Source organism: Polistes fuscatus, unplaced genomic scaffold, assembly GCF_010416935.1.
Source record: "Polistes fuscatus isolate 324 unplaced genomic scaffold, CU_Pfus_HIC Scaffold3, whole genome shotgun sequence".
In the NCBI taxonomy this organism is placed as follows: domain Eukaryota; kingdom Metazoa; phylum Arthropoda; class Insecta; order Hymenoptera; family Vespidae; genus Polistes; species Polistes fuscatus.
Window position 1 is genome coordinate 2,556,510 of NW_025113107.1, and position 283,848 is coordinate 2,840,357.

The 283,848-nt window shown below is 30.4% G+C and overlaps 5 protein-coding genes across 10 annotated transcripts in view; 2 read left to right on the forward strand and 3 right to left on the reverse strand.

Moving 5' to 3' along the window:
• The window catches only part of LOC122520077 (calcium-binding mitochondrial carrier protein Aralar1), a 26,581-nt gene extending 1,245 nt beyond the window's left edge, over positions 1-25,336 (forward strand). For 2 of the 5 annotated variants that reach the window (XM_043640010.1, XM_043640008.1), the window contains exons 2-18: positions 11,861-11,917; positions 13,167-13,309; positions 14,247-14,362; positions 14,457-14,596; positions 14,685-14,831; positions 14,922-15,063; positions 15,174-15,267; positions 15,888-15,923; positions 16,956-17,046; positions 17,179-17,254; positions 17,936-18,054; positions 18,130-18,300; positions 18,484-18,624; positions 18,714-18,908; positions 18,985-19,087; positions 22,372-22,462; positions 23,220-25,336. In XM_043640010.1, the coding sequence (XP_043495945.1) occupies positions 11,861-11,917; positions 13,167-13,309; positions 14,247-14,362; positions 14,457-14,596; positions 14,685-14,831; positions 14,922-15,063; positions 15,174-15,267; positions 15,888-15,923; positions 16,956-17,046; positions 17,179-17,254; positions 17,936-18,054; positions 18,130-18,300; positions 18,484-18,624; positions 18,714-18,908; positions 18,985-19,087; positions 22,372-22,462; positions 23,220-23,418 (2,061 nt within the window). In that variant the 3' untranslated portion in view covers positions 23,419-25,336. Of the gene's footprint in view, positions 1-7,772; positions 7,842-8,335; positions 8,487-11,860; positions 11,918-13,166; positions 13,310-14,246; positions 14,363-14,456; positions 14,597-14,684; positions 14,832-14,921; positions 15,064-15,173; positions 15,268-15,887; positions 15,924-16,955; positions 17,047-17,178; positions 17,255-17,935; positions 18,055-18,129; positions 18,301-18,483; positions 18,625-18,713; positions 18,909-18,984; positions 19,088-22,371; positions 22,463-23,219 lie in introns of those variants that run through there. The other 3 variants (XM_043640011.1, XM_043640012.1, XM_043640009.1) reach the window with 3 other exon arrangements.
• A 4,713-nt stretch (positions 25,337-30,049) lies between these two features.
• Positions 30,050-37,566, reverse strand: LOC122520079 (venom allergen 5-like). Of its 2 annotated transcripts, XM_043640015.1 has the most exons (8): positions 37,254-37,566; positions 36,945-37,029; positions 32,886-33,007; positions 32,443-32,524; positions 31,970-32,130; positions 31,374-31,474; positions 30,911-31,005; positions 30,050-30,515 (listed from the first exon to the last, which is right to left on the reverse strand). In XM_043640015.1, exons 2-8 carry the CDS (start codon positions 36,979-36,981, stop codon positions 30,469-30,471), a joined length of 645 nt encoding a protein of 214 aa, XP_043495950.1. In that variant the 5' UTR covers positions 36,982-37,029; positions 37,254-37,566; the 3' UTR covers positions 30,050-30,468. The 2 variants fall into 2 exon arrangements, with proteins under 2 accessions (XP_043495950.1, XP_043495949.1); XM_043640014.1 differs by lacking the exon at positions 37,254-37,566 and having other exon boundaries at positions 36,945-37,123.
• Positions 37,567-67,206: 29,640 nt separating this feature from the next.
• LOC122519676 (acetylcholinesterase-like) lies at positions 67,207-241,787 on the reverse strand. Its single transcript, XM_043639297.1, has 6 exons — positions 239,552-241,787; positions 128,309-128,451; positions 101,518-101,670; positions 76,987-77,150; positions 70,922-71,079; positions 67,207-68,941 (listed from the first exon to the last, which is right to left on the reverse strand). The coding sequence occupies exons 1-6, from the start codon at positions 240,699-240,701 to the stop codon at positions 68,778-68,780; spliced, it is 1,932 nt and encodes a 643-aa protein (XP_043495232.1). The 5' UTR covers positions 240,702-241,787; the 3' UTR covers positions 67,207-68,777.
• A 13,442-nt stretch (positions 241,788-255,229) lies between these two features.
• On the forward strand, positions 255,230-275,534 carry LOC122519677 (serine/threonine-protein phosphatase 4 regulatory subunit 3-like). Its single transcript, XM_043639298.1, has 4 exons — positions 255,230-256,252; positions 259,474-261,595; positions 263,327-263,487; positions 275,377-275,534. The coding sequence occupies exons 2-4, from the start codon at positions 260,431-260,433 to the stop codon at positions 275,434-275,436; spliced, it is 1,386 nt and encodes a 461-aa protein (XP_043495233.1). The 5' UTR covers positions 255,230-256,252; positions 259,474-260,430; the 3' UTR covers positions 275,437-275,534.
• LOC122519239 (glycine-rich cell wall structural protein 2-like) lies at positions 255,935-257,026 on the reverse strand. The gene is made up of 2 exons (XM_043638583.1): positions 256,938-257,026; positions 255,935-256,151 (listed from the first exon to the last, which is right to left on the reverse strand). The coding sequence occupies exons 1-2, from the start codon at positions 257,024-257,026 to the stop codon at positions 255,935-255,937; spliced, it is 306 nt and encodes a 101-aa protein (XP_043494518.1).
• Positions 275,535-283,848: the final 8,314 nt, after the last annotated feature.

Here is a 283,848-nt window from a genome sequence, read left to right on the forward strand (position 1 = left end):
AACTATTTTATTTTATTATTCTTATTTAATTCATGTAGGTGTATTTGTTAGAAATTTTTTATTTCTTTTTACGTACGCGTGTGTATGTTTATGAGGTATGAATGCAATTTGATAATTAACGATAATTATTTTTATTTTTTCCTTATCAACATATTTTTTTATAATTTTCAGTATATTCTAATATTTATATTTATTTTCCTGATTTTATTTCTTATTTTTTATTATTCTTATATTATTTGAATTCTTTTTTTTTATTGACGTATTACATCAATACATTCTTTTCTAACTTTTTATGTTTATTTTCCTGATTGAAAATATTAGATTATGATAATGAAGACAATAATACGTTGAAATCTATTATTTCATTCGGTTTTCACCTGTTCTGAAAGATAAACAATTGTAACATCTGTTAGAGTACTAATTAACGAAGCAAATGATTAATGAATGACAGTGCCTGTAATTTCTGTCTTACATTTTGCGGAATATACGTGTGCATGTATTATATAAATACACATACATGTATTATTAGTAAGTATTTAAAACATAAATATATGTATGGTACCATATATGTGCTAGGATAAGCAGAGTCCTTGCCAATGATGAAAACGGGTTCTCGTATTTCAGAGTTATAACGCTAATGCCTCCTATTTTTGAACGCGCATTCACGGATTTATAAAAAAAAAATGCTTTTTCATAACAAGGAGAGTTGTACGTTTTCAACGAAAAATAAAACTTTATTTTCTTTCGTATTTTTATTTATTTTTTTTTTAATTTTTGCGTCATGAACTGTAAAATAAAAGGCAAAAGAAAATAATGAAAAATTTCCTTGAAATCTTGCTGACTGTCGTAGGCGTGCTCGAGTACTTAATTTTTTTTTTCTATGAGAATACAAAAACGGGAAACTTATCGTTAGTTAAATGATAAACTTTTGCCATTTTGTCTTCGATAGAAACTTATCCTTTTTTTTTTGTTATGCAGTGGATGCAGAATATTGGAAAGATGCAACCTTTTTTTTCTCTTTCTTTTTCTCTCATTTTTTTATGTAGAACGTTCTCCTTATTTTATTTAGAAATATACTGTTTGACTTCTTTTCAACCAGGAACTTATTATTTTATTATTAGATTTCTTATTCTGTGACATTACTGTATAAAGTTTTTAATAACAAATAACTACAATCAAATTTATTTCTTTTGAAAAATCGAATTTAAATTACTCTATCCGATAAGACAATGAATTTCAAAAATCATTGAGTATACGTGTAAATGATATAAATTTTAATCATAATTTTTTTAAATGTTTAAAGAATGAGTTAAATAAAAGAGAAACAAGGATAACTTTGCATCACAATAGGGAAATTAAATAAGAATTGAATAATGATGCATTATATTGTCGCATTTAGTTACGTAAGTATACGTATATTGCAAGTATACTCTGCAATAATTCTCAATAATTAGAATCGATTTTCTGAATAATCCTCTTATGCTATAAAAAAATACAAATCTTATTCTTTAATTGTTCTTTTGTCGTTTAATTCTTTTTTCTACTTTGTATTTTTCTAGAAAAATCATGTTTTAAGTAAATTACTTCAAAGTCATCGTAAAGAACACGTCCCACTTGTGAATATCAAATAATTCATAGCAAAGTGGGATCATTTATAATTTAATTACAGTTCATTTGATTCGATCACTTAATTGGCAATAGTAATCGAAAGTGCATCGTTACAGAATATGAAACAGTACGTGGTTTTCAGGAGAAATTCTATTTGATACGCGCTCGAACAGTTTAATTCAAACGTTCTGTCATTCAAAGATAGATATCAAAGGAAATTATACATTTTCCAAGTTCAACGCCCACTTTCTAACGCTTTGACCTTGTGATTCTAATGAATTTTCTACTTTCCTATATTCCGGCTATTTTATCTTGTCGACCTTTCGTTTGATAATAAAATGAATCGTCGATAACTTCCGATAGAATGATTTTCATTATTTTTATCCTTTCACATTTAATGTATTATTAATATCGTTATTGTCTGAAAGGCAATCATGTTTGAAAATAAAAAATAAAAAGTTAATTAAATCCACATAGACAAATTCTTATTATAATATATATTATTATATTTATAATGTATAAAAAAAAATATATTTAAAAAAGAAAAACAAGTATGAACTGAAAAGTAAAATTCGTATTAAAGATGTCTATAAATTATTATATAGTGATAGAAAATAAATTTAATGATTAAATTCAACCAAAGATGATAATCTGATTTTAATGATACTATGCATTAAATAAGAATAATTATCGGTACTGATATTTTTAATTAATTATAAGTGAGTAAGAGTGAGAGAAGGAGGAGGCGGAGGAGGCGGAAGAGGAAAGGAGGGGGACAAAAATGCAGAGAGACGATCGATCCAAATGATTACACGCATAGATATATGTGTGTATATAACAGTCAACCTTGGCCGTTGTCAAGTATTATATACATATTACGTATACATATGTGTGCATGTGTGTGTATATATATGTATGAATGTATATAATCGTACAAATAAGTTTTTAAATAAACCGATAGACTGGCGAGTAAAAATAAATTTTTGTTTGCGCCATTTAAATTTTTTTCTTTATATACATGTACTTATGTATAAATTGTTTTTTATTGAAAAAAATATTAACTTGTATCTTCGATATTGGATGTTACAATCGATTTAGATGAAACACCACATTCGAGCTACATATCTATCGTTTAAACAAATTGAAATCGGAAAGAAGATAAGCTGTGTTAGTATACTTATCGTAGAATTCCTAAGTTATCCTATGAACGCGTATAACATGTTCAGATTATTTACGTAAAATAATTTAATATTTTAACGGTTTTTCTATGTGTTCAATTTAATAAATAGACAGTAAAGATCATTTTTGTATTTTTTCAATTTATTTATTTTTTTTCTTCTTTTTTGTTAATGTTAAAGCCATAGAAAATAGAATTTTTCGAGGGTATTATAATTGAAATTGTGTACAACACTTTGGATGCAATTCGAAGAAGGATTATGTAACATTGCTTACAATTTGTTGCGGATTTCAATGCAATTATTATTAAACTTTGACGATATGTCTGTTTATTTCAGAAAGTGAAAAATTTTCTTTGTTCTAAAATCATATCTATTTTTAGACAATCGTTAACGTTTTGTTGCATAACAGATAATTTTAGTTTAGGAGAAAAAAATTCTTTTATTAAACAGTTAATTATTTCTTGAGGGAAAAGTTAATAAAATGAGGTTAGTTATTTGCTTTTATCTACTCAGTACTATTTGATTGTATCATCAAATTGAAATTCATTGGTAATGCGATAAAAATATTTGAATTATTTTTTCTTTTTTTTCTATTCACATTAAAATGATCGAAAGAAACATTTTTGTTATTCTAATTGTAAGAAAAAATGTTCTTTTGATATTCGACTCTGACGAGTTTCTTATCGCGTCTTCTTGATTTTGTAATAACAGTGATATCAAGTGTTATCAGTGATTGGAAGGAATAGTGAACTTTTAAGAACATAATCGTATTGTAATATTGTATATAATCGTATTAAATATTAAAAATTACGATATATATTACAATGGAAATTCTTTTTCCTTTTCTTTTTATTATCGCCTATTATTTGTCATAATAATAATAATTATTATTACATATCATGTTCTTTAAACGATACCCAACCGTTTGTAATTGAAAATGAAAAGAAAATGTGAATTTATTATTAAATTATATTTAATGGATCATATTTAATGGAGTCTCGTTATCGTAATAGTATTATTATTTTTTGTAATTTACGATGAACAAGTCACATGGAAATAATTGATATTAATACTTATTTTCGATAATATGTTTTCTCGTTATTCGTTAATATTTGAAAAATACGCATTTACTTGCATTTCTTTTATTTTCTATATTTCTTTTTATTCTATCCATGTATACGTACATAAAAAAATACTTGATCAAAAAGTAACATGGAAATGATAGAAATAATTTGAACAAACAAATATATATTACGTTACGTTTTAAATTTGACTTCCATTCTGTCACTTAATACCTCGATTTCGTTGGAATACTCATTGTCAGCATCATTTACATTACATTTCGGTATCCATGACATTCATTCTACGAAGAAAATCAAATTCGTTTGAAACGATTCGTTTTTTTTGTATTTTTCACATTTTCTAAACCAGTTTATAAAACCGAAATGCGTATCACTAAAAGAATTAATGTTAAATAAAAATTCGTAACTATTTGTTTGTGTATGCGTGTATGTGTATGTATGTGTATTTTATTTATTTCTTTTTTAAAAAGAGAGAATACTATCATGTAAAACAATCAAACATCCTGACAATAAATAAATCATAAAAATAAGTGTCGAGATTAAATCACTAACGTGCATATTTTAACGTTAGAAAAATAAACATCTAATCAAAATGTATGATTAGGTATTTACAATATCTACGAATAGTATAATATAGTGTAGTGATTGAAAAAGTAAAATTAGTTACATTATTCGAAAGTATAAATTTGATCGAGTTTGTGATGAAGTTTCGAAATTTCTATAAACAAAAATTAGAGTGAGATAGGGAAATAGAAATTATGATGAATTCTTATTCCCGTGATAAATTCGAATTAGTTTAAAGCAGGTCAGGGACCTCCTCGCCCGGTTCGTACACCCTCCTTTAAACTCGTGCTACTTATTTACCTCGACTCTCTCGTATAATTCCGGAGCCTGCACCAGTCTCGATCGCGTTCTCATCTCGAGTACAGATTTTATTAGCGATTCGTGATTGATTGTCTCAATCATTTATTCAAATTTTACTAAATTCCATTAAATGCACGAAATAACGTACAACTATTGTTAACATTGATAACAAATTTTTTTTTATTTTCTATTTTTAATTCAAATATCGTTTATTTTATTTCTCATTTTTTATTTCTTTTCTTTTTCTTTTCAATTACATGTAATTAAAAATATCGATAAGTGTTCCTATTCGTTAAATCAATAAACGTAATTGGTCCCATATGAACAGAAGAGAATGCAGAACGGTGTTGTTTCTTTCGAGGTTTGTTTCTTTTTGTAATCAATTTTTATTAAAAATATATTCAAAGAGAATGTTCGAATTTTATTACTTTTATCTTATTTTTATTAAACATCGATATTACGATATCACGTTTGAGAGATACACATTTTTTGTTATCACATTTTGTTTCGTTCAAGATAAATATGAAATTTTAATCGTTAGAATAAATTAGAAGAAGATAAGAAAAGTTTTATACGTAATAACTCTATTCCATTGAATATAAAATATTTTTAAGAGGCACCTGTTGCACTCTTTGCATCCCGTTTTTAAACATTACTTTTGAAGTAACTACTTTTATTTGCATATACATTTATCTAGTCATTTATATAGAAATACAAATCTTATTTACCTATACAAATATATAGAAAGACCGATTCACCATTCAAATAGAAATCTAATGATATAAATACAGTTTCTATTTCTGTGTTGGAGCAATCCAAAAAGTTTTACGCAATAAAAGTTCACGTTGATACTCCAGACTTGGATCCGCATTTAAATTACCATGGTATATCTAAATTAACTCAATTTAATCTTCAGATAATTATTCTCAAGAAGATGACGAAGAAAAATGAAAGTTTAATTTTAAATTAGATTATTTATATATATATTTTTTGAAATACTTATATAGAACATAATTTTATAATTTAAAAAATGGAACATTATAATTAATTCGATCGAACGATTTAATCATTTAATTAATCTAATAAAGCAATCAATTTTTGAGGGAATTTATTGATTATGCTAAATCGTTAATACTATGGAATGATATTGAAATATGGAAATATTGAATTTTGCTATGATTACTATAACATTTCAATAGAATATTTTAGATACGTTTTCAAATGTCATGTGGTTATCGCAGACGCATGCATCATATTTGATTAGAAAGTTTAATATTTTTTATATTAAAATTCCAGACGTAAAAATATATTCGAAGCAAGCAAACTGCGAAGAATCCGCGGAAAAGGTTGCTCGGAGAATATATTCGAATTTAGAATGGCTCGATTCTATTTTCGAGCTATCTTCTTACTCTCGAACTCTTCGCGAACCGAATAAATTATTAGATCTTTTTTTTTCTATCTCTCGTATGGTTTCTCTCACCGATTCAAAGAGAATTTCATTGAAGATTATACGAAATAATTGCAAAATAAGTTGCACGATGGAATCGATAATCATTTTCATGCAGCAGGACGAACTATGAATTTCAATTATTTTATTACAAAAAAAAAATAAAAATAGAAATAATTGGTAATTAATCGAAGGAAATGTATATTGTAGTCTCAAAGGATGCAATATGAGTTCGATGTACCGTCCTCTTTCAAATCTACCATTAGACTTGACTCATTGTCCTCTATGAAAGTTAGTTAAAATTTATTTTATTGATTGTTGTTTATGTGACTTTCCGAAGGCTACATACTATAACGAAAATAATACTCGCTATAAATAAAATTTATTCTTCTAAAAGTCATATAAACAAGAATCAATAAAAGAATTTTAACTGACTTTCATAGAGAACAACGAGCTAGTTTACTGTTGGATTTCGAAGGGGATTTATATTCTTTGCTTTTAAACTATAATACGATATACATTTTCTTTGATTAATTATCAATCATTTAAAATATATCAAACACTCTAATGTACTCTACTAATATTTTCGATTATTTAAACTAAAATATATTTCTTTAAACGTTCCTGGCCATTGATAACTTTGAGTTGAAAATTTTTATCTGATAAAATATCAAATCGAAATTGTTTAATATTCGAAGTTATTAATAAATATGTAGTTTTTAAACAAATATATCTACCCATAGTTTTCAAGCATTATGGTGTACGATTTTAAAGGACATTCACTGTATATAATAATAGCTTTAATCTGATAACTATGCTGATTAATGAGAAAGGAAAGTAGGCAAATATTATTCCAGTTTACTCAACAATATTTAAATAATATCTGTTTTACAAAATATTGTGATCTAATTAAAACAATAATCTAAATAGAAAATAAAAGAAATTTCACACGAATTAGCATATTTTCTTGTAGTTATTTCACAACAAAATATTGAAATATTAACAAACAATTTTAATGTAGGAAAAATAAAGTTGAAATAAAAATATAAACTTGATATTTCGAAAAGATTATCGCTTTGAAATTAATTGTAGCGCGTTCATCAATATTGTAAAAAAAACATTGCGTCCTCGTGCTCGATGATAACGCTATTGCGTATTGCTTGCTGACATATGCATGCTAGTGTATGCAAAAGAAAGAAAGAGAAAGATTAAAAACAGAATGCAAGTACCAAACATTGAGTAAACATGATATTTGGTACATGAAAATAATTAATAACGAACTAGAAAAAAGCAACGAATAAAAAATGCACAGAATAGAATATGAAAACGTGTTTACGCGTATGTGTGTGGTGTGTGTGAGTATGAGTGTGAGTGAGTGAGCAAGTGAGTGAGCGAGCGAATAAAAAAGAGAAAGAGATGGAGTTTAACGAGGAGAACGAGAAACGGAAGAAGGGATTTATGAAGTCAGAAGAAGAGAGATAGAAAATTATCTATCTTCTAACTCTCTCTCTTTCTGTTTTTATCGTCGTCGTCATCGTCATCACGAAGTTTCTCCTCCTCTCTTGAGTATCACGAGGCAAAACTCTGACACTCTCTCACATTAGTCTCGTCGTGACTACTTTGCGTGACACGTCGATTCGATCGTTTTATCATATATTCAAAGTGTGTGTGTGTGTGTGTGCGCGCGTCTCTCTCTCTCTCTCTCTTGGTTTCTCTCTCTTTTCATCGTTCCTATATACGGGGAACACGTGTTTAATGCGTGCACGTGTGTTATAAAACGTTCTTAGTTTTTATCAAATAATTTTCGTCGAGTGCTTTTGTTCGTTATATTCAATTTTATTAATTATAAATATATTTTCTTATTTAATATATATATATTAATATATTTGTTAGTCTGATTAATAAATCTTTACGATTTTTAGTGTAATTTAATTAGAAATAATTACACACACCTATTGGCTAATTTTATAGATTATTTTAATAATAATAAAATAAAATATATATTTAAATATATGAAACAATTATTAACAATTATATATTTATAATAAAATTCATTATTTGATATATTTAGAGAGAGAGAGAGAGAGAGAGAGAGAGAGAGAGAGAGAAAGAAAGAAAGAAAGAAAGAAAGAAAGCATAAACAAAATTATTTATAGAAACATATGCATGTGAAACTGTACATACTTATAGAAAAGCGTGTGTGTCTTTGATCCTTCTTTACAACTTCCGGATGTGATCGTCCTTGTTTAATTTGCATTATCGACATCCATAACAAGATACGCAGCAGTGATCTTCAGTATGCCATCCGTACGTACGTTCGTACCTTTCGACTGAAACAGAGAAAGACATTTATAATTAGACGAAAGAGTAAAAGAGATAAAAGATAGAGATACCTTCTTTCTTTTGATCTAACCTTGGCTTTTCTCCGTTCAGACATTGCTGTTCTATACTCGTTACTTGACCTTGAACCATAGTTTCTTGTTTTTCGAATCAACTATTCTAATCGCACGGCTCGTTGTTCGGATTTTTATTTTCGAGAAAATTAACCAAAATATGACGATGATGTGGTAACCGTGAATATTTTCTTTTTTATCAACTCCGAGAATCAATTATCTACCGTAGTTTTTATGTAAAGATATTAATTTTTTCTGAAAAATGATTAGGACATATTTTTTTATTCTTTTCGTTTTCAATTTTTAACTTTTTTTTTTCTCGTATTTTGTTTATTTGATGAAAAAATAAAAATAGGTCAATCGATCTTTCGTATTTATCAGGAGGGTTATCATTTTCATGAAGCAAACATAAAGTTAAGCTGGCAAAGATAATGTGTTCACTCGAGGAGAGAAAACTCGACGCTATTTTCTCTGCTAAAAATTTCTTTAAGACGACCCTGAGAATGTCAGTATCGTATAGTGAGTGACGCGTGGCACGAAACTCGTAATAATCGTCAGCATAGTCGTCCTCGTCATTGTTATCGATCTAGAAATTGATCTAAAACAAATAATTAAAAAAGAAACTCGATAACACGAAATTATTTGATTTTTTAATAACTGTATTTTATTTTTTATCATTTAATAGAAATCAGTATAATTAATATACATTTTCTTCTATTCATAGCCTTTATAACAATAATTTCAATAATTTGATCATGTTCTATGAGTTAATTATTTTATGTAGATAACTTTTAGAATTCGTATTACATTTAACTAATTTTTGTTCGTTTTGAATATTCGAAAATATCTGCACAATTTGGCTTGATTTACACGATCGCAAATATTTTATCTTTATTGCTTTTCTTTTTATATTTCGTAACGTAAATACGAGCTACTGAAATGATTTTTATTATCAACCAGATGAATTCATTACGATGACATTAATTATTTGTGTTCACAACTGTACCGAACCTTTATCACGACACATAAAAGAAAATTATTTAATACTTATGTGTCTTACCATCGATTTATTTCATTTATAATCAACGAATTAAAAGGAATGAAAATTTTAAGAATAAATCTAATCTTTTATTGTTAGATCAAATTTTTAGGCTTCAATATTTCAATTTACCGAGATTAGTTCTTTTTCTTCTTTTTTTTTTTTTTTTTTGAGAAACATTTTAAATTACAAAGGTATTGAATCTTATCGATGATACTCGAGTTTTGCGTTATTGGCCAGAAAGAGCAATTTTGAAAGCTCTTTTAAAAGTCTGACAAAATTCCATTTCTACTTCGTTGTGCTCATCATCGTCTTCACATAGATACAAACATATATACATGAGATTTTTCTATAGTATTAGTTAAAAATAAAGTGAATATTTAAATATATAGACACTTACTTTTGTACCTATTATGATCGAGACGATCGTCATCAATTTTGTCTGGTAAAACGAGTTTAGTTTGATTAGTGTACATGCTAGCTTCATCATCATCAGACTAATACACCAATTGTAAGTTTTGCAGTGGTTTTACAAGGTTGCAAACTTGTAATCATTATCAGGGCTGTATCAACCTGACGTGTTCTACTCGTATAAACAAAGTCTGCATATTCATTGAATTAGATATTCAAATTTACATTCTTATATGTTATAACGGAATAATAGTTTTTCATATAAAATTCTGTTACGCTTTGTCATTTGTTTTTTTTTTCTTTAGATCAATCTTGAATAATTTTCAAATATCAGATTTCAAGGGTGTTCAGGATATTTAAAAAAGAAAATGACACTTTATATAAACGAGATATCGGATAAAGACGATTTCCATGTCGATATTGATTTAATATTCCCGTTTAGTGAATGAATGATCTTGCATCTCGAGTTCGATTATTTTGACCTTTGATCAATCAAGGTCAATATTGTCTTGATGGTTAATTTATTATATCATTAACTTTATTGGATTAAATAATTCACTAACAATTCTATTAGTATTTCTTACAGTGTACATATTTATTTTATTTATAAAATTCAAGTATTTTTTAAAAAAATATTATTTATTTAATAAAGATAATGAATATGTTAACAAAAAGACGTTTATCATCTTTGTTTGTACTCTTTCATAGATGATTTTCTCCAAATTTTACCATTTTTAAGCGAGCACTTAACGTAATTATCGAGAAATTGAAATAAATATGGCATAAATTGCGATAATTATACTTCCGGGAAAATAGAGAATCCTGAAATAGACATATTAAATAGAATAAGCGAGGCATGAGTTCGGTATAGTAACATACGACTTACACTATCGATCATTCAAACAAATTTATTAATAATATTATTTACGAATGCCGAAGTACTATATTAAATTATTCTAGAATTAAATTATATATTTTCCATAATTTTTCATATGTCGATTGCGAGGAGATTCGTTTTTGAAAAATGTTTAAATCATATTCGCTGAATTTTATTTTTAAATTATTAACAATAAAACTCTTAAAAATTTGTAAACGTTTAGTTTGTCGAGGATTAAATAATCAACGTTATGTCAAGTTTTTAATTAGACACGTGACCTCGACTTTAAGTATTAAAAAAATAAAACATTTAAAATTGAGAACGAAATTAATAACACGTACACACATATTTACGCATATTTAATACTAATATTTTACAAATTTATAAATATTTTTCTTCTATTCTAATGTAAAATTTTATTTAAATTTGAAATTATTTATTAATTACTCTAAATAAATTTGACATAGTCAGAAGAAAGATTAAAATCTTGTCCCGTGGTAAAAAAGTAAACTTGTTAGGCCTCGATAAGGTCGCACGTAAGTAAATTGCAAAGCGTGAATGAAGTGTATACGACAATGGCATTCGTTTATAGTAAGTCAGGGTCGATTCACGTAATATCGCATAAAATAACAGTGGCGTATGACCGATATTCTTGCGATAGGTAATACATAAATAAGTGCAAATTTCTAAAAAGTGTTACTAATTGTAAGTGAAAACGGAACGAAACAAATTGTTTCGAAATTTTATTCAATTTTCGATAACGATTTTAGAAAAATATACAATATTAACCCTAAATGATTCACAACAAGATAAATATAATTATAGATTTTCGTAGAAATTTTCTATGCTCTTGGTAAACGTTCGCAAAATTTCACAATTTTTTTTTCTTTAAATTAAGAATTTGAAAAATTTACTGAACAACGTAAAAAGATTGTTTGTTAACAATTGTTATATATTTCAGGGTTCCGGATACTTAAAGCGTGCGAACAGTGATCGCCTCTATGAAATCTTTAATCAGGTAAGAACAACAAATATTCTACATAAAAGTTAAAAATGTTAAAAATGTTAAAAATAATTTTAAAAGGACAACGTATTATTTCGCGTAGAATTAAAAAGAAAAGGTGAGGTGCGTGCGCACAACTGTCATGCGCGTATCATTTTTTTGTTTTTAGTGCTTATGCTAAATGTGTCACAATCTCATGTGTTTTTTTGCATACTCATAAAAGTAACAAATAAAATCTTTGTTCGTCGAAGCTAATCGAGTGATCTTTATTTCTATAGTCAAAGCTGTTAGTAAGTCACCTTTTCTCAATAAATAAAATTATTTGTATTTAAGGTGTATTCAATTTGTTTTTTTTTATATATTTAATTGGTTGAAACACGTTTTCGAGAATCATATACATATCATGTTCTTCGTATATTGGAACTGCCAAAATGTTAAATGTTAAATGTCTCGGGTTCATGAAAGTTTTTATCTTCGGAGTGTATCGTCAAAAAGAGTTTAAAGGTTAAATTAAGATGCACTTTGCACGTATACGTGGAAGTTTTGTTCAAACGTTTGATTTATGTATTTTATTGATTTTCTTGTTGATATATGGCAACTATTAGTTAGAATTTAAAATGAATCAATTCAATCGTTTCTGTTGTATAATAATTTTTCTAAATGTTATTAATTAATCTTAATTTTAGTTAGAACTCATTAATTAATATTTATCAGGAATAATTAATTTTATTTCTGTTATTTGTTATTAATTTACAAAATATCGTTAATGAGAATGTACTTATCAAATGATTGAAAATTATTTATCTTATTTATGTTAGTATAGTGTATGATATATATTAATCAAAATTTAAAAGAAAGTATTTTTATATATAATTCATGTTATTTTACGAATGAGAATATTTGGGTGTGGCAGTTTCAGTCAAGAGAATATCTTGCATAATATCTATAAAGTCAATGTCGTGTGGTTGCAATGTTATTCTCTTGCTGAAAGAATATTACGAACCAACGTAGAACAACTGATAATACGCGTAAATCAAATATTAAAATAAATTTAGAATATTCATTTATTACAAATTCCTACAATTTTCTACAAACCAAATAATAAAATTGATTGAATCTTTTTAATATTTCACATAATCGTGCACGTTGTAAATTAATTAATCATGAACATTTTGAAAAATTATTGATATATTTTTGTTATTTGACAAATTTTGATACATTATTGCATAATTAATCATTTTATTTTTTTCTTGTTCAATGACAGTACGCCTCGCAAGAGAAGAATGGCGAAAGGTTTATGACACCATCTGATTTTGTACGTAGTTATCTTGGTCTTTACACGGATGCTGATTACAATCCTGATTCTGTTAATCTTCTTGCTGGAATTGTCGACACTAGTAAAGATGGGTAAGCCATTTAATTTTAATGATTCCTTTTTTTTTCGATGCATATGTATTTGCATAGAAAAGATATTGTTAATATTTATAAGATAACTTTTACAACAAATAATAAGACCAACTTATTCGAACACCTTATGTGTTTCCAAGACAATTATTCCGATATTTTTATGTCAATTTGTAAATATTTTTCATCTTGCATCAGATAAAATTTTATTAATTGCAATTTATATGACATTTGCTTATATTATTTTGAAATAGTAGAAATGAAAAATTTATTGTTCAAATATAGATTAGAAATTATTTATGAAGCATCCACCTGTAAATTAATGAATTAAAATTTACATGACATTTGTTTTTATTATATTATTTTCGAATAATGCACATAAAAAATGAATTACAAAATCTAATTAATTTTGATGTAAATAACAAAGCTAAAAGTTTATTTCTTAGTCAATGATTATATTAAATCTTTTGTAATTAATGTTTCAAGTTATTGGGACAAAGGTTAGGGGTCGTGATTATATCATTTGTAGGTTCAATACCTGTGGGGGTGAGCTCAGCGGATAACGAAGACTCTGATATAAAAGTCTATTTTTATCTAACTGAAGTCTTACAATATCGTCAATATCCATCTATAGTACATCAAATTTAGAACTTGGTGTTTATTTACAATACCCATATATTGAATTCTATTAATCTGTTCATTTATTCTATGGTTTATATCACTCCATCAATTTTATTAAAAAAATGGATTAAAAAGTACAATTAATTAGATTTACTTATTTAAACATATCACAGATTTTGCTTTGTTATAATTTACTATAATGATGAACAGAATAAATTAATTTATAATTTTTGCAAGTAATAGAATATGTTGAAATAATCAATTTCTATAGAAATGTGTTATCGATTACAATATTGATAATCTTATATTTATTTTTCAGACTCATATCCTTTGCCGAGTTTCAAGCATTTGAAGGTCTACTTTGCGTCCCAGATGCATTGTATAAAACAGCATTTCAATTGTTTGATACTAATGGAAATGGAATGGTTACATTTGGTAAGAATTTGCTATAAACATTCTCAACACTAATATTTATCATTATTATTAATAATAATTTATTTTATTTGATGAAAAACAATGATTAAAACAGACGAGTTCACTGAGGTGATGCGTAAAACCGTTTTACATCAAAGGATGCCATTTAACATGGATAGCAGTTTCATCAAACTTTATTTCGGAAAAGATAAGGGCAGGCTCATAAGTTACGCAGAATTCAGTCAATTCCTACACGTAAGTAATTTTACAAAAAAATATTTTTTCAAATATTTTATTTAAATAAAATGTGAAATTGAAATGAGAGTTTTAATTTTTTTTGCAGGACTTTCACGAGGAATATGCAACGGAAGCATTCAAAAAATTTGATAAAGATGGGACGGGTTTTATTTCAGCAGTAGATTTTCAAGATATCATGCTTAGTATTAAAAGTCATTTACTGACAAAGGATGTGAAAGATAACTTAATACCCGTAAGAATTCATTTACTCTACAAATGCATTTGCAAATACATTAAAAAATAGGTATTCTCAAATTAATCATATTGAAAATTATGGTTACAGGCAGTCAATACAGTACAAAGTGGACGGAAAGTAAGCTTCCCATATTTCATGGCATTCAATTCGCTTCTAAATAACATGGAACTTATAAAACGTATTTACCTGAACGCGACCAATGGGCATAGATATCAAGAAGTTACCAAAGGTAATAAAAATAAATTATCAATCTATTACTAATGAAATTTGTACAATTTATTTTCTTTCAAGGATCATCTAAATATTTGCTCTTTAAACATTTTTTCTTCCTTTTTTCAGAGGAATTTCTTCATTCAGCACAAATGATGTCTCAAATAACACCACTTGAGGTGGACATCCTTTTTCATCTATGCCATTTACTCCATCAAACCGGGTAAGTATCCTTTCTCCTTGAAAATGAAATCCCCTTCTACTATCGGATAATAAATCGTACTAAAAAGGATACGTGGAAGGAGTGTTTGAGACATCCGATAGGAAATAAATATGTGTTATGTAAAGATGTCTAAATAAAAAAAGAAAAAGAGATAGAAGAAAGGGAAAAAGAAAATGCATGCAAACAAAGAAACAAATAGAAAATATTAAGTTTACGCATAAGAAAGAAATATGTCTCATTCAGTCTATCCACATATCTGAGTAAATACTTGAATACCTTCCACGAAAACCTGATCAATATCCAATATAAAAACACGTAATGCTATCGTTGCACCAGCAAGCACTTCATCATCATCCAAATATCCAGTGTCTCGTTCTTGGCAAAGAAGATGCAGACTCTACTACACACCAACGATAATTGATAATTTTAATTACAATAATTCTAATAATCGTCTTTTTTTTTTATTTTTCTTTATACCTTATTTAAAAAAAAGCTTTATTATACAATTTTTTTTTAAAACAAAAGACACTTAGCGATCTTTAATATTGCGAGTCTAAGTCCAAGGAAACTTTGTTTATTGAAAGAAACGTTTGTTTACGTGTTTACGCTGCCCGGATCAGAACTACGGAAGATGATGAGGCAGATTCGCGTTTTGGGTGCGTCCTTTGTATTACAGAATATTTCGCGCTATCTAAGATATGTTTTTTTGTCATGTATATATATATATTTAATATATACATATATATAACCAAGTATATATAAGTATATATATAAAACGTTACTCACACACACGTATATATTTTCTTTAGCATCTACTTTTAGGATGATCTATTTATTAATACTTGCACACACCCATTAACACTAATATATATATATATGTGTATATATACAAGGTGTCTAATATTTTTCCAACTAAACGGTTTCAGCATATTCTATGTACGAAAATAAGAAAAAGATATTCTATCAACATAGCTCATGCTTTATTCACAAATTATGATTTAAATTAAAAATGTTATATTTACTATTTCGAAGCAATTTTTTGAATCCCAATCGATATAACATAAGTTCTCTTGAAATTTTCTTGCGGAATAATATTGATAAAAATACCGAAAGTATTTTCAAATAAAAAATGTACGGGAAATTCATTATGCGTATGATTTGTGTGACGAAAATACTCTGATTCCTGTAAGAAAGTATTAGTGTAGATTTTTTCTCAAAAGTGTCAAGCATCAGTCAATTTTTTCGAACATACAATTATGCGTAATAGGTTCGTTTCATCCTACAGCGGTATTGCACTTGCATTTGCATAGACGGTCAGTTCTTTAAACAATAAATTAGGTGATTTACAATTTGTGTTATAAGTATTGAATAAAGCTTAAAATGATTTATGTTTATGTATCATTTTAGTCTTTATTTTCGTACATAGAATGTTACTGTTTGAGAGGAAAAACTTGATACCTTGTACATGCATATATATTAGTGTTAGGTTGTCTCCTATCGTGCTTAAGACAAATAACGATTAAGGAACGTACTGGCAGGATATTAGTATTGCTTGAAGCAGTGCCATCGACGTCCATCTACCTTTTATAACGATTCTCTTATTTCTGTATTCTTTCTTCCCCCATGTTGTTTCGCTTGTCGCTTCAGCAACGATGTTTGTATTGAGCTCGCATTTTCTGGGATTTCAGGAAAATTGTATACAATGATCTCGTGGCTATTACTCCTGAGCAGTATTTCAAGCAAATAACAAAACGTCTTGCTGAGATTAAGGCGGTGTCGGTAAGTGTGGTGAAAAAAGAAGTATCCGCTGCCGAGCGTGCGACAATGGAACAATTTTAGCCCGAAATCTACGTGAATACGAGGCTTTTTGTGAGGTGTTACATTAAATAGCGAAGTACTATTGCTTTTCAGAGCCCGGAGGAGCGCGGAGTTATCGTTCAAATTCTTGAGAGTGGATATAGATTTGTACTTGGATCTATTGGCGGAGGTACGTTCTACCGATTGATCCGAAATTTATTTTTCTTATTTACATTATCATTATTATTATTATCATCATCATCATTATTATTATTATTATTATTATCATCGTATATCACATATATTTTGAATATTCTTCGCCTATTTACTTCGTAGGTTTTCCTTTACAGATATAATGCGAGACAAGAATCAATAGAATAATGACTGAGCTGAATAATAATATAACTACTCCCCCTTCGTCAATATCTATCTTTATATTATCATTCATCCATTTTATTTCACTATTAAGATTTAATGAGTTTGCTAATTAAAATATAATATCAGAATTTTTAATAATTAATATTACAATAGTGATTTTCGTTTTATTTAAAGGACTTATTATTTTAGATACTAAAACGCATTTTGGTATTTTATTTCTAAAATCACATTACTATTTTTTATAACAAAAATTTTAACATTACTAATTGACCGATTGAATATTATTTTTATAATCTTTTTTTCGTTCATATTACGTTTGTTTCTTTTTTCCTTTTTTTTTTAATTATATTTCAACCACAACAGACCATCAAATATATAAAACATATATGTTTATGCACAATGATACAACCATTCAGGCATGTTGTTGACGACTTTTTATTAAAAATGTTTGTTTTATAGTTCGAATTTAATCGAAGAAATTGTTTTTTTTTAGCTGTTGGTGCTACCGTGGTGTACCCAATCGACCTAGTGAAAACTCGACTACAGAATCAAAGGACAGGATCTTTCATTGGGGAACTGATGTACAGGAACAGCTTGGATTGTTTAAGAAAGGTTGGAATCGAAAAGTCTCCCCATGTAACACCGTCTACATTTTTAATCATGAAGATTGTAATTTGCGTTTGACAGGTCATGCGACACGAAGGCTTTTTTGGCCTTTATCGTGGCTTATTACCTCAATTGATGGGCGTAGCGCCGGAAAAAGCGATCAAGCTTACAGTTAATGATTTCGTAAGAGATAAATTTATGGACAAAAATGGAATTTTACCGGTTTATGGTGAAATTATATCCGGTGCTTGTGTAAGTATTTTTTTATTCCAATTGTTAAAAAAAAAGAAACAGAAGATAGAAAGAAAAAACTATTTTTGTATAAAAGCTATTTTTTTTTCTTATGATCAAATTTTCTTTTACGTATTTCTACGTTTTTTACAAGATCATTTTAAAAGAGTATATTTTTAATTATCATATTTTTGTTTTATTTAGGCTGGAGGATCTCAGGTAATTTTCACGAATCCTTTGGAAATCGTGAAAATTCGGTTGCAGGTTGCCGGAGAAATTGCAGGAGGCACGAAAGTACGAGCATGGTCTGTGGTTAAAGAATTAGGTCTATTTGGATTATACAAAGTGAGTATTAAAGTAAAAAGAAATCTTATCTGTATTTGTAAACGAATTTGTAATAAATTAAATATATTTTTTATTATAAATAATAATAGGGCGCTAAAGCATGCTTTTTAAGGGACGTACCATTTAGCGCAATTTACTTTCCAATGTATGCTCATATAAAAGCTAAACTGGCCGATGAAGGAGGATACAATACTCCATTGTCACTTTTATTTTCTGGTGCAATTGCTGGTGTACCTGCGGCAGCGCTTGTTACTCCTGCAGATGTAATCAAAACTAGATTACAGGTATTTACAAAAAAGTAAAATTAAATCAATTAAATCAATGATAATTTTTTCAAAAATCCTATTTCAATTTTTTCAGGTTGTTGCTAGAGCAGGTCAAACGACCTACACCGGTTTGCTCGATTGCGCGAGAAAAGTTTACAACGAGGAAGGTGCCAGAGCATTCTGGAAAGGAGCTTCAGGTATTTCTGATTCATATGAGATTTTATTTTATTATCATCTACTTTTTATATTTTTCTAGTCCTTTTTATTTTTTTATAAATCTCGCAAATGTGCAATATAAAATTTAATTTAAGATCCATGCACAGCATTGTTCTTTTTTTTTTTTTTTTTTTTTAATATTTTTATTTCGCTTTTTTGTATCTGCTTTAATATTATATTTATCCTCATTTTCTATAAAATATATTTTACACATTATTTATTAAAAATTAGTACATTATATATATTATAATATAATTATAGATATTATAATATTTAGTAGTTGTTATTGCAATCTATAATGCTTGATGTATCTTAATGAATATTATTGCTAGGAAAATATTAGGTGTACAAATAAGTTTCCGCCGTTTTTATTAAAAATTAAGTATTTATTCTAGAAGAATGGTAATTTAAGGTTATTTAAAATCTGTCCATCACTTGCAATGACTTTTTCCCATCTCTCAGGCAACATTCGGATCCCACGTCGGACTCCTTGTCTTTTGAGGCTATCCACGAATCAACCCAATTTTTGGTATCTTCATATGATTTGAACCGCTGCTCCGACAGAGCATGTGCCATGGACCGAAATAGGTTATAATCGGACGGTGCAATGTCTGGTGAATACGGCGGGTGCCGTGTTTTTATTAAAAATTTAAGTATTTATTCTAGAAGAATGGTAATTTTAAGGTTATTTAAAAATCTGTCCATCACTGCAATGACTTTTTCCCATCTCTCAGGCAACATTCGGATCCCACGTCGGAAGAACTCCTGTCTTTTGAGGCTATCCACGAATCAACCCCAATTTTTTTGGTATCTTCATATGATTTGAACCGCTGCTCCGACAGAGCATGTGCCATGGACCGAAATAGGTTATAATCGGACGGTGCAATGTCTGGTGAATACGGCGGGTGCGGTAACACTTCCCAATCAAGTGTTTCCAAATACTTTTTCACGGGAGCCGCTACATTGGACGAGCATTGTCATGCAGGAGAATAATTTTTTCGTGTCTAGAATAGTATTGAGGGCGTTTTTCCTTCAGAGCTCGGCTCAATCTCATTAATTGTGTTCGATAGAGGGCTCCAGTGATTGTTTCGCTCGGACTAAGCAACTCATAATACACTACACCCAGCTGATCCCACCAAATACACAGCATGAGTTTTTTTCCGTGAATATTCGGTTTTGCTGTTGATGTTGACGCATGGCTTGGTAATCCCCATGATTTTCTTCTTTTTGGATTATCATAATGTATCCATTCTCGTCACCAGTGATGATACGATGTAAAAAAACCCTTTTTTTTTTATGTCTGGCAAGCAGTATTTCACTTAAGCATAATCGGCGTTCAATATCTCTCGGCTTTAATTCGTACGGAACCCAATTTCCTTGTTCATTAATCATTCCTAATGATTTTAAACGATGTGAGACTGCTTGCTGAGTGACTTCTAATGTTACAGCAAGTTCTTTTTGTGTTTGAGATGAATCTTCCTCCAATATTTCCTCTAATTCTGCATCCGCGTAAATTTTGGCCTTCCACTGCGATCTTTGTCTTCTACGTCGAAATCACCGTTTTTAAACTTTTGAAACCACTCACGACACGTTCTCTCACTCAAAGCAGTCTCACCATATGCTTCTACGAGCAATCGATGCGCCTCAGCAGCAGATTTCTTTATATTAAAGAAGTAAACTAATATTTCCCGAAAATGACGCATATTTGGCTCAAATTTGGACATTTTCAACTAAAAAAAATTATATTTTACCAATATGAAATCAATAATATTAATAGGTTATGTTGTTCTTAAACGTCTAAATTAATTTTTAAGCAGGATATCATCTGCGAAAGTTAACGGAAACTCCGCGCCGCGCTATCTACATTAAAACGGCGGAAACTTATTTGTACACCTAATATTAAAATGTGTTATATATTAAATAGATTATTATTATTATTATTATTATTATTATTATTATTATTATTATTATTATTATTATTTTCTATAAAAAAAAAATTTGCCTAATTTATGACCGCATTAGTCTTTGAAAAATGTTTAGTTTTAGTTGCATTATATAAATTATTAGACTTTCTCTTTAGTCAATTAAAAAGACATTCTAACGGTTAGTAATATACTTTGATCTGGTCGATTGCATGCACGGGGAATTTGGCCCTGGTGCATCCTTCGACCATTCTTCCCACCCCAAAATGACCTGGCGACTTACTTCTCAGTAAGTACACTCTGCCTTTCTCTCTTTTTCTGTCTGTTTATATGGTTTTTTTTACCAATCCTTTTCTTTTTTTTCTGTTCCAATTTCACCGCTACACGATATTACTTACAATTTCTTCTATACAGCGTGAATTATGTTCAATGTACAATGTTTTTTATATGATTTGATTTTTTCCATTTTATTTTGTTGAATTTCACATCTATCATTATATACTTAATTATATGCAGGATGTCCTATAATTGATGATACAAGTAAGAAAGAAATGATTCTACATGAAAAATTAAATCGACAATGAAGAATAAAATTTGTTCATGTGAAACTTTGTTGTTTGATAAAAGTAAGTTTGAAAATGATTCAAGTATACGTGTACTTGACTGAGCTTGAAATCCTAGAAACTAAAAATCTAATTCGATAAATATAATAGTAGAACGGATACAACAGATTTTATTATACTGATGACGTTTGCAAACATATTAAGAAGCACAAAAATGCTCTCTGAAATGTCCGAAAGTAAGGTAATGAAATTCGACGAGTTAAAACTGAATCAACAGCATGCCTACTTGACAAATTTTCCAATTTATTTTTCTCAAAGATAAAGCCTTATTCTACATTCTCGATTAAGTTTTTTTTATGTAGAATCACCCTTGTTCATTGATACCATCAGTTAAACGACATCGTATATATGTATATACATATATTGTTATCATTATAATTGCAGCCACGTAAATAAGTAAAATGTCACACGTGTCACCAAACAATTAATTCGAAACGAAACAATTTTGTTAATATTTTAAACAAAAAATATTCTTATATATCATTGTCGTATAACTATCATATCATTTATCATATTTTCAATGAATTAACAAATAATGGTGACGTCTTTTGCATATTTATTGAACACCTATATATTAATAAATCTTTATCTAGACAAAGAATAATGAATACGAACAAATACTTCGGATATGCCTGCATATAGCACCTTGTAGATCGTAAATCCAATAATCCAGTAATGAATTTGATTGAAATATAATTTGTTGTATTATTTTTCTTACAGCACGAGTATTCAGATCCTCTCCGCAATTTGGTGTCACACTTTTCACGTACGAGTTGCTGCAAAGGTTATTTGTAGTTGACTTTGGAGGATCGTAAGTAATTTTATTTGGTATTCCAGAAAATTCATAAATTGTGATTCACGTTATTTATCGTTATTCGCTTACAAAAAATTTCACGTGCATGCGGTGAAAATGAAAATTAATTTATAGTACGAAGCAGCCGTGTTATTGGAGTAAGATAATATTTTTGCAAATGCAATAAATATAAATAATTAATTAATAATACCACATATAATTAATAATATAATAATACCACATTAATATAATCCCTGCTTAACATGTTTAAATAAAAATAATACATGTATTTAATATGTTACAAGAAAATGATTATTTTTTATATATCGAGGATTGGGTTATTTAAATAAATTAATTAACATGTGATATATTAAATAATATGCATGTATTCTTAGTATACCATTATGTTTAAATTATCACATGAAATATTTTGATATATACATATAAATGTATAATAAAGTTACTAATTAAGTTATTGTTGTAACTATATTAATACAGATGGAAATTCGACACTTGTGCTCACATATTTATTAATGAAATGTATTTAATCCTATATCTAACAAACTTTCAAATACTAATCTGCATGTAATTAATGCTTTAATTGTGCTGTAAATATAAATTAATGAACAGTAATATGTAAACACTTTTAACATTCGCTTTTAATATGCTTATGATAATGTATTTGCAGTACTGTTGCTTAAAAAGGTATATAAACATTAATAGATTAACATAAACGAGTAGAAATAGTTGAATTAATAATAAATCTTAATTGCAGTCGACCAACAGGGTCAGAACAAAGGGTTCCTGCTACAGGATTGGTAGATGAAATACGATCATCAAATCCAGATCACATAGGTGGCTACCAAATAGCCTTGCCTGTTTTTAAAGGAATAGAGAGCAAATTTGGTCTATGTCTACCCAGGTTCCAAACAGTGACTGTTCATCATGATGGCAAACCACAGAAAATGCAGTAACATTATTAGCTAGAAGATATAAGCTTGTAGCAAACTTCTGCTGCCATAATAGCATACAAGTATCATTGGTTGTTTGGTTCCTTCTAATTCCAAGATTACAGAGCAAAAAAAGAAAGAAACAGAAAGGGAAAGAAAACATTCAAAAGATTATCTTACACGTTCTTTTCTATTAACAAGTAATTTGACCATCACAATGGTAACTTTATTATGTGATTATTATAATAATTGGAGTTAATATACAATAGAACCTTAACAAGATCATCGTCAAATACTATTTCTAGACTTTTAATTTAATAAGTCTAAGAGATTTGTTATGTAGGATCCATCGACTAATTGTCTAGTAGGCATTGGCAGTACGTAAAATAATATATATTCTAGTCAGTTCTGAACTATGCTATACGATAATGCTGAAAAAAAGTATATTTTTAATTATTATTTTTTTAATTATATTTATTTAATACCTTAAAGAAATTTTTGGCCACTAGCGACTGTTTAGCGTTATTGAGGAATATCCGAGCAGTCAAGAAGAATTTCATTTTCACATTTGCATAAAATAAGTTCATTAAAAGTGAATACTTTTGTATAATTGAAGAAAACATAGTAATCATTTTTTCCATATTTTCTGTTGTGCATTAATTGATTTATGGTTACAATAAATATATAAATACAATATATTCGCGTAACTAAAACGTGCAAAATCATGTCGTCCATTTGTATATTAGTCCGTTTTTATGAAATTAATATCATAAAGAATAGAAAGAAAATATATAAAAATATATCTATCTTTTACACAATAGCTGATATATATAATACATTTTTCAAGAGACTATTTACATATGTACGATATTTTTTTATTTCAACTTTATATGATCTTAGATCGAGAGAAATGTATAATAAAGGAACAAACTATTTCCGTTATTTTATCAATTTTATTTTTTATAATACTTTATATCCATTCACATAAAAATGTTTCACTGTAACTTAAATGCATGTTGCAATACTGCAATACATGTACATGTACATGTACAGTGTATTGTTTGAGCCGATTTTTGTTCATTTTCATTTTCACGATAAAAAAATTTCATCATCACGATAAAATTTATTAAAAATCACTTCATTGTTTTGGATTACTGCAATATTGATAATTGAAATGATTCAAATACTATTACAATAAATTCTATATCTATATTGATAGACAAATACAATTGTGCATCGCATTAGAAACATTTCGAATGTTATTTTCATTTATGATATTTCATATATGAAAGTAACATCGATCCAGTTTGAGCTCTTCTATCTTCTAGTCGTAACTGCCATTTTAATTTGAAGAATACACGGATATATTTAGTCTATGGATCCTATGCCTGTGATGATTCTATTTGAAATATTTTCTATTAACGAAGGTACAAGATTGTTTCGGTCAAATAAAACAAAAATATATTAAAAAATAATAGAAATGATTAGTAGGAAATCTCAATACTTCGTATTATTATAATTTCTATCAATCTATACAGAAGCTTGAAAAAAAATACACGCACACACAGTTGTATATATATTTCTAATTATATAAACGGAAACTTTGAATCACGTTAACAATTTTTGCACGTTTTCGATTGATTTTCTAATTAAATCCAATTACGAAACAGGAGCGATAAATATTATAGAAAAAAATATTTTTTTGATTAAATTTATTAGAGATGTCGGATCTTTAAGAAGACGATACATATATACATTCATAGGCAGCCAATTTTCTTTGTATTTTATACTTAAATATGTTTTAATCAATCATGTTATTAAAATGTTTAACTCATCATAAGTTCAATCGAGTTGGCAATTAAAACTGCGGTATGTGTTAAAACGAAGGAGATGTTATAGAAAAAAATAATTAAAAAAAAAAAGGAAGTAGAAGGAAAGATAAGAAGGAAAAGAACAAAAGAATAAATATATAATTAAAAAATAATAAATAAATAAATAGAAATAAAACGTATCTTTTTATATACATAAATTGCAACAGAACAAAAATTTGCATTCGATGTATTTTTCTTTCTCGAATATTTGTATTATCTTTTTCACTCTCAGTCTCTCTCTTTCTATCTTTGATTCACTCTCTTTCTCTCTGTCTATCCCTCTCTCTCTCTCTATTTCCCTCTATAAATTGGTTTTTATTTAATAATTATTCTTTAGAACTAAACAGAGAAGAGAAATTTCCACTAGGTATTCTTCAAAAGGCCTGAAACATTTGATGTTCCCTCCTGTAAACCAGTTCGATATCTGTAAGGATAAAAGCGACAAATTAAATATGAGAAAAAAAAACAACATAGTTAATTCTTAAGGATGTTAATTTCATACGACTTCTTTGTATTAATTAGAATCTGCTTGGAAATCCAGAAAAGATACAAAGATAGGCGTACGAAAATGGCGCATTCTTTGCAATTGTCCAATTTCGAGTGATCTAACTTCTCGTAATACATTGTTGTACTATCGCCATAATATTATTATTATATTATACAAAAAATGGTTGAAAAGGCATTTGTTTCTATCGAATTATTAGTTCTCAGCTAATCTCGTATTTTATACAAAAAATTATAAAAATAAAATGAAACAACTCAAAAAAAAATTAGTTAATTAATTAATGAAAAGGAAAATAATATTGCAGAAAATTACTAATTATGAGTAAATAATAATCACTATAGGTGAATCTGTTCGAGTTAAAATAATAAAAATACAAAAAATAAATAAAAATCTAATCTCTTTCATAGATCTCGTTTACGAATACCTTCGTAAACGCTTTAAGAATGTGTAAGCAGACGCAGGAAAGATATTTCAATTAAGAATCGCTACATGGGGAAAAAATTTTTATTCGCTAAATTGTTATTTAATTTATCGTGTATCTTAATAAAAAAAAAGGTAAACAGAAAAAATACAGCGTCGAATCAATAGTAAAAATTCAAAGATGAGGATTCTCGAAACGATGTAATTCATTTGGAAATAATGTCGAAAATATTTTCCCACCGTCTGCGCCGTGAATTAACATATATCGAATACGTCAGTGTTCTTTCACGTTGGCGTGAATATTATCGAGTAAAAAATGTAAATAGGCAAAGTAACGTAAGATTAATATTCGAGAGAGAGACTAATAAAAAAAAATATGAAAATGCGTAAAGGTTGTCAGGAGAAAAAAAGAAAAGAAGAGGTTCGATCCAAAAATGGAGATTTTTCGACATCGTTCGTTCGCACAAATCGAGTCGACCACTGTTTATTATTATTATTATTACTAGATTGATAAAAAGAAAAATATACAAAAAAATAGGATAAAAAAGAAGAAAGAAAGTATAGAAAAAATGGTGTGAAATGGTATATTTACATAACCATCTTAATTCATTGCTTCAAATGTACATACATATATATGCGCATACGTTGCTATGTAATATACACAAAAAAAATCAAATAATGTATATGTTTCTTCTGTATGCAGTAGGGTGCTTTTTTTTTCAACTATTTTTTTTTTTTCGGTCCCATCGTGAAATTTTGTTGCAAGTACCCAAAAAAAAATTCCCTGAAAGTTTTGGCCCTTAATATTAATATTAAGTCCTCGACCAAGGCGTGTAAAGATTTCCCATTAAAAAAAACACAGAAACTCTGATTTTTTATCTTTAAATTTCTATAGCTCAGTGGCATTTCATAGCATCGCTTCGACCATGGACGGGTTTTTTTTAGAATTGAATGCTCTACAAAAGTGTCCCTTGCGGCCAAGTCGTAACTCGAACCGGCGAGGTAGTACAGGCCTCTAAACTTGATTTTTCCATGAAATTCGCGTTTTTTCGCATTTATTTCGTGAATGAAAAGAGCTATAGAAAAAAATGTGAATGATAAACTTGTAGAAAATTCAATTTCCTACAAAACAGGTCCTTAGCACCAAGTCGCTAAAATCAATATTTCCGGAGATATTTAATGATAAAGATTTTGTAATTTCAAATTTTTATCGAAAATCGCGTCAAAATGTAAAAAATATTACAAATTACAAAATCTTTATCATTAAATATCTCCGGAAATATTGATTTTAGCGACTTGGTGCTAAGGACCTGTTTTGTAGGAAATTGAATTTTCTACAAGTTTATCATTCACATTTTTTTCTATAGCTCTTTTCATTCACGAAATAAATGCGAAAAAACGCGAATTTCATGGAAAAATCAAGTTTAGAGGCCTGTACTACCTCGCCGGTTCGAGTTACGACTTGGCCGCAAGGGACACTTTTGTAGAGCATTCAATTCTAAAAAAAACCCGTCCATGGTCGAAGCGATGCTATGAAATGCCACTGAGCTATAGAAATTTAAAGATAAAAAATCAGAGTTTCTGTGTTTTTTTAATGGGAAATCTTTACACGCCTTGGTCGAGGACTTAATATTAATATTAAGGGCCAAAACTTTCAGGGAATTTTTTTGGGTATTTGCAACAAAATTTCACGATGGGACCGAAAAAAAAAATAGTTGAAAAAAAAGCACCCTAGTATGCAGCTATGTTCTTTCAACAAAAAAATCCGTTAAATGTGGACGTTGTATTAACTTCGTATTAGTTCATTTTGATAAGTCACACATACACATACATGCATATATTTTGAAGAAAAAATCATTTTCTTATCTTGAACCTTATATTATGCACTTGTCACGGATAAAAAATTATCGGCATTATTATTGCGCTCGCACTATCGCTTTTGTCTGATTATTATGATTATATATTAATTAATATTGCTCTATTAAGATATCCTTAAAGTAATACGAAACTTTAATCACCGTATGCATTCTGAGAACAAAAAATATTAAAAATATGTTTCTGCTCTTATAATAATGATTAAACATAAGCGCAACTATGGAAAGAATTATACTGAAAGGGCTATACGAGGCACGTTTAGATGAAATTATGAAATTATAATTGAAAGAAGGGTTCTAATTAAAAAAATAAAAGAAGATTAAGATACAACGGTTCTACGATGATCATTTTCTTCTAAGATTCATCATCAATTATGACGACTATGATCAATGATATATAAATAATACACATTAAGATTGTAAAGACAGTGAGTTAGGTTGATGCACAAATCTATTTACGATTATAAAATAGGATTATATCTATTTTATCAAGTACTACGAATTTAAACGTAATACTGAGGAATTATATAATTAATACTAATACTAATTATTATATTAATAATAATAATAATAATAATAATAATGCTAATACTTCTAACAGATTTAAAAAAAAGCAACCGGAAACAAGCGAAAAAAATAAAAGTAAAGTAAATTAAAGTAAAGTAATCAAAGATGGAACATTGAAATGCATTTCACTCTTTTTTTATATATATATATATATAATTTTTTTTAAATGGCAAGTTTATTACGAAACTATGATAATTAAAAAAAAACAGCTTCCAGTGAGAATTGATCACCTTATATCCATTCGACATACGCACGGTCGAGTATCATCATCGGTAGATCTTTGCACGTTGAAATGTCGTAAATCCTCGATTTAAAAAGATCGACAAAGATCATTCTTGGATCAGATGTTCTATATGATCTGTGATTTTATTATCAGATTCTTAATGGTACATATATATATATTAGGGAGCGGAGTCAGTGAAATTTAAAAAGGAAGAAAGAAAAAATAAAAAAAAAAAAATACAGCGGTCATAGTTAGATAATTTACGAATGGAATTCTTATGAGTCATTCGATTGTATCTTTGATAATTTAAATTTTATCTCATTGCGGATTGTAAAGATATATATACATACTTGTAAATCAAAAAAACAACAAACAAACCTAATTGTGAATAATATTTCAGCTCTGTTGTGCATATATATTTTAAAATAAGAATAAATCATTATTTAAGTGACAGTAATGATTTCTCTTTTCTATTTTTTTAAGAATACCGCATGTTAGAGTTAATTAAAATTACGCGCGCAAGGGTAGAATGCGTTGGATCAATCAAGAAAAGGATAGGATAGTAGCCTTGTGCGATGCAAGCGCCATCACTACAGTTTCCCGCGCGAATATATAATAATAACGTTCGATCTTCTATGTGCTTTTTCACACATTTCATTTTAAACAAAATGTGTTATGTTTTCGTTTATGAATCATCGACGATGAATTCATACAATAATTTCAATGCAAACTTCTTCAATTACAGAATCGTAAGTTTTTTAATTTCTTATACAATACGAGAAAAAAAACGTTGAATTTTGTTAACAAAATGGTGGAATATTTTTCTAACAAATGATCGTAAAAATACTATTTAAAATCGAATTAATTCTGTGAATATATTTTTTATTTTTTTCTCTATTTTTATTTAAATGGAATTATCACTGTTTGTTAAGGAAGAAAAGCCATTAATAAATCAACTAATTTTGTTCATCGATCATCGTTAAGCGTTATCGGAATTGTCACTCTTCTACGTATTTTAAAATCCTCGTGGGATTTCGTTTTATGCAATAAAGACGTTTTCAATATTAAGGTAACTCAATTTTACTCATAATTTATAAGACGATAATATTTATGCGTGCGTGCGTGTATATGTGCGCGCACGCACTATAAATACATGCACGTATACGTTAGTATGGTTAATGATTTTTTTCCAATATCTTTTTTAATAATATATTTTTGTACAGTATTCATACAATATTCATACATTAAATTAGATAAAAGACTAGATAAATTGAACTAGAATAGATAAAAAAAAGAAATTAAATTTATAAAATTTCAACCTGCATTTTATTTTACGAATTTTCCTACCTAAAATTCCAGATACGTTCGATTTTATTTTTCCACTGGTAATTTCTAAAGTAACCTTAACTTTATTTTATTTAATTTTTTTTTTCAGCGTACTAATGAATTTTAATTATTCAGTGTCGTTATTACTAAGTTTGTTTGAATAGCATTTAGGCGTGCGTTTCTCAAGTATCAAATGCATATTCAATAATAGCGACTCGTATATAATCACTTTTCCATTCGATTAACAATCGAGTGTCGTGTTTTCGGTGAATATGTTATCATTTGTGATTAGCCGTAAGCACATAATGCACCTAGGTGATAATAATTTCCTCGTGCTGTGAACAAAGAAAAACATAAACGTTAGAAATTCATCATCGAACTTATAATTCTAATATAAAATTTTATTAAATTCATTATAGATCGTTATATTTATTAGATTATTAAAAAAAAAATTTATTTTCAATATTCCTGTGATCATTTATACAATTTTATTAATTTAAAACAAGTATGGTGAGTATTTAAAAAATGTTTGTATAGTTCCATTCTTTTCAGCTCACGCGTTTACGTCAACCATGATAAAAAATATAATTTATCAATGACAAAAGTACAAAAACATGACTGCTTCTCTAATCTTTTAAAAGACGATCTTAACGAGTTATACTAGCATATTGTGTGTTGATTAATTAACCTAATTGAATCTTTTTGTAACGAGTTGGTTACATGTACTTACAGCAAAGACCAGAGTATCGATTGGAATAAATCATTCCGTAATTACTACATGCAGGTTGTCCCGATTGATAGGGTTGGTAACCAATGATGTTCCCGCTAGAAAATCAAAGTAGGGATATATTATCCAATGATTAATATAATGATTGTTAACAATTTAATTATTCTCAGGTTACTCTTATCATTGGGACAATTGTAATATTATTTTCTTTTTTTTTCGTTTTTATATTTCATTCAGAAAAGTATTTGCATGAAAAGTAAGAAACAAATTTATGTTCGATTTTTAACATCGTTAAATATTTTCAAACGATTTATACGGGATAAGTTGTAAATAGATTTTAATGGTAACGAGCTCAATGAAACACGATAATTTTATCGATAATTATTGATATATTAATTAATCCTCTCCTAATTATCTACTTTAACGTTATAAATTTATATTGTGGGCTTTTAATCTTGCTACTCACCTCGGTCCATAATTGCAAACGTAATTTTTTGTGTATCCTTTAGCTGGATCGTAATAGAATGAATATCCACAGCCTATGAGAAAAGTATCGCTCCAAACCAACTGCGTAATTAATGAACATAAAATAAAATAAAATGAAATTTTATAAAGTACGTAAAAATAACTTATTATTTATTCAAATTTATTTTCGTATCCTATATAATATATGAGAATAAAAAAATATTATAAACGTCAATCAGTAAAAATTTTAATCATATCTAATTTATAAAATTCAAATAAATTAACGTAAACGATAATAACAGAACATCAAACGCATAAGCTAAAATAAAAAATATCTAAATAAAAATAGATGTGTTTATAAATGATTTATAAACACAAAATCCAGTCATTCGCGTTTAGGTCAAGATTGAGGTAAGCTTTCAGCTTTCTCTTTCGTTCTAATCGAAATAGAAGATAGACCGGTGAAGTTTCAAATCTTTGATACGTAAAATTTAATCTTAATAGTTTGGAATATTAGTTAGGCTAACGTGATACATATTGATGAGAGTTTCGAGCAAGTACTTATTCGAGAGTTAGATTGTCCAATTTCGTAATAACCTGCGTGTAGTGTCCAGTAGTCTTGCTGTATCCAGTGTGGTAGTGTTGAACCTCGTTGAACCATCCTGAAATTTGTCGTCTCCAATTGGGTTCGCTATCGTAAGGTCCCGGGGGTCTCGTAGTCCAAGTTCGAGCTATGTTCTGACCCACTGCGAATCTGCCTGAGAAATCAATCATCGTCGTTTAATCGATCGATCGAAATGCCATTAAGGTTCTCGACACTGAACCATACGTACGTGTAATGTGTATATTATAGGTATAACATAACCGCGTCTAACGTTTAAGCGTATTTATCTTGAGGAGTATTTCATCATCTAACGTTTGTTTTATTTTATTATTAGATAGTTACGAAAGTTTATACTGTTTTCTTTTATTGATTTGAATGGCGCTAATTTTTTTTGCTTATCAAATATATCAGATAATTTATATTTTGTTTATTTTTTTGTTTTTTAAATTGACGTCGTTTTACTTACGAACGTTTCTATAATTATCGTGTACTTCTGCGCAATTATCTGCCCATTTTTGTGCCACGTCTGCCAACTCGTCGTCCCATAACTAAAAGAAGAAGAAAAACATAAACTTACTATGCCATTTATTTCCCATTAAACTCAGATCGATTTTCTTAAAGTTTTCTTTACGAACAATATATGCAGATATTAGCATTTAAGTATATAGGTAGTGTAAACTATAATATTAATGATAAGAAAATTGTTTAAAAAGTAAACTTGGTTTATATTATAAATCTATTCTTTTGTTATATTTTGAAAATCATACAATTATTCTAGAAAATCATTTTTCATGTATCGCATAATTTCAAAGTTATGTAAATTAGTATATTGAATGTCTCTCACATGTATACACATTACATATACATGTATATGATTATTCTATTTCACATTTACACGTACTTACATACCATTTCCATCATATTAGCCGCCCCAGGTTGGCCGTGAATTTGTCCCAGGGCCACCAGTTGCCTCAAACGATTATGTTCGTCCAGAATAATTTGTTTTTCTTCGCATGATATTCTACCGGAACCTAAAATAAAATTTAGAAAAAAAAGGAAAGAGAGAAAAAAAGAAAAAAGTAGAGGAGAAACACAGGTTTAATTTTCGTCGTTATTTGAGGGTAGTTTTGCAGTAAGTAGCGCATTAACATTCAGTGTAAACACCCTTAACAAGGCACACGAGCGAACGTTAAAGTGAACCAAAGGTACTTTGACAGCGGCTTAACCGCAGCAACCACCACTGTAAACTTTACTCCTTCCTTTCCTTTCTTGTTTCTCTTTCATCTTCGTTTCTCTTTCTTTCTCTTTCCCTTTCTCTTTGTCGAGTGATACCCAGTAGCCAGGATTGGAGGATTAAGGGTTTTAAAACTTGTCCATTTACTTGACCACCCACCCACATGGCAAGAACAGACAAGCCTGCCTACTTTGTCTTTTCCTCGTTAAAATTATTATTTTCTATCTTTACTTTTTCTTTCTTTTTACTTAAAAAATATCTAACAATTTCTGGGTTGAGTCTAGTGTCTTTGTCATTCAACGATTCAACTATTTCATTATGCTGGAATAATCAGACAAAAGAAATTGTTGTCTTCTTAATTAGGTGATATTTACAATAGAAAATAGAATGATGTATTCGGTTATATTGTTAAATTAATTTGAAATATTTATATTAAGGTTGAGAAAATTATTTAATATTTTAATAAAAGATAAATATTATATTGTTTATTTATTTTTTTTTAGAAATAATTGATTATGTACAAATAAAATCACTTCTATTTTATTATAGATAAACATTTAAAAAATTCTCGGATTTTATTTTATTACAACAGTACTACGTTATTCATAGTATAATTAAATATATTTTAATATTATATTGCTACATTCTCTAGCAATTTTTATTCCAGTTAGGAAAAATTGTACAATGACGTAATATTGTTTAATTACACTTCTGCCTTTGGTGCTACCTCGAAATATTTATCTCTCTCTCTCTCTATTTTTATTCCTTTCTCTAGTTTTCTCGCTTGCTTTCATACTTAATTCTGTATCACTTGGTATTTTTTTTTCTTTTCTTTTTTTTCTTACTTCCTTTCTTACTCTTCATCGTTCTTCTTTACAGATTGTTCCACTTTCTAGAAAACTTTTTCTCAGATCCAGTTTAACCGTACTTTTTCTCTACCCTTTTGTACGAACAAGATTCATTCTCTTTTCTTTTCCTAATCATAAGTTCAACTATTCACATTTCAACGCGATTGATCTTCATACGATAATATCTTTGTCTCATTCTTTCATCGGTTTAATAAACAAATCAATTGAATCTATTTAACAAATATTTAACATTTATCCTATTTCATATTTTATGTAATATCATATATAACTCATTTTCGATATTTATGTTCGTTTTTCTTTTAAATTTTTATAATACTTTATAGATTGCTTTTCCAAATTCGGTAGTTTCCAAAAGCTTCCGATATGTTGCGGTTCTCGAAGGTATTTCGTAGGTATTTACAACAATGTCAGCTCGATGCATCTATACGTGCATATGAGTTTACTAACGGATGATGAAATTTTGCAATATACAGACATACCAACACACAAGATAGGTCTACATAACATCTACATAACCGTGACGGATAATTGGATTTTCTGTAATTATCGACGATTATAAATTTTCCGCACTATAACTCGTTTCAACTTTTCTCAAAAGTCGTATCCTCATATCTGTTAAACTATTACTTCGAAAATAGTTTCAAAAACAAATACAAATATTTACTTACTTCTTACTTCTACTTACTAGAAGTAAATACAAGTAGAAGTAGTATAGTAGTACTAGTAGAAGTAAATACAAATATCAAAAAGTGTTCAAAAAAAGTCATTAACAAGATTATTAATTTTTTGAGAAAAAATGTCGAATTATTTTTTATTATTATGATCAATTTGTAAGAGACAATTATTTGTAAATTCTATTTTATTTTATTGATCAGATCGACTATTTGAAACTTATCACCTATATACGAAAACCCTGCAATTATCTTACTTCGTTCTACTTACAATCCAGGCAGAAACTAAAAGTTTTAAATTATTTTTCGTTTTATCCTATCGGAAGCATTCGCGATAGTTTACATCCGAGTTAAATTTACACCTTGGATCGATATTCAGAATCGACATCTCTACTATATGACTGAAGTGATCTCTAATATATATATATACATCTAGTTCAAATATAAATTAATTAACGATACGTGTTAGACCGATTACCTATATGCAGAACTATTTCGAGATAATTATAATTTATTTGGTATTTCATCAAAGTTTATATTTAAATTATGATTTAATAGCACAATAAATAACAATTTAATACCATTTATATATCCTAAGCATTCTTATCACATAAAATAATAATTGGAAAACAAAGAATAAAAAAAATCATTTAAAATAAAATTCGAAAATAATCATAAATCAATTTGTTAAAAAGATCAATAATTGATTTTTCGAGAAATGTCTATGTCAAGAATGTAATCAACTAATAAGAGTAGATCGAAGAAAAAAGATGAAATTCTGTGGATTGTATTCAATTATTAATTAACGATGATTTATATAAATACACACATGCATATATATAGATGTGTAGAATACATATGAAAACCGCATGCTGTGAGATCAATGTCGAGTTATCGATTCTTTAACAATCAATACGAGTCAATCTTTTTGAAACAAGGAAGGGATGTGAAGGAATGAAACAACCATAAATAGAGAGAGAAAGAGAGAGAAATAGAGTATAAAGTTTGAATAAGGTAGAATCGAATAGGAAACTCGTCATAGTCGCTTTAGTTAGTACAGACCTCGTCACACGCAGTCCATTTAGGTGTGATCGACGATAAACGGGATGAAACAGAAATAGTATGTGTGAGTGTGTGTATGTGTGTGGGTTAGTACGATGGATCGAAGAGAATCGAATCGGTTACATACTGGCCAAGCCCTTCTCATTTCCGCTAAGAAAAAAGAAATTGACGTTTCAGACAGTTGTTGGGACGGGAACATAACGAGTGCATTAATTTGATTTATACGTTGTCTGTCCAACTAGAGAAAGAAAAGAGATTGTTGCGAACAGTCGTTTATACTCTCGACATACACATATATACACACACACACATACGAGAACATGCATATATGCATGTGCTTCAACGTGTATCATTCATATGTATAAATGTATCTTTCTCTCTGTTCTTATGTGTGTTACTATGTATATACGTGTATATGGATTTGTGTTGAGATATGTGGGGACGTGTGTGAGCATACATAGGTGGACGTTTAGAACAGGTGGTTATTAATCGACGAAAGGAAAACAAAGCGTACCTTACCCATTGCTCGTCGTGTCATCGCCATACTTTCATTTAATTAAGAACAATTTTAATCCTAGATGGTAATTATCATTCCTACAAAGTCTGCATTTTATTATCTATCTCTCTCTCTCTCCGAACTTTATGTCCTCCCCTGCCCCTTTACCCCTCTTGCTTTTTTCTTTTTTTTTTATTAAAAAAGAAAATCTTTTTAATAATTTTGGAAACTTTACCAAAAAATCTATTTAATGGTCTTCACGTTATTTATTTTTTATTTGAATATCATTTAAGATAATTAAGAAAATTTTGCGACATTTTATTATATTGAAAAGTATTGAAATTGTATTCTAAACATTCGAAACTCGATGCATAAAATATCGATTCGATTGATAAAATTTAATTTAATACGTTATATTATTTAAAAACAACCACCCGGGTAATCCAATATTCTTTTAATCAATCAAACATCGTCTGCATAATCACATTATCAAAGTAAACATTCCGTTAATCAATTTTTTTTCTCAATGATTCATCTTAAACTTGCTCACTCGAAGCTTCGTATTCTTTGAATTTTTGTCTTAAAATGATAATTTCATTATAAAATATTGATCAAAGAGAATGTACATTTACTTACGTAGCATCTTTTTTCCTGTGCAATTAGCTCGAACCATGTTGAAGGATAAGATAACAGGAACGAGGATACCAAGTAGCAGGATAAACTGGTTAAGATTTTTTCTTAATATCGAAGACATATTCGATATGATCCAATTTTCTCTCACGTTTATAAAAAAAGAAAAAAATATATATATAAAAAAAAAAAAAAAAAATAAAAAAAAAATAGTACCAAACGGACAGAACGGTAAGAAAATCAAAATATATGTGTATGTGTGTGTTAGCTGTAGCAGGTTGACAACAAAACAAAAAGAAAGCACGTGGTTTTTACCCAACGAGAACGTCTCTGTCTGTCTCGGCACCAACAACGATCTACCGATTAAATCTCACACGAATTTACGATCCCTTTTCGAAGAGAGGCACATGGAAAGTGCTGCGAACCGGTCACGAGATCGAGAGAAAGACTAATAGTCTGCCAGGCTACCACTCCTGTCTTTATATTTATTGAGAGCTATCTCTGTGTGAATACATCGATTAATTGTCAATGTAGATGTGTTCGTGATCGGTGGGGAGGAGAGTTGAGAGGGGAGAGGGAGGATTACCCTCTCTTGTTCTTTCTAATTTTTATCTTTCATCTTTTATCTTTTACCCCTACCTTTATACCCTTTCCAAATTTTACTCTTTATACTTTGTTTTATTATTTTATCTATTTGACAACTTGTATTTATGTTAATAATTTTTGAAAGATTGTTTTTATATGTTTATGTTGTCTTTTATCTTTTTGTGTTTATTATGTTGTGTTTTATCTTTTTCAAAGTTTATATTATTTTAAAAATTTTATTATTTGTAATATAGCAATGTTGTGTTATTAATTATATAATTATTTATTTTTACATTATTTTCATGTTATTATGTTATTTCCTTCTTTTTGTGTATTTAATTATATTTGATCGCTCATCTGTTTAATTTTATATAACACGTCAATGCCATACTCGTATTTATGTAATTACTATTATTAGATATTTATCATAGTATTGTTTAAATCAGCTGATACTTATTTATTTTTCTTTTTTATATTGTTTTATCTAGTCTTTTGTAGAATCGTAAGTATTTGCATGCAACCTTTCGAATAAAAATTGAACAGGCTTGCCAACGTAAACACATTCTTTGATCCCTAAAAGGTTGGATATGGACAAAGGCCTTTTTGCTCCTATCATGTCCGGATGAATCGTTTTATATATGTGTTTGTATATATATAATATATATTGCACATGTACTGAAACAGAACAGAGTTCGATTTGAGCATAAGCCGTATGATTTGATTTAGAATTTCACGTGTCGTGTGTGTCTACGCTTTGATGCCTATTTCGATAGCAAAACGATCCAATCGATCAATCTCAAATTAGTTGCTTCAGTAATTTTCTTTGGCTACTGTGAAATCTTCTTAGATCTCTGATATCTCGAAATATCTTCTTCATTTTCTTTGTTATTTATTTATTTTCGTTCGATTTTATTTGGATTTTATTCTCGAATAATCCTTTCCTTCCTTTCCTCTTCTTGTTTTTTTTTCTTTTTTTTTTATTTAATCCGATAAAAAATATAATTAACATTTTGCTAGTTAATAAATCCTTTTTACAGTTGTAAAGTAAAATATTATCCTCTCCTCTTTACCTCCTTGTTTCTTTATCCTCGAAGACTTGTAAAGATATTTTTTTGTATATAAATACTTTTATTTATGTTATAGAGAATTATAATATAATAATATAAAAAAAAAAAATTATTGTGTGATATTCAATATTGGAGATGAAACCAAGGAGAAATAAATCAAGATGAATAAATTAACAGGATCGAAAGGACGAACAAATGGTCCATTTTGTTTTCGTTAAAAGTTCAACTTTTTCTTTCGAGGCTATTATAATAAATATAGATTTTATTGTCCTATAAATATATATTTATAAGAAATTATTTTCCTTCGATGGGTCGACTTTAACGGAAAGTAGACAATTAAAATAAACGGGTCTCGTATTACGATCATTTTTTTTTGTCGTTTCTTATGCTTCCTATTACTGAAACTCGTATCGTTAAACTGGTTAATTTAATATAATTTTATGTAAATTTTTGGGACCACCTAATTTGTAAAAAAAAAAATAAAGAAATTCTGTAGCTACTAGAGAAAAAAGAATCATGTTTTTCCTTTAGGTTGAACGGTCACTCGTTTAACTTGATTAAAACGACAACGATTCATTTTTCAAAGAGCAATTTAATCCAACTTCGAACAAAGAATTTCATCGTCATTGTTCGGACTCGAGCAAATTTTCCAGTCACTCTTTTGTAATTAATCAAGGATCTCGAAACGTTACACGTATTGTATCACTCGATTAACGTTATTTAGTTCTAATTACTCTTTAAACTTCCGATTTACTTCTATATTTTCTCTATTCTACAAAATAGAAATTAATCTTCCCCTAAAAAATAAATAATAAATCTTTCCAAGTGATGATATAGTTTTTGGTTTAATTTATTAGAAATAAAATAATAAGATTAACAATAATTTGTGTGATCTATTAAAGGTATTGGACGATAAAAATTTGATAAAAATATAAATCCTGTATTTTGTAAACAATATGAAGATTTTACAAATGACAATGATCAAAGTAACAATAAAAATAATATAAGAATTTAATTAAATTGTGTTTAATTGTGTGTTAGAAATAATTAACATCACGATTTTTTATTAAGAACATACGATTAAATATAATAATAATAATAATATTAAATTCGTTCGTTTTATTATTCTCAATTAAGTAATCGCTGTGATTTTCCTTGTGCATTAAGAAATTGATCGTACGAGACTGCGTGGCGTGTTCCTTTCGCAAATTTGACGTCCGTTAATTATACGAAAGGTCGACGAGAGAAGGTCAGCGGGGTAAGACGAGAAATGAACGAGAAAAAAAGAGGAAAAAGAAGAGCAAAAAAATCATTAATGAAGCACATTAATAACGGCACAATGATCTGATCGAGGTCAAAATAATTGTATGTGTGTGTGTGCTTTCTTATAATCATATTTTCTACATAATTATTATCGTTTTAATGTAATTATCATTTTTAATAATCATTTCCAAGATAAGTTAGGATTTTCAACGCGGTTTGTGATTTTTTGTTGTACTTATACGACCGGTGTTTAAAAAAAATTATAAATATTTTGTTATAGAATAATTTATTTCAATATTTTTTTATTCCTGGAATGTTGGATCATTGTCTATTGACATTTATTATAAATAAATTACATCCTATCGAATGAATGTCAATCAATTAATAAAACGTTAAAATCGATGAATTAAAAATTCGTTGAATAATTAATTAGGTGTCGTTAGAAGATTATTATCGAATAATTGATTTTCAATATCAAAAATCATATCGTCGAGAATAAATTAAAAGATTCACATCTGGCTTATTTCAAATTAAATTAATAAAATTATGATATTAATCGCATCATTAATAAAAACAAAACAGAATAATAAATAATAAATTAAATAGAAGCGTGTCAATGTTATTCACATAATAATGGAGTAGAAATTTCATCAGTCTTTAACTAAAATTTTTACTACGGAAGTTTCTATATAATTTATGAAATATGCGAGTTTAAATGTTGAAAAAGAAAGAAAGACAAAGAGAAAAAGAAAAAGTAAGAGTGAAGAGACACTCGAATAATTAAATTCATATTTAACAGAGACTTACAATAAGAAGAGTTGTTCTTTGCGTTTGTTTTCCGACGAATTAATAATAATTGAAATTAAATGACAATAATGATGATAACATAATCATTTTTCGTGTCTCTACAAAATCCTAAAAATCGTACTTTCTAAATCATGAAAATAAAAATATTTTTTTTTCTAAAGTATCGTACACCCATTTTATCAATTTTTTTTTAATTTAATTATTTTTTTCTGATGGAAGAATAAAAAATCTATTAGAAATTCTTATAGAAACGATCGAACTGCGAAATCTATTTGATCGTATGAACATAAACAAAAAATAAAAAGAAATCTGAAGTGTCTTTGACGGTAGACATCTGAGGCAAGTCTAATGTTCTCGTCATTTACATAATTACGCTCGCATTGATAGAACCGATTAGGTTCCATGGGAATTAGGATACACACATACACATACACAAATATACTAAGATATATATATGATTTCCAAAATAAGCGATATGTATACAAATTTCACTCGTTACGGTTCTACGAAATGAGGAAATGGAAGCAGAAGGGAAAAGAGAAGGGAATTGTCAATTATCGATCTAACCTAAGATTTAACTTAGAACATTTTTCCTAAAATGAGAATTTGTATATTTACGAGACAACTTCAGAAATATATTTATACGCGTGAACATAAATTTGTTAAGATTTCATTAGAATATTTCTCTATTTTATTTCATTGAGAAGTATCGTTTATAAAAAATAACTTTATTCGTATTTTAGATTATTTTTACGTTAGTGTGTGTGTTCGTAAGGGAAAAAACAAATTATAAAAAAATTGTCCTTTTTCGGTTTCATTTTTTGTACGTTTATAGAAGTACTAACCATTCATGCTCGGAAATTTGTGAAAGATTAAATACCGTTGTATCTGATACCGGCCTAGGATTCTTGCTGTGGTCATACCTTCTGGAGTTATCAAAGTCACTTAAGTGCAAGCTCACTGAGTCTAATTAATTAATCATTCCAATTTCGAACAACAGGGTTTGTGCTTTATCTCGCAGTAGATAACCTATTAACTTCAGATTTATATTTTTTTAACTGCATTACGTTAATATACAGGGTGATTCACTAACTCTTGCCAATAAGATAGCTCCGAAAGTATAATAATAGCAGAAAAGTTTATACAACAAAAGTTGCATGAATAATTCGGAAGAATAATACGACGTCAGTTTTTTTTTGTTAGATTTAGTCGTTTCCGAGATTTAAGGGTCAAGTTTGTTTTTTTAAATGGAGTACTATGTTTTGGTACTTATTTTCTGATAACGGCTGTCGTGGCGAATCTAACGATTTGCAACATTAAATACAGTAAATATTTATTAAATACGAAGGAATTCATCAAACCTGATTATGTCCGACTGTTTCATTCTTTGTCGGACACCTAAAGGATGACGCAATCCTGACGCACGCACGACGCAAGCACGACGCGGAGGAGTTGTATCGTGGCTGGCTGGTTCGCCAGACTTGACCTTTCTTGACCTTCAAATACTTTAATGTTGCATATCGTTGAATTCGCTACGACAGCCACTATCAGAAAATAAGTACCAAAATGTAGCATTCCATTTAAAACAATAAACTTGACCTTTATACCTCAGAAGCGACTAATCCTAGCAAAAAAAACTGACTTCATATTATACTCCTTAATTTTTTATGCAACTTTTGTTCTATAAACTTTTCTGCTGCTATCATACTTTCGGAGCTATCTTGGTGGCAAGAGTTAGTAAATCACCCTGTATATATGATTTTACAAATAATATAATTATATATAATTAATTTAAAATCACTTTGAGAATTGGGGTGTTTTTCTTCATACCTTTGACTGAAAATTAAAAGAAAATAAACAATTTAAATTATCGTATTGAAATTCCGATTGTTGTTTACCAGACTTCTATTCTCGATAAAGATAAGCACAACAAGCCTAGCATACGTTTCTGTACGTCTTCCTTCGTATACAATACGGAGAATGTATACACATGTTTTGAATGGTACAGGGCAAACGAAAGTTAACAATACCGTGCGTTGTTTTGATTCATGACTTGTCGTTTACCTTGAGTCTTGCAGTCTACGGTCGACCGCCTTTATGGCTATACGTTTAAGTGAAAACTTGCTTCAACCACTCGCGAACATTTCAAGTACCATCTCTCGACGTTTAATATATCTCATCCCATCATGTACTCGTATAAATATGTGTGGATGTATACGAATGCATACGTTAGTAGGTACTAAATACATGTATATACAAATATATATATTGTGTGCATACACATATGTAAATAACGAGGTATATGTTAAGAGTGTATTATACATATGTGCCGTTTCGTCTATGATATAATCAGGAAACTTTGTTAAAAATTCTCCGTTCGACACGTTCATTGAACGTGGCCATCCGTTGGAACTGTTTGCGTTGGTCATTAAAACTTAGGTACTTTTGTAAATTGTTACTAACCTGTGTCGTTAGAGTTTCAAACTCTCTCTCACCTTTCTCTGTCTCTTTCTCTCTTGTTGGATCCTAGATGAACTCTTCTTCTCTTCCTCTAATGCATTTAAGCTTACTCTCCGCAGTATATTTAAGGTATACCTAAAACCTGTAATGGTCTTTTATTTTTTACGTTTTTATGCAATACATAACAGTTCTTGTCTCGTTTACATACCCACGTGGTTTTTATTTTTCTGTATTTTTCTTATTTCTCTTTTTTTTAATTTAATTTTATTTTTTTTATTTTTTTATTTTCTTTAACACGCAATGTGCAGTTATTCGTTACGTCACATATTTCCTTGGATTATTAAACGGCATTATAATTTATCAAACGTATTATTAATAAGCGAGATTTATTTTCTATTCTTTATCGTACGATTATATAACTTCTCTATTTTAATTATAGGAAATGTAAATTTTTTTTTTATTACAGCAGACCGCACTACGAATATGTTAATTATATTCATGAGATTTTCCATAATCGTTTATTTTATTGATATCGGTATTTCCGTTTACGTATTGTTCACACATTAACCAGTCAATTTCGTTCTTTTTCTTCTTTTTTTTTTACAGGTTTTCTGTATCTCATCTTATCCTCTCGTCACGTCAAATATTCAACTTTTTTAACAATTACACATGGATTTACTGTATGCATGCCTACGTGAATGAAATTTAAAAAACAAATTCGAAGATTCTCTTTGCACAAACGATATTTTAACGATATTTTACGATCGAAGATCGACGATTTCCTTTATTTTTTCTCTCTCGCACTGTAGTTTGTCTTAGATAGTAAGCTATTTTGAGATTCTCTCATCAATATGTAGATTATATTAATATTAAATAGTCTCTTGCTGCGAGGGTTTAACATTTTCTATGTATACGTGTATACGTTTATTGAAACATTTACTATGTATCGTTCTATTGGAGCATCGTATTTAAAAACGTCAATATTAATCAATTTAAATAGTTGATCAAACATAGGAAATGTATGCTAATTATATTTTTACTAATGAATATTATTAGAATGTTACACGAATAAGATAAGATTATAATTGTAAATCTTATGTTATAATATTATATTATAATAATATAATATATTAATATTATAATATTATATTATAATAAGATAAATCATCATTGCTGCTTTATGAGAGAAAATGTTTTCTCTCTTTCGCTTGTTTTAAAGGAAATTTTATTTTCCAACAGCAAACTGAATTTATTAAACCAGTGCTACGGAATTGTAAATATGTACCATAGCGAGTTAGTTTTTCAGTTATATTGCATAAATCTCTTTACTATTCGTTGATTTTTTTCATGCTTTTTCAAAAAATTTCTTTAACGAAGAAACATTTCTTCTTTTGAATTTAACAAAGACACAAAAAAAGAGACAACATTTTTTTTACAAACCTTTTTTTTGTTCATTTCTTAAGATAGAACGATATTTAACAAAATCATATCAGAATATTATAACACATTTCTGCAATACGTCGAAGGGTTGTTTCGATGTAGAGAAATTCCGATGTTACTTGGATGCACAATCACATCAAGTTGACTTTTTTCTCAGAAAGTATTTAGCTGAGAGAATCCAGTTTGAAGGTATTGAAATCGTTCCTTGGTATATAGTAAGAGTAAAAATCGTTTGTGATGAGACGAAGGGGGGGATCTAGAGAGAGAGAGAAGAGGATGGAAAGAAGGGTAAGAAAGAGAAAAAGAGACAGCACGTGAACTGGTAGATAGGAACTAGAAGCAAATTAAAGTTGTAAGGTGCAGGTGCGAGATGTACATCCTGCATAGGAACACGAGATTTTGCAATATCATGCTCCTGTAGCAAGGATGTATGCATGCATGTATGTATGCATATATGTATGCACGTGTCGGTAAGAAGAAGACAAGAAAAAAAAAAAGAAAGAAAAAAGATGGCGACTACTCGACATCTCTACTTCTTCCTTTACATTTCACGAGGTTGGACAAGAAGATCGTTGAAAAGAGAAAATAGGTGGAATGAAAATTGGTAAAGAAAATTTCTGTTATTTTTCATATTTCTTTTTTTTTTATCGTTTCGTACGCGTAGCGAGGATCATTTAACGATAAAGTTAAAAGGTATGGTTGAGTAAAAAGAAAATACAAAGTTGTTAACAAAAGGATGAATATTCTAATAAAAATATACAATTGAAAACATATTGAAAAAAAAAAAAGAGAAAGAAATAATATTAACATCATTAATGATCGTCGTATCGTCATCATTCGTTTATTGTTAACTACATTAATTATTCTCTCTTATACATAGCTTCATTTATCTTTTTAGTTTTAATAATCTTTGGTATATTAATAATAATTACATACAACGGTGTAACATTTATAATATTTTTTATTTTATCTTGTTTTTCTTTTATTTTCTTGTTCTGTTTTTTTTATTTTTAATGTGTATAACCCTAATAACACTTAACGCAATAAATGTTTTTCTTTATTTCTATTTTTTTATTTGTTTCTTTCTCTTACATTTTATTCGTCCAATCTTTGGTTCTTCGCATTTTTCTTACCTTTTTCTCTCTCTCTTTTTCTCTCCCTTTTTATTTTCTAACTTTTATTATTCTTTTCTCTTACTAAAAGCAAAAGCAACAATCGCAGAGCGAATGAAATACACGTATATACGTGTTTACATTTAACCATCTTTTAGCTTTGCAGAACATCAAACGCGTATTACTCTCTTATTAACCCTAATGTATATTTTGTTCCTATCTTTGAAAAGAATTCATTTCTTCTTTTATAAATATTCTTTTCTTATGTTCTTTTTTTAGGGAGGAATATTTTTGCATAACGTAGGACAATCATTTCACACTTGTTCTCTCATTCTTTTCCCATCTGTTATCAATTTTTTCACTCTCGTGTGTATGTGTATGCCTTTTTTTTTTCTTTACATATTAAAATCGATCGATCGTAAAAACTTTACCATATTTTCCATCCAACAAGATTTAACTTTTAATATTACTTATCATACTCCTCTTCCTCTCTCTCTCTCTCTATCTCTCAAATTCATTTTCCTTCTATCTTTTATATTTTCTTTTTCAATTTTTGGTAACTGCTCTACTTTGGTACAAGCGGGTGGAGTGCACTCAGTGTAGAGGCACTGTCAAACTTGAAATTTCTATCTTGAAACACGCTATATCGTTTAGTCGTTTTATTTTTTTATCGATCATGCATGCAAACCTCTAACATTAGTTTTAATTCGCACGTTCGTTTATTAATCATTCGTATATATTATACAAATATGACGCATTTTTTCATCAACTACTATTACACTCATCTTTCTCTTTTTTTTTTAATCTACCCACACACACACCCAAGCATATGCATATACATACGTACATACACACATTTAATAAATTTACACACGCGCACGGAGTTCGATCGGTCGACAAATTGTTATCTTTTTCTCGTAAATTCGTATTATCATTATTATTAATCATTATTTTGATATTTATATTTATATTTATATTTATATATTTATATTATTATTATTATTATTGTTACAATCTTTTGGAGCGTATAGAAAATTCTGAGAAGTAAAATCGATCTTGAAATCTTCTAATCATTTATATATTTTTTTTTCTTGCTATTCTTTTCTTTCATTCATTCATAGGTTTCTTTTTTCTTTTTTTTTTGACGGCATGTATGGATCGGCGATAGAAGAGTGCGGAACATGTTTCGATAGATTATTTTTTTCCTCTCATCGGTAATGCTAGACGCGCGAAGAGCGCTTTTTGTCTATTTTTATCCCTCTGTTTCTTCTTCCCAATTTTTTTTTTCTTTTTTTCTTGTTTTGTTTTAATTTTCTTTCTATAGTATTATATATGCGTGTATGTTTGTGTAAATATACATACAGGAAGATACTCTTATTTCACTGTCGCGTAAATCGAAACAATCGGAATGTAGGATCATTTATTTTTTTTCGTTTTTCAATTTTTTGTTAACTTTCCTTCACTTTTGCGGGACGATCGTCACTCGCAATAAAAAAAAAGTAAAAAAGCTTAGGTTAGACTAAACTTTTATCTTTTCTTCTCTTTTCTTTTTCTTTTTTTTTTTTAATTCTATTTTATTGTTGGCAAGTTTCAAAAAATTCAACGAAATCTTGTATTACTACGATCGATTAATTTTTTTTTTATATTCAAGTAAAGATATCGATGTTCAACGATTATTTCGATATTAATCGAGAGCACGTATTATTTAACCAAGAATTTCATTATATTGAAAATTATTAGTGGATATTATTATCTTCTTTTTTATAAACTGAATTGTTGTACTCTCGATTATAAGACAGTGTAATAGTGTTTTTGTTAAGAAGAAAAAACCGACGAAAAATATAAACTCTTTGTAAACGTGTTATGCATCATTATTATAAGTAACAAGCTTGCAACGTCGTTATTTTTATAAATAGCACATTTTTATGAAACTTCAGTTTCAAAGAACAGAAAATTAAATATGATTATTTATTTCATATATATATATGTGTGTACGCATCATTAGTTATTTTTCTTCGTCGGTGTGGAACAATTTCAGGGATCCAATGGAGAGATAGAAAAAAAGAAAAAGAAAAAGATAGATAGATAGAGGAGAGAGAGGAGAGAGGAGAGAGAGAGAGAGAGAGAGAAAAAGCGAGAGAGAGAGAGAGGAGAAAGAGAGATAGATCGAAGCAAAGAAAGTAGAAATAAAAAAGCGTGTCTCCATTAGTCCCGTGATAATTATTCGTTTGATTAAAGAAAAAGAAATATTTTATACATTCTTTCTTTAACATTTTTGTCTGTTTTTAATTTTTGCTAAATATGTTTTTTTTTTTTCGTAATACATAGTACGATCGATTTCGATAATTGACTAAGTATTGTACGTGGCACATGTACGTGACGCGAAATGGTCCCGACCATGATACTCGTGCAAAAGAAAGACTTACTTTTTACGAAAAATATTTGTTATCTTTTGTTTTTTTTTTTAAATTTATTTATTTATTTTTTAGTTTTTGTTTTTTTTTTTGGTTACATTAGAATTAGCTTTAGAACTCGATTCGTACGATGTTTAATCAGAAAGGGAATAGAATTAGTCGAGAATATGGTCGACAATTTTTGTATATCGAACTTTTATTCCATTTTCTTATTCATTGTAACCCTTTCAGCGCTGAAATCTTAATAATAGGTTATTCCAAAGTTTTTGATATAAATATTTTATTAATTTTCGATATTAAAATATTAATTTAGGATACTTTAAGCTTTGAGAGCATAAAATGGTTTTCTTTTTTTGTAATTTTATTTAATTACATTAAATTTATTTAAATAAATATTTGTAATTGTATTATTGATTTATAATAAAAATAATATTTGTTGCAATGAAAGGATTAATGTACGACTCGAGTTCCAAAGTATATCTACTACGAGGACCACCATAATTAAATTAAATCAAAACGTCACATCGAGTAATAAACTATTTTTGTCAAATCATAAAAAAAAAATTAATTATATTCTTTTGTGTTTATTTTATAAAAGAAAGGCGAACTTATCGATGCAAAACGAAAATCTGCCGATTCATGCCTAAAGCTTTTATTTATTTATTATTATTATATATTTATTTAATCATTATTTTTCATCTTTCTTTATTGGACGTTACGTCGAAGTAGAATATATTTATTTATACGTATGTACATACACACACATATATATACATATGTTATATATATGTATATCTATATACATTATAAATAATAATAATAATGATAATAATCTCTTCATTCTATCATATAAACATTTTAGGGCCGTAATCAATGTAGATTTGAGGCTTAATCTTTTATCATTTCATCATAATTATGTTAAATAACCAAGAAACTTTAAACTGTTCCTAAGTTAGCGTAGAATTAATCTCCATCGATAGAAACCCCTCATAAACTTTCTTAATTACATCATATCATAATCTATAATATATTCCAAGTATCAAATAAGCAAGAAAATTCGTGCCGCTTTGATCAATACAAATGAATGATAAATACATTTAGAAACGGTATGAATTTTCTTGCTAATTTAATATTCTTTCTCAAAATCGATGATTCAATTTTTCTCTTATTGTTTAATCCTTTGCATCCTAGCGTGAAATAAAATTTTTTCCCTACAATTCCTAAAAAAAAAATAAATCAATATAAAAAAAATTGTATTCAAAAAATGCATACGAGTCTTAATTCTCAACATTGTTATGCACAATTAAAAAAGTACCATACTTTAGAAAAAATAATAAAAAAATATATAAACAATAATAAATAAAATATACTTTGAATTTTAATAGGAGGCAACGAAAATCAGAAAAATTCAATCACAGTTGACAGAGGACAAACTGGAATAAAAAATTATAGTACAAAAAGGGTTTATCCTTTCTTTAGAATCAAGAATGTTGTGTTATATAGAGGATAAAGATATCCTAGACAATATTTTACCTTCTTATATTCTTACACGTATATGTAATCTTTCTATGTAAAGAGAGGCGGGAACTGTGTGACGCGGGTGTTAAAAAGATTTTAAAAGTAAAGCGAGTCTCTAGTTTTATATTTTTTTTTGTTCTATTTTTTTTTATTCTTTTTTTATTTTTCTTGATACTCGAGACTTAAAAGGAAGGGTTAAGAGTATTGAAACAAGCTTCTCTCTTTCATTCTTTCTTTTTCTCAGGGGAAATTTTATCATCTCGTGATCTCGTGCTGTTGATCAAAAGCAGTAAGTAAACTACCACCCTTATAGTCCTTCTACTATCCTCAAACCCTTTAACACCCTCGCTATGTAAACGTGTCCACTAAAGAATATTCTTTATTGTTTTTCATCGTTTTAAGATCACTCTTGTGTTTTATACGAGACTTACTACTTGTCAAACTCCACTCCCATCCTGTTTAGAAAAAACTCCTCGTGAATTTGAACTACCCTATCGTCATGCTTTTTTTTTCTTTTTCTTTATTTTTTTTTTTTAATAGATTGTCTATCACATTGACTGGAATTTTATTAATCGATCGAGACTGATCGATCTATCATACGAACTGGTTCATTTTTTTTTCTTTCTTTCTTTATCTATTTATTATTTTATCGTCATCGTATCGATTCTTTTTATTTGTTGTTTTCATTCCATGAGGAAACAATTCGGTCCCTAATTGTGTGAACCTTGTTTTTTTTTATACATTTGTATAATAGTACATACGTTTATGTGTGTATGTATGTTTTTTGTTTGTTGTTTGTTTGTTTGTTTGTTTGTTTGTATGTATTAATAGAAATTGTTTATATGCGTCTATCGTCTCATTGATTCTTCACTTTTTCTTGGTTTCTTTTAAATCATCCATTTTTTAATTCTTTTTTTCTTTTAATTAGTTTTTAATCCCTGTAAACGTTTTTCTTTCCATAGCCTAATTTTAAAATAAAAATAAAAATAATGTTAGGTTCGTGCAAAAATAATTGTAACTTGAATTTATCAAATTTAAAGATGTAAATTTGACAATATTTAAAAAATTACTTAATATAAGCAAATAAAATATAAACAAAATAAAATAATTATTATATTATATATATTAATATAAACAAAAAAAAATTAATATCAATATCAATTTTTATAATAATGTGTTAATAACTATAAATAAATAAAAGATGATTATATAGATAAATTTTAATAAAATAAATAATAAATTATAAAGACTATGATTATTTTCGTAGCACTCTAATAATAATAATAATAATAATAATAATAATAATAATAATAATAATAATAATAATAATAATAATAATAATAATAAGTAGACTTTCACTATGTTTTTTTATAGTTCGTAAAACAGAATTTAAATTTATATTTCTTTGTTTCTTTTTTTGGTTTTCTTTTTTACAATCGTAATTTTTTTAATAGCACAAGTCGCGATTCGGACATCAACTCGTAAATTTTAATGATAGCGGATCTATAAATTTTTTTATTTAAAAATGCCAAGCCATTACAAAGCATAATAGTTTCGTCTCATTTGAAAATACTGGTACGTATTAAAATAAGTTAGCATTTATAATTATTCTCTTTATATTTCTTTCATTTTTTTCCTACTTTAAATTTAACTTGATAGTTTTACTTTGAAAAGAAGTAAACGATTTTCAAGACTATAAATAATCTAACATAACTTCTCTTGCGTGTTTGCTAAAGCTTCAACAGAATTGGACAGGTTTACGATTCACGCAGTATTTAATATCGTTCAAAGTTCATAATCATGCTAACTTACTTTGGTATTTTTCAAACAAGAAACGTTTACTAGCAGAATAGAACTTTCCCAAAGTTACTAGAATACTGTAACTCTTATGTTTGTACAACTAAGCGAATGAAAATTAATGAAAATTCTTGACAAAACATATTTTTCTTTTACAATTTTCTTTTATCAACGAGTAAAACGTTTTCTACTTTCTATTAAAAAAGAAAAAAGAAAAAATTATAAAAAATACATCAAAGTAAAAAATAAAAACAAGAATAAGATATGACAGAAATATATCCCATGACGCGATACGATATTACTTCATGACGAGCTATCGTTCTTTTATTATTATTTTTCTCATGGGAAATCGTTTATCCTTTGAAGATCGGAAAAATCTTTAAAATATTTTTGTCATAAAATACATAAATAACGTCGTACGAATACGCCTAAATTCTTTTTTTTGTGATCTGTCTTTTTTTATACAGGGAATCAGAGAAAGTTTGATTTTTAGAGTTGATTGAAATAAAAAACGATGATGACATATACGTATTTACGTACGACCGGTATGATTAAACTTTGAGCTTGGAAACGAGCTCGGTATATGAATAAAAGTTAGAAATTGGAATGCCGAACAACTTAGGAGAACTTTGTTTTCTGGCTCGAATGAAACAGATTCCGTGCCAAAGCATATGCATATAATACACACATACATACACATACATGCATACATATAAGCACATTCGTCGACCGAACTATTTTAGTTGTATTCAAAAATTCATAACAATGAAGTAGCATCCCTAATAAAAATATAAAACACTGTTTCCAAACAACCACTTCGTTTGTATTAGAATACAAATAAAAAAAATGTCAATAATAAAGTAGCGTAAACACACTAATGAGAGAGAGAATAAATAAAAGAAGAAGGAAAAAAATATAATAATAATCATTTCTTCCATTCGTGCAAACTTTTTCCCCTCAAAAAGTTTCATTATATTTTATTTTGATCATCGAACATCACTGTAATTAATAATATTTCTGATTATATTAGTTCCACAATACGTTTTCTCTTCTAATGAAAGTTCCATTGTGTGTATATGTGCGTGTGTGTGTGTGTGTGTATGTCTGTATGATAAAGGAATAAAAAACAATTTTGTACGTGGAAAAAAAAGAGTTTTCGAAAATGTTCAGTCGAGAAACAATGAACGAGTAAAATAAAAGGAAAGTCTTGAAAATAAAAAAAAACGAATAATAAAAACAGAAAAAAATGTTCGAATTCGAGACTCGATCAAACAAACGTCCAAAAACATTCGTGCTAATAATATATTTCTTTTTGTTTTTCATTTTTGATAAATATAAAATAGAAGAAAAAATTCGATCGAAATAGAAAATTCTTAAACTATAAGAATGATTTATATTTATAGATTTATTTTATTATACATTATGTGTATGTATCGAACGGGTTTAAGATAAGTCACCAGGGGTATGTATACTTGCTCTTAGATACAGCAAGGGTGCATTTTATGTACAGTGTTATTTTTTTTTCTTATCCATCGACAAGGGTTGATGGTTTTATCGTAATAAAAGAGCATTACGTTTCCCATTTGAAAAAAGTTTTGCTCCTTACTCACAGTCAGCCAAACCCATTTCGTCGTTTACTCTCTTCTCGCATACACCACATATAAGCGTTTACTTTTCCGTGTATGTATGTTTTTGTATTTATGTATGTATGCATGCATTTACGTATGTATAGTATGTATATATATATTCTTTTTTTATTTAGTTTCTCTCACATTTAATACACGTCACGATACGTTCAAGGCCCACAAAACCGTTTTTATCTCGTTACCAAATTATTTCTTTTATTTTTACTTTTTACATGATGAAATTTTATTATTACATATTATTTTCATAGGTATGTTTTCTTGAGCGTAAAGAGGCCTTGCCAGATATTTTGTTATTATTATTATTATTATTATTATTATTATTATTATTATTAGTTATTATCAGGGATTTTTTCTCAAAATATATTTTTGAAATGTTTAACGAAAAAGTGATTGATTTTTTTAAATATTTATGGGGATTAATTGAACGTAAAGAGGCTTTGTAAGATATTGTTAACACATAAGCTTATTATTACTATTATTATTAAGAAAACTTTTTTCCATAATTGTTTTTGTTATAGTAAATTTATAATGAGGCATGATAAGCAGATTTGTTAATCTCGTTGTTGCATTGGGGGTCATCGCATAATTTATTTGCTATCGTATATTGAAATATTACGATATTTATTTAATTATATACACAGAGTGATTTATTATATATAATATTATTTATACGTAATTTAAGTGTAATTATCTCTCGACTTATTTTTCAAATGATAATAATTTCGAATAGGAGGAAAACTTTTCTTTACCCTTTTTCTGCCGTATAATGTACGTGTATTTCAATTTCCATTCGAAATTTTTTTAATTTATTTTCACAAGATATTTTTTATATAATACCTAGGCATGTGCTAGCATAATTATTAATAACATAATATCTGCCATTTATCATCACTTTTTTCTTTTCTTTCAACGTTACATCCATTATGGTTTGGTTATAAGTAGTGTCTTCTTATTTTAAGATTATTTTTTGTTTTTAAATTAAATTTTCAGAAAAGATAGTGCTTAATGGAAACGCATTTTTTGTTGTATTTGAAAGGTAAATGTATATATGTATGTGTATATATTTATATACAACTTTTATTTCACTGATTCAATATCAATATACTTATTAAAGATATATTTATGTATATATCTATACATAAACAATGAATCAAAGGAGTATTTGAGTATTTATTACCATCCCTAATATCAATTTGAAATAATATTATATAATATAATATTATATGATATAATATTATATATAATATGCAATTGCTTGTAATTAGATGTTTTAGTATTATTATACACAGAAACTTATTTTAAGATTATCAAATTTTTTAATTAATATCAATTTATTGAATTTTCATACATTGTATTACAAGAAAATAATGATTGTTTCAAATTAATAATAAGGGTTACGAATACTCTTGTAACTCACTGTATATGTACATGGTGTTTCGTAGTATGGGAGACTAATTTCAAGAGTAAACATAGGACACAAAAACCACGAAAAAAGTTCATATGAAAATTTTTATGAAAGGTTTATGTGTCTTACTTGATATTGTTTCAAAATTATTGCAACTTTTGTGTTTCAATAATCCATGATAGCTCGTATTCATAGAAAATGGTCAAAATGATTATCCTCAGTTTTTTTATTATTTTTATGATCCCTGTTTACTTTCTGAAATGAGCCTCACATATTACAAAACATCTTATTTGTGACTGTAAATCTACATTGACTTCGAAAGAAGGAGTCATGAGGAACACTATCTATCGTAATGCTTCCATTACGTATCATCCGCGACATAGGAATCTGAATTAGTTTTTTGTCTTCTTCGGACGATGCTAAAAGAAGAGTTATGTCACACCTTCATGATCGATCAATAATTTTGTCATTATCCTCAAATATTTTTGGACCAAACTCGTTTTTTTTATTAATCGTTTAAATCTAATCGTCAATTCATCAATCAACGCGTTTTAATTTGTTCTTCTATTCTCTACGATATACGATTGTTTAAACAAAACATTTAAAAAAAAATCACTTTTTTTTTAACAGTTTTTACATTATCATAAGTTTTCAAGCTCGGTTTTTACCAGTACGTATTTTATTTGAATAGTTTATTTAAATCGATGAAGATTTATCGAAATTGTTTTAGCATAACATGGATCCGTTCGACCAAATATTTAGCGCATAATTTATCAAACATAATTTCGATTGAATTATAGCGCGAAACTTAGTAGTAGATATATTCGAAAAATCTTTTTAGAGGAAGATTATTAGGTATATCACGTGTTAGGACGTTATACTCTTCTATATTAATTATTTCTTAAAAGTGGAATGTCAATCGAAAAAGTCATCGGTAACTTTGTATCATTGTATTATCAGGTGCTAATTATTCTACACACGAGAACGCATGCATGTATGTGTGTAGACGTGAACGCGAGGAGTTTATAGAAAATTACGATCGATGGAGATGCTTGTATCATTGGAATTTAATTTTCAAAAAACTTTTTTATAAAATAAAAAGAATTTAAAATCGTAATCTTATTAACAATAAGAATAAATTAAATGTATAAAGTTAAAAAACAAGGAATGTTATCTTAAATTACAAAAATTAATGAAGTATAATCAATATTTGTTATTTGTTTTTTTACTTGTTACTTAAAAATAATGTATAATAAAAAATTGTAATAATTTACAAATTGAAATAATTGTCAATATAAATTTTAATCTTTCGTCGGTATGGTGGTTTTACTAACACCGCTGTGGGTAAATTTTTTCAATGTTACTGTTATTTATAAAAATGTGAAAAAATTTACTAATTTTCCTCAGAGTTTATATAATATTATATAATAGTTTATTTTGTTATTAATAATGTATATTAAAAAAAAACAAAACTAGTTATTCAAACATAACGCATGCCAAGATCCACGGTGCCGGTGTAGAATTAAATATTTAATGCAGCTTAAAAAACTGGAAGGCCAAATGTCAAATGTCATAAATAATGTAAATTTAGATAAAAAAATAAGATAAAATTTAGTATTTTCTTTTAGAGTAATTCCTTGTTTTGTCTTATTAATTTAAAACTTAACAGGTAAAGGAAATATGAGTTAATCGATGATATAGGAAGGGTAGTAAATTTCGTTGCTATCATATGAAACTGTCCCCAGATCTAATATATCCGGCTGATGCTGGCACGGATAGATTAGATATTAATTAATGAATTATTTCGAATTTGTGTGAAGCGCAAAGGCCGAACGAAATTTCTCTACCACCGTCACGATAATTGATCGTACACCTCATAATTAAGAATTTACGGTTCAGAAGAGAAACTACATACCACGATGATTGTCCGGTATCTCTCTCCCTCTCTCTGTCTCTTTCACTCTCTAAAACTTTCCTTGAATATTACTGTACCGATCGCGAAACTAAACGTTCGACCCAAATTGCTTTTTCGTTTCCAGTAACCAACTACCACAAACGAAAGTCTACACTATATTTCGTTCTGCAAACTATTTTTATATTTAAGGAAAAACTAAGACTAAAATAATAACTTTATTTGTGAGATAATTAAAAATATTAGCTTAGTGCAAAATTAATTATCATTTTTTCTTCTGCAATTTTTTTGGAATCATTCAACAATAGTCTTTTGAAATTATTATTTTTGATATTACATAAAAATAATATTTGTTACATTTATTGTAATCGAGGCTTCGATGTTTATCGTGAAATATATTTTTTAAACCAATGTATAATTGTGCTTTATCTAATTGTCTCTCGAATAAAAGCATGGTTTATATTTTAACTTTTAACGCTCTAACTTTTATTTGTTTATATCGATCGGCAACTCCGACTTATTTTGCAACGGTATACATCGGTAGTACCTAAGAGGCACGCTTGGAGCGTTAAAGGTTAATAAAATATTTCTTTTGTTTTTCATTCCAATTTAAACTCGTATAATAGAACAGCTCGAACTCCTATTTTTTCCATAATTAAAGGACTTCAATTCGATAATATTGAACAATAAAAACAAGGATATATTACGTAACAGTTACTAACAAAATTTGCATCAAAGTAAAAATGAAACTTGCACCGATCTAATGAAATAAAAAAAAGAAATGCAACATTCGTGCGTGTAAAAATCAAGTTGATCTAATTGTTAGTCCGTATAAAAAGAATTCTCCTTTTTCCTTGCTAACAAAAACAGAGAATTATAGGAAAAAGTGAAGAAAGTCGTGAAAGAGAAGAAAATTCGAGGGTTTTCACAAATCGGATCACAGAACGAAAAGGGTCAAAGATTCTTCGTAGTGAAGTTACTTGCTTCGTTCGTTTTTTCTTTTTTGAAAAAAGCAATCACTAACATTCGATACAACATCGTAGACAGCACGCAACATCGTATAAAGCACATCACAGATTACATACATTGACACACCTATACTCAAACCGATAGTGTATGTATGTGTTTAGATTTCTATATATTACGTTTAGCACATTGAAAAATATTGAAAAATATAATAATTAAATAACCCTACCATATACACACACATATATATTATTATTATATATTATTATTATTAATAATTTATATTTATATTTAAATTATTTATCGTGGATTAATAGAATTTTTTTTTTCTTCTTCATTTTTATCATATTCTTTTCTTTTTATATATTTCTCTGTTTTCTTTTTTTTTTTGATGATGATTGTAGCGTCCCAAGCATTCGGAACATTCCACCTTCAGGAATTCTTCTAGTTCTCGTAAAAACAACGATTGCCTGCACAGCTGTGGCTTCTTCTGTTTCCTCCTCTTTTTCTTTTTCTTTTTCTTTTTCGATCGTACGTGATCGAAAATATTCTTTTTGAGATAAAACAGGCGCTAAAGTCGTTCGACTAATGTATCTTCGATAGTTTCTTCCTATTTTTTTTTCTATCTCTTCTCTCTTCTAACTATTATTTTTGCATTAACGTTAAAAAAAAATATATATATATATATATACTTATATAGGAGTGTGTTTTTTTATGCGGTTTTATTTATTTATTTATATATTTATATATGTATACGTGTTTCTCTTCTTTTCATATTTTTTATCTTATCTTATCTTATTTTATCTTTTCTTATTTCTCTTTATTCAATCAATATATTTTCCTAAAACTTAGAATACAATTTAGACTCCAATATCATAAGAGGAACGTTTTATCATCGAATCAAATTTCATTGTTATCGAGCAATTTTCTATACGACGAAGTGTGGCTGTCTGTTGACCAATTGTTTGCATCCTTTTCAAATCATTTTTGATGCAAGAGATGTATGAAACTGTGGATAATAAAATCGTCTCCAATACTTTACGTTCTTATTCTATTCGCTTACGTATTTTTCGTAAAAATTGATTTTGCCGAAAGTGATCTCATTGTTTGACATTTATATTTCATTTTTTATTACGTACAATCACTAATAAATTATTCTCCATAAAAAACCAATTTGAAATTTCATTTTACAAGTGTATATATTTTTTCTATATAAGAATGTAGAATTTTTCTTTTTGAAATTAGGGTATATTTGATTTATAGTTGTAAACAAATTTTTGTATGAAAAATAAATTTGAAATTTGAAATTAATTTCTTCTTTTCATCGGAATATTTTTAACAATCATAACCAGATTTCTTTTTCTATGAGAAATCAATTAAGAATTTTTTGTTTTTAGAAAAGAATTTCTTGTTGAAATTGAAATGTATAAAAAACAGAGATAATAAATCTTCATGATTTTCTAGATATTTTCTAAGATAATCTACGTGCTAGAAAAGATAACGGAACGGGAAATTACGCCAAAAGGAAGGTGAATAAGAAATTTATGTTCATTCTCTTACGAAAACACAGGATAATTTCAATTTTCCGGGAGAAAAAAAAAACGAAATAGGCTTTTATAGTTCCTGTAAATTGAGATAGGGTTCTTCCTTTACTTTACTTTTGCGAATTTTCGGAAGAGTATTACCTCATCAACCATTAACTCGTACGTTTCATCGAAAAAGAAAGAAGAAGAAAATAAGTATAAGAAGTATTATTCCAACTTATTTTTCAAACAAATAAAAATTATTAACAAATTACTTAGCGGCAGTCGATAATTAGGCTTTACATTGCCAGCCATTTAATTTATTAACCGGTATCTTAAAAATTGACACTACTTAAATGTTATTGTCAATATTTAATATTTTATTAATTAATCATTTGATTATTTGAAATAATACTTTTTTTTTTAAATGAACAAAGCAACCATTTGTTTATCTCAGCTTTCTGTATATTGTTATTATAATCGTTAACAATCTATCGAAAAAATAATGTTGTAAGTTTTTATTTTAATTTCTTCACACAAAGTTATCCGATATTATCGACAAATTCGAGTTTTTAATTGACTGGTGTTTCGTATGCATTCACCTAATTTCACTGCCAGTAAGTAATGTCTAAAAAGATTGGAAGATATTTTTGAATCGTGTTGAACCAGATCACAACATTGACATATCGCGTTCACCTATTCATTCATTTCTGTCTCTCCACGTTTTGTCCATCTATTTTTATAAATAAATCCGACATCGTGACCTCTCTCTCTCTCACATTTTAATACTCTAAGTTTGTCCTAAATTCTTCTTCTTTCTTTATTTATTTTTTTTCTCTTTAAATAACTTTGAATATTCGATCGCATATGCAATGTTTTATATCAAACACTTGGGTCTGACAGGTGTTCCATTTCTTAAAGGGTTGGTCATTAAACATTTCTTATTAATTAATTAATATATCCTCGTATCTTTCACTCGTGTTTTTTCTTACTTCGAATAACAATTCAACTTTTTTTCTTTTTATAATTAACTATAAGATTCAAACTTCGATCTCTCTCAATCGAATAAAAATCACAAATCTTTTGTTCTAATTATTTTCTTTTTCCTTTTAACTTACGTATATCGTTTTTATTTTCGATTTAATCGATAAAAATCCTACCGACCAATTTTATTTAAACAAATTTTAAACTATTAATATTATTATATAATTACTATTGTATAATATCATTGAACATGTGATCGCCAAAGTTTAATCGATCGATTTAACCAATCCGCAAATTTTTACTTCGATTAATTATTATTTACGTATTTTATTTTCTCTTTCGAATTAATCGAAAAATCCTACCGACCAATTATATTTTTAAAACAAAATTGTAATAAATTAGTAACTATTTATATAATTTATATGTAAATTTTAGAAGTAGTAATATTTGATAAATAAAAAAGGCCTTCGATCGGGTTAGGAATTGAACGAAAATTAGACCGTATTGCGTGAAAAAACAAAACGATGATAATATAAATTCGATGAAAGATTGATAGAAAATGATTGACGAACGTATTCGCAAATGAGAGAAATTATCATTATCGATGTTACATGAAACGTTCGTCATGTTCGTTCGTTGATCATCGTTATCGTCCTTGACGAGTTACATGAGTATCGTTGACTGCTTCATTCAAGATAGAGCAAGCTAGCAAATTCGCGTTACGAACGGATCCATTAAATCATTCGACAACGCAGGTGTGGTAACACGAGCCGATGAGAAAATAAGCGAACGATGTTCTACGAAATTGAGAGAGAGAGAGAGAAAGAAAGAGAGAAAACATTTTGATGCGAACCAGCAACAATTGACATTGACGAGAAACACTGAGAAATCGTAAAATGAAAAACGAAACTAGTGTAAAAGTAAAACTAAACATAAAAAAGCAAAAGAAACAAAAATTAAATCATAAATCGTTTAAACAATTTAATGATATATCACTGTACAGGTGATCAGTCAAGTTTAATTAATCCTTTCACTGGTATGGACGCATATACGCGTTTGGTAAAAGTTGCCAGCGTAGGTCTATCAACACAAATATGAGTTTATCAATATGAATTGTAAAATAGTGTAATGTTGGTTTGCATATTGATTATTGTTTTGAGTCTTATCACATGAAAATTATATATAAGAAAGAAAAACTTTAATTATTAAATATAATTTATTATTAGAATCTAGTTAATATCTATCAACGAAAACAGTCGCATTAATAATAAACTATTCCGTCTCTACAAAACACTTCAGTTCAAAGTATTCAGCACTCAAAGAGTTAATCGAATAACTAATCGACACTGATATATATTCCAGCTTTTCTTTTATTTTTCTTTTCTTTTCTTTTCTTTTTTTTATTTTTTTATATGTACACGCGTATGTGCACAATGGTTTCTCTTTTTTTTTGTAGTTTTACATTGTTTACAGTTCTCTGTGATTTTTCTTTTTATTTTTGCTTTCTTTTATTTTTGTTTTCTTTTATTTTTAAGCGTGAATTTTTAAGGGGCGAATTAATTAAACTTTCGAGCAGCGAATTTGGACGCGAGTTTTATTATTCCGTAGTCGTGTCGAAGTCAAATTATAAAAGAAAGGTATTCCGATTTGGTCCATCGATCTGTCTAACTGTCTGTCATTTTTCTTTTTTGGTTTCATTTCATTTCTATTTCTGTCGAACATATGTTAGTCCAGAAAGGAGCAATTTTAATTGAAAATCTTCGTCGAAAGAGTCCAACTCGAAACGGGAAGAGAAACCGTGTCACCTGTTGAATTTATTAAACGTTACGTCAGGACATTAAATGAAAGTAAATGCTAAAAAATGACAGGATTATTCTCTTCGATTAAAAATACACTCACAAAACAAAAATTGTAAAAAGAGAATAAAAGAACAGAAAAATAATAATACGAGAAGAAAAAATAATTTTTATTCGACTTCGCAAAGCAGTTTGATCGTCGTAATAAAATGTGGCATTAATTTAAAAAAATTTTACACAACCTATCAAATTAGGACGATTCCTTTGGCGGATAGAAATAAAATAAAAAATAGAAAAAAAATCAAAGAAAAGTAATACAAATAAAAGTCAATTTTTATTTGACTTCGCGCGAAGTATTTTGATTGAATATGTCATCGTAATAAAACGTGATACTAATTTCATAAATTTAACATAATCTATAAGATTATGATAATGTCCTTGATAGACAGAAATAAAAAAAAAAGAATAAAATTGGAAAGAACAATAATAGCCCAAAAAAAGGAAAAAAAGTAATTTTTATTAAACTTTCGCGAAAAATTTTAATAGAATAGGTCACCGTAATAAAATGACGTACTAATTTAAAAAATTTAACACAACCCATAAATTAGATTGGGAAATATTGAATTAGAATAATCGCCAAACGATGGATAATAAAGATCATTCGTAAGATATGCTTTGATTTCGATCAATTTAGAATATCAAACCATTATCTTCTATGTCTCTCTCTTTCACTTTCTCACTCTCTTCCTCTTTCCTTCTACGTACATACACCTAACTGTTTTCCTCTAATTTCTAATAGACACTTGACTTGAAGCTCCGTACAATTAGTCTACGTTGCTTCGTAACTTTAGCAGATCGCTACCCGCGAGATGGTTACGATTTACTCTCTCGCTCTCATATATATATATATATACTACATGTATTCATGTATTTGTCTATATGGATAAATGTGTTTGAGCGTGTGTGTGTAACAGGAGCAGCTAAAGGACCTCGAAGAGACAAGGCAAAGCCAGCACTCGCGAGCATCCGCTTCCGGATCGACAATGTCGCCGGCGGAAATGAGGTCGTGCCTTTGTGATCCAACCCCTCCTCACCCTCCTTCATCACCCTCATATCCTACCGTTCACTATCCTCCTACCTACCCCTTTCCTACTCTATGGAATTCCCTCAAAAACGATTTTGCTGTAGCTCCCTTCTCTCGTTTTACCGTTCTTTGCGAGAAGTCTTTTAAAAAAATTTCGATAGTTCCTACCAACTTTTCCTCTTATTACAGGATAATCGTGTATCTACTCGAAATATCTAATAGATTAAGATGTATTTAAGGTGATCTTTATATAAGATTTATTACGAATTTCGTAATTTTTTTGTTACGAATTCAATTACCTGCCGATTAGATGATCTTAATCGTTGAGTTTAGAGATTAGATCAAAATTGTTGAATGTATATTAGGTAGGATTTGTTTATTAAATAGGCCAATAAGATCGATGATTATTATACGCGTTACATTGGTCGGTGGTTTTTATTGACTATCAAAACGATCGAGTTAGATTTAATACCTTGTTCTTTTTTTGTTTTTTTTTCTTTCTAAACGAATCTCAATATCATCGCGCAACGCAAAATAGATTCTCGCAAAATTTGATCTTCGATCGACCTTTTTTTATTATTCAAATTATTTTATTCCCGTGCGTTACCCGATAAACGAAGTTCTTTTAATAACTCCGAACTCGTTAGGAAAGTTAAAACAGCCATAACCATTCCGTAGCCCTTTTAATTTTGTCTTTTATGAACCTTTTTTTACTATCCTTTGTTGGCCGCGTATAACAATGATATTATAGAAAATATATATTCGATCTCGTTCCCCTCTTCCACTCCAACCCAACCCCGATTTTTATCTTTCATTTCTTTTAATTAAAATACTTCCGATCATTTGCCTCGAATTGTTCCGCACGCGTTTCTTTTTTTTCTGTTTTTTTTTCTTTTAAATTGCCGCACTCCCGATTATTACAACTATTAATTGTTTCTGTTATTTTTTTTGTCTATTATTCATGCATACGTATACGACACGATTAACGTTCTTCTTTTTTCTATTTTTTACTTTTATATATTTTTTTATTTATATATATTTATTATTTATTATTTATATTTATATATTTATTTATTCATATACTATGCATACGTATTTCAGTATAATATAACCGTGTTACACGTGTTCTAAGTATGTGGATGATATGTACCAAATGGAAGATTCACATTTCGATGCGCTTTGTTCGTCGCGAGACGGTACAATTCGTGGCATGTATCTCGTTTCGTGATTACATCTCCTAGCAATGTTTCGTGGTACGCCACGTGGAATTACGCAATGAATTGTAAGTTGATTCCAACTCCACCACCTTCAACCCCTCTGAGTGAGAGAAAACGAATGATTGTTATCTTCCCTTCAGGAAATTACGATCGCGTCTTGAATTAACGACACTTCTGCTATTTCAAATCGATTATTTAAATTACATAAAATAAAATAATAAGACCAATACAAAAAATATATATTAACAATAATAACAAAAGTTAATATTGACTCGTTGAACGTGAAGAAAATTTTTCATAGATTTGTAAAATACATAAAATCATTTCGAAACAATTTTCACGATTTTGAATTTATTTTAAATTAGAAAAAAATATTACAAGAAATAATACTAAGAATAACGATTTGAATTGACTCGCAAGACCGTAAAAAAATTGAAAAGTTTACTTTAAAAACAAAATTCGAACGATTTCAAATCGCGAATTGACATAAAAAAGAAATATTATTTAAATAATCACAATTTTATTTTATTATGACAAATAAGAAAAAAAAAGTGTATTTCATCTTGCAAAATATGTGACTGTCTAGCGACAAACTTTTAACTCTTTGCCCTTTTTTTTCTAACTACACGTATTATTAACCCTCCTCTTTGTTTTTTTTATTCTTTTTAAATTAATTTTTACAACGTGTCCAACGGCACGTTCCTCTTGACTTATAGAATTTTTTGTTTTCTTTCTCTATCATTTTTCTTCTTCTTTTTCTTTTTATTTCTATCTAAAATCGCTGTTTCGACCTAATTCGTCAGAACGCGTAAAAATTACACCAATGCCTTAGCATCTAAATCCTACGCCTATGTCGTTTCATTTGCCTGATGTCATTTGATAGATAAAATGATAGATAATTCATTTTTACGCACATATACTTACGTGTATGTGTGTAAATATTTATATATATATATGTGTGCGTATATATAATATACAGGGTATTTAAAGATACGTTAGCACTACTTCAGAAGGGAGGGGGGATTTTAATATGCTAAAAATAGGAAAAAAAATTGCACATAATCTTATGCTCAAAACCTGTTTCCGAATTATAATTTTATTTTTATCTTCTCGTAATTCATGTAATTTTATTGACTGCTTACTCTCGAGTATTTACAGTAAATAAACTTTTTATTCCACTTTATCAACAAATTCAAACAACTGGTTGGTTCTTTTGAACGAATTAAAAAATCTATGATAAAACGTTTGGAAATTCGTATCGTAGCTTAAGGTGACAACTTCGAACAATTTCTATGAAAATCATGTAACAGAAAAATTTTCTATAATTTGGGAGCAAAGACATATGAATTTTTATTTCTTATTTTAGTGTATTGAAACCACCCTTGAAGTTACGTTAACGTATTTTGAAATATCCTGTATACATAATATGTATGTACACTTACATGCATATTTAAATCCTCATCTTACCTACTTTTTTAATTAGATATATAGCTTTGTTAAATTTATTTTTTTTTATTATATATTCTGGCGTAATTTATTTATATTTATATTAATATCTATATTTATATTTATATTTATATTTATATTTATATTTATATTTATTAATATTTGATAAATTAATAACAGAGAGAGAAACCTCCTCTTCTTTCTCAAATGAATTTTCTTATCAATCGACGTTTAGTTTTTATCTATCCTAGACGGAAGAATAATAAAAGCAGTGAGTTTTAGTGTTTAATTCTAAGGAGGCGTTTCTTGTTTTATCTTTTCTTTTTGTTTTTGGTTTGTCAAATTTTTCTAGAGAAACAAAATTAGTATACGTAGTATCAATCGGGCCGTGGGGGAATCGTTTCAATCGAAAGTTGAATTAAAATAAGAAACGAGGGGAAAGTAGGAAAGAGATGGATTTTTGTAGGGTGGAAATTTTTTTTTATGGAGGGAGGGAGAAGTTTTGCTTTCGATCGGTGTGATCGATCGAAAGAAAGGATTGATTAAATCTTTGAAATATTTTCTCATAATATTTACAATATTATCTTTTCGATTTCGTTTACTTTGCTAATTTCCTACGATTTCTCGTCGTCCGTTCTCGAGTAAATTCGTGGAATTGATGAGATTGTAAAAAAGTGATAACTATAATTTTTCTTTATCGTTTTGTTAAGCTTTTAAAATTTAATGAGAATCTTTTATTATAGCTCAATCGTTTTGCTTTTATTTCCAAATAAAAATGAATTTGAAATCAACAAGTTTCTAAGTGGTCAAAGAATAAAAATTAGTCAGAGATATAAGAACATGTAAAGGTGTTAAAGGAATATTGTATAAAAAAAACGCGTTGATTAATTTTTAGGAACATGGATACACAGACAGAGAGAGAAAGAGAGAGAAAGAGAGAGAGAGAGAGAGAGAGAGAGGGAAAGGGAGTAGGAATGAAGATGAAAAAACAGAAAAGAAAAGTAAATAAGAGTAAGAGCATTGAGGACTGTTTCCAGGCCGATGAATAAACTTGAGGATTTTGGGTGCTCCCTTTTACTCTCTTAGTCTCTTTCACTGAATTTTTTCTTTCTTCTTTATCTTTCCTTCTTTGCCATCTTAAAATCCGGAGCAACCAAGTACCATTTACTCCGAATATATCCTTAAGTTTCGAGGAAGACAGCAATCTGCTCTTAACTTGCCTTCACCGTCGACTTTTCGACCCTCCCTCTCTTTTCCATCTATCTCTCAGTCTCTCTATCTACTTTATTTCCTCGATTCTTGACTTATTCCTTCAATTTCAAGAGACTAGCAGGACGATGAGTTATATGTCCTGTTTACGTCAGCAACTTTTTTCAAAAAATATAAAAACAGAGAATAGTAAGATAAAAAGAAAACAAAAGAAAAATAAAAAAAGGAGAAAGAAAATGATAGAAGACGAATAGAATTCCTCGAGGTATTCGAAAGTAATAAAAAAGAAATGGTACAAAAAGAGTGGAAGGGGAATGAAAACGAGATGAGGTGGTGATGGTAAAATAGTATTAGTAGTAGTAGTAGTAGTAATAATAATAATAATAATAATAGTAATAATACTAATAGTACCAGTTGCAGTAGTATTAGTAATAGTAGTAGTAATATGAAGAGGAGAAGAGGAGGAATAAGAAGAAAAAGAAGAAGTCAGTAGAGCATTGCTAGAGCAAATTATCGGCTTCCTTCAAGCCGTATTACGGATTACGGTCGTCCTCCCCCCTCGCTCACACCCTCCTTCCCCCTCCCACGTCTCATACACCTCCTCCTGCTCTTCCTTCTTTTTCACCCACTTCACTTCTTCTTCTCAGAGGACTTTAGACGATCATCGCATCACGTCGGTCTTCCACGAAGCTTCTGTCAGTTTCCAAAGCTATTTATCTTCTTCATTATCTCAATGACGATTCGATTTCGACCTCGGCATTTCGTATTATTAATTTGCGGTTAACCAACTCTTTTGTCCCTCTTCCTTCCCCTCCCTGCCTCCCACCCACCGTCTCTATATATTTCTCACTGTTTCTCTCGATGCTAAATAATGAACACACAGACGCGCACTTACACAAGTGTATTCATTCATGCAACTCATAGGACTTTGTGAATTTACATATGTAAATATCATACACTATCCACGCAAGAAACGTTCTTCGGTTATAATCGATTAATTAATTCGATATGTTAAATGATCGAATCGAGAACGGACGACGATCGAAATTATCTATCTCCTTCTCTCTCTCTCTCTCTCTCTCTTCCTATCTCTTTTTAATTGACTGACTTGTATACTTATTCATCTTCCATTTAATTATTTTTTTGAAATCGTACGATGATTTTAATTCTGTAAAATAAAATTAAGGAAATGATCGAAACGGAGGTCGAGTAGTAATTATCGAAACAAATTTTTCTTTTTTTTTTAATTCACACATATATCCCTTCGATCAATAATAATAGTAGTAATAATAATAATAGCAATGTTTTTTTATTATCTAACTTTTTGTTTCCTAAAAAATAAAAATGTATGTAATTTGTTGAGAAGAAGTAGTTTAAATCTATTGTGTTTATTTTCATAATCTTTCAACCGGGATCGTCGAGATATTGCAGCGAAATTCGCGGTCGTAGGTTTTAAGTGCGGAAGAGGGGGGTTGTGGCGGTGGTGATTACGGAGATATTAATTTGGTAATAGTTCATAAAGCTCGACATAGTTTTAACGCTCGATCGAAAGTTAACTTCTAGGCCGCAAAGACTTTCTCTTCGCACATTATTTTTTATCACACTTATATACACACACACGTACACGCATCGCACATACGCACACGCGCAGACAGAAAAAGAAAACAGAAAATATTCTTTTTTTTTTTAAGTCAATCAAAGAACTCGCGAAGGAGAAAAGCTCTTAGTTTTTTTCAGATATTTCTTTTTTTTCTTGTTTTTTCTTTTTTCTCTCTTATTTTCTTCTTTTTAATCTTTCGCGAGGAAGGGCAAAATTTTGGCCGACGTAAACAAAATCCTTTCTTTTCTTTTTCTCTTTTGTTCTGTTTTACTTCTCATCTTATTTCTATTTCTATTCTTTTCATTTGTATTTTCATTTTTATTCTATCTTGTTTTAGATTTTTTCTCAAATTTTTTCGCAACAACGAGGCATCGGTCTCCCCCCTTTGCGAGTAAAATTTCTACTCTCGGCTTTTAGCTAGCGATCTCGTGTAAGAAAAAGAAAAAAAAACAAAAGAAGGAAGAAAATATTCAAGGACAGAAAAGAGAAAAAATAAACAAAAAAAAAGAGGATAAAATAAAAATTGGAATCGACGGTAAGAGAACTCTGTGTGCTAGATTAGAGTTTGATAAGAAAACTTGAAATCGGTTAGCCGTTCGCGACTCGTAAAAGTATCATCGTCCAAATGGACGTAACTGTGGCCGTGGATAAAAGTAGAATATTTTGTGTATTCGTTTGATAAATAAGTCGATCGGCTCCACTCGCAGATACGCTTGACGCTATCACGCTGTTGCAAGCTTCTGGTACAGGATCTAGAAAATAATAAAAAGAAAAAGGTCAAACACACATTTTCAAACGGGTTTGCATAAAGATATTTACTTAATCGCCCGTTAAATAGAAAAAAGAGAGAAATAAAGAAAGAGAGAGAGAGAGAGAGAGAGAAAGAAAGAGAGAGAAAAGTTGATTTTCAGGGAGATGATGGTGAAATGAGTTTTAATATGCTAATGCAAAGATCCTGTCTCGTATTCTTCTCAAAGATAAAACAGAACGGATTTCTTTATCCTTTTTCTTTTGCTATCTCATTTTAAAGAGTAAAAAAAAAGAAAAAAAACGGACTGGATATTTCCATTTCGCTTTCCATCTCTTTCTCTCACTTTTTTTCTTTTTGCGCAAGAGGAGGAAAACGTACGATATAGTAATTAACGTTTTTTTTTAATTGGATCGTCCGATAAGCAATTTTTTCTATTACAAGTTTATTTTCGTCCAAAACAATAATAATAAATAATAAAATATTTCAAAATTGTAATATATTTCGCGTAAGGGTAATTATCGAAGATCTATTTTTTATGGTGATTTTATAAAAATTATTTTTGCAATGAATGTTTGTTGTTTGGAAGTTAGAAAAAATTGTTAGTGAATTGACAGGTTGGTTAAATAAATGCATAACCAATGCTTTTCTATTAATTAATATTAATAAACTATCGAATTGTTATGGAATGTGAATAGATTACTAAAAAAAAATGTGCTTACACGTTATCGATCTCTGACGAATAGAATGAAAATAAAAGAAAAATCGCTTAATGCTTCGCGCTGTAATCTAGAAAAATACAAAAATATTGCAAAATTGCTCACTTTTCTCGTATACTCGTTTAATCTTTTGTTTTGTTAATCTTTCATGATCATTGTTAAAAAGCTTTGAATATAATTCTGAATGATAATGAAAGAGGATATCGTAAGTTTGAAACTTTATAAAGTTACATTTATATTTTGAAATATTTTTCTCTTTTACATGCGGGAGAGTGAGAGAGAGAGAGAAAGGGAGAGAAAATGTCAACATTCATTTCGTTGAGTAAACAATTGATTTCCATAATTCGAAATGTACCGATTAAACAAAAATATGAAATTGCATGGATCTACCCGTTTGGTCGTACGAAACTATGCTTTATATATTTTTGTCTCATTCTCTCTCTCTCTTTCTCTCTCCCTCTCGCACACATACACGCAAACGTGTATACAAAGAAATATACTTTGTTTATCGTTATTGAAGCTTCTGGTGGCTTCTGTTGAGTGTTCTGAGGAAAACGAAATAGAGATTTAATTGAGAAAACAGGTTCTACGTTGATAAAAAGGGAATGAGAGGAAAAAAAAGAAATTGAAGGATAATCTCGGTCGTTTGAGGGAAAAGGGATCGATCGATCGATCGTAGTTCGTTAATATTCGTTAAGGTTCGTTAAAAGGAATGAAAATGATCGATTTGGCAATCGAGAATGGAAGAAGAATTTGTTGAAGTAGCGGATTTTGATGAATCTCCGTGAGCTGTAATTAATTCGGTTTACCGATTTGAAAATGTTTTTACTAGCTAGTAAAAGAAAGAAAGAGAGCGAGAAGGAAGGAAAGAAAACGAGAGAGAGTGTGAGATTGTGTGCGAGAAAGAGAGAAGTATGTCAGCAACAGTAACAGCAGAGAAAACAACAGCGGCAGCAGCAACAACGTTATGAAGCTCTTTCAAGGGTTAAGGTAATTAAGTAGGATCGTTTAATCCTTTATTCTCGGCATAGAAATGGACAAAGGAAAAGACCGAACAGTTTGAGCGTAAAATAAACGTCCTTAGAATGAAAAGGTTTTGACGAGTTTTCGTTCAGGAGAAAATTGAATAGAAGGAGCATCGTGTTGACAACGGCACGTAAACTCCTATTTTCTCTCTCTCTCTCTCTCTCTCTTTCTTTTGTGTATGTATTGCTCTATGTCTTTATGTGTACGCGTATGTGTAAGTGTATATATGTAATACATACCGGGTACTCCTTTGAGTCGCGGTAGGAACTCGTTCCAAAAGGCGCATGACGTCGTGCGCAGTCCCTCTCCGAGTCCTTTTTTCTCCGCGTTAAAAATGAAATAAACTGGTCGATCTCTCGAATATGGCGGCCATGCTTTCTCGTCTTCCGTTGGTTTCCTAATGGAAATAATTCAACGAATATTAGTCTTTCCGTTGTTACTTCATACACCGTAATATCATATTTGTTACTTTTCTCTTATTCCAAATCGTTTTGAAATTTATTCAATTTCAATTGTTTGATTTGAATTTAAAAAAATAACACGAATGCTCGTGTTATTTACAGTCATCTGTTAAACTTTATTTAATATTATTTTTCTAATTAAATTATCCTTCGCTTTTTAATAAATAATATCCCTAATATTGTGCGTTTTTTTGAATATCTTGTGTATTAGGAAAATATATATATATAGAGAAAGAGAAAAACATTAAAAATTTTTTAGAAATTAGTTCTAATCGAATATGCAAATGAAAAAATGTTCGGTTATGTACGATCTCCGAAATCTTCTAGTATTTTCTTTGTCATTAAATTAATATTTTTAAATATTGTTGGTAATTTATGAACACCTTGTGTATTAGTAAAATAGAAAACAACAAAATGAATTTCTTCAAAATTCATTTACATATTATAAAATACGGATAAAAATAAACAAGAAGATTGATCATTTATAAATTGAAACTAAGCAGATTGTCGAGAAGCTAAGATGGTTATCGAGGAAGGAAGTTGATTGGGATAAACATTCGTAGGCATCAAAGAGGTTCTCCTTTCGGTGTATAAAGCTTAAGATAGGGAAGGTTCGTGCGTGCCACGGCATAAGGATCAATAAAGTCGAAGACTAAGCTACTTTAGTCGGAGATTGGGGAATTATCTTGGTGATCTCAGTTATGTCAGCGAATGGAAATAGACAAATTTTAGCATCGATAATTGCTAACCAGTAGTCTTCAAACTTTTTTCGTTCACGAAATTTGTATTAGTGTAAAAAATATTTTATGATACTTATCCTACGAACACGATGAAAAATGATATTATTACATAAAAAAAAATAATACATATAAGATATTTTTTATAACCCTACGTGGAAAATACAGGCAAATGAAACTCGGATCATTCACTCTCTCATGATTAATAAGGATTTTATTGATAAAAGTATTATAATGATACAATTCTTCTCTCTTTACTCTTTAATCTCAGATCGGTCTACTCAAAATTTTTTTTTACTTCTCATTTTATTCTTTGTTTTCTCTACTGGTCCACTCCGTAATCTCATTCATCTCTTAATATATATACTTGCTTCTATAAACAATTGCGTATCGTCATTAGTACACATATACACACCTAACACTAAATTCTTATACATTTTTCTCGACACACGCAAAACTAACAAACTAACTAACATTAGAATCTTCTATAATATTCTTTCCACTGTCGATTGATTTATCTTACACAACTATGCATACAACTAATTACTACCCGAATCCTCTATATTATCCTCTATACTATTCTTTCAACTGTTAATCGACTGATCTCATACACCTACGCACACAACTAATTATACTCATGATCTTCTATAGTACTGTTTAAACTATCGATCTGCTTATTTCATACGCACCCACGTATACATCCCACATACATCGAAACAATAATTCGTTAAGCCCTTAAGTACGTTGCTTGGAACCCCAGAGTTCCGTGGAATACAGTTTGAAGACCACTGGTTTATACGTAGCTTGCAAAATTGCTTTTCTTCAGAGATAATAAGCTTTTCATTGGAAGAATCCAAAGACTATATGAGTTTCTCTTTCAATTTCTATGCATGTGGACGTTTAGTAGACGTCACACTTGAATATGGGTATTCAGTTCGCGAAAAGGGAACACGGAGAACGTTGGGTTTCATCAGTAGAGCAATCAGAACCTCGTGGCTTTGCTTCGATTTAGACAGCTTTGGTTAATTTCAAGAGTAAACACTTGCGACTGGGAAACAGGAGTGAGGAATGCCACGAAATTCCAACTCTACTGGCTCTTGGTGTATCGATTATCTCGACTATGAACTATGTCTGTATCTCTCATCTATCAGTATACGCATGTGTATATGTTCGTGTATATTGGGAAAGGCAGAGAAAAAACATTTATAGGTTCGATTATACTCGAAAAATGATTTCGTTCTTTCCTTGCTCGATGGTCGTTATGAGAGACCAATCATTTATTTCTATTTTTCAACTTGATAGATTATTTCCAAACGGATTCCTTAGAAAACCGATTTCTCAGTTTCTAACGAATCTATTGGTAGATTTTATTAATTGGAAAATATTATTTATTCTATTAACGATCATTAGTTTGTAATTTTTCATTGATTTTATTTATATTGATATATCAAAAATGAATAATATATTATATAATATAATATTTTAATTATATATCTATAATGTAATTTATATGATTATTATTATATACATACATATATTATAATTATAATTATTTATATTTTTTTAGTTTATCAGATTTTATTAGATTTGATGTATGTACGGTTATTTATATTTAAATATTCCTCGAAGAAAGGTTATTTTTCTTTACTTCGGAGAGATTCTCATTTGAATCATGTCTCTCGTAGATTCCTTATTCAATTTCTTTCTTTTTTTTTTATTCGTCTCGCCGTTCGCTCCCGTCATTAATCATCCTATATTATGAGATAAATAACGCGTCGATCGATGGAATGCAAGAAGTAGGAAAAAAATTATATATATCTTCTTCCATTCAACAAAAATTACTGGTTTGATAATGAAAAAGTCAATGAGTGCGTACGTAAGTGAATTCGTGTGCATAAAGGTATGTAATCAATTATATGAATTATTGATTAAAATTATAGTGTCAAAAGTGGTAGATTATTTTTCATTGAAATTATACACGACGGTCTTGATAATGTGTCTTTTCGAAGAAGATTATTATTTCAGTCTAAGTAAAATTGATAATTTATTTTATCGTTTCTTAGCGTGCAACTAATCGCTAACGTTCTGTCTAATGTCAAAGTTAAACGTTCATTTAAATCGGTTTTATTTATTATTATTTCTTATAGTATTCTCGAGAGTATCGTTTTCGTGATCTAATACCCAAGACAAGTATTTTAAGAATCAAATAAATTAGGGTAAGTCAATAATTGTGTATATATAATGTAATGATATTTTTTTTATGTTGGTTTACTGTCAAGTGTTTTAGTATTTGCGATTTTCCTTTCAATATGTACAGTTGTATAGTTTTGAATGTTTTTTGAATACGTAAAATATTGCATAAAAATGTATGCTTAAATTCATCAAAAATTTGTAAAAGAATATTAAAACAATTACTAATGCACAAATAATTAATTCATGAAAATCTAGCAATACAACTAACGTAACAAAAATATTAATACTTGAATAATTATTGTTTTATCGTCCTTGCAGTAATTAATTAAAATAAACTTACAATCACAGGACAATGTTCGTTTGGCAAATACAAAGTTCCGACGGGACGATTCATTTTCACGAAATCTCACAACGAGAACTTATCGTTGGTGCTTGCTTCGTAGTAACACGTAGTATCACTCTGTTAGTGACTGGACACAGTTAATTCTGATGCAGGGTAACAGGACATTGCTAGGATCGTAATCCTTTAAAGCTTCTATTTCGGAACAGTATCGTGGATAAGCTTTCGACGAAGTAAACTATTCGAAGTTAGGATTCGTTACTGATACCACACGTAACAATTTATTTACGTATATAGGGTATAACAAAAATGAACAATCAAATTTGACATATGTCAACAACAAAGAAATGAGATAAATCCAATATAGACATAAATATTTTTCATTTCAATTTTAATCTTATTGTTAGTGCAATCCAATTATGATTATTATTTACTAGAAAACATGAAACACTGGTTGAAAATTTGAATAGGGTAATACCACTTGCGAGTTTTAAATATATTATGCAAAATACAAAATTCAACAACGTATGGTTTCATATTTAAACATAATGTGTCTCAGATTCAATTGAAGTAAAATCAAATAAACATATTTAGAGTATACTAATAATAAGATCATGCATGAAAGTTTGATAAGTCAGAAATGCTTCATTTCCCAATTCAACGTTCTAACATATTTTTCTTCTGAACGTATGAAATATTCATTCTTGAAGTTTCATCGCTTACTTTTGTTACACCCTCTATGTATCTGCATACGTATGATATATACGAATGTATGGCACACACACACTCTCACGTGCATGGGTATATTTGAAGCGTATCTTTCACAAAGTTTGTATCAAAGTAACTATCTTACCACAAGGTAATTAAATATTTCAATAGATATTTGCACTTCTCTAACATGTTTAACATTCCTTTTAATGAAACCAAGAAACTTATATTGTCAATTAATCTAACGAAATGTTTACAGTTAGGAAATGTTTACAAATTGGGAAAGAGAAAAAGATGAAATCGAAATGATAAGAAAAATAAAAAGAGAACGATATTATTTGGATGGTTGAATCTCTTATGGGATCGTAAGATAGGTCATAACAAACTAACATCCCAATAAATTCTTGCTATATTCCTAGCTTCGCTCTTTTCACTATTCGACCTGGGATGTTTCATTGCTATTCTACTTTTGGCTCGATTGTAAAAGATTTATGTATGTATAGAGTGTTTCAAAATATGAGCATAACTTCATGGATGGTTTCAGTACATTGAAATAAAATAAAAAATATTCAGATGCCCGATATGATCGAATTGTAGCCATTTTTGTCTTCCAATAACAATTTTTTTGTGTTACTTTACTGAACTTTTTTGTGTTAAGAAAAATTAGAATATTTATAAATATATTTTAATATAATTTCCATATATACTTCTTTAGATCTACTTCTTCCTTATACATTTTACTTTATATCTCGTTTTATACTTTCAACCTTGTTCCTTATCTTAAACCATACTTTACACCATATACATATCTTAGTACCATACTCTTCAAGCTCAACAGATCTTATTACCATACTTCAAGCAAGCTATTAGTTCCTTTGTTGCCTATACATATACATTATCCCCTCTATCATCCTTTTGTTCTTTCCTTGCTTTCGGTTCGCGAATATTCGAGAGGATTCGGTACGACCCACATCAGGAGATAATCTCAGTCGCCGCAATTTGACAAGATAGCACATTCTTACGCAATACAGAAGTTATATTTAGTTCCGACCTTCTTTTTTTCCTAATACGTATTATTTAGTTTCGACTTTCTTTTTCCCTTATACGTATTATTCTAAAATAAAATCTAACAATCTCAACATTTTGTTTCTTATTTTATCGTACCGAAACTATCCTTTAAGTTACGTCAATTTATTTTGAAGCACCCTGCGTGTCTACTCCTTTAATTTTTCTTCCAAATTTTTTTTATTCCACATATATATATCTACTACTATTTCCATATACTTGTTTTATATAAAATTTATTAAAAAAGTATACCAATTCGAATGAAATTTATTTACCAATTTATATTTCGGACAATAGAAATTCCTTTAATCAATTGAGTTGCGCGATAAACCTCGAAGTTTCGATTAATTCGTAGTGCACGAGTTAGTCCTGACCTGCGAATTGTTGGAATACCCTTTCTTCATCTATATTTGGTCACGTTGTTTGTTAGGAAATTAAATACGGGCTTGGGAGAATTTAAGTTCATGTTGTTGAACAACAAGCACAATCATCTGTTTGTTTTCTACATTTTTTTTCTCTTAGAAAATTTTAGTTTTATTTTTCAATTCAAATATAAAACGAAGAACTTTTTAGAAATTTATTTATGTTTATTTCAATATTTTTAATCTTTTATGGATTATAATTTTATAATCTCGTTAAAAGATCAAACGGAAAATTTGAATCGTCGGATGGGAGAAAAAATGTAATGAAATCGTTTGCCATATTTTTTTTAAAGTACCTTTTTTTTTATTTTCCTAAAGGGAAATAAGATTCTTAACTCCAACGATAAATAGATGTAGAAATTTAAAAAGTCCACTTACCCGTCAGTTGCGAATTGGGAGAAAACCTTGATCATTCTAACGGAAAGGTCCCTCTCGTTTTCGCTATACTTCAAGGACATATTCAAAGGATTTCCAAATACGTATTCGATCTCATCCCCGTGCATCACGCCCATCCATTCGCCCCAGAGATTGGTACTTGTCCTCTGTAAACACAATTTTTCATCCGCTTTATCAAATAGCCATTTGCTCAATTACATTACGAATGGAATCACAATTAAGAAAAGAGAAAATCACACCTTTTGGGATAAAGAGAAAATTATTCGACATTTAAAATTAATTTATATAGAAAAACGGTCGTGATCATGCACGACTGAGACTATTCGAATTTAGATTATTCCAATAGTTTTCTAAAATGTCACGATATCTTCGAAGACATTTAACAAATTAGGCGAATGCCAATAAAACTTTGGATTCTTATCAAGCGTATACACATTGAATCATTTTTTATTTAATTCAACAAAATTTCACTCAGAATTCAATCTATATATAATAAATTTTTTAATATTTTAATATTTTATTTTAATAGTTAATATATATTAGATATTTATAAAATATTTATAAATATTATAAATTAGTAAATTATATTTATAAATTTATAAAATAATATATTAATTAATTTATAAATATAAATAATATTATATATATTTCACACACGTAATTAATATTTAATTTTTTATAATATTATAATTAAAAATTTTTAATATTAAATTAAGAACAATTTAATATTGTTCATACTAATCATAGAATTTTGTTCAAATCAAAAGAATTACATTTCTCGATAGTACCTAGACCTAATCTTATTTTCTTCAGTAAATCATTTTATTTACATACACATATACATGCATACATATGCATGTGCCCATTTGTAAGACGATTCACAGAGCCGAATACGTTTCAGATGTGGGCCATGTGGTTCTTTGTTCAACATTAGAAGAAATATATCTCGTATGTCATGGAAAAATTGTTGAATATTCTCATCCATATAGGACAAGAAAAAAAAAGGAAAAAAGAGTTGTGGAAAGATAATAATTCATTGCATGTAAATTCTCTACGATTCTAACGTCGAATTCTTCTTTTACGATGCAAAGTTTCGAAAGAATTTAACGAAGATATCTGCCATTGTTTGAAAGCCATTGTCTTCATGTAAATTCAACGTTAGATCTTTCTTCGGAAAACGTTTTCTTTTGATAAAAACTCAACAACCACGAATCATTTTTTCTTTTCTGTATACGATTTTTCACTTGGTGAGAGAAACAAATGTTTTTCTAGAACGACTATTAAATGTCTTTTTTCTATATTTTTTTTTTTAGGAAGAGAGAGAAAGAATATTTTATTTTTTAAAATGATTTGCAAGAATCTCATTAATGCTGTCATCATTATTTTTTATTTTAACGACAACCCGTTTGTTCAGAGAGAGCTATAATTATAATTATAGTTATTTAATAATATTTTAAATCTATAAATTATCCTTACTAAATATAAATATTATAAAGTTATTAAATAACATAATTAAGAACAAAATACTTTGAAGCTAATAATTAATATTCAATGATAACGATAATAATTTATTATCCAATTATTACTAATTTTTAATTATATTACTATCCGAAAAGTAATAAATATATTCAATAAGATATGCAAATAAATAAATTATCGTGTTAACAATATCATCCAGATAACATTTGATTTAATAAAACGAAAATTCGTAATAGAAACTACATAAATGATATGACACAGATAAAATCGTATTGATTCGATCGACCTTGGCAAAAGGTTAAAATTAATATTGATTCGTAAACGTTAGAATTATAAGACGAAAAGTTGATGTGTAAGGAGGGGGAAGGTGGGTTTGTGTGTGTGTGGGTAAGCTCCCGCGATTATAGAATCATCAAGTTACATCGAGGTATCGCAATTCGTTACACCCTCGATCGTAACGACAACGACGATCGAAAATTATTTCATTATTCAATCGGTCGACCCTCGATCTTCCACGATCATAATCTCTCGTTGAGCCCAATCGTGCGTAATAAATTTAATAGCTTTCTTCCATAAATCCCACGTCTAGAGAGAACTCTCTCTCTCTCTCTCTCTCTCTCTCTCTCTCTCTCTCTCTCTCTTACTCATTCTGTAGCAATGACGATGCTCATAGCAAAGTAATTTCCAATCTCCGGTTATGCGATTGTAAAGTAGAACGAGACGATAAACGAGTAAACTCTTTGCTGAAATTTTTGACGAACTGTGAAAGGTAAAATGCTTGCTTGTCTCTTCATTGAAGAAAATCCATCAATTGCAAAATAAGAGAGAGAAAGAGAGGTGAAGAGTGATCAAGAAAAGTTTATCGTTTCAAAAAGCGTATCTCAACCCTTTCTGTTTCATTCTTTGTCTCTATCTCTCTCTTTCTCTCTCTCTCTCTCTTTTTTCTTTCCCTTTTTTCCCTCTCTGTTTTTTTCGATTTTCTTTTTCTTTTTTTTTCTATTTTTCCCTGGCATTCCTGTCTTCTTTTTTTATATTCCGTCTTTCTTCGCTCTTTTCTCTCTACTCTGTTTCCTCTCTCTCTCTCTCTCTCTCTCTTTCTCTCTCTTTCTCTTTTACCGTCTCACTTTACGTCCCACTAGATTGACGTTTAATTTAAGAAACTCGAGTTTCTCGTAAGACGAACACATAAGACCTTCTTGCAAGTTCCTTTTATTTGTCACTCCTTGTACTACGTGCACACATGCACTCTCTATTTTCTCATTACCTTTCTTTAACCTTTTATATTATAATCTTATTTATTTATCGTTCCTGTCTTAAAATATTCTACAGATCGATATTTAATTTTCATCTTTTAGTCGGTATCTTTTCATTCTTTTTTATCATTTCATCTTTCGTGTCGAATTTTATTTTTCTTTTACTATATATATCACAGCGAGTATCGTAAAAAGACAGGAAGAAAAATTACAACGAAGTCAATTGAAAAACATGTATAAGTTGATGCACATTGTGTGCATCGTGCATATTCTACAACAAAGTGAGAATAAATTCGTACATGGTTTATCGCGTAACCATCGATCATTGATCCACGTCTACCTTCATTTATCTCTTTCCATACAAATGATCAAACACGTGCAATCACGTGCAATATATGAGAGAAACCAATTGACTACTTGTCATCATTCTCGTTTTCTTTTCATACTTGATAAAATATTTTCATTTTTATTATATTCGTAGTACCGTTTAAAGTCGAGTGATAAAAAAAAGAGAAGGAGAAAGAAAGAGAGCAATTGCAACGATACGCAATTGTACTTTTTTATCTTTCTTTATACCCTCCCACATATACACACAGAGATACTTGTGTACCACCAGTAAAATTCCCTCGTGTAAATTATCTCAGAGGATGAAAATATTTTTCGTGCTACGTTCGAGGTCCATTTTCTACGAATGTTCTTGCGAGATATACAGTCAGTTAGAAAATTATACTCTACAATTTTTAAAAGAAAAAACAGTTATTTTTTTCTTTTTATACTATAATTCATACAACACATACTCACTTTTACAGATATTTTTATATTCAAAAATATGATTTAAATGAATGTTACGAGTATTTTAAAGTTGTTTGAATATTTTTCTTGTTGTTTTTCTTTAATTCCGATTTTTTTTTAAATTAGGAGAAGAAGATGATTAATTTTATTATTTATTGGAGTGGAAGATTGTAACATTTAAAATATTCAGAAGTAATAAGTCATCGGATAAATAAGATTAACATTAGCTTAACAGGAGAATTAATTAGGAGCGATTTAAAAGCTAATAAGCAAGTGGAAAGTAATTTAGTTGAATTTATGTGGTATACAAAATGTAATTATTAGAGAGAAAGAGAGAGAGTGTGTGTGTATAGCTATTTTATATGCTTATCAATTTATACACGTACATTTAAAAGCATTTAGATGATAATGATCATTTTTATTATACGACCTTACACGATAATTAAATAGAAAATAATTGAAAAATATGCAAGCTGTTTGAGAATAATTATTTTTACTTTTTTAAGAACATTTTACACAAAAAGGTATTTAAAAAATACTTTAAAGTATATAAAATACTTTAAACTTTATTTATATACTTTATTTTTTGAGTTTTTTAAAAATATTAAAAAAACTTTAAAGTAAAATCTAAACTATAGATAATTCATTCAAATTTCAACTCCAAATTCATTTCATTTAAAATTCAATTCATTCAAATTTATTTCATTTGAATTTTTCAATGAATGATAATTGATTTTACGTCAAAAAATTAATTACAATTACATCAAAACATCCTGTAAAAAAAATGAAGAATAGAAAATAGAGTTAGAAAATAGAAAAGAAAACTTTGTAGAAAAATTTTCTTTCGAAATTTTCGATGAACTTAAGAGTCGTAGGATAAAAAAATAGATGGTTGTATGGGGGCAGTAGTTGGTACTGTTACCCACTACTGAGTGAAGAGGGGGTGGGGTAAAAAGAAAGAGAAAGAAAAAAAAAAGGTAGACGCGCTAACTCTCTTTACGAACCCAGCAAAAGTAACATTATCCATTTAGCCAAACTCTCGTCTCGGTTGAAAAAGTAAGTAACGTTGACGGTTCTTTCGTGCAAAACGGTATGGTTACACTTGCCTTCAGTTTTACATCGACGAGTATTCTACCAAACCTCATTTATTTTCTTTTTATCTTCTACTTCTTCTTCTTTTTCTTCTTTCTTTCTTTCTTTTTTTCTTTCTTTTCTTTCTCTTTTCTTTCTTTCTCTCAATGGAAAACGATTTAATGACGCGAAGACGAGAAGTTCGAAAAGTTTTGAGCGTTAAATTACTTATGCGGCCAACCGCGACGAACAGATAATTAGTTTTCACGCACTTTTCTTCCAAACTTTTTTTCTATCCTTCTTTTTTTTCGAAGAGAAAAAGAAAAAGAAAGAATATATAAGAGAATTTTTATTTTTTTTTCCTATTTAATCCTACCGCTGTCATATTTATAATTAAAATTTGTCAGACATTTAATGTAATTACGAATAACCGGAGCTAAATTTTTTCGTTCTTTTCTTAATTTTTATAAAAGAGATATTGCATAGCGTTATTTATGAAATGTTTGCCGATTTTTAAATACGACAAGGTAGAATATTCCAATTTTTTATAAATCTCTTTTTTCAATATTTTGTAAAAGTCGTTACGCCTATTTCTCGAAACTCGTGATTTCTTTTAAAGGATATTGTGTCTGTGTGTGTGTGTATATATATATATATTATATATATCTAGTAGGTAAAAGGCTAGTAAGATTAGTAACTCTGCGATAGGGGTAATCAAACTTTTTGAGACGTAGTAGTTTTCCCACGAACCGGAAAACTCATAGCTTTGGTAAAAGGAAAGCAGTTGTAACTATTCTTCTCCTAGTGAAATTCCAACCAGACTTTTGTCCAAGATCGTACATCAACGAAACGAAAAAGAGAGAGAAAAGAAGAAAAGACATATCGTTCTTTCCCAAAGTTACCTTTCCACCATTGTTATAACCCTAGAAAGTCCTACTACCTACTATTACTCGAAAAACGTTCATTACTATCTTATACTTTTAACCATAAATTTTGATTCTTTTCCTTTCAAACACGAAATCTCTTTCAAGTTCGTCCGACTTTTCTCTGTCATACCTTATAGATTTTACTGTCACGTTAGATAAAGAAATTCAATTAGTTGATTGTTTAGTTTTTAATGCGTTGATAAATCATTTTGACAAATAGAAAAATTATCCGAAAAATTATTAAATTATTTATAATAAATATTTATTATTATTATTAAATATCTTCAAATATACAGTGGGGAACAAAAGTATTCGTATAGTAAGTATGCGAAAAAAAAGATCTGTATTTTCTACATTATTAATTGTAATACTATATATATGTTTGCATGTTACGCACTAACATTAGTAGTAAGTAATATAAATAAACAAAAGTTGATTATAATATTTTGTAATTTACAAGATTTGAATATTCGTCGTATGGAGAAATTTCAATGAGACATAAATATTCGTACATTATTAGTAATTAATATATTTATATTCATTAATTACATTTGTAATTGTTAGTATTTCGTAAGATTTCTCTTTTTTGCGAATAACTGGATGGATTGAAAAGTTTTTAACCTAATACGGGAACAATATTTAGTTTCGATCAAATTGTTTTTCTTTTATTACAAAAATATATTCAAAAATTGTTTGGAACTATAAAAACTGATATACCATCAAAACCATATATTTTTCGCAAACACGAAAAAAGATATGTCACGTATCAGTTTTGTAGATTTTTTTTTTAAAGCATGATATCAAAGAGTTCAAATTCAATGTCAATCGTTAGAAATATTCTTTGTAAACGCATGAGAAACCGGATGGCATGACAAACTGTTAAATAGGAAATCAAATGAAACATTCATGCTTTTGTTTTTTTTTTGTATTATTTTATTTTATTTTATTTTATTTTTCGAGGATGTATCATTTTATAACGTCCAGATCAGGAACCCGTCCAGAAGTCATGTCCACATTTTCTGGAATATCTTGCACACATAAATTATACATGGATAGATAGAGGATAACGGCTGAAAGTAGATTGACGATTTCCAAATTTGCTCTGGGCACTTTATTATTTAAATGGGTTTCTATGTTGAAGGTTGCACGTTGTGTTGTACCAGTCATAGCTCGTAGGCTATGGGGAATGCCATTATCGAGCATGCAAAATACCCTTAGGCAAGTAGCTGGCACACGATTGTGGCTTGCCAAAGACATTAATCCGCTACTCAATGGATTACATTAATAAAATTTAAACACGTAGCAAAGTGCAACTTTACTTCCATCGTTGGTCATCTGATCCCTGCTGCTTTTACCTTTTACATTTTATAACGTTAACACTACGTTACGTTTATAACATCTTATATTTGCAATATTAAAATATTATAATCATTTATTGTACCGGGACAAATTATTTTGTTAATTATACGAAATTATTTTCATTAAAATAATGTAAAAATGTCTTTCGATCTAAGTGATATGGTTTTTTTTAGGGAATGATCGATGAATGATCCTATTGTTTGAATAATTTCTATCTTATTAAAATGGAACGATAATGTCCTTGAATCTTAATGGCCTAAGTCGTAAATGCGTCTTGTCCCACGTGAGTAGAGCTAAGCTCGAGATAAACGATGCGAATAACGAAAGGGCAGGAAATTGAGTTCACGTGGCATTCGCCTAATGGATTTCATTCTATCAACTATCGTCGAACGTTCGCCCAATGGTAGTATAATAACGGATAGTAGCTAGCAAACCTAACTGTGTATCAAATTGCCAGACTACGTCACGCAAATTCATCGGCGACCTTTTAACGAAAATTATTTCTATTTTATTAATTAACATTAAATGAAAAAGAAACATTGATTTTAACCCCCTTTTTTTGGCCCCATAATTTACGAATTATGTTTTAAGCGTTTCTAACGTCATTTTTTCAATTGAAATTTATTATCTCTTAAGGATATTAAAACTAAAAAAAAATATATACATTTTTAAATAGGATACCGTGTCTCATAATTTACAAATTATAAAAATAATATTATATAAATATTTTTAATGTAATTTTTTAAATCAAATTAATTGAGTTTCTACCATCTTTCAATCCTACAATTTTATATTTTTTACGATGCAAATATTCGCACGTTAATATAACGAAGAAATTGAGTTGAAGAGTTTGTAGGTAAGTTTAAAGTTAATCGATAATTTTTCTTTGATCCCTTATAACTTAGGAAATGGTATTAAAAATGTTTGAAAAATATCGATTGATGTATTGCAATAAGACTACTGCAAAAGTTTGATAACTATAAAATAATGAAGCAGACTTATCTCAAAACTCTTTCTCTCTCTCTCTCTCTCTCTTTTTGTTCATTTATACAGTAAAAATGTTAATTTTCAAGGATCGATTCGAGGTTGGACTTGAATGTATTCTCGTTTATAAAAAATGAGACACCCCTTTATCAAGTTTTTCGATTTTCTTCTCTTCTTTTCTTCGAAAGTCAAATTAAGTTCGACTTTAAAACGAAAGAAAAAGAGAGAAGGATTTTTCTTTCTCTTTCTCTCTCTCTCTCTCTTTCGCTTTTACTTCTTCAACGCCCATCAATCGGCTCTCTTTAATTATTCTTATCCCTTAGGTATAGCTGTGGCTCCATTTATCTCGAATTATTATTCGGCCCTGAACGAAAGACGAACTGGTTCCTTGGAGCTATCTCGCCTCAGGATCATAATTGAATATCCCTACGAAAGGATTCTGATTGCTTTTCCAACTTTCTTGTTAGAAAGAGCCGTGAAGGCTCTTTTCCCAAGCCTTTCCGTAATTCTCGAATAGTTCCAACATTCTTCTTGGACGTTTTGATTAGTTACGAATTTACTGCTGCTTCTACTTCGTGTATGTGTATGTGTGTGTGCTATCGTCATCGAAGAAATCAGATAAAAAAGAAATGAAAATCCGCTCCGATCGATGGAAAAAAAAAAGAAAAAAATCGTCGCGTAAGATAAACTTTTATTTATTCCAAAGAAAATCGATAGAAACTCAATCAAAATTCTATCCAATCGAAAAAACGTATTTTTTCGCGTTTGCAAGAAATATTTGCTTTTGAAATTAATCGAATCGTAAAAATATTTCTTTTTTTTTATATTGCAGAGAAAGAAAAAAGAACAAAAATGCTGCGAAATCGATGCTACGTTTTAAATATTTGTCGTATTTCATATTTATTCGTAAACGTATGTAATATTTGTCGAAAATGAATATTGTACATTTGTAAAGTGTTAATTGAGAAGGGTCAAGGGGTTGGAATTTAAGTACGATATGTATGTAAATGAAATAGAGAAAATTCGTGGTGTAAATATAATTATATTATAAAGTTCGTCAGTGGCATGAGGGTAGGTGGAAAACGATGTGTGGTGGTTAGTTGGTTGTTCGTTTCGTTGTGAGAGTTTGATAATCAATTATACGCGTAGAAGTACAGTTAATAAAGGTATATGTAACCAGTTTATCACCGGGGATTCTCTTGTAAAAGCATTTCCTAGTTAGTCGCGTACGAAATAGTCTAAAGCGAGCGGTGATTTCGATGCTAATTCGCGACTCGTTAATACCAATGCGAACCAGCCCCGCCGTCTCGTGCTCGCATTTACGAAGAGCCGCTTTTGTCTCTCGTCGTTTCTAATAATTATCTAACAGCTATGCCAGACGTGCACTCGCACGTCGACGTCATTATTATCTCGTTCCTTTGAATTACTTTCCAACCCTGAAAACTTACATTCGAGCACGAAATGCTCGAAACATGTTTCGACCATGTCCGTTCCCGGGTTAAACTAGAAAATTTCACGTTTAACTAAAACTCTTCAAATATATTTTATATACGTGGTTTAAAAGAAAAAAGAAAAAAAAAGGAAGAAAGGGAGAAAAAAATTAAATTAATATGAAATAGAATTAACAAATTAAAAAAGATTTGTCAAATTTTAATAATGGAGGAAAGTTGTTTCGAAATTTCATTTAATTTAATTGCAAAAAAGAATTTGTAGTATTTAAGTAAATCATATATTATATTTAATACATCTTTTTTATGTATAAAAAATTATTTACTATTTAAATCCAATAATACAAAATTAAAATAAAAATAATTTTATTAAATTAAATTTATTTCTCTCTCTCAAATATATAAATCATTAAGTGAAAAATGGAAATATATTTTAAAAACTCAAGAAATAATCAAACATCCATATAATTTAACTAGACTTTGGATATATAAAAGTTACTTTTCTCTAAAGGAGTAACCTATAGGTAAGTCTCGTAGGTTTTGACCGAATAAAGAGGCATCAAAGTTTTCGTCTTACGTGAGTTGGTCAAGGAGACATCAAAGTGATGTTAAATCTAACAGGATCCAGATCTAATGCAATTTATTCCCATATATATGTACATGTATATGTAAGATTTATTAGTATTTAATTTTATATATATATATATAAAATTTTTATTTTATTTTAAAATTTAATATTGTTTATTAATTTTTATTAAAAGGTTTAATAAGGTATAATGAAATGGGATAAAATCGTAAGTATCTATAATCGTCTAAATTACTGATTAATACTCGTCGTGTTTTATGTTATTTAAAACGTTTTATTTTAGATAACATCGTACTTAGCTCTTTGTTATTCGTTATCTGTCGTCGTATTCTTTCATACAAAACACATTCATAATTTCCAAAGACAATACCATACCAATAGGCCAATGAAAAAGGGCCAAACTTCTATTTTTCTAGTTATAGTCTCGCAAATTTGATCTAAGGGTAAAACGCTGAATCGAATGGTGCTAATTTTATTGCAATCTGATTCCGACGTCTTGAGAAAAAGGGTAAAAAAAGGGAGAAAAAATGGCTTTATCTTAGAATCTAGGCATTTAATCGAAAAAAGTTTCAAACAAAAGTTGTAGAGAATTGAAAATACATAAAAAATGTTCTAAGGTTTATCTTCGTATCTACAAAAATAAGCGAGAAATATTGGAAAAAAATAATAGAGGGGGGAAGCAAGTCCCACCTCTCGGTCGGTTTTTACACGCGAGCGAGCTAGTATGCGTGCGAGCGTCCGTGTGTACTAATCCACAAACGAAGGATTTTCGACAATCTTTGGGCCTCTCGGTCTTGAATGAAAGTGCGAGTGAGAGAAGAAACCAATATTTCTCTCTTTCTATTTTTTCATTCGGTAGCGAGAATTTTTCGTCTTGGCCATCGAGTGTCGTGCGTTCTGTATATCTATATATGTAAGATTTACGTATAGAGAGAGATATATTTATAATGGTAACAGTAAAGTAGTATTTATTAATAAACACTAATAAGGTATAATGTTTGTAAGTAATAAAATAGTAAATATCTACAATCTAAAACCAATGACCTAACGCTACGATATATTAACAATAAGTGTAACTCTCTAAGTCCAAAAACAACCGCAAGGAACACCCGAATCCGACTCGTCGTCGCCTATCGTAATCCTTCGCCGTTCCCCGTTGTCTTCCGTACTCACCGTTACACTTATCACTCGTCAATTATTACCGAACTCACAGAAAAACGCCCAGAACGCAAACGCCAGTCCTTTCCGTCGCCTACTTATACCCTACATCCCCTCCATCGTCTTCCGTTGTTTCTCGTCATTCCCCTGGAAACTTCCTGATCATTCCAAACCACGCACAAAGGCTTTTCCGGTATTCCATATTATCGAGAACGTACGGGAGACTTCGATGTAGCTTCACAAAGGCGACAAGTCCAGACGGTGTAACCTTATACCTAAAAACTAATGTTCTTATCTACTATATTCTTATCTAACGCTCTTTCTTTATCCTCGACCGGATGCATTCTTTCATTTCTTTCAATCACTCTTCTCACACTCATTCAATTACACATTCATATCTATACTTCTTAACGATTGAAAACCCCACATATATATCGGCGTAAAGCGCGGCGTTTTTAAATCAAATCTTGATGCTTATGGCACGCCGTTTCTTTATTTATTGTTAAAAATAGTGAACCTTGAATAAAAGGAAAACAATAATTCATTTTAACAAAAACTATTATTATTTAGTCGAGAGTAAAAATAATGAATTAATTTTGTGTCTCGACACATAAAATTAATTAGTATAATTAATTGATATTAATTTTTTGTCTCACAAAAATTTATTTGTATATTTTTGTAGAATATAATGAAGGCTAAGTTAATCGCGAACGGTGTAAATAGCAATAAATTTTGGTATTTCTGAAATTATAATGAAATTAAATGGTTTTATTTTTCTAAGTGTACGAGATGATTTTTTTTTTTAAATGAAAATTATGTTTCACTCAAGGATGGGTCGAACATTTAACGGAAATAAGATGAGACAGAGTTTTTATGAAACAAAAAATCTATTTATTTTTTTATTTCTTTATCTACGACAGTGATGCTTCGTCGTACTGATCATTTATATAAGATCAATGTTTCACAGCCTTGCTGCTGCAAGATGAAGATATCTTCTCCGAAATATTCTATCAATTTTCGATACAAAACATTTCTTGTAAAACATCTGCTGCCCTTAAGATACAGTAATTCATTCGCTGTGAATGTTTCTTTTTGCGAATCTTTTATTTACTCCGCAATGAGTTGAAAATCAGAGTCTATTCGTTCTTTTCTTGAAGTACGATTCGACGTGTTGGTTGGGATTATCGAAAAACGCTGGTAACATTTTTTGTGATATCGTGCGCCCACAGCAACTATAGAATCGACATCTTTCAATCGATTTTGCACAGCGATGCTCATGTCATCGTCTCGCTGTTCAGCTATATGGAGAATCCTTTCCTTCATATAGTCGTTCTGTATCACGGAGACTGGCTTATGCAATTTATCCAAGGACTGTGCGCATATTAAGCACAAGCCACGGAAATTGAAATCATTTTCCGTGGCCGCCGATTCAGAAAGCCTCGCTGACGTACTAGGTGTTTCAGCAGAAGATGTCGATGAAGCTTTCACTTTTGCTGATCTTGCGGCCGCACTTTTGACTGTTGCCCTTGAGTACCATTTGCGGCACGAGTCATGCACGAGAACAGGAGTGTGACTGCTCCAAACTTTCCATTTTCCATCGCCAAGTTCTTTGCTTTTCGCAATTAATGTCCTCAGGCCCTTTTCTCCAATGGTGACGACTCGCAATGTAACACACTCCAGTGCTTCATCGCATATGTTGCATACCTTGTCCGCATCCATGAACAGTTCACTAGTTAACAATTTATTTTATTATTTAAGTCTTGACAACTATGATGCAATTATTTGAATACTTGATGTGGACTGTATAAATGTTCGAAAAACAATATTTTAATGTTTAATGTATACTGTTCGAATGTTAAAAAAAAACAAACTGTGCTTAGTGTAGACTATATGAGAAAGGTGTTGTTATGGATGTAAAGCACGCGACTTCTCAAACAATGTCGTATGAGTATAAACAAACGCAGGTAAGGAGAGGGAAAAGCGGTTGATTTTTCAAAGATAAAGAAAAGAGACGTTAGGGCATTACGGGTAAATAGAGAGAAAAAGGAAGTTCGAAAAGTGTAATTCGAAAAGTTCGTTGAAAATAAAGAATGTACTGCTACACATAGAGTATTTGTATTCCCTGCCCTGTATCCTTTTTATAACAGTATTATTATTAACAGTACTATTATAATTGTATATGAAAAAAATATGTGAATATTAAACTTACCTCAATATATATTCTTCAAAAAAACACGTTCGAAGTGTGTAGAAACAGCATACAAAACTTACACTTTTACTTACTTCTACTTAGACTTTTGCAAACCGAGAACGAGAAACGAATGTTCTGCTTCAAAGCGTTCCACCGTTCAATACAGAATGAAAACTCGAAACAGTTGAAATTTGAACAATCATCGGCGACTGACATGCAACTGTTTTTTCAATAATATATATAAGTAACGCGTGTAGCTCCGAGGATTCTGATTACGAGAAATTTTACCCCTCTTTTCTTTTCATGGGCATACGTCATGCATGCATTTTCTTTCTCTGTTCCTTACATCATACAGTGCTAGTTCTCTAGAACTCATGTAGATTCCACTTATCTCAGACGCACATATTCTTTCGCAGCGGGAACGCTTTCTTTCTTTCGATACTACTTGATATAGCCCAGTGAAATTTGGCCAGAAGGCCTTAATTTTATCCATACTGATGCAAACTTGATATAAGGGTAATTTGACGACGCTGAATCGAATGGTGCTATTTTTTTTGCAATTTGACTTCAGCGTCTTAAAAAAAAGGTAAAAAATATCCTTATCTTAGAATCTAGGCATTTAATCGAAAAAAGTTCAAACAAAAGTTGTAGAGAATTGAAAAATACATAAAAAATGTTGTAAGGTTTATCTTCGTATCTGCAAAAATAAGCGAGAAATATTGGAAAAAAGATGGTGAAAATAATTGTAAGAGTGGGGAAGCAAGTTCCGCCTCTCAGCGGCTTTTACATGCGAGGGGGCTAGTTGCGTGCGAGCGTCCATGTGTACTAAATAATAAACGAAGGATCTTCGGCAATCTTCAGGACTCTCGGTCTTGAATGCAAGTGCGACTGAAAGAAGAAACCGATATTTCTCCCTTTCTAATTGCTTAGGCGATAGCGAGTATTTTTTTTCCTGGCCATTTTCCACAACTTTTGTTTGAAACTTTTTTCGATTAAATGCCTAGATTCTAAGATATAGCCATATTTTACCCTTTTTTACCCTTTTTCTCGAGAACCCACTATTAGATTTTAATAAAATTAGCACTATTCGATTCAGCGTCGTCAACTTACCCTTAGATCAAATATGCAGGCGTTCAGCTAAAAAAATCGATGTTTGACCCTCGTTGAGACACCCTATGGTGTCACCTTACAAAACAAAACACATGCGTCCCGTATGAAGAAACGATTTCTTTCATTCTACAATAAATTCTTACACACTCACACTTATATCACGACCAATAAAGAATAGCATTTCCTTAGCAGTACTAATAAGGAAATCGTCTATCGATATTTCTAGAAATATCGATGCACACACTTCTAATCCAATCACTCTTTGTTATTTACGTCTTAAGTTTCTTTTCGTTCATACGATGCAGAAAACACTGCCTCTCTGTTCACTTCTCGAATTTTTTCTCAACCTCACATGTATATAAATAAGTACATATAGGATGAGTACTTATCCATAGAACATTTAGGTATGCAAAAGTTGGGTGAACGTAATGGCAGTTTGGTGCGTTGGCATAGAAAGGCTCATTCTTTTTAATTAAGAGGCACTCCTGGAAACAGCTGTTGTCCATATTGGAACAAGTGCAACCCCCTAGCAATTCCCTAGCCCGAGAGAATGTCAATGGGATGATACTAGAAACAATTTATGTGAACTAACGAGAATCCAATTGTCCTGAAACATTTTATTTATAATATACGTATACACATTTAACTAACACTGTCAACATTGATATCAATTATAAATAACTAGTCGTGTCAAGGTTGGGAAGTGAATTTTTTCTGAAAAGGTATATTCGTAAAAAAAAATTATCAATCAATAGTATATTTCGGGTGGAACACTTCAATTGGAGCAACAAACAAATCATTAGTATAAAGTTGTATCGTTAGAAGAAAAGAGATACACGCGTAATGGCAAATAATTATTTCCTAAGATAATCACTGTTTCGTTAAAGAGAATTATTTATTTTTAACCAATATTCAGATTTTTCCTATTGCAATTTCATACATTCGCCACTCCACAAAACCGAACAGTTGCCACGAGTATTTTTAATTTTTTTTTTTTTTAATGAAATTGGTCAGCCAATCGAAAGTGATTTTGTGTGAATTAAAAAACGATAAAATTGAAAGAACAGATACTAGGAGGAGAAAAAAAGAAAACAAAATAAAACAAAAAAGGGAAGAAAAAGTGAGAAAAGAAGGGAAAATTCTCTCTTAGATTCAAAGTCGAAGGAAACGAATTCTGTTAAATTTGTTTTTTGGTTCCTTTCTTTTTTGTTTTTTTTTTGTCGGTAAGATCCACGAACCGTAGAAATCGTATACCTTAAGGTAATATATTGAAGAGGATGGACTGCGTGTAACCGAATAAAGCTACTCCTACCCTGTTAGCAACTGGGCTATCTCTCGAATCGATCGACTAACCTGGGAAACAGAATTAGCTTTGTGTAACATTGCTTGGTAAACAGAAATTAGCATTGCCTTCCATAATTCATTAAATTTCGATGGACCTTTACCACCTCCGGTGATTTACTCTGATGAACCTCTCTTCTATTGTTACCACTAACCTAAAAAAACAAGACAAAAAAAGAAAGACAAAAACACCACCTCCCAATTATGAATAATCATTGTCTTTCCCTTAACTTCTTAACCCTTAATTCTACAGTTCCCCTAAAATTTAAATATAATTTCTCATAGACTGTACTAACGTATGTATGGAAATCGACGAACATACGGATAAAGTTTATTTGGAAGTGAAAATATATATATTATATGTTTGTAGATTTTTCGTTGGAACATTCTTTTTTTGTCCTTTTTTTCTCCCCCTGGTCTTGTTTTGTTTTGCTTTAAAGCCTTTCACTCGCTGTGTGTGAAGGAGGGAGGAAGAAAAAAGAATCATCCCTTTTTACAAATATCCAATATTTGCATGCTTACTCTATCAATTTTATCTACATGACGCGATCCGTATCATCGCTTGATCGTAAACTGAAATCATTGATCCAGATTTACAATACGATTTACATCGGTTAACGATACCTTTCGTTCGTTTTGTATATGTGTATATATACGTGTGTGCGTGCGCTTGTGTATTGGTAGTTGAAATTTCTCGCGATTGAGTTATTCGAAATCATTTGGAAATCGATTAATTCATCCAATAGGAATATGTTTGTATATTGTTAGTTATACGCACGCACACAAACACGAATGCCTATATATATACATCCATACATACACAGAGGGTATGCATACCCGAATACATGTAAATAGAAATGGTTAATAAAAACGAAATAAAAGAATGCAAGGGCAAATAAAGGAAAGAGAAAAGGAAAAATAAACGTATGAGATAAAAAAAATAAATAGAAATAAAGGAAACAAGGGAGTGATATCCCATGTGATTTAAATGTCGATTGATTAAAAGTAATAATATCGGATGAAATAGATATCGTAAAATCTGACGCGTAAGGTAATATATATGTTCCCTATATTCAGAGTAAAAATATCCCGAGGGAAAAATAAACGGTCGACAGCGCTTAATTAACAGTTTCCCTAGTGTCGTTTTTGTAATGTCGGTACTTCAAATTCACGAGAACACTTTACTCGATCTTTATGCTACTCAAACTTGCAAACCTTCTCTTCTCTTCACTTCTCTTCTCTCTTTTTTCTCTCATTTTGTATTTCTTTCCTTTTGTCGTATTTTTCTTATTTTAAATACGAAAAAATGAAAATCAGTTTTTTCAACAAAATGGCATCAAACAAAGATACGTTTTCATTCAAATCTAAAGCTGTTCCCGCAATTCTCATTTAAAGCACGTTTAAATAATCCCCTACTTTTATGTTTCCATTTGTAGCGTTTTCTGGTTTCTTTCCCGTTTCCAATTATTTCTTAAATTTTCTGCACGAGTTCGTGCATTATAGTTGAAAATTAGTTTTTGTGTCTTTGTTAATAAGAAAATAAGATTTTGTATATCAAATATTTAATTTCATTTAATTAATATTGTATAACAAAGTATATATATATGATCTAAGAGTTTCAGTTATAGTTTTTTTTTTTCTAGTATTTTCTATATTAAAAACGAAACTTTAATAAATCCACTTAACTCTCTTACGATTATAAATTTCATCCAAATTGTATCAAAATTGTATAAAACTTGTTCAATTTTATTAAATCGTTTTGTATAAAAACCATGCTTATAAAAATATCATTAAACAGGTAATAATAATAATTGTTTCATCGTATTATACCAAAAACCGGTGTTTTCAGGGTTGCTTTTTACAAGAGAATTAAATACATCTATACATTTATATATAAAAAGTATTTTTATTAAATAGGAGATTATCAGTAGTGTGCATTTAAAAATATGGATTTTGTATGGTCGATAACGTTCGTAGAATGATAAATATATTAAATATTTAGAAGAGAAAAGGGGAGAGAAAGAAAATAGGGGAAGCATGATGGCGTAGAGTGAAAATGGGCATACGAGTGTACACGCACATATATATATCCATATACATATATATACATATACATATACATATAGATATACATATACATATACGCGTGCACACACGTAAGTAAAAAGCTCGATTTCCGCGTTTAGAGTTGTTAGATAGGAAAGAGCGTTATTAAGATTACGGTTTGCGCGCATGAATAACGACATCCTCTTTACTTCCAGTCCACTCCTTCTCCGCTTTCTGATAAATCACCTCCTCCGCTAATTACTCGAGTTTCTACGTACCGCGCGGCATTTCGCTTATGCGCATTTCACGTCCCAGTTACTACTGAGAAGAGGGAGGAAAGGGTGCCTTAAGAGGGTACGACCAAAGGGTTGTTGCTTGCATAATTGTGAAAGGGCTCGAAAAAGACAAGGAAAAATAATGATCCTTCTAACTAAGTGAAAAAAGCAAAAAAAGAGAAATTTTTTTTTCAAGAATTAAAGGAGATCGTTATTCCATTTTTTTCTTCTTTTTTTTGGTTCTAAACAGTAAACGCGAGCGATTACGTACGTAAATTTAATTAACAAACTCGTTTACGAAATACGTCAATGATTGTGGTTAATTTTTCAATTACGTTTAAATTATTCGAAACATTTTTCTTTTTTTCTTTTGGGAGGGGGGGGGTTTCTTTTGGCAATTATAAAAAATTATGCTTCGGTAGACTTCGTTTTACTAGCATGATTATTCGTTATGAAAAAAAAAGAGTATCTGTAATTACGATAATATTAGTCCAAACGAATATCGATAATTGCAATAGTGTATACTAAATCCTTGCAGAAAATAAAAAATGTACGCAAAAGCTCGTTGCACTCCGAGTAAATCCATACCAACCGTTCGTTACCTGTTTTCCAATAATTATTTTTCCTATTCTGAGTTGTTCGTTTCGTTTATAAAAAAGTTTACACGAGAAAGAAAGAGAGAGAGAGAGAGAGAGAGAAAATTAGAGAAATAAAACATTTCAAATAAACGTGTTTTTTTAAAAAAACATTAAAAGCTAGAAAGGAAATGAAGAGAAGAAAAACGACGTAAAAACAAAAGAAAAAAATGTAGATAAAATCGTTTTCTAATTATCCGTTTACTCTTCTTAATTATTATCTTCCCCTTTATCTTCGTTGCTTCGTTTGCTCGCTCATTCAGATTGAAATATTATATAACAACGAGCTCGAGATGTTTCCATTCTCTTTCGCATATCGTTAAAAAAAACAAAAGAAAAAAAAGAACCTAGGAGGTGGAGGAGGATGGGAACTCGATAACGTTCGTTAGTCTTTTTCTATCTCACATGTGTATATGTACTGAATATTTTTTTTTGTGTTTTATTATTTTTTTTCCCCTCTCTGTCACTTCTTGTTCCACATTCCACGTAACGCGAGGTCACTTTATCCGTCATCTTTCTCTATCTCTCTCTTTCTCTCTCTCTCCCTCTCTCTAACACAAATTCGTGCGCACGTTTTTCAATCCTCGCTGGCGCGCTAAGCCCCCGAGAAAAAAGCAATTTGCACCTCGGCTAAAGCCGTATAAATCTTGGATAACAGAGATTATACGTAATTAAAGCTCATGAACTTTACCATGCGAGACGTAACATACGAGTCACGTTATTACGGGCCACGCGTTGCTCTTTGACTTTAAACTTAAGTCGAAAATTGCTATTTACAGCTTTTCCCATACTATTTTTCATTTTATTTTTATATATTTCTTTTTGTCCTATCAATTTTTATTTATTTGAAAAAAAAAAAATATATAAATAGTATGCGAAGTTAGATCAATCTAATTTCTAATAATCTTCAATATTATTTTATATTTTTTTGTTTACTTTTTACTTTTTACTTTGAAAAATATTAATAATGATAAATTAGTAGTTCTCATATCGGTGAGATTTATAAAAAATATTTTACGTTTAAAAACAAACATCAGGTTTCATTTTTGAAATAATTTCTTATTTCTTTCACGTTCAACATCTATAAAAAAGAATAAAAACAACGAAGATAAAAAGACAGAAATACAGAAAGAAAGAAGGGAAAGGAAATAGAGACGATAGCGTGGATGACTGGAACTAACAACAACGAGAATGAAAGAAAAAGAAAAGTAGCAAAGTAAAATGCCGTTCGATGAGAATAACACACTCGAGTCTATCGATCACCTATCGTCCATGTGAAAAAGCTTACCGAACAACTACAAATTCAACTGTGCATTCAACCTTTTCATATATATATATTTCTATCTTTCTCTTTCTTTCTTAAAACTACTAGAACGTGCATCCATAACGACGAATCTCATCAAGGGAACACGTATCCAATGAAAATATGTAGAGGTATATCACCGATATATCACCGTCTACTTTCTTCATTTTCTTTTTATGTATCTGCATTTTACGATATTACCGTGAACAAGATATCCGAACATGAAATTGTTTTCTATCTTTGATTTACAACTGGAAGAACATTTAACTTTTCTATTTTTTTTTTATTTGAATTGAACTGGTTCTTAGATTTTTGAGATTTGATATGTTTATTTTTATGATTTTTGTGAACTATAACCACATAGCGCAAATAAAAATACTAATTTTTTGGAAAGTAATTTATTTCTTTTTTTTTAAGTGAAGCTTCAAATTTCGTTTCTTAATTTAATTTATATTTAAAAAATACTTAAGTTTCTTTTTTTAAACTGTAATTAATTATATTTCAAGAGAATTTTTTTTATTTTCCTAATGTTAGAAAGTATAAAAAGAACAAATCTTTGAGATAATTCCATCAACTGCAGTTTCGAGTCGGTAGGTTTGAATATAGAATGTTAAAGTAGATATAGGAAGTTCAGTTATTCTCTTAATAAAGAGGGGGAGAGAGAGAGAGAGAGAGAGAGAGAGAGAAAGAGAATTTCTAGTACTTTTGTATTATTCCTTTGTCGATATAATTAATTACATTAAGTAACGTACCGTGATCACTTTGTTTCAGAGTAATTGCTCGATCATAGAATATGTTCCTGAAAATATAATGATAATACGCATATTCTATAATGCACACATATCTCCCTATACATGTATCACTGTATAAAACAAGAACAATGATGTCATCCCGATAAGCAGATGTAAGTGCGCATGTTCAAAAACGTTGTTGACCCTACGAAAGCGGAGGTAACCAATTAAAGCTCGAGAGCAACGCAACGTTACTCGAGTCAGTTTAAATACTATAGATCACAATCTCCAACGATACGTTCCTGGATTGTATTTTTAAATATTATATATCCCTCGCTTTTTTTACCTTACTTATTTATTTTTTATTTTCTTAACAAAGATAATAGAGCTAGATTTCTTTATAAAAATTCAGACAAAAAGAAAAACTTTTTTAATAATCCAATCAACTAACTTACAGGTCCATTTTGTATTTATAATTTCATGAATAATTTATTGTAATATATTTGAATATTATAAAATATTCAACAGTTTTTATTGCGATATTATTTAGAAGATTTTATCGTTTAAAATACAGTAACTTTTATTACATTTTCTAATTTGTTTTTTTGTTCGGTCGGTTAATCTATGCACGCTCGATGTCAACGCCGAATGATAATATCGTCTAGAAAATAACGTTCAAGACTAAACAAAGATACAAAACTTCTTTACTAACGCAAAATATTCATAAAGTTCGCGTTAACGGCACACCATTGAGAAACCAACAAGCACTTTTCTTCTTCCATCTTTTACTCTTTCTCTCTCATTCTCATTTTCTTCCTTTATTTAAATTATTTTCATTTACATTATTAATGCGTTACATTGTCCCTGTAAATTCATGTACTTTTAGTTATTTAAAATTCAACTTTGTTCGTTCATTTGTATTTACTTTTTTTTTATTTATTTGAACAAGTTAACACGATACAAACGATCATATGTTTAACGTTTATTCTTTATCATCCATTTTATTTCCATTTTATTATCTTTTTCGTATAATATGTTAATTTAATAACATAATAATTTGATATAAATCCGCGTAAACGTTCGTTTAAGTACATTTACTCTATCATTTTTTCCATGCTCATTTATTTATTTATCATACTTTAATTTTATTATCTTTGTCGACATCGTTTTGTAATCATGATTGCTATATTAATCTCTTTCATCTTTACTTTTTTATCACATGCAATACTTGTTTTCTTGTAGTTGCTGTTTTGCGATAAATTGTTGTTGTTCTATCCATCTCTTCTCTTTCGGTTTGATATTTTTACGTATATCCAAGTGTCCACACGTAGTAACCTAGCTTTTCATAACAGGAGTATCGTAACGTACGGTGACGCGTGCCGACATTCGTCACTCGAATAACTCACCCGGATAAAAAACTGCTGTTGCTGTTACTAGACCAAAGCATGATGTTTTGGACAAACGGAAAAGACATGATAAGAGAAAAAGAGAAAGAGAGAAAGAAAAAATAGGCCAACTATTGTAAAAAACATACACGTTCATCGTAATTAAACATCATCCAACATCCTAATGATTACACCGTTTTGCGTTATTTAAATTTTTTGTTAATTCGTTGACAAAACTAGACGCTTGTAATCAAAATTTGTCGACATTATTTTTCTGGTACGACAAACTATTTTTAGTTTTTACAATTACGTGTGTCTATGCAAAATATTGATATTTGACGAAAGTCATTTTCTCAAACATTGAGTTAGAAAATTTATATTCAACCGTGTTTACATTTCTTTCTCTCGTGGAAATGAAAATGTTAGAAAATTTTACAGTTTATTTCTTTTTTTTTATTAAATGTTACATCAGATTTCTGCATTCACAGACGATTTATTCCTAATTTATTCCTAATTTATTCCAATTTTTCTAATTTTATTATTCGAACAGATTTATCAGTTTTTAACTTGACATTGTTGTATAAATTATGTTAATTTTTATCTTTATGATCATATCTAATAACAATAAATTTCGTTATCGTTATCTCAATCTTTTTATTTCTATCTATACGTTCGATAGAGTCTCAAGAACATTTTCGCATCTCGAGCCGAGAAAAATGATTTATCGAGCTTCATAACCGAGTCCGATAATCACGTAACCGAGCGTACATCGTTTCTCGTTGCTGGAAAAACGCGTCAACGACAGGCTAATGTTGCTCGTAAACAACCAGTTCATATCATCAAATTCATGTTCATGTATCTTTTTAAAACGATCTATTAATTCGTTATTTACTATCTCATATCTTTCATCTAAACCTAAAAAAACAAAATAAAAGTATATAATTATCATAAAGCACTATAGTCATCAAATACAGGTCTTTTTAAAGTATAGATCACGACCCTATATGGTGTCGTCAGAGTCGCGCCTAAAAATTTCGTGAACACGCAAAATCGAAAATTAATCTAGAAACTTTTAGACATCAGTACACGTGTAGTATGTCTGTGATTTTATGATAGTAAAAGAGAAAATGGTATGTGGTCGTGAAAATATTTGCTGAACTTAAGGAAGTCGCCAAGTGGAAAAGTTTAAGACGACCTGATTTAACACGCAATTCAAGTTCATCTTGTATTAATACTAATTTATTGAACCAAATGACTTCAGAAGGTGTAAATTCTTGAAATTCACACAATTCTAGTATTAAATACAAATCCACCTAAATAAAATATAAAACATATAAATACCTACATTAATTTATCGAATCAAATGACTTCAAAAGGTGTAGGTTCCTAAAATTCATACAATTCCAGTATTAATTTATTAAAATACTCATTAACTCGTTACTAAGCATCTTCTAAGACCTTTAGCAAAAGTGTACAAACTGTAGAAAAGAACGCAATATAAATCTTTCTTAATCCATTCATTTATATGTATCTCTTTTAGTACATAAATTAAAGAACGTTAGTAGCAGTAATGTCGACGTTAGCGTAGAAGAGGTTTCTTTTGATAAAAACCGTATTGGTTGAGAGAAGCTTTCTGTATCTAAGGCTTAGCTTTAGAGTTCGAGTTAGTGTAAATATGATAGTACAGTTGTGTTATAAAGCTTGTTTCTTTCTCTCTCTTTCTCTCTCTCTCTCTATCTCTATCTCTCTCTCTCTCTCTTTCTTTCTCTTTCTCTTTCTTTTTCTCTTTCACTCTCGTACCGTCAGCGAAAGCGCGTTGAACAGTACTATCTAGTTCCGTTAGCTCCGGGGACAGACGGTAGCTCCTTTAAAATTAATTTCAAACGATGTGGATCTCTACACAGTTTCTTACAACCTTACCATCCACCCCTATCTACCACCCTCATCCCCCAACAACCTCTAAGCCTCGCTCCCTCTGTCATTTGTCGAGTCGTACGAGTACAACGGGTCGTTCAAATGTCACGACGTATTCGTTCCGAGCAATATAATGCTTGTCATATCGATCTTTGCTTATGTTATACGAACAGAAGTCATTCTTTATTTCTTTCCCTTCTTCATTTCTTTCTCTTTTTATCTTTTTTTTTATTACGCATGTGGGAAACAAGGGCAACGAGAGTTACATAGATACGCGAGAGATTTAAGTTTGCATTGGTACTATTTCGTTATGACAGTGGATTTAATCATAAGATTTGATTTTATAATTTAATATTAATTATGAAATCAATTTTTTGATAATCAAAGTAAATTTTTCTTATTCACGCTACTTAAAGCTTATTTTTTGGTGTAATCAACTGTCATAATAATCTACACGTGAATATACGAATTTATAGAATGAATTTTTGTAATTATGTTCAATCGTATAAAAATCAGATTTACATACCTGTGTGAAAAAGTAATAGTAGACCTTCATTCCCCGATCAGCGAACAATTGAGCAAAATGTATCGATGGACATATGAAGAAGTAATCACCAACAACGTCTGCTATCATCCTTTGATTAACATAACCATCCTTCACCTTTTCCCAATCTGTGTACTGTAATTAGAACAAAAAAATAAATATTTTATTAATATTTAGTGTTTTAATATATTTTCAATTTATTAATTTATTATGCTTAAGATATTATAAAATGAAAATAATAAACAAATGTAATGATTTTGTTTACCGATTCGAGAAATTTTAGAAGAAAAAAATAGGCAGACTAATTATCGATGAGTCGATTAATTAGCGAATTTTATTGAACAATAGTGGAAATTGAATGATTAAACCAAACGAAGAGATCAATTATATTAGGAATTATCGTCGAATTGTCCTCGTGTACAATAACGTTAGAGAAAACGTGCAACGAAAGCTACACTCAAGGATTCTATTCTCTTTAATATCGTTAACTATTCAATCGAAAATAATATTAATTAACACTAGATACATATACAAAGCACGTAGAATAACACAATTCTTCCGAGTGGCAACGTGACCAATTTATTTGCCAGAATAATAAAGTTCTTTTATATAATTATGGTTATTAGCAGCATGCTTTTCCAACAAAGTGAGAAAACAAGTAAATGGGTTTAAGTATATTTTTTATAATCATCCTTGTTTTATTTTATATTTTACATGTAGATATGTGTGTGTGTCTGTATCTAGGTGTATTTATGTATATGTGTGCTTACTAAATTTACTTGATATCCAGAAAACTTCTCCATCCAACAGAAAGGATATAATAAAACGATGCATATTTCAATGGATGGGTTAGAAAACTGTGAACTTTTGTGAACATTAATCACAACCAGACTTGGTAAGGATTCAAGAAAATCTCTTCCTTGGATGATCCGCTTACCGAGAAGTAGTCCTAGTCGTTCGGCATTTGTAAATCATTTCGGATTTATCTCAAATATCTTTATCTTACTTTCAAAGTATCTTTAAATTCATAAGTTTTTTTCATCTCGATTAGCACAACACGATCGATTCTACGAAGAGAAAGGAAAGAAAGAAAAAATTTGAATTTCTAAATTTACGATATAAATTCGTCGTGGTTGGTTTCTATATATGGAAGAAGATGTGAAAAAGATGAATGTTATCTAATGTAAGTGAAAAATGGTCTTTGAAAATAATTTATACCAGTGTTTCTTAACCTTTTTTTTTTGTCTTAATAGAATTTACGTAAATTTGTTTGGAATGAATTTTGAAATTTAAATTTTTCAAAACTTGCCAGACTAGAGACATTGAATATTATTTATAATGTACAATTCTAATATTAATAAGAATTTATTTAAATTAATTAAAAATTAAACGAGACAGGTTGAAAATAAAATTCAGTATAATAAATTGAATTTTATTTCTGATCAAATATATTATTTAAAATAAAATAAAAATACAACTTTTGCATATGCGAGTGCTAAAATTGAGTTGTCGTTTCATTGAATTTAGGAAAATATGGTAATGTCAAATTGTTGTATTTCCTTTCGAACGATAGTTCATGATCCTTCTCTTTATCCCTCTCTCTCTCTCTCTCTCTCTCTCTCTCTCTCAGACAGATAGCAAGTAGAGGAAATAATGGAAACTTGAGAAGCTGAGGGAAGAGGAAAGGTCCGTCAGCCACTTCAAAGCTGTTTCGAGATAATGTTACGTTTCTGCTTAACGTGCGTCCTGTGTATGTCGAGACGTTTAGGTAAGGCTCGTAAGTACCTTGTGGCTGGAGGAAAGGGAAACAAACTCGAAATTAAGCGGTTTCATCTTGAATGCTATACCCGTATTCGCCGAAACTCACTATGTTACGAACAGGCCATAACACCGAGACCTAGAGATCCTTTTACAAAGCTTCTATCACACACGGACACCTTGAATTTACGCGAAACGTTTAATTGTACTCAAGACACATCATTATTTTCTAACAACTTATCAAACTAACAACTGATCGAGGTTAAACACGAAAATCTAATCAAATTATATGAAACGTTCCATATTATTTTCAACGTTCTTACATTTTCTTTTATACTTTCTTTTTTACAATGATTTAATTAATTTAATTACTTTTTTAATCAAAATAAAAAAAAAGTGTGAAATTTATAAGCTGCTGATACCGATTTTAAACACTTTGATTGCCACATTGATCATATATGACCGGCCTCGTTTTATCCTGTACCGCCACGGTGGTCATTGGTGACCGGCGCGCTTGAACATTTACAATTGTAAAAGTTGAATGAAAATTTACAGTTAGTGCATTTTGAACAATGCCGCTAACCAGAATATACTTTGAAATAAAAAGTGCCTCATTGAACAATTACAAATTTTTATTGGAACATCAAAAATGAAAGATTTATTTCTATGAAATCTTGAATAATAGAAATACTACCTGAGCGAAACATGTGAATTCGGCGTGGCAGTCAAAGTGTTAATTTATTTTTTTTTTTATTTATTTTTTTTCTTTTTTAAGAAGTTGATTCCCGAGATGTCGGATGAGTACAATCTAGGTTAAAATACGATGATAGGAACTTCATTCTAAATGAATTTCTTTCGCATATCTTGTCCTTGACCTACTCAACAAAAATCTATTCGAAATTCGACGAATACTTCCTTAGGCGTCCAAGTTATTCTCGACTTTCTGTGAGATATCTTCCATTTCTCTTTGGAAATAATTAATGACTTTAAGAAGGAAATCCAAATTCTATGTGGCAGGAAACTTACATTCGAAGAATAAGCTTTCAAACAAACCAAATGATTAGTACATAACCATGTATATGCACAGAATGATAGGTATATAATATACAGGGTTTCCTAAGAGTAACCAATTCTAACATAATCGTGCAAACTTAAAAAATCGTGTGCATCATAACTATTTATCGTATAATAAATTTCTTATTTTTCAGTTAGCTAAAACGATTGATGAGACATCGAAAATGTTTAAAATAAAAAAAAAAAGAAATAAATTGCTAGTCATTTATTTCCGTGATCAAATTAACCAAAATAAATCGCTTTTATTAGAAACGTCTTTCTACAAAATGAGACAAAATTTACAGAATGCTTATCAAATATTTCAATCTTATCATTAGCTTTATCTAAATAACCACCTATTTTCGATATTGCTATGCATACTGTTATTCTGAGTAACAACTATTAATTTCACAATTGTCGCAAACAACTTTAGCAAAAATATGTAAAGATAAACGAGTATTAAGAAAATACACGAAATTGGCAAAATTAAATAAAATGTTGAGTATTAAGTATTTAAGTACGGTAAACCATGGTGAATGAATTGATCTAAATCGAGTATTTAATCATGTCACGGTAACGGTAACTAAAGACGATTAATTTCACTTTCGCAACAGAGGGAACAGTATAATAATACAGGATGGGTAATTTTCGTTGGGTAAAACCACTCGGAGGTGCCGTAAGCCATGGTTTAAAGTCAAGCATGTGGTTAGCTTATCGACTAAACTCACTGCGAAAGCATCATTCTTTACAGCTTTAGCTTCATTTTCAGAGAGCACCGATCGAGAGATAAAGCCCGCTTTAATCTTGACATCATCCAACCCCTTTTCTTGACATTCCCCCTCCCCCATCCTCTTCATCATTCCTCTAACATGTGTATACACGTATAATACATGCATGCATATTTCTAACTCGCGTTCGCTTAACACGTTCTGTTTTTTATTTATCATGAATATTCGATACTACTACCTACTACCTATTTCGTTCTATATTTTTATTATATTTTTTGAAATCCATTAATTCTAATAATAATAATAATAATATACATTTATTTTATTGGTCTTTTAACTCTCCCACTTACAGGTTCGTGATATTTCTCTAAATTAACACTTCAATACTAATTCAGTACTATTAGAAGAGGTTGCGTTTTTTTCGCTTCTCTGAAAGTCAACACAGCACACGGTTTTTATCTTTTGTTTTTTCGAAAGGGTCACTCATCCATATTACTAACCGTCCCCGCGTCTTGACTTTAATAATCGTGCCGGGAACTCTAGTAATCCAACGTGACTAGGCCATTGACCTTCATTTATTTTATTAATTATTGGCTTGGAAAGTACGCTAATTTCAGAAGCCCTAATTAATACAAGCTACTTAAATTAAATTAAGAATACTTCCTTTGTTAAAATGTTAATTAAAATATAAGAAAAAATAAATAATATAATCATGAACAAATGTAAAAACATACTATATATTGTTTTAATTTGATTTAAAATATAATAATAATCTAATTAATTTTATTTTGATTTATAATGTCTTGACACAGAAATATTTCAAAAAGAAATTTCGAATCTATTTTTATTTTGTGCGTCTGACATTATTTTTTATTCTTTAGCACATTTTTCGTGTAATTTAACTTTAGATAGCTTATCGATCGTTAGAAAAAGAAAAAAATTAAAAAGATAAGGAGGACTGGTTTCGCAAAGTAAGATCTTCTTCGATTTTCTTCTAGAAAAGAAACGACTAACACGTTTCGAGAAGGTAAAGGACTTTTTCAAAAGTTTTACCTACTTTACCGTCTTAACGTGAAAGATTCTCTTAAACTTTCCCCCTCCTCAACCCACTTTTTCTTTTCATCTATAGCAATTAAACTGAGTTTCGAACCATAATTTATATGGCTTCAAAATACCAGGCTCTTCCGTAAACAGAAGCCGAAAATCTTATTCGAACTATATGTAGTTATGTACTACCAGTAGAAAGGTAATACTTGACTACGTGCTCTTCCAATAACCATCGGCTAACATCTAAAGAGGATTTATAAATCTCTATTTTCATTTTCGATTTTCTAGGCAAACATTCAGACGATCGTATTTTGTAAGAAAATTGTATTCACATATATTATACGCATTTGAAAGGTGATTCTAATCCAATATATCATCTTATTATATTATCTAAAGTTTAAACAATATTAACAAAAATATTTTCAATACTAATTATATAATTTGCTAATAGAACGACATTTAGGAAAAAAAATTATTTAATTTCTTTTTATTTGTGTAAAAAAAAATTTCCTCTTATCCATACGAATAAAAGTATTGATAATAATAATAATTTATATAGTTTTGTAATGGAAAAATATTTTAAAGAAATGATTTTATTTGTGTCTTAATTATATTTATATTTACATATATGTTTGTATACAAAATATTTATTATAACTCACCTTGTATATCTGTGATAGAGAATTTAGGAAAGATTTATCATAAAACGTTTGAAGGAAATGTTAGGGTTGCGAGCATCTGGTCATACATATGAAAAGATATTTGGAAAGAATAGAGAGGAAAGGTTTAAAATATAATAGTAGTGAGAGGTAGACAGAGAAATCTAAAAGCACGACAGATTTACATATATATCTAGAATATATTCCACATAGTTTGCCACACAGCATACTTCTATCTTCTTTAAATTGCTATTTCCTATCCTTCTATTTCTTATATATTTATGTTTATGTATTTTACCACTTATTCTTTCATATAACTTATCTCGAAAAAAAAAGAAAAAAATAAATAAAACTATCTATCTCTATTTTTGTCAAACTTTCTATGATATACGACAAAATTGTGATCCAACATACAGGGTGCCTCAATTTAAATAATACGATCAAATATGTTCGACCCAATCAGTTTTCAAAGCAAATATTTCTAATAAAAGTTGCTATATTTTTAGATGGAAAATTTAATATATGTAACAGCTATTTTATAGAAATAATAACAATATCTTTTCTTAATAAAAATATATATTTTAAGCGTTACAAAAGTTGTGGGAAATATCAATGCAAATCGAAGTAGTAATATCTTTTCATCGATATTTCATCGAATTATTACAATAAGAAATATATCTGCTTATATTGTTTACTTCATACAAAAATTTTTTAATTCAAACTACCTCATCGGTTTTTCTTATTTCATTGTCAAACTGTTTAAACCGAGATCGTTAAAGCATGAAATTATGCATACAGTTAAAAACGATCTAATTGTAAGAAAAACGTTACTCGATCGTTCGAGAAGTAATTACAATGTTACAAGTTGATCCCTCGCGACTCGTAAAAATGAATGTCAAGCTTCATGCATATCCATCCTACGTCTATCAAATTCCGCAGAGCATTATCGATCGGGATATTATCATGCGGAAACTTCCTTATTCCCTATCTCATTCTTCTTATCTCTCTCTCTTTCAATACCTCTCTATCATACTCATTTTCCCTTTTTTTTCAAAGATCGTTAAAATTAACGATGTTTACAGAACACCGCCGATCGATCAATATCCCGTGACGATTAATTTTCTTCCTAACATTTCTCAATCACTTCCATACTATTTCCAATTTAATTCGGCACGTTAATAAAGTTAGACAATAACAATTTACTCTCCCATAAAAAATGTCACTTTCTCTCCCTCTCTCTCTTTCATTCTCTTTCATTTTGTATTGTTCTCTCTCTCTCTATCTCTCTCTCTCTCTTTTACTTTGTATTCCGCTCTCTTTCACTCTCTTTCACTCTCTTTCACTTTGTATCGTTCTCTTTCTTTTTTTCTCTCTTTTCCTTACTTTTGATCTGTCATTTAATCTTCGTTAATAGGGAATAACAAGAATTAAGAAAATTGCATTTACATGGAGTATCGTTAATCAAGCAAGCCATTTCCAGGCTTCTGCTAGGTTATCTTGTATCCGTTATCGCCATTATCCGTCTTATCTATCAATTTGCCAAGAAACAGTCCGAAGATGCCTTGATCGGCGTTGAATTAATTACTAGATTAATTACCACTGATAAATCGTCGAAAATTTCACGTATAGCAGTTACTTATTTAGATTATGCGAGTAGACGTCTATCTGTATGTATCAATATTGTAATTACAATTATAATCATCTATTTATTTATTTTCTTTTTTTATCATTTACATTCTATGCTATCTGGATTTTATGTCCACACACACACACACAAATATTCTATGTATGTGTATTTTATTTAGAGTGTGTATGTGTCAGTGTATAGGAGATTGCTAAAGATAGTTCGTTCTACTTTACGTTGAATTTAGGACAAGAAATAAAAGAAAGATGAGGAAGAAGAAGAAGAAATTGCATGGAAAATTCTATGCTTTGAGAAAGAAAATGGCGATACACGATAAAAGATAAAGCCAAGCTGCCTTTTATCAGTTGATAAGGAATCGCATTAATAAGACTTTTTCAAAAGGAAGCTTTTTAACTTTACTGCACCAATTCTCTCTCTCTCTCTCTCTCTCTCTCTTTCGTTCTTTTTTCTATTTCTTTTTTTTTTGTTATTTTCTTTCTTTCTTTTAGTACGAGTTGAAAAGAAATCAAATATGTGCATTGATTGAATTCTTATTCTTATTCCTACTTCGTTTGGAGAGCCTTCTTTAAAACGTATTTGAAATACTAGAGTCTATTTATTTTAAATTCTTTTCTAATACCATTATGTGAAAAGGATTTTGGTAGATCTTTTCTCGGAGGATTTGTTATGAATAATAATATCTTGCCGTTGAGCATTGTTTAGAAAAAAAAAAAAATAAGAAAAGTACGAGAGAGTATCTTATTCTTTTATTATTTAGAAAAAGAAAGAAGGATAGAAAAAGGATTTCAATTCTCAAAATGAGCCAACCAAACTATTCTACTCGATCCACGAATAGAAAGTTCGTCTTTTTTTTCGCTAAATTTAAATGAAAAACCTAATTGCACGAATCAGTAAACGGACAAGTATATTTAATCAATTAGTATTTTTGAAAAAACAGATTTTTATTTTTAGAAATAAAAAATTACAAGTATTTTGTATTGTATAAAACTATGTTTTTTTTCTTCTTTTTTATGGAGAGTGAATGATGAAAAATAATAAAAATTCTTGAAGTTGGACTATCTCATTTGATTCGCGAATATAAAATTGTCCTTTTCTCTAACGTTTAAATAAAAAAATAAAATCGTGATTGCACGAGTAAGAAAAAAAAACGGATGTATATAAGAATAGAAAAGGATGAAGGTATTATTAAACGGAACTTTTCCATTGTATTGTTTCAAACCTTCGTGAGATTTGTCCATTCTTCGCCGAGGACGTTCCGCAATTTAGTTCAGGGAACCTGTTTCTATCCTTCCTCTTACAAAAATACTAAGAAAAAAAAAGAAAAGAAAAACATTAAGGAAATAGTTTTCTCGCGTTCGTAACATACCTACAGAAATATCCTGTTACTTTCAAGGACAAAGATCTCAATTTATGATAAGACTGCAATCTCACAAAAAAGTTAATGAACAATACTAAAGCATTTTTTCAATTATTTTTCTATTATTTTTATTAGTCTTAATTCTTAAATTTTGTTTCGATATATAAATATAAATAATAATAATAATAATAATAATAATAATAATAATAATAATAATAATAATAATAATAGTAATAATAATAAAATTTAATAAAATTATGATAAAAAATATATATTTAAAAATAAATATATATCTCTATAAAAAATTTATATTTAATTACTTCATTAAGAAATATAATAAATAATATATATAATATGTGTGTTATAAAAAATTTATTTATTTGGTTAATGCACACATAAAATTTTACAAAACACACACACGTATATATTTTATATATATTATAACCATTTTTATAAGCGTAAACGTCACGTGGAAGCCTCTCGGTCAGAAAGAATGATAGATCGATAATATATAATTTTTTACTTTTTTATAACCGTTCGGATCTCTCTCTCTTCTCAGATGCTGATCTTCCTTAAAACGGAAGATTCTTTATTAAACTATGTGGTGCTATACGTGTAACGTGTTAGACGAGATATAATATATGTGTATTCTTACAATGGATGCTATCACCAAGAGGAAGGTCAATTTTTTTTAGCAATCGATCCAAAGGATGACCCTTATCAAAAACTGCATAAAAGCATTTACATATACATAAGTGAATGCATATATGTGTGAATGTATATATGTATACGTTCTTATGAAAGAAAAATTTGGTAAGCTCTTTTACCAAACACAATGAGTAACATAGAGATAAAAGGAGACAAAAAGAAAGAAAAGAAAATATTATAGAAAGAAAGAGGAAAGAAAAAAGGGAAGGAAGAGAAAGATTTGTAGCGTGTTTGATCTGTTGGGTTGGAAGGTCAGATTAGTGAACCATAAATGATGGTACTTTAACCCGCTGGTCAACGCAGTGAAATGGAAAAGGTAATGAACGTATGAAATAGAAAGAGAGAGGGAGAGGGGGAAGAGAGAGAGAGAGAGAAAGAAGATAGCTATTGGTTTTATTCAAGCTTTCAAGATACTTGGCAGTGATGAATCGTTCATTCTAATCCTAGGATAATCTACCACAGCTGATCTCTACGTGCATTCGAAATAGACCGTGTACAATCCTCCATCCTTGTTTTTTAGTTAAATCCTTCTTTCATCTATAGTTCACTGAATTGCATCACTGATAATTAATCGTTTCTTTTATCTCATCCTTAAAATCTTTCTATAGATAGAAAAAAATAATTAAGAAAGGGGTATCATATTTTTATTGAAAATTTATTCATTATTCTTCTTACGGTAAATCTTTTTGTTTTAAAAAGTAAATCGTATTTAAATCATTTCAATTAGAAATTTTATTTTTTGTTTGTTTTTTTTCCTTCCTACTATTATTCGAATATTATTTTTATTTCATTTGCTATACAGTTTGTGTATATTTTATTTTAGATTATTTAGAAAAACTGTTCTCACATTTGTGAACTCTTCTCTATTATATTTTCTTTTATATTGTTCATAAATAAAAGAAACAAATTTGTATGTTATAACAAAAATAAAAAAAATGCATCCCCAGAGGAGATTAAATCCAGTTTAACGTTCAACGAATATGGATAATCTTGGTATCGAAGTTTTTAAAAGTAGGGCAAGAAGAATGTCAATTTTTAACCATAAAAGATGCATAAACGATAATCTGCTAACTCGAACGACATTATATTACAGGAATAAAATCAGTTTATTTGAAATTGCATGTTAGATGAAAATCCGTAGCACTGTTTACTTACTAATATTAAATATAAATATTCTCAATAGTTCAAACCCTCGAGCTATTTTCCTTTAGACCCATCGCTAACAGCTATTATTGGAATTTTGACGTCGGGTTGTTCGCCAACACTTTAGGAAAAAATTCATAGGAAAATGGGAAAAATTCTATATATGTTAATCCTACACACAAACACATATATGGATGTATACATATACACGCACATATATGGACATGAACATCGTATATTCGAACTTATATCTCAAGCTACAATAAATAAAATATAAAATCTCTCACTGTACTTCCATAATATCTACACATATGCGTTATATATACGGTAAGATAAAAATAACTGTCCTCATAAAAAGTTAAACTAAAACATTATATTAGCTGTTTGTATAGCTATTTGTGCAGTTAAACTAACTGCATATTATCATTGCACGAACAAATTATTTACATCAACGAATACTACAAGGAAAGCAACTTTTATCTCACTCTCTGTATATATTTTATTTTTTATATTTTATATTATACATATATGTACAATAATATATAGTAAGTATATATAAAGGATTTGAAAGTCGAACGAGTCGCAAAATATAAGTCCCGTGACATATTCTCCGTGCCGCCGATGTAATTTTCGTTTTTCGAGTTTGCTCATGTGAAACACTACGTTGCATCGTTACGATTCATGCCTCAGGCATTTTTCATTTGGCTTCCTCTTTTGCGATCCGCTAGTCATTTTCAATCCGAACAACTCGGCACGTCATCGTAAACATTTATCGGAATAAACATTTTTTATTTTATTCGAATTATTTACACCTCTCTTTCTCTCTTTTACTCATCTGTTCAAAAATTTTCATTTTTCGATTACATATTTGTAGGATGAAAGAAATCGTTTTTCTAGACGGATATGCATGTGCTTGTTTTGTTATGCGACGCCACTTGAAAGAGTTTGACGTCTAATATTTCGTCGCAACAAAACCTCTCGAATATCCTTATCGAAAGTAATAGAACACTCTAGATGTTATTAGGCCAGTCAAAAAGAGGCAAACTGGACACTTTCATCAGGAAGTTCTCAAATTTGATCCAAGAATAATTCGACGATGCTGAATAAAATGGTGCTAATTTTCTTTTGCAATCAGATGGGCCGTTTTTTGAGAAAAAGGGTAAAAAAGGGTAAAAGTGGCTTTATCTTAGAATCTAGGCATTTAATTGAAAAAAGTTTCAAACAAAAGTTGTAGAAAATTGAAAAATACATAAAAAATGTTCTAAGATTTATCTTCGTATTTGCAAAAAAACGAGAAATATTGGATAAAAGATGGTAAAACATGATTGTATGAGTGGGGACAAGTCCCGCCTCTCCGTCGGTTTTTACACGCGAGCGGGCTAGTGTGCGTGCGAGCGTCCGTGGTACTAACCACAAACGAAGGATCTTCGGCAATCTTCGGGACTCTCGGTCTTGAATGAAAGTGCGAGTGAGAGAACAAACCGATATTTCTCCCTTTCTATTTGTTTAGGCAATAAAACGAGTATTATTGTCTTGGCCATCGATTGTTGAGCGTTCTGTATACGAGTGCGAGTGAGACAATAAACTGATATTTCTCTTTTTATATTTTTTCTTTCGATTACGAGAATATAAAAAAAATAATTCCACCACGAAGAATCGAACATTAATAACTGGCACGAGAATCCAAGACGATACAACTTATGCTAGCGCACCACTTGACGAGTATTCGACTTTTTTCGTACAATTCTTAAGACTTTGAAGATGAATAAGAATGCATTACTGTTTTCTTATAAAATAATAAAAATGAATTAAAATTATATATGTCTAGCCAAAAAATAAATTCCATGTTTTTAGAATATTCTTTCCTATATATCTTGAATTAATTTTATGTACAGATATAAAATTTTTCTTTTTCAAATATGTATTCAATTTGATACACTAATAAATTTTTACGAGACAAAAAATCAGTAATTTAAAATTTTATAAAATACTTAATTAAATAGGTAAAATATTTAAAGTTTAAATTTCGTTTTAAAGAGAATACGTATTCAATTTGATATACAAATAAATTTTTGTGAGACAAAAAATTAATATAAATTAATTATACTAATTAATTTTATGTGTCGAGACACAAAATTAATTCATTATTTTTACTCTCGACTAAATAATAATAGTTTTTGTTAAAATGAATTATTGTTTTCCTTTTATTCAAGGTTCACTATTTTTAACAATAAATAAAGAAACGGCGTGCCATAAGCATCAAGATTTGATTTAAAAACGCCGCGCTTTACGCCGATATATATGTGGGGTTTTCAATCGTTAAGAAGTATAGATATGAATGTGTAATTGAATGAGTGTGAGAAGAGTGATTGAAAGAAATGAAAGAATGCATCCGGTCGAGGATAAAGAAAGAGCGTTAGATAAGAATATAGTAGATAAGAACATTAGTTTTTAGGTATAAGGTTACACCGTCTGGACTTGTCGCCTTTGTGAAGCTACATCGAAGTCTCCCGTACGTTCTCGATAATATGGAATACCGGAAAAGCCTTTGTGCGTGGTTTGGAATGATCAGGAAGTTTCCAGGGGAATGACGAGAAACAACGGAAGACGATGGAGGGGATGTAGGGTATAAGTAGGCGACGGAAAGGACTGGCGTTTGCGTTCTGGGCGTTTTTCTGTGAGTTCGGTAATAATTGACGAGTGATAAGTGTAACGGAGAGTACGGAAGACAACGGGGAACGGCGAAGGATTACGATAGGCGACGACGAGTCGGGTTCGGGTGTTCCTTGCGGTTGTTTTTGGACTTAGAGAGTTACACTTATTGTTAATATATCGTAGCGTTAGGTCATTGGTTTTAGATTATAGATATTTACTATTTCATTACTTACAAACATTATACCTTATTAGTGTTTATTAATAAATACTACTTTACTGTTACCATTATAAATATATCTCTCTCTATACGTAAATCTTACATATATAGATATACAGAACGCACGACACTCGATGGCCAAGACGAAAAATTCTCGCTACCGAATGAAAAAATAGAAAGAGAGAAATATTGGTTTCTTCTCTCACTCGCACTTTCATTCAAGACCGAGAGGCTCAAAGATTGTCGAAAATCCTTCGTTTGTGGATTAGTACACACGGACGCTCGCACGCATACTAGCTCGCTCGCGTGTAAAAACCGACCGAGAGGTGGGACTTGCTTCCCCCCTCTATTATTTTTTTCCAATATTTCTCGCTTATTTTTGTAGATACGAAGATAAACCTTAGAACATTTTTTATGTATTTTCAATTCTCTACAACTTTTGTTTGAAACTTTTTTCGATTAAATGCCTAGATTCTAAGATAAAGCCATTTTTTCTCCCTTTTTTTACCCTTTTTCTCAAGACGTCGGAATCAGATTGCAATAAAATTAGCACCATTCAATTCAGCGTTTTACCCTTAGATCAAATTTGCGAGACTATAACTAGAAAAATAGAAGTTTGGCCCTTTTTGATTGGCCTAATAGTATAACAACACGCACAGTATCAACAACCCCCACCATGTTTGCATTTATATATGCGTGTGGGAGCGGGGTATGGGTTGTTGTAATAAATTTTTTTTTAATATCAATATTTTTTTCTTAAATTGTAATTTGATATTTTATATGATATTAAAGTATTATGTTCAATGCTTAAATAAAGCTGTAAGAATTCTTCTTTTTCCGACTTTGTCGAAAGGCGCTTTTCATTGTTGACAGTGTCTTGGAATGGCGGATTTCCGGCTTTGACGGTAACATATATACTAAATAAATAAAAATGCAATATGGAAATTTTAGACAAAAAATACAAATATCACGTGTCAGTCATTTAAAACTAAAATACAAAAATAAAAAAAAAAACTAACATGCTATTTCTTTTTTATATTTTTTTTCAAATTCTGATAAAACTGATAGTTAACCCTTTGACACGTTGATACCAAGTGCCATTGTGGCTACGGGGATGGTTATAAGGTCTTTCTCTTTTTTTCTTTCTTACGAGAAAGACTTTCATGTTGAGGGAAAAATTGTTTCTCCCGTATATAGAACGGGAGACTACCCGCGGTGTCGTTGAAATTGCTCTTCACGGAAAAATTCTTAGTTCACTATTTCTCTCTCATTTTCCCTTCTCTTTCTTACTTTTCTAGATTCTTAAACTTGATCGGACGACAAATATGATAAAAGTATTCGAGAAGTAATATCATGAGTTAACGAAACTATACTACATTCCCATGAGAAAAATGAAAAGTTGTACTAAATATTTCTTTCTTATTTTTTTTTTTTTAATATTCACTTCTATGATTCAGACATTTTTTTCTTTTTATTAGAAATAATGTTTTCTTTTCTTGAAAAGTCTCGGTCGAAGTTTTTGTAATTTAATTAACTGTAAATTAACAACTTTTTAATTCAATTCAATATCATGAGAAGTATACGGGGCATTCACGCCAAATCGACCATTTTTTATCTCGACCCCTTTCGATTTGGCTGAAACTTTTTTATCATTTTCTACCCCAATGAAAACCTCTCTGAGAATTTTTTCAAATTTTTTTACCCAATCCAAAAAAAGGTAAGAATTTAAAAAAAAAAATAGCTTTTTTTCAAATAACCGTAGCTTTGTTAAAAGTGGACTTATCGAGACGTTTTGTTTTTTTAATTTTTTGTTTTAAATGTACTTTTTGGGAAAAAATATTAAACAAAAATTTGAAGTCAAATTCTTTAAGAGATTTTGTTTTTTTTTTGGGAAAAAACCTCAAATTTTTCAAATTTTTAACTTTTAATTTTAATAGGTAATTAAAGGTAATTTTAAGGTAAAATTAAATAGGTAATTAAGGTAAAATTAAAAGGTAATTTTTAACTTTTTTTGGGTTGGGTAAAAAAATTTGAAAAAATTCTCAGAAAGGTTTTCAAGGAAAATGATAAAATGATAAAAAAGTTTTAGCCAAATCGAAAGGGGTCGGGGTCAAAAGTGGCCACATATTTAAATAAAATTGAATCATTTCAATTATAAAAATTCGTAATATATTCATTCGATTTAAATTATATATAAAATTCGTTCATTCAACATAATTTTTATAAAATATACTGAATAAACTAAATATCATTGATATAAACAATTAAAAAATTTCAATAGATCTCCGTTTACAAAATGTAGCTTCTTTAACAAATATCTTGTATCTCTTTCATTGCACATGAAATTTTATTAAAACAAGCATGAAATGATACGAACGATCTACTATTCTTTTCGAATAATTCGAGCAACGATTATTAAAAGATAAAGAAAAAATGTAAAACCAAAAAGCTATTCGAAAAGATATGTAAGGGTTTTTTTTATAATAGTAACGGTAGTATTCGATAAGAAACGATAGTGTTCGATTCTGAACGTAACTTTGTCACCATCGGTTTCAAATAACTTTAAATTATTATCATCAGTGGGTAGGAAAAAGTTTATCTCAGTGCTTTACTCAGCCGTAACCGAGTGTTATATGTACACGAATCTATGCATTTATATGTGTGTTCTAAGTGTGTTTATGTGTGTCGTGAGAAAGAGAGGGAAAGAGAGAGAGAGTCTCACGTGTTAGTGGATATTAATGGTACTCGGTTATCGAGACCTTAAATCAAGCTACGTGGTTACACGAAACGTCTCGATAAGTGCGAGACCCTTAAATCTGCTCGGAAAAATTTGAAAAAACGACTTTGTCGCGTACAAGGCTTTTTGTTCCCTCTCTCTTTCTCTCTTGTTGATTTTTTTTTTTAATTTTTTTTTCATTGTCTTTTTTTCTCATTGTGTCATTCGTTTTTCTTCCTTCGCAGCATCGAGCAGCTTTTTAAAATTCACGGTCTATCCCATGAGAATCGATACTCATCCAGTATAACTAACATAAAAGCGAAAACAGCGTTTACGTCATTTATGTCTTACGTAAAATCTGTGTCAGTGATAGGACGATTCGCGATAGGTAAACTCGATCAATTCGATACAAACAAAACTGATATAATATTATTTTAATTAAATTTTTTAATTACTTCGTTTCAGTTATACTCTTTCCATGTTGCTTCTTTCATGATTTTACTATATTTTCAGTTTGTTTTTAAATACGATAAAAATTCAATTTAATAAAAAGTATATTTATTTGAATTATTAGTTTTACCAGTGATATATATATATAATGAGTATAGAATAATAGAATCATTAAAATGAAGAAATAACTAAATTCTTATAGCATAGAAATAAAAAAGAAAAAATAAATAATACATACTACAAAAATTAAAATACCGCAACAAAATCTTTCTAGTAAAAATCATATATACACACATAATATATAAATTATTCTACGTTAACTCATAGTAAAATTCTCGCGTAATATAAATAAAAAAAAAAAAATTAAACATACATACAACAAACATTAAAGTACTCTATTATTAAATTTTTTAACAAAAATGACAACAAAGATTTTCAGAAAATAACAAAACTCGAAATAGGAAAAATTTCTTAATGAAAAATTCGAGTTTTAACAAGCAAAGTTAGATTTTGTTTTTGACTGATCGTTAGAAAACAAAGAAAAAAAAAGTAACTAAAGTAAGGTATACAGAGCGATTAGATGATGCAACGACGATTCCACGCGATGAATCTCTTTGTCTCTTTGCATGAAAGAAGGAAAGAGAGAGAGAAAGAAAATGGCAGGGTAAAAAGGACGTCCTCTTGTTCGATTTAATACGAAGCCTGCGGCTTTAGCAAGCTTTAGCGCGAACCCTGCAAGCTCGTGCTTCTTCCTTTTAATTATGGAAGCAACGAGTAAAGGCGTGACGAAGCATACTCGTTACTTACTTTTTCCTTCCTTTTTTTCTATCTTTTCTGCATTCCCTTTTTTCTTTTTTTTTATCGCGTTCTAACGCTAAAAACGAACAAGAACGTATCCAGGCCTTTGCCAAATCTTCGAGCTCGTTTAACCCTTCACGCGACAAAATTTTCCTTTTTGTCCCCTCTCTCTCTCCCTCTCTCTCTATCTCTTTTTTCCTTTTATCTTCCTTTCTTTTCCTTGTTTCTTTCGATCTATTGTACTCGAACACGAGCATAATCTCTCTCTACGTTTGATCATAATAATTATCATTAAATTTATCCAAAAAACACGGAAGATGATTTTAAATTAATATCTTACCATTTTTTGTTTATAAATAAATTAGATTTGTATTTTAATCACATTGAGAGGAGATACTTTTTTTGTTTATTTTATTTATAATATATGCTCCTATTTAGTCTCATTATGTTACTTACATATTTTTAATTATGCAAGTTATTATGATTGAAATAAATAATATAAATGATGTATTTATTTAATTCGATTCATGAAATAAAACAATATTTTTTCACATTCTCGAAATGATGATAGCAAAAGTATGAGATAGATTTTGAATAAAATAATAATCATAATATATTTGTTGTAGTAACATAGAAAAAGAAATCAATTTTCCTGAAAGAAAAATTTCAACAGGAATGTGAATATCGATGCAACGAGTGTACCCTACGCTTAAACTTGCCTCTCAGAAATAAAAATAAAAAACAAGACAAGAAAAAAATAGACAAGGTCGTAGTAGTTGAACGAATGTATAAGTCGATTTTCGCGTGGCAAAAAGTATGAGTAAAAATCGAATAAAATGAGAGGGTAAATCGTGGATACACGAAAGTTCTTGCATTTCCTCGAGAAAATACGTACAAACCATGGATAAGTAAGTATGTACACGAATACATGCTCTATATACGTGATATTATGATGGTACCATTGGATTCTATGTGCGTCAAAGGGTGGTAAAAGAGAAGGAGGAGGAGGAGGAGACAGGGCCGTGAAAGAGGGTGGTTAAAGGAAAAAGAGACCTTTTGCAAGTTGACTTCCGTTTGGTGCGAAGCTCGCGACTCTGGGTTCCTATGTAAATACGACCACCTGCTCGGAAATCAATTTTCAGAGTTCTCACTTTTTATCACGAACGAGAAGGAAGGTTGGATTCGTGTCACCTGTAGAGGAAATTTCTCTCCATCTTCCTCCTCTCCTCTTCCGTTTTTTTCTTTTTCTTTCATTTTTTTTCTCTTTTTCTTTCTACTCTTTCTTCTCTCTCTCTCTCTCTCTCTTTTATTTTTTTCTCTTTTAATTTCATGGACGAAGAAAAAAGCTAAGGGCAAGTAAGAGAAAAGAAAAAGAAATGAAGATAAGAAACAAAAATCAAAGAAGTTGTTCGTTAAAAGTAAAAATACTAAAACACAAGATTCTTCTGTGCAATCTCATTTAATAAAGTGGCATACATTTTGATTACTTTGAGAATCCGTCATGATAATATAATATATAATATATATTTAAATATGTATATACACTGTGTATATATGTATAGATAATATTAGGTACGAATGAAATGAAAGATAGATGAAGAGAGACGCGTGAAATTAGATAGACATTGAACTAATATTTATTTATCAAGCTATGTTCTTGTTTATAACAGGAATGTACACATTATTTTCTTTTAAAAAATAATTTTAAGTATCATCAAAAAGAAATAAACATAATTTATATAGTATAAACTCTTTATTTAATTATTAAAATAAAATAAATTATAATATATGATTATTTATTTTCTATTATTTAATACTAATAAATTCATTTATTTGATGTAGAAAATTTATATTTTATGTTGGAATTCGTGTAGGTACTGATAAACGAAAGATATAAATGTATGTATTATGGAATAGTATATAATTGTGAGATATAATTGTTCTCGTATGCTGGAACAGGAAAAGTTAACTTAATCTTACGAACAAAAGTAGTTCTTCTTAAATTACGAAATAGTACATTCGGTATACATACATGTGCTTAATTTTGATTGGTTTACCTCGATTATTATTATTACTGTTGTCAGTAAAAATGTGGTTCGGTATCTGTCTAGTATACTGTGTAGTTGTTTTCGTGCTCACATCAGATCTTCTTCGGAATGTAAAAACAATATTAGAAAAGTATCAAATTTATTTCTCGTATACGTGTGCGTATTTTTTTTAATGCAAATTATATGCATATGTACGCGAGTATGAATACTACTGGAGAATGATATATGTGTGTAAGTGCATATGTTAACCGTGGAAGACCGAAATTGGAGAATGTCAAGATTGACATCGTCGGTGAAAAACCGAATATTTGGGTTTATTCTTATACATTAATATTTCGGACATATATTAAGCAATTGTAATCACGCGAATATTGACATTCTCCAATTTCAGTCTTTCACGATAACCACGGCGAGGTGACAGCATTAGTTTAGTTTCTGTTCGATCATTTAAGTCAAGCAGCCCAGAGTACGATTAGTACTTGGATGGGTGTGAACCGCTTGAGAAAAACGATGTGCCGTTGACGGCAAGATCTCCGCCTAGTTAACATCTAGAGCTGGTCCCAAGCCCATATAAAAAGGAGAGGGTTCGAGGGGTAAGGCTAGCAACCTATCCTCTGTAAAAACAATAAATCGCTCCTAGAAATATAGCAATAAAAAAATCTATTATAATAGGACGACAATGTCCTAACAAAAAGAGGAAGAAGAAGATATATATTAGCATCGTATATAAGACAAAATACATCTATTACATATACATTAACTCCTGCCATGTTTGAGAGAATAATTATTTTTATTTTTAAATTAAAGTTATAAGTAACAAACTAACCTATTAGATAATGTTCTAGAAACCCTAAAGAATACTAATAACATTTTTCACATTTTTTAAAATAACAATAACATTAAAAATAAATCCACCCACATGGCGTTAGTAAAATCTACCATGCCGACGAGTAATTATTGAAATATTATTAATTAGAACATTGTTAAAAAAGAGGATACAAAACATTGTATGTAATGTAAACGAGAAGATAAATAATGTAGGAAAAATGTATAATACGTAAAAGAATAACATGTCTGGTCGAAAGCTTAAAAAAATGACAATGGAGAAGGGAAGGGAGAGAAAAGGTTAATCTAATCAAAAGAATAGTTTCTCGGTTGCTTAATGTTTTGTTTTATATATATTCAACGCATATGTTTAGGTAGCAATGTTGTCCTTTTTATTCTATTAAGAATCTCTTTGTCGAAATTGTTAATACTTGAACTCCGTGTTCATTCGGAAGGTGATTCGGTGTCCATTGAGTACTGCGTACTGTACTGCGTAGCTGTTTTTATACTTATTATCAGTCTTCTTCAAACATTGAGAGATGTATAAACGAAATTAGATAAGTATCAAATTTATTTCGAGTATACGTGTGTGTGTTATGTTGTATTATACAAATTATATGCATATGTGCGCGAGTGTGTGTACTACTGGCGAGTGATATACATAACATACGTTCATCGTGTATATATTAGCATCATATATAAACCAAAATGCATTTAATGCGATTAATTATTATTGAAATATTATCTTTTAAAGCATCGTTAAAAAGAGGATATCAAAAATTGCACGTAATGTAAATAAGAAGATAAATAAAAGTCAGAAGAATATATAATTCGTAAAACAGGAACACGTCTAAACACGTCTGATCAAAAGTTAAGAAAAATGATGGGTGAGGAAAAAAGGGTAAGGAGAGGTTAAGCTAATTGAAAGAATTGTTAGATATGTAATTATGAGAACATTGAAATCAATACTATAGATCGTGCTTTTATTTCGTATATTTCTTATATTCTCTATTTTATTTTTTATTTTCTATTTTTCAATACGTTACCATTATAGTTCAATAAATAATTATATTCACTGTAAAACAAATTCTGTTAGATTATAGACTCAGGATAATTCTAGTACGTGAAAGTTTTGAGTGAAAATTAATCAGACGTGTAGAACGTTAAAAAATAAATAAATTATAATAGAAATCATGGTCTCTATGCACAATTTTTCGAATATAAGATTAAATGATAATAATTATGAACTGTGAAAAATGCATGTGAAAAATATCCTGGTGGTTTAATGATTTTTTGTCATTCATTGATGAGAGTAAAGTAAAAATGGATAAAAATGAGGCTAAATGAATAAGAAAAAACGCAAAAGTAATGATATTAATTAATCTCTGTAGGTTGAACATTATAGAACATGGAGAATTATATGTGTGACTGAAAAGGAAAAGGGTACAAATGCAATTTCAAATCTTTTGAGAAAAATAATTTCAAATTTTGTTGATTATTCTAAATAATGAGCAAATTTTTGATACAATTTAACTAAACAGATATTCAAATAAATTAATTAGGATTTTCTTAATGATAGATAAAATGTTAATTCAATGTTCATTTTGTATTTTAAATAAATATTTTGTAAATTCTTACAATCAATTGTATTATTTTATTTCTGAAGAGAAAACAAATTTATGTAAGTAGGTGAAAAATCTGTTGCCACATAACCAACACATTATAGAAATTTAATTGTACCACTTTGCTATAAACAAAATTTAGTACCTTTTTTGTAAAAAGAAAAAGTACCAGAACTCACTTCTTGTCAATCTTTTTATTAAAGAAAATTATATTCAAGTATCATTGAAACGAAATTGAAGACAGTTTTTCCTATATCATAGAGCTCGTAAAAAAATTAAATACATATATTATTTTTGTCATTTCTTTCTTATTTGGCTAATTAATAATTTTATTATGCTAATAGAATTATGTATGTTTACATTTGTTATAACGTCTCTTGTTATTCATGTTAATGTCAGTATAAATTACTTATAATTCTTGCTGAAAATTGATTGTATTTTCTTCTATTATTAAAAAAATGAAAAAGAAAATAAAAAAATTTCTTTTCTTTATTTATATTTATTCTTTCTAAAATATTTCTTATAAATTTTTGAAACGTTAAAAATATTGTAAAAAAAAGATGTTAGAGCATCGTAACAAAGCGTTATATCACGAGCAGAAGAAAGCACTGTTTGTACCCCCTTTCCTTTTCAATCAATCATATATATTCTTATGATTAAAAGAGAGAAGAACATTGAAATATCATATAAATCGACTTGACCGGGTTATAAGAGAATAGGCCGGATAAATTGAACGTAGACTTGGACGAGGTTTCGAGGACGCGTTCCACATCGGGTTGGTTCTCGATTGATGGCAATTCTCTAAATATTTATCGTCATTCGTTACAAACCAAATGAAAAAGTAGAAAAAACGAATCGATCCTTTAGAAGAAAAGGAAAAGCTATGAAATATTCGACAAACGTTAGGGACTCAAGACCTTTTGTAAATATTTATGTGCACACTTTTCTCTCTCTCTCTCCTATTGTTCCTTCTTTCTTCCCTTCTTTTATTTATTTTCTCCGCGTTATTATTTATTACAAGTATCGATAACTTTCGGTATTTTCGAATCTATACTTAATTCTTTTTTCTTCTTCCCTTGTTGAAAATTTGATAAACGTATGGCTCGTTAATTTTTGAGATGTCGTTAAGAATATCCAACGATAAAAGATTAAACACGATCATTTTTATTAAAATTCACGAAAATGTTGTCTTAAAGTACTGTTTGCGCGCAATGCATGTATGCTAACGTGAATCCGTTTCAGACTAACGTACAAATTTTTTAAGTTGAATTATACGTTCATCTTGTACGGAATCCTAACGACAGTAAATTAATACGATGTGGGTGGTTTTGTAGTGATACTAAAGGCAGTTCTTTAGTCTACAATGATTTCTTATTATTAAGTCTTGGCGATTATGGTACAATTGCTTGATGTGTGTGGACTGTATGAATGCTTATGGACAATTGACTGTGCTTAGTGTAGACTATATGAGAAAAGTGAGTAGTGTATGTTACAAGAACACATATGTGTGTGTGAGAATATTTGAGGGTGTGGTCGCTAGTTGAATACGTATTTAAGAAAAGAAAAGAAGTGAATGACAAAGAGTGTATGATGTAAGCGACCGCTGACAAAACAAAGGATGAAAGCCAAAAATATATCGGGAAAGATGTTTTGTTTAAGATATCAAGTATCGAATGAAAGAAAATGCATGCATGATGTATTCTTATTAAAGAAAGAGAGGGGATTCTTATATGAGAAATGTATTGATACTGAACAAGTACATTACTATAAGAGTTTTAAAATATCGAACGAGGTAAAGAACTCGACATAATCATTTTATTAATATTCACTCAAAAATCTTGTCTTAACGAACATTTATGATGAATTTTCGTTAATAAAAAAAACACATATATGTTTTTTATTTATTATTATAGATCACGAAGCCTATATAGATAATACAGCGTACGATGAGTCGATGTTCGATTAAAAACCGATAGTTAATCGATTGTAAATAAATCTACACGTACAAACTCGTACATCGATTATGTGTACTTTTATTTTTTTGTTTTTTTTTTCCATGCAATTCTTTCTTTCTTTATTTTTTGTCGAGGGTCGAAGTTGTTTTTTCAAAAAACACTTTCCTGTCCAACATTCGATAGTGTTTTCGTAGTAGGATTAACGTGTGCCGAGTTTTATGTAAAAAGGAAAAAAAAAGAAAAAAAGAGAAAAAAAGAAACGGACTTGGAATTGTGTATTTATCTGCGATATCGACTGACAAAAAAAAACAAACAAGAAAGGAAAAAAGGAAAAACGAAAAGGATAAAAAAAATTGCACGAATGAATGAAACGAAATAAGTAATCGAATAGAACAGTGTAATTGGGTCGAGTTATGCATAAAGTTACCAACCTTTCAGTTGTGATCTGAAATTGAGTAAGTTTAGTTAAAAGATTTTAATGAAAAAAGAAAGAAAGAAAAAGGTAGATTTACTTTAATCGAATACTCCGAACAGATTTTATTTTTCGTTATATTTTTATTCCTTTATTAAATGACTTGTTTAATAACGAATAGTATAATCAGTCCTTTGAAGTCATCCAAAATGAAAATAATAATAATAATTTATATAGTTGTATTATTTATAATAATTATTTTTTTATTTATTATCTTACTGTGTTTGAAAAATTTATTAAAAATTAGAAAGTACTAGCAAACAATTCAATTGCAATTTGATCTAAAAATCAATTACAAGTAGACACTTGATGACCTTGTGAAAAGAAAAATCCAGTTCAAAGGGTCAATATTATTTGAATTATAAAATGGAACCAAAAATTTTGTAATTTCTTTTTTAAACAAAAATTGCAAACCGGGTTTAAATAAATTTATTTGAAAAGTTAATAGGTTTGTTCATAATTCGATCTAATTGTTGAAATAAATAAATGAAAAGGACATTTGAGGAATGAATTGATGAGCTATCGAGAAAAGGTTATTATAACGTGAAATGTATATCTCCTTATCGGATAATCGAGGTCATAAGGTCACCGTATGTTACTCATCATCGTGCAATCAAGCATACAATAGGCTCGATTACTCGTCAATGCAGAAAATCCAATTATCCGAGTAGAATTTATACCTGCTGAATATGCTGTCGCGTATGGCTCTGTCCCGTGGTCATCAATTGAACAAAGATAATTAAAGTGATATAGACAGTAAAAAAAAAATAAAGAATGAAAAAAAAAATAACAAATCCAAAAAACAGAAACTTTGAATCGTGTCACTTGCTTGTGTTTATTTATCGAACGTTCACACGTATGTTTTCTTTCTTTCTTTCTCTTTGTTTTTTTTTGTTTTCTTTTTTTCCCCCCGGTTAAATCCACTTTTCGCTTCCTTTAGCTCGTATCCGTGCTAATTTATTTTTTGCTTGTATCGTGATAAATGAAAGACTGATATGATAAAACAACGAGCGAAGAATACAAAAAAAATATATACTCTAAAATTTTCCTGGGTTGCGATATTTTGTAGTTTGCGTCTTTATTTTCTTATTGTTAATTTCGTTAGTATAACTATTTTTTATATCATGATAAGACGTATGGAAAAAATTTCTTATATAATATTATAAATATTATATATTATTTCTAAACTATTTTTAATATATATTACAATACTGTAAGTTAGGAAAGTTTTGTTACGAATTATATTAAATATTTTTATTATATTTACATATCAATTAATATAACGAAACTTTTACGCGAAATTAAATATTTTTAAAAAATATATTTTAAGATATTTTTTCACTTGAGAGAAATTGTGTGTTTTATTTTTATGGTTATTTTTTTTCTTTCTCAAAGAAAAGAAGAAAGAAAGAGATAAATTGTTGAAAAGGTGTTAAATCAATATCGTTTGATATAGTTTAACGATATCACCCTTCAAAGGTTCTCACCATCCTTACAGATTGCCGTTAATTACTTTCCGATCGGTGGAACATCACGTCAAAAGATGCTTTGTCAGAGATCGCTCATCCCTGCGTGAAGTCTCTCGGACTTAGATACTCTATCTAAAGATAAATGTGAATATCACTTGCCTATTAAAATTTATATCAGATAAGACGACTAGAATTAATTGCAGAGACGATCAAATTGTTACAAGGATATTATTAATTATTAATAATAAAATGTATTTATAATTAACTTCTCTTTCATCTTCATCTTCTTCGTTATATCTTCATTAAATGAAACACTTATAACATATATAACGAACGTAACTATATAAATATATATACATTTTTAATAACATTGAATACTTCGTTAGTATTTATATATCGTAAGCCTATTGAACTTTCGATGGAACATCAATAATTTTCAAGGATAAAGACGAAAATAATCTTCTATTCGCTGGTGAAACCAAGTGAAAATCGATTAGATAGAGAAAAAAGAGATTGAGATAGATAGATGGATAGATAAGGCATGTAAAAAAAATAAAAAAGAGTAGAAAGAGAATATCGAGGGATGAAAAAAAAAATGAAAATGAATTTTTTCTTTTCTTTTCGGGGTTAAACTCTTAAATCTTGAATTCGCGTTTGAAGCTTTCTCTTTGTAGAATATATAACGCGAACCAATTTTACTGAACTAAAGGAGGAGATCTATGTACGAATCTCTATGTATGTATGCATGTATATATATGTAACAGGAGGAAACTGAAGTAAGTACTTGAAACGCTTCACAGGAGATCTGCTTGCGGCGTTTTTTAGTCCACATGGAAGAACACTGATCCAAGTTTACAGACAAGTTGAATTTGTTCCTCGACTCCTACGGAGAAGATAATCTCGCAAATGGACAAACGAATTTTATCTTTGATTGATATTACATTAACAATTCTCTAGAAAGAACATTCTAACTTTTTATAACCGACCATCTTTTATTTTATTTTCTATGCTAAATATTTCGAATATAAATGAAAAAAAATATATGCATATATATGTATATAATTGGAATTAAAACATTCTCTCCTTTTATTTTTTTATCTTTTTATGCCAAGAATGTTTTGAATTTAAATTTAAAAAAAAATATATATATATATATATGTATATAATTAGAATTAAAACATTCTCTTCTTTTCTTTTTCTTTTTTTTATGCCAAAAATGTTTTAAATTTAAATTAAAAAATATATATATGTATATAATTAGAATTAAAAGATTCTCTCCTTTTTTTGGATCTTTATATATTCATATTTACATTGGACCTTTTTTTTATTTATTATATATATTTCATTCGTTCAATTAAATATTTGAATTACTTTATGATTTTTATCGAAATCGTATTTATCGGAAAATAAAATTTGTTTCCTAGTGATAGTCATCGAGACGACACTTACTTGAAATTTGATGGCGTCACGCTCGATCTGCGACATGTTCTTGAAGATAGTATCGATAATGCCAACAAATTTGTCACGCTCCAAAAAGCTTGCTGTGTCCTTGTCAAAGAAATCGATGAAGTCGTACAAAATGAAGTACGTTCCTGAAACAAAAATGTTCACGCTCTTGTTAACCTTTCAATGGTCTTGTTTTAAGAGTTGTACAAATTATCATTTTTCTTTTCTTTTTTAATAATAATAAAAAATCATTCGATACAGTACGTTAACGAAATATTCACAATTATAATAATAACAACAATTTAAAATTTTTTTTATTGATTTGTCACATTTATAATCAATTTTTCTTAGAATCAATTAAATATATAATCAAAATTATACTTACACAAATACACGCAAATATACGCAAAAAACAATTAATTATTTCTCTTACGATTATATATAATATAAAAGAGAAAAACCTTTTTTTTTGTTATAAATTGTAAAATAAAAATACAATATTATTTTGTTAATACTTTGTCGGGAAAGTAGTAAGGATTATAGAAAAACTTGAACATTTATTAGATAGTCAGGAGATGGTTAATAGTTCGGTTCACGTACACACGTTTAACCAATGAAAAATAAGGAGACTGAAAAAGGTTAAGGTGGAAGAGAAAAGAGAATGCGAAAAAATACAAGAGAGAGAGAAAGGAAGAAAGAGAAAACGGAATACTCGAGAAACACGACGTGGTATTAGGAGAGAGTAAGGAAAAGAGAGAGAGAGAGAGAGAGAGAGAATGGAAGAGGGTAGGACAATGTTTATGCGGTGTACACTTTAAGCCGGACGATATCAGTGGATTAGTTACGATATTTTACAAAATAAAAGCTAAAGTGAGATAAGAAGAAGACTGTATATGCGATAAGAAAGTATAATAAAGATAGTTAAATATATGGCACATTTTTAGTACTTGAAACCCTTTGGACTATTTTTGTTTGTTCGTTTCTTTTCTATTTTTTTTTTATTTATAATTCTATCTTGACCTTTTCCTTCCTTCCTCCAACTTTTCCTTGGTATTTTTATATTTACGTGTAAATAAATAAGTACGTGTAGACGTGAATACGACACGAAAACTCCATTCCTTTTCTAGTACGTAACAGTAGAGGTAAAAGAAGAGTGTGAGTGGGGTCTAGGTAGTTTTGTCGTAGGTATATTGTTTGGCCTTTTGAAATGCCTAGAAAAGGCTTTAAAAAGGATTCTTTCGAAAAATGCATTTTTCCGATATAAAGGATTTCCTGTTGTCAGATATTCCAGGGTGCCGAAAAGAAAGGAAGCATATGGATTGTAAATATTTTTCATAACATCCGCGACACACCCTCTATGGCTAGGAGGTTGTCCTCTTTTTACTAGTAACAGGATGCCAAGATGTCTCTTAGAACACATTCCTTATGTGCATGCGTTTATATGTGTGTACGTATTTGATATGTATGCCATACATATATATATATATATATACTTATACGTATATTCTCGCATAAATAGAAATGTTCGAGATTCGCCGGAGGGTTACCATCGTCTTATACATACTGAATAGCTATATTTTAGTACATAAGTGTTATATATATATATATATATGTGTGGGTGTGTGTGAGTGTTAGCCATTGTTCTTTTTTGTTCTTTTATTTTACATCCTTCGAACTGGAGGACATCCCAAAGGGTTGGTAAGAAGAACATTCAGAATATCTTTTAATTTTCTCTCTCTGAAGTACTAAATAAAAATGGAAAGAGAAAGAGAGAGAAAGAGAGAGGACAGTAGAGACGATTAAGGAAACGTTTTATGAAAAATTTGAATTTTTTATTACCTATGTTACGTCCTCGGCATTTTTCTTTTTCTTTTACCTGCTACGCACAAAGATTTAAAAGACCAGTAAAATCAATACCAGCCATACGAAATCTTGACGGCTCATGGGCGAAAAGCACAGAAAAACAAGCAGAAACTTTCGCAACAAACCTAGAAAACATATTCACAGTACACAACTTCAATACTCAAACATACCTAGACACTAACGTAAACGACTTCGGAAACAAAACACAATCTCATGAAAACATTAATAGCACAACAGCCAAAAAAATTAGAATGCTAATATCACAAATCAAAATAAGAAAGGCACCAGGTTACGATCTAATAAATGGTAGAATACTAAAAGAACTGCCACCTAAAGCAATTAGGATGTTTACAACATTATTTAACGCAATATTATGTGTCCATCACTTCCCAATTACTTGGAAACTCGCGGAAATTATAATGCTCCCTAAACCTAATAAAGATCCGCATGATGTAAATTCTTATAGACCGATATCGCTCAGACAGATTACTATCTAAACTGCTGGAAAAAATAATATACAAAAGAATGAAACGGCTAATTTCTGGCAAAAATCTTATTCCTGGCCATCAATTTGGATTCCGAAACAAAAACTCTACCGTTGAACAAGTACACAGACTAACTAATACGATAATCACAGTTTTAGAAAATAAAGAGTATTGTTCCCCTGTCTTCATAGATGTAGAAAAAGCTTCAGATAAAGTGCGGCATCACGGATTATTACAAACAATCAATAAACGTTTTCCACACTCGTATTACAAACTTCTAAAATCTTACCTTTCTAACAGAACATTCTACGTAAAAATAAAAGACACTCATTCGTACATCAAACTAATCAAAGCTGGGTTTCCACAGGGAAGTATCCTCGGACCAATTCTCTACACTCTCTATACGGCAGACATACCAATAAACGCAAATTGCACAGTCTTAACATTTGCAGATGACACGGCAATGCTTACCATAAATAAGGACTCGCAGCAAGCAATTTAATCGTTTTGAAAACAAATCAACTCTCTTGAAGAATGGTTACGTAATAGGAAGATCAAGGTAAACTCTACCAATTGTAAACATATCACGTTTACACTTTGGAAAAACCAAATACCGAAACCACAATTATATAATACAGAAATTCCGCAAGTAACGACGGTCAAGTACTTTGGACTACATCTAGATTCCAAACTAACATAGAAAAAGCATATAAATGCCAAAATTGAACAAACTCGCTTAAAAAGGAGACAAATGACTTGACTAACTGGCAAAAAATCTAAACTTAGCATAGAGAACAAACTAATAATCTACAAAACAATAATAAAACCAATCTGGACCTATGGATTACCGCTATGGGGTATAGCAGCGAAAAGTCACATTGCCAAGCTCGAGGCTCAACAATCCATACCAATCAATACCCTCTTTCCCTCTAGTACTCACATCCAAATCTCACCACTCGCCAAGTTACATACAATTCTTTAGGTCATTCCCTGGTAAGGGCTTAACAGCTTAATCAAAAAAGTACCACACCTTTCATAACGCTACAAGAAGTAACAGCTATGTAAAAAATAAATATTAAAGAGAGAGAAAGAGAGAGAGAGAGAGAGAGAGAGAGAGAGAGAGACGTTTATTAAATAATATGGGATATTATAATTATTATTAATTATTATTAAAAATAAAAATACGGCGAAGCTTTTATGTGTTAGATATTTCCATTTTTTTTATTTATCGTTCCTTTTAGCACACGCGAGAAAACTAAATATAGGAACACATGACGGAAGATAACGATGCCAGAATGACCACGTTGTCGTAAAAATAGCAAGATTCTCTGGCGACCTTCTTGGGATATTCAGGCCTACCGTGTAATCACCGGACGGATGGCTTTAAATCAACCCCTTTTTTATTTTTTTTATTTTGCAACGTAACCTTCTGAATTATAAAGAAAAAAGAAAGAAAGGAAAGAAATATCATTGCTTGTGGTTTTAACGCCGTTTAATTTTGTCTTAATCCTTTACGGAGCAAAAACATTAATTGCCATTTCGTTTTTTGTAACATGTAGCAAATAGTCCACAGATGGCAGGAAAAAGTAATTTTTAAAAAATAATAAATATATAATTTTATAATAAATATATATATATATATATATATTATAACGTATTTATAATAATTAATATATATATAATATATATATTTATTTAATAATTTTTTGTTTACTTAACAGTCATCTAGCCACTTTTGATAGATTTTTAAATACGATTGATTGTTATGTTGTAGAAATGCTACGCGGCTCCGTAAAGAGGTAACTTTTTGACGTATGTTTTGAATTTTTTTACAAAAGTTGAATCAAATTGATATCAATTATTATAAACGTAATAGGATGGATGAAAACAAATCTGCAATTTTTCTGCATAAGCATGAATGATCATAAAAAATGATAAAATAGAAATATTAGATAAAATTTGTAATATTTTTATTGGAAAGACAAGATAATTTAAAATTAAGAATCTAAAGAAAAAACATAAAAATAATTAAGTCATGCTAGAAAGTCTTAGAATTTAGAAAGAAATTTATGATAATGTAATTTTTGTTCTTTACCTTGCATAATAAGAGGAATATATTCCAGAAATTTTACAGCATTTTTTTTTATTACTATCTTTTACACACGTACAGTAGAAAAATATGTTTTCATTTAACAATTCTTAAAAGAAAAAGAAAAAGAAAAAAAGAGAACAGATAATAAAAAATAATAGGAAGTTTCATTGCCAATCTTTATTTAAAGATTAACAAATCGGCTATCAATCTAATGTCAACCAGTAATATCGTAAATTCTAAATTAGCTTAAAGTATGTGCTACTAATATGAACGATAATAAAGAGAACGAGAGAGAGAGAGAGAGAGAGAGAGAAGATATTAAAACATTAAAACGAATTATCAAGAATCTCCAAAGGACTTTGAAGAAGAAACTTAGAAGTAGTTTCTTTAAAATCTTCAAACTTCTGATTTATTCGGACTTCTCTTAAATTTCCGATTTAAATTGACATATTAAAGAATTAACTTAAGTAGAGTAGGATAATTAAGATTCGTTATTTCCAATTAGTACACCCAGTATACAATCATATATAACATTTCTCGCTTAATTATGATAAAACATTATTCCCTTGAAGGAAATAAAACAAGGAGGAAAAGAAACGAGATATCAAAATTCTCTCATTTTTTTTCTATAATTTTCCTCCTCTGCGTCTTTATCTTGTCTTTCGAAAAAAAAAAGAGAAGAAAAAAGGGAAAATATCGTCCTTCCTCTATTCACTTTTTTTTATTATTTCTCTTCGTGAGAACAAACAAGGAAAAACGCAGGTGTAGATACCATTCTTCTACTCCTTTCTTCTTCTTCTTCTTCTTCTTCTTCTTCTTCTTTTTCTTTTTCTTATTCTTATTCTTCTTTCTCCTCTTTCTCTTTGTTTCCTTCTTTTTCATCTTTCTTCCTTAAGAAAAAGTATCCTTATTTCCGCAACAACCTTTGTATACATTCTTCCTGCATCGATATTGAACGTGCAACTGAGAATAACGTAGAAGCAAATAAACATACAAAAAATAGTATCTCTTTTACGAGATCTCATATACACTCCTAAAACTGTATATGTGTACGATTACGTGTATATATATGAGAATTCTTTCGAAATTCTTTCATAAGCTCCCGAGCTTTAACCCTTAATTTTTTTGTATCAACGTCCCTTCTCATCCAAGTATACCTACGTTAAAACCTTCTCGCTCATCTTTTTTCAACCCGGTTATTTCTCCCTTAACGCGTTCACAATTTCTTCTTACGCTTTACCACCTCTATTATGTTTTTTGGATCCACCCTTATTCTTCCCCCTTTGCATGCCCCTCCCCTCCCAAGTTGGAATGTATTTTTCTATTCCCAACAGCTCCGTAGAAAAGCTTCTGTTCCGGACCACTTCATCCCGTGCTTACCACCCTTTCATAGTGCTTGGCACGCCCTCACTTTTCTTTCCTACCACCACCCCTCATCTTTTCATCCCTTTTCTATCGTGTCTTAATCTTCCCTATCTCTTTCTCACTCTCTCTATCTCTTTATCTCTCTCTCTCTCCTACTTTCTTTCTCTCTTATACTTCTTCTTATTATTGATCGTTCCCTTTTGTTAAAAGTAAAATGTTAAAAAAAAAATGAAGATTAAATTTGTTAACATTCTTCAACGAGTTTTTACTGTGGTAATTTTGTTTTTTAGAATAAATATTTTATCATATTAGAAGATAATTTGTGTGAATGATGTTGTTTTATCATATGGGTAAATGATTATTACATATTTTATGTGATAAAAATGTTTTTTTATGAAAAATAAATTTTGGAATATTGAAAGTGCAAAGATAAAGATAAGAAATAATGAAAGCATTACATGCATGTGGTGCGTTCAGCTTCAGTTACTCTTTGAGGTAGAGTATCTTTATCTAGGTTAGTTATTATAAGATCTACAATTTTATGATATCGCAGTTTATGCATCCTAGTATTTGAGAAAAACGTAAGAGTTCAATATTTTAATAAAAATTTTAACAAGAAAACAATTTAGTTTTAATCGATGAACATTCTTATCAAATGTTACAATTTATTTTAAATAATTTAAATAATTTATAGAGAGAACACTCTTATTTATCTATTTTTAAAAGAATATTTTTTATTTCGTGTGACCTAAAAATAAATTACCGTTATAATACAAAGAGGATTAAAAAGCACAGAGTGTGAATGATAAAATATTTAACAAACGAAAGAAAGAAGAAGAAATAATTAGATGAAATACTTTCGAAGATAATAATATCTTTTTCCCGATAACTGAAAGAACAAATGGAAATTATTCAAACTAAATGTAGGTCATACTTTGGATAATCCATTTCGTTAGTTATTCCACCTTCATTCGTTTGTTCCTTAAAGGAAAACTTATAGATTACTATTTCCTTTTCGTCAGTTGCCATATTTTCTTAACGAATATCTAATTGTAAAATATATATTTAATAAAAGATTTATTTAATATCTTTCTATATATAACTATTTTTTTAATAACTTTTAATAAGATTTATTTTAATAACTTTCTAATATTACACACCTTTCACGGAAAGCATGTGTTCAGTAAAAATCCAGAATTCAAATTAGTTTTAAAAATTAGATTATTAGATTGTTCAATTGAAGGAAATGAGGGCAAAATTTGACTGTTCATGATCATTTAAAAAAACCTCTTTGATTACTAGAGTCGCGCAAAAGATTATTTTATTATTTTTTATTGAAAAAAGAAAATTAATTTTCGAATAATTATTGTTTTTACATAAGTTGTGTACATATGTACATTTGAACACATAATGAGTTTCATTGAAATAAAATAAAAGAAGTGAAAGAGAGAAGAAGACAGATAGAAAAGAAATAGGATTTACGAGGGCTCGTTAAGTCTTCTTTCCACCGATAAACGAGATACTCGCGCGTTTATCGTTCTTACAAGCAACTCGAACCACTTTAACAATAATACGATCTGTTTTTCTTTCTACGAGCAGCAACAACGAATCAACCTGGCCCAAGATTGGCATTTTGTTCTGAGAATGAAGGAAAGAAATAAAGAAAGTAGGAAAAAGGGCGTCGCTCTGAACATACTTTAACCGCGATCCAATTAAAACTTACACGCGAAAAGAAAACTCGTAGGAAAAGAAAAGAATCAAGGGTGATACAGTTGTCCGAACATTCCGATTATTATCTTCGAAATGAAATTTTTGTTAAGAATTATCTTTGTAGAAGAAAATAAAAGAAAAAGTTAAAAGAAAATATTACACTAAGCCGAAAAGTAAAAAAATCAGGACATTTAAATATCATTTATAATTTTTTGGGAAAATTTTGAAGAATTGCGTGTTTATATTGGTACGATAATTATTTTTATTCAAAACCGCTTTTTTCTAAAATGTCGAATTAATCAAAACTTTTTTGTTTTAGATGAAATTATTTAGATATAATTATTTTATATTTTAGATGCATATTTAATAAAATCATAAATAAAAAAATATATTTAATTATATATTCCAATATAAATGTATATACTAACATTTTATTTTTATTTATTATTTTGATTATCACGAAAAGAAGTCAAATGAGACTTAAAATATTTTAACGACATTTCATTTGATCATTCACATTATGCCGTATTTTCTTTTATATGTATTATTATTCAAATAAAATATTGGCACACAGAAGGATCCAAGGTGCTGTGGTCGAAGAAACATACTATACCAGGTTGTAAAAAGAGCTTCGATTCGATCTCGGGGTTTACCGAGATGTTCGAGAAACGACAGCGAGGGTTTTATCGGAAGGACGATTTACGCTCGTCCAACGAGAAAAAGACTTGTGGCTTATATAAAAGGAGGAGACCTAGAAAGCTTTGAGCTTTCTTTTCTTTAAAATACACACACAAACACACTTACACACATACAGTAACTTTACGTGATTCTTCCTAAGAGTTTATATAAATTTTATAAGTCCCATTTTCCGTCTCTTCTTTTTTTTTTACTATTTCACGTTTTTCATTTATTAATAAAAATATATTAAATAAATTATATTGTTAAATAAAAAAGTATAATAAATAATAAAAATAAATAATAGTTTCTCGCGTGTTTAACGATTTATCTACAATTTTATTATTTATTTATTTATAATAAAATAATAATTTATCTATAATAATTAATTAGACGAAAAATAATATAAAAAATATTCGAATGTGAGAGAGAAAAAGAGAAAAGGGGAAACAATAATAATTTTCCAGTTTTACCTAGGGCAAAATTTTACTCTTACTACTGTCACAACTGTGAGCCAAAATCCTTCTCATTTCCCGTTTCTTCCTCCCTAGCAGTGAAAACGAAAACGTATTTCCGACATCGAAGGCGGTCCAAATTCAAAAGAACTCAATTACGAATCGTTCCTGAAAACTCGCTTGAGGCACATCGTGTCAGATTTCCGCCTATACCAAAGAGAGAACAAGTGAAAGAAAGACAAAGATAGATGGAGGAACGTTGTTAAGTTAAAGCTAGATAAAATCAAGAAAAGGAAAAAAGAAATTGAACTTAACTTAATTTTTACGATTATGGTAAACTTTAAAAATTTGTTAATTAAATAAATGGTCATTCGATGTAACACAGAAAATGTATTGTTCATATTCTATGAATAAAATTTAACAAATTTTCTATGTTCGTTTTAATTCAAATTATTAATTTATAGTAACGAGGAAAGATATTATTTTTAAATTGATTCTTTAATATGATTTTTTAATTGATTGAAGATTTTTTAAATTGATTCTTTAATATGATTTTTTAATTGATTGAAGATTTTTTAAATTGATTCGATTGATTGATTGAAAAATATCTAAAAGTGTGTAACATATTTTGTAAAAATAATTTGAAAGAAAAATTCTTTAGTTCTCATGGGTCGAGCAATTCGAAGCATAATTTTCTTCTTAAATTCGAAACTTTAATTTTCAGTCAACTTTCATTTACAAAATCGTATAATACATTCTCGTATTACATGCATCCCAATTTACTACAAATTTAAGAATCATTTATTAAAAAAAAAAAAAAATTAGAAAGGAAAAGTATAATGCAAAATACGAAACATATTGATATAAGAAATATAGCAGAAGAAGAAAAAAATATGAGAAAAAATATAAAGGAAGAAGGAGGAAAATAAAGGAGCTGACGTCGAGTTTGCAACGTTGTCTCGGGGTTGAAGAAGGACGAGAAGGGATAAAGATGAAAAGCGAAGGGTTTGAAAAGCTGCACAAGCTCGGAGCTGCCTACCCCAGGACCTCACCACCACCCATCTCTATCGATTCAACAGCACCAACTTGTTGGCTACCTACATTGTCGTCGCACAGACGATTTTCCCGGCACACCCTCGAAATTCATCCCTTGTAGTCGAAAAGCCACGAGTACTCTTGCACTCAACAATCGTCCTAACATTTTCCAACCTTCCCCTTCTCATATTCTTCTTTTCCTTTAAATTTTTGTTGTTGTTGGTTTTTGCAAAAAAAAAATCGTATACTTTAATTAAATTCAACAATTCAATAGGTATAGATTAATTGTTAATTTTATTAAAATCTTTTAATTTTTATCAACAATTTATAAACAACAAAATATTTGCGCGAAAGATTGTTAATCTGTGATCGATGAAATCATTCGAATCCAACGCAGCTTGTAAATCTTTAATAATATTTTCACAAATCGTTGGATCATTAAACTCAGTCTCTTTCGTTATCTTTAAAATTAGTGTTACTCGTGTACATTAATTAAAGTAAGTAATTATTCTCGTTTGACAAATTCGTCAAGGTTAATCCACGAGCGTATCACTAGCCAACAACGAACAAGTTTCCTTTTCCATTAAATTTCTTTTTTGTTTCACTGATCAAGATCCCTTATTCAATGGGGAACCTATGGTTTTAAATATGGAAGATAGGGAGTGAGAATCTTAATAACTGAGCTCGATTAATATCACGGGGTTTGCGACTGTCGTCACGCACTGGGTATTTAATCTTAAAGTAGTACACGTTAGGGGATTGAGAATAGAAAGAAAAAGATTTTGTTGAGTAAATCAACGCCTTGACACGCGACATAATCAAAAAATAAATTTATGATCCTTGGGGAAAATTAGATAAAACACTTTTTATTCAATTTAATATGTAAACAAATTTTTTTTTTTTAATAGAACAAGTGAATCAAGTTTTTCATTATTTATAATTAATTTGGTTATTCATTAATCGTAATTATTATGAAGACACTTACGCACGCGTGTTGGTATGAAATTATAATATTTTTGTAAAAATTTATATTTTCTTAGAAATAAATAAAATACCATAGGAGAAGAGAAAATCTAATCGACTTCAGTCACGTATCTCGAGCTCGTTCTCGAACGGTGGTTCGATTTCTATGGAGATGAAGCTCATACGTGTGACACTATCGATTTAATAAATGGCACCAAATTGAAACTAGTTAGATTATAGGATTTTTTCTTTTGCATTTCCTTACGATGTTGTTGCTCGTTATCCGAAAATTGTAGTTTAATTCAATTCGCGTTTCGTCAAACAAATTCAAAAGATTAAAAAAATAAACTTAATAAAATATTCTTATCACATTTGAGAAATTATTTAGTGAAGAATGATCTCGATGGTATCGTTAATTGTAATATAATGGGAATTCGTATATACAAAGCATGTTGATTTATAGATGAAATTGGAAAATACAAGCGTATTTGTTTTACCTTAAACAACGAAACAATACAATTGCTATGATCGAATATTCGATTAAACTGAATTGGCATAATTGAATGTTTGATTAAACTGAATTCGAGTAATCGAGATTCCAGCGTATAAACAGATTGCTTTGGTTCACGGTGTGAAACTATTTTACTCTCTCTCTTTCCCTCCCTCTCTCTCTCTTTTTCTCTCTATTTCTATCTCTCTCCCTCTCTGTTTCATTCTATTTGATCTTGGAAATAATAAAAAATGAACGATTTTACGACGCGAGGAAATGTTCACGAATGTAAACGCATCTTATGTTAGTAGCCGTTCATAGAATTTTTTCTTTTTCATAAAGAGAGGAAAAAAGAATATGTCTTGTATAAATTAAACGAGTAAAGATTTTGACGATGATTACTACATCTGGGTAATTTCAGAAGGTGTGACCTGGTAAGGTCAGAAGAAAACTAGTACAAAAAAGATAAAAATAAGATGGAGAAGAAGATGAAATAGGAGGCGTAAAGACGAACTTGTCAGTGGACTCGTTTCAATATAATTTACGTAACGAGTCCCTGCCATTGTGGTGAATTTCAAGTTTCCGAAATAAATTCAATGCCGAGGAGAGGTGAGTAGCAGCTCGGCGTAAAAATACGAGAAAAACTTTTTCACCTAAATTATAGGAAGAGTTTTCGTCATCCTGAAGTAAAGTAACTTCGAGACATCGAACGTATATTTTCGTCTACTTTGCCCCTCTTTTTCTCTTTAATCCTTCTCTTTTTTTTCTTTTTTCTTTTTTTTCTAATTTCGTCCAATTATAATATCATGATAAATATTTAGAATTATCTAAGAAATAATTATCATTATTATTCAAGCACTATTATTAAATATATATAAATTTTATTTATTAAATATTTTTTAATTTCATTTTTAATAAATTAAAGATAATTTGTTTCTTAACTTATATTTGCAATTCTAATTCTTTTTTTTTTCTTCATCTTCCTCTTTCTTTCTCTCTCTCTCTTTCTCTCAAACTTTTGATCAAACATTTAAACACTGTCAAGTAAAAATAATTTTTATAATCTCCTATTCTTATTCTTAAATTAAAATAAAATTATGTTATACCTAGATTCTCATATAAAATGAAAACAGAATATATAAAACTATTCCTTCTAATCAATTATTTAAAAATTATTATTGTTATTAAAATTGTTAATGCAATAACCAGATAAAAATGCTAATATTTTTAACCAACGAGAATACGTTTCTTGTATTTGCAATTCAACTTACTTTCTTCTCTTTTCTTTTCATTTCTTTTATGCTTTCGTTTTTTCTTTCTTTCTTTCTTTCCTTCCGTATGAAAAAGGTGAAAACTCGCGTGGAAAAATGATGAAGTAAAAAAATCGCGCTTTGAACATATCTATACTCGTTTTACAGACATTAGCAACGCAGGTAAAACGTGAATGCGTTTGCTTTTATCGCGAATACAAATCGAAGAGGAAACATAAAAGCCGAGACGAGTTCTAGCATTGCAAGCAAACGTGCTCGTTTCATACGAACACACACACACACATACACAACATATATACGTAAGTATGAGCGTACGTAGTCAAGTACTTACTTACAAACGAAAAAAACTTCGAGCTCGAGTTTATTCAATCGTTGTAAAAACGATTATCGCGTTTCAGAATGTCGGAATAACGATCACGTTGAAAGATCGTACCACGGATTCAATTCGAATCGTTTTCTTTTCCCCCTCCCCCTATTTTTTTTAACCTTTTCAAAAGTTGATACATTTTCAAGCGTAATGATTAATTAGAAAACAAACGAAATAAAATCGAAACGATTCTCATATTTTATCAATATATTTTACGATTTATTATTTAAAGCACGATCTCACGTGAATGTAAATAATTAAGGATGTAAATCACTATCGTTAATTGTATGAATATTATTTTATATAAAGTTTCAAACTTTCCAAAGAAGAAATTAGCAAAGATTTTTAATAAAATAAAATTCATTATTGTAAAATATTAATATATAAATTATTTATAATTTCTAGATATGATAATTAATTATACAGAGTGGATATACAAGTTCCAGATGATTTTGAAAGGTAATTACACTTGCTTAAAAATTTAGTATAAACAAATTTTTTTCTCTTTATTTAAATTATAAAATAAGAAATCTAGAAAATTTTGGTATATTTCGTATACGATAAAAAATTCGTGAAAAAATTTTGGGAAAAATCTTTTCAAAAAGAATACAAATAATTTTTAACGGTTCGTTAGTCGAATTTGATTATACGACCACCGAAAAGGAAATGAAGCAATACGAATGGATGCAAAAATGCGAATAAAAGGAATAAAAGGACAAAGGAAAGGTATGGAATTGTTCGTGTCGTTGAATGAACAGCATCAGCAACTAGGGCAAGGGGGGAAAGAGGAAGAAGAGGAGGAAGTAAAAGTATAAATGCGAATACACCTACGAACGCGATTCACATTTTTTGCTGTTTTCCGGATCTGTGTTTCATTCATCTTCTCCTGATTTCATCCTCGTACCAATTCAATATCTTCTTGTTCATCGTGCATCGCTGAAAATGCAGTTAACGAACGTCATTCAAAGACCATACATCGAGAAGTGTACTTTTTCTTTCTCTTGGATTACTTTTTTCCCCTCATTCTGTCTTTTCTTTTCGATTTTTCCCCCTTCTTCCTTTTGTTATGAGCAAAAATACGGAAAATAAAATTCTCCTCGTTTGAATAAACTGCATGCAAATCTTCATCGCAATTATAACATTTGTGAATGTACAAAGGAAACTTTCTCGATTCTTTTTTCTTTTTTTTTTTTATTATTCGCGTTTAATAATTAATTATTTCGCGACTCGATCGTTTGATAAATTATAGAAAAATAGTGTAGGTACAATAAAAGAAAGAAATAACTTTAAGAACATAACTATAAAGAACATTTAACGAAGCACTAAAATTTGCCAACAAATATGTATTCAAATTGTTCAAATAACTTTCATTGTATTCAATGTAACTATTACGATAATTTAACAATAAACTGATCCATCTATCTCTCTCTCTATATATAATTTCTAATACGAAAAAGTACAAGTAACTATTAAGTCCCATAAATTCGTTCTTTATTTAATTAAAAGAAGAAAAAAACCTGTTCGATGCTCGTGGTATAATTAAATCGAGTAATTAACGTCAGATAATTTTTTAACACTAATTTTGTATTCATAAAACAAATAATAGAAATGAGAAAATGAGACTTATTCGTAGAAAATGGGATAGGTCCTATCGTTCTAACACGAAAGCATCGTTGGATTGCGTGCAACATTCGACGAGACTCGTCAATATATTTTCCTTTCCCTGCTTCCTCTCAAACACCACCCTCACTTTCTTTTCCTCCTCCTCCTCCCAACCCTCCTCCAATCGTTCATGTTTCAAAGGAAGGCTTTCGCAGATATTCTTAACCACCGACGAACCGTAGTTATCGCGTTTCTCGGCTTTTTACCCAAAGGGAATCCTTCATAATGCTCGTTATTTCGCCAAACACACACGAACACAGATGTCTCTTCCTCTCTCTCTCTCTCTCTCTTTCTTTCTTTCTTTACCACACCATCTTCTTTCGAGATATATCGATTAAAATGTCTCCCGTTTCATCGTTCTTTCTTTTTTTTCCTTCTCCTTATTTTTATTCTTATTCTTTTTATCCAGGAAAATTGTAGTGAAATAAACGTAAAGCCCAGGTAATCGTCCCTCTTTTCATACGATATTCCAACAGAATTTCAAGATCTCTTTCAAACTATCATTTTAAAAATGAAGATATTATTGTTAAATTAAGAAAATTTCAATGTATTTACCGATCACTATTTCCTATCAATTAGAATATAATTTGCAAAATTATTTCAACTAATTATATTTATTTTACTTTTCATTTTATATGAAGTCTAAAAAAAGAAAGGAATTAAATTTTATAATTATTCGCAACACTGTACATGTATATAAATAAGAAAAAATATATTATTTAAATATATATATATATATATATTGGACACCTTTGTTTGAATAATCTACCATAAGAAAATAATTATTTGGATAAAATATTTATGTTTTCAAGAAAAAGAATAAAAGATTTTGATTAAATTCGCGATTACGGTTGAAGTAGGTCAATCGATTGAAGTTTCTTTCAGTATGATTTTTTTTGGTTAGTTTCTTAGAAAATTTATCGGGACCGAGGCCACGGCATCGTTCTAATGCACGCCCAGAAAAATACAGGTAGGTAGAAAGGAAGGAAAGAAGGAAGGTTGGTATTTAGGTAGCACGAGGGCTTTTCGACGAACGAAAGGAAAGTGGGTCAGGGGTGCTCCATTTCGTTCTCTCACCTCTGCGTGCTGTTGCTTCGGCAAATGGCCGAAGGGGACGGCTACCTCAGAGTGAACAAGTATATTGTTTTCTCTCTTCCATCATCGTACTTTACTCTCTTTTCTAGTTTTTTTTTTTTTCCTTTTTCCTTTTTATAACAACGTCGCATCCGAATCAGAAGCTCGAGGATCGTCCGGTGCTTTTATTTGAGCTTTTTGAAAGAGAAATAGTGAAAGACAAAAAAAGACAAAAGAAGAAGAAGCTTCAAGTAAGACATTAAACAATGAAACAGGTGTGTGACGAATATATTTAAATAAAACAGATTAACGCTAGAAAAATAATCGGTAAAATATTTTATTAATTTTACTCTAAATCAGAAATTTAATGGATAATTCTTACATTTGTTTTTATTTTGTATATATTCAATTTTAAAAATATATTGGTAAATCTCTTTATAGAGATATATTTTATGACTATTGAAACTATATTTAAAAATTTAACATCGAAAAATTATTGATAAACTTTACTATTTAGGTTTATGCACGCATTCACAGAATTTCGATACTTTTTTTTTTAAAGATAATTTAACTTTTTGTTTAATTAGATATATAAAATATTCAATACCTTGTGAAACTAAGAGTTTAATTTTATTCGACAATTTTTGGTTTATTTAAATCTCAAATTGTGTCTAATTAATGGAAAAATTTGAAATACAAAAACTTGATTATCTCATTCTTAGTCTCAATCACAATTTTCTCCATCGAGTATAAATAGACCCATGAATTTGGATACGCAGAATTCATGAATAGGAAAACGCGTGTAAACGTTCTAACGTCACACGACACCTCTTAAATATTCAACGAAATGAATATACTACGATTAAAGGAACGAACAATTACAATAACTATAAAAATAATAATAATAATAATAATAATAAAAATAAGAATATTCAGAGTCGGTGATTCTCAGAAGGATCACAAATTCAACAGTTATAGAGTATCGATTCTCCGTGAAAAGATATCGGATTCTTCTCGGGGAAATTTTATCGTTCTCTTTTACGACCACTCTGAAAATCTTCTTTCGACGTGACGAGTTAATACTTTTTCCGTACGTTAAAAGAAAGAACGAAAACCAAAAAAAAACAAATGATTCCGAAGGGGTTGAAATCTTGAAATCTAAGATAAGATTCTGAGATGTTTAAAAGACATTGTAGAAATGGTGATTGGATTTAGACCATTTGTTTGTTTTATTCAAAAATTTTTCATTTCATATTCAATATTTAGCTTTGAAATTATATTTTCTTAAACATTTATATAAACAATATATTACGTTTTCAAAAAATAATTTCAATTAACTAAAAATATATAAAAAAAAAATATTGAAAATAAATTAATTTATTATAAAATTTTGTATCAGTGTCATAATCATAATAGGTTAAAAAAGATTTTAAAATAAGTTAAATAGATTAAAAATTCTTTTAAGCCTACATTTATGCATTTTATTTTTAAAGAAAAATAAAACTACTCGATTTTATATTAAAGAAAGGAAACAATTTAAAAATCTTGATATTTCTTTTAAAGATTAGGAGAATTTAGGTAAACGTTTATATGAGAGTCGAATAGAATCAAAACGATTCGATACGTCGATCCGTAGGTTTGCTCTTATCGATTAGCTACTTTTAAACGGATATAATTCCCAGTAAGCGGAAGCATGGTTGGAAACTAACAAGTTCGAGAGATTCTCGATACGACATTAGGAAACTTGAAACTCTCACACTAATACAATTTAGAATCGCGTTTCCAAGGCTTCAAGTCATTCGACCTAACGAGTTCACTTTTTGTATCTTTTAAATAAAGTATTACGTGCAATTTGAACACCAAAATGAGCCAAAGGTTAAACCTTTTACTGTCATTGAGATCTTGAGTACTAAATACAATAGAAGAATACTGAATAGCTTTCGTTGATTACTGGTTAATTTAAAAAATGATATTTTAAGTAAGAGAAAAAGTTAATAGATTATTTTTACTTATTAAAATCAAAAAGATAACAAATACGTGAGTAAATTATTAAGGTGAACCAAAAGTTCGTGCGTTTTTAAATTAATATTTCCAAATTAAATTTTACAAAAACAGTCCATTATGCAGTTTCGAAATAAAACTTCAACACAATAAACGCACGAACTTTTAATTTACCCTAATGAAATCAAAATCGTACAGTTTAATTATTATTATAAATATATTATAATAATTTATGTCAAGTATAACAAGATTCAGAATGGGAAATGAATCGAAGATATTATTTTGAGTCAAGAATTAGGTAAAATGTACAATGTAAAATTGTACCCCTTTTTTTAGCACTAAACACGCACAAGAGTAGCCGATTCCGTTGTTAGGCATTGATAAAAAATCGTAAGACTCTTGTTTATATTTATTTAAGGGAGAGCTGGCCCTCGTTACATTTAGGTGTACAAGATCAAACTGCACAAGAAAAAACTTATAAAGTAATTGAAATCTATTCCGACTAAATATTTTCCCAAACCATGGAATATATCTACGAATTGTTGACCAGTAACTAAAAAGTATAGGTCTACGGGTAATTCCCATTTCAAGCAGAACAACTATAAAAGCTCTCAACTCTGGGATTGTGGTTTGCTTTCAATCTACTACTCTGGATTCATCTGATACTCTGATATTGACGAAAAACTATCTTGCGTAGCGATTTGTTTCCGTTTACAATTTGTCCAGAAATTCATAAGTAAAAAATAAGTTAAAATAGTCTATAAGTTTCGAATTGTTCGATGGCATATATTTAGGATCCGTGGTTTCCGAAAATAATGGGCGCGAATTAAATTGCCTATCATTTGTCATAGTAACTTCATAGAAATTCTTCAAAGATTCCTAATGTCAGTATCATTATCGTTCTTTTCTTCTTGCGATACTTTTTCGTTAGTTTTGCTGTCGTTATATATTCTACGAGGACACTGACGTCTTGATGGACATAATTGATCATTACTGTCAACATCTTCGTTTAATTGTGATCCGTCAATAAATGCAAGTAATTCTGCGTCATCCATAACGGTGTACTTTTTATAAAAAAAGAAGCAACAAAATTTACAAAATTTTTCGCTACTAATTATAATTGTATTAAAATGATGACGGTTTTCATACACAAAAACTAAATGCAAAGAAATGCTCCTTTAAAAAGGCTGAGGGAAAACTAAAAAATACATTTTAGTCTCGCCGTATCGATGTTATATTGTGTCGTTACAAATAAACGTTCTATCAACATATTGCAATTACGCGGTCTTAAGAAACTATTTTATCCTATAAACTTTAATTCTGAATTTTTATCTTATCGCTCCAGCGTATATACCAAGAGTGGCGAACCTATAACCCATGAGTCAGACGATGATCCACGCACACCTCTGAACTGACCCACGCATCGATAATGATCCGAAACTAAAAATTGAAAATATTATATAAAATGTACAGAAATTTTTACCAAATAACAAATAATTTTAGATCAATAATAGAAATTGCGAATGCTCTTTTAATATGATACTTCGATGTGAGTCTTGAGTCTAAGTGAAGTCCTAAGTATTTTATCTGTGTTTTGTTTGTAAAATTACTATGTTATTTAGTTTAATATCCTGGGAGGCTTTTTTACACAGTGTGACAGTGTACGGAAAGTGAAGATTATTTCATAACCGTACTAATATACATTTTTACGATCCTTCGAGCCAGATGCATTTTTAGACATGCAATTACTGATTAAAAGAACTTAAAAAAAAATGTAGAGTGTGCGGTGAAAAAGAAAAAATACTAAAACATAGAATAGAGGATTGTGATATAATTAAGATAAAAGTAAAGGTGGAAAAAGCAACAAATAAAGACGGAAAGGGAAGCGTATTTCTAAAAGGTATAGTAGAGTGATGAGAGAAGAGAAAAAGGATGATAGAGGAAAATGAGAGAGAAATATAAACTATATATATAGATATATAGAAAGAAATAATACGTAAGAAAACAAATAAAATGAAGTGTTGATAATTATGTATAATGAATGAATCAAAAATATTATAAAATAATATGTACAAATTTATATATTTATCAGATAATATAGCTTGAGGAACTCAATAAAGCATATATTGATTGAATATTTTTTGATGAATATTATTTTAATAATTCTTTTTCTTTTCATTGAAATATAATATTCTTTACCATACAATTTTGTAAATCAGAAAAGGGTATCAAATTTTTCATATTATTTAGTAATTCATTGTCCTTTTTCTCTTTCTCTCTTTCATTCTGAAATTTTTTTATTATGTATTCTTCGAGTACATTTCGAAAAAGAGACACGCCCAACTATAGAATGCGTGTACATATTTCTAAGTATATATACGTGTATATGTGTGTGCGTCTATGTAATAACATATCTTGAACTACATATATACCATACCTTTACGTACTTTTGCTATTCCTAAGGCGTTCCAGACATAAATGTATTTTCTACCAGATATATTTTTCCTTAAGCATTAGCTATCTAACGAAAATAAACGCGATTTTCGTGCGTAAGATATAACATACATCTCTTAATACATTAACAACCGGATTACAAAATCTTATTTTTTCTTATAAAAAATCAATCTTATTAATTGAATCATTTCTTAATTTTTCGTTAAAGTCATTTTAAAGTGTATGCTTTGGAATGTTAAATAAATTATAATATAATACAATTAAAAGAAACATTTGTAATTATTCACAGATATAATACACACTTAAATTGTACACGTAAATAATTAAAAAAGTATATGTAAGTAAACTTATGATTATAAAATTCTTTGTAGATTTGAATTGTTAATGAAAATATTGTTCTCTAATAAGAAGCATAGAACAAAAAATTTGGTTTAATTATTCTTGATAAATAATTTTGTCAGTAATTACGATAGTGAACTAATGTAAGTTAAAAAAAAATAAAGTATATGATTTATTTTTTATATTAAAATTACAATATTAAATATATATAATATAATAAATCATAAGATATAAATTTTTGAAAATATAAAAAATTGCTTATGAAAACGAAACAATACGTGACTTATAACATTTTTTAGTAATCTTCAATAAAGCCTCTTTATTATCATTGAATAATTGCTGAGAATAATTGAGAGAATATATAAAGTGTGTGTGTGTGTGTGTGTGAGAGAGAGAGAGAGAGAAAGAGAGAGAGAGAGGGAGAGGTGAACTAAACGAGCCAAAAATAAAATATAAACATTTAAAAAACGGCATCCATGGAGAGAAACATTGAAGGCATTTTCGAAACTGCACATGTATACTTATATATTATATATATATTTACAGCTTTCAAGAGGTCACAGATAATTATCAGTCAAATATATACACTTGAAAATAACGAACGTTCGGTGCCGTCTTTTATTATAGTTAGTTTTATTAATTTTAATATCTAGTAGTAAAATTTTAGTTTCTTTTAATTAAATCAAAGTAATTATATCATCTGAAATTGTTATAAACGTATCACGGCTTATTTTTAGATATGAAGGAATCAAAGTTTCTAAACTTATAATTTGATCATTTACGGTTTATATTAGATTGATAATAAATTCAGTATAATTTAATTTTTTTACAAATTTATAACGATTTTATAATTTTTATTTTTTTTATAGAATGAACCAACAAAGTCTTCGACTTTATAATTTTATTATCTTATGTAAGATAAATAACAATGTGTTAAGTTTGTAATTTCAGAATTTGTTTTTCATGCAGATTACTCAATCTACCAGATATTTTAATATAAGCCGGATCAAAATTTTTTAAGCTTGTAATCTTAGAATTTTTATTATTTTTTACAGAATTAACCAACGATTCCTCGACCTCACAATTTTATAATCTACGTTTTTTATAATAAATTTTATATATTGTACAAATTGTTAGACTACGTAATCTTGTTATTTTCGTCTTATACGAAACGGACAGTAAGTTTTTGGACTCGTAATTTTACAGCTTATATGTTATTTTACACAGGATGAACTAACAATTTTTTGGACTTCGTAATTTTCCAATCGAAATAAAATTAAACTTACATCTCCCAAAATAATTTAATTGATTTTAAAAGATCATCTGAAAAGCTTATTATATCTATATGTTAGTATATAGATATAACTATAACTTATTATATCTGTATCTTATTATATCTATAAATTGTATCTATCCTGTATTATAAATTATAACTTTTTCTCTCTATAATTATAACTTTTTCTTTTTTTTTCTTTTACTCTCATTGACTGAAAACGACCGATCAGGTCAACTACGATCTTATCTCGATGACGATCAATAATCCAACGAATGAGGTAAATTACCCAGGCCAATCAAAATCACATTACGTGCATCACAGCTGTCGAGTAACCGAGTAACTCTAGTTAACAAGACCGAAGAAAAATGAAAAAGATTTTTATACTTACATATATGTAACTCGAGTCACGTAAAATGTGACATTTTCTCTATTTTATTTTTCTTACTATTTTTTTATTTCCCCTTCTTGTTCTTTTTTATACGAGTTTTAAACAACGTAAAATTAACAACGTTCGTGAATTTTCACTTTAAATTTATTTTCATATTTTGTTCTCTTTTTCTTTCTCGTAATTTTAACATAAAAAATATAAAATATTGTGAAAATAATTAAATCAACATCAACATTAATACTTAAATTACAATAAATTTATTATACAATTGCGTGTTAATTAGTCAAGAATAAGGTTAAATATTCTTTAATTAAGAATTTATCATTGTCCTAATTGGATTGTAAAATGAAATCGATTCTTATCGTCAACTCGTTACACAAGAAGTTCGTTACGTAAAAAGATAGCAAACAAACAATGTAAATACTAGAAACAAAGTTTTCTTTCTGTAGATATAGAGATAACGAGAAATCGCAAAAATTGTACAAAATGAAAAGAAATAAAGAGAAAAAGAAGGAGAGAGTAAAGAAAAGAGCATAAACATGATAAAGAAAAAAGAAAAAATGATAACATCTTTGACGAAGAAAAACGGATTGACTTTCTTTATTTATGTTTATCCCTTTTTATTTGAAATATACATTGTTAGGTAGATACATAACTTTTCTTTAACAGGAAAAACAAAACGTGAAGAATGTCTTTAAATAACGAAGTCATATATAATAACCCGTTGTTCTTTTTTAGTTGAAAATGAAATTAAAACAAGGACTGATATATAAAAGGGTAGATAAATAAATGGATAATTGGATAAAAATAAGAAGAACGTAAACAAAATTCCTTTCCTCGTACAATTTTCCTTAATTGAAACTTTTCTTCTTTTCCGAATCAGAAATGAATAAAAATAAAAAAAAAATAAAAATAAAAGGTAAAGATCGATCAAAGATAGACAAACAATCTTGCAAACGAGAACTTAGGGTTACTGGACCCACCCAAAAAATAAGCGAAATTCGAGCCGCAAGTTAAAAAGTAGGACAAACGTAGGGCTAACGTTTAAGTGTTGGGGAATTTTGTCCACACCCTTCAAAGTTTAGTTTCGAGTGCTTACGCAGCAGTCGAAGTCGAGATCGACATTTCGAAGGCTCGACACTTTGGTGATATCCTTATACACGTACACATGGAAAATGTACCCTTCGTTCCGTCAGAATCTGGTAAATATGATCACACGATAGTCCCTTCGGTATTTGAGATATATAATTAGATTGGAAGGGAAGCAAGGAACGAACGACACGAATAGATAACAAGAATATGATAAGGACCTTATTGTTTTCCTATATCCCTTTGGTATCCCCCTAATTCTAATTCTAATTTTATCTTTCTCTTTTTCTCTATTCTTTAATTAGATAATTATCGTTAATTGTGTGTGTCTGTGTGTGTGTGTGTCAAAATTATTTATATATTTTTAATTTACAATTAGTTGAAATAATTCCTGCATCTAATAATCTCAATCTATTCCTTTAATTTTATTTATTTTTTTTCTCACGATTATTTATATATATATATATATCCTTCTTATATTATTCGAACTAATTTATATATATATATATAATAATTTTATCCCCTTTTTTAATTTAATTTTATTTTATTAGAGATAATTTATATAGTAATGTTCGTTCATAGTTTTGTATTAATCAACTTCGTTATTTCGAATGATTTACACAAATAAAGTTATCGTCAAAGTGTATTCTTTTTTTTTTATTTCAAATCACTTTTCCTTCTGTTTATCTTGTTAGATAGGAAGAAAGGAAAATAGGGGAAGTTACGATAGTCTTTTCAGGAGAAGTGGTTGTCGCGTTAAATAGAGTACAACGATGGAAAAGAGGGGTTCTTGAAGAGGAGTGAGAGGGTCGATTTATCGAGCCATTTACATGCCACCTCGATTCGTTCTCATCCTCAGCGACTCTTCCGAGGTAAGGACACTTAAACCTACTTGGCGCGTGCACGCGTCGATTAACGGCCCTCCCTTCTCTCCCCGATATTTGCTTCCCTTCCATTTTTCTTCTTCTTCTCCTTTTCATTCCTTCTCTTTTAATTTAAACTATTTTCGAAAAGACGAACCCCTCTATGCATATATATGTATATACATATGTATATATGTATATATATTTGTATTTGTGTTAAAAAAAAAAAGTGAGTTAATCATAGGACAAAATTATCGATTGGGTAAACCGCGTAACGTATGCTTCGAACTCGAAATTTCGACAATGTCGTTTTGGTAATCATCGTTAACCTCCTTCTTTGTTATTTGTTAAAAACAAATGGTATGGGAAAAGTTGTAACGCTCCAATAATTATTTCTTTTTTTAGAATAAAAAAGAAAAGAAATTAAAAGTCTTGTGTTTCGTATGAAAAATCATTCATTAAAAATTTAACAAAATTTTAATAGGGGAAAGGAAATAAAGCTTCAAAGATAGTTTCATTTAAAAAGAAATTATTAGAAATCTTGTCTTTCATATAAAAGAAAATAATTGTTTGTAAATCGAAACAAAATTGTTAATTAATTTACAATAGTTTTGAATTTTTCATTTCATTTATCAAAATAACTGGCATTTCCTACAAATGATAGTGAGAAAGAGAAAAGTATATTTAAATTGCATCCTATGTAACTGTATTGTTTCATTCAACTCGTATGTAGTATTCTCATATACTACGTAAAAGTAAATACATTATACAATATTTCCTCATCCTTGAAATAGTTCTTCTCATAATAATCCAGTACCCTTTTGGATGCTACACGTTCGTCACAGTTCGCTCGAAATAATTACACTCTAATAAAATAATTATACTAATTGTACATTGTTATTCTCGACCACGACGAACTTCCATAGAACGAAGTTTCTCTAGTAGCTTTCGTTCAGAGCTTCAGAAACAACAGTTGCAGCAGCAACAGCAGTAGCAATAGAGTAATAGTAACAAATCTCAACGTCATGTCAGAAAGAGAGAGAGAGAGAGAGAGAGCCTTTTCTCTTTCCATCTTTCCTTTTCTCCCCCCTCCCCCCTGTACCCCTTTACCTCTTGTCACTCACTCCACCACTTTCAAAGAGCTTTGAGAAAATTTCTTAAAACTCGAAAGCTCCTCGGTACTACGTAGTATTCTATACTACAAACGATTCGTTCGTATCTTTTTGGATCGAAGAAGATCGAGACAAAAGTCGAAAGACTTCCTGTGAAAAATATTCAAAAAGTCTTCCCCATCGTAAAAGTTTCTTTTTCTTTTATTCGTTTCTTTTTCTTCTTCTTCTTCTTGTACTTCTTCTTCTTCTTCTTTTTCTTCTTCTTCTTCTTCTACTTCTTTGTCTTCTTTCTCCTCTTCTTTACTATTCTTTTCTTCGTTGAAAACGAAACGTCGAAATTCTATCGAGCGAGTTTCGATAGGATGCACAAGTGGAAAAGTCATTCGCGTATTTTATTCTAGAAACGTTTTCGTCGAAATGTTCTACTTTTGATTCTGACGATGTATGCATGTATATGAGTATGCGAGAGTAAGTGTATATAGGAATACCTTATATGACTGACCTTTTCCTCCAATGGCGTAGTCATCCAATTAAAAAGGGCGACATTTTACCGTACTCGTTGAAACGATTGATTTGAGAGAAAGAGAAAAAAAGAGAGAGAGATAGAGAAAGATATTTTAAGAATATAAGTATTCCTAAAATAAAATTTGAATACTCGATTTATCGATTAGTTCTCGTTTCCTATCTCCAATAAATTTCACGATCAATTTCTTAAAATATATTCATATTTTCTTCTCGGATAATTTCATTTAATAATAATTGAAAATTTGATTTATTAATCTCATTCTTATGCTTATTTATTCCTGTAATATTCATTTATTTTATTTTCGTAATTATTCGTAAAATTCTATCGCGTTCGTTAATATTTTCAATCCCATTCTTCGAGATAACAATGTAGTATCGCTACTTTCTGTCAATTCCGAGACATAATATTCATAGTAATAAATCAAACTCTATGAACTTCCTTCTTCGCCATCTACTCATCTCTCCTTCTTCGCCCCTTCCCTTCTTCAAATAGTTTAAAGCTACAAATGAAATGATTGTCATTTGGTTTATAATAATAGGCAATAAGAAATTAAAATATTATAACATAGTAAACGAGGATAAAAAAAGTTGTTCAATAAGTACAGGGATAAAAGAAGATAAAAAAAAATAAAAAAGAAAAAAAGAACATTGATTGTATTTGATTTTATTCCAACATTGGACGATAAACTACGAGCTTGTGGAAATCGTAAAATAACGAAAAAAAAATTATATATAACAGAAAACGTAGAGATAAATAAAAGAAAAGAAAATGAAGTGGATGATACTCGAAAGAAGACAGTTTTTCACTGTTAAAAGTTACGACCAATCAAGCCCTTTTCTCTTTCTCTCTCTCTCCCTCTCTCTCTCTCCCTCCGTCTCTCTTACTCTCTATTTCTCTTATGTGGTCTTTTCTTATTTTCCTTATCTCTTTGTTACTTTTCTTTTTCTTTCTTATTTTTCCTCTTTAATCCTTTTCTTTAGTCTCCATGAAAGTTAACGCGAAAGGAGAGATACTCGACTCGAGTGTCTCGCTTCGTTGAGTCTCTTCTGGTATAAACCACCCACCCTCCCTCCCTCCTTCCCACTCTTCCATCTTCATCCTCATCCTCCTTCTTTTTCTTCTTCTTCCTCCTGGTGTCACCTCTTTTCTACTTTTTTCTTGTTAAAATTTCTTACGTTTTTCTAAAAGAATCTTTGGTTTTCTGTTTAATCGGTTTTCAATCGTTTTGAATAAGATCATTCATTTTTTTTTATATTTCACGATTCGAACGAGGATGGAATTTAAATTTGTATATTTATTAGTATAGATTGTTTTCTTTTTGTACCTTTTTTTCCAATTACATAGAATCAAATATTTATCAATTTTATTTATCATGATTTTAAAAAAACATTTTATGGCTACAATACGCAAACATTGCAAGCTTTCAAATAATACTTCATTCGTCTCTTGTTAGTTTTTCTTTTTTTTTTTTCTTTAAATTCTTATAAACCGACTACAGCAAAAACAAAATTTGCAACATTTGTTTGATAAATTATCTTAGAAAAATAAAAAAGAAATTTTTTAAGCAATTCACTCTTTCCTTTACTTTTTACATTTTCTTCCATCCTCACAGTGCGACACACTACACTTTACAAAGAAATAAGTATTAACAATAGATGTAAAAAAGAAAAAGAAAAGATACAAAGATGTTGGTAACACGTAGCGGTTTAAAGCTACGAGACTTAAAAGTGTTTCATTTCCGTGTTCTATAGACAACGCTGTGTTTTCTATTTACAAGCGCTCAGAAAGGAAGAAAGAAAAGAAAAGAAAAGAAATAAAAAGAACAGAAAAGAAATGAAAAGAAAATAGAAAATAAAGGAATGAAAATGTTGAGGGCAAGAAATCCCCAAAGATACAAAGACGAGAAAAAGAAAAGGGTCGGGCGGGAAGGGGTAGAATTGTTCTATGTAGACAAGAAGGACTCGTTCTAGAATCTTGCAAAGCTCAGAAAGCTTAGCAGCCTAGCATAGCTCGAAATAATACACGCATACTTAGGCGTCCGCATGAATTACACGTATGTAAAACTCATTACGCTCATTCTCTCTCCCTCTCACTCTCTCTTCCTCACTCTCTCTCTTTCTCACTCTTTCTTTTCTCTCTCTAATTCTCACGTTCGCTTTAGAGTTTTCAAGTAACTACTTAGCCCTTTATCAGACTCTTCCCTGCACTATTCTCCCATTCTACTCTTCAAGATCTCTGAAAACTTTGCTAATATTCTCTGGCAGCTCGATAAATCTGGCTTTCTTACTTTCCAGACAAATAACACCGACTTTACAAATTATTACAATTTTATCTTACTTAGTTCAAATGGTCACATTTATTTTTTCGTTTGTTTCAATGCAAGCGAGTATAAAAAAATATTTTAATTATTAGTATTAATTATTAGTAATTTATCAACACGTTTGTCATACACGTACACACGAATTTTTTTATTTCATTATTTAATTATATTCGTTTATATTTATATATAGCTTTTATTTAACATCATAATTATTATTAAATAATAATCACTTATTAACAAGCTTGTTACACATACATGTGGGGTTTTGAATTGTTAAGAAGTATAGATATGAATGTGTAATTGTATGAGTGTGAGAGTGATTGAAAGAAATGAAAGAATGCATCCGGTCGAGGATAAAGAAAGAGCGTGAGATAAGAATATTAGTTTGGATATAAGGTTACACCGTCCGGACTTGTCGCCTTTGTGAAGCTACATTGAAGTCTCCCGAACGTTCTCGATAATGTGAAATACCGGAAAAGCCTTTGTGCGTGGTTTGGAATGATCGGGAAGTTTCCAGGGGAATGACGAGAAACAACGGAAGACGATGGAGGGGATGTAGGGTATAATAGGCCAGTCAACGCGGGCCAAACACGGACCTTTTTAGCTGACAGCTTCAAAATTTAACCTAAGGGTAAGTTGACGACGCTGAATCGAATAGTGCTAATTATAATAAAATCAGCAACCGGCATCTTGGGGAAAAAGGGTAAAAAAGGGTAAAATATAGCCTTATCTTAGAATCTAGGCATTTAATCGAAAAAAGTTTCAAACAAAAGTTGTAGAGAATTAAAATATACATAAAAAATGTTCTATAAGTTATCTTCGTATTTTCAAAATTAAGCGAATAAAATTGGATTGAAGATGGGAAAAAAATTGTAAGAGTGGGAGAAAGCAAGCTTATCCCTCCGTCGCGTTTTACACGCGAGCGAGCTAGTATGCGTGCGAGCGTCGTGTGCTCTAATACACAAACGAAGGATCTTCTGCAATCTTCGGGACTCTCGGTCTTCAATGAAAGTGCGAGTGAGAGAACAAACCAATATTTCTCTCTTTTTATTTATCATGCGATAACGAGTATTATTGTTTTTGGCCATCGATTGTTGAGCGTTCTGATATTTCTCTTTTTATATTTTTTCTTTCGGTAGCAAGAATTTTACGTCTTGGCCATCGAGCGTCGAGCGTTTTGTATACGAGTGCGAGTGAGAAAGAAAACCGATATTTCTCTCTTTCTATTTTTTTATTTGGTAGCCAGAATTTTACGTCTCGGCCATCGTGCGTCGAGCGTTTTGTATATCTATATATATCGGCGCATAAGCGCGGCACTTTTAAATCGAATCTTGATGCTTATGGCACGCCGTTTCTTTATTTATTGTCAAAAATAATGAACCTTGAGTAAAAAAAAAATAATTCATTTTAACAGAAACTATTATTATTTAGTTGAGAGTAAAAATAATGAATTAATTTTGTGTCTCGCCATAAAATTAATTAGAATAATTAATTGATATTAATTTTTTGACTCACAAAAATTTATTTGTATATCAAATTGAATACGTATTCTCTTTAGGACGAAATTTAAAATTTAAATATTTTTCCTATTAAATTATGTATTTTATAAAATTTTAAATTACTGACTTTTTGTCTCGTAAAAATTTATTAGTGTATCAAATTAAATACATATTTGAAAAACAAGAATTTTATATCCACGCATAAAATTAATTCAAGATATATATGAAAGGATATTCTAAAAACGTGGAATTTATTTTTTGTCTATACATAATTTTAATTCATTTTTATTATGTTATAAGAAAACAGTAATGCATTCTGATTCATCTTCGAAATCTTAAGAATTGTAGGAAATAAATTGATCTATTATCAAGTGGTGCGTTAGCGTAAGTAGTAACGTCTTCGCTTCTCGCGCTGGTTTATTAACGTTCGATTCTTCGTGGGGAAATTATTTTTTTTATAAGTTTTTCTATCCTTAACAAGGAGACGATCAGTGAGTCTCACCTCAGATTTTTTTCAAATTTTGCACTAAGGATATAAAATTTATTAAGAAATCAACATTATTACGCGAGTAATAAAATTACCAATTATAAATAAAATAATATCCAATAAATAACAAAAATTAATTTTTAACGTGCCGAAACGATACATATTTTAGGATGATATTTACAGGATGAATTTGTAATTTAAGTAATAAACTTCGTTTATTTGTGCAGGATGTAAAAAAATTTATTGCTTTGAATTTTTTTGTAATAATTTTAATTTTTTTTCTATATATAATAAGAAATTAGGAAATGTAAAAATAATTTATATAACCTAAGGATAGAAAAACTTAAAAAAAAACAATTCCCCCACGAAGAATCGAACGTTAATAAACCAGCGCGAGAAGCGAAGACGTTACTACTTACACTACGCACCACTTGGTAATTGTTCAATTTTTTTCGTAGAATTCTTAAGACTTCGAAGATGAATCAGAATGCATTACTGTTTTCTTATAACATAATAAAAATGAATTAAAATTATGTATAGACAAAAAATAAATTCCACGTTTTTAGAATATCCTTTCATATATATCTTGAATTAATTTTATGTGTGGGTACAAAATTCTTCTTTTTCAAATATGTATTTAATTTGATACACTAATAAATTTTTACGAGACAAAAAGTCAGTAATTTAAAATTTTATAAAATACATAATTTAATAGGAAAAATATTTAAATTTTAAATTTCGTCTTAAAGAGAATACGTATTCAATTTGATATACAAATAAATTTTTGTGAGGCAAAGAATTTAAATCAATTAATTATTCTAATTAATTTTATGGCGAGACACAAAATTAATTCATTATTTTTACTCTCAACTAAATAATAATAGTTTCTGTTAAAATGAATTATTTTTTTTTTTACTCAAGGTTCATTATTTTTGACAATAAATAAAGAAACGGCGTGCCATAAGCATCAAGATTCGATTTAAAAATGCCGCGCTTATACGCCGATATATATAGATATACAAAACGCTCGACGCACGATGGCCAAGACGTAAAATTCTGGCTACTAAATGAAAAAATAGAAAGGGAGAAATATCGGTTTGTTCTCTCACTCACACTTTCATTCAAGACCGAGAGTCCCGAAGATTGCCGAAGATCCTTCGTTTGTGGTTAGTACCACGGACGCTCGCACGCATACTAGCCCCCTCGCATGTAAAAGCCGCTGAGAGGCGGAACTTGCTTCCCCACTCTTACAATTATTTTCACCATCTTTTTTCCAATATTTCTCGCTTATTTTTGCAGATACGAAGATAAACCTTACAACATTTTTTATGTATTTTTCAATTCTCTACAACTTTTGTTTGAGCTTTTTTCGATTAAATGCCTAGATTCTAAGATAAGGATATTTTTTACCTTTTTTTTAAGACGCTGAAGTCAAATTGCAAAAAAAAATAGCACCATTCGATTCAGCGTCGTCAAATTACCCTTATATCAAGTTTGCATCAGTATGGATAAAATTAAGGCATTCTGGCCAAATTTCACTGGGCTATATCAAGTAGTATCGAAAGAAAGAAAGCGTTCCCGCTGCGAAAGAATATGTGCGTCTGAGATAAGTGGAATCTACATGAGTTCTAGAGAACTAGCACTGTATGATGTAAGGAACAGAGAAAGAAAATGCGTGCATGACGTATGCCCATGAAAAGAAAAGAGGGGTAAAATTTCTCGTAATCAGAATCCTCGGAGCTACACGCGTTACTTATATATATATTATTGAAAAAACAGTTGCATGTCAGTCGCCGATGATTGTTCAAATTTCAACTGTTTCGAGTTTTCATTCTGTATTGAACGGTGGAACGCTTTGAAGCAGAACATTCGTTTCTCGTTCTCGGTTTGCAAAAGTCTAAGTAGAAGTAAGTAAAAGTGTAAGTTTTGTATGCTGTTTCTACACACTTCGAACGTGTTTTTTTGAAGAATATATATTGAGGTAAGTTTAATATTCACATATTTTTTTCATATACAATTATAATAGTACTGTTAATAATAATACTGTTATAAAAAGGATACAGGGCAGGGAATACAAATACTCTATGTGTAGCAGTACATTCTTTATTTTCAACGAACTTTTCGAATTACACTTTTCGAACTTCCTTTTTCTCTCTATTTACCCGTAATGCCCTAACGTCTCTTTTCTTTATCTTTGAAAAATCAACCGCTTTTCCCTCTCCTTACCTGCGTTTGTTTATACTCATACGACATTGTTTGAGAAGTCGCGTGCTTTACATCCATAACAACACCTTTCTCATATAGTCTACACTAAGCACAGTTTGTTTTCTTTTAACATTCGAACAGTATACATTAAACATTAAAATATTGTTTTTCGAACATTTATACAGTCCACATCAAGTATTCAAATAATTGCATCATAGTTGTCAAGACTTAAATAATAAAATAAATTGTTAACTAGTGAACTGTTCATGGATGCGGACAAGGTATGCAACATATGCGATGAAGCACTGGAGTGTGTTACATTGCGAGTCGTCACCATTGGAGAAAAGGGCCTGAGGACATTAATTGCGAAAAGCAAAGAACTTGGCGATAGAAAATGGGAGGTTTGGAGCAGTCGTACTCCGGTTCTATTGCATGAATCGTGCCGCAAATGGTACTCAAGTGCGACAATCAAAAGTGCGGCCGCAAGAGCAGCAAAATTAAAAGCTTTATCGACATTTTCTGCTGAAACATCTAGTACGTCAGCGAGGCCTTCTGAATCGGCTCCCACAGAAAATGAATTCAATTTCCGTGTCTTGTGCTTAATATGCGCACAGTCCTTGGATAAATTGCACAAGCCAGTCTCCGTGATACAGAACGACTATATGAAGGAAAGGATTCTCAATATAGCTGAACAGCGAGACGATAACATGAGCATCGCTGTGCAAAATCGATTGAAAGATGTCGATTCTATAGTTGCTGTGGGCGCACGATATCACAGAAAATGTTACAAGCGTTTTTCGATAATCCCAACCAACACGTCGAATCGTACTTCAAGAAAAGAACGAATAGACTCTGATTTTCAACTCATTGCGGAGTAAATAAAAGATTCGCAAAAAGAAACATTCACAGCGAATGAATTACTGTATCTTAAGGGCAGCAGATGTTTTACAAGAAATGTTTTGTATCGAAAATTGATAGAATATTTCGGAGAAGATATCTTCATCTTGCAGCAGCAAGGCTGTGAAACATTGATCTTATATAAATGATCAATACGACGAAGCATCACTGTCGTAGATAAAGAAATAAAAAAATAAATAGATTTTTTGTTTCATAAAAACTCTGTCTCATCTTATTTCCGTTAAATGTTCGACCCATCCTTGAGTGAAACATAATTTTCATTTAAAAAAAAAAATCATCTCGTACACTTAGAAAAATAAAACCATTTAATTTCATTATAATTTCAGAAATACCAAAATTTATTGCTATTTACACCGTTCGCGATTAACTTAGCCTTCATTTATTCTACAAAAATATACAAATAAATTTTTGTGAGACAAAAAATTAATATCAATTAATTATACTAATTAATTTTATGTGTCGAGACACAAAATTAATTCATTATTTTTACTCTCGACTAAATAATAATAGTTTTTGTTAAAATGAATTATTGTTTTCCTTTTATTCAAGGTTCACTATTTTTAACAATAAATAAAGAAACGGCGTGCCATAAGCATCAAGATTTGATTTAAAAACGCCGCGCTTTACGCCGATATATATGTGGGGTTTTCAATCGTTAAGAAGTATAGATATGAATGTGTAATTGAATGAGTGTGAGAAGAGTGATTGAAAGAAATGAAAGAATGCATCCGGTCGAGGATAAAGAAAGAGCGTTAGATAAGAATATAGTAGATAAGAACATTAGTTTTTAGGTATAAGGTTACACCGTCTGGACTTGTCGCCTTTGTGAAGCTACATCGAAGTCTCCCGTACGTTCTCGATAATATGGAATACCGGAAAAGCCTTTGTGCGTGGTTTGGAATGATCAGGAAGTTTCCAGGGGAATGACGAGAAACAACGGAAGACGATGGAGGGGATGTAGGGTATAAGTAGGCGACGGAAAGGACTGGCGTTTGCGTTCTGGGCGTTTTTCTGTGAGTTCGGTAATAATTGACGAGTGATAAGTGTAACGGTGAGTACGGAAGACAACGGGGAACGGCGAAGGATTACGATAGGCGACGACGAGTCGGGTTCGGGTGTTCCTTGCGGTTGTTTTCGGACGTAGAGAGTTACACTTATTGTTAATATATCGTAGCGTTAGGTCATTGGTTTTAGATTATAGATATTTACTATTTTATTTCTTACAAACATTATACCTTGTTAGTATTTATTAATAAATAAATACTTTACTATTACTTACCATTATAAATATATATCTTCTCTTTACGTAAATCTTACATACATGGGCATTTTTTTTTCTATTTAATTTTTTAATATGTATATATGTGCCCATAATTATGAAAGTGGTCTAAGTCAAAATTAAAAAAAATAAGTTTATTGGTTATTTCACACCACATTATTTTAAACTAAATTAATTCAATGTAATTTTCACGATATTGTCAAAAATAAACCGTTAGATAGTGTTTGTTATTTTAATATTATATAGAATTCATTTAAATTTCAAATGTAATCCCTTAAATATCTAGAAACAAAAAATATATTTGACTTAGATCACTTTCATAATTATGGGCACATATAATATTTATATATGACTTTTATTTAATGTCATTATTATCATTAATTATTAATAATTTATTAACGCGTTTGTTTCACATATACCATTTTTCCTTTTGCACTTTATATAGTTAATTATATAAATACTGATGACACTTATTTAACATTATAGCTGCAGGAATTCATTATTAGTAATTCACACGCATACGTACATACATACACACACGCGATTATTAATATAGATACTTTAATTAATTAATAATTTACAATTTTATTATATAAATGACATTTATTACCATTTAAATACCATACGAACTTTATAACAAAAATTAATACCCCTACGATTTATTTCAATTTCTAATGAATTGATAACACGTATAATTATTTAATGATTCGAAATGACTAATTAATTGGTATGTCCCGAAAGTTGAAATTAAATTTCACAATTGCATTATATCAAGATAAAATCGATGAAACTGTTTTATAACAATGATATTACATTAATAATCGACATAACCAACAATAATAACAACAATACAACAATAATATCATAAACGTAGGATGAAACACAAAATGAATCTATTACACGTACTTAAAATATAACACATAAAACGAGACAAATGTGTATACGCAAGAACGAGCATTCGTGAATAATTTTCTTCCTTCATCTCTCTTCCTCTTAAGAGATTACGTATACTTATATATGAATATGTGTTTATACGTGTGTGTGTGTGTGTGTGTGTGTGTGTAAAGGTAGATATGAATGAAATTATGGCATAAATTATAACACACCAACGAATAATAGGACCACGTGCGAAATTAGTTCCGACAGTTGGTGTTATGACATTACCTACTACCCCGTTCCCTCTTGCTTCACCCCCTTACCCCCCTCTTCTCTATTTCTCTGTCTGCCTGTCTGTGTCACTTTATCATTTAATTCTCTCTCTCTCTCTTTTCTCTCTCTCTCTCAGTCTGTCTATCCGTCGTGCCTTTTCTCATCAAATTCGAATCGAAGTCGCGGAAACTCATGCTATACGTTTATATATATACATGTGTGAATGTGTATAAATGGATGTATATATGCACATACATGCATATATACAAACATAATACAAACATATATACAAACATATGTTTCTACATGCATTGAAGCGTTTACTCTTGTCTCGTATTGCCCCTCAGTAAGGCAATTAAACGTGCTGATTCATAATCTACGACATCGAGAAATAGAAATCTCTCGAATTGCTCCAGAGTATGTACTATATTATGCAATATTATGCGCGATTATTACGCGTGCATGATCTTTTCTTCATGAGTAGATTTTCTTATCATTATAAAGCGATTTATTCTACGCTTTGTTATGAATTCGTGTTGTAAGATAATTTTCCTTTGTATTGTACTTTTTTTTGTTCTTTTTTTTTTTAGTATATATCATTTTTCCTTGTCTTGAAATTATTTTTCATTTTTATATATATATATAAATATTTATAATTTGATAATATATATATATATATATATTTTATAATTATTTATAATTTTTATATGAGTCCATATGATATGAATATGTTGAGATTATTATTTTGTTATTATTCTATAATGAGGGATATTATATCGCGTTATACGATAATTTACTATGCTTGTTTCTTGAATATTTTTCTTTACTATTTTTCGTTATTTCAATCGTATCGTAAATCTTCGTTTCGTAATAAACGTGTATTAAATCGAGTAGGAAAACGTATTAGCTTAAAGTTATTAAAGCTTCAGTTGAAATATTTTCTACCGGCAAGGAATTGTATTTCAAACTATACGGATTCATAATGATGGAATTTTTTATGAGAGAGAGGGAGAGAGAGAGAGAGAAATAATCAATGTTAAATCTTGGTACAAATAGAGTTATATCTTCGTTTGATTTTCATTATATTTTACACGAGGTTTACTTATGATAATCGAACACGAAATTGGATATATTCAACACGTGATATTTTTCAGTTTAGTTATTATCGTTAAGTCTAACGTATGCTTCATTAATTTTAAGAGATTAATTTGATATAACAAGAATTATCGAGAAGTGTATGTATCTCTTCCCCGTTTCCCCTTTCTTTTCCTCTCTCTCTCTATCTCTCTCTCTCTCTCTCTCTCTCTCTCCCTCTCTATCTATCTATCTATTTATCTATTTAACAATCTCTATCTCTATCTCTATCTTTATCTCTATCTTTATCTTTCTCTGCGTGTGTGTGCATTCGTAAAAGATAATTCAAATTTTTAGAGTTTCCAGTAAATTAGAATTAGAACAATCGCAATTTTTTCATATAAAATTTATTGAAGTTACTAGTTCAATGATCTTTCACTGGGTGCAATTTCAGAGAGACATCTTTTATTCTTGACAGAAAAATATATGCTTCGAGGTAAAAGCAGAGAGAATAAAAAGAAGCGTAAAAGCTTGCAAAATTTTATTCTTTCTATAGAATACAAACAAAAAGAGAGAGAAAAAAATAGTAATAGTCATTCTCATATTAAAATCATACAAATAAAAAAATAGAAAGAGAGAGAGAGAGAGAGAAAGAGAAAGAAGAGTATAAAAAAAATGACAAGTCGTGCCTATCAGACTAACACCTTCATTTAAAACTGTTGAATAATTCTAATAAAAGATTCCTAACATTGAAATATTCCAACGAAATTTATTATTTAATAAAAAAAAATTATATTCACTGATAATAAATGATGCTCGTAAAAATGTTTCATTTAACGCATAATAAAATTTTTATTTAATTACATTTTCTAAAAAAAAAGAAAAGAAACCTCGACATTCAACGTAATTTTATAATTTCCACGAGAGATTTCCACAAATCGTAATCTTAAAAGTTGAAAATAACTTAATTAACGTTGACGAATTATTTGAAGAAATAAAAAAAGAGAAAAGGGATAATTATCTTATTACTCGATTAGTAGCTATGTTTAATGCAAAAATGGTTTTCTTTTTGATAAAAGACTGTCTCGTTGCCAATACTTTGCAACTAAAATTACGTTAGTCTGATATAAGCTATTCCTTATTTTGGACGTCTTAATCGCGAAAAAGAACGTCACTATTACCCTCGACGTCAATATCTATAAAAAAAGAAAACCATAAAAAGAAAACTATATAAAAATAAAATACAATGAGAAAAGGAACGTGATAATTAATTTCTATCCCCATTTCTTCTTTTTTTTATCTCTCACTCGTATCTACTTAAATATAGGACGGACATATACATAAATTCATAATCTCCGTACTTTATAATTAAGAAATTCGAAGTGTTCGTAAAATTATAACTCGAATTAGAACTTATCACGACTATGAACGATAAAGGTTAACAAATTGTGGCAATTAAAAAGAAAAATCATCTGATTATATCACTTTAATCAGATTTGTAGTAAAACGGGTAAACAATTAAGTTATGCAGATGGCCTGTTTTAAATGTCTCACCCGATATATGTCTGATGCATCTACTAGCTTGGCCAATTTTATAAATCGGTCGGGTTGTATAACGCAAAGGTTAAAAGGAGGGGGAGTGGAAGGGGAGAAGGAGGGGGAAAAGGAGGCTATAGGTAGGTGAGGAAGAAAGAAAAGAGTGGTTTAACTGAATAAAGCTACCTTGATATATGTTCACATGGTACATTCTAATATATCTTATCGGGATATCGATTTCTAGAAGAATATTGCTTTTGAAATTACCTGATCCTTTCAGCAACGTGTGTACACCAAACGAGAGGATGTAGCATGTACAAAGATTATACATAACTATAATCTTTTGGTCCAATTCAACTAAATTCTATCCGTTCATTCGAGCATTATTTTAATGAGATCGTAACATACAAATATTGAATATCCAAAAAATGATTATTTTATCAAACTAAAATATTAAAAATTAGATTTAAAAAATAATTTGTAAGATCAAATGTAAATATTTCAAATTTTTTACAGACGAGCAGAAAGATTTCAAAAAGAAATGAATAAGAAAATTATACAAACCTGTTTAGATGTATTATAGATAATTTATATGTTTATACATTATTAAATGAATATTTTTATATATTAAAGATGTTTCATTTTCTTCAAGATTGTTTTTTCCCTGGTACAAAGATTTCGTATACATCCCGTATATATTCGTACTTGGAACATATTTTGGTACCAAAAATAATACAGATTTATAGATTGAAAGATTTGACAAGAAATTGACCTTTCCGACTCGAAAAATAATATTTCATATCCAAAAATTGACATCTACATTATTTTGATAGAAATCGATGTAATAACGAATTCTCTCTCTCTCTCTCTCTCTCTTTCTTCCTTCCTCACTGTGATTCGTTTTTGTTACTAACACGAGTACACCGTCGATGATTTTATCGCGCTTATCGTACGCAAGCATAAGGGAAGATTTACACCCTTTCCCTACCGTGATACCACTGCGACATGCAACCTAATGCAAAACCGAAATCAGCTACGCTCTCGGTTCTATCAAAATTCACTGTACCAAGCTTCCTACATACACACATACCCACACAAACACACACACGTATACAGTTGCACACTGTACTACCTAGTCTTCTCCCTTTTTACATCAAAGGGACGTATATATCTGAATCGAGACTGTGAGTGAAAGAGAAAAAATAGATCGTCAAAGTTCAAACCAATGGATTCAATAACGTCTACAAAAATAAATATTTCATTGCTATTTAAGGGTAAGCTAAAGTATCGCTCTTTTATCTTCATTACGAATTGAAGAAAAAACAGGAACTACTAATGACGTGATTTATTACTCAATTTTGTCTTCCATGCTAAACATCCGACTATTTTTGCTTAAAAAACTACCTAACAGTTTTGAACTTCTTGTACAAATTGAATAATATTACAAAAAAAATTATCTACCGAAAGATTGAAAAAGTAACAATTGGTCAAATTATTAGAGATGGTAGTGCAGATTGCTGTAGTAAATAACTAAAAAAGAACAATGTTTCACGTCATTAAGAGTGATGTTGTGGTGATTATGCATTATTTTACTGATAAGAAAAACAAGGCAGAAAAATAATATAATAATTTTATGTATTGATGTGTGTGTGTGTGTGTGTGTATGTGTGTGTGCAAATATTGTATATTATTTTGATATATCAGGAAACGATATTTCTATTTTCGTAAAAGTTCCACAATTCGAGGTTAAAGAAAAGTAGCTCAAGTGGTAATTTGAATAATAAGTATTCATGTTTCGCGTAGCTGCATGGTTCAAATTTAATGATAGTAGTTGACAACGTAAGGTACATATAATATATAATGCGAATAATAAAATATGTAATCGAGTTGGTTCGATATCTATCTATCTATCTATCTATAACTTAAGTTTTCAAACACTTGTATAACAATTTCAAAAGTATTTGAATTTATATTCGAAGACTAAGAAATGTGTTGAATATCTAATGTAGGCCAATTCCTTGTTCAACTTCTAACAAATAATTTGCAAGTGAATGTGATATAATAGAAAATGATTTATTAAAGTTATCCGAGAACATTACATAGATATTCATATCACATCCTATAGATAGACACAGAGAGATGGGTTCAAATTTCTTTGATGGATTCAAAATTTTTAAATTATTTTCAAAATTATTTAAATACCAAAACTCTTTTTAACAAAATTTTTCATTGATAATTTTTGTCTTATAATAAGAATATGTAATTTTAGTATAAAAATAAGAAATAAAAAGGAGCCTAAAAACACGATTTTATAAATCCACATCAAAGATTTTACATTCCGTATAAGTGCACGAATATATTAAAAAAATAATAATAATAATTACACAAATTTATTTAGATATATATCCAGAATTTCACGTGTACTAGTAAATGAATATATGAGCGTATAGAAAGGAATAAAATAGAAAAAGGGCCACGTACTAATTACGATGAAAGCCGTACGTGGTTCGATATCGAGGACTCTCTATCAACGGGCCATCGAATTTAGTATCGAGTCCAGAACGATGCTATTGAAGAGACATGCTTTCCACTAACCACTTCTTTTCCCCTCTGTCTCTTTCTCTTTCTCACTCACATCCTATCCCTATCTCTATCTATCAACCTTCGCACCCTTTACGAATAGTCCACTGAGCTTTCCAAACAGACTCTTTTCACTTTTCATTCGTGGGTACGAGACTTGCTACGAGAGAGAGAAATAAAATAGAAAAAAGAACCCTTCGGAAAAATTGGGTCGGGAAAACGCGAGTGAACGTCCTTTGATACTACGTAGTTCGTACTCCATTCGAATAATTATGCCTTTTGTATCTATCTCGTTTCCCTTTCCTTCCCCTCCAACTTCCACCTTCCCCTGTCCTACCCCTCTCTTTCTTTCTTTTTCTATTTTCTTTTATTTCTTTTCTTTTCTTCCTGCTATTTCTCTCTTATTGTTTTGTATTTTGCACCATGTATGTATGCATGTGATGTGTAACCGTATGACCAATCAACGAGACGCGAACAAGTCCACCATTTGCACAATTTTGGAAAGGTACCATTTTTAAACGCCATTTTTTCTACTCTGATAGCTTTGCTGTATTCTTTTCGAATCAATGAATTCGTAGAATGATTTACTACCATAATAAATATGAACTTTTGGTGCTCGTAACTTTTTGAGCTTTACGTTTGATTAAAAAAGAAAAAAACGTAAAACAAATATTAAATGAAAGACAAGATTGCTATTGGCCCGCTCGTAAAGTTTAGACTATTAAAAAAAAAAAGTAAATAATATATTAACGTATAAAAATGTATGAATTATCGACAATATTATAGGAAAAAAAAACAAAAGAAAACAAAAAATCAAAAATGATCAAAACAATCAGAAGAATATTACAAAAAAAATTTGTATAAATTCTCAATAAACAATCGCAGCAATGATTTTATATAAAAATCTATATATAAAAATATATATTGATAATGGGGCGCGTTACCATGGTGTTTGAAACGAAGATGAGTTTCTCAATAAGCAGGAAACTCGATATTATTTTCTTTCCGTTCAAGAGTAAAATGGAAAAAGAAAATGGTCGTAATAGAAGAGGAAAAGGAAGGAAAGACCTTGGGTCGAGCAAAGAGGATACGAATTGGAATAAATTTTGACCGAACGTTCGGAATGGATGGCACGCTCGTGGCCGATCAATTTAAATGTTACTGGACCGCGATAAAACGAAGCGAGAAAGGAAGACAGTAGTCGAACACAGAGAAGTAGAAAGAGATAGAGAGAGGGTGTGAGAGGGAAAGGGAGAAAATTCGTAGAAGAAAAAAGAAAATAAGTTTTAAATCCATGCGAGAATCCCACTGGTGTATGAAAAAGACAGAAAAGAGGTGGCAGAGGGTTAGGACAAGGGTAATCGAGGAAAAGGGATGAGGGAGGACGAGAGGAGGAGGTGAGATAGAAAGAGGAAAGAGGATCGAATATATTGCGAATGCCTGTTACGGACGCTTTCAGAGCGTTTGTGAATTGGCGCGTGTTTACCACGCTCGACCGAATAAAGCTCGCACGCGCACACACACACACATTCTTGTCGGAAAACAACGAGAGAGAGAGAGAAAGAGAAAAAGGGAACGAGAGACTCGTCTTTTTACGTTTAACGCAAACTCTACGAATTTTCATCTATTATTTATGTTTATTTATTGGAATTTTCTTCTTCCTTTTTGTTTTTTTCTCTTTTATTTTTTCTTTTTATAGATGTTGGGTGAAGAAATAAATTTGGACACGTGTACATGCATCACGAATATTATTTATTATTTACTTTCATTTATATATATATCGTACTTTTTTTCTTTTTAGATGAGGGTGTGGAATGAGTACGGAAGAAATTGAATTCAAAGAAATATTATGAATTTTGAATCTTACGCTCGGGAATAATTTCGATGCTTGGGGAAAACGTTGATTAAAAACTTTATTCGTACGAAAATGGGGTTGAATTAAATGAAGGAATATTTCATAAATAAAAGATTTAATCATTGTCGAGAAATATATATATATATACATATATATAGATATATACAAATATGTGTTTTAGAATCATGACACGCAATGAAACTAATTTGATTATAAAATTTATCATTTTGTTAGCTAAGTTTAAATTATGTCTCTAACAGATTTTCATAGTTTTCCAAGAAAGATCAATCGACGCAAATATATATATATATTTTTTAAATGACCTAATTCGATCTAGTAAGCAAGATTGAAAGAAAATTTCGATTTCGTATAACATAAAATAAAATGAACATTTTGATGGAAAAAAGATTGAGAAAAAGGATTCTGGACAATTTCCTGTCTAACCTACACACACATATGTGCACACACACACACACACACACACACACACACACACACACACACACACACACACACACACACACACACACACACACACATACTAATTCACTCACAGTTATTATATATCTATATAGACGTATTATATATATATATAATAAATGTGGAAGGATAAGGAAGTCTGCAGATTGGGTCTCTGAAGGATTTTCTGATAACACTTTGAGGTCTTCGAAGTGAATCCGTTACTCGAATTAAGAGAGTTGAGCGAACGATCGCGAGTGGATTTAACAAGTGGATTCTTCTAACGAATTTAATTAAACGCATTTCGTCCTTGTACACTCTAAACCGTTCGAGATTATTTCGAATGTCCTTGGAAAGATTTCTAACTACCGGATAATTCTATTTCTACGTGAATCAGACTAAGTTGACATAGTAACTTACAAATATCTAAATTATTATCAAGTTGCATATAACAACGAATAAAAGGGAGATAAAAATTAGATCAAAAATTAGACCAAAAATTAAACACGGAAAATAAATTTTGCAATAAGTATTTTCCCTTTTACATTACACAAATATTATATCTAGGAAATTGTAATTAAAATTTTTGTTTAGGTTTATAACGGATAAAAACAATATAAGGATATTTAAAAAGTATAAATGAAAAAAAATATAACAGAAAAAATTAGAAACATGTAGAACGAATAATAACGATAAAGTATAATATATAGATAAAATGAATGAAACGAAATGAACCTAATAAATATTGTAAATCGAAATCCATTTAACCAATAGACTGTAAATGAATAAACAACTACTTTTTTGTTTCAAAGTAAATTAATTTAATTTAAGAATTAACAGTTATTAGCACAATTTGACTTAAATAAGATTATATTCGTATAGTACGAATGTTTAAATATTAGGTAAAAATGTTCTCACATATATCTGAATTGTAAAAATAAACGATAAGAGACGTAATATCAAACGGATAGAATGTTTGTACCATTTCGTAGATTTCTACAATTTTCTTCTACGTGAATTCAAGTTTCGAATACGAAGAGATCTATGCTAGGACTCTTTACTCTTGGGAGACAAAAATAGATCGTCTGTGGAATATTTTCCAGAAAGAGAAAGAGAAAGAGGAAGAGAAGGCATTCCGTTTGCAACGGTATGCACATGCATACGCATATATACTAGATCGTAACACCGGTGACATATTTCGCTTATTCTACCATGTCGTAAAATCTCGCGTGTATTCTCATAACCGAGTGGAATTCTCTCGTTCAAATTATTCCTCGAAATTCTCGATTGAAGAAAAGGAATGAAAATATATAGATCATTACGAGTCACAATTTCAACTAATCAGGATACAATATTACTTCCTCTCCGAACTCGTTTAATTATTTAGGAATTGTTATATTAAGAAATGTATGATTTATTTTTCGTTGCATTCATTGAGAATTATTTATCAGTTTCATGTGAATGTTGAAAGTAAATGAATTTTTTTAATTCATAAACGAGAAGAATTAAGGACTTGGTGGGAATAATAAAAAAGAGACTGTAGAAAACAAGAAAAAGGGTTACAATAAAATAGGACAATGATGATGATGATGGTAACATAATAATAATTATAACTCCCCTGTAAGTTTGAGGAAAAAAATAATACCGCAGTAGTTCCTGCTTGTCGTAAGAGGCGATTCAAAGGGAAACCCTTAATAGACATTCACCCTTTCTTTACAATAATAATATGATAATAATAATGATTATAATATTGGCGTTAAAAATTAGTAATATAGACATAGAGAGAAAGAGAGAGAGAAAGAGAGAGGGAGAGAGAGAAAGGTACCAAATGAAAGAAGAAAACAAAATGATTGAAAAAGGAAGATAAGCAAAAATGTCGATTTGGTGTTGGGAATATTGGTAAAGAAAGTCATTGGAAATTCGGGATCGATCTCGACAAATTGCAACGCGTCAAGTTGGTTTATTCGCGTTGGTAGGAATACGAAGGTTTATTTGATCGGAAATCAGGCACAAGCAAAACCTTCTCCCGGGTTGCCGTAGTTGAGGGTAGAAAGCGTCTACCCTAAAATCTCATTTCTCCGGTCTCTGGTGTTATCAAAAATCCGCGAACCTGGATCGAGTTCACAATCAGCTGGAAACTGGAATACCGTGAAAGAGAAAGAGAAGGGGATGGCCGGAGGGGGGAAGAGAGAGATGAGGGAAAGCCTCTTCTTGCTCTCTTTTCTCTCCTGCCCGTTATCGGATAATCGAGCCTGAACTTCAGAATCCAAACTAATCTCGAGCTAGAAAGGAGGAAAAAGAGAGGGGCAAAGGGGGAGGAAAATAGAGAAAGTCGATAAAGCAATAGTTACCTCCTCTCGTTTCCTCTTTCATTCTTCGGAAGAAACGAAACGAACGACGAATTAACTCTACGATACTACTCCCGAGTATTCTATCAATTTTACGACTATTTGCCTTTTCTTTCTTTTTCTTTTTACTTTCGTTCCTTTTTTATCTTTATTTCTCATTCAACTTCAATATATACCCATCGTTCTTGTTCAAATAATTTAATAATCTTTAAAACGTTCGATGATATACGAGTATTTAAATATTTGATTTAATACGAAAATTGTAGAACGATAAGTTAAATAATTATTGCCAAGCTTTTATATGTAAGTTCAAATTTGGAAATAAAGGAAATTAATAATATATTAATAATATTGTTCGATTAAAGGTCGGGGTGAATAACAGTTGAGACGAAGTAGTACAAAATATGGATCATATATTTTAACAAAACACAAGAAAACAGAACAAAAAATACAAACTCCCTGCGTTATACTTAAAGCAAGAAAAAAACTCTTATATCGTTTACTTTTGAAATAGGAATCCAAATCTTTCTAATATAATATAACGTTTAACATAACATTATAACATATGACTTGCTCTCTGGTCTGGTGTCCGTCTTTTATATCCCGTATATAGTGGGAGGGGAAGGACTCTCTTTATCCTACAGGGCGTTTCTTATTGAATCACAGATTCCCTATTGGTCATCGATAGTTCTTTCTTTTACCGCCTGTAACGTCTTAAATTAATTATCTCCATAAAATTACTATACAAATAGTTTTCTTATGCGGTGGGGCTGCAAGGTTCAACGTAATGTAACAAATATATTTTAAGTATAATATGATCCAATATTTTCATTGACGAAAAATAATAAAATAAAGTAGACTTATTGTAAGAACTATTTTGAAAATACAAAAAATAATATGAATCCCTTAAAAATTCACGATTATATATATATTCGAAGTAAATGAAAGTACCAATAACAAACAAGCATGATAAACTTCATGAAACACTATTATTTAACCTATTTAGAAAATACGATGATCCAGGATTAACGCGTAACATCTTATTGCCTCCATTAAGACAAGATAACAGTGATAAAACGTCGTAAGCGTTTTTTTATTACTTTACTTACCCAAGTATGATATATACAAATATATACACAAAATATGTATATATATATACATATATATTGTATATTTATATAGAAAATAACAGAGTAGGATAAAGATAGAGAATATATAGGAGAATCTAATTTGAGAGGGAATCGCCGGAGCAGGGTACTCATAAGAGGTTGATATATATGTGTATGTAAATATAAATGTACACATACATAGATGCGATGACGATCGTGCAAGCAAATATCGATGGATAGGGTTGGAATAGATAGAACAAAGGAAACGGGATTTGGGTGGCAATTAAGCGAACACTATCGTGGGGGATGAGCAACCAACTCGTGACCGAATTGATGAATTTCACTTGCACTATACGTCATCTACAAAGGCATCGTCGGAGTCGATCAAATCTTCGATTGTAAAAAATTTCGAATAGAAATTGATCAAATCTTTTTATTCAAGAATTCTAAAGAGATTCCTTTAAAATTATATTAAGTACACGCGCGAATAGTTTGAAAAATGATTGTAAAAACTTAGGGATATTAAAGATTAGACGAAATTTTGATCTCCCTTTAGTTTCGTTCGAGTTTTTCTTTACCTCTACTATTATTTTGTTCCGTGCTCAATATCAAATACGATATACGTAACGTATTAATTAATTAATATGGAAACAAATAAATAAGCTTAAGTGATCCGTGTTGATTTATATCCATAGATTCGGTTAATTTGAAAGCTTATTATTTTCAAAGAAAACCTCTCGTTTGATCTTCTATCTGGTGAAGTTTATTCTTGAAGATTAGAATGCACGAAGGAGAGAAGGAGAAGAGAGAAAGAGAGAAAGAGAGAGACCTGAAACTTTGACGCAAATAAATTCGATTAATTAACATATGTATATCAAAACCTTTTTTCTAGTCGAAGTTTCATTTAAGGACTCATAGACGTACGAGTTCTATGCCAAAATAAATTACACTCATAAAGGCATAAATTATAAATTATTCGATCTACAAAAAATAAAAGTATACAATAATTATTAAACTCACATTATATAATAATTTTAGAAATATTTAATCCACATATATAAATATTTAATAAAAAAAAATGTAATATATTTTTTAATATACTTTTATATATATTATATAAACCTTCAGGGATTGTGAGCTTTTCCTAGTCATTGGCCACAATGCCAAGCGGTTTTAGGCAACATAGTCCAGTCAACGGGACTGGAAAACTGAGCAGTTTTCCTCGATCTCAGGAAAGAAGGTGAAAACTTGATATAAGGGTAAATAGACGACGCTGAATCGAATGGTGCTAATTTTTTTGAGGTGAAAGGTGCCGTTTTTGAGAAAAAGGGTAAAAAAGGATAAAAATTGGTAAAAAATGGCTTTATCTTAGAATCTAGGCATTTAATCGAAAAACGTTTCAAACAAAAGTTGTAGAGAATTAAAATATACATAAAAAATGTTCTATGAGTTATCTTCGTATTTTCAAAAATAAGCGAATAAAATTGGATTGAAGATGGGAAAATAATTGTAAGAGTGGGGAAGCAAGTCCCGCCTCTCAGTCGGCTTTTACACGCGAGCGGGCTAGTGTGCGTGCGAGCGTCCGTGTGCACTAATACACAAACGAAGGATCTTCGGCAATCTTCGGGACTCTCGGTCTTCAATGAAAGTGCGAGTGAGAGAACAAACCAATATTTCTCTCTTTTTATTTATCATGCGATAACGAGTATTATTGTTTTTGGCCATCGATTGTTGAGCGTTCTGATATTTCTCTTTTTATATTTTTTCTTTCGGTAGCAAGAATTTTACGTCTTGGCCATCGAGCGTCGAGCGTTTTGTATACGAGTGCGAGTGAGAAAAAAAACCGATATTTCTCTCTTTCTATTTTTTCTTTCGGTAGCGAGAATTTTTCGTTTTGGCCATCGTGCGTCGAGCGTTTTGTATATCTATATATATCGGCGTATAAGCGCGGCATTTTTAAATCGAATCTTGATGCTTATGGCACGCCGTTTCTTTATTTATTGTCAAAAATAATGAACCTTGAGTAAAAAAAAAAATAATTCATTTTAACAAAAACTATTATTATTTAGTTGAGAGTAAAAATAATGAATTAATTTTGTGTCTCGCCATAAAATTAATTAGAATAATTAATTGATATAAATTCTTTGCCTCACAAAAATTTAAATATTTTTCCTATTAAATTATGTATTTTATAAAATTTTAAATTACTGACTTTTTGTCTCGTAAAAAATTATTAGTTTATCAAATTAAATACATATTTGAAAAAAAAGAATTTTATATCCACGCATAAAATTAATTCAAGATATATATGAAAGGATATTCTAAAAACGTGGAATTTATTTTTTGTCTATACATAATTTTAATTCATTTTTATTATGTTATAAGAAAACAGTAATCCATTCTGATTCATCTTCGAAGTCTTAAGAATTCTACGAAAAAAATTGAACAATTACCAAGTGGTGCGTTAGCGTAAGTAGTAACGTCTTCGCTTCTCGCGCTGGATATTAACGTTCGATTCTTCGTGGGGGAATTATTTTTTTTACAAGTTTTTCTATCCTTAGGTTATATAAATTGTTTTTACATTTCCTAATTTCTAATTATATATAGAAAAAAATTGAAATTATTACAAAAAAATTAAAAGCAATAAATTTTTTTACATCTTGCACAAATAAAGGAAGATTTATTACTTAAATTACAAGTTTATCCTGTAAATATCATCCTAAAAAATGTCTCGTTTTGGCACGTTAAAAATTAAATTTTGTTATTTATTGGATATTATTTAATTTATAATTAGTAACTTTATTACTCGCGTAATAATGTTGATTTCTTAATAAATTTTATATCGTTAGTGCAAAATTTGAAAAAAATCTGAGGTGGGACTCACTGACCGTCTCCTTGTTAAGGATAGAAAAACTTATAAAAAAAATAATTCCCCCACAAAGAATCGAACGTTAAATACCCAGCGCGAAAAGCGAAGACGTTACTACTTACGCTAACGCACCACTTGATAATATCTCAATTTATTTCGTACAATTCTTAAGACTTCGAAGATGAATCAGAATGCATTACTATTTTCTTATAACATAATAAAAATGAATTAAAATTATGTATAGACAAAAAATAAATTCCACGTTTTTAGAATATCCTTTCATATATATCTTGAATTAATTTTATGCGTGGATATAAAATTCTTTTTTTTCAAATATGTATTTAATTTGATAAACTAATAAATTTTTACGAGACAAAAAGTCAGTAATTTAAAATTTTATAAAATACATAATTTAATAGGAAAAATATTTAAATTTTTGTGAGGCAAAGAATTTATATCAATTAATTATTCTAATTAATTTTATGGCGAGACACAAAATTAATTCATTATTTTTACTCTCAACTAAATAATAATAGTTTTTGTTAAAATGAATTATTTTTTTTTTTACTCAAGGTTCATTATTTTTGACAATAAATAAAGAAACGGCGTGCCATAAGCATCAAGATTCGATTTAAAAATGCCGCGCTTATACGCCGATATATATAGATATACAAAACGCTCGACGCACGATGGCCAAAACGAAAAATTCTCGCTACCGAAAGAAAAAATAGAAAGAGAGAAATATCGGTTTTTTTTCTCACTCGCACTCGTATACAAAACGCTCGACGCTCGATGGCCAAGACGTAAAATTCTTGCTACCGAAAGAAAAAATATAAAAAGAGAAATATCAGAACGCTCAACAATCGATGGCCAAAAACAATAATACTCGTTATCGCATGATAAATAAAAAGAGAGAAATATTGGTTTGTTCTCTCACTCGCACTTTCATTGAAGACCGAGAGTCCCGAAGATTGCCGAAGATCCTTCGTTTGTGTATTAGTGCACACGGACGCTCGCACGCACACTAGCCCGCTCGCGTGTAAAAGCCGACTGAGAGGCGGGACTTGCTTCCCCACTCTTACAATTATTTTCCCATCTTCAATCCAATTTTATTCGCTTATTTTTGAAAATACGAAGATAACTCATAGAACATTTTTTATGTATATTTTAATTCTCTACAACTTTTGTTTGAAACGTTTTTCGATTAAATGCCTAGATTCTAAGATAAAGCCATTTTTTACCAATTTTTATCCTTTTTTACCCTTTTTCTCAAAAACGGCACCTTTCACCTCAAAAAAATTAGCACCATTCGATTCAGCGTCGTCTATTTACCCTTATATCAAGTTTTCACCTTCTTTCCTGAGATTTCCGGAAAAACGGCCCCCGTTGACTGGACTATAGTGTGTTTGTCAATATGAATGTAAAATAATGTAGTGTCGATTAATGTATTGATTATTGTTTTGAGTCTTGTCACATAAAAATTATATAAGAAACAACAATCTTTTTAATTATTAAATATAATTTATTATTAGATCTGGTTAGTAATATCAATAATAAACTAATAATAAACTATTCCGTCTTTACAAAACACTTCAGCTAAAAGTATTCAACACTCAAAGGGTTAAATATATATTTTGTTTTTAAATAAAACAATATCGTAATTTTTAGATATTTTAAATAATTATTATAACCAAAATTATTGAAAGAGTATATTTTATTACATAAACATAATCATATTGGTAAGCATTTGTATGCGCAAACTATCGTACTCAAGTTTGTTCGTGAACGATAGCTTAGCTTCGTTGAAATGCATTTAACTATAAGGTTTAAAATCGACGACGTGATTGGACAAATCTTCTGACGTATATGTGCATCAACACACGTACATACGTCTTACACGTATATACATTGAAACATGATTGGGTGGGTTGTATCTACGAGGATGGTCGTCAGGAGTTAAAACGATTCTACGTGCGCATGGGGCCGTCATCTGCAGACACCATGATATCCAATAAATATCCAATAATGTTCGAGCGTGGTTTACGTCTAACGATGGTAACTCAGAAGTAAGCACTGAAAGAAAGAGATAGAGAGAAAGAGAGAGTTCAACCACGTTTCCAGTTCGATTTTCTGGAACGTTTGTCGTAATACTGCAAACTAACTATAATGATAGAAGGAGAGAGAGAGAGAGAATATAAATTTGTTATAACTTATAACAAACGTGTCGCTTAATGATGTCGAATAAAATATAAAAAGCTAGTAAAGTTCTACGACTTTCTTCGTCTCTCATTTATTTTTCTCAAAAAAAGAAACTTTATTTTTCTGTCATCGTAATTTATGTCGCTTTTCTCCTTTTTTAAAGAAACTTTTGCGTCAAATTTGTCTAATTTTATTTTCTTCGGCCTTTCTCTATCGTATATTTAACTGTTGTTTGTTAATTACGTATATATGAACATTAATATTATTTGTTAAATAAAATTCGTTCTTTTTCTTTACCTTAAAATTTGCTTGTAAAATAAACAAATATTTGTAAACCAAAATGCAATGTACTTTTTAATCATGATTTTTGTAAAATCTCGTTAGTAAATATTTTGTTTGCAGCAAATGAATTTTCTTTCTTTCTCTCTCTCTCTCTCTCTCTTGTTCTTTGATAAAAGTGGATAACAATGAATGATCGGAATGAGATAACAATGACGTTCGCACGATCAACTTTGGACATAATTATTCAAACAATTTCTGCATCGAGGAATGGCTCTATCGATCGGGTTGGTATTAATAACATGTAACGTTTTCGGAAATAAAGTCCTGCGAATATGGGAGGAACGTGACCGAAATAATCTATTGAACGAGTGAATTAGATGGACAGAGTAGAAGTTTGAATATTTTGTTGCATTCACCTATTCCCAAAATAGAATGTAAATGTTCTATTCAATAAAAAACTTATATTTGAAATTGCTCAGTACAATTGGAACAAGATAAAATAAAACCTAAAAACTTCCAATATCACAAAAAATTATATTACAACATTCTATATATCATAATTTTTATTTTATAAAAAATTACTGACTCAAAAATACTATTTAAAAAAAATATAAAATAATATTAATTATATATATATTATTAAACTCATAAATATTTATATATCTATGGAAATAATGTTAACTATGGAATAAGTTAAGTAATAATAATAAGTTAAATTAATATTAACTATATACATGGAAAAACATTTTCATATAGCAAGAAATAAAATACACCCAATAGAAAGAATAAAATTATTTTCAAAAGAAATTAAAATCCTTTATGCAAATTTGTTTAATTTCAGATCATTAAAGGTTAATATCTTTCTATATTTCTAAATTAGTCGAATTAATGATAATGCTAGTCCCTTATCTTGAGCATTTAAAAAATTCAAAAATCTTGATTCTCCTAAATATGTTTTAAATATGAATGCACATGTGTGTGTGTATGTCGAAGACTATAGAGAATTTAGTAAAATAATGAAGGTTGAAATGAAGAGACTAGCCCCAGATGAACAAGACCAGACAGTAGCTTCCATTTAACAAGCATCTTCAAAAGCATCGTTGGAATAATTACAGGAATGCTTCCCTCGACGTATTATCTATTCATCTTACACCATGCTTCGACCATATTCCGTGGGTCCCATGATATTCGTTGGCATCGTGATGATATTCGCAAACTCATCCAAACTCCTAAAACCACGAGTATGGTGATGAACGGTGGGAGCCGTCTAATCTAATCCGGCTTTTCCCCTTTGCCGGTGTTCGAGCCTAGATAAAGCAGGAAACATGGACACTCCACTTTAGGATACATGCTACTTCTAATTACTAAAACACTATTTGCCCCACCGGGTATCCTTCTCCACTGTCATTCCTATTTTCAAAAATATTTCAAGTCTTTTTTCAATTAACTGTTTTTATTGCCACTTGTTAAATCAATACAAATAAACCTAATTTACATATTAATTTTTTCTAATCTTTAATATTCATATTTTTCCAAATTTCTTTTTATGTGGGTAGACAAAAGTTTCGTTCATACCACCACATTTGGTAAGATTTAGAAAAATATTTCCAACAATATTCTTGTACGTCAAGGAAGAATTCGTAACTAGTCTTTTTTAGCTTTTAATTTTAATTAGTAGGAAACAAATATCCGCCTACGTTTGGATGTTTATTATTTGAAAAAATATTTACTTTCTTCGACATAGTTAAAAAAAACTATATATTTACATATATGGATATGTGATAGGAAAAATTCAGGAGTGAACAGGAAGCAGTGTTTCCTGTCTCATGTGAACAGAAGAAATTTAAGACATAGATAACAAAGAACGATTACTATTGAAAGTGCGTTAAAGGGGAATGAAGTATACATACATATAACGAAAAGACGAGAGGATTATTATTTGAAAGATTAAAAAGAGTATGCTTTGGGTAATGTTATGTTAACACTTTAACTGCTACGTTGATCATATATGACCGCTCACGGTTTTTCCTGTGACGGTTGGTCATTGGTGACTAGAGCGTTTGAATTACTTACAATTGTAAAAGTCGAAAGAAAATTAACAGCTAGTGCATTTTGAACATTACCGTTAAATAGAATATACTTTGAAATAAAAAGTGCCTAGTTGAATAATTACAAATTTTTATTGGAACATCGAGAATGAAAGATTAATTTCTATGAAATCTTGAATAATAAAAATACTACCGTAGCGTCCTGAGCGAAACAATGATTTCGGCGTGGCAGTCAAAGTGTTAAGAAGTATGACGAAAGATTATGTTATGAAGTACGACGAATAATAATGATTCAGTTTAGAAGTAGACGTGAAAAGTAGTACAAGATACAACGATTATAAGTTAGTGATTCAGGAGATTACAAACACTAACAATTCTATTCCATTTTACTTTATTAAATTATATCTATTTTATATATATAGTTATATATGTTATAATATAGTCCAGTCAACGGGGGCCGTTTTCCTGTATCTCAGGAAAGAAGGTGAAAACTTGATATAAGGGTAAATAGACGTCGCTGAATCGAATAGTGCTAATTTTTTTGAGGTGAAAGGTGCCGTTTTTGAGAAAAAGGGTAAAAAAGGATAAAAATTGGTAAAAAATGGCTTTATCTTAGAATCTAGGCACTTAATTGAAAAACGTTTCAAACAAAAGTTGTAGAGAATTAAAATATACATAAAAAATGTTGTAAGGTTTATCTTCGTATCTGCAAAAATAAGCGAGAAATATTGGAAAAAAGATGGTGAAAATAATTGTAAGAGTGGGGAAGCAAGTTCCGCCTCTCAGCGGCTTTTACATGCGAGGGGGCTAGTATGCGTGCGAGCGTCCGTGGTACTAACCACAAACGAAGGATCTTCGGCAATCTTCGGGACTCTCGGTCTTGAATGAAAGTGTGAGTGAGAGAACAAACCGATATTTCTCCCTTTCTATTTGTTTAGGCTAAAACGAGTATTATTGTCCTTGGCCATCGATTGTTGAGCGTTCTGATATTTCTCTTTTTATATTTTTTCTTTCGGTAGCAAGAATTTTACGTCTTGGCCATCGAGCGTCGAGCGTTTTGTATACGAGTGCGAGTGAGAAAAAAAACCGATATTTCTCTCTTTCTATTTTTTCTTTCGGTAGCGAGAATTTTTCGTTTTGGCCATCGTGCGTCGAGCGTTTTGTATATCTATATATATCGGCGTATAAGCGCGGCATTTTTAAATCGAATCTTGATGCTTATGGCACGCCGTTTCTTTATTTATTGTCAAAAATAATGAACCTTGAATAAAAAAAAAATAATTCATTTTAGCAGAAACTATTATTATTTTAGTTGAGAGTAAAAATAATGAATTAATTTTGTGTCTCGCCATAAAATTAATTAGAATAATTAATTGATATAAATTCTTTGCCTCACAAAAATTTATTTGTATATCAAATTGAATACGTATTCTCTTTAAGACGAAATTTAAAATTTAAATATTTTTCCTATTAAATTATGTATTTTATAAAATTTTAAATTACTGACTTTTTGTCTCGTAAAAAATTATTAGTTTATCAAATTAAATACATATTTGAAAAAAAAGAATTTTATATCCACGCATAAAATTAATTCAAGATATATATGAAAGGATATTCTAAAAACGTGGAATTTATTTTTTGTCTATACATAATTTTAATTCATTTTTATTATGTTATAAGAAAACAGTAATCCATTCTGATTCATCTTCGAAGTCTTAAGAATTCTACGAAAAAAATTGAACAATTACCAAGTGGTGCGTTAGCGTAAGTAGTAACGTCTTCGCTTCTCGCGCTGGATATTAACGTTCGATTCTTCGTGGGGGAATTATTTTTTTTACAAGTTTTTCTATCCTTAGGTTATATAAATTGTTTTTACATTTCCTAATTTCTAATTATATATAGAAAAAAATTGAAATTATTACAAAAAAATTAAAAGCAATAAATTTTTTTACATCTTGCACAAATAAAGGAAGATTTATTACTTAAATTACAAATTCATCCTGTAAATATCATCCTTAAAAATGTCTCGTTTCGGCACGTTCAAAATTAATTTTTGTTATTTATTGGATATTATTTAATTTATAATTAGTAACTTTATTACTCGCATAATAATGTTGATTTCTTAATAAATTTTATATCCTTAGTGCAAAATTTGAAAAAAATCTGAGGTGAGACTCACTGATCGTCTCCTTGTTAAGGATAGAAAAACTTATAAAAAAATAATTCCCCCACGAAGAATCGAACGTTAATAAACCAGCGCGAGAAGCGAAGACGTTACTACTTACGCTAACGCACCACTTGGTAATTGTTCAATTTTTTTCGTAGAATTCTTAAGACTTCGAAGATGAATCAGAATGGATTACTGTTTTCTTATAACATAATAAAAATGAATTAAAATTATGTATAGACAAAAAATAAATTCCACGTTTTTAGAATATCCTTTCATATATATCTTGAATTAATTTTATGCGTGGATATAAAATTCTTGTTTTTCAAATATGTATTTAATTTGATAAACTAATAATTTTTTACGAGACAAAAAGTCAGTAATTTAAAATTTTATAAAATACATAATTTAATAGGAAAAATATTTAAATTTTAAATTTCGTCTTAAAGAGAATACGTATTCAATTTGATATACAAATAAATTTTTGTGAGGCAAAGAATTTATATCAATTAATTATTCTAATTAATTTTATGGCGAGACACAAAATTAATTCATTATTTTTACTCTCAACTAAATAATAATAGTTTCTGTTAAAATGAATTATTTTTTTTTTTACTCAAGGTTCATTTTTTTGACAATAAATAAAAAACGGCGTGCCATAAGCATCAAGATTCGATTTAAAAATGCCGCGCTTATACGCCGATATATAGATATACAAAACGCTCGACGCACGATGGCCAAAACGAAAAATTCTCGCTACCGAAAGAAAAAATAGAAAGAGAGAAATATTGGTTTTCTTTCTCACTCGCACTCGTATACAAAACGCTCGACGCTCGATGGCCAAGACGTAAAATTCTTGCTACCGAAAGAAAAAATATAAAAAGAGAAATATCAGAACGCTCAACAATCGATGGCCAAGGACAATAATACTCGTTTTAGCCTAAACAAATAGAAAGGGAGAAATATCGGTTTGTTCTCTCACTCACACTTTCATTCAAGACCGAGAGTCCCGAAGATTGCCGAAGATCCTTCGTTTGTGGTTAGTACCACGGACGCTCGCACGCATACTAGCCCCCTCGCATGTAAAAGCCGCTGAGAGGCGGAACTTGCTTCCCCACTCTTACAATTATTTTCACCATCTTTTTTCCAATATTTCTCGCTTATTTTTGCAGATACGAAGATAAACCTTACAACATTTTTTATGTATATTTTAATTCTCTACAACTTTTGTTTGAAACGTTTTTCGATTAAATGCCTAGATTCTAAGATAAAGCCATTTTTTACCAATTTTTATCCTTTTTTACTCTTTTTCTCAAAAACGGCACCTTTCACCTCAAAAAAATTAGCACCATTCGATTCAGCGTCATCTATTTACCCTTATATCAAGTTCTTACCCTCTTTCCTGAGACATGGAGAAAACGGCCTTCGTTGACTGGACTATTCCCTGAAAACCCTACTTTCCCTATATAACATATATAATCCCTTTTCTATTTTCTTTAATTTTCAAGAAAAGTTTATAATATTAATAAATAATAATAAATAATAAAAAATATATACACATATGTGTGTAAGGTTATTTATATTTATAGATAGTTGTAATCCTTGTCAAATGAAATTTAGCACAGAACTCAACTCGTCCAAAAATATATTCTGAATTGGTCTCTAAAAAATGTAATGGTACCTAACTCTCTCTCTTTCTTTTTCTCTCTCCCCCTCACAAAATTATCAAAGAGTGTTTGAAAATTTTTAATTTTACGAATGGCCAAGAAGAAAAAGAAAAAAAACAGAGAGAAAAAAGGAAATGAAAGTGAAGAGAGAAAGAAACAAGCTCGTGAATTGAAAAAAAGAAAAAGAGAGAGAGAGAGAGAGAGAGAGAGAACGGCCTACATATTCCCGTCAGTTGAAAAATAAAAACACTCAGCAGCACTCGACCGCGTTTGCCGTACCGGCAAAAGCGGCTAAAGCAAAAGCAAGAATGGTTGTTGGTGGGTAGATGAACAGGGATGCTGGTTGTTGGATAGGGGTGGCTTTCTGGATAGGGGTGAGTTGGTAGTAGGTATTACCGGCAAGCAATACGGTGTCTGAGTAACACAGTCGTTCTTCTACTTCCCGAGTCATAGCTCTTTGTACTCTTTTCGTGTTACACGATTTGAAAAATATTCTTTCCTTTTGTATTCTTCTTATTTTTCTTCTTCTTCCTCCTCTTCCTCTTCCTCTTCCTCTTCTATTTTCTTTTATTGTATTTTTTTTGTTTGCGAATAAACGCGACTGGATGAATTTTTCAAGAGAATCTTACGCTTCTTTTCATCAGCTGACATGAGATTCGGTAGCCTTGAAAACTCGAGAAATGTACAATAATTTGTAATGTTTATAAACAAATAATTTTTATTCTATTATTTAATATTGCATAAACCATGGAGTTTATTAAACATTGTTAATATTTTTTAATTTTATTTTATTTTACGGTTAAATTTATCTAAAGTTTTTTTGATTACATTTGAAATAACAAAATTATATACATCGACATCGAAAACTAGGTTAACACGTAAGAAATTATTGTCTTTCCGATACTCTATCTCCAAAAGTCTAATAAATAAATCCGTTTTACAAAATATATATCCGTGAGATTATACGTGAAAAACATTTAATTATTGATAAATCCGTTTCTTGTTAAGATCGGCAGAGATAATATTTGAAATCTTTTATTAATAAATGCACATTCTTCTTATTCGTTCTAATTTACAGGATTGCTTTCGTAAATTTTCCATCGTAGTATTAAAAATTTGGAATTCATGAATTGCTAAGTATCTATATTTGCCAAACTTGCGAATTAGATATTTCTCGAATTAGGAGAATTTTTTCTCTCATTCTCTCTCTCTCTCTCTTTATATCTTTTCAGATTTTATTTTTCTTGGAGACTAGAATTCAATATAAATGGTATCTCCTTGAACATGGATTATATAGTTCGTATGGATATCTTTAAAAATCGACCAGAAAATCGTTTCATCGTTAAACTCACACGATAACGATACAATCTATCTGTCTTTTTTCTATTTTTTTTTATCTCTTAGCTTCTCTCACTTATACGCCTTTAATGGCCTCTTACCAGGATTACCTACTTTCTTACTTTTTTCGCGTGTGCTTGAGTGATTCCGAACCGACGAGATAGTTCGCGCAAACCTTATTTCTTCGTGAAAATTGCTCAATGAGAAATAAACTTTCCAAACGAGACCTTGAAAATAATCCGATACTTCTCCTTTTTTCTTTTATTTATTATTATCTATTTTCCTCATTGACGAATGAAATTCGAACAATATAAATCAAATTCATAATTAGATATTTGCTTTCTCAAAAAAATCAAAAAGTTGTCTCGATGATCGTATTGGAAAAATGCAATAAAAAAAAAATAACATAATGACACAGACAAACAAGTAAATGAAAAAGATAAGTTTTCAAAGTTCGGTGCATCCTTATTCGATATTTTCTACATTATAGGATGCAAATGACACGAATAGTTGTTACAAATACAAAAGCATGAATTAACGATCGTTGAACGTGTGTCGGGGTGTCGTCCCGACGATCATGCCTACCACTAACGTCATAAATTTTCCACTTATGTATGTATATATATACCAGTGAGCCTGGAAGCGTTAAGTTTTACTTTGAAATTATGCTATGTATTATATAATATACCAAAAATATACACACATACATACATATATATGTAATAAATTTACATGGGCAGAAATCGTGTTAACCCACCTGCGATACCGCAACAAATCGAGCGCTTTTTGAACATAACCGTGACATCGGTTAGGGGAAAATATAATAAATATGTATTGAATACGTGAATAAATATTAAATGTATATGTTTTTTTGTTAGAAAGGAAATAAAAAGAAAGAGAAAGAAATTTATATTCAACTCGTGGACATTTAAAAAACAAAAATAAAAAATAGAAATTTTTACCCTATGTTAGTTATATTAATAAAAACAACGCTATTCTTCTTTCTCTTTCTATTATTTCTTTCCTTATAATATTAAATTTTTGCGATATTAAATTAAAAAGAAAATGTATTAGAGTGTACCTTAATGAGAGAAAGAAACGCCGGTAAAATTTCATCTTGTTTATTATTAAAGAGCATATATACTAACCTAACCTTTTTTCAACAACTTTCACGTGTAAACGTACGTTCCTCTGCCTTAAAAAAAAATATTTAAACAAAGGATGAAAGAATTTATAAATGAAGGAAGGATAATAGGGCCAGAGAGGAGGAAAAAGAAAAAGATTCACTTTCCTTTTTTTCTCAATCGTTTTCCCATTCTCTTTTCTTGACTTGAGCGAAGAAAATTATTTAATAACTTATGACTTGAAAGTTTCGTAAAGTTAAGGTAAACGTTTTTACTCTCTCACCTTTCACCCTCTTTTGACCTCCCACTTCTTGAGTCAAATAAAGCAACTTACTCTCTCGAATGAGAAAAGTCGGCAAAGCGACCCTTCGAACAGGAATGGGGTGGAAGTGGGAGAGGTTGGAAGATGTTCTGAGAAAAAGAGGGTGAAAAAGGGTTGGTGTACTTTCTACTTGAAAAAATTACTTTTCCTTTTTTCAAAAGAAACGAAGTCTTTGCGTTTTGCTTCATAAGTACGTACTCGTAAGAGTGGAGAAAAAAGGATAAAAATGAAGAAGAAGAAGAAGAAAGGACAGAAAAGTTCGAACGTAATTACGATTTCACTTAATTATGCTTGGAACAAGAAAAAGAAGAAGAGAGAGAGAGGAAAAGATAGAGAGAGATAAAATAATAAAGAAAAAAGAGTATTACAAACAATTGTTGTATGGTGACGCGACGTGAAAATAAAAAAAAAGTGAAGGTAGAAAAGAAACAAGCTTTTCGTCATCTTTGGATAATTGTTGTGAAAAATGACGCCTCGCGTCTTAATTTTTTATCCCATCATTGGCACTATCTTGCTACTTAAATTGTTCGTTAAAATTTTAAATAATTTTCCGACATTTTTTATTTCTTTTCCTTAAGGCAACTATATTGGTGTTTATTTTTGACAGTTTGTTAGATATTAAATACAAAAATATTAGGAATACAAACCGATGCTTTAAAAAAAATGCTATATTTTTTCTAATCATACATAATAGTGAAAAAATACAAAAAATATAAATATACCTTAGGTTTTGAGATTCTTAATTTGTTCCATATCAAAATTGTTTGAACAACGTTTATTTATAATACGATTGAAGATTCCATTTAAATATGTGATAGATAAATTAGTGTGGTTCTTTTTCAAATTTTGATATAATAATTTGTAATAAACAGTTTAAAATTTGTTATAAAATATAATAATAATAAACTTTTTGAAAATTTGTAAGTGATTTACATTCTGTAGACCGTTCACGAATACACTGGTGGTAGTTGTAAGAGAAATTTCTAGTCGTTTGTAGTAGCATGCTAATTTTAATACGTGAAAGTATTACTAACATAAGATATAATATGTTTCATTATGAAATAGACGAGAAAATGAGAAAATGAGAAAATGAAATTTTCCTATGAGATATTATATAATATATGTAATTCCTAACCAACCCATGAGCATTTATTTAAATACATATGTACATAAAAGAGAAAAACAAGGTGACACGTTTTCACGTTTATACGAGTTTTACAACAACAACAACAACAATAAGTTAGAAGAAGAAAAAAGGGGAGAAAAGCACGTCTTTTTCGATCTCTCACGGGCACGGAACGAAGCAAAGTTCCTTTGAGTCCTGGACGCTCGTGAGAAGAACGAGAATGAGTGGACACGGGTCGAACAAGCAACGAAGCAACCAACCGAGAGAAAAACGCAAAAAGAAAGGGAAAAAGAATGCAAGCTTGGCAAGTACTTCCGCCATTTTCTTCGCACTTGAGCATAGCACAACAGCAGGCCGTAGCGTTAAAGTCTAAAATCCTATTCTCGTGGCAGCTCGTCCTAACAAACTTTCGACCCTTCCTTCTACCTTCTACTTTCTACTTTTTATTTTATTTTATTTTATTTTTTTTAGCCAACTTTCTTTCTTTTTCTTATTTCTTTTTTTTTTCATCTTCTATTTCCAGAAAGAAAAGCATTTGGAATTTCCACGCACCATTTATATCCATCAAGTTTACCTACTTCTTTTTGTTTATATTTCATATTTTTTTCGTTCCTTTTTCAATTAAATTTCTTGTCTTTTTCTTCTTCACATCTTCTTTTTTTTCTTCTTCTCTTTTTATTTTATTTGATTTTATTCGTTCTAATTTTTTGTAACGAAGAAAAACGTTAGAAATTTACAAAAGCTATCTGTATCCATCAAGTTTACTTCGACATCGATTTCTGGCTACCGCTAAAAGGCTCACCCGAATCATGATTTTTCCTCGTTCTTCTTCTTTCTCTTTCCTCCTACCCCGCTCTTCTTACGTCATTCGCAAATTTATCGTCTACCGTAAAACTTTCGCGATCGGATGGAATACCAACAAACTCATGCTCACCCTCGGATCCTCATTTTAAAAACTCTTCCATATTTTTTCGCTCCATCGGTTTCAACCGAGTAAATGGAATATCTACTTCCGCGATACTATAATATTTTATAAGATAATAATAATAATAATAATAATAATAATAATAATAATAATAATAATAATAATAATAATAATAATAATAATAATAGTAATAATAATAATAATAATAATAAAAATAATAATAATAATAATAATATCTCCTTTGAATTTATTCTGAATTATTTGCACGTAATAAATCGGAAATGAATTATTTACAAATCCGTTACGCGTAGGGCTAATTAAATTATAACAATCGAATAAAAATAATGCATACTAATTATATTAATGTATAATGCAAAACTAACGAAAAATTGATTAATATAACTTAAATGAATTATTTAAATTTGAAAAAAATATTTTTCATTATTTGCATTTTAAATGTTTCATTGAGATTTCTATCGTATTCAATTATTATTTCCATAATTTCTCAACGAACAAATTTTAATAGAATAAATGATCGGAATTATGTGATTGGTCAATGGTTATCATTCATTTACATAAGTGGTAAGGGACGTTTTCAAAGAGATAACGTTAGAGTTATCAGTTGAAAGACGAGTAGTTAGGGTAGGAATGTAGTTAGCCATGTGGAGAATTCGCATCGATCATAATTTTAGAATGCGATTCTATAACGAATTTCTAATTTATTACTCCCATTAAGAGGGACACGTTTATACGTCTGAAAGTTATCTTCGATATTTCATCTCGATTTACTCGCGATAAGAATTTTTTTTTTATAGAAAAACACACGAAAAATAAAATAAAATAAAAACAATTCAATTTTATCGTTTTTTTTTGTATGGACAATACGACGAGAAAGTAATTCGAAAGTTTTTGTTTTTTTCTCTCGTCTCTTCCCAACGAATTCGACGAAACGTCGTTAACGAATTAAATCAACAAACCTTAAATTTGTCCGTCTGCCCCTCTCCCTTACGTTTTATTCAACGAAATACTTTTTTAGAGCAAGGAAAAAAATAATACTACCTCATTTTCTCAATTCGTACAAAAACGATACTCTTAATATCATATACTTGATATCGATACATTCGATATCAAATTATCATACAATTTGTGTTAAACGATTCTTCCAATAATTTTTCTTTTTTACAAATTAAATTATACAAACATATTAGGAAACCTAAATTAAAAATTATTAATACCGCAATAGCATTAAAAATCAAATATTTTACACAGCCATAAAAAAAGAAGGAGAAAAAGCAAATTCACAAATCCAATTAATAAAATAATAAACTTTGCTTCAAATATTAATTTCATCGTACGTTTGAATTTAAAATAAAAGTAGTCGTGTCAGAATTGTGTCTTCGACAAAGTTTTATGTCGGATAATTTCCATGGTTTCACGAGCACTTCACTCGCCGTTGTCGTCCTCTTCCTCATCTCCCTCTTTCCCTTCTTCCTCCTCCTCCTCCTCCTCGTCGGCCTTTTCGAAATCACCTTTACGATTTTCACATTTCCCTCGATTGCGAGAAAATAAAGCCGTACTCCGAACCAAGGATTTCGCTATTAGGCTTCCGATTGTTCGAGTATGCTAGACAAGTTTTGTGCTCGTTAGCATAATATCTTAATACGAGGACGCTCGGCTTCTCTCCAGAAGGTAGCTAGGAGAACGTCAGACACGATCTAATTTAAAGTTTCAACTTGAAGGATAAAGATAGACGGAGATAGATAGATAGAAAGAGAAAGAGAGAGAGAGGAAGAGAGAAGACGTGCAACGTTCTTACATTGGATAAGAAAATTTATGAGATATAATTTATATGTGCGTGTATACACGTCTGTTTTCTAAAAGCTTTCTCCTCTCCCCCCCTCCCCCCATATATATATATATATATTTGGATGGATAAATAAATATAAAATATGTATATATATATATATGTATATGTGTGTGTATATGGGGGAGATATATATATATATATATAGTATAGCAAATTTTTTTTGTTTAATATTTTTATTCTTGATGAATTGAAGAAATGCAGTTTGAGAACAACAAAAAATGTATTTTGAAAGGGATTCAAGTAGATTTCAAACGAAATTGTTCATGATTTCTACTTTCACGATCAACATAGAATAGATAACCAGTACTATTCTACTTCTATCTACTAGCACTATTTACTACTACTACTACTACTACTACTACTACTATGTAATACTTTTACTCGTCGTCGATTCTACCGAGGCGCATCGAACCACTCTTTGCAACAATCAATTTCTATTTTCCGCCTTTGCTTCGACCGTTTACCTTGCCTTTTCTATGGTGGAAACGGTTTTCGAAATGATTCGTTCGACGGTGATGAATGGAAAAAAGCAGCTCCTATAATTTAAGTAAATTGTTCGAATTTAAACGCGATTATCTCCCATTAACCTCGATTGATGACAAATTTTTTTTGGCTTTTAAACCACATTTTAAACGGAAAAAAATAGAGAGAGATAGATAGATAAAGAGATATTAAGTTAAATAGTTAAATTGATAGTCACTTTTATGTTTCAAAAATCATCTTATTTATTAATTTACATCTTAATCGTATCTCCTTACGAATTATTTTTAATGCAAAGATAAAAAGAAGGAATTAATTCATATAATAAATTTTGTTCGAATTTAAATTAATTATTTATTTATTTTAATTCTTACGATTTATTATTATATTTTTTTCGTTCAAATGCATACTTCAAGTCATTTGATGCGAGTTTAAAGAATAGGAGTAAATTTGTAGGATAAATTTTGTTTGTATTTATTTTATTTTATTTTATTTTATTTTATTTTATTTTATTAGGAATTATTATTCCTCCTTCAAGTTCACGCTTCACGATTTCGAATGCGAACATAAAGAAGAAGAAAAAGAAGAAATAGATTCATATATATGTTCTCGTATGACAGAACGAAGAAAAAAATAAATACATCCTGTCACTCTCCCATAGGTATGAAATTTCGATATATTCTACTTCTTTATATTTTTCTTTATAATTCCCAAAAGACTAAAAGTACACTAGATGGCCGAGATAGAAAAACACGAAATATTCAATCTATTTATACACACATATCCTTATATATATACATAAAGTAAGTGGTTTTTATTCGTAATTTTTACAAGAACAAATAATCAAATAGAAATATATCGAAGAGAAACTTTTTTTTTCTAATAAAAGATTCAATAGGTAAAATTCCATCAATAAAACAAACGACACGCGCGCGCGCACACACACGCGCACACACACACACACACGTACGTATCTACACCTAAGTTCCATAATTACGGGAGATTCTTTTCTTCTTCGACAATTTCTTCCTAACAAACAAATTGAAAAATATAAAAAAAAAATAAAAAATATATATTCAAAGAGAAAATAGAAACAGAAAGAAAGGAAAAAATAAAAGTAAAAATAATAATAAAAATAAAAATACAAATAAAAGTAGACTCAGGATAACGTAACGAGAGCAGCGAAACGAATCTCCGACAAAAGCGTTATTTGCCGATGAAAACTCAGCACCACGAGCGCTTAACGACGCTCGTTGAATTTCATCGTATTCTCTCTCTCTCTCTCTCTCTCTTTCAACACACAATGAAAAATAAAGGAAAAAAATATATGAATGAGAAAAAGAAAAAATATAGACAGATAGAATTTTGATCGGAATAAAACGCGACGCATTTCTACGCGTTATTACGCATCCCACGATTTTATTTCGTGACGTGCGAAAGGTCAATACTGTCCGGTATATGCGAATGTAAACGCAAGGGTTGTTGTAACAGCAACAATAGCACCACCAGTAGCAGCAATTTCCAGGATTCCCGACGAAAACCACGCCGATTTATATATCTCTCTGTATATGTGTGCGTGTGTGTGTGTGTGTCTACCAAACGTGGGGATCTAACAAACCCGAAAACCACTCTTTTCCAAACTCCCCCTCCCTCCTCGTATTTTGCACCCCCGAAATAAATGCATATACGTACTGTATATCTTTATGCGTATATTAATGACTTCATTTACTTGACCCGCAAAATTTGCATGCAAATACCTTAACACTCTCTTCTTTCTCTCTCTCTCTCTCTCTCTCTCTGTCTCTCTCTTTTAATTTTATACACACACACACACACACACACCACACACACACACACACACACACCCACACACACACACACACACACACACACACACACACACACACACACACACACACACACACACACACACACACACACACACACACACACACACACACACACACACACATGTGCGCATACGCACATATATATTGTGATCTAACCTGACTGTCATTAAATTGCACAACATTTCTCTTTTTTTTATTGGAAATATGATCGATAAAATTTAAGAATTTTTTACTGGCAAGAAAGAAATTTTTTTACGTCCGAATATTTATCTACTCGCGCGCACACACACACACACACACATACATACTTATTGCTACTGAATTTTCTTTTTTGTCCTTTTTTATTGGAGTCATGATCGATAAAATCTTATTGTTAGAATTTTTTACAAGCAAAAAAAAGTATGTAACGTCGAAGTATTCATTTACACTTGCACGCACGTATCCTTGCCATCATGTAATTCCTTTTTACATTTTTTTTTTATTGAAGTCACGCGTGTTCGATAAAATCTTAGAATTTTTTACCGACGAGATAGACATTTTTTTACGTTCAAGTATTCATCCACAGATACACACACGCACACACATAGACATATACTTACCATCAAAAAATTTTTTTTATTGTCATTAGTGGTGTTACATGTGATCGATAAAATCTTAGAATTTGTTGTTCACAGGATAAACATTTATTTACGTTCAAGTATTTAACTTTTTTTACTAGTTTTTCTTTTTTATTTTCTTTTTTAAAGACCTTTAAAAACGTCCTCGTGTTCGTGAACCGTAAAGATATAAAAATTGTTATATTCCTACTCTATTCTTTCTTTCCATCTTTCTTTTATCAATTCTATCAGATCTCGTAGCGTCAAAATTGAGCCGACGGCTACGAACTCGTATTCTCGAATACGCGAACTTTTATCAGAACTACCAGACGCCTGGAGATAACTAGAATTTTTCTCTTTTGTAGAATATAGATACCTTTTATCACCTCGCTCAAGCTAATAAACGAAACTTTTTTTCCGCTATATTGTTATCTACTGTTGACTGCGTTTGAGTAACCAATTGTACTTTTATATTTTCATCGTTTCTCAAATTACTAGTTCCTCGTTTTATGAAATTCATCAAATAATTATTTTCTATCTCGCAATCGATCGAATTTAATTTAATTATAATTAATTTAATCGAAAAAGTTTTCTACGCGTCAATGTTTCTTGAATCAAATTACTTTTATTATTCAAAATATTGGACTATTTTACAAACTCAATCATTATCATTAATTATCACAATATCAATTACTTGAAAATCGGGAAACAAATTACATCAGAAAACATAAATGTAGGATAATGGGATGATTGTAAAGTGGTTGGTAGAGATTTGGGAAAAAATGTTCATATCAAAATGAGTCGCGAATAATCGCAAGAAATACTTTCGAACCAAATTTTCGTTAATTAATGTGACGCAAAATTTTAACTGGTACCTAGATATAAAATTAATGGAATTGCTCGCTTTCGCGCGTATTTCCCAATGATGTATGCGTCACCTCTAGAGAGATATTCTCTGCATGATGTACTTCTTCCTCCATAAAGTTTCAACCGAGTTGAATTTTCTTTGGACTAACAATAAGTAACAAGCAAAACAATTTAAATTCTGACATGTCTCATCGTTAAATCGATAAAAATCATTAATAAATCAATGTTTCTACAAAAATGTTCTTATCTTTCTGCAGTTCTAAAAATTTCTGGATTAAATAAAATTCTCTTGACGAGTTATATTATAAATATTTTTGCGATTTATTATCTTCAGATTTATCTTAAATCATCTTTAATTAAACTAAGCAAAATATTCTCATTAAAATTCATAGAAAATAATCGCGTATAGGATCGAATCAAACGAGAAGAATAAGTTGATGGGAAAAATAAATCTTTGAACGAGTAAAAAAGACTAGGGAGAGAAAAAAATTTTTCTAGAATAGAAAAAAAAAATCTGGTGCTCCATTTTCTCGGTTCTTCCACGCGATCGTACCGACACGTAACGGGATATTTTCAGGAGCCTTTCAACGCGTTAATTGGCCTCTCGTGCTCGTAACGAGAAGGTCGTTCGACCGTCCTTTTACAAAGCTATGCTTTTTGGCGGTTTCGCGATTGCACCGTTTCATCGATAAATTTTGTTACCCTTTCTATTTTTTGTTTCCTTTTTCTCTCTCTCTCTTCCCCTCCCCTCCTTTTTTCACGAAAGGTGATCACTCTATTTTCTATTTCTTTTTATTCGTGTTTTTGTTCATTCGTTTTCCTTGTTACTCCATTTTGCTTCTCGTTAATCAGTCAATCAGACAAACACACGCACGCACACAATTAATAATTTTTTAGCACGAACGTAAAATTCGACTATTCGATTCAATACAATTTGGTTTCTATTTTCCTTTTCGTCTAAATAAGCACTATATACAATTTAAATGAAATAATCGCGACGTTATGTTCTAGATCGTCATTGTTATCGTCATCATTTAATATATAATAAACGCGATCCAAATTTATTATATTCCTCTAACGTATTAATCCCATTAATAAATTAGGTAGAAAATATAGTTACTCAGATTTTAGTTTAATTCGTGTTATTAGCGTTAATGGTCATAACGCCGCAAAATGATGCTATAACAACGAATCACCTGACGATCCAAAATTTACGATTATGTAACCATCGTACTAGCAATTTACGAATAGTGAGAATCCAATGGAGAGAAAATTAAGTGTCCATTCAAATTCATCCAATTTTTTCCAATTACACATACACACACACACGCGCGCACATACATCCACGCACATTTATTCTTGATCCTCTTTGACAAAAATCAAAGTGGACAATAAGTAATACGCTTCATTCAATTTCTATTGAATAATAAAACGCAAATTCTTGTACTCTTTATTTTTTTAATTTCATTTACCTACTTTAAACAATACAAAATCGATTATTTTCGAAGTCATTTAAATATGCCAGAAATAATTGATAAAATTAATTGATAAACTGTCTCAGAAAGAAATAAGTAGAATATTTGATTATCGTGCATTGATAAATATCAAAACTTCCTTAAAATCGTAATTAAAAATAATTTTATAGGACTATTATTTTTAATAATAAACGATCGATTATTTGTTTATTTCAATTTCTTATAAACTAATACAGCCAATATTTTGAAGAAAGTATTAAAGAAAATATTTGCAGCATTGTTGTAATAATGAAATTAGAAATAACGTGAAACGTTTGTTTGATTTATTTTAAAATAAAAAATTAACCAATAACGTATGTCAGCTCGTTCGAGTTTCGATGACGAATAATTCAGGTAGTTTTTTTCTTCTTCCATTAATTATTCCATTAGAGTATTAGATCATTGATTCTTTTTCTATAGCGTGTTATAAAAGACACTTAAATACAAAACTCTTTCTCTTGGGATGACATTCCACAAACATTTTATCACGCGGTATAATGCGCTTACGAGTGTTTAATGCGATTTTCTCTCTACTAGTAAAGGCTCCGCTAACTGTAAGATGTCGCATTTTCTAAGCTGAATGAAAAAGAAGAAGAAGGAGAAAAGAGAGCTTTTACAATCTTTCCTTCTATCTATCTATTTTCCTTTTTCTATTTTTCCTTTTATATTCTTGCTTTCACAATTTTCCTCGATATTTTCTTCGAAATAAAAACCAAAAGCAATTTATTAAAAACGTTTTTCTACTATTATCGCATTGTATCGACGTAAATAAAATCACGGACGAATAAGATAAATATATTTTTAAATTATTTTTTTACTAATTTGATATATTTAATTGAATTTGCTGACGTTGAAATAATTTGTATAATTTTTGAGTTTAGGTCAGTATCATAATTACCGGGCATATATGTTTATATATACGTGAAGCATTAAAGTTTTGATTTTGATATGTATAACATGTGTTGAATTTATGCTACGGATAACAGAAAATTAAATTAGGGTTGAATAATGTACTTCGAAAGTATCGAAATATTTGTTATTATTTGAATTCTACAATCGAAAAATATTATTTGGTGTAATCGTAGACCAATATAAAAATAATTATTAGAAATAAAAGAAAATAAACGTATTGATAATGGAAAAAGAGGAAATAATTAAAGTCAAATCGCATTGTTTGATCGATTTCTTCTATTTGACTTAATTCTTTAAAAAGAAGACGGTTAGAAGGTAATAGAAGTTTTACTTCAAAAGGAAAACCGATAACTACGGTCTTCGTTGATCGTTGAATTGCTATTGACCGAAGAAAGAGAAAATGAGCTCCACCCGAACGATTACTTCTTACTATACGATGAAAAAGAAAGAACTATATAGAAAACATTTTTTTTTCTTCTTTAGTCTTATTTTATTTTTTCTTTTTTAGTGAAGATAAGAAATAATCTCCTTCTATTAAATTATATAATATAATTAATATAATATATGTTAAATAGATAGATTGATATTTATTTATCTACAGGCTGTTGGTTCAATAAATAAGCTTGATTATAGATTCATCAAATATCACAAAATATAACATAACATATAATACATTTTAGAAATTGAATCCAATATAAACCCAACACCAAGTCCCTTCTACCCTTTTTGGTTTTGCTTAATATATTAAATAATAAATAAATATAACATAATTGTTGAAATTATATATAGCGCGCTTAGCGAAGCATGTAACCGCATATCTATGGTTATTTTATTTTAACGACACACCGATAGATTGCATAGGGGGACATTTTAGATTATTACAGGAAAAGGACGAACCTTTTCTTTGATGAACTCTCGACTGAAAAGGACGTAAATAAGATAGGTGATTACCACATTATTTTATAGTATATATATTATAATTCACATACATTAAATTATCTAAATATTCGTACATTTGATTTAATATATAACAACTACCAAAAAGAATACCAACAATAATATAATAAATAAAAATAAAAATAAAAATAATAATAATAGTGTAGTACTTTGTGCCGGTAACATATACATATTAAACATATAATATATATGTGTATATTATTAGAATATAATATAATATAATAATAATTCATATACATATGTGTGTACTAGATATAATTTACTTGCATATAATTAAAATAGTTAAAAAATATTAAATAAATAAACATTATAATTAGTTATAAAAATGTTAGGTGAAAAAGAAGGAAAGAAAAGAAAAGAAAAAAAAAGAAAAGTAAACTTCTCTACTCAATGTCGCCCGTGAACTATCGATCTCTTACGAAGGACACGTCGGTATAAATGCGAAAGATAGAGAGAGAAAGAGAGATAGATAGTGGTAGTAAAAAGCAACGATGTAGTTGCACGTCTCCTCAGATGAACGCGCGATTACTCTCGGGAAAGCGTTATGCGTCGACGTTTAATACGATAGCTGTATTCCTGTAACATCCGGAGAGCTTTCCCGGTGCGCATATGTTCCTCGACATAATTATTTGCATAGCCAATTAATGGCATAAACTAGTCCCGAACACAATTGCGGTGTCAATTAACGCTTCCAACCCGAACTATTATCTTTCCATTTCTAATCTATTGTATTATAACTATCACCATATATGTTCCAACTATTAATATACATTTATAAGTTATGTTTTTATGGGATTTTAATTATTTTTTTTTTTATTTTATTTTATTTCATTTTATTTTATTATAATTTTATTTATTATATATATAATATATATAATATATATAATATATATATATAAATTATATATATATAATAATTTTATTTATTATAATTTTATTTTATTTTTTTTTTTTTTTACTTTATTTTATTAAAAACATTCTAATTATTATCGCTCGATTCATAATTTAATAGTGTAAAACTAATATGCGCGTAAATAATTTTGTTAAGGTTGAAAGGATTTATAATTTTTATTTTTGTTTATTATACCACTGTAATTGTTATCCTTCGACTTGTAATTTAACGTTATGTATATGCAATTAATATATATGTACATATTTTTTTTTTAGAAATGGATAAAGTTTATAATTTATATTTCTTAAAAGTAAAATATGTAATTATTTAATATCATACTTTAAAAGAGTATAGTTTGAAAGTGAGAAAAATATGAATTCATATTTTTCAATCTTAATCTCAAGAGTATCACAAAAGGTAAAAACTATGTAATAGGACAGCACAATAGTTATATCAATTTTTATAAAACAAAACGAAAACAACCAAATTCACTTACTGGTCAAATATTTCAACATTTATTAAGAATGATTTATAATACAATATGATTTGAAAAAAAAGAAAAAAAAATTAATGATCTTATATAATACTTTCCGTAATAATTTGTTTCTTCACTGATAACAAAACTACTTTTTTTTATCTACGCGACTGAAAAAAACTAGTTTAAAAGTTAGGAATCGTGAAACGTGAAAGAGTCATCTTTGAAAAGAAAATTTCTCTCTCTCTCTCTCTCTCTCTCTCTTTCTTTCTTTTTTTTATTTTTCATTTTTTTTTCTTTGAAGAAATGAACTTCTAGAGTTGCAGTTGAATATATCGAATGCGTACACCCGGAGGCGTTCCACGTTAAAACGTAAGCAAAGATTTACGAACTTCCAGGTTTACATTCAATCGCGACGGTTGTCCAATGGTGACCTGGTTACGTGCTGGGAAAGTCTCGAAGTCGTAGACTGTCTATCGATGAACTAACGTTTGTCTGTCTCTCTCTTTCTCTTTCTCTTCTCTTCTTGTCTATATACGTGTATGTTTGTGTGTGTAAGCTACGCTAAGAGAATGAAAAAGAAATAAGACCGACGACACCTTACTCTCAGTGAACTCTTACATTTTCACATTTATTTCGTCTACTTTCTCAATCAAAAGAAAAGGATAAAAAAAAAGAAGAACTTAAAGAAAAGAAATAAGAGCGAATAAGATACTTTTTGAGATGTTACAACTATCTTGTAGAGAGAACAGACCAAACTTGAGACGTAGTATGAGCTAAGTTTGACAAAAGTTCGAGATATCGGAATTTCATGCGAAAAAGTGCACCGGTTTCTTCTTATTTTCTTCTTTCTTTTTACGATTGAGTTAAGAATAGGAAGAAAAAAAAGAGAGAGAGGTAGTAAAAATAAAAAAAAAATTAGAAATAAAAGAAGGGAGAAAGAATCAAAAACGAGGACGAAAGAATGTCCTAATTATTTTCTTCTTTTTTTTTTTATTGATCTCAGGTAATGAAATCGTCCTGATATAAAATACCAACCACATGTATAGTAAACGCGTCCGGCACACCTACGATAAATATGTCCGAGCGTAGACCAAAGTTTTTCAAGCGAATCCCACATGTGCCTCTCTTTCTCAAACACACACACACATACACAGTCATTTTCATTGCCTTTGTGCAAACTCAAAACACACCCTGAATTTTCTCTAACTACTTTCTTTGATCAAGGACAAAGAGAAATAAGCAAAAGACCTTCTTCCCTCGTTCAAGTTAATTGGACTCTTTCTTAACACATTCTACCCTATAATAGCCTTTAACTCATCATAAGTAGGTGGACGAAGTGAACCATTTCTCTAAGTGATATTTATCGAGATATACTAAATTGATGTTCACGAACCCACCCTAAATGTAACTTCTGGAATGAGACAACTCTTTAAAGTCTTCGACACAGCGGCTTACACGTGAATAATAGAGGTCATTACGAAGACTTTTCTTTTGACCTTTTTACACGAAGAAGAAAAAAAAGAAGAAAAACCCTGCTCTCTACCTCCAAGAAAAATAACTTCTACGTTTCTTGTTTTATCGTCTCGTTGAAAAAAAATTCAAATTCAAATTCAAATTTTTGTTAATTAAACGATTTTCATTAAACGAACTTAAAAATTATTTCTCAAAAATATAATTAAAATTAATTCAATGTAATATTATATTTGTTTTCGTACATTATTTTAAAGCTCATGTGTAATATTAATCATAGAAATGTAATCTTTTTTTACCGTAACTATATTTATATAAGCTTGGAACAAACGTCGAGTTAAATTTCAATTTTCAGTTCAAAATTTGATAGGGCAAGATCGATAAAGGTTCTTGGTTAATCACGAAGGGATTTCGTATTAGTCTGGTGCGATAGTGCGTTATATCGTTAGCTAACGCGATAGACTCCCTGTCTCTCTCTCTCTCTCTCTCTCTCTCTCTCTCTCTCTCTCTCTCTCTCTCTCTCTCCATCTAACTCTATTTAATTCTCTGTCTCTCTCGTGGAAGCTCAAAATGGTTGGCCATAGATCACTAAGAACTCGAGTGCAGATCCGGTTGGTGGTTGTCCTGAATATCACGGGGTCGCATCTGGTCAGTTATAAGCTGTTCCCTGGACCGCATGTGCTTCCGAAGGTTTCAGTATATAATCGAAATATAGAGAGAATAGGATTACAATTCTATGTGTAATCAAATTTCCAGAATTATCATATCCCTTCCCTACATTTTTTCTACTCTGCCCCTTCTTCATTTAAATTTTAACCCCTAAAGGACAAATTTTATCAGACAAACTCAAGATAATAATTCAAGGATCCAAAGATTCATTGTAGGACAAACTGAATTTGTATATTTAAATATAAAAAGGACTGTAAAATAATGAGAGAAAAATTGTATTATTTATTATTTGTAAAAATATTGGATAATATTTAATTGTAAATAATATAACAAATTTCATCTCTGTTTGGCCCGTGGTAATTAATCCTTACGTTACTAACAATCCATATACGGGTCGTTCACGTAAAGTGGTGCGTAGTACGACCTACCGACCCACATAAGTGTCGTATAATGCAACGAAAACATGGTTTCAAAGATAATAATAAAGGGTGGTGTCGAGAAAAAAAAAATATACATTGAAACCTAATCCACGTTAACAAAGGGAGAAAAAAAAAGAAACGATCCAAGGTAAATGACAAAAGAGGGTGGTAAAAAGGGGGAAAAGGAAAGTGGGGAGAGAGAAAAATGCCATGGGCGATCTTTGATCAAACTGAGCTATAAAATGAGTCCAAGCTACGAATATCCTCGCCACAAGTTATATGCTATTTTCCTATCTTTTTTTATCGCATGGTCGCGTTCCTCGAAACGTCCCCTACTCACGCGAGAAGCCACCCCGGTCAATAATTGGAAAGATAAACAAAGCTGCTTCGTACTAGCCTAACACACTAATATAATATTTTATATAATATATATACAGTACAAGAATTTAGGTAAAACGATTGACATCGATAAAATAATCCTATAAATTAGATTAATATATTTCCGTAGTATATACATGATAGTGAGTATACATTAGAAGATCATTTTGTAGGCAGTTTCTGGAAAATTTAGGATTTCATTAATGAGATCATTGGATAGCGTTCAATGATTTATTATAAATCCTGAAATAACAAGCAACGTTACGGTACGAGTACCATACATTAATCTTTAAACATACGGATGTGTACACAGAGGCCTGTAATAAACAGTTTATAATAAATTACGGCATTGCATCGCAAATAGTCAACATTTATGTACATTATCGCGTTGAGATTATATAATATTTATATATTTAAGTATTATAATAAATGTATCTAGTATTAAAAGATAATTGATAAAAATTCCATATTTCCTCTTACCAAAGTTAACTAAAGTATTATCATTATGTTGTACTTTAATCTTCGATAATTCATTATTCAGAAAAAGGATGAAGCAAATATAGTTTTGGTAATGTCAATTGATGATTGAAAAGTAATTTTTGTATTTAACTCGTCTTATATTTTGATTTAACGAAAATTAGTATCGTACTTTGCTTATGCAAGTACAAAATCAAATTTGTAATTAACGTTTTAACTTTTACAAATGATTAATAATAACATTTCTCGGGAAAAAAGAATCTATTAAATGAATGCAGCGTACACACGTTATTCTTTAAAATTTTCATTTTGATAAAAATTGGATAGATCATTCGTAAGAATCGAAGAGTAATTTTCTCAAAACTAGTTCGTTTAGTAGTCGTAAATTTAGCTTCCCTTCTTACGAGCTCCACCTTCTATCTTCTTCATCTCTTTTCTCCTTTTTCTTCTTCTTCTTCTTCTTTCTCTCCATCTTTTTCTTCCTGCTATTCTTCTTTTTTCTTCACGAAAGAAGGAATAGGGAATGTTCCAGGGCAAGAAAGTTAGTTATTGCTTTCCGATTCGGTGTCATACTTTCATACTCTTCCACCTAGTTACTTCCTAGGTATGAAACTATGTGCTTTGAAACTTTGTCATGCACGTGCAACACGTGGTAAAGACATTTGCCGAGGGAAAAACGCGAAAGTCAATCTATAATGTAGGCTGTATGAGTCATGCGCTTTGATCGATAGACGTTCTACGTTCCTAGTTGCTAAGCTTCAAAGCCGCTCCTCCGTTCGTGATTTTTATGCAATTTTGTCTTCTCTCATTTTTTTCGAAAAATTTAACAAAAACATTCACAAAAAATATATACTCCATAAACGTCGAAATTGAACGTAACAATTAGACATTAGAAATCATAAGTGATTTTACGCGATATCTCAAGCAGATATGATTATTGCTCTAGTTAGTACAATTAATGAGTAACGTCCAGATTCTAATGTCTTCATATTATTTCATTTTATTTTCTTTCCTTTCTCATTTTTTTTCTTTTCTCCAAAAGAATAAGAGTAATCTCGTAAGAAAATCAAAAATTAAGCTCGCACACGAACGTACAAGTTTCTTATCGATCTATTTATTTCATTTCTTCGAAAAAATAAATTACTATACTTTATCATAATTCTGACAAAAAATATTTTGTTTTTTTTTTTAAGTATGAAAAAAAAGTTAGTCATACTGGATAAAATTTATTTCGAATATATTAAACTTTCTGTTTTTTTATTTTTTCTGACTACGCGTACACGTCTTTTTTTTCTTAAGAAAAATATTCAATAATTAATAAAATATTCAATAATATTAAATACGAAACACGGTCGTGTGTTTAACATTAGATTTACGGACTGAGCCAATTTGACTCATTAAAAATTTGATTACTAAAAATAATGATATATAATACTTAAATGATTATTATATATATAAAACTTAAACATTATTTTTTAAAAACATATGTTGGTTTTTAGTTATCTAACGAAATATACATAAATATAATATTAATTCCTCTCCTCTACTCAACCCTTCATTTAAACAATGTTTGTATTTGTACATACAATGTTTGTACATACAAAATAATGAACAAAACATCCGTAAATATAGTGTTAACATAAAATGTTAATCGATAAAAATGAAATTAATCGATAAAAATGATTAAAATGAAATCGATGAAAGTTTTGAGATAAGAAATCGATCGAACGGTCAGTTCTTTCAAATGGTTTCACGGATGTTTAAACGTCGGTTAACATAACATTGATAATATCGTCCAAACTTCACATCGGCCTTTCTCATTGGAGTCGTTCTCGCTTTATCGATAGCAAAGCATCGATAACCGAGCGTTCCGCAGAACAATGTGCCTGTGCTACCCTCGACCGACCACTATCACCGAGTAAAACTCTCGCCCTAAAATCTAAGTACTTGTCGTCACGCGAACTAACACTGCTCTAACCTTTCAACCACAACTTTCAACATTTATTTCTATTTTCATACACACGTTTGTAACTTGAAATATTCAAAACTATCAATAAAAAATTCAATGAAATTTGCGAAATTTATATTATTTGTTTATTTTTTGTCTTTTCATTTTTACGAGATAATTCATATTTTTTATTTAATCAAAATTTTTTATTTTGGAGGTGAAAGTTATTTTTTTCATTTTCGTGCGAATAAATAATTCGATACTTTGATCATTTATATTTCTAAAAATTTCATAATAAAATAAAAATGTACAGTTTCTTTGAAATCTTATTCATGGGCCTAATAACGTTTCAAAAAACTTATTTTTTCTTAGCAAAGTTTTATTTGAAACTCAACACGCGTTTACCTTACGTTAAAATAATCTGACACGTCATTAACTAGAAAAATAAATGATGAAATTTTAAATAAAAAGAAAAAATAAAGGAATGGAAGGAAGGAAGGAAGGAAGGAAGCTCCGTTTCGAATAAGATTTTTCGCCTTATTTCCAAGCCGAAATAACTCTCCGGGCGCGTATAAGAGTCGAGTTTTATTACAAGTTTGAATTTTATCTTCTTCTCCTTTTTTTTGTCCGTGTGTTCTTTTCTAGTTTCATTCTTCCTTTCGTTTTGTTTCGTTTCGTTTTCCCATGTTTGGAAAAGAACTCGCATTGCCCTCCCATGAGACAGTACATCGTACACTTCCTTGATTATTTTATGAAAACGTCCATTATTCCACATGCTCTTGAAACGTTTATATCTCAAGCACGAAAGACTGTGGTAAACGAAAAAAGAAAAAGAAAAAAAAAAGAAACACGGAAAAAGGGAAAAAATAATATAGAAAATAATAGTTTTAAGACTTGTGAATTTCGAAACTTTCTCAAAAAAAACATCTTATTCATATTTGGTATTATTATTACTATTTTTCGTTAAATAATCACCTGATAAAAAAATATTTTCATTTATAATAACATATACTTGTGTTTATTTGCTCGAAATTGTAAAAGATATTTTCATAAGTTCAGTAAAATAAATTATCGGTATTTATATGAATATTTTATTCGATAAAAATAATAATTTTTCAGTGGTTTAAATAAAGTTAAATAAATTTTCGTATATGTAATAATATCAGAGTTGTATTACAAATTCATACCACTTACATTTTATAAAATCATGTAATTATAATTATAATTATGATATTGTGAGCATTTATGTAAAATACTAACAATTTTTGTACGAATCATTAATTACTGACTATATGAAAAACCTACCGAAGATTTTTAAAAAATACTTGAACCTATAGCATATGCAGCTTAAGATATAATTAAATTTGAACTTACAAGTAATGTTTAAAAGAAAAAAATTATATGACATGAGAAGTAAAATATTGCATAATATAAATGCAGCTGAAAGAAGCTAGACCATTCGTCTTTCATTCTTTACATTTCAACGTCAAATTAAAAACGAGAAATTCTTTAAAAAGATACTTTTCTTTTAACGTTCCTCACTTTAAACATCATCTTAGTCGTCATCGTCGTTTGTATCTCGTCGTCCACTCGACGGAATGAAAAATTTTCCGGCGGGCTACCAAAAAGGTAACGAAAAGCAAAAATTCGCAAAAGCGAAAAGCAGAATTACAATGAAATGCTATTGAACGAAACGTTTTTTTCTCTCTTTCCTCTATTTTTTTTTCTTTTTTACTTTTCACGAATATCCATTTACGCGTAGACTTGCAAGCACGAATAAAATCGAGGCAAGAGTGCGAATGAATGAACGAATTCCCACCAATACCACTACCCAACACTCCCCCTCATCATCCTTTCTCTCTCTTTCTCACCTTTTCTCTCTTGTGAAACTCCAACATTTTATTCCTACTAGCAAGTAGACTTTCTTTTTATATCCAACTTGTAAGTTTTTTTTTCCAATTTTTTTTTTTTTTATTAAACGGTTTACGTTTCTCGCTTTTCATACCTCTTTTGACTAAGCTACATCCTCTTTTTTCGAAAGTGTCGAGCTATTCGATAATAATTTTCTATAGAAACTAAAGATCTCATTTAAAAACTTTTTTTTCCCTTCATCTCGTGAATGAATATTACATGCATTATGCTATAATAATATTCCTACATAGATTAAAGATAATTTATGAAAAAGTAAAAATTTTTATCTTTAAATTGACGTAATTTACATTTTAATACACTGATTGAATATTTTTATTTTTTATCGCAATTCAAGTGGATATTTTATTAATTTTATTTATTACGATTTTATTTTATTCTTTAAGTTTTATTATTTAATTTAAAAACTTAAATATTCTGTTTTTACTGATTCACTTTGTGATATATTTATACGTTTATATGTATGTGTATATTATATATACAACGGATTTATGTATTTATAGATAAATGTGTAAAACGAAAACGATTATCTAAATTTTCAAGCTTATATTACGAAGAAACACCTTGACGAACTAGTTTCAATGCAAATCTAATTTTCTTAGAAGTTTCATAGGAAGTTTTCTGTTTCTCTCTCCCTCTCTCTTTCTCTCTCTTTATTTCTCTAATCACTCATGTTCCTTTTATAACACGCAACCATCGCGTTAATTAAGAAATCCGAGAGAGAAAGAGAGAGTATATTCTTATCGACGCTTCCTTCCTAGATTACTACAATTTTGTATTAACTTGGAAAATCTTAGTTTTCATCATCGATTAGAAATATCCGGTAGTTCGTAAAATAATTTCGTATGGCTTTTTTTAATTTTGTAAATAAATTAATAAGCAATATAAATAACATTTATCGTTACGTTCATTAAATGTCAGTAAACAATAACAAATTTTTGGATCTAATAGAAATAAAATTTTACATAAACGTTGAAAGAACGTTTTAAAATTAAATATCGATCATCTAATTCGTTCATTTGCTATGATAAGAAACAAAAAAAGAGGTACACTTTTTTATCTCTCGAGGTTTATTATCGATGAGTTTGTATTTATCTCCTACCGTTTTTATCGTAGATTAATAGAAAACATCATAATAACGATAACGATCATGCGATCACTTTTTATAACAAATGCTATCCAACCACCTTTTTATTCTTGATAAATATTTTTTGTTCTTTCTTTACGTATCAATTTCGAAATATTTTTTCTCTTTCAATTTGTTATCCCGTGAAATAATTTGTGAATCATTTACAAAAAGAGCAAATGAAATCGTGTTGCGCGCGCGCGCGCGCGTGTGTGTATGTGTGCTATCTAAAAAAACGAAATTATAAAAGTACTAAAAGGTCTAACAGTGTCTTTTAATCGAACGAGCTAAGAAAAGAAAAGAAAAAAGAAAGATAGATAGATAGATAGGTAGAGACAAAAAAGGTGAGAATAAAAGAAAGTATAAAAAAGAGTGAAAGAGAAAGATAGAAAATTAAACCGAATGATAGAAAGAATAGGAAAAGGAAAAAGAAAAGAAAAATTGTCGTCTAATGAAACTTCAGAGAACTCTTTTTACAACTTAAAAGATTGAAAATTCACCTCATTCTTTTTTTAAGTATTCTTTCTCGTGATTCCATTTTTTATTTTAATATTAAAATAACTAGTAATATTTTATTATTATTATTATTATACTTTCTTTTATCCTTCCTTTCTTTTTTTTTTTTTTTTTTCATTACCGACCTTGTTTCACCTCAAACGTTCACATTAATGGTATCACGGAAGTATAGCAAATGTGCACTAGCGTTTTAAAGTGAACATGAAAAATGTAAGAACTGTGAAATATATCGCCATTAGTATTACGTCGGATTAGAGCTCTTATTTCATTCCCAACTCACCCGGCCATTTCTTTTTACACGATTCTGAAGTACATATTATAAAGTTCTCACTCCTTAACTTTAAACATAATTGTACTCTCTTAATTGCATACACCCCCCCCACACACATATACATTCTAACTCGCACATTTGAAAAAAACTAATCGACCCATGTCTCGTATTTTTTTCCGTGACAAGTTTTTCAATTATTTGTATTGTCAAATTTTATATATTTATCTTATATACATTTTTATCGTAAAATAAAAGATACAAGATGAATAAATACATTTTAAATACTCTTTTAAAGAAATAATTGTCTTCGTACACTCAAATGTATTCAAGTATTGTAATCGAAACAATTTATTCAAGTTCACACACATTTTTGTTGTGTTTACACTGTCGGTATATGGAAAACCGAAAATAAAACATAAAGGAAAATTATGAAACAATCAGGAGGTTTCGACCCCTATGCTATTGTGGGATGCGAGCACCTCCAGACCAAACTTAAGTAGGCATTCGTGGGGAGATTGGACGGTGGGCCCTGGATAGCTCAATGGTTAAGAGCAGTCGCCCGGAAAGTGGAAGATCCGGGTTCGAGTCCCGGTCCAGTCAGTCCAACGGCCCAATTTTTTCACGAATCCTACACTATTGACTGGGTCATATCATCTAAATTTTAACATTTAAATACATTATTTAAAAAAAGGACTTTCTTTCTGTAACTTGAACCCGAGTATGTCGATGGGTTTGAGGGATATAAATGACCTGTGTGTTTATTCTAGATAGCGGTACCTATGGGTTATGTGATATTTAGAGAAAACAGCGAGCGAAAAAAATCCTAAAGGAATGTTTCAGAAGTTGACTAAAGTTGGCTGATCGAAAATGAGACATTCGGGACCAATGGGACGTTTCATCCCCTCCCGTAACACGTTTTAGAAGGAAACCCCATATTCGGAGTATTCGAAATGATTCCGAATATATGGGAATTTTTCTCTATGATATGAGTTCGATTAATATATGAATAGGAAACCAAAGAGTACTATTAAAGATACCTCGGGATAAATTAGAAGTAGATAGAGAGGAAAAGAACAATTGTAAGAAGAAAACCTTTTAGCGTATTAATAAATGAAAGTTGTTTATAGTGCTCACAATTATTATCATTGTAATTTTCTCAACAAACTATGGATGGACAAAATAATTTTATTTGTATTTATTATTCATTTTTTTTAAAGGTTTGAGAGACCCGTTTCTTTTATAAAAAATCATCAAAACTATCTTGCTTTTATGTTAAAAAATTGTACCAATTGAAACAAAAATCTAATAATCAAAGAGAAAGTATAATAAAAATAAGATAAAAATAAAATTAACATAGAAATGAAAATAAAACTGAAAAATCATACAGTCTTATTAAACATACAATTACTATATCATCGAAAAATAATTTAAAAAAATAGAAAAAAAATAGAAACAAGGAATAAAATCCGTACCTCGTGTCTTCTCATTTTTATTTTCAACGATATTGCAACCCTGACACAATGTACTCGCTTGACATTAACGGAAGAAACAAAAATAAAAAAGAAATATATTCTTGTCGAAGGAAAAGAAAGGGCTTAGGGAAAGATGAAAGGAGTGTTCCATTGAAAAGTTAGACAGCACTTAAAAGATCCGCATATGTACTTCCATCTTCTTGCAAGCCTCTTGATGCTACCTACACCCCAACCTTCTCCGTTCATCTCTCTCCCTCTTTCTTTCCCTTTTTCTATCTATCTCTTTTTTCCTAAGCCATCTTTTTTTAGTATTCGTTGAAACGAACTCTAGGCGCTATGAAACGCACGTTCTGCCGGCGCAAAAATGTATCTCGAGAGAAGCACACACTTCAAATTCTTAACAGCACGACGCTGTTTCTCGCTTTTCCTCTTGCCCTCTTGCCCCACATCTCCTTTCCAACCCCCGCCAAACTCCTCTTCTTCCTCCTCGCAAGCCCACCTTTTCATACCCCTACTTTCTCTCAACCATCTCGTCTTTCGTTTTTCAACTCTTTCTCACTCTCCATTTTCATGTCAATATACTCATAACGAACTTTTGCTTTTCATTTTTTGGGTAAAAAAAAAAAGCGTTATCTAAGCGCCAACTTTGTGTTAATTCGTCGAATTTTCGATCCTTATTTTCTATATCACTTTCGTAAAAAAGGTTTACCTTTTTTATTCTATTCCTTTTATGCTCGATGTTTCGTTAATGAAAATATTCTTTGTCTTTTGTATATTGACAATTAATTAAATCTTGCTCGCTTTATGGTGTAAAATTTTTTTATTTAAGAAAGTAGTAATTTGATTGATTTATTTAATAACGTTTAACAGTGATTATTAAACGATTTAATAATATAATGAGATAGAACGGTTAACCATATATAATCTAAATTCACAATCTATCGCCACGAGATATTAGGTATCACTCTTTACGTCGTAATCCGAAAACAACCGTCGTAAATAGCGAAGGACAACGCCGTACTCGACCCTTCATCGCCTATCGTCGTCTTTCGTGTCCCTTCGCTGTCCCCCGTTGTCTTCCGTCTTCCTCGTCTTCTTTCACACCTAACACATCGTCGTATAAACAATGAACTGTATCGGACTGTCCCCACCGGCCCTTTTCGTCGCCTATATATGCTTAACATCCCCTTCATTGTCTCTCGTCATTTCCTAGCATTTCTTCTAGAAACTTCCCGATGAATCCCGATCATAAAGATTCCAGACTCTTTCTGCACCTCGAGAACGTTCGAGAGACTTCGATGGGGCCACTCAAAGGCGAAAAGTCCAGGCGGCGTAACCTTACAGCTTAAACAAACACTCTAATCTAACGAAACGGTCTCTTTCCTATCCCTTTCGTTCAACGATACATTCTCTCACCCACCTAAATTCATACCATCACACATATGACAAATAAAGAATAACATTTACTTAGTGATACTTATAAAGAAATCGTCTATTAATAATTCTAGAAACCTCGATACCACACGCGCACTTCTCGAATTCCCCCAACCTCACAATTCTCTAATTAGGTAATTTAAAAAAATAAATAAATTATGAATTTATTTAATATACGAATTTCAAATTATCGGCAGTCGTGTGATAAATTCGGTCTTTTGGAACGTTAATTAAATTCATATAAGATAATTTAATTACTTTTTCATGGCTTTTTATGCAAATTTCATTTAAAATAAAAAGAAAATTTATTTTCGGTGGGCTTTTAAAATCGGTTGTCCCTTATTTCAAAGATTTTATGAATAAAATTTTAATAATAATTAGAAAATATAATAATGGACAACAAAAGTAACTATGAATATATGAAAGATAATTTCGTAAGAAAATGTGTACTATGAAAAGGATATCCTAATACTAATGGATACAATTTCTAACTTTTTGACGTAAGTTACTGTTGAAGCTTCTTTTTATTTTCCCCCTTGAATTTGTAAGTTTCGAGAAGTTAAATATATTGCAATTGTAAAAATGAACGAGCATATACACTCGCGCGCATATACATACAGAAGTGGTCGTCCACTTAAAATTTTGTTTTACTACTTTTTATTCCTTCTCTCCCGAGAGTGCGACATTGCGACAAGCCAAACCGCAAAACTGTGTGTGACCGTTCTTTCGTAAACGCTTTCTACGCTTTCGTTGAAGCTTCGTTGAGCTTTTAACTGACAAAGAGAAAGAAGAAAGGGAAAGAAGGAAAGGCAGCAATAAAGAAAGATAGAGAGAAAAAATTGTAGGAAAAAGTACAAAGTTCCAACATTTCAAAGCATTTGCGATACTTTTACAATTCACACATACCGGGTGTGTCTTGTTTCAAAAATATCTACCATCTAATTTTATTAACAAATATTTTAAATTGGTGTTGCCAGATATATGGTAATAAATTTAATATATTTTGCAGATATTTCATAAAAGAATTGTAAAAAATTGTTTCTATGTTAGTCAACTCACCCACGTATATTATATAAAAGTATGATAAATTAATAAAAATATCATTTAACAATTAAAGATATTAGTCGTATAAGTAGCATAACAAAACTGTTCATTTTTATCATAGAATAAAATGAATGGAGTAAGATTATATGAAATTCTGTCAAACAAATTTCAAATTTGACTATACGCCATTTCCATTCGCGAAATACACACGTACAAGTGTACAAATGTTTCACCCTTATATGTTGACGAACACATACATATATATATATATCGTTACGTAATATAAACATGAGTGTATAGCTGCTATATCGACTCTATTTATAAATCATTATGCGAATGACGATAACGTTCTAGCATACCACACAGTAGGATATCTCGCGATATATCGCGACACTCTCGGAAATCATGGAATATCAGTTTGCAACGGACAGCTAGAGTGACCGTGGTACAAACGATATCCTGACTGTGGCCAATCCAATATTCCAAACCTATGTACAAGTATCCGTTAACTCGTAGAAGTTCCTGACGATTCGCTCCGATAAATTTGAATTCAATCAACTATTACTACATTCATTACCTTCTTTTTTTCTCTCTCTCTCTCTCTCTCCCTCTCTCATAATTAATTTTCTTTTCATATATATTTTGTTTATGACCTTGATTTAAAGATATTCATCATTTTCTTCATTTATTTATATTAAACATTTGTTTTTCTTTTATGTTTACTTTCATCAAAAAGAAATTTATGCTAGAAATTTATTTTGCCTTTTGTACTATTTTATTTTATTAATTAACGTGTCATGTTAAAAATGACTTAACCGTATAAAAGGAATTTACATTGTAAACAAACACAAGTAACTTGATATTCTAACGAAACGGCATATATATATATACACACACACAAGCAGCAGACACAAGTTTGAGATAATTTAAAAAGAATGTATCCTTACTTTTACGTCGAGTTAAGCCCCTTAGTTTTGCCATAACGAGAAGCTTCTTCTTGGATAGACACGTCCATAATATTCCTTAGTCGTTTATAACCTAGTCGTAATTGTCTCGACTTTGTAAGAAAATATTTACCGAGTATCTTTTAAAACTTAATATATACAGTATTATATTATATCGATACCGCAATAACCTAACAGTAGTACTCCTTGCGTCTATGAAATTTTTAGTTTTAGTTTAACGATTGTAATTTCACGTATAAATATCGTTTATTATATTCATCTTTATAGATGATTTTATTTTATTCTATAATATTATTATATATATTTCCCTCTTGAAATTAAAATAACACGACTTTCCCGGTAATAGTTAGTAAATACGGATGTGTTTATCTACCGCTCCCGAGAATAAAAGTATTATATTTAAATAATGTATACGTCGAGATACATTATAACGTACGTTAGGTTTACATCGCAGATACAAGGGTGAAGTATTTTCAACTCTCGGCTATTTATGCACCACTAAGATTCAAAATTTCAACCGATCAATGGAACAATTTTTTCAAGTCATTAGGTAATAAATTTATAGCAGCTGCCGACTTCAACGCCAAGCATCCAAATTGGGGATCAAAAATAAATTCATCACGAGGTAAAACACTAGATTCATACATAACCAACACAAATCTAGACATCCTCACGACAGGCGAACCAACCTACTGGCCCTCAGCATATAACAAAACTCCCGACTTACTAGACTTCGGCGTCCTAAAAGGCTTAAATCTACTTCACTTTAAAATTGAATCATCTCTTGAACTCAGCTCTGACCATTCACCCATAATAATCACATATCAGAACAAACTTATCCTATATAAAAAAAATCACCAACTCTGTACAATGAAAGTACAAATTGAATGATCTTTAAAGAAATTTTAGAATCCAAATTGAACTGTAATATTCCGCTCAAGACCACTTTTCAAATAGAAAAAGCAGTTAATAATTTAACAGATGCTACACAAAAAGCAGCGTGGGCGTCTACATTTCAAAATGTTTTATCCAGAAAAATCCCGTCATATCCTAGCAATATTTTGCATAAAAAAAATTAAAAAGACAAGCTACAGCTAGCTGGCAGAAAAAAAACAACAAAACAAATTAACTAAAAATGTTAAGCACAGCGTACGGGATCACAACAATGCAGAATTCGAAAGATACCTGACATCACTTTCACCTCACGAAGACACTAACTACACTCTCTGGAAAACTTTCGGCTCATGGGTGAAAAGCACAGAAAAACAAGCGGAAACTTTCGCAACAAACCTAGAAAACATATTCACAGCACACAACTTCAATACTCAAACATACCTAGACATTAACGTAAACGACTTCGGTAACAAAAAACAATCTCATGAAAACATTAATAGCACAACAGCCGAAGAAATTAGAATGCTAATATCACAAATCAAAATAAGAAAGGCACCAGGTTACGATTTAATAAACGGTAGAATACTGAAAGAACTGCCACCTAAAGCAATTAGGATGCTTACAACATTATTTAACGCAATATTATGTGTCCATCACTTCCCAATTACTTGAAAACACGCGAAAATTATAATGCTCCCTAAACCTAATAAAGATCCGCATGGTGTAAATTCTTATAGACCGATATCGCTCAGACCATTACTATCATCAATTTGGATTCCGAAACGAACACTCTACCGTTGAACAAGTACACAGACTAACTAATACGATAATCACAGTTTTAGAAAATAAAGAGTACTGTTCCCCTATCTTCATAGATGTAGAAAAAGCTTCCGATAAAGTGTGGCATCACGGATTATTACAAACAATCAATAAACGCTTTCCTCACTCGTATTACAAACTTTTAAAATCTTACCTTTCTAACAGAACATTCTACGTAAAAATAAAAGACACTCATTCGTACATCAAACTAATCAAAGCTGGGTTTCTACAGGGAAGTATCCTCGGACCAATTCTCTACACTCTCTATACGGCAGACATACCAATAAACGCAAATTGCACAGTCTTAACATTTGCAGATGACACGGCAATACTTACCATAAATAAAGACCCGCAACAAGCAATTCAATCGTTACAAAAAAAATCAACTCTCTTGAAGAATGGTTACATAATAGAAAGATCAAGGTAAACTCTACCAAGTGTAAACATATCACGTTTACACTGAGGAAAAACCAAATACCGAAACTACAACTATATAATACAGAAATACCGCAAGTAACGACGGTCAAGTATTTAGGACTACACCTAGATTCCAAACTAACATGGAAAAAGCATATAAATGCCAAAATTGAACAAACTCGCTTAAAAAGGAGACAAATGACTTGACTAACTGGCAAAAAATCTAAACTTAGCATAGAGAACAAACTAATAATCTACAAAACAATAATAAAACCAATCTGGACCTATGGATTACCGCTATGGGGTATAGCAGCGAAAAGTCACATTGCCAAGCTTGAGGCTCAACAATCCAACTCTACGCATAATCGTGAATTCTCCATGGTACGTCCGTAACGAAGAAATAAGGAAAGACTTAAATATTCCCACGATAGAAGAAGAAATTACCAAGACAACCTGCAGATACAAAAGAAGAATTGATACGCGCATAAACTCGCTAGCCAACGATAACTATACCAATATATCCCTGGAAGCTCAAAAGAATCCACCCAAGAGATCTAGTAAAAAATTGAATCTAACCGAAATAAATGACAATAGCGACGCTATCTCATTGGAGAAACCGTCCACGTTCTATCTTTTTTCATATATATATATATATATACATATAACAATTTACCAAATGTCTACGGACAAGTTTTAAAGATGTATGGAGTTAATAAATGTTTTACACCACTTTCGTAATAAACGATTCATAAGCAAATCTATTTGTTTTTGTTTAAACTTTAATTTTTAATAAATTTTTTATATTTATCTTGATTGTACGTATTGATTTATGGCAGAAATTAAATAACGTGACTTTCATTTCGATATTGTTCGAGATTTGTGCCAAGAGAAACGCAAAAATACGTTCAATAAAATATTTTTCCTTCGAATTACTGTGGTTGACTAAATAAATAATAATCTAGGGAGAGGGAGAAAAAGAAAAAAGAAACAAAAGAAAGAAAGATGAATAGATACTCACACATACACGCAGACGGGTGGGCCAAGAGTATATAAATAAAGTAAATATTTCTCATATATATAATCGATAACTCATTTTTAACAATTTGTATATCGATTTTGCTTTTCCAACTTACGAAATTATGATTCCAACTACAAGCTTAAATAATCTTTAAAAAAAAACCTAAATTGATTTTTGAAATAGTCAAATAATATTTGGCTCACCCTGTACACTCTGTAAAATGTTAACACACAAAATGGATAGATTTTTTGTTCTATTTCTTGCTCGTTTTTTTGTTATTGCTGTTATTTAAATTTTTTTTTTCTATTTTTTTGATTCGAGTACAATGGCCAACCCTGACGAGGTTGAATTTTTGTTCCTTTTTCCTTTTATTATTGCTCGCATTCCTTCCTTTTGCGTTACCAATTCAAATGGAGCAGACTGATTTTATTGCGGAAGTTACGGTCGGAAGCGGATCTCTGCAAGTTTACGGGTGCGAGGTACCGTCCTTCGGAATTGGAAATACCGGCTGGCATTATTATTCGTAGGAAAGCGGTATTATACCTACGCTAGCGAGCATTTTAATTTTCTGCTTCAAATCCCGAAAGAAAAAAAAATTCGAAATAACGTCATTATATTTCTATTATCGTATAATATATCCCGTTTGACGTGAATAATACTATAGAAAATATTTCTATTCATAATAATATAGTATGTTTCATATAATCAAGGTCAGAATCAAACAGAGGATAATTACGTATATAATTAAATAAAAAATATAAAATAAAATTTGTTCGTACAAACCTTTGTTTTTTTGAAAAAAAGTAATTTAAAACAAAGGGTTTTACTAACTTACTCTCGAATATTATTGTGGTTTTTAAATATGTTTGCTAACATTGTCAGTATGATGAAATCATTTATAATTGTTTTTATCTTATACTTATCGAACGTAGCTTTTAGTTTCCAGGTTTGCAAGCTCGATCAAGTATACAAGTCGAATATACAAATTTTCAAACATAATTTTTTGTCCAAAAACAAAATCTTATACGAACAAATTTGATTGTTGTTGAATAGATTGATTAATGAACAAATTTGACATTTTAGATTTATTTTCGTTCAACACATTCAACTTGTATATATTCAATTACAAATGTAATCTCTTTGAAAATATTGCTAAGTTATGAATCGTAGAAAAAAAATGTGTAATCCAAATAAAATTTCATATTTCTCATTTACATAATTACAGAATATATAAACGATTAAGAAACGTGCGAAAAGGTTTCGTCTAATGAAGTAATTAGTAAACGCTTCGCCGAACGTAAAACGGAGAATTCGTTTAATTATTTCACCTTTCTTTGGTCCAGGTACGTTAAGCAGACGAATTTAACGACGAAAGCTTCGAAAGAAAAGAGAGGAGTGTTAAAACGTAGAAGAAGGAAGGAAGGAAGGAAGGAACCCTTCTTAAAGCTCAAAACGAATTCCAGAAGGCTCGTTTTCTATCCTTGTTCGGTGAAAAAGGGGTGGTTAAAGGGGTGAAAGCGAATACCTGTAGCTAGCTGTACGTTGGCATAAGAAATGTGCTGTAACGTCGTTATTTCGACGGGACTTGGCGAGTGGCCAGATTCAACAGATGTTAGGGAACAATCGAACCCTGCCTTTACAAGGGTGTGTACGAAAGGGTTACTAAATGGGCAACTTGATCAAACTGACAGGGAGATCCTCCAACGATTGATTTACTATTGAAACTTTAATATTACAAAAAATAATAATGGGGAAAATACTATGGGATATGAGAAAGAAAATATTATCTTTAAATTATGCGATACAAAAATAGAAATTTTGTTTAATATTTTTAATCTTATATAATTGTGCTTAGGATTTAAAAATAATATAGAAAAGAATAATATAAAAATTACAAATTTAATTTAAAAGAAAGAAAAGAAAGTTACATCGAACAATGAAAGAAATTTGTCTAACGAATAAAATCAAAATCTTCATTAATTTCATTGAATATCTTAAAAATCTTTAATATAGAAAATATTTGTCTGATAAATACAATCTACATTTTATTTAATCTTATATGTCTCATAAAATATAATACTTAATAACAGGAAAACAAAAATTACAACCATGCAAATTGAACGTAAATACAATTCATTGACTATAACAAACCAAATAAATTTTCTTTTTTTTTTTCAATGACAACTTAAAACGTTGTAATAATTTAAAAGGAAAATTCCCTACTCCCATTGTTTTAGAGTACTCCCCATTGTATGTACACAGAATTTCATTGAACAATAGAAATTTGTAATGGAAGTGACGCACTAACTGGACTAATGGACGGTTGATGATCAGGGATAACAACAATGTCGAAGCAACACGTAGTCAAACGATGGTTGCTCGGTTTTACCCAATTCGAATATAAACGACGTGAACAAGGTAACGTTTGTGATTTAGACATCTGTCGATAACAATCCAGCATGTGTTTGATGTCTTTAAAAATTTGGATATTGACAATGATGATGACAATGATTATGATGATAGCGATATAATATATAATATAGCGTTAGTTGCAATTTTACTCAAACTTTTCAAAACTTCATAAAAATCCATGGTGTTTAAATTTAATTTTACATTTAATTATTAATTAATTTCAAATCATACATACAATCATTTCTAACATTTAAACAATCACTCGATATTGGGTTACTTTAAATTTTTATTGAAATGCAAATTGGCACCTTATATCTTACACCAAAGCAAGGAAAGTATTCATACGAAATTTATATAAATATTCTATAGAATATCTATACGAATTTACGAGAATAAATTGAAATCATGCAATGCACAGTTACTCCAATAAAAAAAATCAAGTTCTTAAAAAATTAAAAATATTAGAAACATTTAGATGAAATTGAGAAACACTGATATATTAGATAAGTGAGTTATAAAATCTAGAGGGAACTAAGGGGGTAATGACAATGACAATAGAACAGCATACTTTAAAAGCGGATGAGATGTAACTGTGGTATCCCTCACATATGTACATATATGTATACCCTCGATGAAGGGATGAAACGTTCAATAAGATCGAAATAACGTTCTAAATTCTTACCCTGTCCAACTTCTCTGCGACACATTTATTAATAATTTTGTTTTTGGACGTGATAAACAACTAATTGACATATATATATATGTTACCGTCATAGCTGGAAATCCGCCATTGCTAGTAATTCCTTGGCATTGTCATCAATGCAAAGCGCCTTTTGACAAAGTCGGAAATGTATTCATATTTCTCACATTTCCTTGAAATTCTTCCTAGAATATTAATCCGCTTATCTTCCGATACGATAAGGAACAAAAGATTCAGATTTTTTATGATAATCTCTACGAATATCTGTCTAAACATAATATAATTTTCTACTAACAGTGAGCCCTACATAATAACACAACAACATTAACTAAGTTTCAGTTTATAGAGGTACGCATAGTATAGCGAACGCACAGTCTCAACACCCGGACCATGCTCGCTTTTGTGTGTGTGTGGGAGCGAAGTATGGGTTGTTGTAATAAATTTTTTTTTAATATTAATATTTTTTGCTTAAATAGTAATTTGATATTCTATAGAATACCAAAGTATTATGTTCAATGCTTAGGAAAAGTCTGTAAGAATTCTTGTTTCCGACTTTGTCAAAAGATGTTTTGCATTGATGACAATGCCGAGGAATTATTAGCAATGGCAGATTTCCGGCTCTATGACACGGTAACATATATATATTTACATGATATATATTATCCACCTACATAAATTTAACGTATATTCATAGAAATATTATATACCTAGGTTAATTCTACATATATATATATATACAATACATATAAATAGGTATAGATGTATAACGTATATAGGTGTGTAGATACAGAGTGAGAATATATGCTAACGAGACAGAGGGAACATTCTATATACGTTTGGACTCCTCCTATATCCAACAAAACGCTAAGCGAATATAACGTATCGAGAAAACACGGTGCCGTTGGCGTTTTGCCAGTGATCGGTATACTACACCTACTGCATCTACCTACGTACCTTTTAGTTATCTATATAGTAAACGAACGACGCCGGATACCTTTATCTGCATCATTTGAAAAATAGAAATAGAAAAAGGAAGAAAAAGAGAGAGAGAGAGAGAGAAAAGGGAGATCGGTTATTCTGTTTCTCTCTTTCTTTTTCTACGATCTGTTCACAAAAGTGCATTTTTTGCCAATTCCAATGAAAAATCTCGAACGGATACATTCCTCTTATATTTTCTTCTACACTACGAATAACGAATGAAAGAATTGACCATATTTTGTAAATATTTTTCCATAGGAAAATGTACTACGTTTTCTCGGAATATTCGTAACCGAGTTAGTTAAAAAGTTAATTTAACATTTAAATTATAAAAAGAATTAAAGATCAATATATATTGTTTATTTTTATTAAAATAATATATAAAAAAGTAAACATTAATAATTTATTTATAGATCTATGGCATACATTTTTTGAGATAATCCAATAATTAATAAATACAATTTATAGATAGATAATTTATTTAACTCCTAGGAACAATGGAATTATGTCAATGAATATTCAATATTTTCCTTCATATTTATAGTAGATTAGATCGACGAAATCAATATTTGTTAGTCGTTATTTTTCTTCTCGTATTAAATTCGACGAAATGATTCTATTCTTATTATTATTATTATTATTATTATGTGAGTACATTTAAGTTTCCGACGTTTGACATAAAACCGCGCCCACATTAAGCTATAGTGTGTATGAAATATTAGCGATTTTGTATCAGCATTATATATTTTTTTTTTGCGAAAATGCCAAGTTTTGAAGCGAATAAGCGTCATTTACGAGAACTATTAATTTTCTTCTTTAATTTGAGAAAATCTGCAGCTAAGGCGCATCGATTGCTTATAGAGAAGCATATGGTGAGACTGCCTTAAGTGAAAGAAGTTGTTGTAAGTGGTTTCAAAAGTTTCAGAACGGTAAATTTAATGTCGAAGACAAAAAACGTAGTGGGAGGCCGAAAGTGTACGAAGACGCGGAATTGGAAGCATTATTGGATGAAGATTCGTATCAAACGCAAGAAAAACTTGCCCTTACATTAGGAGTTACTCAGCAAGCAATTTTACATCGTTCAAAATCATTGGGAATGATTGAAAAGCATGAAAACTGGGTTCCATATGAACTGAAGCCGAAAAACGTTGAACGCCGATTTTCTTACAACTGAAATGCTGCTTGCCAGGCATAAACGAAAGGGTTTTCTGCATCGTAGTCACTGATGATGAAAAATGAATTCACTACGATAACTCAAAGAAGAGAAAATTATGAGGACCATCTGGCCATACTTCAACATCGACAGTCAAGCCAAATATTCATGGATAAAACTCATTTTATGTATTTGGTGAGATCAACTTGGTGTCGTGGAGACAAGGATTGAAGGAAAAATGCGCCCGCTACTACTCCAGACGCGACAAAATTATTCCTTTGCATGAAAATGCTCACCCACATGTTGAGGCGCCTGTTAAAACCTACTTGGAAACACTCAATTAGGAAGTTTTACCCCACCCGCCGTATTCACCAGCCTGTCTGAGCAGCACTTCACATCATATGAAAATACCAAAAATTAGGTCGATTCGTGGATAAACTCAAAAGATGAATCGTTCTTCCGACGCGGTATCCATATGCTACCAGAAAGATTGAAAAAAGTACTGGCTGACGATGGACAATATTTTAAATAAAACGTTAAATACCGTTCTTTTACAATAAATGCCTAATTTTGTTATTAAAAACGGCGGAAACTTATTTGTACTCCGATAATAATAATAAATAATAATAATTATTATTATATAATGTATTCCATATTTCCTATTTATTTTAACTCTTTATTTTCAAAATTAATTAAATATTAGAATATGTGAGCGGAATAATAATATTGAGTATAAAAAAATATATTGTGTAAGAATTTATGGTCGAAACGACGTGAGCAATTATTGATTTATTTAAAATTTTGTCCACCGATTCCTCTGAATTGAAAAAAATATACACGGAAAAAGGAAGAGAATGATAGAACAGGGTACGTGATAAAACAAGGTATTACGAACACGTCGCGTTCCGAATCAAAATTATCTGAACAATGCTTCCAAACATTACTGTTTAATATATCGATTATCCATAATGAAAAGTACGCGTACGTCACATTCACTTCGTAATGTAACCATTAGCTTATAAGAAGAACTTGGAAATAGCATCAGGTTTTGCATCTGAAGTACACGCTCGTCAACAAAAGAATTATTTTCAAATATTTTCCTGTTCTTTTTCTTTTTTTCTTATCAAGACAAACAAATATTTTCGAGCTTTTGATATTTTCCGAAATATTAAAACGTCGAATTATCTCGAAAAATGTCGAAGAATATAGAAAAACGAATATCAACGAGAGAACGTTTTCAAGAGATCGCGAATGCACCGCAAAAATATTTCGATAGAAAAGAATTTTTCTATTTAAAATAAATCTCATCCTTTCAAGCGTACGAAACGAAAATTGTTAAAATCGAAACTTTTTCTCGTATAATAATAAAACAGAAAGAAAGAAAACTAACGCAATTTTCTACGTTTGCCGTCTGGTCGTAAATTTTATCTTTAAAAAAAGAAAAAAAAAGAAAAACAGAAAAAAAGTCAAATAACATATCTTTTCATTTACCACTGATAAAAAGTGTATTTTTTAAACGATTTTTACACGATATTTTCTATCACCTAACAAGCAACGAGAGTACCAACAAACGTGTCTGTGTTTTAGAACGAAGTTTTAATAGTAAACATCAACTGTTTTTTCTTCTCTTTCTCATTCTCTCTCTCTTTCTCTCTCTCTCTCTCTCTCTTATTCTTCTTTCCCATTTTTTACTTTCATTTATTTTAAAGTATTTTTCTTTAGGTCTAGCGATTCTAATTTTGAATCCGGGTAGAAAAATTTTCGACGTTGTCCAAAGTTGGCGCGTGTTCGAGTGCTTTAAGGATGTGCGCGCATACTTGAATCTTCAATGGGGTTGGATGGGGATAGGAGGGATGAAGTCGAATAAGGGTGAGTAAGAGGAGCAGGAGTGAGTGAGATGCAACTTTCTCCGGTTCTTTAAAATTCCGCGGGCAACGTCGCATGCAAATCATTCTCGAAGCTGCACTTCCGACCTGATATTATGCTAGGACGAAGCGTAAAGGATAAGAAAAAGAAAAGAAAATAAAAGGATAGAGAAAAAAAACGTAAGAAAGAACATAGACGGTTTTCTTGTAAAATTTTTCTTTACTTTCGTACGTGCTCGTTACACACATTTCAATCCCTCGTTAAATAAACTGGAATCGTTACATTGGTAAAATTATGCGAAATCTTATCCTTTCATTTTCAACTCCCTTTTTAAATCTTTAATTTTATTTTTCTATGACTTCATTTAACTTCTATAAAAACACATTCGATCCTAGATAATAATAATATCTTTTTAATTATTATTAAATTGTTAAAAGTATTTATAAAAATTAAGCGAATATTTAAACGTTTTTATTTATACGAAAAAAGTGGTTTTTTATCCACAAAAATAAGAAAAAAATGAAATGAAGTTAGTTTGATATTATTGATGTATTGATATTTTATTAAAATATTTGAAGTAGTAGTCGTGACTCCCAGTAATTCAAATATTTGTTTCATCATTTACGAAAATATCAAAATATCTTCTAATTTTCTCTTACTAAGAAAATCACGCTTTACTCTAATTAGAAATTACTTATTTATGGAGATAGAAGAGGTTGCTTTGAAAATGTGAACGTTCATCTCAAAATGTACTACATAATAAGATAGAGAGTTTGTTGGATTGCCAAGATTTTCCAAGTGATTATAAAAATTTCATTTTTTTTAAATTAATCGATCGTTAAGAATATCCAGAAATTTGCGTAATGATTACAATGTTATCTAACAATAAATATTGATGTTAAACGTATTTAAACAATTTTTATAAAACAAATGACCCTCCCTCGAATTAATAAAGTTGTCTTTTAAATTTCGATAGAAAAACCAAGATTAAATGAATACAATTAAAATCTAATTGATCTTGTTCATCAAATGAATAAATATTTAGATTTAGGATTATTTGTAAACCTAATTAGTATTAAACAAAGAGTCCAAAAGGATTAATATTTGCCTTTATATCGAAGGATAGAGAAACTTCAATAACATCCACTCTAATTTTCTCTCTTTCTCTCTCTCTCTTTCTGTTCTTTTTCCAATTCGTACAAAAGCGAGATTTCGAATCGGCAAGTTTCAACAGTTTTGTTTATATACGTGAATTATTTTGATACTTTATTCGAAATAATTTTGATAAAATCATTTTTCCCAATCGCGTTGGATATAAAAATAAAATCAAATGTGTTTTATCACAACAAATTTAACAAATATACCACACTTAATTAAGAATTATCGAAAACGTAAATAAAATATCTGTTAATTTAGAAGAGGTAATATTTAATTGTATATATTTTCCTTAATCTAAGACTGAAATTTCCATCTCTCATGTTAGTTTCAAGCACAATATCGAATATCATCTAAAATTTCACCGACAAGTCAACCTGTTGTGTTTACTATAGAATATTTATCCAAACAAATAATCTCTAACGTAGTTCAAATTGTATATATCACGTTTTGTAGTTTATTATCGAGAAATATCGTCAAAATTCCACAGCTAACGTTTCATTAAAAAAGAAATATTTTTATTTGGTAATATGATTTTATTTATTAATATCATAAACCGATACAAAATAATCTAATAAAAAGAAACTAAATAAATATTTATAAAAAATTAAATATAAAAAAGAAAGAAAAAATCTTTGCATAAAATCTTTATATTCTTTGCATATATACATAGGTGTATATATTATGTATTTTTATACTACTTACATAAGTATCCAGAAGCGTGAATATGTTCATTCGGACGAAGTAAAAGCTACTCTACTTTCCCGTTTTCCTAGCGAACCGAAAATTGGATCGGGAAGTACACCCAGTTGCTCGAGGTGCCATTCCAAAAGGATTACCATTGTTCTAAAGTTAATGGTATTGCCTAGGAAGCTACTCCAGCTGTACGAGTTAAAAGCAAAGGAAAGAAAACAATTACGGAAAAGGGACACACACTTTTTCTATAATGTTTTCGACGAATAGTTAAATCTTATTCTTTAAAATATTTCTCTACGATGTTTTCTTCAAATTTACACAGGTCTCGTATTTAAAAAAGAAACCAAAATTATTTCACAGTAAAATTCTATTTCATTATAAACTATATACGTAACAAATATATTTTGAAAAATATTGCACTGTTTTCATGAAATATTCCACAATAAATAAATCTCAGAAAAATAAATTAAAAAATGAATGGTTTTATTATTAAATATTACACTAATCAATAAATTATAATACCAGTGGACTTTATTTTCCTTAATATTTTTTTAAATTATTTCATCAGGAAATACTATTGACAACTTAAAACAAAGTAAAGATAATATACAACAAAGTAACTTTCCCACATAGCAACCAAAAATTCTCCTGGCTAGAGGTCACTTTTTGGTAGTCTAAAAGTTAAAAGGAAAAAGAAGAAAAATTAGAAAAACAAGGTTTCTTTTTTTTCCTCCCCTGAAAGTACAATGGAAAAGTTTTAAGAGAGAAAATATACCTGTTTACTATCTGCCATAGTGATCATCGTGTTAAGGCTTATCCTCGGGCGAATAATACAGACGAATAAAGAAAAGTAGAAGCTCGTAAATTTTCTCGACGAATTTTTTAAAGGCTTCCAACCATAAATCGTTACTTTTCTTCACCTGATTTCCCCGATGTTAAGCTTGCTATTATTTTATTTATTTTTTTCTATCTCTAAGGAAAATCTTTCAAGGTCGCGAAAAAAAAGAAAAGAAAAGAAATATTTTATTGTTAGACTGAACGATACTCGAAGGATCAAGTATTATTTAAGAGTACATATTTAAATAAAACATTAGTCGAATACGATGTTCCTACGTTCATTTGATCATACGACCTTCGGTCCAATCGAAAGTTCAAGGACGCATAAAATCGTTCTGTACGAGTTAGGTAAAATAAATGTCGGTGATCTTCTAAATAATTTGAATAAACTGCTGAATAATAAAGTCTTTTATTTAACGTTCGTTTGTACGAGATTAAGTTTAAATAATGTAAACCGATTTATTTTCTACGAATTACGTAAATAAGAGAAAAAGATAGATTCTCGTTTTCCAATTAAATAAAACAGATATGGGATAGGTCAGAAGTTTAATGATTAATAATTCATAATTTATGATAAATTTAATAACACCTATTTTTAACTAATTTATTTTGGATTAATTAAAGATACAGATGTTTATTTTTAAATAGAAATACAAGTGTACGTGTAGATGGATCAAAAGTTTGATAAAATATGTCTAAACTTATACTTGTACCTTTAGTATTACTTTAAAAAATTAATAATCAAAAACGTTGCTAAGCAATACGAACTACAACTATACAAATACAAATTTTATACACTAATTTTTTTTTCCAAACATTTTTATAAAACTTTTCTGAACTTACACTATTTTCTTTAATACTATCTTAACAAAATAAGTAAACAAAAGTCAACAAAAATATTTTTATAAACTAAAAACAGAGAAGTCAATGAAAGTTCCTAAGTATTGTTATTTACAATACAACGGAGAAAATACACCATCGCGAAAAATATAAAAACGACAAATAAAGATAAATAAAATTAAAAATGCGAAAAACAGAGAGAGAAATATATATATATATATAAATATATATATATAAAAAGATAAAGAGAAAAAACTAGCTTTTAAAAGTCAGTAGATAAACAAACTCCGAGCTTATTGAGGCTGCTTCTCTTCCAGTTCCTTCCTTCTTTTCTTATGCTCGTATGTATACGTACGTCTCAATTTTCGTTTCTAAATCGGACGGAGTGGAGTCGACTTCTGCCACACGACATCCTCCTGTCCGTCGAAGTTCACCTTCAAGAAGTTGCTGAGAGATAAGGAATAGAGAAGAAAATGAAAGAAGGAGAGAAAAATGAAAAAGAAAAAAAAAAAGAAAAAATAGAATAAGAAGGAAAGAAGACAGATAAAGTAGACCACAAGTTTCCTATTTTCTCAAAGAACTTGACTGACATCCCTTCTACTTACCTACTATTTACTATAGTAAAGTATGTTTATGCAGGATGGCCCAAAAGTCACTAGACCATTTAAAAATAAAATTCATTCTTTTATGTATTCAAAAAATTGTTATCGTAGAACAACGATAACGTCGCGTTCGAGGATGGATTTGCCAGAAAAGAAGAAATCAAAATACGTGAAAATAGTTACTGTATTGTGAAGAGAGAGAGAAAGAGAGAGAGAGAAAATAATGTATCTGAAAATATATATATAATATATAATACATGTTAAATTGTTAAGGAATTAGGGAGGAGGGAGTAGAGCATAAACCAGAAATGTGAGAAAAAAATATAAATAAATTAATGATAAGACTTCGTAAAAAACTTTGTAAGTTGTGCAATAAAAACCTAATAATAATAATAATATATAATACATGTTACGGTGAAAATATTTATTTAAAACGTTCTTATTACACCGTGGCTCAGACACAACTCTACTGATAAAAAGAAAACTGCAGGAGAAGTTTAAACCTTTCCTATGTGAAACAATAGAAGACGATAATCGCCCAATCACGATGATTCAATCCCGTATAACTAAAAGGGCCGAAACAGATCCTCTCATTTTACAATAAAAATTCATATTTATGTAGGATTCGTGAAAAAATTGGGCCGTTGGACAGACTGGACCGGGACTCGAACCCGGATCTTCCGCTTTCCGGGCGACTGCTCTTTAACCAATTGAGCTATCCAGGGCCCACCGTCCAATCTCCTCACGAATGCCTACTTAAATTTGGCTTGGAGGTGCTCGCATCCCACATTTATTTGTTTATAAACAATAAATAAATAGCCTTAAATTTATTTTTAATCAGTTTTGTTAATTATATCTTTATGATGGTCACAATTTTGGTTTTCAGAATATCAGGCCCTTTCTAGATAAAATGTCCTCCTTCACCTCTCATAATAGTCTAGTAACTTTTGAGTGACTTTATATATAATAAGTATATGATAAATATATATACACATACTATGGTATATTCGTATATATTACTACTTAATGTGTATACGTTTATATATATATATATAAAGTACTATGAGTATATGGTAGGTAAAAATACTATATAATACATAGAAGGATATAATATATTTATATAATAGTATATATTTTCTGTCTCTATTTTTCTCGATGTTAGGATATAAGATCGTCGTTGACATAAAGCTTTCTTTTCTAAGATCCTGGCATTACTCGGGTGGAGATTTTTGAGTCACCACAATTTCTTTCCCCAGAACTGAAGATAGTTCAACGAACAGTAACTCGAACTATCGATGATTTTTTATCTTACCACTTTAGATTTTCTTTGATTCAACTAGAAAAGATCATAGTTGGTAATATCATTTTATTAACCTTTTAGTTATAGTACGTTTTTATAATAAATTCATTATATAAAAGATGTAGAATTTTATTTGAATTTTTTTGAAGAAAATAAATTCAAATATTGTATTATAAAAATAAAATTAAACCCGATGAAACAGTGATACCAGAGACACGTGGAATATTATTATTATTATTATTTGGAATGTTATTATTTAAGCAAGATAGGTATTTGGAGTAAAATGAAAAGAGACAGTAGAAAAAAATTGAAGACGTACAAAGATAATGATTCAAAATAAAGTTAGGCCAATTTAAGTAGATTTTAGTTAGCCTTTACGTAATATAAATTATGAAGGAAGAATAAAATCCATGCGAATGCTCGGATGATTTCCCTAAGCGCCGTTAGTATATACCTATCTCTAGTGGCATCTACTATCTCGTATCCGACACCTTTATTAACTTCATCATTTTCAAGGGAACCGAACTCTCGCGAAAACGTTATAAATAATTCATTTATCGGCACATCATAACTCTTAAGATTTATTTCTAACTACGTTCCATACAAATTCGAAATATTCAAACTAATCTTTTCTTTTGACATGTGAACATAAAATTCAAAAAAAAAAAAATAAAATAGCAATTAAAAAATAAATAAATATGAGTGTTCACATGAAAAATTGATGAAATAATGGATATATATTTAACAACACCCCAACACATTAGCAAACGTAATTTCTGTGTAAAAGACTTAATATCGAGCAAAAAATAATTTTGATTCATTTGAGGAAAGCCGAAAGAATTTATTTCGCTTTTATATTAAAATAAAAAGAAACTTTTAATTCGATTCAATATATTATATATCGTAATAATAAAATATCATTTATACAAGTAACAAAAATACTTATCAATATTGTATTGTGTAAATAATGAAATAAATAAAACCTCAGACAGACTAGTAAAATATCGATAATTATTAATCAAAACAACTGCACTCAATATTATAAATAAAAATCATTTTATAGAGCTATGATTATTTAATGCTCGTATATTCCTCGATATTATTTTCGTTGCTCTTTTGATTTTTATCATTTAGATGTTAAAGAACAAACACATGGATGCATAAACACCTACACATATTCAAAGCCCCTCTCTTTTTCTCGTTCTTAGTCGTAAGAATTATTCTCGTAAAAAAGCTATTTCAGATTGAAAAGAAAAATTAATAATCAACGAAGTGCTTCTTTCCAAAAAGTATCTTATGACCCATTTAATTATCTGATAGACGCGGTTTGTAAGCTGAGATTGTAAGTACCCGCAGGGTTTACGTGTACACGACGTTGCTTGTGGTCTACGATTACCCTAAATACGAATGCATAAAGTTCTGTTCCATCTCTGGCAAATTTTAATTATATATTACTACTAATAGTCAACCTGATATAAACTTTTCGAGATATACTAATGACGTACTAATTAAAAATATTACTTTCTCCTAATAATCCATGATTTCCATAATGAAACTCATTTACGATCATAATCACTGTTTTAATCTTTATCGTATCACGCGTTTTGCAAATTTATTTTTATAGCATACGATTAAATTTTATTTTAGTTTTACACGCGAATAATTGACACCAAATTTAAAATAAATGATAAACTGCAATTACTTTTATTTTATAAATAATAAAAAATATCCATGATGAAACTCCTCTAACAATAAGATTGTAATCGTTCTTTTAATTGCTATTCAGTCACATTTATTACAAATTTATTTTTATAACATATATTTAAATCTTATTGCTAGTTTACAAAATTAATACAAAATATTAAATACATGAAAATTTTAATAATTTTAATACAAACTTAATACATAATGAATACAATTTCAGTTCAAGCAAACATTGTAATCACGAGATAAGTTATTTTATTTCAATTAAAATAAATTAATGTAGATGTGAAACATAAGACTACATAATGAATTAATAATAAATATTAATATTGAATATGTAATCTAATAAGAATCATATTTCTCTATTTCTCTCTCTCTCTCTCCCACCTTTTCTCTTTCAGATTTTTAACATTCTTTTGAAATATGTATGTCCTGCGCGCAAATTGAAATTAAAAGCGTCGTTCGTTAACGCTCGACCTAGTCCAAGATACGGCCGACCGAACAATTTGCAAAAATATTACTGACGATTGCGCTTTAGTTATGATATCGGTTGGACGGACGTGAGCATAAAATTTACGTCGTTATTATATGGAAAACGAGTAATACCTTTTTACCATATTATTTCATTTCGCATTAATAAGGCACGCGAAAAAATTATACTTTACTCTCTCTCTCTCTCTCTCTCTCTTTTTTATATTAAAATAAAATTATCATTTCTCTTTCTCTCTGTTCTTTTTTTTTTTATTTGCATAAACATAGCACGTGCATTAAGAAACATAATTTTTTTCTTACACACACATACATTTGTAAATGTATGCATTTTTTAAGTTATACTTCTTCTTTTTATTTATAATACGTCTATGTAAGATAATTTTTTTTTCATTATTTCCTATAGGAATTTTCAAAACAAAAGACATAAAATCCGAATTTTATATATCTCTAGTGTTTTGGAAATACTCTTGGTTATTTGATTGATTGAACATATGTAACCGATCATTCGCGAACTACCACACACACGCGCGCGCGCATATTCATTCATACCGACTAATCCGTAAATTTGGTGTCCATGTTAAAACTAAATCGATTCCTCCCCGTATTGTAATTTCATCAGATATTTATTAAACGTTTGCTTTCCATTGTATCTATTTAAATTTATATTTAATTTACATCGAATCAAAAATAAAAAAGAAAGAGAAAGAGATGTTCGTGGACATATTTATTAATGCACGTTGATAATTTTATTATTGAGAATTCGTCAATGTCATGAAATAAAAATTGTAACTATTAATCAAAATATTACATAACATCGTTACATTTCACCACTGTGTAAAAACGATCATACGTTGATTAAAAAATTTATCTTTTTTATATATATGTATGATATTTTTTGTAACCCCACTTTTACACTCTCTTACTCTGATACTCTGTTACTCTTCACTCTCATACTCTGATACTCTCTAATACTCTTGGCTACCGCTAACTCTTATCGGTTTCACTCGTCATTATGTAACTCTCCTTTTACGACTGACCCTTTCTTATTTTATTCTTCGCTTCTCGTATCCCATCACATCCACGCTAACATACGCATGTACCCATACTCTCTCATTTTTCACACCATAACAGCAGAGGATCGCATTTCCCACAGTTCTACATACCAAGAAAACAACTCCACTCATTCTCGGAATGCTAACGTATACATTTAACAATGATCGTTCTCGAACATTCATATCTTAACGTTTCTCGCCTTTATATTTATTCACTCTTTTACTTATGAATTTTTTCCAATCCCACATATATTTGAATAAACAACAAAAAATTCGATGTAAATGAGCTTCCAACGATAAAAGCTTCACAAAACAAACACGAAGATATGATTCACTGTATTAATAGATATACGCATATGTACACGAATACGTATATAATGTTTCATCGAGAGCAACTTATATATCTGGAAAATTTGGAGTAACTTTAAACAAATCCATAATAACGTTAACGAACCTGCTGTACATTTTCCTTCTGAAAACGAGTAATTTTTTTTTTGTCGACAGATTGCATCCCAATTTATTTTCAGATTATTATTTTATTACTACTTTTTACTTTTATTTCTAATCAAATGTCGAGCCGTGTCTAGCATGAAAAATATAATAAATACAAAATTTAATTATTCCGTTTTAAACAAACAGTAAATTATAATCGTATAAATAACAAAATTAATTCATAACGTGTGTTAAATATACACAAGTAAAAATCAAACATACTACCTGTAAACAAATTTTTTTATTAGAATACAATATAATAATGATAAACATTGATACGACATGAACCAATTTATTTTAACACGCGTGAAAAATCTTTTGCTGAAAAATACTGAGTAGTAGTATAATATCGTTTAAATAAAATATAATAAAATAAATCAAAATAAAAATCAAACGCAAACGTATTTAACACAGGTACTGTCATGGAAAATGAAAATCTCAGTAGCAAAAACGTAATCCATATACACACACACACACACACACACGGAGTTTCTATGATAAATATTTATATAGGAACGATGACATCTCCCTTCTTCCTATCTCTTCCTTCCTCCCTCTCCCCGTACCCCTCCCATCTACATCTCACTCATTCTCTTAAGTAAGTACTTATATATGTACGCGCGCGCACCATGTAGGCGTTGAGAATACGGAAATAACGAGAACGAGGTAGCAGCGCTTGCTTGTTAGAGGGAAGGTCGGCGTGGAATGTCAATCAATTAACATGACCTCAGTTCCGTCTCTAGCTTAAAGCGGATTGTACAAAATAGAAAGAAGATAGTAAAGTTACTTCCTTCGATCTACGATAAAGCACGATTTACCTTCCAACAAAAGCATTCATTTTCAATTATTCATTTTATTCAAGCATATCTACCATTCACTCTCCTTCTCCTAATCCCCCTCATCATCCTATTATCCGTAATATTTGTTTTATATGCCTACGATAGAATAATTACTATAATTACTATTATTATCGGTTATAATCGTTATAATAGTAATTTCTGAACTGTTTATTTTACTTTTTTACGTCAATTTATTTTATCTTGCAAATTCGTCTAGTTTTCTGTTCTTTTTTTTCTAAATTGACCATAAGATAATTCGTGATCATAATATGTTATTATTACTATTACTATCATTGCAATGTCATAGTAATAATTTATTTTTCGTGCGAATTGTTTTCTATTGATTTTGTTCTTTTTTCTCTTGAAAATTCTTTTTTGGTTTATTTTTATCAACTAATTTTGTTTTTTCTATTTCCTGTATTTATTTAAAAAACAAAAAATCAATTTTGAAGCTAAATTGTCGGACGAATATGGATATATTTAGAATCTCTCACGGTATTATTGAACGACGTCAATTATTCTTAGCGAAGGTAGAACATCGGATTGACGTATCGAGACCAATAGAAAGATGAGGCGAATCTAATATGACGAAATCGTCTTTCGTCTTCCCCGTTTAATAACAACCTTGTTTTCTCTTCGACACACAACCAACCCTTTAACAACCTTTCTTAAAACCCTTTTATTTTTTCCGCATATTCGTAATTTATAGCAAATAAAACGGAAAATCGTATTTTTCAAAACATCTACTTCATATTCCCATTATTTAAACAAATTATTAAAAAGTAAGAAACGTATAAAAAGAATATTCAATAAAAATATCTTATTGTCCGCTGTTAATATTGGGTTGGCAACTAAATGATTGTGAATTTTATCGATAGACAAATCACATTTAATTCATTTTTTTGACAGCAAAGATCAGAAATTTGATGAACGTGGAATTATGACACTGTTCTGAACGATGGCAAAAGTTCATCGACAAAAACGGACAGTACCTAATTGAATAAAGTTATATTTTTCAGCAAACATTTTGAATTTTCCCTCTTATTTAAAATCCGCAATCACTTAGTTGCCAACCCAATAAATAATTTATTGACTCCAATATTTACTAACGATCCAACCTATCGTATCTTCCATACATTTTTATTCTGCAAAACGTTTAAAGAAAAGAAAAACTATAGATCTTAATACTAGTTCATAAAAGAAATTCCAAATTGATCGATGTCATCAACTCTGACAAATACCACGAACGAAAAAATGTAAAAAGAAAATTCGAAAAAAGAGTAAAAATAGGAAAATTTTTCTCTATTTCCTGTAAATATTATTATAGCTCACTTAATTAATCCTTTTTTTAATATAGGAATAGTTCGAGAATATTACGTGACCGGATCGCAAATATTATGAATCTCTCTGTTCGTTATTCGAATAGTGATGAACCTCTTCGAATAATGAAAAGAGAAAAAGAAAAAGAAAAAGAAAAAGTAAGAGGAAAGAGAGAGAGAAAGGGATAGAAAAAGATCCAATAAAAGAGAAAAAGAAGAAAAATAGAAGGAAAAAAAAGGAAGGAAAGAGTGAAAAGAAAGAAAAAGTTTTCGTTCCAATAAGATTGTTCGTAAGAAAAAAAAAAAAGGGAACGAACCTTCTGATTTCTCGAGAAAGGTGAAAGAGATGAACAAAGAAAGAAAAAAAAGGAAATGAGTGGGAAGGGGTGAACTTAATTGAGCTTTCACCAAGGTAGAAACGACAATTAATGATCGGTGCGACTCGAAAGAGCGAAAACAAAAAGACAATGAAATTGGAGAAGAGAAAAGGTTGTGTGTGCTTTAGGTTAAGATAGAAACCGGAGTAGATAAATTAAAGGGATGGTTAGCACAAACTCTCTTCGGGGTAAGGGAAGATCGTAAGCTCGGTCAGTTGAAGGGAGGGAGGCGAGACAGGGTAATGACAAATTCACGAGGTTATTCCAAAAGCTCCGTGCTTTCGTCAGGATTTTTCCAACGTCACGTAACCTTGCCGACGGAGAAGCTCAGATAAGCTTACACATACATACACGTATTTACACATATCTACGATTTTATATACGTATGTGTGTGTGTATGTGTCGTATGTAAGTAGGTAGAATGTATATTCCAACTACTAGTCACCTACTACTCAACTTCGCTTTTGTAATTTATCAGCTTGGTGTAGCCTAATCTTGGAAAGAAAAAAAAATAGAGAGAAGAAAAAAGAACGAGATACAGAACGACGAGTTTATCTTCGTCGAAAACGTGAATACTTACTCGCGAGCTTTCTCAAGAATATTTCTTTGAATACTAAAGGGGTTGGATATATATCTTTTTTCCTAATATGTGGAACACGTCAAATTGTACTATCAAAGGAATGGATGTATATTTGAATTATACAGTTTTTTATTTTATTTTTTTTTTTTAATAATGCACAGTCTTCGTGTAAAAATTTTACACGATATTAAATGCTTTTTTCTGTTTTGATCAATGATTCGTCTAGTAAATTATATTGCAATCATAGTAATACATATGTAATTAGAATACAAACATTCCAAATATGCCGCATAAATTATGTGTGACTTGCACAATTGTAATCATAGTATGTATATATAAATATGTAATTAGAATGCAAACATTACACATACACAACCTATCGATCCATTAACAAATGTTACGCTTAGCTATTTATAGTATTCCAAAAGTACACATTGAAATAAAAGGGTCCCATAATGCAACCAACCCTATGTGTAAACAAATAGTCGGAGACGAAACGTGTGATTTAGGTTCGATAAGCTTTGTGTAAACCTTATTCGATATACTATGAGGTGTGCTAATAAACCTGATTATAAAATTCACGATAAAAATTATAATAAAAAATAGAGAAAATGCAAGTACGATAATTTTTAAGATGTTTCCTTTTGAAATATAAGTTTTAATTTATATACCTACTCCATTACCTTTAACAAACACAAACAAATATACACTTGTTACAAGTATGGTTACATAACTTTATATATATATATATATATATATGTATTACGATAATCGCGTAATTAGAGGGAGAGATCGTAATTACAAATAATGATAGATACTCGTCCTGTCTATTATCTAGACCTAATTAACCTCTATTCGTAGGAAATGTTTCACTGAGGAAAGATAGTCTAGTCTAATGTAGTATAATATAATATAAATACATGTACATTGGCAAAGCTCATACTAATTACCACTCATGCTTAAATTAACACCGTGATTCCTTAAATTACTAATAATTTTATAAACATTACTCTAAAATTCCAAATAATAAATAATAATTCAAAATTGTCGCAACAACTTTAATCTTCTCAATGTAAAAATAAAAAAAGAGAAGCACACACAGAAGAAGTAGAAGAAGAAGTAGAAGTAGAAGAAGGGTAAACAAATAAGAAAGAAGATTTAAAAAGTTTCTCGTATCTTTGTTAACGAAGCTAAAAGCTGCCAAGTGGATCGATGAATCGGTCGGTGTGTGCCTGCACCAAGAAAGATAAATTGGATTTTTAAGAAGAAAACGAGTCTCGCCCTTCATCTTTACTTTTACAAAGTGCCTACGCCGTTATATATCGTGATAAATTTATGAAAGTTAACTCGGTACGGGTAGCTTCGGAGTTTCTTTTCTCTCTCTTTCTCTTTCTCTTTCTCTTTCTATATATCTCTGATTTCTTCCTCCCACTCGCATTTGTGAAAGCCAAAGCGAAAACGTTCAAACGAAGTTAAATTAATGGTCAATTTGCGATAAACACTCGAAATTGGTTAACCGCGCCGCGCGAAGTATCAAAGGCCAGAATGATACGGCTCGTTTCCTGAATGAAATAATAGCTCATCCGTGCCGTGCATCAGAAAAGAATACACCGACGGTTAATGTTTTTCAAACTCTTTTAGAACTATTCAAGATGAAAAAAGAATAACAGCTAATATATTTGAAGGATTTGATGTATACATGCAATGATTATTTGATCAATCATTACCCTTACCTTCATTCTCGTTATTTCCGATGATAATCTCGGTGTCCTTGAAGTCAGCTTCCCGTAAAAGATCAAGCGGATGTTTAGGCAAGAAAACACCGTCGATCGTCGGAGCGGATGGGAATCCGAGAATACCCCAATAACTGTTCCACTGTTGTACGGATATAGTTTTGGCGTCGACAGATCTCATGCATAGCATAACGCGAGCCGGATTCTCTTGAAGCATGGTGGAATTGCAACCACAATCGTCAACGAGGACGCGTGCAACATCGTGAGCTTTTTCGCCGGTCATATAACTCCAGGGTGCGTTTAAGGTGCCACTTTGAAGTATACCGCGGCGTACGAGACCACGAGTTACCGGTGAAATGAGATGAAGACTGGCCGAACTGCCACCGGCAGATTCACCAAAAATCGTTATCAAATCAGGATCACCGCCAAAGGCAGCGGCGTTGTCGCGAAGCCACCTAAGAGCCAACGCTTGATCCCATAATCCCATATTTCCAGGTGCCTCTTCGCTGTTAGTTCCAAAGTGTTTGTTTAAATACAAGAATCCGAATGCACCAACACGGTACTGCATCGAGGCTATGATAACGTTACTCGTAGAAGCCATTATATCGGCATCGTAAACATCCAGGGTAGCGGTACCAGTCATGAATCCACCCCCATAAATCCAAACGAGTATCGGCAAGCCGTTTCTCTCCGGGCTGTCAGGCGGCTCGGAACCCTTATGCCTCAACTTTACTCTCTGGGGTACCCAGATGTTCAAGTAGAGACAATCCTCGGATATATTGGTGTTCGGATTCCACATTTCTTCGCCTTCGAAACCGGGAAAGTACTCGTATCTTTCTTGATAACAACTATTTGGTAAGATTGTTGCATTTAATATACCGTGCCAAGGTTCAATGGGTAATGGTTTGCGAAAACGTAATGGGCCAATCGGTGGCTTAGCGAATGGTATACCATAAAATATGTGAACGTCACGATTTTCAATTTTACGACTGAATCCACGTACGAGACCGCTCGTCGTTTCGACTACCAACGGATCCTCGTGGACGTCGTTGCGTTGCCCGAGAACATCGGGACGACCGAATCCAAGACTCTTGGAACTTAATGCAAGCAACAATTGCACTAATATCAACGACGAGCCGATCGCTTTCATTTTGTATCACTTCAAATATTCTTTCGATATTTTTTATATGTCCCTCTATCTTTCTAGTTCTTTATAGTTTTCTTTCTGACGTTAAAGGAAGGAATGTTTTCGCGCGCACCGCTCGAAACGACACGACAAACCCGGGCCACAGCACGCTTGGCCCGTGAGAGAGGCTCAACAAGTTAGCGAGTGGGGGAGCACCAGCTTTTGCGCGTACGAACGCACACGATTCTCTCTCTCTCTCTCTCTCTCTCTCATACACACACGCACACGCACATACACGCGCGCGCTCGCTCACTCATTCTACCTATCTATCTATCTATCTATCTATCTATCTATCTATCTACCTCTCCCACCCTGTATGTGTCTTACTCTCTCTCTCTCTCTTTCTCTTTTTCTGTCCAAAGCTTATCTACCTTCTATTCCCAAAAGACTTTTTTCTTTCGGATAGTAGTTCGGTTAGAACGATCGAGGACTAAGCAAATCCTCTTACGCACAATCCTTCTTAACTACTCTCGCGGTAACCTTCGACCCTACACACGCACACACTCGATACACACGCACGCGCTCTCGGTCCACCTTTCTTCCCTCCCTTTTTTTCCTCTTCCCTGTCTCTCTCCCTTACTCTCTCTCTCTCTCTCTCTCTCTCTCCCTCTCTTTCCCGATCTCTCTTTTTCTTTTCACTTTACTTTTCGATTACTCGATACGAAAGGATTGAGAGGAGAAGCCCGCAAAAATCAAATTTTATTGAAGTTATCTTTTTATTATTTTTATTTTTTTTTGTTTATTCTTCTTCTATTTTACGTCTTCTACTTTTTATTTTCTTCTTCCTTTTTTCTTCTTCGATGTCAAGGACAATAACAGCACGTTATATGTGTAGCTCGTTAGATAGAGTTGAATAAAATGAGTATTAATTATTATTATACTCGTTCGGTGTAATAATGAGAGAAAAGTTTCGAAAAGGAACAGAGACTTGTGTTCGCGCAGCGGCCGGCGTGCCGCGTTGCACGGGGTCGACTGATCGTAGAGGCATAGGTGGTACGAAGCGGAGGTAGCGCGTCGATGGTGGTGGCGGTGCTGGTGCTGGTGGTGCTGGTGGTGCTGGTGGTGCTGGTGCTTCCTTACCGCCACTCCTCCTGGTGCCGCTGCTGTTGCTCCTGCTCCTGCTCCTGTTCCTGTTCCTGCTTCTGCTCCTGCTCCCGCTCCTGCTTCTGCTCCTGCTCCTGCTCCTGCACCTGCTCCTGCTCCTGTACCTGCTCCTGCTCCTGCACCTGCTCCTGCTCCTGCTCCTGCTCCTGCTCCTACTTCTACACTTGTCTTGCTTGTATCCTTGTAATTTAAGTTATATTTTTTTTCAACAAATATTTTTCAATTCAATCTTTTCGTCATTTTTATAATAAATTTGTCTTCATGATTTGTTCGTTTTTTTTTAAATGAAACTACAAAGAACGTTTTTCTTATGTCGACGCAAATGATTCAGTGTTGTCTTTATTTTAGAAAAAAATATTTTTCAATTTTAATCCTTTCGTTCGTTTTTCAACAATACTTATCGTAATTTCGAATATATAATAGTCTTATTGTTTAAATATTTTTAAGACACAAACTAAAGAACTGCAAATGTTTCTTTTCTTACAGAAATCAAAATTGATTTTCTAAAGTTGTTTATCAGTACTAATATTCGTTAATTGAATTATTTAATCTTTACTTTATAATTTTTAACATATTGTATTGTTATATTGTTATTCATTCGTATTATATTTTGTTCGTAGATGAAAAAAAGAGTTAAAAAAGAAAAACGAAGAATTTGTCAAAGGATAGGCAAGTATTCATCGATCCATCCAACATTCGGATGAGAGACGAGTAGGAACAAATCGGAACGCGAGATTTGGTGCCCTTATCTCCTTGTTCTCCTCGTTTCTCATAGTTTCTCCTTGCTTCGATGAGTCCTAACGAAGTGGATAGACGCGCTAGAGAACACGAAGATATCGGTGAATGGATTTTCTCGCTCCTCCTCGCGGATATTACCAGTTAGCGTGCGACCACCTGGAACTTTCCATGTAGCTATCTCTTTTTTCCCTTTTTTTCCAGTTTTTTTATCTCCTTTTTATTGTATTTTCTTTTTCATTCTCTGTTCACTATCGAACCATCGAACCATAAACTACGACGACAACAACAACAACAACAACAACAACGACAACACAAACGGTTTAACTTTCGCGATATCCACGAATTGGACATTATCAAAGTCGGAAGTATCGATTTCTTCCCGAAATTCAAGCTAATCGGAAAAGCAACAACGTACAAACTTCTACAATTATCCGACTTCCTCTTTTTTACTTCTTTCATTCGAAACTCTTCACCTCTCATATCAAATGCATTCGATCAAATTTAAAAAAGAAGATAAATTATTTCATAGGATCAATAAAACCAAGCAACGCTTTATTCAACATTTTCTCGAAACGTTTTTCTATTTTACTTTATTCGATAATATCGACGTTGCGAGACATCTCGACGGACATCTGTAAAGTTAGGAACGAAGGATCGGACGGAAACGAGACTTGGGACATGCAAAGACGTCCGAAATCCGTGATGTTATTATTAACGGGGAGTGGAAGGGGAAATTGGGGGAATGGTGGAAGTAGTAGGAGGTGTTAGAAGGGAGAAGTCGTTGGTAGAATACATAAACGACGTATAATTCTAACGCGACCTCGAGGATTCCCAAAGGTCCTGGGAGTCTCGTACGCACGCCTTGTCTCCTGGATTAATTCCTTGACTGACATCGGACTGTGCCTCCTATTCGACAGTCCTCTTCTCTCTTTGAATATACACGTGTATCTCTTTGGTAAGTATGAATACCTACCACATACACACATACATACGTATATTTACCTACATATATGGGTATATACATCAGAATAGATATGGAACGCGTAATATAGGCGCTCTCACTATGGCTGCTCCTTCACGAGTGTTCTCGAGCGCAAACCGGCCCGTCCGTCATTCATTAAATTACATCGATTATGTGCTCGAACGATCATCGGCTCTCGAGCCAATTTGAAAACGAGCTATCTTTGTCAGGCCTCCTTCTCCCCATCTCCGTGTTCTCATCCACCTCCATCACCACCACCACACTACCACCTCCTTCTCCTCCTCCTCCTCCTTTGACCATCCGACGTTTTGAACGCTCTTGGGATGCTTCTCTCGTAATATCGAATTAATCTTGCCGCAATACCGAACAATACGATCCAACAACGATTCCACGTTTCTAACAATCGATCACATTCTCTTTCCATTCCTTCTTAAATTACTAATTTGTATAATGTTGCAGTCATTATTTTTGATAATTATATAAATGCAATTTCTATATTTTGAAATTTGATTATTCAAGTTAATATTTAAAAAGTATATTTAATTTCATCAATTATAATTTCACAATACTAATGTAAAAATGGAATTAATTTAGAAATCTTTAAACAATGTGAAACTTAAATTAAAAAAGAAAATATCTAATTATCGTATTAATTTCAATAACAACAAGATTTCGTATTACTTTCATTAAACAATCTCGAAAAATCCGAGAAAATGTCTCTCACGATTTAGCGCGACATTTTCGTGCTTTAAGTGATTAGCAAGCTTTTTCTAATCTCGCTAGAAAAATCCTGATAAAAAGAGGAAAAATGAAATATTTGCAACGTTTGCGTGGTTTCGTGTTCGTCTACTTTTCTATTTAAACATACACACACACACACACACATACCTTAATTTCTGAGTGCGTTACTCCCACACTCGCACACAAACAAATATATTATATACACATATACACACACCCACGAGCCACAGAAATAGATGTCTTCTTCTAACACTAATCGAATTAACGCGTTTCTCTCTTCTCTCATAACATTAACGGCAACTATTGCAAACATTTCGTCTTTCCCTCTCTTTCTACTTCTCTATCAAACCTTTTTGCACATTCCACGTCAACTTTTCTTTTACGTTGCGTCACGAGATCAAAGAAAGTCTTCTTGTATTTTATTTATCGAAGGGATTCCCTACGCAAGACTTCATACGTATTCCTTTAAATTCTCTTTCAATATTTGTTACATCTTTATCTTTCTTTTTGACATATTGTTTAACAAAGTAAATGTACTCTCCTATTTGCATCAGAACTGTAATAGAATTTATTAGGAGTACTTTATTATTATTTTATATTTAAATTATTATACATTTTAATATATTGGATATTTCAATTTTCCTTTATTTTGATATATTACCTATTTTATCTGCATTTTTAATATTTTAATAACGATTTTCTGTCCATCATATATACATCGTACGAGAAATACGTGTAACAACATACTCAATAATATTTTAACATCGTTTTACAAACTATGTTTTTTTTAATTTATTTGTTCTTTATTCGATTGTCGTGATAAATTTTATTTTGAAAATTGGAAAATTTGTGTTTGGAAATAAAAAATGATTACTCGAAATTAGCAGTATTTGAATAAATAATTATTGAATTCTTCATTTATTTTAATTTAGATTAAAACATTGTCTTTAAAAAACGAACAAAGAAAAAGAAAAAGGGGAAACACTGAGGATGAAAAGAAAAATTTTGGATGAAATAAGACAAACAACGTCGTACATCGTTCTGTGGAATCAAAGTGGAACGATTAATCGATTTTCGATATCCAAATTGCTTGGTGGATCTATTTTAAAATTCTCAGTGCGTTTTACTATGGCATGCTGCGGCTTGGTAGTATCAATCTCTAACACTGTAATAACGAATAATATCGAATTCCGATACTACAAGCTCTCACCGATTTCCATTTTTAAAGATCCCCTCTTCTCTCGCGAGAAAAGACGATCGCGAGATAGTTATTAAAAAATCGTTCATTCTTATCGCGAATTATGTCATGCCATTTATTTTATTATGTTCATCCTGTTGCCGATAAATTTTCATTCCGTGTTAAATACCTCAAATTATTGACTTGTTCGAAATGTAATCTTTCATTTTTTTTTACAAAGATTTTCATTGCTCTAAACCTCAATATTGTTTAACGTTCTTATAATAGACACCCTAGACATCATTTATAAGCTTCTTTTGTTGCGATCGATAAAACAGTTTTTTTCTTATTTGACATCGTATCGGAAATGAAAAATCAAAGTCGTCATTTTCGTCAGATTTTACTTCTTCATTGTCATAAAGGTAAAGTAATATAATTTGATACCAGCGTGACTAAAATTATGTACCGTTTACGTGTAACGTGTTATTTGAAAGAGAGAAAATTATAAAAAATTATTAAAAAAAAAAAATTAATTCTATTAGGATTATCGTATTATCGAAAGTACGTCTCGCTAGATTTTATTGATTTTAGATTAAAATTTTCATCTCGCAAATATACACACATTTTAAATATCAATTATTATCTTTGAAAGTTCAAAGCATTAAATTAGGTTAATATAAATTAATACATTTTTTTTCTAGCATTAAATCAATTTTATATAAAAAATTTTCATCTCGTAAACGCACATGCATTTTATATTTTATGATGTAAATTCATTTTTAAATCTAGAACATTAGTCAGGAAATTTTGTTTAAATTATTCACTCCGTTTGATTAAAAATTCACTCGTTGCTTAAAAATAAAAATAAAAGAAACACATACGAATATATTTTTATTATTGAAAATATTAATAATTAAGAGTAAATGAAAATATTTACCATATCGAATGAAGGGATAGTACAGTATGGAAATTTGCTCGTAAAAATAACGGGCCCAAAGAAGTAACAAAATTTATAATTTACACCGAGTGAGGAGCCGTTAACGGCCACATTGTAACGATCGGGGACGAAGAGCAACAATTGGTCGGTACGGTTGAGGGGATAACAAGTCTCTTCCGCTGTCAATTGCTTGACAGTCCATTTGTAACTTGCTCTGATTACAAATAGAACCGGCCCGCATCTTGTTACGGGATACAATTTTCAATTTGCCGATCAAAGAGATTACTCTTTTCATTCGGCCATTTCTAAGATACACACACACATACACATACCTTTAAATATAAAATTTTGTAATCTAACGAGACCGCATCTAAAGAAAAAAAGAAATAAACAATCATACATAAAATCCTTGTCATTTAATTCGATTAACCCTTTGAGTGCTATGAAAGCTACCTGTGTGCACTTTATCAATTGTTTCGACCTTCCTCTCGTTCGAAATTCCTTTTTTCTTTTCTTTTATTCAAACAACAACATAGTTTATATTAGCAAGAAAAAAGTAATTCATACTCAACGTCGCCCACGTTGATTGCTTTTGCCGGAAATATTCGAAGCTCAAAGAGTTATACTCGAATTAAAATCAAAGCTTTTAAATAATTTTCTAACACATCTCGATTTGCCAAGCTATCGATGAAAACAAAAAATGGCGAACAAATTCCTGAAAGAAAATAAAAATCGATAAAGAGAGAAACAGGATGCACTTATTAAATTGAAAAGAAAAAAAAAAGAAAAAAATACTCCTAGTGAGATATGAAATATAAACGAAAATAAATATGAAAAGGATAGATAAACTATTTCAATAACTTTAACCGATACCCTTTTACCATATCCCAGTTTGATTTGAAAAGGAGGTAAAGTTAAAAGGGGAATTGGAGCCTTGTCGAAAATAACAGTACAAAGCCGCGAATAAACGGGTCATTGTTTACGTCAGCAGACGTGATCCACGGTGTAGATTCATCGAATAAAATTGTACGTTGGAATTAATAAACGAACTTGATTCTTGCAAGATCTTTCATTGAATAAAAATCAACTTTATAAATCAGAATACTTAGGTATTTTGAAAACATTTAAGTACTTACTTACACTTGAACCCTGACGCAAAATATTTCATCGAATAAAAATCAATATTATATAATATATATTATATATAAATGGCGATACTTATTTCGAAAACATTTAAGTATTTAACAATACTTACGCTTCGATAAAAACGATAAACACTTATCTGAACTTTAATTTTTTCGAAAAGTACTTTTCTAAAAACAACAACGTGAACGTGCCGAAGGATGAAAAGTATTTTTCGAATGAAAGATAAAAAAAAAGGAAAGAAAGGAAAAAGAATAAAGAAAAAAGTTAGAACTTTATATTCTAGAACGACGTTCCTCGATTAACGAAAATAAACGAAAGCACGTCACTCGGGAAAATTCGTATCTTCCGATAAACGGTCTTCTTGAAGTATCGTAACTCCAAAGTTTATATCGACTTTTCGAAGGATTCGTTATTTGTCTTGCCATAAGAGAGAGTGAATGAAAGAGAGTGAGAAAGGGGGAAAGAGAAGAGGGAGATAACGAAGGGGAGAGTGGAAAAAAAGAAAGATAAAAAGAAAAGATCCATACCCACATAACTACGTGCCCGAAATCAAGAACTACGTCTGAGAATACTGTCGTTTTTCTTTACCACCCCCATTCTACTATAGACCCCCCCTCCCTATTTAGAACCCAAACGTACAAGAAAAACTTTTTTTCGATAGGGTGAAAATAAACCTTATAGTATCGTTATATCAACTTATGCTAAAATAATCAAAATGAAATTAATGTTCCCTTGGGGGTTGTAAAATATGGCTATCTTATTGGTAGGCTTACTTAGTGTCAAGATTTTTTTTTCCAGTTTTCTATTAGGACTTTTAGATCATTATTTTTCATATTACTAATACTTATTTATCAAACGAATGTATATAGAAATTGCATATATTATTTTCAAAATGATCCGAATATTTATAATATGTATCAAATTAATGTATACAGAAATTGATATTAAATATTATTTTCAAAATTAACCAAATAATATTTTGGTAGTTTCTCGTACAAACCAATGCAAAAAACCAAAGATTAAATAAATCTTACGACGTAATAAAATATGCTAAACAAAAGCAATATCTCTGATCGATCAAAGAGTCAGGTGGATTATTCGAAGACTAGAGAATATCCAATGAGAAGAGATCTAGAAAGCTGATTTTCAACTCTAATACGCATCCACATATGCAAGGATACAGCTCGAACTTGTTGAACTCGAATAGGATAGAAAAGGGGAAGTAGTAGTAGTAGTGGTAGTAGTCGGTGTTAGGAACACTGACACCATAGGCGTGGATTTCCAGGGAAAATACTAAATCCGATTGGTCCAATTGGCTGCTCACGATGAACGATTTAATCGGACGTAACGAGAAGAGAGATAGCAAGAGAAAGAGAAAGAGAGAGAGAGAGAGAGAGAGAAATAGAGATAGAGATATCGTTTATTCTTCAGCGATCGCCTGGAAAACGCGTTGGCGTGAATTCTGTCGGAAAGTTCGTGTTTAGAATCGAAAATGAGACTACCCACGCGATATATAACGATGAAATTTCGTATCAGTCTATTTACTAACTATCATCCCTTATCTTCTCTTATATAATTTAAAATAACTGTTTAATACTATTTAACGACTATACCATTGACTTTTACTTCAAATTCGAAGTATCGAATATATTCGTGTAAAATTATATTCTTATCTGTTGGTCTTTGAAAAATCTAAATTTACTCTATTATAATACTTTATTTCCAGTAAAAGGTAGTCGCCCACATTCATCTTTCACATTTACCTTGTAGATCATTCTAGTTTTGTCGAGTATTGTAAGAATTAAAAAAAAGTAAATTGAAAACTAAAAGAAATACACAAAGGAAGAAAAAGTATCTTTTACACTTTCTCTAGATAACAAAAATTTTTCATAGGATTACGCCCATGAGAAACATTCCTAAACGACGATACCCGACTTACCGACAATGGCTGCATTCCTCCCACGCTTTACCTCTTTCTCTCTCTCTCACTCTCTCTCTCTGCGATTAAATTTCGTGGATGGCTAAAACGGGCGTTTAGTCCTGCAATAAATTTACATAAGCAGACTTGGTTTCGTCGTAACGCCCACATTTTCCCTTCCATTTATTCCATTTGGCGTTTACTACCTTTCGTCTTTTGATAGAAAAGAAGAGGACAAAAATGACCTATTGCGCTTGATTAATGTTCATCTATCTCATTTTTCTCTCGATTTCTTTCTCTTCTTTTATTCAAATGCCTCCCGTGGGAGATAATTGAGCCGTTTCTACGAGTGGTCTCGGTCTTACCCCTTACCTTTCGTCTTTTGATAGAAAAGAGAGGACAAAAATGACCTTATTGCGCTTGATTTGTTAATGTTCATCTATCTCATTTTCTCTCTCGATTTCTTTCTCTTTCTTTTTACTTCAATGCCTCCCGTGGGAGATAATTGAGCCGTTTCTACGAGTGGTCTCGGTTCCCCTTAAACTCCTATTGTCTTCTCTTTTTCTCTTTTCTCTCTTTCTCTCTCTCTCTCTCTCTCTCTCTCTCTCTCTCTCTTTCTCTCTCTCTCTGGTTATCGTATCGGCAGAAAGTTTCAGGTAGGGTAGATCGTTCCTAGCTGAAGAATCGGACCATTTTACTTGAGCTTCCTAGTCGTCCTACAACGACTCCTACTACTTCGAGCCCATCCTAGATTCGTAAGAAATCGATATGCTATTCTACTGCCATCTATCGGCCAACTTCTACGCGAAGATTACACGGCTGACCTTATATTGTCTTTTTCTCCTTTATTTCCTTTTTTCTATCCCTTATGCGTACCACTCTTTTCTCTGTCTGATCTATTTCGTCTGTATTCACTTTGACTATAGTCTACATTCGATTACTACGAAATTTAAATTGTGAGATAAACTTATTGTATTGAACGCATTAAGTGCGTTTTATAATTTTTTAAATAATTTCATTAATGTTATATTTTTTGTTATTTTATTTATTATATAAATTTGATATAATTTGTAAATGATTTGTTGTGTAAATTTTTTTTTTGAGATATAGAGATAATACATTGATATTTTCCATTTACATTATGCGAAAGATAAATATTAAAGTGTTAACGGGTAAATTAAAAAGATAGTTTTAAATATTCTTCATTTAACTAGATTGTTTTTTATCTTTTAAAAAAAACAATATCAATACAAATTTTGTGATGTATATGTACAAATATGCGAATATGTGGGTGTGTTTGTTTCTCTACGCATATCTCATTAGAGAAAGGAAGAGATATTTCTCTCTCATCCTTTAATTAAAAGATTAAAACGCTCTTTACCGCTGGAGCCATCTTTGAGTCACGTAACTTACCTTCAAGATCCTCTCGAAAGTTACTTGGCTCTTCGCATAAGTCGTTGGATAATCGTCGAAAGTCTGAAGTTACGATTTTCACGAGAACACCGAGAGAATATTAATCGTGCTTGAAGTGTAGAACGAGAGTAAGACACCTCTATATAGAACTTATCGCATAAACTTTACGGTCTAAGAAAAACTCTCCTGTGAAAAATTCTAGAAAGAAGAAATTTTTCATACCAGATTAAACAAACATTTTACAAAGATTAAACAAAATATTTTATATTACACTAAATAATACATTGTATACATCTATTAATATTTTCCAGTAATTGTACAAGTATATTAAATAAAAAAAAAATTGAAATAATTTATCTTACATTATAATTATTTATTATTTATTTATTATTACATTACAATTATTTATAGTATAAAATAAATATTTTTAATCTTTTTATCGCAATAAAAATTACCTAAGCATATATAAAAAAAATTACAATTTAAAAGAAAATAAATAAAAAATAAAACGTAGATAAAATATAAATTTCGAATAAAAGCAGCCTGAAATGATATAAATCGATTGGTAAGGAATGTAGATAAAAAAGTTCGGGTAAGAATCGTACGATGGCAGCACTATCTATTTTCGGTAGAACTTCAATGGAAAACGTATTTGGATTCGATTGGTGACGAGGATGCTCCATCGGTAGACAAACCTTTGTACGTCAGAACAGTCTCATTCAATACGACCCATCGGCAACTTGCTCGAACGTCACCGACAATTTACGACGTCATGCATATTCAAAGTTTCGCCGCAGATAGGACGGAGAAAAGACTTTCTACGAATTAAACTCTTCTCTTCTATCGCTATACACATATAAACATAGAGACACATATAAACACCTAAATAAATCTACCTATATGTAAATATTAAATATATTTTCGATCGGTTTAAAAAACGCGAAGAAAGATATTGTAAAAAGTTACGAATTTATTTGACTACGTAACATTAGTGAAAAAAAGAAGAAGAAAAAAAGAAGAAAAAATAGAAAAGAAAAAGAAAAAAGTTTACAATCTTGAAAGAAGACTACGTTGTTGCTTTTACTACTCATTGAAAACAAGTCTGCTATGGCGCAACTACTACAGCGTCGCAATGCAGATCATGGCGACTATTGTGCCGACGAAACAACAACCCTCTCTTTCTTACTTCCTTCGTTATTCTGCCATTTATTTCTCTTCTTCTTCTTCTTCTTCTGTAAATATTCTTGAATACAAACGCGAGGGTCGTAAGAAAAAAGAAGAAAAATCGTATAAAGACGCGAGGAAGAAGGGTTCGATCGAGTACGGTGATGTTGTTTTGTTAGGAAGAGGGTGGGACTGATAAAAGCGTGACGTTACGCTGACGTAGTCGACGTCACCCTATCGAGCAGACGTTCCTGGGAGACATCGTTCATATACACACACACACACAGACACATACTGGAATATACTCGAGAATGCGCAGGTAGCGCACTCTTCGGGTTGAATTAAACGGGAACGTGGGCGTTCGAGGTAGCACACAAAGCGGGCGTAGCTGAGGCTAGGCTCTTCCCTCGATGTTGCTGCTTGCCGTATTGGGATCCTCGATTTCTCTTATACCGTATTAAAAAATAACGATAGTTGAACTAGTAGTAGTAACTATAAAAGTAGACAAAGAAGAAGTAGAAGAAGAAGAAGGAGAAGGAGGAAGAGGAAGAGGAGAAGAAGAAGAAAAAGAAGCTAACAACAACGAGACCGTTGAAACTTTTTCCTTCTCCTTGGAGACGTCACCTTCGAGAAAACATTAAATGTTCACTTTCCTTTTCTCTTATCTTTTTTTCCTCAACCCTAAACCAACCGCCCACCCACTCCCGTTCTTTCAAAATCGATTAGTTCCTCATCTCTTTTTCTCTCTCTCTTTCTTTTTTCTTTCTTTTTTCTTTCTTTATCTTTTTTTCTTTTTTTTTTCTCTCTCTCTATCACCCTCTCTACTCTCGCAGCTAACGTATCAACGATGAAAAAATGATGGAAAGATTACGAAGAGTGGAACGAAAAAAAAGAAAAAAAGTTTTACCCGCCACAAGAAGGGGGCCTCATCTTCGCGAATCTTAAGACGGAAGCAGACACCCCTACTACTTCGTCAAAGATATTTTCTTCGTTCAACCCTCATTCAGTCTTTTCCGCATAAATAAGACACGAGTTTCTCGAGATACGCGTACACGTATAAATCGGTAAAAGAATATTAACATGTATTTATATGCATAGATAATATGCATTTACGTGAAGTTACGCAAGATCTTGCCCGTTTACCCCTCCGCCCCATAAAATTACTTTTTCCGATAAGTTTCTTTCGGTGTTACTTGTAATGACATTTTTCCTATGACCCGACCTTTTCGATCATCCTTCCTCCTACCCCTGCTCATCCTCCGTTCAAACCGTTTGCCACTTCCTCTGGTGAAGCTGTAATTTCATTTGAAAATAAATGTCAACAGAAGAAGAAAAAAAGAAAGAAAATAATTTCAAATTGAAAAATAGGAAAATGAGAGAAAAGGATAGAACATTTTCCAATCGAATATAGCACACCTCTTTTCGAAAACTCGTTCTGCGGTTTTTTCTAATTACTCGACGTTAGCACCAACGCCGTATCTGAACGGATAATTCAATAAACTCCAACGACGATGTGTTTTTCCTCTCTTTTCTTTCCTTTTTTATTTGAATTTTTTGTTCTTCTATATAGAGGAAAGAAGAAAAAAATTATCCGTATGTTCGAGCTTTTTTATAGGCCTAAGTACACCCAAGTACGCCACCTATCGATTTAACATTTAATTAAGAACCCCATGTGACTATTATCATTTCTAACGGACGGACATACTAGAGAGAGAGTGGCTCAAGGTACATCACACGGTTATGCTTAAAGGTATACCGTGTCCTATATACCACCAACGAAATGTCAAAGAGGTGGAATAACGCGTCTGTATCTCTCCCTCTCTTTCGCGTTGGTAAATCCATACGAATATCTATATACGTATAGCTTATATGCAATTCGCATCGTATAATACGTGTATATAGTACGTATGTGTATCATGGTAAAGGGTGGACGATCATATAAAATACAAAGTGCGAGAGAGAGAAAGAGAGAGAAATAGAGAAAATGTGTCTTTGATCTGACCCATTAGAATTATCCAAATCATCTAACCGAGCTCTGATTACAATTGTAGCAGTTTACTAAATGTCGAGTTGATATTCGCAATTTATCCGATAAACCACCAACATTAAATCCGCACTCTCGCTGTCACCCCCCAAAAAAAATAAAATAAAAAAGTAATTGAAGATATAATCTCGTAAAAAGATAAAAAAAAAGATTGTTTCCTAAAAGGACGTTGATTATTTGATTATATTTAAAAATAAGATTTAACATCGATACGAGCAGGTAGCGGGTACGTCGTTGATGTTATATACCATCGCCTAATTATACAAAAGTTATTTTAACATGCGGAAGTCGTTATACGGGCGATTTATTGATCCCATCTGGGCCGAAAGTGCCGGTTAAGGTTTTCGCCTCTCTTTTTATACATTAAAGATACATATGTTTGTTATCGATCGGCGTAGAGCACGCCGTTGTCGTCAAAACATTCGAACTTTCGATTCGACATGCGGCGTTTGAAATAGTGGCCCCCCGTCCCCGATAACCACGCCCAACAACCTGTGAATCGTGAAAAGATATATATGGCCGAGAGGACAGGAGAAAGACCGGCGCACCGACCGTTGAAAAAACCACCTGCCCCTCCCACCTCCCCATCTTTGGAACAGGGGGGATAGAAGAAAAAACGTAACCTCGAGGGAAGAACAGAGAGATGTATGGGAATAGAAAGGAGAAAAGGCAAAACGGAGAATAAGAATCTTGATAATGAAGTAAACAGAAAGAAAAAGAGAGAGAGAGAGAGATAAAGAGAAAGAAAGAAAGAAAGAGGAGATGGGAAGAAAAAGAAGAAGAAGAAGGTAAATGAAAGAGGAAAGAAAGAAAAAAGGTTGGCGGGCGATGATCCTAATACGCAGGCAAAGTGTTAAATTTTATAAATGTAACTTTATGATCTTTAGTTAAGTATCCACAAGAAAACGCACGGCGAAAGATGTTCGGTTAGTAGTGGTAACGATAGTGGTGGGGTAATGTAATGTGTGTGTATAATAGTAATAGTAGTGGTTGAAAGAGTGAAGGGTGGAGATCGCGTACAAACGCGAGAAGAAAGGATCGTTTGAGAAAGGGCGAGAATAGGGGTGGGAGAAAGTACGTCGAGTAGGGGTATGCGCGACGTATTAAAATGCTGACTCTTACCGCGCAGCGTGGGAGTTAGTTCTGGTGATGGCGCCAGCCAGCTCACTCGCTCGACTAACCCACCATCCCGACCCTCCGATCCTCCATCTCCTAACCACCGGCAGACGACGAAGCAACCTCCACGCTCGCCACCTCCTCTCGCTGATTCTACTGATCCGCAGAAGCAGCAGCAGCAACAGCAGCAGAAGTAGCAGCAGCAGCAATAGTAATCAAAGAAGCAGCAGTGGGCCAACACCGAGTCCGGCACAATCTACGACGAACAGTACCAAGAGAAACAGTTATAGTAGAAAAAGAAAAAGAAACAACAAAAGCAGTTAGCCGTGAGCAATTTGGTTCGAAGGAAAAGACAGACAGACGGAAAGAAAAAGAGAAAGAGAGAGAGGGAGCGGGAGAGAAACACCGATGGCAATACCGGACTGGTAGCAGCAGCAACAACACCAACAGAAGAGGACCAGACAGTTTGAGCTATGCGAGATTAATCGTTCTGCTTCCGGTTTCTCGGATAACAACGAATAACTACTACTCCTTGAAAAGGCTGATAAAGTCAAACCTGTAGAAAAGAAAGATAAGAGAGAGAGAGAGAGAGAGAGAGAGAAGGAGAGAAGAAAAGGACTATGATGTCGTAACACGCGCGCCTCTGCACGAACGGACGCACGCACCGCGAAAGATCACGTCACCGAGCAGACCTCGCCGCTACATCCCCACCCTTGATCAATCCCTATCGCCAGCACCACCACCGTCACCGTCACCGTTACCGTTGCCGTCGCCGTAGCCGTAGCCGTCGTCGTAGCCGTAACCGTAACCGAAGCCACCACCGTCACCGTCGCCGTTGACGCCGCCACCACCGCCACCGTCACCGTCGCCGTTGACGCCGCCACCACCGCCACCGCCACCGCTGCCGACGCCGACGCCGACGCCGACGCCGACGCTGCCAAGATCAACCGCAAGAACGCCTTACACGGATGGATCGTCATTGGGGCTGAAATCCCTTGCCGCCGGTAGAGACTCCGAGCACTCCGTATGAAGGCGGTACGCGTACGACCACCCACGCACGAATCATCCTCGTCGAAGACGTTTGCGTCTGTGCCACCCTTATTCCTATCGTTCTTTTATCTTTACTTATCTTATTCTTATTCTTATTCTCTTTATTATTTTTCTCCTTTTACCACCATCATTTCTTCCTCTTTACACAATTCGCTGCGCTGGCTCCGTTACCACCACCACCGCACTTTGACGAAACCACTTGTTTCTCGTTAATTATCGCGGTTATGGTGTTGTTATGAATTCATCTGCTGACAATCAGCATCAAAAGAAGTTAAACAGCTGATCTAAGAACAATACACACCAAACCGGCTGGCTGGCTCCTCGCTTAGAGCTGACCGACCATACGATTCATAAGAACGGTGTTGCTACTCTATTGTTAAATGGTCATGAGTAACTTACAATTAGTGAACAATAAAAAAAGCCTACCTAAATTTTGTGCACCTAAGCGGTTAGGGTACAGTAGTGTGCGTGTTTAAATTATTCGAATTAAATCTGCATTATATCTTTATTATTGTTGTTATTAGATGTATGAGTTTTTTAATCTTACTTTCCGCGCGTTTTATCTTTTTGAATAAGGAAAAAGAAAAGGACGTATCAAACAAAAACAAACCCTTTCTCTTTCGCTCTCTCTCTCTTTCTCTTTTCCTCTTCTAATCTCTCCATTTCATACCTTGATTCGTAACTCGACACCATCGAAAATATACCACATTGTATTGAAAAGCGTCGAATTGAAATCGATTCCTCTATTCGAGACCCCATCATCCACACCCCCATCCCACCCCCTTCCTTTCTCTCTCTCACTATGTTCACCTAAACCCTTTTGTCTCCGGCCACTTCGACCACCGGTGAACCTGAATTACGCCAACAGTGTGTGTACGTGAAAGGGTGAAAGAGAAAAGCGGCTGAAGTAGTAAGAGAAAGCGAACACCAGACTATCTACGAAAAAAAGGAGAAGGAGAAGAAAAAAAAGTTAGAGGAGAAGGAAGGGGAGGGGAAAGAAAAAATCATTAGAGCTCTTCGAAAGGTATACGGGAAAACCAAAGAGAGTCAGACAGTCAAACAGAGATAAAGTAAGAGAGTGAGTGAAAAAGAGAGAGAGAGAGAGAGAGAGAGAACGCGCGTTATCATCCTTGTCAAGGAAGAACAAGGACTCAGTTTTCATTTTTCGAATAACTTCACGAACCATAGAAGCAAGTATCTTGACGTACAATACACCGAATAATAACAAAATGAGCAAAAAGTATCTCGACGTACAATCCACCGAATAATATAATAACAAAACGAACAAAATTGATAGAAACGTTAAAAGTTTTTAACGAAAAAAAGATAGAAACAAATGTCAGCACCCTCACTCAGCACCCTCGTGCACGAGCCTTATCCGTCAAATATTTTGCACGTAAAATCGCGCTCTTGATTTTCCTCGAATTTATTCGTGTACGACGACGCTAATATAATGTGATAGAAAAACAGCAGACAAAAGAGAAAGAAAGATAAAGAAGACAAAAGTGAGAACATTAAAGAGTTCTTTAAACGAGTTCTTAATGGCTATCAGTGTCCTTCTTAGTTCGAAAAGAGTCCGTTTTTGTATATTTTTCGGGACACCTGTTGATACCTCGCCATGTTATATAAGTAACTTCCAACTTATCTTTCCTTGGAATATAATATCGTATTCGTCAAATACGATATTAAATACTTTGACGATAAGTTGTATTAAAACGATCCTAACGAATTTCATAGTTAAATGTTTAAAATTTATTTTGCGAAAACGTAAACGCCCATCGACCAGTCGTAGTCGGCATTATCCGAGGCCACCATAAGGGGGTGGCCTCGTACTTGTACTCGGGAGAGATAGAAAGAGAGAGAGAGAGAGAGAGAGAAAGATACCATTTAGCCGGTATACAAGGTCGTCCTTTTTACGAGATACGTCCCTCTCCTTCCTTCTTCTTCTACCCTCTTGTTCGCGCATCAAAATTTTATTATCCCCCATCGAGATACATACGTGCCTGTTGATATCGCGATATTCGCACGCGCGAGAAAAAGAGAAAGAAAGAGAGAGAGAGAGAGAGATACTCGATCGTTAACGTTATAAAGTGCTCTTATAGTCGGTAAATGCAGCGGGATAACGCGTTCTAATATAGACAGGAGCTTTAGCACGTAAGCCCACACATACACACACATACGCGCGTGAATATCTTTTATTTATTTTTTTTATTTCATACTATTTTATTTTATTATTTTTTTATTTTTCGTTTTTTCGTTTTTTCGTTTTATTCCTAAAGTATCTTGGACGCTAAGCTTTATTCTTCTTCTACTTCTTCTACTTCTTCTTCTTCTTCTACTTCGTCGTCATCGTCATTCCTTCTAATGCACCAACCAGTAATAAAATGTTCGAGCAGAAAAACCCAGACGCACACATACTATATCACGCACGTAAAATGTACGCACGCACGTTCGCACCACAGTCCAACCACGTTAGACGAAGCTCTAGTTTCGTTCCTCGTCGTTGCATAAAACTCGACGTTATTTCACGTTCTCCGTGATCGTAATAAAAAAAAAAAAGAAAAAAAGCAGGAAAATGTTGAAAAAAGAAGAAAAGAGAAAGAGAAAAAAGAACAAACAAGAAGGAAGAAATAAAGAAAGAAAGAAAGAAAAGGAATAGTCTCTCGTCGTTAAGAATAAAAAAATAAAGGAAACGAAAGGTGACGTGATATAAACGTAAAAATATATTATAATAATAATAATAATAATAATAATAATAAGAGGGTGAAATATATTTAAAAGGATCCAGAGAGAAAAAAAGAAAGAAAGGAAAATGAAGAAGAAAAAATAGAAAAAAATATTTTAAGAAAAATGTCATTACGGCCGAACCGATCACGGATTAAACGTTATAATTCCGTCAAATTGTTAATAATATATTTGGATAATATTCTACTAAATCAATTTCACTGTCTTTTATGTCTTTGCACCACCCCGTGCACCAACCACTGCACGCACGTAAGCACGACGACTGCACCACTTGCATCATCAGTCTTCCACCATTCACGGCACTTCGATGTGTATGTGTATTATGTACTTATCCGTACAAAACAAACAAATAAAAAAAAAAGACGAACGAACAAAAGTAGAGAAAGAAACAATTTAAAAAATAAAAAGAAATAGCAAAACATTGACCTAACTTTTATTATCAATTAACGACCTGATTTCAGGAAGAAGCCGGCGAACCGCGAAGACGGAAAAAAAACGTGCTACTACTCGACTACTACTACTACCATTTCTACTACAACTACTACTACTACATACTATACGTGCCTATTCGATTTAGAGGAGTCTAAGCTAGTTACAATTACCTACGAGAGGAAAGAAAAATAAATAAAGAAAATAAAAGAGAGACAAATACTACGGTAATTGAAATCGTACATCTAGAGAATCTATAGTGAAAGGCCATAGGGAAACGGGGCTATATATTCGAGAGAAAGAGAGAGAGGTAGATAAAGAGAGAAAATAAAGAAAAGAAAAGAAAAAACGGGGAAAAGAGAAAAACTGTGTGTGAGCGCAGCGAAAGAAAACGAGGCGGAGACAAATTTCAACGTTTATGGAAGAAGAAACATCATCGAGATTCTACGCTATTCAAATTTAGTCGATTCGCCGGCGTTCAACAATCTTTCGCTATCTCTTTTACTTTCTCTCATATAAGAAAACCACCCTTCGTATTTTATTCTGATACTGGATCCTGAATAAAAAAAAAGAAAAGAAGAAAAAAAAAGAAAGGAAAGGGATAAAAAGTAAAAGGAAAATAAGGATCGGATCCCTCGGTGTGTATCTTGACTGAAAGGAAAAGTCGGCCTAATCCACGTTCGGTACACCGATTCCCTCTTGTAGACTGGAGAGAAAAAAAAGAGAAAATAAAGGAAGAGAGGTAGATAGAGATAGATAGAAATAGATAGATAAATAGAAAGAGAGAGATAGAACGAGTAAGAGAAGGGTTCATTTTTTTATCAGGAGCGTAATCCCCCCTCACATTAAATAGGATACGCTGAGGATCTCTTTCCGTCAATCCGTATAATACGGTCGTAAAAGAGCAAGCAAGTAAGCAAGGAAGAAAGGAAGCGAGGTAAAAACGACGGTAGGGAGGAAAGGAATCGGCCATTATCGAGTCACGTAAGATGACGTTCTGCATATTTTTGCTACTAACATACGTTGGACATGTTTTCGAACCAGGAACTCAACCGGTGAGCGTACCTTACGAAGTAAACCAACTGGATTCTCATCGCGAGGTAAACGCGAGGAAATATCAGAACGAACAGAGCACGATAGGTGGCAACCTGTTGCACCTAAAAACATATCCTTACGAAAGATCGCATCGCAATGACATGTCCATATACGAGGAAAGGCAACCGATTTATTCTTGGACACCGAACGACATGTTGGTAAATGAGATTATTAACGAACCTAATGACTTGGAGGCTGCCATAATGGCATTCTCCCCTCATTTGTCTAACGTCGTTTATCCGAAATACTTGGCCGTTACGTCACCATATGTTACGGTTAGTTCAACAACGACCGAGCCCCTTGTAGACGACGACCTTCTTACACAACATAGCTTTCCACGTCAACATCAACAGTTACAACGACAGCACCACTACCATCACGAACAATTACAACAACGGCTTAGGCAGCGACGTCAGTTGCAACGTAACAAGAAGAGACGGATAATCGATTACAGCAACAATAAGCAACACCACCATCAGCAGCAGCAAGTTGAGAGCCAAGCGCTCGAACTACCTATTTCGATTTATTACAATGGCGAGAAGATCCTTCCAAACGGAAGACAATCCGATCAAGAGGATGTCTACGAACAGAGACTTAACTTGCCGATTAAATTGAAGACTGAACCGATTTTAGAGCGTGTCTCCAAGCAATCGCCATCTTCTTCTTCTTCTTCTTCTTCTTCTTCTTCTTTGTCTTCTATCTCTTCGTCCTCGATTCCATCTTCTTCTTCTTCTTCTTCTTCTTCTTCTTCTTCATCATCTCCATCTTCTTCATCGTCATCTTCTTCTTCTTCGTCTGCTTTATCCTCTTCGCGGGAATTTTTCAACGCCGGAGGATTCATCCCCTTGAAACCTTTTATATACGAGATTAACGATCCTTCCTACAAAAAGAATTGGATAAGCATCGGACGTCGATCGGTCAATTTGCCAGAGGAGTCTTCTGTCTCTCACCAAGCCCTGGCGGCCCATACATCTCCCTTTACTTCCGGAGAAGCAAATGTGAACACCCGATTGGTGAGGTCTATCAGGACGAACAGACCTTACGACGTGCCGCAAATTGGTAAGTTTGGATATTTCAAATTTAATATTACGATTTATTTTCCTCGTCAACAAGTTGCCCTTCTAAATCGTTCCATCAAATATAACCGATTTATTATCGTTTAAACCAAACCCACGTTGAAACCATTTCTTTCCCTATATTCTTTTATGATATCTTACAAGACCATAAAAAAAGAAAAATTAATAAGAAACGTACACAATTAAATGAACAAATGTCTTTTAAATGTCGTCCCTTCCACGTTTCTATAGTAAATATCTCTAAACTAATGTACGATCGCATGCCATGCTCGCCTAACTCAACTCAAACAAAAACTTCGATATTACGCGACATACACAAATTAGCCTTGCGACTTTAATAAAACTTATATCTTGGATGATACCGCAGAAAGGAAGCTAAAAGTAACAAGTTTAACCAACTCTTGGAAACCCTAATTGGTCAAAGAGGAAGATAGAACGATAATAATCAAGTGACAAATCGTTAATACACACACGCGCACACACATGCATGTATATACGTGTGCGTTTTACTTATATTAACATATTGCGTTCACGTATTCGATTATTAATTAACATACACATACATACGATTACAGATAACAAGATTCACAGTTCACATTAATTAACGCGATTAGTTAGCCATAAATGAACTTTTACAACTCGTAGGAGTTATTCCCCGAAAAGATAAAAAGAAATAGAAAAAGCATCAAATTACCGAAGGGAATTTTTATAAAATAGTACACAGAGGGAAAATCATTCTCAAACCTTTATTTACTTTTTCAACATAGCATTATCTTCCTATACACACACGTGCGTATACACTTTCTATACATGGATGTAGGTGTGTTTGCACGTATATTCCAATTGATTCGATTCAACTTGATACATGGACAAGCACATCGAGCTTAGTTTCTTAACCGAGAGTACAGTAGACTCATAGACTACCTATACTACATGATCCGATTGTGAAGACCACCCGCACCGTTTCCAATCTAAAGAGAAAGACGTAGAGAGAAAGAGAGAGAGAGAGAGAGAGGGTTTGATAGATAAATAGATGGATGAATAGAGCGAGAGAGAGAGAAGTCAAAATTGTGTAGAACGGTTTAATGCTGTAACCTCGGACAGCATATTGCAGTCGGCGTGATTGGATTATGCGAAATGCGATTAGTTGTAGTTTGATAGTCTACTGGCGGACAAACAGCGATCTTCTATTTACCAACGTCAAGATTCCGTTTTACTTTTGCACAACCTATGCATACTATTCTTCAACAAAACAATCTAACGAGTGTAGTCTACAAGTTTTAAGAATAAATTTATGATAAAGAAATATATTAAATTGTCGGAAAAGTTTGTAATCGATTTCTAAATGTACGTGTTGCTTTTAAATTTTCCCTTGTAAAAAAAAATATATATATATACCTATACATATACAGAAGAAATCTTCGAGAAAAAAAATATTATACGTCAGAAACTTTCATACACGATTCACCCTCTTTCTCATTTCTGTTTTCTAAAATGAAAAGAAAATAATAAAAGAGTAAGAAAGAAGGTCTGATCGATTTTTCGATTTTATCTTCCTCTTGTATTTTTTCATATATTTTTTGTACTATCTCGTAAAATTGGTAGAAAAAAAAGTAACGAACCCTTTGATAACGATTTATTAGATAAAATTGGATGTTCGAAAAGATAAAACAAGATCTGATAGGGTATTCTCGTTATCGTGTTACTGTTACAGAGTGTCCAGCCTCGGAGGAAGGGATGGAGAGGTTTGCATGTCCGAAGCCAGATAGAATGGGTAGATATCGTTGTATCGATGACCATGTTCTATGTGACGGCTTCTTGGACTGTCCGGGGGGTGAAGATGAAGATATGCTGCACTGCATGTTTTTCAAAACTGTGAGTCCACTTTAATTAAAGTTCGATACGTCGAGCGTACTGTTTTATACACACCATCGGATTCTAGTTTGGGATCATTAAATAAATTCAGAGATACTGAATATTTACAATTAAAATCTTCAAGATCCAAATTAATTGGGAAACCTAAATGTTATATATAGATATTATCATCATCTTTTTAATTACAATTCATCTTTTTTCATTTCAACTTACTTGGTATTACGAGTTTCTTTTTTCAACGCCATTAGACGTAAATTGCAAATGCAATTTAAATATTTACTACCTGAACTGTTCGTTAATCAATTATCCATTGTATTGAACAAATGATCTATTATGACTTACTATGACTTAGTTTTCGGATAATAGAGAACATTTCGATAGCGGATCATGTGAACAGTGAAACGTTTGAATACCAGATCGTCGGATACTAGACGTTCTACTGTACATAAACAAAATGAATGTCTTTAGAATAACCGAGGTCAATTTATTCGTTAATCAAAAACTTACGAGTAGAATGTTTCATTTTGTTTTATCAACGATTTGAATATTTTTCTTTCACATTGCCATTTCATAAAAAAAAACCCGCTTTTATTTTTACGACAGTCTGATATATTCTGGGAAACTTGAACTATGAATTTTTCGAGTATTTTTGAATATCTGTCCATGCTTATTGTAAAAATTGCCAAAAATGTGCCAATAGGAAAGTCGTATTGTCTTAATACTAGGTGTATAAACTAAGTGTAATTCAACTTATTAATAACGATAAATCATCTCAAAATTATTTGGTGCATTAGATTTTTATTGAAAATCAGCAATCATTTGCAACCTTTTAACCAGACGTACATAAATGTCACCTGGAGGGGATCGATATTCCTGGAAATGAACGAATCAAACGTAACAACTGACTTCTCTTGTTCACAAGAATGAGTGGTACAAGTGATTTGGGAATTGGGGTGGTAATGAATGAATTGAAGTGGTGATGATATTGGAAAAAGAGAATAAAAAATAAAACAAGATCGCTAATAGAAAGAACAAACGAAGGTAGGAAGGTAGGAAGGTAGGAAGGTAGGAAGGGAAAAACGAGACTGGAGTCTCTGCGTGTTGTTTATAATTCGTCGCGTGTCACCATCATGACACTGCTCGACAATATCTATAAGGGTTTTAAATAAAGCTATAGTATCTCACCGGTATGTGAGCATTTCGCACTATTCCGAGAAATGCGGGAAATTTCTAATGTCAACGCATCACGCGAGCCTTACCACGAACCGAGAAACTGTTCGCACGTTAACATGGAAATGTACGTGCTAATGAGCAACGAAAGAATGAAAGAAAGAGAGAGAGAGAGAGAGAGAGAAAATTCCAGATACGAAAAAACATTTTTATCTGCTTCAAATATATTCCACCTTTCTTTTTCTTTTTTCTTTTTAATTCTCCTCTTTTTACCTCTTCTTGAAAAAATAATTTAATACTGACACACGTTTCAACTTAAATATTAAAACGGACGACGAAATTTTCGCAATTATTTAACGACAAGTAAATTCTAGAAAGTATGACAAAGTAAAAAAGGGAATTTTTCGTCGACGGAAAATAAGATAAGTACAAAACTTATCGGCAGGTATTACATGAATGCCACTTTTTGAGAATATTATTTATCAATTTCATTTTCTTCTCTTTATTATTATTGTTATTATTATTATCTTTTTTCTCACGTCCCGTTCATTTTCGTTACGACAATGGACATATTTTTAGTTAATATTCAAAGATAGAAAGGTAACATGAACAGACACACGTATATTATTTACACACGTATAGGTTCATTCGTATAAGTATACGCACACATATACGTAAATACGTAAATTGTATAATATGCTTCTCCCCTCCTGACTCTCTCTCTCTCTCTCTCTCTCTCTTGCGATATTAGTTTACCTCTCGCTGTCGTGGTAAATAAATGAAACGCTAAATCACCGAAGGCTCTATCCTTCCATCCACCTTTTCCCCTATAATCGAAGACAAAACCCGACGGATTCCATAAAAGTATCTACATTTTTTATCGGACAAAAGCCACGTTATCGAATAACACGACTATCGTAATAGTACTTGCCATCGGTATAACAATAAATGACCGATCATTGGGGTTACGTGGAATATTTCTTTATTTCTTATTTGAACAAATATCAAAATACATATACATTATTACCAAACTAATTACAAGAAATTAATTTTGACTAAAATATCGTTGTTCGTTTTAATATCATCAATGGCTATTAAATTATCAATGTATGTAAACGTGTAAATGAAAATAGTTAATGATATTAATATTAGATTAAAATAAACGCAACGCTTTGACACCGACTCGATCGATTATTTCCGAGATAATTGTATATATATATATATATATATATTTTTTTTTTATTTTTTTATTTCGAATGGAATATTTTATGTTTTTTCGTTTGAAACCAATTATATGACTATCATAAAATATTTTAAAGAGCAAGAATTCTCTAAAGGAAATACTTAAAATAATAATTAATTGCTTAATAATGATTTAAGGAAAAAAATTGTTAAATTAATAATAAATTGATCTTGTAAAAAAATGTATTGATTTATAGTTTATCTACGAGGGAATGGGGCATGATTCCTTCCTTCGAAAAATGATAACACTAGTAATCCAACAAAATTCACAAAATAATCGGAGTAAAAAATTGATATCTGTCCCGAATAAACATGACATATTTTTCGCAAAACGTACGAAACAATGGATGTCAAAACAAGAAAATGGATACAACTAAAGGTAGTAGGTGTGTTTGAAATGTTAGACAACAAAAAATTGGAAAAATCATATTGATATATTATATACATCGTACACACGCACACACACGCAGTTATATACGCGTGTAGATATATTTGTTAACTCTTAACAACGTCACGTAGGCAGTCTCGTTAAGAGTTATTAAATTACTAAATGAAGGATAGAGAGGTAGTGCGAAGAGGTTAGGAAAACATAGACGATCAAGCAAAGAGAGAGTGGAGAGGGAAGAGGAACCCATTCTCCAGGGATATTTTCTATAATCGTCGTGTATGTGTGGCAATTTGAAAATTGTGTTTGCCAAAGAAAGTTTTCTCATTAACGTTCACCTAACACAAAGGAGTTTTCCCTTGGATTCGAAATCATTAACGGGTTGTGTAATACGTTAAGTCAAAGTATGCAAAACGAACACAGATGTTGGGAAAATTGAAAATTATTTTAAGGAATTAAAATAATATAATATAATATAAGATAAAAAGAAAAAGAAAAAAAAAGGAAAATAAGGAAATTGCTAAAGAGAGAACAATAGAAAGAGAGAAGAGAAATCATTCGAGGAAACAATAAAACGGTTATACAATATCAAGTCTTATAAAACGGTTCCACAATAATATGCACGTGTGTAGATATAAACACAGTTGAAATTTAACGTTAGATGCATTTAACATGCGAAATGATTTGACTCTTGTAATATATTTATTATATGTTCATGCAGTATGTATGTATGCATATGTGTGCGTGTGCGTGCGTGCGCGCTCGCACTATGCAAATACTATCTAAACTGTACAAGCCAATAGCAACAAGTGTTAGTATACAACTTTAAATTGCTTATTCAGATTTCTTGGTAAAAGGGACACGTTTAAACGCGTGCTTAGGAACGAGCTGTGGAAGTACTAACAATAAGCATACTCACACTTACTTAATGATACATACATACATTTATACATACATACATTTATATATACATACACTATCAATTCAAAAAATTTGGGTACACGTACTTTCATTTATGAATTATCTTGAAATTATTAGTAATTACTATCCACAAATGTTTGATTTTTTATGTATACAAGGGTGAGTTGAAAAGTTTTAAAATTGAATCGAAAAATAATAGTGAGTTTGATCGACAAAAAAAATAATTTCTATGTTAGTCTCTAAACTTTTCAATTCAATATAGTATTCAGTACTAATCAAAATTATTTTACCAGTTTACAAAAAAATGATAGAAAGTTAGTTTAAATGAATATCATAACTAATTTGTTTTAGTATTTGTATAGGAAATCGCTTGTTTGTTTAATAAACTTTTATGTTAAATCTGAATATGTTTTTCATCCGATAAACGTTCATTCGTACAAAACGTATTTTCGATACATCGATTATACATTATTTTTTATCGCGTTTACAGTTTCATGATTACAGAAAATAATTTTGACTGATATTGTAGAAATACTTGTTTTACGTAGATAAAAAATTTATTGGAAGAACTTACGATGGAAAAAGAATTGATAAAACATCATTAAATGTGTACTAAACGTTTCGATCGTCAAAGCAACTATTCCTTTTTTCTGTATAAATATTTTACATTATTTGGACTAATATCATTGGACAAATTAATGTTGATTTTTCCCCGTACGCAAATAGTTCCAACAATTTTGTTTAAAAGGTCCCACGAGTTTTCTCTTAGCCTTGAAATAAATGGAATCTATAGGTTGTATATAAGTATGTAATGCAAATGTAGTAGTATATATAATAAACTTCAATCGAAATTAAATCGTCCACGTGTTAACGATGACGTTATACGACTACTATAAGGAGAAGTCGAAGGATTGAATTATTAGAATGAAATAAAAAAGTTTAACATTTCGATTAAATCGCACGTATGTGGATAAAGATATGAAAAAAAGAAGAAAAAGAAAAAAAAGAGAGAGTTAAAATGTCATGAAAATTCAGTACTCGCAAAGTACGGTCAGATATACTGTGAACGTGGGACGGAAGGAAAGATTAGGACATTTAAAATTTATTGTACGGCATGGCTTTATGACATCGATAACCATAAGCTGGCATCGCTGGCGAGAAACAGACGGGAAGGAGGTCGTACCCAGAAAGACAGTATGCTTCATTGCGAAAGTATCGTTGAATTAATTATATCGTAGAAACTGTGAGAAAAGCAACAAAAGAGAGAGAGTTAGCGTAGAAAAAGGTCAGAAAAAGGTTGGTAGTCCCATACATGTATAAATGTATCGTACATGTTTAATACATATACATGTTCATTATCTTTCTCTTTTTGTTTACTTTCTTTCCTTTCTTTAGGAGATATATCAAAGAATTAATATCGAAAATATGGCGTATTATAATGTAATAAGGACATTATTGTTTCATTAAAAAAGAAACCAGTATACAAATAATATGCTATAGTTGCATTTACGTATTTATACAGGAAGTTTTACTTAAAGTCGTATTATATATCGTCACGCTTACGAGGTTTTTGCTTGAAAATTATTAATAAATACATTTGTTTAAAAATTATATATCTTATATTTCTAAAATAAAACAATTTCAATCTAATATTTTATTGAATGAAGAGAAGATGATTCAAGCTAAAATTTATTAAGCATAACAATATATTTTAAGTGACACTCACTGTATATAGTACGTCTAGTTTCATTGGACAATGCAATTTGATAGCAACATTATCTCGTTCATCCGACTTTCTACTTTTTATTCATCTTTTTCTTTTCATTTGAAACATTTTGCCTTATTTTTCAGATAATATTAACCGACTCTGAGCAGCCATTAAATATATCCGCCTACGAGTACGCGTTTATCCTAACGCATTTACGTATAGTCAGTTTTTTACTCTCAGACTTGGCGTTAATATTTAAAAAAAATAAAAATAAAAATAAAATGATGAAAAGGGAAAAAGAGAGAGAGAGAGAGAGAAAGAAATAAAAGAAGATAAAAGATAAAAGATAAATGAAGAAGAAAAACATCGACACTCTTAAAGAGTACTCTCTTCTTTTTTCATCCAAGTAGCTTAAATTTTGTGCTTTCTCAGTTCCTTTCTTCGCGAACTTAAAAGGATATGCTAATTTCATGCAAGGAATAGTAGTAACTTAAACCCAAGCTGGAATATTCAACGAATTAGTCAATCCTATCCACTTTCCAAAGTGAGATTCCGTCGGTAGTCTGCTACCGGTGCTATAGATGCCCGGTACCATACCGAATTACGTTAATTCGTCTTGAAATAATAAAAGACGAGAAGAATTAATTATAATCACGTAGAAAATCATTATCCGAGTTGAAAGCTTTTTTAAATGAATTTTTACGAGGTTCTATATATATTCATATAGAAATATATTTATATATACTATCGAATTGTCTGGAAAATTTCGTAACGATTTATAAATATTTATTCGCCGTATACTATATACATTTTTTTTTCAATATTTATCAAAATATAAAAGTGTTACATTTAAATTTTATAAATTTTGATATACATGCATATATGGAGTGGTTGCATAAATATTTAACCATCATTCCTCCCAAATTGAATAGAATAATTCGATTATAAAATAATAATAATGAAATAATTCTCTTTTTTTTTATTACATTCTATATACTACCGGTTCAAATTATTTTATTTAATTATTTGATTACTTTACAAAATAATAGAAAGTTGACTTAAATTGGTACCGTTAAATTACTACATTTTTCTTACTATTTTCATAACAAATGAATTCTTCGTTCAACAAATTAATAATTACATTCAATTCGAATGTCTCATCTATCAAAAAAAACTTTATTTGTGCATATACATGGATACATGAAATTATAACATAAATATTGAATTGTTCGGAAAGTAAATATCGAAATTGATATTTGTTTTTTATTATAAAAACGATAAGAAAGAAAATCTATTTTTATTTGACCGAAAAATTGTTCAATCAATATGTAAATCTGTTCACATATATACATGTATATATATGTATATAGATATCCTGTATTTTTTTTTTCTTTTTCTCTTATTTATAAAGTCTTTACGAAGTTTCGGATTTATCTTGATTCACTTGGGAAGGAAAAATGACGAGCCATCTTTTCTATCTTCCATAACGTCTCTCCATTTTCTTCTTTCTCTCGTTTTCCCTCAAGACACTTCAAAAGAGAACCTCTTTACTCACAACTCAAACATTATAGTCAGCAAACTCCAGACTGTATCTGCCATCGATATATTGAAAATAAGCAAAACAGAATGTGAGATAGATAGAACGATAGATAAATAGATTCAGACAGACAGACAGATTGGTAGATAGATAGATAGATAGATGGATAGATACATAGATAGATAGATAGATTAAATAGATAGATAAATAGATAGATAGATAGATAGATAAAAAAAAGAAGAAAGGGTTTCTTTTATTCTTTTACTATGAATTCCAAATTACCATTACTTCAAGGTTACATTTTTTTGTTTCGAAACCTTCTTCTCCCCTGTTTGAGAGATAAATAGATAAATAGATATAAAGTATGAGATGAGGTCTGATTTTTTTATTCCTATAATTCCTAATTCTATTTCAATTCAAGGTTACTTTTATTTTCAACCTTTCTCTCTCTCATCTGATAAATAGATAAAAAGAACAAGACGAGTAGTCTGATATTGTTTACTCCTTATTCCAAATTACCATTAATTCAAGGTAAATTTTATTTTTAAAATATCCTTCCTAATCTGAGAAATAATTAGATTATTTTTTACCTCTAATTCCTGTTAACCATCAATTACAAGATTACTTTTAGTTTTCAAATTTCCTTCCTCGTTTAAGAATTATACAGGCTAATAGATAAAAACATTGAAACAAAAGATTTTTAATATTTTTACTCGTAATTTTAAATTACCATTAATCTAAAATTATAATTTTTTTCTTTTTCAACATTTTCTTTCTCTCTCTTATTAGTCTTATTTCGTTCAACTTCTTAATGCAGAATATAAGTGAGTATAGTAAAATATCCTCGTATTACGCTTTGGCAATGTTATAAAAGAAGATGATTATAGTCGAGATAAGAATAGATGTAAGAGAAAGAGAGACAAAAAGAAAAAAAGAAGGAAAGAGAGAGAGAGGGAGAGAGAGAGAATTAAGCACGTAGTATAGAAGAGTAAGGAAAATTCGAAGCACGAACGTTTTAACGCTAACTTCGTTGTTGATGAGCTCGAAGCATAGTAATACGCGGGGGCTGTAACGACCGCTTTCGTAGCGAAACTTTTCCAAGGGTGCTGTTTCTGTTTATAGGACGCTTTAAAAAAAAAATCTATCTGTGTATATATATATATACACGCACAACTTTTTCCTTTCCTCCCATTCACTGTCTCTCTCTCTCTCTCTCTCTCTCTCTCTCTCTCTCTCTCTCACACACATAAATATATCCTAGTACATGCTTACATACACACATAATTATACACCAGTATATGCATTCATGCGCATATACAATTATACATATCCGAGTACATGCACTCATATATATAATATATACACATGCACACATACATAAATACTAGAAACTATATGTTGCTGAGGTTTGAATCTAATTAGGAGGAAAATCAAATCGGTGCATACGGAATATTAACACATTCAAATCAATGAGTACAATAATTCTCCTTCACTCTCTCTCTCTCTCTCTCTCTCTCTCTTTATCTTGATACATGAACGCACTACTGTTGAAACGATATATGGACACAAAGTTTCATCAGCACCATTCGCACAGTCGTCATCCAAGGGTATAATGGCTGATAAGGTAAGGATGGAGGGGGGAAAGGAAGGGGGCAAGAAGAAAGGAAAGTTAGGAGCTGATGGAAATGGCAAAAATGATGGAAAGCGGTGGTAGAAAAGGAGGAGGAGGAGAAGGAGGTGGAGGTGGAGGTGGAGGTGGAGCTGGAGGGTAAAACTTTCTTAACCTTATGACATTCTCCAATTTTCCCTCTTTTTCTTTTTATTCTCATGGGCAAAACAAGCATAAGGATAACCAAAGGTGGGTGTTGGCCATTGCCGTTATTGCTATATATTTCTTTTCTTTTTTTTGTATTTTTTATTATATACTTATTTTCCCCCATTACTCAGATACCAAGTTCCCCTTTCTTTTCGCTTATTTTTTTCTTTTTTTCTTTTACGTCGACACGACTTTCGATTTACCAAGGATCACGAATTTTCCAGCACTAAATTTCACGATCGTATAATGTAATAATATTCTTTTCTTTTATCTCTCACATCCTTCCTACGTCATTCCGATGGAAGGAGAGAAAGAGAAAGAGTGTGAAGGGGGAGGGGAGGAGGTGAAGGTTTCCCTTCCTTGATCGATAATCCGCATAACGTAAGGCAAACCTTTTCTTTTCGGCTCTCATGAAAACGGAAATGTTGAACGAGTTTATTAAGATATGTTCTAAGTCCAGATGTTTGTACGAGTTAGTTGGATTGTTATTATTTTTGATAAATACATTTATCTTTAGATTTACAATATATGACGTTGATTACCATGATCACATTTAAATATTAAATCTAGGATAAGACAAAATAAAAAAAAGGACAGAATTATTATTAAATATTTTAAAGAACACTTATTATAATAGATTTATTAAATTCAATGTAAGCTAATTGTATAATAATCTTACAATAAGATATATTTATATTTTTCATTTATTTATTTATTTATTCATTAATAACCATTTTTACTCAAAGACTTAAGAATTAAATACAAAGAATAACACATATATCAAAAATTAGACACACACACACACACATGTATCGTTATTTTTATAATTAAACCTATTTATTATAAAAATAATTTTCGCGACTTAAGCAAACAAAGTTGACGTTAAAAAAAAATATAGAAAAAAAAGAGATAAATGATTTGAAAAAATAATTAATAAACTTTCGATCAATCCCGTGGGTGTGTAAACACTTTAAAAACTTTCCTAGACGTGATCGATCCATTAATCTCGTCAGATATAATTAATTAACGATATTAAAGCTTTTCGCTTATGTTGTAAATGACAAAAACAAAATTAAAATAAACGAATAAAATTAAAAAAAAGAAGACAAAATGATGACGTCAGATGGAGATCGTCGTCATCGTTAGTCGTCACAAACAATAGTACTACTACCATCTACTCATAAGCCATCATCATCAACTTCCAACTCGATTATCAGTTTAATGCCTGTTCAAAGATAATTGCCTTTTGACGATCACCACGATTGCAATCATCCTTAGATGGTTAAATTCAGCTGGTTAGGTAATTGCTAACTTATCATTATCGTGTTATTTATGCCTAAAGTTATCTTTTATTATGCTAACCATCTGAACTCTAATTTAAATAAGTATCAAATATTTTTATTATCTAATATTTCCAGATGAGGAATCTCAATGTAGTTAACAACGAATTGTACAATAATAATATTCTATGATACATGATTCTAATTACTTACATGAAACCGTACGATACGGGAGAATAAATTGAAGTTGAAGATAAGAAAATAAGAAATAAAGAGACATAAAGAAAGAGAGAGAGATAGAGCACACGTAACATATTGTTCAAGTTATTTCAATAGACGAGAAAAGAACGTCTATGTAGTCCAATCGACTTACTGTTATTATTATTCTCTTGCAATACTAAAAGGATACTTTGATTTTGATTAAAACCAAGAAGACAGAATGAGAGCACATATACAATATACAGGATGTCCCAAAAGTCACTTTATCCAAAAACAAAAACCTTGAACGCAACCATAGTACAATCCTTCAAAACGAAAACACTGTACACGCGAAGATTTTATTAGATAATAAATTTCTAATTTTATAATTAAATTAAACCGACTTTTGGGATACCCTATATGTTTAATATAATAATCTATGTAATTATTTACATAAATAACAAATTAATATACGTATGACTAGAATAGCAAAGCTGAATGAAAAGGGCTTCTAGCTTTTCTATACGTTTTCCCAGTCTTGACGGGATGGTCGCATGAGATATGCTTTAGAATATGAGGTGGGCGCGTCCTTTTATGCGTCAATGAGAGAGAGAGAGAGAGAGAGAGAGAGAGAGAGAGAGAGAGAGAGAGAGAGAGAGAGAGTGAGTGAACATCACATTCACCAACACATACCTTGACCAGAACTTTACCATCCCAAGTAAAGGAAACACCTTCGAGGACAAATCCTCTACTGCGTTAGTAGACCAACCTGTATTTCTACAAACGTCATTCTCTCTCTCTCACTCTCTCTCTCTTTTTCTCTCTCTCTCTCTTTCTCTCTCTCTCTCTTTCACATATACTATCTATCTATCTATATATGTAACGTTATCTTTCGTAGCTTCGATCAGATATCAACCGAGACTTCTGAATGGTAGAAATTATTGAACCGTCTATAACATCTACCAAATTTATCGCTACCTGCGCAAATAATCATTTGTTTTTATATAGGAATATAAATTGAGAATAATAATCAAATATTGTTTTTTAGAAAAGAAAGAGCGGTTTGGGATGTAAAATACGATTTATTTGTGAAAAGGACTATTTTTAAAGATTTGTAGGATAGGGGGATAGGAAATTTGTCTTTGAGATGACAGAGTGATTGATTAAATTCATGAATATATTTGTATGCGTCAGAATTTAAGCAAAGTATTTGATATATAATACACTTTAATATACTGCATATAGGATGTTAAAGACTTTAATAATAATTTAATATTATTACTATTATTTATAAATTATTATGTCGTTAATATCTTGCATGATATTTTTATTAATAGATGCGTATATTGAATTGTTTGTTAAACTAATTTTGTTTGTTCTAAACTTCATTATTTCATTATTCAACATTCTAGCAACAAATACCTCAGACGTGATTTAAAAACGAAATTACGTTCCGTATAACCTAATATTTATTCAATATAAATCTAATATAATAAATAAACTTCAAATATAGAACACACAAAAATGAGGATATCGACGGAAAAGAATTAACATAAATTTCTGTAAAATAAAAAGGCAAAAGAAAAAGAAAGAAAAATAATTAAAATTTGTCGTTTCTGTTTTCTTTTTCAGACGAGGGCACACCTCGACGTCTTAGCGGACGCCATATTGCGATGGGCAAGAGGACGCTAATTGGTTTATTATAAACGATTAATCTCCATCGCGTACATAATGCCTCATCGATGTAATATTTCTCTACTGCGTTTAATGCATTCCCCGAAAACAGATTACTTATTCTCTCTCTCTCTCTCTCTCTCTCTATCTCTCTCTATCTCTCTCTCCTCTCTTTCTCTCTCTCTATAAAATTCTTAAAATTTTTCATCTCATTTCAATTCTATTCTTCCATATTCTTTTTTCTATCTATATTTTTATCTTATACCATTTGTCTCTTCCTTTTATCTGTTTGTCTCTCTCTGTCTCTCTCTGTCTCTCTCTCTCTCCCTCTCTCTCCCTCTCCCTCTCGTTCCATCTATCTCGTTGTCACTTCCTCTACTTCTTTCTATTTCTCTCTATATCACTTTATTCCCATCGCACTTCTCCTTCTATTTGTTGACATAAACTGTAGAAAGAAACTTTACTGAAATCAAAACTCAGGGAAACGTGAGAATGTACTATCCCGCGAATATACTCAATACATGTATAGCAAAAGCAACTCTAATCCGTCATGAAATGAATCTAACAAAAAGAAAAAAGAAAAGACGGAACGAAAGAAAGGAATAAAAGACAAAAAGAACATTGGATCGAAGAAAAAACCGGAAGGGGTAGTTAAAAAAAAAAAATAAACAATCTTACATGAAATACATGACTACATATAGGATGTTAAAGAACAAATAATTCAGGACTTTAGAAGAGACATATATACATAATTAATATAGCTGAGTACAAAATTCTTAATTAATGTGACTCGTGAAAAAAAAAAGAAACAAAACAAATAATAATTACAGAAGAAGAAAAATTTAACCTCGATAAGGGAAAAAAGCCGCAATTACGGATCATTTCCATTTTTTGTTTATAATGATAAGCAATTTAATTGCTTTTGTTGGATTTACAAGAGCTACCAACCATAACTTGCTTCCATTTTATTACACAAGCTTCCATATGTTGATAACAAAATTGTCTCCTATCTTTCTTTCTCTCTCTCTCTCTTTCTCTTTCTCTTTCTCTTTATCTCTCCCCCTTTCTTTCTTTTTTTTTCTCTCTCTCTTCCTCAATTATTCTTACAGCAAATATTTTTAGATGTATTCATAAAAGAAAAAAATCTCCGAAAGAGGATTGAAATTTCGTCTATATTTATCTTTCATTGATCAAAATCTGACATTACAATGATATAAAATGGGATAGAATTTTCTATCATAGCATAAATCAAATCCTTTTCAATCTATGTGATCGAGAGAAAATATTTTATAAAGTAATTCTTTATCTATATGACGCGTACATAAATAAAATAGAGCAAGAGAGAAAGAAAAAGAAAGAAAGAGAGTGAGAAAGAGAAAGAAAAAAGGAAAAAGAGAGTCAGTGTAATGCACACAAAGAACGAATAATCATCAATAATTTATGATCAGGATCAATTTTCCGATTCACATTGATTAAGCTTTTATTACTCATCTCAGCTGAACGAGTACTATAAATACATATCGTCTGAATCATGAATTATAATTTTATTTTGTCTTTTATTTTATTATTTTTTTATTTTTCCACTAACACTCTGTATACGGGAAAATGCTACTACTACTACTCTACTACTACTACTACTACTACTACTACTACTACTAATACTATCGTAATAGTTGTAAATTAAACTTCAGATTATATTCTGTCGAAGTAACTCGGTCTATCGTCAAAAACTATGAAGCAGCGAAGATCATCCTCGTATTTAAATAAAAAAAAAAAATGGAATAAGAGGAAAAGGGCGAAGGTGAAGTGAAAAATAAAGGAAAAAAACCTGTACACGCACGTAACACACACACACACACATACACACACACGTCAAAGCAGAGTAATAGAAACAAAAAAAGATAAAAATAAAAATAAATAAAACAAAAAATATGAAAAAAAGTACAAATTGTGATGCAAAGGCTTCTTAGGATGTTGCGAGTTTAATTGGTAAGACTTTTGACTTTATGAAACACAATTTCTCGTCAAATATTCTCGTTAACGTCGATACTGCGAGTGTGTTATTACGATAGACAATATTTTTTAGGAAAGAGATTACAAAAGCAAGTAAGCAAACAAAAGATATACGAAAAATGAAAAATAGAAAAAGACTGGAAAAAATGCGCTAGAGAGAAAAGTCGAATTAAAAATTAAAGTATGAATAAATAAATAAATAATAAAACGAAAAATTAAACGGATCGAATAAATAATTATTTCATTTATCAAAGATAGTGCCAAGGTTATTCGCGATACCGAATGAACAGCAATTAGAACAAGAACAAACCACGAGAAATGTGTTGTAATTTTTTAAAGAACGTATGCAAGTACGTGATCGACGAATTTACAAATACATGCGAGAACGAACACCTAAATTCCAAATAAAATAAATCAAAATTCGTGAAAAGGTTTTATCAAAAGGGTCCTACGTAACTAAAAAGTTCAAGCAATCATCCAAAAAGTATATGACCCCTAATTCGGATGTTGGTACAGTTAACCCAATGGCTCAATTTTTCATGAATCCTACATCCACAAAACAATTATACAGACAAATATACGAACATAGAGATGTGTACGCGAATTCGTGGTATTTTTTTCATGGAATTGTTTGTGCACGCACAGACTCTACACCGTATTACATTTCCGTGGTACGAAAAAAGGGATTTAGGTAAGATGATTAATATTATAGGACAACAATTACAATTGGCTGATTAATAATGAATTATTTTTTCTTTTAACCCATTTTAAACTTGATCTATGAGTGTAGAATCTTACGTCGCTTCTTCTTCTTCTACTTCGTGTTCTACTTCATCTACTTTTTCTTCTTCTTCTTTATATATATCTTTTCCTTATTCTTCTTATTCTTCTTCTTCTAATTTTTCTCAAAACATCGGATTTCCTATCAACGACCAATGTTTGACGAACAAACGCAAAAAATAAAATACAGCGTGACTTTTCCATAAATATTTACAATTAATTCAAACATTGTGACATATCCTACCATTCGATAAGAACTCATGTGTATACAGTGTGTTATGTGTGTTCGTGAATTAAATTATTTTTAATGAAGACCTTATTATATTTTCTTTTCTTATCTTAAAACATCAAATACATTTCTATAAATTATTTATAGAAATTTATAGATATTAAAAAAATATTTCTAAACACATAAAAATAGAATACAAGAAAAAAAGATGTCTGCTAAATGTCTATATTATACTACTTAGAACAAAAATAATATTCTTATATATCTCTCACTCAGATACATATACATGATAAACTAATGCAATGTAATAAGAGAATATAATTGACTGAAGAAAAAAAAAAGGAATCATCTCTCAATATTACTCTCGTCACTTAATGCTCCTATTGAAATCCGATAAAAATAGAAAAAGAAAAAAGAAGAATAAAAAGATCGTTCGAAATCAAAGTAATCAAACACAAACACACCTAACTATGCATACACAAACAAAGAAACAAACAGGTATACAGAACATAGTCTTCCAAAAGAGACATGCACGCAAACTTAAATATACAATTTGTATCTTGCATTTTATCTTATCACTTGTGTCAAACACGCTCACATACATACAGCATACACACACACAAATACATGAGCTTCGGGGATATACTTTGTCGTTTTCATTCGCAGTTACTATTCTCTTTACCTACACTTACATAAGTATAAGTATGCTTATCTACACTTACGTACATAAGCGCTCATTTAAATAAATTTCGTATTCATCAAACATCTCGGAAGAAAAAGGTAAATGACCTTGAAACGAAACGTCATTCTCTCTCTCTCTCTCTCTCTCTCTCTCCCTCTCTCTGTTTCTCTCTTTCTTCTCTTTCCCTACTTGGTGATATGCATAGAGGCGTGAACGCGGCGTAATACAATCAATGTGTACTCCTACGTACATAATACACACACATATATACATACATACAAACATATATTCTTACATTAGAGAAAGAAAAAAGGTATTGCCAGTGATAATGAAAATATGTAATAGTAAAACCATAACAGAAAATTCCTTATCGATAAGTATTCGCGGATAAAAATACACATACATAACACATATATACACGTATACATAACATATCTACAGATTTTAATATGTATTACGGACTCCCTTTTTCGACGGCCGTTTAAACAACACGTATTCTTCGATAAACGCGCGATTTAATAATATTTGCTTCAAGTGCCATATATATATATATATATATATTATTTATATATATGTATGTATATCATGTCTCTCTTTTTCTCTCTTTGCATTTACATATATACATACATATATGTATATATCTACAATATTCAAGGATGGATTGAAAAGTTTTGAGCTTTGGAAAGAAACTTATATTTTTTTTTTGTTTAAATAAAAGCAAGTTTAACCGGAAAAAGAATTGTTTCTATCTTGAGATATAAAATTTTCAATCCATCCAAGTATGTATTTGTATGTGTATATATACATATATATTTGCGCGTGTGTATATATTTATTTATTTGTCACTTCGTAAACAAAGAAAAGAAGAGAAAAAATAAGAAAGGAAAGTAAAATGAAAAATTTGTCAATTTTCGTATGGAAAGAAAGAAGCAAGGAATATCGAATAAAATATTTAGAAATATATGAAAGAAATAGAATTGTTTTTTAAAGGAAATGAATGATGAAGTGGCGGTGAAATAAAAGTGATTAGAATCATAGAAAAATAGAGAGGAAAAACAGGTAAAAGAAGATAATTAGAAATTAGACAAAATAGTCATTATTAGCATAAGACGCTTTTAGCTTTTGTATTCCTAAACGAAAAGAAGAAAATAGAAAAAAAGAAAAGGAAAAAAACATTCACTGCGCATAATAACACATATCGCGCGTGTTTGTATTTACGCAATACTCGATCTTCATTTCATTCGGGAATATGTAATATTTACTTTTTATTTTTTGATTTATTGGAATTTTTATTTTAATTTTTTACTTCAACGAAGCGTGCAAACTGAACGTCTTACAAATTACAATTTGTAAACCAATAATAAAACAACGTGCTAATACCTAAAAAATAAAGGCATCACGTGGCACGTTCTAATCATCGTCATATAATAAAGAGTTCAAACAAAAAATAAAAAAAAACCAATTGACAAATTTCTCTTCATCATACTTTCCAAGATAGCATGTGGAAAAAGCAAACGATTATATTATTAAAAAAATTTTAAAAAATACAAAAGAAAAAGAAAATGAAAATAAAAAAAAAATATATATATATATATTAAATTATTAATTAATTAACTAAATAAATAAATAAAAAAAAGAAAATAATAAGACTTATGACGATTTATGTGTGTACGTATTTGCGTGATGACAACCCACGAGGCATAATAATAATAATAATAATAATATTATCAATAATATTAATAATAATAATTAAAATATAAAAAAACAATTAAATTCAAAAAAAAAGAAAGAAAATAAGATCTAATTCGGCATATTTATTCGTCCTGTGCCGAAAATGGGAATGACAAACGAGACGAAACAGAGAAAGAGAAACAGAGAGAAGGAAACACGTTTTAAAAGAAAATCCATTTTATGAAGACGTCTCGTGTTTCTGATGCACCGACGATGTCCTATTTAAAACAAACGAAATGATAAGAGAAGAGAGGAGGAAAAGTGAAGATTAAAATTTTAAAAAAATTAAAAAAATAAAAAAAAAGCAAATAAAAGTCTTATATACTATTAAAATTAAGTCCGATATTTAGCGCGACGATTATCGCATCGAGTTTTCAAACTCCGACTGTAAGTTCGATGTAAGTTTTAAATCACGTTCACGGAATGAGAGGATGATGATGAGAAGGTAGTGGGGGTGGAGGAGTAAAATAATTTTTCGGATCGAGTAAAGCGCAAGATCTTTATGTCGTTCGGAAGAAAGGAAGAAAGAAAAAAGGGAATGAATGGATGAATAAATAATCGATCAATCGATGCTTTGGTGAGGATCGCCTTCTAATTAAGGAAAATAAATAAATAAATACATAAATATATATAGATATATATATTCAAGAATTATATAACGACCCGTTGTTGATTTATGTGAGGGAAAAGAGGGAAAGAGGGAATAAGGCGGTAGAGGGTTGTGGATGGTTCAGTGATATCACAATACACGATGGAAAGAACAAAATTATAGAATGTACTACTCTCGTACGTGTTAACGTGTCTTTAAGTGTAAAATTAAACTAAAAAAGAAAAAAAAAAAAATTAATATAACAAAACATGATTTTAAAAAAAGAAATAAGTTGTAGTCTTAAGCTCGCTGCTTTCGGGGACTGCAGGGAAAGCTACGATAATGCGAAGAAACCCAGGAAAAAAACAAAAAATACCGAAAATAAGAAGGAAGGAATTTTAAAAATTTAATAAAAAGAGGAGGAAAAATAAAAGAAGAAAGAAATAAATAACAAAATACGACGACAGGTTATCTGTTAGTTATTTTCTGTTACGGAATATATTATTATATATGTATATAATCTTCCGCGGTGTGCGGTTCAATGGCAAATTATTCGTGTAGGGGGTTGTTAATTATGAAATAGACGCTGATTTAAGCGCAGCTATAAAAAGGATAACGTTATCGAGCGAAGCGCCAAGCGAAGTGATGTCGTGCACATTATATCATATTTTCGTTACGTACCCGACACTTTCTCTCTTTCTCTATTTTTCTCTTTTTCTTTCTCTCTCTCTCTCTCTCTCTCATTCTCTTTCATTCTCTCTTTCATTCTCTCTTTCATTCTCTCTTTTATTCTCTTTCTACATGCAATTATTTACACACTTTATTTATACTGCGTGCAACAAGTGGTCAATCACTCCGATCAGCTGGGAAAATTCGAACAGGTCGATACTTATTATTTCAAAAATATTATCTCCTCAAATATATAATCGACATTCGGAGCGTAAAGAAATATTGGAAGTAACACGCAGCAGAGTGTAATTAATTTATATTAAAAATATGACCCTTTTATTTCTTTTCGTTCAACCCATTTAAAATTGCGCGCGCATCGTGACTAATCCGCGCAACATTTTGATCACGTATTCGTTGATTCTTTATTAATCATTGTTATATATGTATATATTTAAATATCACGACAAAACGACAAACGTGTACATTCAAGAAAGAAAGAAATAATGAAAGACAAATAGGAAGAAAAGTTTGTTGGGGTACAGTATTTGGAAAAAAATGACAGTCTTTGCGTGTTTCTATGCACTGTAACTTGATTTTAAAAAAACGTTACAAAGAGTACGTCAATAGGAGATTGTTACAAACGTCCGTAAAGCCATCCAATTGGTGGCATCGCGAAACGAATAAATGTATTTGAAACATCGTATAATTGTGTCGCGCTGCCACCTTCCGAGCGCTTAAATCAATATACCAATCCTTATCAAAGTTACTCTGTTTATCGAAAAAACATGTATAATCCCCTAACAAGAAACGTAATAAATTCTGTTACAACGTTACGTTCGTCTTTTCTTTTCTTTCTTTTTCTTTTCTTTTCTTTGTTTTATTTTGTTTTGTTTTGTTTTGTTATGTTTTGTTTTGTTTTGTTTTGTTTTGTCTTTTATCTTTCTACAATATATTACTCCTCGAGTGTGGGTGTTTCGAATCGATATCAATGCTTGAAGGAAATAGAAATGAAATTTTCTATTGTGAAAAAATCAAGGATCGCATTTGAAAAATCTCTTTTCGAGCGTTTAATTTAATCGCTAATTATTCAATCCATGAGATTATCTTTCTTAATCAATTATTCTATTTCACGCAATCTAATCTTCTTTCTTTTTCTTTTGCTAAGAAGGCAAAGAGTAATCGCGCGCGCGTAGGAGTTTGCTTTATTAATACTATAAATCAAAATATATATATATATATATATATATAATAAACTTTCAGAGGATGGAGGTCACAAAGAAGGGTTACGTCTCGTCATAGCCGCGTACGTGTAGAAATTGCGCGGATACATACAATAAGATAATACGTAGTCAAAGTAGATCGATAAAAATGTGACAAACGTACTTTATCCGATCGATAAGTAATGTTGTTTAAACATCTATTGGTCGGTAATCTATCCGTTGGTAATAAATTTCTCCTCCTTACCGACATCCTAACATTATGAACCACGTCGATAATCAGCAACGGTAGGTAAAACAGAAAGCCGATAACGCTTCAAGTTTTTCTCCAATGAAAAAAATCTACGTATCGGATATAAACAAATTTCGATAAACAGGTCAATCTATTGATCCGCAAGATATATATCATTAAAAAAAAAAAGATAAAATAAATAAAAAAACCGATTGACAAAGAACAAAAATATTTACTTAGCATCTTAGTGTTCTAGAAAAAACAAGATAACAAAAGTTAAAAAAAGAA

Bases quoted from the DNA above. Each gene is read 5' to 3' on its own strand.
- LOC122519677 (XM_043639298.1), top strand. From the start codon at position 260,431: ATGACGTTCTGCATATTTTTGCTACTAACATACGTTGGACATGTTTTC. The intron at 261,596-263,326 runs GTAAGTTTGGAT...TTACTGTTACAG, and splicing joins TTACGACGTGCCGCAAATTG to AGTGTCCAGCCTCGGAGGAA. The intron at 263,488-275,376 runs GTGAGTCCACTT...TTTCTTTTTCAG, and splicing joins ACTGCATGTTTTTCAAAACT to ACGAGGGCACACCTCGACGT.
- LOC122519239 (XM_043638583.1), bottom strand. From the start codon at position 257,026: ATGGGGTCTCGAATAGAGGAATCGATTTCAATTCGACGCTTTTCAATA. The intron at 256,152-256,937 runs GTATGAAATGGA...TGATCTTGGCAG, and splicing joins GTGTCGAGTTACGAATCAAG to CGTCGGCGTCGGCGTCGGCG.
- LOC122520079 (XM_043640014.1), bottom strand. From the start codon at position 37,062: ATGTCTTCGATATTAAGAAAAAATCTTAACCAGTTTATCCTGCTACTT. The intron at 32,131-32,442 runs GTAAGTAAAACG...TTGATTTCTCAG, and splicing joins CGATAATTATAGAAACGTTC to GCAGATTCGCAGTGGGTCAG. The intron at 30,516-30,910 runs GTAAGTACATGT...CTTTGTTCACAG, and splicing joins TCGATACTCTGGTCTTTGCT to CACGAGGAAATTATTATCAC.
- LOC122519676 (XM_043639297.1), bottom strand. From the start codon at position 240,701: ATGAAAGCGATCGGCTCGTCGTTGATATTAGTGCAATTGTTGCTTGCA. The intron at 77,151-101,517 runs GTATGTAAATCT...TTGTGTTTACAG, and splicing joins ACTATTACTTTTTCACACAG to AGGACAAGTACCAATCTCTG. The intron at 71,080-76,986 runs GTAAGTGGACTT...TATTTCCATTAG, and splicing joins TCCCAATTCGCAACTGACGG to GAAACCAACGGAAGACGAGA.